This window comes from Hyperoodon ampullatus, assembly GCF_949752795.1.
Source record: "Hyperoodon ampullatus genome assembly, chromosome: 8".
NCBI lineage: Eukaryota > Metazoa > Chordata > Mammalia > Artiodactyla > Ziphiidae > Hyperoodon > Hyperoodon ampullatus.
In genome coordinates this window covers 84447226-84735583 of record NC_136921.1, presented here as the reverse complement: position 1 = coordinate 84735583, position 288358 = coordinate 84447226, and the positions used below count along the sequence as shown (strand labels likewise).

The 288358-nt window shown below is 40.8% G+C and overlaps 2 protein-coding genes across 2 annotated transcripts in view; one reads left to right on the top strand and one right to left on the bottom strand.

The window, feature by feature from the left end:
• Positions 1–51178: 51178 nt before the first annotated feature.
• LRP2 (LDL receptor related protein 2) lies at positions 51179–246562 on the top strand (the record flags this gene model as incomplete). Its single annotated transcript, XM_079709604.1, has 79 exons — positions 51179–51254; positions 89650–89757; positions 91007–91129; positions 94642–94758; positions 106372–106482; positions 106792–106905; positions 108338–108457; positions 109562–109714; positions 111091–111210; positions 116255–116383; positions 118193–118362; positions 122459–122682; positions 124567–124773; positions 127908–128110; positions 129944–130084; positions 131857–132060; positions 138443–138635; positions 141107–141232; positions 141920–142050; positions 145930–146067; positions 146413–146694; positions 147726–147968; positions 149109–149228; positions 149849–149965; positions 151464–151841; positions 152990–153238; positions 154658–154869; positions 155748–155932; positions 156810–157038; positions 157839–158013; positions 159877–159999; positions 164519–164685; positions 165638–165781; positions 169530–169639; positions 171977–172154; positions 174429–174642; positions 175784–176020; positions 177987–178175; positions 179861–180781; positions 180914–181079; positions 181436–181594; positions 182889–183175; positions 183885–184088; positions 184883–185125; positions 187936–188061; positions 189203–189322; positions 191922–192053; positions 193348–193549; positions 194590–194885; positions 196363–196879; positions 199677–199829; positions 200344–200514; positions 205699–205925; positions 207086–207263; positions 208312–208508; positions 209249–209494; positions 210220–210348; positions 211284–211403; positions 212385–212501; positions 213259–213375; positions 214233–214370; positions 218000–218122; positions 220630–220758; positions 224335–224466; positions 225494–225625; positions 227323–227466; positions 229200–229365; positions 231212–231340; positions 232408–232628; positions 233408–233584; positions 236498–236617; positions 238177–238267; positions 238988–239055; positions 239240–239357; positions 239861–239990; positions 241031–241138; positions 242934–243041; positions 246152–246223; positions 246401–246562. The coding sequence occupies 79 exons, from the start codon at positions 51179–51181 to the stop codon at positions 246560–246562; spliced, it is 13956 nt and encodes a 4651-aa protein (XP_079565730.1).
• A 34793-nt stretch (positions 246563–281355) lies between these two features.
• DHRS9 (dehydrogenase/reductase 9) overlaps positions 281356–288358 on the bottom strand; it is a gene marked incomplete at both ends in the record, with an annotated part of 9173 nt that continues 2170 nt past the window's right edge. Inside the window, 2 exons of the mRNA XM_079709912.1 lie at positions 281356–281579; positions 284645–284808. Coding sequence (XP_079566038.1) covers positions 281356–281579; positions 284645–284808 — 388 coding nt within the window. The remainder of the gene's footprint in view (positions 281580–284644; positions 284809–288358) is intronic.

The following is a 288358-nucleotide window of genomic DNA, read 5'->3' as shown; positions in this document are numbered from 1 at the left end:
CAGGTAGGCCTGTGGACTCTGATGTGGGAAGGCATCATTACAGCCTTGGACCTGGACAACACAACTTGGCTCTCTTGCAATCATTGGGGTACCACCAGACCTCCGATTGAAGTCCTGTCTAACCCATGCCTGATCTGCTGCTTTAAATTTTGCTCTTCCAACTTCAGATAGTACCAATACTAATCGGTTGCCCTGACTCATGTCCTACCAGACAAAACTGACCTCCGTAGCCTTCCCCTCATCCCAGTCCTGTTGGCTTGATGTCTGCTAAGCCTGCTGTGCTGCCCACTATGGCCTTAACCAGGTGCTCTTGCTCTTAATTTGTAGACTTCTGAAAGATCTAGGCCTAGGTAATGCAGATTGAGAAAAATGAAAGAGTAAAACATGAGGAGTGAGATTCAAAGAATTGAAAAGGACAGGAAAGAATAGGGGCATTTTTTTTTTTTTGGTCAATTTTAAGAAATGAAACTTCCCAGTTTCCTTTTCTAGACTAGAGCAAAGGTAACTCAAAATAGGTCTCAAACCTCACATTAGTCCATTTTTAGGATGGTACAATAACTCTTCAAACATAGATAGAGCAGGGCCAAACGTTCCCTATATATTCTTGTTAGAAGTTACCTATTTGTTCTATGCGCAAGTTTAGTTTAGTTTTTGAAATTTTTTTTATTTAAAAAATTTTTAACATGTTCTGCACATCTTCCCTGTTGCTGGTTGGAAATCATTAAAACATCCTGGAAGGCTGTTTTGGGACAGTTAGTGTTAGGAGGAGTCCACGGGGATTTTGTGAGCACTCTATATAATGTACAATGTAATGAGTTGTAGGGAGTTGGAGGTACACACGGGGTGAGGGTGATTTACAACATCCTTTATAATTTAGAATAAAGGAGGTGGGTTTGGAGAGACCTTAGAGGTTAAAGAGATCAATCTTCTACTCAATGAAGTAATCCCTTTGACAATAACCTTGATAGATGGTTATTTAACATCTGCTTAAACATTTTCAATGATTTCCAATGACGAGAAGCTCACTGCTTACCTAGGCAAGTCATTGTATTTATTCCCATCTTGAATTATAATAAAGCTTTTCTGTGTAATGATTTGAGGTCTGCCTTCTTGCAGCTACTTTCTAGGGAACCCAGTTCTTGCCTCAGGAGTAGCAAAGAATAAGACTTAGTAAACTAATGGGCAATTTTCCTATAGTGAGAGAGTTACCATGTCATTCCTTCCTTACTCCAAGTTAAATATCTCAATTCTTTCCACCATCCCCTAGCTATCGTGGTCTCCTTCCTCAAGATAGTTAATTTTATCAATGTCCAAATAGAACAGAATACTATAGATGTGGTCTGATCAGTTTAGGGTCTAATGGGTCTATAACTTTCTTTGATTTGGATTTAATTCTCCCATTAATGCAGCCCAAGCTGGGTTTTGTTGTTGTTGTTTGGTTGGTTTTTGTTTGTTGTTTTTTTGTTTGTTTTGGTAATTTTCATCCTTTTGGCATATACTGAACTGTGGTCAATAAAAACTGTCATATCTTATTTTTAAAATGTGTATAGTTAAAAAATTAACATACTGTGAAATTAACATTTTTAGTGAACAGTTCTGTGAATCTTAACACATGTATAGATTTGTGTAACCACCACCACAATCAAGATACAAAATAATTCCATCGCTCGCCCCCCCCCCCAAATTTCCTTCCACTATACCTTTGTAATCACACCCTCCTCTGACTTCTAAGCCCTGGAAAGTACTAGTCTGTTTCCTATCACTTACAGTTTTGTCTTTTCAAGAATGTCATACAGTTGGAATCGTTCAGTATGTAACTTTTGGACTGGCTTTTTTCACTCATCATAGTGCCTTTGTGATTCATTCAACTTGTTGCATGTATCAATAGTTCATTCCTTTCTATTGCTGAGTGTTACATTGTATGGATGTACCATTGCTTGTTTATCTCTTTGACAGTTTAAAGATACTTGGTTGTTTCCAGTTTTTGGCAATTTTTATAGAGTTACTGTAACCAACCATGTACCAGTTTTTGTACAAACATAGTTTTCATTTCTCCTAAATACTGAGGAGTGGAATTGTTGAGATACACCTAACTTTATAAAAAACTTTCAAATGACTTTCCAGAGTAGCTGTACCATTTTGCATTTCCACCAGCAATATTGGAGAGTTACAGTTGTTCTGAATACTAGCCAGTACCTGGTATTGTCAGTATTAAAAAATTTTAGCCATTCTAATAAGTGTTTACTGATTTCATCCTGGTTTTAATTTGCATTTCCCTAATGGCTAAAGATGTTGGACTATACTAATTTGCCTTCTGTATATCCTTTTTGGTGAAATGTCTGCTAAGTTTTTTCTCAACCTTTAAGTTGTTTTATTACTGAGTTTTGAGAAATATATATATACATATATATAATAGATACGTCTTTAACAAACATATGATTTGCAAATAATATCCCCCAGTCTGTAGGTTGTCTTTCATTCTCTTAACAGTGAATATCTTTAATAGAATAGAAATTTTAATTTGGATGAAGTCCAGTTTATCAATTTTTTTCTTTTATAGATTGTGTTTTTGGTGTCATGTCCAAGAACTCTACCTAAACCCAAGCCATGAATCTCTTTTTATTTTTTTTCTTCTAACCATTGTATAGTTTTGTGTTTTACAATTAGATCTATGACCCACTTTGATAAATTTTGTTTATGATTCATGGTATGGGTTGAGGTTCTTTTTTTGGATATGGATGTCCAATTGTTCAAACACCATTTATTGAAAAAACTATCCTTTCTCCATTGAAACGCCTTTCCATTTTTGTCTAAATTAATATATGTGTGATTTTATTTCTGGACTCTATTCTGTTCTGTTGATTTGTGTCTATTCCTGTGCTAATAATATACTCTCTTGATTATTGTAGCTTTGTAGTAAAACTTAAAATAGAGTAGTGTGGTTTCTCTAAATTTATTTCTCTTTTTCAGAATTATTGTGGCTATTCTAGTTCCTTTGCTTTCCCATGGATTTCCTATATATATCAAAAATCCCACTGGGATTATGACTGGAATTGCATTAAACCTGTAGATCAATTGGCATCTTTACTGAGTCTTCCAATCCTTGAATATAGTATGTCTCTCCATTTACATAGTTCTATTTTAAAACCAGTGTTATGAGGTTTACAGCATACAGTTCCTGTAAATATTTTACAAGATTTATACCTAGATATTTCATTTTTGGGGGATGCTGTGTTTTAAATTTCAGTATCTAATTGTTTATTGCTACTAAATGAAAATATGATTGACGTTTGTCTTTTGGCCTTGTAGCCTGTGATCTTGCTAAATTCACTTTTTAGATCTAGGAGGGTTCTTATAGATTCCCTTGGGATTTTCTACACGTTGTCTGTGAAACAGTTCTATTTTTTCCTTCAAACCTGTGTGCATTTTTTTTTCTTGCTTTATTTCACTGGTTAAGGGTTCTAGTATGATGCTGAATTGGCGTGGTGAGAGTGAACATCCTTGTAATGTTTCTGACCTTAGAGGGAACACATTCAGTCTTTCATCAGTTAGTATGATATTAGCTGTAGGGTTTGTTTTTTTTTTTTTTTTTGAGGGTGCCTTTTCTCAATAGATTGAGAAAGAACTCATCTATTCCTAGTTTGCTGAGAGTTTTTATCTGGGATGGATGTTGAATTTATCAAATATTTTTTTCTGCATCAGTTGAGATGATCATGCTTTTTTTTTGGCTATTAATATAGTGGATTACATTTCTTCTTTCCTAATATAAATAAGCAATGATGTAATTACCCTATAAACACTGCTTTCACTGTATACCACAATTTTTTGTATGTCGCATTTTTATTTTCATTCAATTCAAAATATTTTCTGATTTCCCTTAAGAGTGTTTTCATTTCTTCAGATATATACCCAGAAGTGGAATTGCTGGATCATATGGTAGTTCTATTTTCAGTCTTTTGAGGAACCTCTGTACTGTTCTCCATAGTGGCTGTACCAATTTACATTCCCACTAACAAGGTACAGGGCTCCCTTTTCTCCACATCCTTGCCAACATTTGTTTTTTGTGGCCTTTTGGTGAGAGCTGTCATATCTTTTTACAGAGTAAATTACTTCATGCTGGGAACTCTCCTATCCTTCATTTGTGCATTTTTAAAATATACATTTAGTGATATTAAATTTTGTCATATAGGTATTGATCTATGTCCTTTTGGTCCATTGTATTTCATGTGTTAATTGTTTTAAAGTATACTATTGTAATAACTGATAATCCCTTGTTTTAATGTATCTTCAACCAAGTCATTGTTCAGAACATTGACTAGGTTAAGACTAAGAAAAGAACCTTGTAAGAATTTATAGACGATCTATAGACTTATTCATTCATCTATCACATTTTATTAAATGCCTACTTCCGTATGCCAGGTACTTTCTAATGCCCTGGAGATACGGAGACAAATAAAATAAAATCTGTTGACAGAGATCCAGGAAACAATGTGTTTTGGTACATCAGTGAATGCACCTAACTACTAAATCAACGCAAATTTTTTGAGCCTGGGTCAGGCTTTGTGTTGCATAGAGAAGACATAGCAGTGAACACGTTAGTGACAATCCCTTCCATCATAAAGTTGCTGGTCTTATCTGTACTATCACATTGCCTTGGTTTCTCCATTTTGCCTACCAAACTATCATGAAAGACTTTGACACATGACTCTCTGAAATCCCTAACTAACATCAGTTATCTATTTCTGATCTACCAATATAGATGCCCTATCAGGAAAAAAAAAAGAGGTTAATTTGTGAAACTTGCTCTGAGTTATCTCCAGTTTCTTTTCTAAGTGCTAATCAACTCTATGTTTAAGCCAGTTTGGGGACTACCCTGGTGCGCAGTGGTTAAGAATCCACCTGCTGGGGCTTCCCTGGTGGCGCAATGGTTGGGAGTCCGCCTGCCGATGCGGGGGGCGCGGCTTCGTGCCCCGGTCCGGGGGGATCCCACGTGCCGCGGAGCGGTTGGGCCCGTGGGCCATGGCCTCTGGGCCTGCGCGTCCGGAGCCTGTGCTCCGCAGCGGGAGGGGCCACAGCGGTGAGAGGCCCGCGTACCGAAAAAAAATAAAAATAAAAATAAGAATCCACCTGCTGACGCAAGGGACATGGGTTTGAGCCCTGGTCTGGGAAGATCCCACATGCCGCGGAGCAACTAAGTCTGTGCACCACAACTACTGGAAGCCCGTGTGCCTACAGCCCGTGCTCCGCAACGAGAGAAGCCACCGCAATGAGAAACCCCCGCACCCCAACGAAGAGTAGCCCCCGTTCACCGCAACTAGAGAAAGCCCGAGGGCATCAACGAAGACCCAACGCAGCCAAAAACAAACAAACAAATAAATAAAAGAAAAAGCCAGTTTGTATTTTCTGGAGCTTGACATCAGCTAATGGAAAGAATCTAGAGCCTAGTTTTTCCCTTTCAAAAAGCAAGCTGTTTGTTTATCTTTATCTTAATTCCTCTACCAACTTAAGCTTCATCCAACCTATTTTCCCTCTTGGTAGACCACCCTCTATCTTCTGTTGTCCATGTCTTCTGGTGTCAGACTTTAGCTCCTCCTTTTCCTGTGGTTATATTCTCACTTACCTCTCTTAGAAGCTTTCTGGAGGGAGGAGGTGGGTAACCAAAGTCAGAGCAATTGATCTTTAGAGAGAGTTGAGGAAAGAGAGAACCAGAAGATGCATCCTGGTGCTGTTGTCTGTGTTTAGGCCTTATTTCGAATGTAGATGTTTGGTATTAGACTGATATTCATTAGTGGTATACACACTCTTGGTTCGGCTGTGTTTCAAGGCTAGGAAAAGTGGATGCATATGGAACCGACGGCAGAAAGGATTTATTTCAGGACACAGAATGATTTGAACAGAAATTACTTACATTTTCAAAATACGATCGCTCCTGTTCCTGTTATGGGCACTTTCTCAGTGCCCCTGAAATCCAGATGAAACTCTAAACATGGAAAAGTAGTTACTGTTAAAGCCAAAAGCTCTTCTTTCCTCTCTTGTAATGACAGCATGATAATCTTTATACATGAGAGCTGATGAATATCTTCTCCTGTTGGGTTCCAGTAGCAGTAACTTCAAAAAGTTCTGGTAAATCGGTCTCTTTTCTATGACAGATATAACTATTGCCTTACCGCAAGATATTTTAAAACAACACAAACAACAGCTACAAGAACAAGAGCAGCAGCAACAAAACCCAGTCTCTTGCAAAATCCTGATTCCACATCTAAGCTGTGCAAACTCAATACTTCCAAATAATTGCCTTACACTGTCCTCCCTTTCTCTCTCATTTCACAATACAGGACTTTCCCACTAAAATCAATCATTCTTTGTCTCAGCTTATGTTTTGCTATGTACAGGAGTTAGAATTGTTCTGGACAGTTAATTAGCCATAAATCCTTCTCTAAAATATAGAACATGTCAGTTGTTTTTGTAAACCCCCTATGTTCCATTTTGCTTCAGTGCTTTTTTTATAAACCTAATTGTGTCAAGGCACTGACATATTTATTGCTCACCTTTTCACCCTTTATGCTGATCCCTGGCTGCTCACAGGGCCCTTTGAATAGATCAAAACCACTCCCCTTGTGTAAGAAAAGTCACATTTACACTAACAATGGGAATCCATAGCCATGTGTTGCTTCAGCGTGGGTCACCGGGAGCACATCAAAGCAAAGGCTGTGACTTGCTTGGATCCCTCTTGAGTTTTTACTTTCCCAGTTTCACATACAGAGGCACAGGAATGATTTATATATATATATATATATATATATATATATATATTTGGCTGGGTTGGGTCTTCGTTGCTGTGTGCGGGCTTTCTCTAGTTGTGGCGAGCGGGGGCTACTCTTCGTTGAGGTGCGCTGGCTTCTCATTGCGGTGGCTTCTCTTGTTGCGGAGCATAGGCTCTAGGCACACGGGCTGCGGTAGTTGTGGCTCACGGGCTTAGTTGCTCTGCGGCATGTGGGATCTTCCCGGACCAGGGCTCAAACCCATGTTCCCTGCATTGGCAGGAGGATTCTTAAGCACTGCACCACCAGGGAAGTCCCAGGAGTGATTTAAAAAAATTGGTTTTGACTGCTGCCTCATACTCATTCTGTGTTTTAGGAGGGAAAATGGAAAGTCCTTATTAAAAAGAAGTATCTCGGGCTTCCCTGGTGGTGCAGTGGTTGAGAGTCCGCCTGCCGATGCAGGGGATGCGGGTTCGTGCCCCGGTCTGGGAAGATCCCACATGCTGCGGAGCGGCTGGGCCCATGAGCCATGGCCGCTGAGCCTGCGCGTCCGGAGCCTGTGCTCCGCAACGGGAGAGGCCACAACAGTGAGAGGCCCGCGTACCGCAAAAAAAAAAAAAAAAAAAAAAAGAAATTAAAAAAGAAGTATCTCTTTTCTCCACTCAGACTTAGACCAGAATTTTTCTGAACATGACCCAGGACAAGAAAAGAACAGAGAAGAAGAGTGGCTTGATATGGGAATTCAGCTGTTGAGCTCCCTGGAAAGCAGGAGTCATGTGGAAGATGTGAATTTTGCCACATGCTGGGTTAGTTTGTTCGTTTCTCCTTCCATCCATCCCTTACTCTGTAGAGATGTTAGAAGCAGAGATCACAATCTCAAATGCCTTCAGAGTATGAATGAGTTTTAAAGACTACGAAAGATGGGAATTTGGGTGAACTGGAGAACACAGGTCCCATCTTAAAGAGGTGGCCACTACTCAGCCTTAGCATTTTCTAAGGAGGAGTACAAGTCCAGTGTGAACTGAATTCAGTCCAGTGTGAACTGAATTTTTAAGAGAAGCAGGAAATCCAGTTTTTTATAAAAAATCTTCCAACTTTTAAATGACATCAACTCTCTGACAGTTTTAAAATCACTGTGCTGAATGGATCTGCATTCTGAATTTGACCAGCATTTCAGGACATCCAAAGCTCCACTGTCCTTCTGAAGTTTAGAGAGGAGTGAGGAGGTCAGAAGTGATTATGCTACAAAGCATATATATATTCTATATTTTGTGATAACCTATAATGGAAAAGAATCTGAAAAAGAATCTATATCTATATATCCGTCTCTGAATCACTTGGCTGTATGCCTGAAACTAACACAGTATTGTAAATCAACTATAGTTCAATAAAAAAGGAACAGAAAGTTAATAATTATAGCTATAATAAAGAAAAATATCCTGAATTAAAAAAAAGTTTTTCTTCTGTGGCAGATTCTAATTTCCCAGTCTTTCCCCCACCAGAAACAACTTCTATTACCAGTTCTTATGTATGTTCCTAGATATATCCTGTATGCACATATATATTTTTGAAAACCACCACAATAAAGGGGAATGTAATATAAACATTGTTTTACATTTTATTTGTTCCACTTATGCATCTTGGATATTATTTTTAATCAATACACATATTGATTAAATATATAGTATTTATATTTTTATAAAAATAATTAAATGCTTCAAATGTATCGTATATAAAAATCTCATCATTTCACTGCTATGTAGCATTTTATTATATGGTACTACCATAATTTATTTAATTCTCCTGTATGATTTTAGGATTCTTTTTCTATTCAAGCAAAATCATGAATGTCCTTGTACATGGGTCTTTGAATATAAATGAAAGTGTGACAGTAGAATAAAAGTTTAGATGTGAAATTACTGGGTCAAAGAGTATATGCATTTATGTTTTGAAATATTTTGCTAAGTTTTTTTCGAAGAAATTGCCAACCTACAGCACTCCCCACAGGGGCCACCTGTCACACTGCACTCTTGCCAACAACACAGATTTTTTGTGTGTATTATCAAATTTTTTGAACTTTTCATTTGATAAGTAGAAAATAGTATTTCATTGATGTTTTCATTTTTATTTCTTTATCTATGAGTGAGGCTGAGCATCTTTTGAAAATCATTTGCTTCCCTTTTTTCAGTTATTCATTAAATGTTTCTTGACCATGTATAATATGCCATGCATTGTGCTAGGTACTGTAAAACTGAACCAAATGCACACAACCTGTGATTCATAGAACATATTGTCTAGTGGAGGTGACAGACATGAAACAATTAATTACAGAAATAATTATTTGGTTACTGTTGTGATAAGGGTAAGGTGTTATGAGAGTGTGTAACAGGGGGCCTGTCCTAGTCTAGGAGGACAAGGAGGACTTCTGGGAGAAGTAAATTGAGATCTGAAGGAGGACTGGAGTTAATAGGATGCTAACAGTAACATCACAATGCCTTGGTCTCCCTCTTCTGACCCTCCCAGTCACTTAGGGAGTGACTACACTTCCTTTCTACACCAAACTCAGGCCCACCTGACCAACAGGTGATCAGAGAACAGGATGGGAAAACAAATCTGAATCAGTTATTTTCATTATTCTGGTGAAAAGTCTGGTGGCTGAAATCAGTGACTAAGTTTTATTTTGAAATACACGTTAACTTTTTTTTTTTTTGGCTGCGCCACATGAGATCTTAGTTGCCTGACCAGGGATCAAACCCATGTCCAGTGGTTAAGTGCAGAGTCTTAACCACTGGACCGCCAGGGAAGTCCCTGAAATATATGTTAGCTTTAATAGCCTATTTGTTAATTTGTCAAAACTCAAGAGATAACTGAATTGAGATTATTTGGAATATTTGACGTGTTTTGCACCCCCTCCAATATTTTACATTTCTATGTTTTTTGACTACCCAAAACCGGATTCCTTCACCTAAACTTAATGCTGTCTAACAGTTGTTAAATCATGAAAGTTTGCTGAAAAGATCTTTTTTCAATTACAGCCCTTTATAATATTGAGACCTTGATAGTAAGATTTCATATTTGAATTATGGGGAAATGAGAGCTGGAAGACATTTTTAAAAAAAAAGAGTGAAATTAGCAGTCAGCAAATAACTTAGGGAAAGACTACTGGGAAGTCATGTGACCTCAACCTAAACCTCATTGTGTCACCTTGTTATCATAATATCGCCTTGTTCTTTTTGAAATTTTAGTTATTTGTCTTAAATTAATTTTTATTGGAGTATAGTTTCTTTACAATGTTGTGTTAGTTTCTGCTCTACAGCAAAGTGAATCAGCTATATGTATACATATATCTCCTCTTTTTTGGATTTCTTTCCCATTTAGGTCACCACAGAGCATTGAGTAGAGTTCCCTGTGCTATACAGTATGTTCTCATTAGTTATCTATTTCATACATAGTATCAATAGTGTATATATGTCAATCCCAATCTCCCAATTCATCCCATCCCTCCTCCCACTTGGTATCCATACGTTTGTTCTCTACCTCTGTGTCTCCATTTCTGCTTCACAAATAAGAATGTCTATACCATTTTTCTAGATACCACATATATGCATTAATATACGATATTTGTTTTTCTCTTTCTGACTTATCTCACTCTGTATGACAGTCTCTAGGTTTATCCACGCCTCTGCAAATGACCCAATTTTGTTCTTTTTTATGGCTGAGTAATATTCCATTGTATATATGTGCCACATCTTCTTTATCCATTCCTCTGTTGATGGACATTTAGGTTGCTTCCATGCCCTGGCTATTGTAAATAGTGCTGCAGTGAACATTGGGGTGCAAGTGTCTTTTTGAATTATGGTTTTCTCAGGATATATGCCCAGTAGTGGGATTGCTGGGTCATATGGTAATTCTATTTTTAGTTTTTTAAGGAACCTCCATACTGTTCTCCACAGTGGCTGTATCAATTTACATTCCCACCAACAGTGCAAGAGGGTTCCCTTTTCTCCACACCCTCTCCAGGATTTACTGTTTTTAGATTTTTTGATGATGGCCAGTCTGACCAGTGTGAGGTGATAACTTCATTGTAGTTTTGATTTGCATTTGTTTAATAACGTATGACGTTGAGCATCTTTTCATGTGTTTGTTGGCCATCTGTATGTCTTCTTTGGAGAAATATCTGTTTAGGTCTTCCACCCATATTTTTATTGGATTGTTTGTTTTTTTGATATTGAGCTTCATGAGCTGTTTGTATATTTTGGAGATTAATCCTTTGGCAGTTGCTTCATTTGCAAATATTTTCTCCCATTCTGAGGGTTGTCTTTTTGTCTTGTTTATGGTTTCCTTTCCTGTGAAAAATCTTTTAAGTTTCATTAGGTCCCATTTGTTTATTTTCATTTTTATTTTCATTACTCTAGGAGATGTGTCAAAAAAGATCTTGCTGTGATTTATGTCAAAGAGTGTTCTGTCTATGTTTTCCTCTAAGAGTTTTATAGTGTTTGACCTTACATTTAGGTCTTTAATTCATTTTGAGTTTATTTTTGTGTCTGATGTTAGGGAGTGTTCTAATTTCATTCTTTTACATGTAGCTGTCCAGTTTTCCCAGCACCACTTATTGAAGAGGCTCTCCCTTGTGTATTCTTGCCTCCTTTGTCATAGATTAGGTGACCATAGGTGTGTGGGTTTATCTCTGAGCTTTCTATCCTGTTCCACTGACCTATATTTCTGTTTTTGTGCCAGTACCATACTGTCTTGATTACTGTAGCTTTGTAATATAGTCTGAAGTCAGGGAGCCTGATTCCTCCAGCTCCATTTTTTTCCTCAAGATTGATTTGGCTATTCGGGGTCTTTTGTGTTTCCATACAAATTGTGAAATTTCTTGTTCTAGTTCTGTGAAAAATGCCATTGGTAATTTGATAGGGATTGCATTGAATCTCTAGATTGCTTTGGGTAGTATAGTCATTTTCACAATGTTGATTCTTCTAATCCAAGAATATGGTTTATCTCTCCCTCTGTTTGTGTCATCTTTGATTTCTTTCATCAGTACCTTATAGTTTTCTGTGTACAGGTCTTTTGCCTCCTTAGGTAGGTTTATTCCTAGGTATTTTACTTTTTTGTTGCAGTGGTAAATGGGATTGTTTCCTTAATTTCTCTTTCTGATCTTTCATTGTTAGTGTATAGGAATGCAAGAGATTACTGTGTATTAATTTCGTGTCCTGCAACTTTACTAAATTCATTGTTTAGGTCTAGGAGTTTTCTGGTTTCATCTTTAGGATTTTCTATGTATAGTGTCATGTCATCTGAATATTGCCTTGTTCTAATCCTGTCTGAAACTATCTGAGGATGGCTTTATTGGGAATTCCCTGGTGGTCCAATGGTTAGGACTCTGCACTTCCACTGCTGAGGGCACAGGTTCAATCCCTGGTCAGCGAACTAAGATCCCCTATCCTGCATGCCATGTGGTGTAGCCAAAAAAAAAAAAAAAAAAAAAAAAAAAATGGGGATGGCATTATGCAGTTAAGATTCAGTTTGCTCTCTAATTTGAGCTGTTGGTATCCTAGCACTGTAAAATCTGTGTGGTTGTGATGATTACCCAGGCATAACTCAGAGATATTGTAGGTTTGGTTCCAGACCACCACAGTAATGCATATATTACAATAAAACAAGTTTCATGAAGTTTTTGGTTTCCCAGTGCATATAAAAGTTATGTTTATGTAGAAATGTGCAATAGCATTATGCCTATAAAAACCATGTATATACCTTAATTAAAAAATATTTTAGGGGGCTTCCCTGGTGGCACAGTGGTTGAGAGTTCGCCTGCCGATGCAGGGGACACGGGTTCGTGCCCTGGTCCGGGAGGATCCCACATGCTGAGGATCAGCTAAGCCCGTGAGCCATGGCCACTGAGCCTGTGCGTCCGGAGCCTGTGCTCCACAGTGGGAGAGGCCACAACAGTGAGAGGCCCGCATACCGCAAAATAAATAAATAAATAAAATAAAATAAAATAAAAATTTATTGTTAGGGAGTTCTCTGGCTGCCCAGTGGTTAAGACTCTGTACTCCCAGTGCAAGGGGCACGGGATGCAGGGGGCACGGGTTTGATCCTTGGCCAGGGAACTAAGATCCCACATACCACATGGTGGGGCCAACAATAAAAAAATTATTGTTAACAATACTAACCATCATTTGAGCTTCCAGCAAGTCATAATCTTTTTGCTGGTGGAGGTTCTTACCTCGATGTTGATGGTGCAGACTGAGACTGATCAGGCTGGTGGTCGCTGAAGTTTGGGGGTTGCTGTGGCAATTTCTTAAAATAAAACAGCCACGACATTTGCCCCATTAACTGACTCTTCCTTTTGCGAATGATTTCTCTGTAGCACGCAATGCTGTTTGATAGCATTTTACCCACAGCAGAACTTTAAAAATTGGGAGTCAATCCTCTCAAACTCTGTGGCTATTTATCAACTAAGTTTATGTAATGTTCTAGATCCTTTGTTGTCATTTCAACAGTTCTCACAGCATCTTCACCAGGAGTAGTTTCCATCTCTAGAAACCACTCTCTTTGCCCATCCATAAGAAACAATTCTCCATCCTTTTTTAAAAAAAATTATTTAATTAATTTATTTTTGGCTGCGTTGGATCTTCATTGCTGCATGCGGGTTTTCTCTAGCTGCTTTTGATGTGCCTTCTTCTCTTAAGCTGAATCATTTCTAGCTTTTGATTTAAAGTGAAAGACTATCCCTTTCACTTGAATACTTAGAAGCCATTGTAGGGTTCTTAACTGGCCTAATTTCAATATTGTTGTATATCAGGGAATAGAGAGGCCTGAGGAGAGAGAGAGAGAGAGATGGAGAATGTCCAGTCGGTGGAGCAGTCAGCACACACACAACACTCCAACACTCACTGATTAAGTTTGCTGTCTTATATGGGCATGGCTTGAGGCACCCCAAACGATTTTTTTTTTTTTTTGGTGGTACGCGGGCCTCTCAATGTTGTGGCCTCTCCCATTGCGGAGCACAGGCTCCGGACGCGCAGGCTCAGCGGCCATGGCTCACGGGCCCAGCCGCTCCGTGGCATGTGGGATCTTCCCGGACCGGGGCACGAACCCGTGTCCCCTGCATCAGCAGGCGGACTCTCAACCACTGCACCACCAGGGAAGCCCTGCTCTCCAAACCATTTTAATAATAACATCAAAGATCAGTGATAACAGATCACTGTAACAAATATAATAATAATGAAAAAATTTGAAATATTGTGAGAATTACCAAAATGTGACACAAAGACGTGAAGTGAGCAAACGCTGTTGGAAAAATGGCACCGATAGACTTGCTGCAGGCGGCGTTGCAACAAACTTTCAATTTGTAAGAAACAAAATCTGTGAAGTGCGATAAAATGAAGTAAGCCTGTTAGTAGCTTCTTGAAGACTAGTTGTTTTCTTTTGGGGGGATGTCAATAGCTTTTTTGATGGCCACATGGGGGAGCTCCACCTTCCTTAACAGTTACCTTGGAAAATCACATTCTATGTTTTTGTTTGCATATTTATTTATTGTGATTACTTTTTATTTTCATCAAAGTAATCACCCACAAAATTAAGAACAATCAGATGGTTCTCACCTCACCCCTCTACAACTTAGTCTTACTCCCTAGAACCACCTACTATCTATTTTTTAGCCATTTTCCCAAGTATCTATATTTGGCTCTCTGTTTCTAAATGTGGGATTTATACTGCCCTATCTTGATTTAACAACTTCAGATAGTATATTACATATGTTCTCTTATGGTAGATGTGGATTTAGCAATCTAGCCCTCTGACTGCCAGGATACACCCTCCCCACCCCACCCCCATCCCCTGCCCAGTTGTGTAATTAGAATGCTTTCAAGTGAGAATTACAGAAAACTCTGACTCTACAGGCTTCATAAGGGAATTTGTTATCTCCATTTAATGTGAGGCTGAAAATAATATTTCTCAAGATTGCACAATTCAGTGGCATCACTGAAACCTGGGTACTTTTTATCTTTGCTCTGCTATCCTTGGGGTATTGACTTTGTCTGCAGATTGACTGCTCTCATGATTGCTAGATGGTGGCAGCAAATTTATTTGTCTTTTCCACATGTCCAGAGGAACAAGAAGAGACTGACTCTTCCTTCCATTTCTGTTTAAGAAGCCTCCCAACAGACTTGGATCTATGTTTCTTCCTAAAACTATCACAACTAAAGGGAATGGGGTTGTCATGATTGGGACTAGTTAGATTTACCCTTTACGACTGGAGTTGGGATCAGCCTCCTCTAAAGCACGTTGCCAAACAGAAAATGGTAGATACTGGAACAAAATCTAGGTGGAGGAAGGTGGGAGATGGAGGGAAGGAATGTTGGATAGGCAATAATACTCCACCATGATAATAGAATTATGTCATAATTTTTGGTTCAATTGATAGTCATGCATAACATCATATCATATAAATATTGTTCACTCCTGAGCCAAATAATGTTCTATGGTTTAATTTCTTTGCTTTTATAGTTCTTGTGCTTGCTCTTCCTGAAGTTGATGATTGTAACATTTGTTTTATGTATATACTTTTCTATTCTTATCCTTATTTTTTTCTATGAGATTTGTCAAATGCCTTTCAATAGTTTCCCAAATGCTGAGCAAGTCAGATAGTTTATTATCTTCATTCCTTTTTCTGGGAACATTCCTCCTGGAGCTCTCTGGGGATCACTCTGCACTGGTTGTTCTCTAGGTCAGCTGTCAAACTGCGATTATTCTTGAACTCATTCTTAAATTTGACACTCCGTTTGGGGGATCCATGATTTTTCTTTTTCTTGATTCATTTGCTTATTTTGCTGGACTCATTCGCTTTCTAAGAAAGGGAGTAAGTTTGTTTAGCTATTACGTGTCTGCAAATGCTTTTAGATTACTCTAAAGCTTGACCAGGTATAAAATTCTAACTTGAATTTCTAGGATGAAAGTCATTATCTGTCAAAGTTTTTAAGACTTCTTACTTTTTGCCTTCTATCATCTAAGGTCATTATTGAGAGATTCAAGGCCATTCTCATTTCTGTTCATTTGTATGTGATCTTTTATTCTCTCTTCTGAAGACTTAAAGGATTTTCACATTATCCCCAATGGTCAGTAACTGTATGATGCTTTCCTTGGAGTGGGACTTTTGAAATTAATAGTGCTAGTCATTTGGCAAGTCCTTTCAGGCTACAGACTTGTGTCCTTCACCTTCACTAGTTGTCTTAAATTATTTCTTAGATTATCACTCTTTCATTTTTTTTAAAGTCTTTATTGAATTTGTTACAATATTGCTTCTGTTTTATGTTTTGCTTTCTTGCCGTGAGGCATGTGGCTTCCCGACCAGGGATTGAACCTGCACCCCCTGCATTGGAAAGTGAAGTCTTAACCACTGGACCGCCAGGGAAGTCCCTCATTTTGTCTTTTTTTCTCTTTCTGGCACGTAGAATAATCAGATGTTGCATAACCTGGACTAATTTTCTGATTTTCTTATCTTTTGTATTTTTCATTTTTCCCTTATTCCCCTGCTCTCTTTTTCCTACTTTCTGGGAAGACTTTATTTTCCAACCCTTCTATTTAATTAAAAAATTTTTCAATGTATAGATTTTTAATTTCTTTTTTTTTAAATTAATTTATTTTTGACTGCGTTGGGTCTTTTTTAAAAATTAATTAATTAATTAATTAATTTTTGGCTGCATTGTGTTTTCATTGCTGTGTGCAGGCTTTCTCTAGTTGCAGCGAGCGGGGGCTACTCTTTGTTGTGGTGCGCGGGCTTCTCATTTTGGTGGCTTCTCTTGCTGTGGAGCATGGGCTGTAGGCACACAGGCTTCAGTAGTTGTGGCATGTAGGCTCAGTAGTTGTGGTTTGCAGGCTCTAGAGCGCAGACTCAGTAGTTGTGGCGCATGGGCTTAGTTGCTCCGTGGCATGTGGGATCTTCCTGGACCAGGGCTCAAACCCGTGTTCCCTGAATTGGCAGGTGGATTCTTAACCACTGCACCACCAGGGAAGCCCTAGATTTTTAATTTCTAAGAGTTTATTCTTGGATTATCTGTTTTTGTAGTGCTTTTTTTTTTTAAGGGTACACCTTCTGTCTGAGACTATTCTCTTGTTTGTAAGTTTTAATCTCTTCCCTGTATTGTATACCCCCTTTTCCCTCCCCACTCCTTGAATATTTTGTGTTCTTTCTCCCTTTCTTTTCCTGTTTGCTTGTTGTGATTACTCTCTTCTATGTTGTCTTCTAGAAATATCTGATAAAAATCTGATAAGTCATTCACTTATATTTAAGGGCAGAATCCTAAGCAGTTGATTGGAGGTCTGTGTGTAGCCACTTCTCCTATGAGATCTTTCATGATTCCTCTAACCTATGTGCTTTTAGTCTTTTAATCCCCAAAGCACTCTGAATCTCTCTTATGGCATTCACATTCTGCTTTATATCAGTTACCTCTAACCTAGCTTATAAATGTAAACTCTCCTATGAGATATGGATTCATTCCCCTGGGATAAGTCACATCAAACCAGCCTGGATAACCCTGGAACGTTTTCTTTCTTCTATTTCACTGCCAATGTTGTTTATCACTGTCAGTTCTTGTTAATCAGGAACATGGTTGAAATTCCTGGATTAACCTTGCATAATCTGGTAAAAACAACCATAGGGTATTTTGCTAAATTTACTAAATAAAGGTTATCTATCTGTGTTTTATTTTTGCATTTTCATTGATTTGTGGGCAGGATAGTTATCCTCCAAGGTGTTGTGTCTGCCAATCATCAGGGAGCAGCAAATGATACCCCAAGAAGCCATAAAAGAGGGCTTGCTAAAAATTGGAGTGATTTGTATACATCCATTGAATCAAAGAGTGATGTATAATAAATGCCTCTCAACTCAAACAAAAGTATAATTAGAAAAGAATTTTTCTTTTAAAGATGGTGAAGAGCTTCTAAGAAATATAGTGCTTCAAAGTGAATACATTTTTGTCAACTTCTTTAGCAATAGTCATTATTCACTTGACTATCAAGAATATATATTTTTAAAGAAGGTAAGAATGATTTTAGTGCTAATAGATTAAATATTTTACGTCTCTGTTATGGACTAGAGAGAACATTTACCTTGAAACATTGCTATATAATTGTATATCAGGAAACAATGGCTAGTGTGAAAAATAATGATGTTTTTTAAAAAATTGAGTCAACTAATGTAAAAGAGTTGATAGAAAGCTCACTAAGATTTTCTGAAAGATGAAAAAAGTGAAAGCTTAATTTATGTTGATGGTGAAAAAGTCACAATTTGCTTCCCTTTGCAGCCAAAAAAACCCAAAAAAACCAAAAAGACTCTGAGTTTTCCTGAATCTTAAGCATAACAGAGATTTATTTGCTTAGCTAATTCCCTGAAAACTGTGGTGTGTGAGTGGCATGTTTCTGTGCTTGTGTCTGTTCTTGGCCAGGTGAAGTGATAGAAGGGGGAAGAAAGCAGGGTGCTTGATCTCAGAGACGCCTTACCTTTGCCTGATAACCCAAAATGGGGAAATGATGACCAAAAAATGCGCACTTAGGACATCATTGTGTGTATTCAAGCGATGGTGAAAAAAGGTATGGCGGTTTTTAAGAATTGGCTGCCATTCTTTGACATGCCTCCCATCAAGGAGTATATATCCCCTCCCTTTGAATCTCAGCTGGCTTGTGACTCACTTAATAACCAGTAGATGGAGCAGAAGTGATGCTGTGTGACTTCTGAGGGTAGGTGAGTCACCATGTAAGTTCCCATGCTGCCATGTTGAGAGAAAACACTTGTAACAGGATCTATAAATGGAAGTTTAAGCTAAGATCCTAAGATGACAAATGCCAGATGGCAGAGTGGATTGTGAGGATTTGTCAAGTTTCAAGGGAAGTTTCTAAATCTTTCTCATATCCAAGTTCTAAAGGATAGGGTTGGAAATGGGAAGAGAGGATTGGATAGAGGATGTCTTTGAAGAGGGCTCTGTTGTGAGCCCTCCCTGCTTCCTTTCTCTTCATCTTAAACATGGTGAGAAGAGTTCCTGAGAAATCTTGATATGTGATTCATGCATTTGGGGTGGGTGGGCAGAGGGTAGCCATGAGGACTGATGTCTGACTTTTGACTGAAAAATGTAAAAGACAAGAATGTGGACTATCCAGCTGATCCAAGGGGAGCAAAGGATGTGTGTGTGTTTCCTCAATCAGACATGGTCACTGGGAGAAAAGACAGGCCTGAGGCTCTTTTAAATCTTGTCCAAGCCTGGGCAGAGTGATGGGAACCCAAAGGAGAAAATGGAGTGTGGAATGCTGAGGTGGAGCAGCTAGCGGTGTGGGGGGGAATGCATCCACCAGGACTAAAAACAAAATTGAAAGTTCCCACTGAGGACTTCTAGAAGGACTCATAAAAGGAACCATAAATTAAAGAGCCAGCTTTAAACGTCTATCAGATAAGAGGGCAAGGACCATTTAATGACAGTCTTTTTTTTTTTTTTTTTTTTTTTTTTTTTCCCCGATACTCGGGCCTCTCACTGTTGTGGCGTCTCCCGTTGCGGAGCACAGGCTCCGGACGCGCAGGCTCAGCGGCCATGGCTCACAAGCCCAGCCGCTCCGCGGCATTTGGAATCTTCCCAGACCGGAGCACGAACCCTTGTCCCCTGCATCGGCAGGCGGACTCTCAACCACTGCGCCACCAGGGAAGCCCTAATGACGGTCTTGATTAAGTAATAACTTTCCTGTTCTCCCTCCCTGCTCCCCTTTCCCTTCTCTCCTCCTGCTTTGACCCTTGAGGAGTCAGATAACACATAGCAAAATAGGACATAGGAGAGAAGGGGTACAAGCCCAGGGTGGAGAGGTGGGATCATATTCCAGTCTTTGGTTGACTTACGTACAAAGACCTCAGTTGGAAGAGGGGAGAAGTTTAACTGTTAAATCAAATTCAATGTTTTGGTAATTACTTGAGATTGTGCACTTTCACATTCATTCTGAGACTTTGTTTGCAACTTGATGTGGCCATTTGGGCTTTTTATCATCTAAGAATGACCAGAAAAGTCCAGGACTGCCTGATTTTTATTCAGGGTGAAAGAAGGAGGGAACCAAGGAGCAGACCCTTTACTTACAATTTGAACTTCCCTCCTTGTCCCAACCTAGGAAGCTCTTTTATTCTTCTGGAGGTAAAAAGATGCCCTTTCTTTCAATATGGCACCATTACCATGGTTTTTACAAAGTTCTAGGCTTAGTCTTTTAGGTTTTTGCTGAAATCTTGCAAGTCAAATCCTGTTGCATTTCAAAACAAAATTATCACTGTACCTTCTCAAGCACTTGCAACTCATTCCCTTTGCTTTTGTTTTCAAATTGTTGTGTCTTCTGTGAGCTGATGGAATAACTTGACTGGCTTCTTTGTCCTAGGCTAGGTAGGTAGGTACCGTCAGGGAAACTAGGAATAACTAGGGGTTATGAGACCAAAACTGCATTAGTTTAATATTTAAAAAATATTATCCTGCCTCACACCAGTATTAGGCAGGCCGATGGCATGTATTTCCACTGGTCTCCATTTGGCTTATACAGTAATGTACTAAGGTAGGGGGTGCCATTTGTGAGGTTGTCTCTGAGTTATAGGAGCAGGTGTAGAAATACCAGTTGACTCCATTTCAGCAATTGTGGTGCCTACAGAGGAATTATTGCTTCCTTCAATTTGTGGACTTGTGAGACCTCAGTTGGTGGAACCAAAAAACTAAACTAAAATAAAACTAAGTAAAATCAAAGTCAAATGGCATTAGAGGAAGTGCTAGAGAAAGACCTTTATTATTGATCAATATGATATGGCAATTTTAAATCTCACCTGACCTTGGAATATTGTATGTTAGAGTTATCATTATCTGAGTTATGGTGCCAGGAACTCTTTTTCTGTTCATTTCCACAGATCTTACTCTTGTGGTTAAAAAAATGAGTGAAGTTTAGGTACAGATGGAACAATATCTCAAATAAACTGTTTTAGGCTGGCCGTAATTCCTCAAGGAACATGGAATAAAATGGTTCAATCAGCATTCTGGAACCAACTGTATTCTCCGCATAGTATAGTATTTACTATTATTGTTGAACATGGAGTAACATTTTAATGATAAGAAACTGGGAAAATCTTATTGGCCACTCTCCTTGAAAGATTTTTGATAATTTGTACCATTCTTCCAGACTATTTGTTTACAGTTACCTATTGGTTGATTCCTTAATCTCAGTTTGGTATAAATATAGATGTTGTAGGGACAATTTGTGTTTCACTGAAAAACTGTGCACTGTTTAGAGGATATCCTTCCATGTTATATGGTTCTGATTTTTTATAAGCTTTTCACAATTCTGTAAATTGTTGATAACTGATTGCAATGTAAAACAGTTCTTGTCTATAGACATGCAGATTCTATCCTGTCTAGTAGAGGTGCAGTTGACTACTCTCTGCCACTGTGGAAGAAGCTAGTTTTGCCTCCATTTGCATGTTCATTTCACCATTTCTTTACTCCATGGAAAGTTGTGCTTTTTTTGACTTTCCCTTTGAATTTGTTGTAACACCTCCTCAGTTTCCTCACTGAGTTAAATATCTTTAACACACGTTCATTTTCATATCTGTATGAGAGTCATGAGTTTACCTTAAAATATTATCTTTTAGGGACTTCTCTGGTGGCACAGTGGTTAAGAATCCGCCTGCCAATGCAGGGGACACGGGTTCAATCCCTGGTCCGGGAAGATCCCACATGCTGCAGAGCAACTAAGCCCATGCACCACAACTCCTGAGCCTGTGCTCTAGAGCCCATGAGCCACAACTACTGAGGCCATGTGCCACAACTACTGAAGCCCGTTCACCTAGAGCCCGTGCTCTGCAACAAGAGAAGTCACCACAGTGAGAAGCCCGCGCACTGCAATGAAGAGTAACCCCTGCTCTCCACAACTAGAGAAAGGCTGTGCGCAGCAACGAAGACCCAACGCAGCCAAAAATAAATAAATAAAATAAATAAATTATCTTTTAACAGTGTATTGTCAAAATATTAGTGTCTGGCAATCCATACGTTGCTCACCAATGACATGAAGTGGTGATTATTGTAGCAGAGATTTGAAATGGAACTATGAGTTTTAAATCAAAGTTTCTTGCTCACTTATCCTGGAAAATCAGTGGCTTTGGTGCTTATGCTGCGTAGCCTGTTATTTATGGGCAACAGATAAAAGGGCAAGGAATGTACATGTCTGGGGCAAGAGAATTCCGATGACTGCAAAACTATTATGGAATCCCTTAGCAACTCCCCCTGCTCACCTTCCCATTACTGAACCAGAGGACAACAGGAGAACAAAGAGACCAAAATATCAACATCAAATTACAGCAGGCAAGGCCACCCATACCTCCCTGTGCTCCAGGGCATCCAGAAGGAGTTCCTTTCTGATAATACCAGCAGAGATCATCCCTAGAAGCTTAGAAAAATGTAAAGGCCAGTTTCTATATTTAACTAAGAGACTTCTGATGTTTTTTGATGGCAAATTAAAAAGAATCAGAGTGGTTCCTTGGCATGAAAATCTTCTCCAGACACACAATATTATTATAGCAACAAGTCATGAAAAAGGCCTGATATAGGTTGACATCCATGACCTTGTTAACATTGATGGGAGCTTGTGTGGAAACCAACTTTTGTCCTCTTTGAAGTCTGAAGGTTTGAGTAGACTCTAGCTGCTTTGCTAGGGCCCTGACCCTGATTAGTTCTGATGTCTACCTTTTAAGATTCTCTTAGCAATTTGGCTGCTGTACAAGTGCTGCCAGGGGCATGTGCTACCATTCCTCACAAATATGGTAGCGTACTTGGCTTTACAGTTTCTGACGCAGATGAAAACAATGCCAACTGAAGTGAAGCATAGTCACTTGTTGAAGTATAAACACATTCTAAGGGAGTATGTTTTCCCCATCTACTGGCCTCATCTACCAACTCCACTTTTTTTTTTTTTTTTTTTTTTTTTTTTTTTTTTTTGCGGTACGCGGGCCTCTCAGTGTTGTGGCCTCTCCCATTGCAGAGCACAGGCTCCGGACGCACAGGCTCAGCGGCCATGGCTCACGGGCCTAGCTGCTCTGTGGCATGTGGGATCTTCCCGGACCAGGGCACGAACCCGCGTCCCCTGCATCGGCAGGCAGACTCTCAACCACTGCGCCACCAGGGAAGCCCCCCAACTCCACTTTTGATACTACTTGGTCACTCCTCAGGCAAGAAGGGAGACAGTATTGTGTGTGATCACGTTAAAGTCTAATTAGAGCAGAGATGTCATATAAGCCTGGCACATTTCTCTGGACACTTTCTTGGTGATGGGAGCAGAGTTACCCCCATCTAATCTTGATAATAGTTATTTAAATAATTGTTGCACCGTTGCCTCATATGAAACACATTCACATTTTATTTTTTAACCTAAAAGTTGAAGCCACTTTGTAACTTGGAGAATTAAGGTGAGCTCATTAAAATTTTATGTGGATTATTGCCCTCTACTGAGGCTTTATGTCAATGTCCCTGAGTTTTAAAAAGGGAGAGGGGCGCCATTCCACCCTGATCCCTGTGAATCTATAGAGATTAAAAATATGCAACACGGGGCTTCCCTGGTGGCACAGTGGTTGAGAGTCTGCCTGCCAATGCAGGGGACGCGGGTTCGTGCCCCGGTCCGGGAAGATCCCACATGCCGCGGAGCGGCTGGGCCAGTGAGCCATGGCCGCTGACCCTGCGCATCTGGAGCCTGTGCTCCGCAACGGGAGAGACCACAGCAGTGAGAGGCCCGCGTACCGCAAAACAAACAAACAAACAAAAAAAGCAACACGATGCCCTGGGCCTAAAGGTTGTAGCAATATGAGCTTGTCAGGCAATTAATTAGTGAATGGAGGTACATATATGTATAGGAGAATGCTTCCTTGGGCTCCCATATGTTCTTCATTTAGAGGTAAGTCTAGAAGCAGGAGATTGTAGTGTATGCTAGTCCAGTGGTTTCTGGCAGAACTCCTGCAAGGGTATAAGAAACAGAATCCAGAATCTAGGGATAGATTAGGCAGGAGCTAGGCAGGGAATCAGGAGGTGAAATATTCTAGAAAGAGCATGTCATTTGGAGCCAGACTGAAATGGTTATCTGGGTATTTCCCCTTCCTAGCTGTTTGTAAGTTACTTAACCTCTCTGAGTCTCAGTTTCCATAACTGTATGGTGGAATGGTAATCACCACTTCATAGGTTGTTGTAAGGATTAGAAATACTGTATGTAAACTACCCAACACAGTGTAGGTCCATATGATGGCATCTACTCTAAATTGGTTAAGATACAAGTCCTAGTAAAGGATGAGAGCTCCAACCAGGTGAGCGGAGGCAGATGCTCATTTTGAAGGACTCCCATGACTTGGGTCAGAGAGAGGTCAGGTAGGTCCTGCCTGCTTGAAATTCCAAGGCTCATCCCTAGCAGAGTTCACCTTGTCTACAGGCTGAGAGGCCTGGGGCTGCTGATAAGGATTGGCTCAGAATAGGCCTAGGACTGAGGCTAGCCCCTATAGGGGTCAGAGGACAAAAAGGGCAATCGGAGAAGGCAGAAAATGTCAGTGCTTCTTGTTAGTAAGACTTACCTGTATCCTCGTGGAGTGGTCTTTGGTCTCTTGTCTAAAGAGACCAGATCTTTTGGGAGGATACTGAATTCTCAAATGTGTGTGTGTGTGTGTGTGTGTGTGTGTGTGTTGCAATTTTACTGTTGCAGGAGGAAAGGACGTTAGCAATAATGATAGTTATTCATAGAATCTTTTCACTAACCTATATTATTAATGCTATCCTCACCACAAGTGTAAATATTATCATTTTTGCCTAATACATGAGGAAAATAAGGTAGAGAGTGATCAGGTGACTGGGTCATGTCACAATTGGGACTAGAATCTATGTAGCATTTCTCCTGAGCCAGAGCTTTTCCCATTGTATAGATTTAAAAATAAAATGTATTGAAGGGATATTTTTGGTGCTGATAATAGGGCATATTTTCTTCTGTGACTTGTGGGATTTTTTTAAAGCCATGTAACAACATATGGGCAACTTTTAATTGTACCTCTATGTAGATTACACTTGGAGTAAAATTTATAGGAAATTTTACGGCAGAATTTACGTTCCCAGTCCCAGGGAAACCTTTCCTGATAGTACACTTTTTGAGGCAGCCAACAGCTCAATAAACAGGATGGTTCTGGATTTGTCTGTAGCCAGCTGTGTAGCTTTAGGCACGTTTCCTAGACTTAAAAATCCAGGAGACTGTCATTCTAGCCTTACTGTCTTACGTGACCTATGAAAGCTTCCTTCAGCTCTAAGTAATGATGATACTGCACTCCAAACACTGTATTTTACAGACAGTATCATATGTAGGTATAACCACCCTCCTTTGATACAAGAGAACCCTGAGGCTCAAAGAGATGAACAGACTTGCCAAAGTCATAAATGGAAGAGCAGTTTTCAGTGCAGGATGGGGACCTCAAAGCCCTCGCTTGTTCTACTGTGCCAGATCACCAATCAGTTTATCTCTCTCCCCTTTACTGGTAAAAAGTCAAACTGTTAGGGTAACAGCCTCCAGTATGGGGGTACCCCCTCAGGCATGAGCAAGATACTCTATTGGGGAACAGAGAAGAATGTCTGCACTTTGATTTATATTTATCTCATACTTTAAATATTTCTATTTTGGGAGTGTATTTTAAAATGTATATAATCAGTGTAATAGTACGTGTATGTGATGTGTAAATACATTAATTTACACACATCATACATGGAGGTTTGTGGGGTATGCAGTAAACTTATTTTTTCCTGAAAGTAAAAAAATTTGGCGAGCCCTGATTTTCAATCTAATTTTAATATTTGATTTAAAAATATTGTGAAAATAAAAAGGCCATAAAAATGTTGTGTAATAGAAACTCAGTGGTAGATAATTCTATTTGGATTATTTGATCTTTTGGATTATTTACACTTTTAGATTATCTGGGGCCATTATTCTACATCAAAGCAGATGCCAGAAGGTTGATTGAAGAAGAGATGTCTGCTTCATGTGGGTATCGTTTGACTTTTGTAACCTTGCTTTTTCTTTTCCTTTTTTTTTCTTTTTAACTTTTTATTTTATATTGGAGTATAGTTGATTAACAATGTTGTATTAGTTTCAGGTATACAACAAAGTGATTCAGTTATACCTATACATGTATCTATTCTTTTTCAAATTCTTTTCCCATCTAGGTGTAACCTTGCTTTTTCTGATATTCTGGTAGTAATAATAACTACTGTTTATATATTTATGTGCCAGGTACCTTGATAGCATTTTAAGTGGTATCTCATTTAATCCTCACAATGGCCCTGTAAGTCAGGATTAATAGCTCCACTTTATAGACAAGGCAATTGAAATTTAGTAAAGTGCCGAGATTTGCCCAAGATTACCCAGTTAGAATTTGGACTTTGGTCTTTCTGACTCCATAATTCACTTCTTTCTTGTTTGGTAATCTGTGTTAAACATGTTAGATGTATTTGCTAAAATATTAATTTCATACAAATCAAGGTTTTTTTTCTCCTTTAGAGCCATTAAAATGGATCCCACAATACACATCTCATCTAAACCTTATCACAAAATTTTCAAAGTGCTCATATAAGAGATCATTCTAAAAATTATATATTTTATGTCTTTTTCTCCTCTTTAAATAGAGGTAAAATTAAACTCTGAAAGGGTTCCCTAATTAGCATATTTTATGAACAGTTATATTACTCTCAAGACTTTAAAATTACTAAATGTTAGATTATTAGAAGTAACTTAAAATGGGTAATTTTGCTATTTGATATAGGAAAAGTTAAGGCTATAAATTATTTTATTGTTTAATTAGGTTTGCTACATAATTCCGATTTGTCCCATTAGTTTCTATCAGAAATTGAATACGTTGTTTCATCAACAGAAGGCAAATTGTTTATTAATGTTAGGTAAGAAAAGCAAACAAAGAGGTTACAAACAAAGAGGTTAATAGAAAAAAATCTATTAATTATGTGTGAAGCAGTATTTACTAATTTAATTTGTCTTTATAAGATACAATTCACTTTCAGTGAACAGGTCATAGATTTAAATAATATTTTCAATTGAAATTTTGGAAAATGGCTAATCACATAGAAAAGAATTTCAGGGACAAAAAGGATTAAATTTGGCCACTGGGTGTCAATCTTGATCCATATTCACAAGTAGTAAAGGCAAGAGAAATCAATCTTAAGTGACTTCAGCTTTTCTTTGTAATTTTCTCTCCAGAGAGTTAAGGGAGTGGTTTTATTTAATAACTAACACGGTAGCACATTTTCTCTTTTAAAGTCTTTGTGATTTCTCTTTCACCACCATGAAGAATCTTCAGAAAATCTGAGGAGAAAAAAAGACTAAAAAAAGTAGCAAAAGAAAATCTTTAACAAAATGGACTGATATTTGCACTTGTAAAATCTTCTTGGGCTAAGCTGTGTTGACTGGCTATGTAAGACATCACTGGGTCACTTTATTTCTGCACAGTACTCTCACTATGTAAAATTTCAAAGCCCCATAGGTCAAATATTGGTCTGGAAAGTATAGCTCTCTTAGTGAAACAGTGCATTTTTTTGTTCATGATTACTTTTTCAAACTTGGAAGTAAAACTGTAAGAGGTGTATAGAGTGGGGGAGACATAGCCCCACGATCCCCTTATATTTACCTCTTTCTAATGTATCCTAGAATCTAGATATACTCTGTGCATACATAAACATTTATGTGTACACGTCTCCTCCTCTTTTTGGGTATACAAGTGGCACAATATACATGCCATTCTGAAACTTTTAAAACAATTTATTAGTGTATCTTGGAACTTGCTTCATGTTAGTCAATATAGATCTGCCTCATTCTGAATTGAGACCATCCTTTTTTTAAAGATAATAACTAGTGCTCCGATGTTCTCATCACTTAGTATTTTAAGAGTGGCACCATGGGCTTCCCTGGTGGCGCAGTGGTTGAGAGTCCGCCTGCTGATGCAGGGGACGGGGGTTCGTGCCCCGGTCCGGGAAGATCCCACATGCCGCAGAGCGGCTGGGCCCGTGAGCCATGGCCGCTGAGCCTGTGCATCCGGAGCCTGTGCTCCGCAATGGGAGAGGCCACAACAGTGAGAGGCCTGCGTACAGCAACAACAACAACAAAAAAGTGGCACCAAAGGCAAGAATTTGGTAGCACGTGCCAATCCAGATTAGAGGAAATGGAACGAAGAGAAGTTCGAGGCCTTTACCTCTAATGTCTGCAAGCCTTTGATGCCTCTTCTCCTCCTCCTTCCAACCCCCTCCAACAATCCCAAACATGCCTCCGACTTCTGTTATCTTACACTCCCTGATGAGCCTTTTTAGAAATTGGTGGTCTACTTATGCCAAGCCACAGCCATATGATTGTCCCCAAGACACATCATAGCATTGTAAGGGCCCAGAAGAAAACATATCATAAGATTAGATAAAGTTGGATATTTGCAAATAACATTAAAAAAAAACCCAAACACCTCTCATTTGCATGAAAACCATGCAGCTTGATTTCATTCATTTCTGAACTACTGAACTGGATTGAGCATATTTTCATTTTCTCAAATTTAGTAGTTCGACTTAAGTCTGTCATCCTAGTAACAGGGCTGCCTCAAATGAGGGTCTATAATTATGGTGGATGCTGTGGCCCCAAATTTACCCTTCCATTATGTTGGACTGACATTGAAACCATATTGGACAAAGTGCCAGTAATCTTTCTAAAACCAGTGCAATCATGATGTGCTGAGATATAGCCTCAACAGGTAGCTGATGATTCCTGACTTTCTGGAGCTGCTGCACTCAGCTCTTGGGTTTCAATATCCCCTCCCATCCCAAGCACCATGGAAGGCTGTACTTAGGTTTTGAATTCATCTGGTATTGAGCACTTTCAGTCTTGCTCTGTATCTCTTGGTATCATTAGCTATACCCTGGGGGTTAAGTGCTGGGCATACTTTTTACCACACTGTGTTCTCTTTCTCAGCACAGGCCCCTTGGTTAGTAAATGGACCTTTGAAAAGACTCAGGGCTTCATAATTCTACAAATGGTATAAAGCAGGCCCATTTGGAGTGACTCTGTTGCATCGCCTTCTAAGAGCTAGGAGACATGGTTGGTGCTTGTGTCCAGAGGGGAATGTTGGATGTTTTATGCCCTGTTAGGATTTTCAGAGGCTGCCCTTGATTTGCAGCTGAAGTCTCTAGTGGCCTTAGAACCTTCCATTGCACCTTGACTGGGAATGACTTTAAGTCAAGGCTGCCCAGCAGGTTGATTTGCAGGTCTTCCGGAGCAGTGTTTCAACGCATCCTTAAACTTTGCTGCTGTTTAACTCATCAGGCCTTGAAGGCATTAATGCATCTTCTGAAAGGGTCCTGCATAAAGGTGGAGGGCCAGAGATGCCAGCAGCACAAAGAAGAGTGGCTCTCAGGCCTCCACCACCAATCATCCAGAGGGATGAATTCCCTTCCTGGATTGCTCTGGGGAACTTTGGCCTCTAGTTTCTACTTTTGCCTTTGGCTGGTAACTGCTGCCAAAAGCAGGGTCAGATTAGCCTTTCGGAAAGACAAGTATGGGAATTAGTGTCATTTCTTACGTGCCCTTGGCCTAGGTAGTAACAGTTTTTCATCTATGAAATAAAAATGATAATAATGACACTGCCTGTGGAAATCAGTGAGATGGTGTTTGTAAAGAGCTTGGTACAACACTCAATAAATAGTTGTCACTAACATTAAGAGAGAAGGTTGCTTTAGTAGTTACCGGAATAGGGTAGTTTTTGTTGTTCCTTGACTAAAAGAGGACCTGCCCTCCTGACTCTGATTCATGAAGCTATGTAACTAGAAATTCATTTTCTTTCTTTTTTAAAATATTTATTTATGTATGTATTTTGGCTGTGCTGGGTCTTAGTTGCAGCACGCAGGATCTGTTACTTGCGACATGCGGACGCTTCGTTGTGGCATGCATGCGGGATCCAGTTTCCTGACCAGGGATTGAACCCAGGCCCCCTGCATTGGGAGCATGGAGTCTTACCCACTGGACAACCAGGGAAGTGCTGAAATTCACTTTTTAAAATCAAAATGTCTTGGTAAGCGTGAGAGAGAACATTCAGACTTGGCAGCCACTTACACGTTAGTGAGAATAAACTAATCTTATTTTGATAGGGAGTGATAAGGGAACTGAGCACTTTGGAGAAGAGAAAGAGTTCCCACTGAGTAGATGAAAAGCAAAAATTATTAAGCCTCCAGTCACTACAGATGAACTTCCTCTACTTTAGAGTTCTATACAGAGCTCCTCTATTTCCTTGAAGTCTGTGCCCCTTCGGGAAGAAATATCATCTAGTGATCCATGCGTATTTAGTCCCATGGCTCCCCCGCTCCATTATTAATCACTCATTAATTTCTTTGCTTAAGTTAGAGCAAGACTGGAAACAATATGGGGGCAGGGACCCCAGATCTGCTTTTATTAGCGCATGTATAATGCCATAATCAATATTTGTCTTTACTATACTACAAAGCTACAGTGATCAAGAGAGTATGGTACTGGCACAAAAACAGAAATATAGATCAATGGAACAGGATAGAAAGCCCAGAGGTAAACCCACGTACCTATGGTCAACTAATCTATGACAAAGGAGGCAAAGATACACAATGGAGAAAAGACAGTCTCTTCAATAAGTGGTGCTGGGAAAACTGGACAGCTACATGTAAAAGAATGAAATTAGAACACTCCCTGACACCATACACAAAAATAAACTCAAAATGGATTAAAGACCTAAATGTAAGGCCAGACACTCTAAAACTCTTAGAGGAAAACATAGGCAGAACACTCTGTGACATAAATCACAGCAAGATCCTTTTTGACACACCTCCTAGAGAAATGGAAATAAAAACAAAAATAAACAAATGGGACCTAATGAAACTTCAAAGCTTTTGCACAGCAAAGGAAACCATAAACAAGATGAAAAGACAACCCTCAGAATGGGAGAAAATATTTGCAAATGAAGCAACTGACAAAGGATTAGTCTCCAAATATACAAGCAGCTTATGCAGCTCATTATGAAAAAAACAAGCAACCCAATCCAAAAATGGTCAGAAGACCTAAATAGACATTTCTCCAAAGAACATATACAGATTGCCAACAAACACATGAAAGGATGCTCAACATCATTAATCATTAGAAAAATGCAAATCAAAACTACAGTGAGGTGTCACCTCACACCAGTCAGAATGGCCATCATCAAAAAATCTACAAGCAATAAATGCTGGAGAGGGTGTGGAGAAAAGGGAACCCTCTTGCACTATTGGTGGGAATGTAAATTGATGCAGCCACTATGGAGAACAGTATGGAGGTTCCTTAAAAAATTAAAATAGAACTACTATATGACCCAGCAATCCCACTACTGGGCATATACCCTGAGAAAACCATAATTCAAAAAGAGTCATGTACCACAATGTTCACTGCAGCTCTATTTACAACAGCCAGGTCATGGAAGCAACCTAAGTGTCCATCGACAGATGAATGGATAAAGAAGATGTGGCACATATATACAATGGAATATTACTCAGCCATAAAAAGGAATGAAATTGAGTTATTTGTAGTGAGGTGGATGGACCTGGAGTCTGTCATACAGAGTGAAGTAAGTCAGAAAGAGAAAAACAAATACCATATGCTAACACATATATATGGAATTAAAAAAAAAAAGGTTCTGAAGAACCTAGGGGCAGGACAGGAATAAAGATGCAGACATAGAGATTGGACTTGAGGACACGGGGAGTGGGAAGTGTAAGCTGGGACAAAGTGAGAGAGAGGCATAGACATATATACACTACCAAATGTAAAATAGATAGCTAGTGGGAGGCAGCCACATAGCACAGGTAGATCAGCTCGGTGCTTTGTGACCACCTAGAGGGGTGGGATAGGGAGGGTGGGAGGGAGACGCAATAAGGAGGAGATATGGGGATATATGTATATATATAGCTGATTGACTTTGTTATAAAGCAGAAACTAACACACCATTGTAAAGCAATTATACGCCAATAAAAATGTTAAAAAAATATTTGTCTTTGAAGGCAGGTAAATGGGCATATTTTATAAATCTCTCTATGTATAAATATATATGTACCAAAATCTATATATAATTATAAACTATATATAACTGGACCATATATTTTTATATTATTAAATATATATTCAATTGACTATGTATTTATATATGAGTATGAATATTATATTTGAATATATATAATTATATATGTACACTTGAAAGTGATACATAGTTTAAAGCCTATATCCTTAATATTTTCATTCTGATGAGTACCTTCTTTCAGAAGGGAACTTGTACCTTTTCTAGTTAAATGTGCTTATTTTATAGAGAGGAATTTAAGGGCCAAAATGGAGAAGTTATTTCCTCTAGATCTCACAACTCATTAGTGGCAGGTCAGGGACTAAATCTGGGGTCTTTTGTTCCAAAATGGTGCTTACTATATAATACTCAGCATAGCTGAGTAGTCAAACAGTGAATGCCTGGGATGGCAGCTAGGTTAGTCCAATACATACCTGCAGATTTTATCTGGAGCCAAGTACTCAAAAAGACACAATTCAATTGCGTGAAAATTTATACTTCCTAAAATGAACCTATCTGGTTAGAGGTCAGAATAGTGGTTACCCCTGGGGGAAGTGATTGAAAAGGTCATGAGAGGAGCTTCCGTGATGTTGATAATGTTCTATTTCTTGATCTGGTGCTGACTACGTGAATTAATTTGTGAAAAATTCATCTAACTGTATACTTAATGATTTTTGTGTGTGTTTTATTCTTTAATTTTAAAAGTTTACTTAGAAGAATATAGATTGACTAGGCACCATCTACATGAAAGACCTTTAGATGCTATATTTTACCCACATTAAAGTAAGAATTGAAACAAGTAGTGTAAGGACAGAGGTGCACATTTTAGAATGATCGTATTTAATCCTCCACCTTTGTTCTTTTATTGTCTCCTGGAAGTCCAGTTTCTCCAAAGTAACTAAATTTATTTAAACAATGTAACAGATAAAAATCTACCTCTTGGGCATCTTTTGACCAAATGGAATTGGAAGATACGAGGGCTTGTAGGTTTATGATTATTACCATGAGCCCAGAGTTAAAAATGCTTGTCACCTGTTTGGCCATTTTTAAGTGCACTTATCTGATCTTCTTTCCACTCCTGGCAGTAAAGGGGATGATAATTCCTCCTCTGGGCCTCGCAAGGACATTGTTCATGGGAGGAGGGGCGGAGGTACCAGATGTAGAGCCATGAGTTGAGCAGAGCTATTTCAGATGTTCAGCATGTTTCTCTGCTTCTGCTCTTCACAGTGTGAAGGCTTGTGCAAGGCAGGTTCAAGCATATTTTTCTTGAAATGAATGTTAGCACAGAAGGGAGTGGGAATTAATGGGTTTTTATCAAGAAGTAGGAGGAGGAGGCGGCTGAATGCTATTGATGTGGAGCTGACTACGGCCTGCAACCTATTTCTCATTCTTTGATCTTTTGCCATGATTTCCACCTTTAAAAGTTTTAATTAAGGCTTTGCCATAGAAAATATGGCGTCCTTATGGGCCCACCAGAGTAAGTGCAGTTTTGCAGTTTTATAGATTTTAACATCTAAATTATTTATAGAAAACCTGGGCCATTTTATATTTAAAAATAACTATAAGCTTTCTAGAAATGTAGTGATAGTTGTCTCATATTCCCATTCATTAGCTACTTTTTTTTTTAATATGACAACTCACTATATGATGCTCTTTTTTTTTTTTTTTTTTTTGCATCCAGACTTGCTAAAAAATTCTTTTGAAGTGTAGTGGAAATTCCTTCAATTTCACTTGCCCTTTTCTGGTTGAAATAAGAAAAAACATTAATTTAAAAAATATATACATCAATTTTAGCAATAAAAAATGTTCTTACATAGTTTGAAACATTCAAAAATAGCAAGAACCTCGTCAACATTTTAATTGAGTTCATATGATCATTCACTGCCTTTGCCTCCCTATATTTTTTCAGCTTCTTTGAGGTATAAGTGACAAAAAAATTGTAAGTTATTGAAACCGTGCAGTGTGATGATTTGATACATGTATACTTTGTGAAAGAATGTATATACTGAGTTAATTGACACATCCATCTGCGCACATTTTTTGGGGGTGGGGGGTGGGGGGTGGTGAAAACATTTAAGTTTTACTCTCTTAGCAAATTTCAATTATACAACTAAAGTGATCATGTTATACATTGGACTATTAGATCCTCAGACTTTATTCATCTTAAAACTGAAAGTTTTACCAACCTCTCTATTTTACTTTTCTATTCTCTGTTTCTATGAGCTCGACTTTTTTTTAGATTCCACATGTCAATGATGCCATGCAGTATTTGTCCTTCTCTATCTGGCTTATTTCACTTAGTATACTGTTTGGCTACCTATTTAAAGTGTGTTGAAACTCCTAGGTCTCAGCTCTCTGTGTATCAAAGCCAGACCAAAGACATTTATTTATGAGTAAATAAAAACAGACAAAATTTCAAAGAGCAAACATTTTGACTTAGTGCTATTTAAAGTTCAGATTTTACAAGATCTTTGCCATATAGTTTGCCATATAGTTCAGCAATCCCATTTTTGGTCTACCCACTATGTATCAAGCTCCATGTCAGGCAATGCACAATACAGTGACATTCAAAGTTGCATTTGGATAGAAGGGGTGTGATTCTTCCTCAGCTTGAGAATGAAATAATTGTATCAGACATAAACTCAAAGAGAAATTGGTCTCTGAGACTTATTTTGTTCTGCATTTTCACTCTTTTGATACTTCCATCTTTCAGTACATGTTATTTGAAAGCCATGTCTTTATAAATGCAATGATGCATCCAAAATAAGTTAAATGACAAAGCTTCAAACACAGCTGCTATTTAAAAAATTATATGTAGCTGAGAGGAGAAAACAAAAACTAAGAGACAAGTGAAAATTCTATAGTTACTAATGTGAAAGACTGGCGTAAATGAAATGGAGACACAAGTATTGACTCAGTACTTATTCTGAGCCCCAGATATTAAATGAGTATTTTTTTCCATTGAATGATATTGGGAAACCTCTTTGAAAAAATGCTGTGCTTAGGAGCACATCCATTGAAAAGATTCCGGGACTACTACTCCCGTCTGCACCCACATTCCAGCCCTATCTCTAGTTCAGAGATCTGAGAGTCAGAGTTAAAGAGATTTTAGAAAATAGTAATTTTTTTTCTTTTTGCTGTAATTCAACCTGAGGGCTTTTCATTTAAGTTGTCATTCCTGGGGGAAAACAAAAACCTACCTTCAAACCTGATAATGCTTCCTTGGCTGGCTGCAGATAAGAGCGCTTTTGCCGTAAAGGAATGAGTTGACTTTGATTAGCTTAAAATTACTCCAGTGAATTTGTTGTCAAAGGAGATATAATATCTTTGCATAAATTTCATATAATATCTATATTTTCAGTAATGTATAGCATTTTTACATGTTTACCCTTGTTGTCAAGGAATAAAATCTGATTTAAAATCACAAAAGGTTATTTTCATGATATATGTATAAGTGAGATTCTGATTAATTAATGAACTGTTTTTTTTTTCCCACCATGGACTTGTGAGCATTACTCCTTTCTCTTATTATGTTGTCTAGAAAGTCATTTACTTGTACTAAATTAACTAACGTCTATAGGAAATCAGAAGATAAGAATATCGAACGAGTCTCTCTCTCTCTCTTTTTTTTTTTTTTTTTGCTGTACGCGGGCCTCTCACTGTTGTGGCCTCTCCCGTTGCGGAGCACAGGCTCCGGACGCGCAGGCCCAGTGGCCATGGCTCACGGGCCCAGCCACTCCGTGGCATGTGGGATCTTCCCGGACCAGGGCACGAACCTGTGTCTCCTGCATCAGCAGGCGGACTCTCAACCACTGCGCCACCAGGGAAGCCCCGCCCCATCTTTTAAGCTTTGTTTTTATGAGATTTATTGAGTACTAAAGATTAGTGCTTTTCCCATTGATTCTTATTCTAATAGTCACATACCTAGTTCTTGAGCCAGAAGAATATCTTTAGTCAAGAAGTGCTTATAGATTTGGGGGGACCCTTGGACGATCTAAGGGCTTCTATGGCCTTACTCTCAGCTGTGGAGACCTCAGCTGTAAATATCAACATGATACAATTCAGTTGGTCTCTAGCTCTACTATCCAGTAATATAGATACTTCTAACAGCAGAGTTCTAGCCTGTTTATCTTTCTTGCAAATTAAAAAGACCAGCCTTTCTGAAGCTGAAGTTATTAGATCTCATAAAGAACCACAGTGGGGTCTGATGAATCATGGTAAGAAATCAGGGTGCACACCAATGGAGGTTTATACTACATGGTGAAAAACGGAGGGTCATTAATAGAATGGACTCTGAGAAAGACTGAGGATTCCGTGACAGGAAGAGAAGAGCAGTAGGTATCTTGATTTTCTAGAGGACTTGTACGTTGGAGCTGTCAATAATAATAACTGATACTTACTGAACATTAATCCTCACAAAAACTGTATGGGGTAAGCACTCTAATTAGTCCCACTTTGCAGATGAAGAGACTGAGTCACAGGGAAGTTACAAGCTGAGGTTGTGTTGCCAAGGTTACGTAGCTGCACAGAGGAAGTAGAGTTGGGATTTGAGCTCAGGCTCTTAATTATGACGGTTGCCTGTGTTAGGCTCATCTTCATTATTATTGGGAGGATTTGGGGGGAACTTGCTGAAAATACCATCTTCCTGTAATACCAGCAATGCTCCCCTGGGAAGTGCTGCCAGCCCTGATGTTGGCAGTGTTGCCCAGCCAAGTTTGCCCATGAAACTCCTTATGCATTGAATGTGTACAAAGGCAGCAACAAGAGCTAAACATTTCCTTTTCTAACCTCCCCCAGGGTTTATCAAGTAAAACAGTTACCTTAATCATCTCAAGGTCCAAGAGTTGGAACTTTGCTTTTTCCTAAGAGATGACTTTCTGGGAAGGTTTCTAACTAAGAAAACACCTTGGCAAAAGAGTAAAAAATTGACTATTTAGTGACTCAATCCAGGAGGCTCAGGACCTTTGGATTACTGACACAGTTCATCTGCTTTGGCAGTTATCTAGGATTTGTGGGGACTGGCACACTTTTATTTACTGCCTGTTAAGCCACCAGACATGCAAATGTAGACTTGACATATTAAAATACAGTCATAAAATGCTGGGGTGTTTTTTGGGTAGAGTGTCACATCTGAAGACTAAAATTATACAAGCTTCTGTCCATTTTATTCAAATCACTGATAGTGTGGCTATGACCAATCCAATTCTAGTGTCTTCGATTTTTCAGACTATACAATTTTTTTAACACACTTTGCTCAATAGTTCTTGCAATGCACTGAATTCCAGACAAGAATGTTGAGTAAGAATTAATATATTACTATATTTAAAATTTGATGTTTGTGATTATTAATGATTTTTAGCATGTAATTAAGAGGGAGCAACCACTAAGTTATTCACATTTTTTGTTCCCAATAATTCCTTTTGATTGTAGCGTTGGAGTGTCTTCTCCCCAAAGCCTTTTTCTGGCTTATACTTTTCCTTCCCCTCTCTCTGTGCAAACTTGTCCCTTTGTTTAGAGTCTTCTGAATTGTCACATATTGAAACCCTTGTTGTCCTTTGATGACCAGTTTGAATGCTGCTTCTTCCATGATGCCTTCTTTGATTGCCCTGCTCTCCTCTGCAAGTCTCCCAGGATTCAGCACTGGGTAGGTGTCACTCACACTATGTTTACCTCATCCTGTCTGGATTTGCTGTTATTTCCATATGCATTTCGCTTCACCTGCTAGATCAAGGGCTGGCAAACTTTTTCTATAAATGGCCAGATAGTAAATATTTTAAGCTGTGTGGACTATATGCTCTCTGTTGTAACTATTCAAATCTGCTGTTGTGTGAGATCATCCTTAGTCACTGTGTAAGTGAATTAGTATAACTGGGTTCTAATAAAACAATTTTTGGACACAAACTTGAATTTCACATAATTTTCACGTAATGAAATACTATTCTTCTTTTGAATTTTTTCAGCCATATAAAATTGTAAAAACTATCCTTAGCTTGTAGGCTATACAAAAATAGGCATCTGGTGGATTTGGCGTTGCAGTTTGAACTCTCTTCAAGACTATTAATCCACAGAAGGCAAGAGCCACATGTCAGACAACTTTGTGTCTATTTTATATGCGTGCCACAAAACCTTTAGCCAAATCAATGTTATTTGTTGAATTAATGGGAAATAAAAAGAAGACATATCTGTATCATTGAACAAAATCAGAAAACTTGAGTGGTTTATGGTCGTTTCATTTATTCTTTTTATTTTATTTTATTTTATTTTTGCGGTACACGGGCCTCTCACTGTTGTGGCCTCTCCCGTTGCGGAGCACAGGCTCCGGACGTGCGGGCTTAATGGCCATGGCTCACAGGCCCAGCCGCTCCGCGGCACGCAGGATTCTCCCGGACCGGGGCACGAACCCGTATCCCCTGCATCGGCAGGCGGACTCTCAACCACTGCGCCACCAGGGAAGTCCTTCATTTATTCTTTTATTCTTTCAGCTGCAAGGAAGTTTGAAGACACGAAAAAATGATGGATTTTGTTTGTGCAACTTTACATAAGCAGAATTAACCCATTAAAATGCTACTGCCACATGAAGAGCCTAATGAATAATGTAGCCATCACTTTACCTGGAGTTTTACAAAAAAAACCCTTCTGAGTTCATTTGGAGTATAAATGTTTTAAATTACACATTGCTTTTGAAACGGGGATGAGTAGGGGTTTGTATAAGTGAGCAGAAAAAGAGCAAGAAATTCTGAAGCCCCTAAGAAGGACAAAAACATAAGAAGGTCTGAAGGTACTTTTCAGTGTATGTTGATTACCAAATGGATTTTCTACAAAAAGAAAGTAGAGTAAAGCTGGCTATTGTTGACTTCCATTTCTTTTTCTCTTATTGTCTGAATTTTTTGCTTATGGTAAAATATACTTAATGTAAAATTTGCCATTTTAAAGTGTACAATTTAGTGGCGTGACATTAAGTACATTCACAATGTTGTGTAACCATCACCACTATTCATCTCCAGAATTTTTCATCTTCCCAAACAGAAACTCTGTACCTATTAAGCAATATTTCCCCATTTCTTTCTCCCCACAAATCCTAGTAACCATTATTCTTATTCATTTCTGTCTCTAGGAATTTGACTACTGTAGGTACCTCATTTAAGTGGAATCATACAATATTTGTACTTTTGTGTCTGACTTTTTTCACTAAGCATAATGTTTTCAAGGTTCATCCATGTTGTAGCATGTATCAAAACTGTATTCCTTTTAGTGGCTGAATAGTATTCCATTGTGTGTATATACCACATTTTGTCTTTCCATTCATATATTTTCAGTTCTTTTGATTATATACCCAGAACTGGAATTGCTGGATCATATTGTAATTTTATGTTTAACATTTTGAGAAAACACCAAACTGCTTTCCACAGTGGCTGCACCATTTTACATTGCCACCATCAATGCACAAGGGTTCCACTTTCTCCACAATGTTTTTTTTTTTTTTTTTTCTGCACCGCATGGTACGTGGGGTCTTAGTTCCCTGACCAGATATTAGACCAGATGAAAATCAGCCAACTCTGAGGATGCAGAGGCAAAGGCACACAGGTATGGAAGATACCCTCATCTTTATCCACCCACTGGAATGGGCTGTGCTGGAAGAAAAAAAATTGCAAGTCTCTCTTCTAAAGCTTGTGTTATACAGTGCCTCCAATTTTCCAGTTTGAGAAATAGTAAGGGTTTTATTAGAAGGAGTCATATAAGTAGTAAATTAGTTTTTTTTTTTTTGCGGGACCGGGCCTCTCAATGTTGTGGCCTCTGCCGTTGCGGAGCACAGGCTCCGGACGCGCAGGCTCAGCGGCCATGGCTCACAGGCCCAGCCGCTCCGCGGCACGTGGGATCTTCCCGGACCGGGGCACGAACCTGTGTCCCCTGCATCAGCAGGCGGACTCTCAACCACTGCGCCACCAGGGAAACCCATAAATTAGATTTTAAAGAAAGATTTTTGCAGCTACTTGGTCAAAAGTGTTCTGTCAATTTACCCACAATTATCATGGTCAGTGAAATCAGATGGCAGCAGGATCAATATCTCTCTGCTGCTCACCAAACATTATTAATGGTAGTTTGTATTTTTATTTTTACTGTAATTTAAAAAATTTTCTATTTTGCCTAATTTGCCTTTCAGACTGAGGTATTTCTAGGCTTAAATATTATTTTATAAAGTTGTCACCTTTAAGTTGATAAAATGTTCAAGTTCTGAAGAGTATAGGTACATTTTTATTTATACTGATTATATCATCCAAGTGTTGTCTTGCAATATATTCACATATAGCGAGTTATTCTTCTCGTGACATATTTGTTACTAAAGAGGTTCCTGTAACAATACGGTGCCCTGCAATCATTAGGCAGAACTTACTATGCTTTCAGTTGAAAAATTAGAAATTTGGAAAACTTATATCTGCCAGTGGACCTTGATAGCTTAAGAATGCTTGACTATTTTTGCTTGAGTTTTGTGGTAATATTAACCAGTGTGATTAAAAAAATTCTGTAATGAAATATATCAACTTTTTAAAGAACTGAGTAACAGTAAACTAATATTTTCCAAATGACTAGTGCATAATGTTACAAAATCCATTCAAAGTGAAAGACAGACCAATGGATTTTAGTATAACTGAGGATGAAAATTTCATTGATATGGTTTCAGGTTCCTTATTTGTAATTAAACTTTAAAAACTACAGCTTGATGGGTTTTGGTGTAGCATCAGAGAATAGTCACGATTATATAAAAAATATATTTAAAAAATTCAAATAAAAAACAACTGTTTAAAGTCATTGGAGAGCAATAAGACATCCAACAACTTGCGAGACCAAGATACAAAAAAGAAGGGGAAAACACTGAGGTAAACCCCCAACTCTACTACGTTTTTTCTCAAGGCATTTCCATTTTGTAAGCTTCACTGAACTAAGAGGTCTAATACAAAGTGGATGCTAAGATGTTTAAATATCTATTTATTTATTTGGTTGTGTGGGGTCTTAGTTGTGACAGGCAGGCTCCTTAGTTGCAGCATGTGGGCTCCTTAGTTGTGGCACACGGGCTCCTTAGTTGTGGCATGTGAACTCTTAGTTGCGGCATGCATGTGGGATCTAGTTCCCTGACCAGGGATCGAACCCTGGCCCCCTGCATTGGAAGCATGGAGACTTATCCACTGCGCCACCAGGGAAGTCTCTAAGATGTTAAAAGTTTACTCAGGGCTTTTGGTAATATGATGGTTCTGCTGAGGTAAATACTGGAGTTCATATCTCATGTTTCCACTGAGATACCTGAGGGGGCTACACCCTAGCAGTAGGACAGACCAGAGCCAGTTCAGCTTTCTTTTTTTTCTTTTTAAATTTATTTATTTATTTATTTATTGTCTGTGTTGTGTCTTCATTGCTGCAGGCAGGCTTTCTCTAGTTGCGGCGAATGGGGGCTACTCTTTGTTTTGGTGCGCGGGCTTCCCATTGCTGTGGCTTCTCTTGTTGTGGAGCACGGGCTCTAGGCACATGGGCTTCAGTAGCTGTGGCTCTTGTGCTCTAGAGCACAGGCTCAGTAGTTGTGGCGCACGGGCTTAGTTGCTCTGTGGCATGTGGGATCTTCCCGGACCAGGGCTTGAGCCTCTGTCCCCTGCATTGGCAGGAGGATTCTTAACCACTGTGCCACCAGGGAAGTCCCAGTTCAGCTTTCAAGAAGACTTAAATCCAGTCTTGATACACCTCAATTTGACTGGATCAAGGATTTACCTCTATTCTAACTGCCTGCTTGAGGGAAAATAAATCCTCTTTGGAGAAGGTGGCATCATCTATAGCCTACACAATTTTTCATACTCAATATAAAGTATTCAATAAAAATTTGCCAGGCATACCAAGAGCTAGGATGGAATGCCTGAAAACAAAAATATAATTAATTAAAAACAAATCGATTGGGCTTCCCTGGTGGCGCAGTGGTTAAGAATCCATCTGCCAATGCAGGGGATGCAGGTTCGAGCCCTGGTACGGGAAGATCGCACATGCCGTGGAGCAGCTAGGCCCCTGCGCCACAACTACTGAGCCTGTGCTCTAGAGCCCACGAGCCACAACTGCTGAGCCCGTGTGCCACAACTACTGAAGCCCGCGTGCCACAACTACTGAAGCCCGCGTGCCTAGAGCCTGTGCTCCGCAACTAAAGAAGCCACCGCAATGAGAAGCCTGTGCACCCCAACGAAGACCCAACGCAGTCAAAAATAAAATAAATAAAATAAATAAATCTATAAACAACAACAACAAAAACAAAGCCAAAGGTGGTTCTTTGAAAAGACCGACAAAATTGATAAGGAAAAAAAAGAGAAAAGACAGCAAATAACCAATGCAGTAATGAAAAGAGAGATCATACAACAAATCATGCAGATTCCAAAAAGGTAATATGAGGATATGATGAACAAATTTATGCCAATACATTTAAAATTTTGAATTAAATGGAAAAATTCCTAGAAAAGCACAAATTGCTAACACTGACCTGAGAAAAAGAAAAATCAGCCTCTTGGTGCCATGTTGATTACCATGGGCCTTTTTCATATGGAGGGAGAAGCGATTTGTCCTTCTTAGAATCAACAGATCCTGTAATATGGGTTTGTTTTCCCTTCCCACAATGCCTCTGCCAGCACCATCATTTGAAGGCTTACAAAATGCCTGATTCACTAACACGGAATCTTGAATCGTGTTGCCCCAGAACAGCAACCCATTTGTAGTGAAGGAGGTTTAATGCTGGGTGTTTGACCTTGCAATGCCTTCATCCTATTATGTACTTCATAACCCAGAAGGAGCCACCCTAATGGAACAATGAAATGATCTATTAAATTCTCATTTAAATGACCAGCTCAACAACAAAACCATGGGATTGGATGCTGCCTTCTGGGATGTAGTATGTAGCAGATATATCATGCTCTGTCCCTAAGAAGTGGAAGAAAAATTGGTGCCTCTCACCATCATCTCAAGAATTTGCTAAATGACAGAAATGTAATTTAGGCTCTGCTGGTTTAGAGGTTCTTGTTCGCAGGCATAATGATTCCACTGGGGGACACAATAAAAGTACCATAGGACATTTAGGTATGACAGCTGCCTGGTCAGTAGGCTCCTCATACAGGCTTCAACTTACCTTACGCTGGAAGCATTACGCTCCGGGTGCCTGCTGCAGCATATCTTTTACTCTCTGCCCTGGAACTTCTCCACTGCTGCAGACACGGGGGGGCTCAGCAAGCGTACACGCATACCCCAGGTTATGGGGAAGGTAATGCCCATGAAGATAACTCTTTACCAATAGTGGATGGGAGTTGATGGATGATTACTTCTTCTGGTTGATAGTCAGGTGGATAATTCTGAAAAGCATTCTCTACTCTTCTTAGAAGCCTCTGGGAAAACTAAGTGCCAGGTACCACAGTGGTGACATTGATATAGCACCCCTATATAGCTTTCCTCCTTCCCTGTCTCATTCTATCTGGTGCCCCAATATTGCTGCTTGGAGTTATTTCTCAAATAAATGACAGGCACTCAAGGGTTTGTTTCAGGACTCTGCCTTCAGGGGAAGTACAAGCTTAGGTACTCTGGAGCTGATCAGACTGGGTTCAAATTCTAGGTCTGCTAACTATCTTGTGATGTTCAGAAAATCACTTAACTTCTCTGGGCTCAGTTTCCTTTTTTAGATAACAGGAATAATTATAGTACCTACTTCACAGGGTTGCTGTGAAGATTAAATAAGTTGATATTCATAAAGCACTTTGAACTGTGTCTAGCATGTAGTAAGCACTACATAAATGTTAGCTATTACTTGTTCAAGGATCATTTTTTCATTTTATTAGTTTCTAGGAACCTTTCTGTAATATTAAATATTAACTTTTTTGTCATAGGTGTAAAAACTATTTTCCAATTTGTCTTCAAATTGTTTATTGTGTTTTTTTGCTTACAAAATCATTTTATTTTTATAGATAAAACTATCCATTCTTTCCATTCTGTATTGTAGGCTTTGTGCTTTGTAATATTAGGCTTTCCCGTTCTAATATTATAAAAATAAAATGTAATAGAAATAATTTCCCCAGACAATTCATTAAAAACAAGGTGTATCACTATTTGCATACTAGTTAGCTGGAACCTTGCTTGATGTCAGCAAGTTTTCATATGCATGTAAGATTCTTAGCTCATATCTGGTACATAAGTGAATATTCATCAAATTTTAGTTACTAGTTTTTTTTTTTTTTGCGGTACGCGGGCCTCTCACTCTTGTGGTCTCTCCTGTTGCGGAGCACAGGCTCCGGACGCGCAGGCTCAGCAGCCATGGCTCATGGGCCCAGCCGCTCCACGGCATGTGGGATCTTCCCGGACCCGGGCACGAACCCGTGTCCCCTGCATCGGCAGGCGGGCTCTCAACCACTGTGCCACCAGGGAAGCCCTGTCACAAACCTTTTGATTGCAGTTTCAGGGTTTCTCATCCTTGAATTAGTGAAATTTGAGGGCAGATAATTCTTTGTCATAGGATGGGGCGGGGGATGGAGTGGGTGGAGAGGTTAGTCCTGTTCATTGTAGGATGTTTAGCAACATCCCTGGTCTCTACCCACTAGATGACAGTACAACCCCCAGTCACAACAACCAAAAAGGTCTCCAGATATTGCCAGATATCCCCATGGGACATTAGAGAAATAATACTCCTTTTATAATTCAGATTGCAATGTTAATTGTAGGCCCTAAAGGCAAGGATAGCTAAGGAGAGGTTAAAACTCTGAAATACCTTTAGGATATTTCCCACAGTATACAAGATCTCAAGATCTCTTCAGAGTAAGTTGCATCTTGTGAGGTCTGATATGGGTGAAATGCCAGAAGCCAAATGCAGAGTTTATACTGTTTTATTTCATTCGTTCATTTATTCGTTCTGCAAACATTTACTGAGGGCTTGCCATGTATCAGGCCCCATGCCAAGTTCTGAGAATTTGGTGTTGAATAAGACAGACCCAACTCCTTTGATAGGGAGCCTGGCTGAATGAATTCTGATGCAAGTCCCCAAACAAGGTCAGACATCGAAGACTGGAGTTATGTCTAATGGTGATACTGAGATAGTTGTCCTAATTGATTTCACCTGGAGGATCATATATGGATCCTGACTTTACATAGGCCCTTTCTTCATGCATATACTGCTCCTTATCACATACCTTTCTACAACCTCCAGCCCTCTCACAACCCCTGAGATAAGAGATGGACTGTGGGACTGAAGGAATTGTATTGGTCTTCTGGCTCTCAAGAGTCATTATCCAGGCAGATGTTTTCACCGACCTTTGCCTACAGAAATTGCTCCTAAGAGAGAGGAATTTGAAAGCAGGAGGCTCACCAGGTTGACCCTGCTACTGTATTCCTAGCCTTCCTCATGATGCACTATCAAGTGGCCCCGCATAGACTCTTGACTGGTGCTTGTGGTAGCGTCACCATCTGAACACGTGTGCCTGCCTTAGGCCCGCCTGACTCCCAGGGCTTCCTGCCATTCTGTCTTTAAGTCCTAAGTTTTTCAGGCAAGTCCTAATTTTATTGAACTTTTTTTTTGCAGTCTGTGAGACTCATTAGATTCTCTACTGTTTCTTTAAACCTCTGCCAAGATGTTCCCTATGACTATATTTGCAAAGAAGGAGGATTCCCTTGTCATATTACACCTGGTGTCTCCGTTTTTGGTTTGGAAAACATGGCTGCTGCCCTTGGTTGTCCTTTTAGGTGTGGCTGTGGCTTTTCCAGGCCTGGCTACCCACCAGGAACAGGCAGCTGACTTATGGCTCAGGACCTGGTCCTGAGGCTGGCAAGTCAGAAGTTGGAAAGAAAACAACAAAAAATGTTCTTTCCTTGTGAATGGCAGTTGTTATTACATCAGAAGTATACTGGGGCTGCCTGGTAGGTGAGATACCTTGTGATGTCTTTTTGGCAATTTTTTATGGTTTCAGTCTGGCTCTGTTTTACAAGGGGCAGAGATCCATTCAAACTTACTCAAGAAAAAGGAGGATGATTGTAAGGATAATCTAGGTTAGAAACTAGACCTGGAGTGCAGTCAGGAATTTAATCAGCCCCATGAGACTCTGTCTGTATCTCCGCCCTCAAGGCTGGGAAAGCAGACAGTATGTTTGAGGAACCAGGTGGAGGCCAGTGTGTCTGGATAGTCATATGAGGTTCACAAGATGGTCAGTGTGAACCATCACTCCAGATCATTCAAGAGCTAGTAGCCGTGCTAAAATTTTTGAATTTTATTCCAGGAATAAATGGGGAAACTACTGAAGTGTTAAGACCAAGTGACTGATATGGTCTGGATAACTAAAAAAATTACTCTGGCTTCAGAGGGAGAAGATTTCAGGAGGCCAAGGGAACACAAAAAGTGTGACAAGAGCTGGGCTGGGGGAAATCAAGAGAGCTATGAGGGCATATCGAAGAACCTCCTAAGTCAGTAGCAGTGGTTAGGGAAGGCTTCCTGGAAGAAGAGGTATTTTAAATGAGACTGGAAAATTGAATAGGAATTAACCAGATGAAGGGAAGCATTGGGAGGAGAATAATATTCTAGACAGAGGGAATAATAGGAGCAAACCCTGGGAGACAAGAGAGGAATTGTCCTTGTGGAACTTATGACTTGATGCAAAGTTTCTTAAACTTAAAAAAAATTATTTTATTTTAGCATAATTTTAAGCTCATAGAAAAGTTGCAAGAATAGTGCAAGAGACTCCCATACGCCCTTTGCCCATTTGTTCTCTTTCTCTCTTCCTAATTGATAAATTATGAACTCATGTTCCTGAACCTCTATTTATTTATTTATTGGCTGCGCCACAAGGGCAGGATCTTAGTTCCCAGAACAGGGATTGAACCCCAGCCCCGGCAGTGAAAGCATGGAGTCCTAACCACTGGATGGCTAGGGAATTCCCGTTTCTGAACCTTCAAATACTTCAGGATGTATTTCCTAAAAAACAAGGACATTCTCTTTCACAACTAATATCATACATTATAGGATATTATTATTCAATCTACAGTCCATATTAAAATGCCTCTATTTTTTCCCAATAATACCCTTTAAAGCTATTTCTCTCCCCAGTCCAAGTCCAACCCAAGGCTGTGCATTGCATTTAGTTGTCTTATCTCTAAAAAGTCCCTCAGCTGTTCTTTGTCTTTTGTGACCTTGCCAACCTGAAGTGTAGAGGTTGATTATTTTATAGAATGTCCCTCTGTTTGGATTCTTCTGATGCTTTCTCATGATTATGTTATGCATTTGTGTAGGTATACCTTGTGGTATCTGCTTTGTTTACCATGTGTCTAGCTTCTGTAATCCTGATGCATCTGCCCTGCATGTATATGCTGGACACACCTTGTCCTGATAATATACCTGAGTCACCTTGCCTTGACCTCCTGCCTCCTCGAGAGTTTTGGGGTGGGGGCTGTTATGTTCAAATACTAACTATCCAATCCTAAACGTGCTTACCCTGCCTGTCTGTTCCCTGTTCCTTCCCATGGAAATCACAATAAAGGTGCTTGCCCACAATTCCCCCCTTTTCCTCTCTGAGTTATGACTCTGATGGTTGCCTGTGTGGCCCCCGATGTCCTGACTTGTATTCCCTCTTTTGGGATCTGTGAGTATAATAAACTATCTTTTCAGTGGCCATCATTTCCTGATCTGTTGGCCTTACCATACCTAAGTAATAATAAAACCTATTAAAACACCTGCCAGTTTCTCCACTTAAAGTTACTATTTTCTCTAATTAACGAGGAAGTTGTAGGGAGGTACCTCAAACTTTTTTGACTGAGATGCATAATAAGAAATACATTTTACATAGTGGAATGCCTGTTGCACAAGAGCTTTGTGAAACAACACATGTCCTTTCCATATGAAAGTTATTTTAGTTTCTATTCTGCTCTGTTTTATTTGAAAATAAGTCTTGTCTGACCTACTACCTTGATTTCATAACCCTCTAATAGTTAATTACCTTTGTTTGAAAGCACTAGTCTGGTGGAAATATCACTTTGATCATCTGTTTGCAGAATGGAAAATAGATGTGAGAGGGCAGACTGACAGCAAGGAGCCCATGATAAGGTTCTGGCCATAATTCGGGTGAGAGAGGTTGGTGGCCACTGGCAGTGAGATTGAGAGAAATGGGTGAGTTTGAGAGAGAAGTGAGTGGATTGAGGAACTTGCATATGGAGTGGGGAAGAGAGAGGAGTCAAGAATGACAATTTCGGCCTTGGCCTGTGGGGTGGATGGTGGTGCCTCCTACCGAGACAAGAAACACTGAAGGTTTATGGTTCAGGCTCCATCATGTTGAGTTCGAACTCTTAGGAACATTGGCTTGGAACTGTCCAGTGGGCAGTTAGCTCTGTGGCACTCAGGAGGCAAATCTGGGTTAGATTATTAGCAAGCCGAAGTTGGATCATACTCAAGGAGATTTTACAACTTCATGTCCACTGCAGGAAGCAGAAGTTGGATCAGGATAGGAACAAATGCTCTGAAAATATTTCCAGTAATTTGGCGTTGAGATGCATAATAACATAGACAAGTCAAAACTAAATTTTAGGAAATCAATGAACACAAATTTACTAGGATAAATTTCACTTTTCCATACTTTCCTGTCTCTTTTGGTTAACTGCGCTGTAATGTATAGATGCATAGATGTAGAGAGAAATGTGGAACATAAAGAAATTACACGTTTGCATTACGTAGGAACAATGCTGGCGTAAATCACAACTGCGTTAGCCTGTGCTTTGCCGGATTCTGGTCCTTAGTTGTAATTCTCCAAATCTAGCAACAGGCATTCTCAGGTATAGATGCGGAGATAAAGACATGCGCACGGTGTAGGCTGTAAAAGATGCTTGGTTTTAAGTGGCACGAGTTTGGGACTGTATTGAAAAAATGAGGTTTTCTAGTGGAAAAGAGTGTGGATGTGTGAGTTTACATACAGTGTTGGGAATGATGGGCCGTGCTTCGTTATTGGTCCCTCATCCTCCATCCCCACCCCTTTATCTGCTCCACTCCCTCCCCCTTCCCTCCATTCTTCCCCCCTTCTCCGGCGTTATTCTGGGATTAACGGCGGGGTCGGCCCCATACACAAACGCAGCTGGTTCGTATGGTCAGCCTGAGCCCTGCTGTGCAACCACGTCAGGAATTCCAGTAAGTTGGCAACACTGGAGCACAAAGACAACAACAATGAGGGAAACCCTTCAGTGCAGAAAGGAATGTTTGGAGCGGGGGCTGCTACAGTGAAAGGACACAACCCTCCCCCCCCATCGCGCCTGCGCTCACCCTCCCGCACCTCCGCGAGCCCACGCGCGCTCTGGGAGGGACGCAGCCCCTCCCGCGCCTGCTGTGCCCCCGCCCGCGCGCCGCTCCAGGCGCGCGCCTCCCGCGCCCGCCGCAGCTCTTTGTAACTCGGTGGTGCGGGGACGCTCATTGACTATGCAGCGCGGCCCCGGCGGGCGTCGGAGCGGCTTGACCCCGGCGCGGTCTCGTACCATCGCCCCGGCCGCCCGGAACCGGCATAAATCACCCGCCGAGACTAAAGTGCAGCTTCTTGCCCCCTCGCCCCTTCCCTCCTCCCACTCGCCTCGTCCCCCTTACTTCCCAGCCCCCCTGCCCCTCGGGTCCCCAATCCTGCCTCCTCCTCGGCGCCGCCCAGCGCCAGACTCTGTGCAGGGAGGCACATAGCGTTCCAGCGACTTTGGTCAGAGCAGAGAACTCTGGATTCCCAGTCCTCGAAAAGAAAGCCACAGAATCTCTCCCGCCCCTTCTCGCACCCTACTCTTTTTAAGGCGAAGTTTTCTCTATCTGTGGCTATTTCTCTCGTCTTGTCTTTCAGAAATAATACCTATCTCCCCCTTCCACCTCCCCGCAAAGCTTCACCAACCACTAAAGTCCGACTGTTGGGGGTCAGCAGAGTCCCACGAGATTCATGCTCGGGGGACTACGTGGAACGTGTTGGGCTGCCGCCTTCACGGCCACGGCCCCTCTGGCTGAGGGAAAGGGGTGCTGACTCCCTGGACCAGGGCCTGGCTCCTGGGGCAGGAAATTCTGGGGTGACCCCTGGCCCGGAAACGGCCCCTCCTCACACAGGGCTCCCAGTGGCCAGGAAAGAGGTGGCACCAACCCTCCTTTTTTCTGTGGGCACTGGAGTCACATATCGGGTGAGGACGATGCTCTGTAAGGTTAGCTCAGTGCTTTTGGTGGCCGCCCACCCCCTGCCCCTGCCACCCTGGCTAACGCTGCCGCAAAGAAAGGAACTGCGGGGCCCTCTGAACCCCTTACGTTTCTCCCTCACATAAAGGGGCACCAGCATCATCGAGAAGACGTCCATTCTTTCAATTTTGCTTCAAAATGGACAGATTTGTACGAAGTGCGATCTGGCCGTGACACCTGTAGACGTGGTGCTTACGAAAACTAAACAAGGATCCGAGGCGCCCCCCTGCCCCCAATATTGATCCAACTCCCCCCATAACTTGTAAAAACACAGAGCACCCCATCTCAGCGCCCTAAGGGGGAAACCAAGGTGTCCGAGGGAGCCTGAGGATTGCAGACTAGAGAATGGTCTCAAACCTCTCCAGCAGCCTCTTTACTTCTCTTCCCCCTTCCCTTCTCTTCCTTCTCTCTCTCTCTCTCTTTTTTTTCCCCCCGTTTTCAAAAACTGTATAGGTGGCAGATATCCGCGTGGACCGCCTAGCGGACTTCAGTGCGGAGGCAAATCCTGCCCGCGTGTGAGTGTGTCAATGTGAGTGTGTGACTGTGAGGGGCGTGTGTGCGCGTATGAATGACCGCGTGTACCTGGGAAGTGTGCGTGCACGTGTGCGTGTGTGCGCGCGTGAAGGGGCGTATGAGACTGCGTGTGAGGAGTATGTGCCTCTGTGTGCGCGAGGCTGTTTCTGTAGGAGTGCATGCGTGAGTGTGCACGCATGTGTTCGGGTCCCCTCTCCTCTCGGAGCTGCAAAGTGCAGGGGGCGGGCCGGGCGGCAGGGGGCCTGCCCCGCGGGATTCCCGCATGCTAGTTCCGGGGCGGGCGGGTCTAAAGGGCTTTATGCACTGTCTGGAGGGTGGGGACTGGCGCGGGTAGAAAACGGGATGTCTCGGGCGCGGGGCCCGGCTTTCTGCCACTGGGAGCCCGCCGAGGTGCGGGCCTGAAGGAGCGCTCTCCAGCGGAGGCGCTGCAGTGCTGAGTGCGACGCGCGCCCACCTCCCGGGGAAGGAACGGCGAGGCCGGGGACCCGGACCGTCGCGGGAATGGAGCGCACGGCGTCGGCGGCGTGCACGCTGCTGCTGGCTTTCGCCGCCTGCCTGGCGCCGGCCAGGGGCCGAGGTAAGCGCTCACTGGCCGGAGTTCCGCGCGGAGCGCCGGACTTCCCCGCCTGGGGCAGGGTCGGGTCCGTGGACAAGCGGAGGGGACCGCGACCGGCAGAGGCCAGGAGCGGGCGGCGGCGCGGCGGCTCCCCCTGGGGCGCTCAGGTTGCCCAGCGCTGGCAGAGCGGGAGCGCCCCTCTTTCGCCCGCCCGGGAAGTGAGCTGTCGCAAACTTGAGAAAGCAGCCCCTCCGGTTTCGGTGACAGCGCACCCCACGGGGACCCCGCCTTTGTTCCCATCGGGGTTTGTCCCAACCCTTCTGGAAGGCACTTTGCGATTCTCCCCGCGAGTCCGCAGCCTGCTCCCCTCGCTGGTTTACTCTCTGCGGGGCCGAGCGGTCCTTGGCGCTGCTCGGTGCGCAGTTTTCCACCTGCAGCGCCCGGCCCGCGAATCCCTTCGCGCGCCCAGGCTGCGGGCTCGAGCACCCCGCCTCTCTTCAGCAGCGAAACTTGGTCTCGCCGTGACCCCCAAGAGACCGTATTTCGATAAAGATCATTTACGAGCCAAGATAAGGCCGGGAGGTGGGATTGGTCGAGAGAGCGGCTGATGTGCTGCAGCGTTTTCTTGAAGGGTTTCCCTTTCCACCCGGGAGGGGGGGGGGCTTTTGTGTTGATGAATGGGCCCGTCTGCGCGGCCAGAGTTTTGAGGGCTCGAATGGAGAAAGTTTCTGCTATGAAGAGCTGTAAACTTCTCTCAAGCCGTCGGGGAGTTTTCGGTTTTTTACAGAAACAGGCGAGGGAAAGAGGAGGAGCAAGTAGTGGAGAGAATAAAAATAGTAAGATGAAAAGGAGAGAAGACAAGCAAGTAGAGAGTAAAAGGGAGAGAAGGAGGGGAAAGAGAGAGCGGGGAGAGAGAGGGAGAGGGAGAGAGAGAGGGAGAGAGGGAGAGAGAGAGGAAGCTAGGGATGAATGGGAAGGGCGAGGAGGCAGGGGAAGCAGCGAGCTCTCTCCCTGGCTTTGCGTTGCTAGGTAGCAGCCAAGAGCTGCGTGTGACCGACCGCCAGACAGACAGAGCGAACTCTGCTGCCTCCACGGGGACTAATCTGTCTGTGGGGATGGGAGACACCCCCCGCCCTTCCCCTCCTGCTCGGACAACTTAATTGCCCTACAATGAAAATGAAACCCCTATTGTTGTAGGATTAGCCAAAGCAATAAATTGATTTCCCTGGATCACATATTGGGGTTGACGGGTGGGGACTGCAGAAGCCCCCATTGATGACGGAGAGAGGGGAGGGCTTGTGGATGGGCCGTGGCATGTATTCAAATGGTTAATCTGCTTTCTTTCCTCAATTCTTAGCGTAAGCTCCTTAGAAGGAATCAACTAAGTAATTATACAGCAACTCCTAGCAGTACCCATTGCAGACTTCCTGGGAAGAAGTTTGGAAACGCCAACAAACCCCACTGGTTGTGTAAAAATCTTTGGAAAAGGAAGGGAGGCAGGGGGAGAACGTCAATAATTCTAACTTTGAACACCTTTTCTCAGTGTTGGTAACACAGAAAGAGGACTTATTATTATTGTGGAGGGTTTACTGCAGTGCTTAGCGTTATATATATCTCGTGTCCTAAATATAGCCATAGGATTTACTGTATGTTCCTGTCAGTGCCTGGCAAAAGGAAATGTCCGGATTCAACTGGGATACATCTGGGTTGTCCGCATACAGCCAAAACAGATGTTCTCTTCCCTGGCTTGATGGTTTAGTCACCAAGTAACCTGTACTTACTCTTCTTGGTAGTTTAGACCCATCCATCTTTCATTCTATAATAATAATAACGTAATAATAATATGTATAGTAATAGTAACATATCATATACTTATATATGTGGCAGGCCCTGTTCTAAGTATTTTACACTTCTTGACATTTAATCTTTACCACACGCCTTTGAAGTAAGTACTCTTACTACTTCAGTTTTACAGATGGGAAATGGAGGCATAGAGCAAGTAACTTGCCCAAGGTCATGCTGCTAGGACATCACAGAGCTGTGAGGCAAATCCTAGAGATTCTGACTCCAGAGGCTATAATTTAACTCCTACTGTATGTGGCTCTCTATCTCTTTTGTACCAAAAACGTCATGCCCCCTAAGTTACTGTCCCCTAAGTTACTGTCCCCGTGTGAAGTTACTAAGGAAGCTGAGGGGCATTTTGCAAGTTTTTGCCACATAATGTAAAATCTGCTTATTGCTCATAACTAGATATTTTCAGAAACTCTTTTCAGGTTTCTATCACCTGAATCCTACTATCCTCACTCCCAGTCCTCCTTGATCATTTTTACATACGTGTCCTCTGAATGTCCTCAACCTGGGTGTTTAAGAAGATTTCTAGATTCCTGTTGTATCGATTTTTGATTTAGATGAAGTAAAGTATGATGACAGTGTAAATGCCCTTATTTTAGCATAAAATATTTCAGGTAAGACCTTACTGCAAACTTTGTATCATTAGAAGTTGGAAAGAGTGTCATAGTTAGTCTTTTAAAAAATATCACATGTCTGCAGCTAAAAATTATTTGCATTGTCCTCTACTTTGTATAAAGCTGTTTAAGAAAAAAAAAATGTGGGAGGGCCTGAACTCCATCAATGGCTTCACCACTTTCTAGCTGTGTGACCTTGGGCAAGTCATTTAACTTTGCATGGCTCAGATTGCTTATCTGTAAAATTGGTATGCTAATGAGAGAATCTACTCCATGACATTTTATGAACATAAAGAGATAAATGTGCTTAGTGTGGTGTAAGGCATGGTAGACAATGTTCATAAATAAACTAGCAGCTCTTTTTATTATATTGATCAACAATAAATGTTACTTTTTTTTTTGCTTACTACTCATATTTCTAATTTCCAAATGCACATAGGAAAGTCTTTAAGCATTTTCCGTTTAACATTTCTTTGAGGAATTCCCAGATTCCAGAATGTGATTTGAAGTTTTTTGAGAAAATGGTATTGATTCTCAGGACAATGATATTCTTTCATCCAACAGAAGTTTGGTTGTGCCCTTAATAGTATCAGCTTTTATGATAATTACATCTTTGGGTGCAGTTTATATGGTTAAAAGGATTGTGTGGCCAATAACAAACAGGCAACATTTTGGTTCCATCACATCTCTGATACCTGCTTCTGCTTTTATTTCACAGCAGTTGGCTTCTCTTTCTCTTACTGAAGTTCTTCCTTGCCAGTCTTTGGGGCTTCTGCTTAAACTCCCTTCAACAGTGTGCTTGTCCTGTTTTAATAGAAACTTTAATAACCTTAGATATCAACTGGTCTTCTTGCATTATTTTATAGATAAGTAACTAAACCCTGGAGGGAGACTGAAAGGGAGTGAAAGGGTGGGGATTAAGTGCCTTGCCTAAGGGCATAAGGCCTGTGATAGAGCCAGGATCTGAACCTGAGTCTCCTCTCCTCATTCTACAGGACCTTATTTAGAGACATGTCCTCTAAATGTCCCCAGGTTGAGGAAATTTCTAGATTCCTTTTGTGTTGATCCTGACTTATCAGATGAGGCAAAGTATGATGAAGAGATGATCTTGGCGAATCTTCAATTGGATGGGTCACCTGTCTCAGGCCTAAGCTGAATCTTATGATAACCATGTGTTTTTAGCTTGGTCCAGAACTTATGCCATGTCAGCACCCCAACTCCCAAAGTCTCTGCCTCTGGATCCGTTTTTCAAAACCTTGGGCCATCAGAGCACATTCCTGAAGGTCTCTGGGTTTTGTAGTGAAGGCTGCTACATGACTAGATTTTTAGTGTTATTCAAGGTAATTATTCGGTCATGGTTAATCACTGTCCATGTCCTTTAGTCATGTACTATAAGAACACTGACAGGTTTCAAAAAATGTAAATTAAAAGTTAAAAAAATCATTTTAAAATAATGATATCAAGAACTTAAATGTATTTCCCATGTGACTGGAAGCACATTGCAATATTGTCTTTGGGGTTTCTGTTAAGTCCTAGTAGCTAGAACAAGGTATGTAGAAAGTTGAGGTGCTTACAGCAGTTTGTTGAATTGAAAAGAGTTGGTATAACTCACATAGTTATATCATATACTATTAACTTTGTGATCTTGAGGAATTAAAAAAATTGTCACCACTGTGGCATTCCACAAACATTTATTAATAAGTATCCACAGTGTGCTAGTGAGTCAGCAGTATCAACACTACAGAAAGGTTAAGGAGGATGAGAACTGAAAAGAGAAGTCTAGGTTTCACAATTAAAATGGGCTGCAACTTTGCCTTTAAGATTCTGAGATCATCATTCTCTAGTTCCTAATAACCCTGGCTATGATCTCACCAATATTAGAAAGATTTGACATGTTCCAGCCTCAGTGTTTTGGGCTGCTTCTTTAGAATGATCAGGTTGGTAGATGTTTTGAAACGTCAAAGACATTTCTTTGATGCTCCCCGTGTTCTGTAGGGGTCTGTGCAAATGTTTCCTAATTGATTTCTTGACAGTCTTAGCATTGTGAGACAAAGCAGGAAGAGTGTGAGATTTTGGGGTTAGGGGATCTGGGTTTGAAACTTGCCTCTGCCATTTGCTATCTGGGAAATTCATTACAGTGTACTCAACTGCTCTGGGTTGGTTTTATGTGTAAAACAGGCACATGTCTACCTGATAGGGTGGCTATGCCAATTAACTGAGATGTGTGTGAAGTGTTCTTTAGACTGTGAGGTCTCATATATTCTTCTATCCATCATTACTGCCTCCTTCAAGAATCTAACTTTTTCCAAACTTGAGGAGAAGATATTGTATCTTGGTATCCTTTTTTTATTTTTATTTTTTTAATACAACTGATCCTTTGAGTGATATTCCTGGGCATGTTTGACATAGTGCTTTAGTGGCTACAGCAACTTTACATAGTAGTCTAAATTCTCATGTTTGTGAATGACAGAAACCTAAGTTAAACTGCTTGAAGCCAAAAGGGAAGTTTATTGAAATACGTAATTGAAAAGATAGAGCCATTAGGTTGAACCATATGGGATTGCTGTTTTTCTAGGTCAGAAATAGTCAAATATGGCAATTTCACTTGGTTCAACCTAGTACAAATGGGGGCTCAGCATGTGTCATGCTGATCTGGATTCTCTTTCTGTCTTCTGGCTCTGAGATGACTCTGTTCTCTAGCGTGTTCTTCTCTGGTGTTATAAGATGGCTGTTAATGGCTTCTGGAACCACATCCTTTCATGTCATATCCAATGGGAAAGAGCAAGAGTTTTTGTCCTAATTGTTCTCTGCAAAAGTCTCAGTTGCATTTCAGGGACTCTGCTTAGGTCATAGCTTATCGGAGAACCAATCACTGTATCTAGGGATGTGAAGTGTGTCTATAACTTAGACTTGAGTCACATGCTTCGTCCCTGAAGTCATAGACTAAGGCTAGACCCCAGAGGGAAAATTGGGTAAGGCTCCCAGGAGAATTGTGAACAGATGTAGCGCTGCAGAAACAACAGGTGTCTAGAACACCTTATCAGATAAAACCATTTTTCCACATTATGTATGAAGACAGACTTGAAAAGGTTGTAGAAATTTCTCAAGAGCAGGCAGTCCTGGGGTAACTCAATAATTGAAGGGGGAAAAGTACTGGAAACATTTAAGGCAAAAAACATGGTGCTGTGTTCGTGTGGTCATGTTGCAACTAGAAGATTTGCTTGTAGCCTAAAGGATTCTTATTTGGAGCAGAACTTTGTGATGGACAGGAACGTTCTAGAAAATGAGCTGAGAGATCAAAGTAAGGAGCTCTTGAGTCCACTGTAGGATTTCATTTTTCAGTGAGTCGTAGGCCCTTGCTCCTTTTCCAACTTACTTCATTTGTTTTTATTCCCAAGATGTTGTCCCTTTTCCAGGCACTAGACCTTGGCTGTGAGAAAGAGGTAGAGAGAAAGAAGAGAGAAGAAGTATTTGGAGACATATTAAGATGCGTCTATGGAGACAAAATGCACCTTGGTGCAAATCTAAGAGTCCTTAGCATACACCCTAGGGTCTTCTTCTATAAATGGTAGAATAGGTGTCTTTCACACTTCACTGGATTAATTCAGAAATGCCAAACATTTGCACTCTATGCCGATGATTATTTTGCTGGTCTTTAAGTCTTATTTCTAATATCATGTACCAAGAAACTGGAAACATCAGTTTCCTGGAAATATAAGTCTCACCAAGAAAATGACAGATGAGACAATGTGAAGTTTCATGTTAAAATCTCTATGCTTTTGGTCATTAGCCCTCAGGTCATGCCTAACCCCCAAGGTTATTGGAAACAGTGAGAAATGAATGAAAGCAGGAAACGTAATTACCATTCTGTGCATTGAAAAGTTAAGCCACTGTTACCATGGATACAATGGCTTGTCCAGATCTTGAGATTCCAAGTTTGGAAGCAATACCAGAGGTCTCCTTTAAGTTTATGTACCATCAGCCTCATGCAGATTCTTAGTAACTTTTAAAATAAGCCTTTACTCACTGATTCACATTAAGTAATAGCATACCTACTTTTGAGTGTCCAGCGGGTGTTGAGGAAACCCAATAAAGGGAAAGAAGACCGCAGCTACAATTCTGTTATGTTAGACTTTCTTGGATTCTCATATAAAAACATCCTGTCTTATAGTGTCAGAGATTTGCTTGTCACCTTGGGTCCAATTCTTTGGTTTTTTTTTTTTTTTTTTTTTTTTTGTGTTACACGGGCCTCTCACTGTCGTGGCCTCTCCCGTTGCGGAGCACAGGCTCCGGACGTGCAGGCCCAGCGGCCATGGCTCACGGGCCCAACCACTCCACGGCATGTGGGATCCTCCCGGACCGGGGCACGAACCAATGTCCCCTGCATCGGCAGGCGGACTCTCAACCACTGCGCCACCAGGGAAGCCCCGAATTCTTTGGTTTTTAATCTCATTAACAAGGAGAAGTTTTTCTCAGTAAAGGCTGAAAAATCAAAACTCATTATTTCAATAGGGAAATCCTCAAATAAAATTGAATTTAAGGATAGAAATCTTTTTTATATGTCAATCTTACCTACCTTTTAATCTCACTAAAGGGGAGGAGAAAATGCTAGTGTGTACTTCCACACAGGTTTGATTTTGATGTGGGAAGGGTGTGGAGGAAACTTTTTGTTGCAAGAAACAGAAAACCCACCTCAAATTGGCTTAAACAATTAAGGGTATTTATTGGCTCATGTAAGGAAAAACTTCTGAGTCATAGCGGGGTTCAGGTGAGGTGCAGTCATGGCTCCAGTTCTCTCTCTTTGTACTTTCCTTGACTCCACTCCCCTCTAGGTTTCAGCTTTGTTTTCAGCCTGGCTTCCCATATTGTTATATTATAGCTGCCAGGACAAATGGGGCTACATGTTTTCTTGATCCTATCTAAGAACAATTCAACTTTGAGAAGATTTCAGCTATGTTCTCAAAAGCATTATTTCATCACGATTTATAGAATGCTATAATCTCTAGCGTCCCTAGATGGGAATCAGCTAGCTTCCTACATTTGGCATATCATCAACATCACATGGGGAGCTTTAAACGGTATGTAGATTCTTAGGCCAAAACCCACACTTACTAAATTAGAAGGATGGAATCTGTTTTGTTAAGTAATTCTGAGAGTCAGACAGTTTGGGAACAACTGATCTGGGTAACCTGTCTGATTTTAGTTTTGTAAACGGAAACTAATTTGCCATGGCAAATTCCTTCCAGTAGCAGTGAAGTCTACTCTGTTAAATCGATTCTTTCTTTTGGGTGGGGATGTTACAAGGTAGTTACAGTAACAAGGAAAACTACTCTTTTATATCTGAGGGCGATATGAAGTACTGCCCCCATTCCTGGCGGTCTCCTTTCCTGGCCAACATGACAGTCCCTCCCTGTAGCTACTATTTGTGTCTTAATTAGATTCTTTGTTCTTTCCCTGGACACCCTTGATGCCCTTCCTCCCACTCTAAGAACCTGAGATTCTTTGAGCTACTACTTCCAACTACTGTTGGAGGTCTTCTTACCCTTTTCCACCCAAGTCAGGGATTCATCTCAAGAGAACCCCTGGCAGAACTCATTGGAATCTAAAGCAGCCGTCTATGTTTGGTATGGGAGTACTGGAAAACCTTGTAGCTCATTCACTTTATATCCTAAGCCCAACTCTTTGTTGATCCCACTGGCACTTATAGTCCATTGCTCCTGCCACCTCTTCACTGCCCTTCAAATCCCTCAGTTATTCACTTCCTCAGCTTATATTTTATGGCCCATCGTTAGCATCACTTCCTTGCCTCCACCCTCAGCAGTCTGGTCCTCTTTTCTCAAACCTCCATCCAACACCACCTGCTCAGACAACGTTGCTTCTTATAAACGTGAAAATAGAAGCAATCAACAGAACTCCACAAACTCCCATAGCCCAACCATCATCACTTGAACTTCAGCCTGTACATTTTGTCTTTCCTCCTGTTACTCTGGATGAACTTTCCATGCTCTGTAACCAGTTCATTCATGTTCTAGATCACATTCTCTCTCACCTCTCACCATTTGTCTTCTCTCGTGAAATCTTCTTTTCCCCACATTCCTTCTTGCTATCACCAATTTTCTCTGTTTCTTGGCAAAAATCCCTTGGCAGATTTTTTGTTTTTTTGGCTGCGCCATGCAGCTTGCAAGATCCCAGCTCCCCAACCAGGGACTGAGCCCAGACCCTTGGCAGTGAGAGCACAGAGTCCCAACCACTGGACCACCAGGCAGATTTGCCTTTATCCACTGTAGTTTTGTGTCAGTTGTTCTCAAATCCATGCCATTCAAGTTTTTTCCACCACCCCCCCCCCCCGCCCCTTGACAGGTATTTCTTTGGCCAAGGTCACCGATGACCTCCATGTTGTTAAATCCAAAGATCCATTCTCAGCTCTCATCTTGTTTAGCTGATTGGCAACACTGCACGTAGTGTGTCCTGCCTTCCTCTGTGAAACCACATTCTCCTGGTTTCCTTCCTTCCTTGCTGGCCTCTCCTTGGTATCTCATGCTTGTTCTCATCCATCTTCCTGATTACTTTTCATCTCTATCTACATTATTTTGGTTGCCTCATCTTGTCTCTTTAAATACCATCTGTATGCTGACAACTTACAAATTTATGAGTGTAATCCAGACCCTACCCTAAACTCTAGTCCTATATGTCCAACTGCTTATTTGATATATCCACCTGGTTGTGCAATAGTCATTTCAGACTTATGTCCAAAAACTGAACTCCTGATCTCCACTAATGCCCCAAACCTGCTTTCTCCATAGATTTCCCCATATTAGTAAATGGCTTCTCCATCCTTGTTCAGACTCCAAACCTTGGACTCTGCTCTGACTCCTCTTTTTCTTTTATACCTCACATCCAATACATCAGACAATCCCATTGTTTTCGATCATCAGAATATATGTAGAATCCAACCACTTTTCGTCTTTACCACTACTGCATTGATCCAAGTCATGGTCACGTCTTACCTGGATTATTGCAGTAGCTTCCCTACTGATCACCTGCTTCCCTTCTGTCCCCCTTCTGTCAACTCTCACCCCCCTTTTAGAAACCAGTCAGATCCTGTCACTCCTCTGCTCAAAAGCTCCAATGGCTTTTGTCACACACGAGTTGGGTTTTCCAGAAACAGACGCTGAGATGGAGTTTGGAGTGCAAGATATTTATTAAGATCAGTGTCTGTGAAGGGAAGGGGAGGAAGCAGAGATAGGCAGAGGAAGAAACTGAACTGTGACAAGGCCTTGCTTGACCCAGTGGGGAGTTCTGGAGCTTCAGCTAGCAGAGAGAGTGTTCTGTGTGTCAGGCTGAAATGGCCTTCCTCAGTTGCTAGATGTGGCCTGCCCTGGCAAGGTACCTTATTCTACAACTGAGATGGACCTCGGAGGAGCTCAGTGTAGGTAGAAAGTCCTTCCCTGCAGCTGGTCCTTCCTTGAAGGGGAATCTGGGTGGTACATCTCCTTATCTCCCTGTCTATCATTGCTTCCCAGCTCATAAAGAGTCAGTGTCCAAGTACAGACCCTAACCATCTGGCCTGCACATCACCTCCCTGAACTATCTCCTTCGCTCTCCCACTCACATTGCTCTAGGTACAATGATATTCTTGCTTTTTCCCCAACTCAGTGAGCGCCTTAAGGCCTTCATACTGGCTTTCTCTCTTCCTGAACATTCTTGCCTCAGACTGTGTATGACTTGTCCCTCACCTTCGATAGGTCACTGCTTATATGTCACTTTCTCAGTGTCACCTTCTCTGATTTTTTCCTCCTACTTTCTTCATTGCACTTAACACCCTCTGACATCATGGACATAAGTTACTTGTTTTTTTAATTTATTTACTTTGTTTTCCCTTCCCTAAGATATGAATTCCAAGAGGGCAGGCATTTTTCTGTCTTATGCATTGACTTATCCCTAGTGTCCATAATAGGGCTAACTAAATACATGTAAGTTGAGTGAATGATGGATAGATGCCACCATGAGTGCTAAAACCAAGAAGGGCAGCCTAAGCTCATCACCATGTCCTTGGTATTGCCAGCCCTTCATTCTGCCGGGCTCCTGGAGGCCCCATCAAGGTCCTGATGGAGAAAAAAGAAAATTGCCGTCTCTATCAAAACAAGTGGCTTAGCAACGCTGTTTCTCTCCATTTGACTCTCCCCTTCCTCCGCCTCACTGCCCCCCAACTACTGATGAATCCCAATGCATTTGATAGTAGCGGATTCTGCATCAGCCTTTTTAACTTCCACCCCACACACTTGGTTTCCCTGTGAGGATCCCCTGTACATACAGAATGGGGCTATTTTAGGGACAGATTTGATACAGTTGCTTTTACAAAAAGATAAGCCAAAGTTTTTAGACTTTATGTTAGTGGACTGTCATTCTGTGTTTAAACAGAACACAAAAGAAATCTGTCTGAGACCATGGCACAGTGAAAACAGCCTTGATCAGACAAAAGGCCCTCTTTGAAGAGGGGAGTGGTTTCTCAACCTGGGGAGGCGGCGTAGACTATGGAGGAAAGAACATCACATGTCAAGTCAGGACATTCATGGGTCTTGTTCCTGATGAATGAACCAAAAATGGGCCCAACCGAAGAGGGCCAGACTGCTGAAAAATGCCTGTGGCTGCTTGTCCCTAGGCACAATCTTTCTCACTTTAGACCCCATTCTTTTTTTTTTTTTTTTTAATTTGGCTGTATCGGGTCTTAGTTGCGGCATGTGGGATCTTTCGTTGCAGCACACGGGCTCTCTAGTTGTGGCGTGTGGGCTTAGTTGCTCCACAACACGTGGGATCTTAGTTCCCCGACCAGGGATTGAACCCATGTCTCCTACATTGGAAGGTGGATTCTTAACCACTGGACCACCAGGGAAGTCCCTAGACCCCATTCTTTTGATGACTTCATAATAATGCAACTGTGACCAAATAGGTTAGAGGCAGAGGAATGACTCAGTGACATGCATGTATCGGTGAAGAAGTTGGGAGAATGACCTGACATAACTACTGCTAAAAAATTTGAGTGCTTTCTATGTGCCTGATACAGTCCTAAGTGTTTTACAGGCGTAACTTTACCCACTTCTTTATTATCAGTTTGAACTTTATGGATAAAGAAGCAAGGCAAAGACAGGTGAGGTCATTTGCCCACAGCCATCTAGTTATTAAGTGGTGGAACCAAGGTTTGAACCCAGAGTCCTTAATCTTATGTGTTATCACTGTGGGTAAGTAGGAGCAAGTGCAAGATAGTGCCTCTGTATCAATCACACAAACCCTCATTTAATGGCTCATATTATGATCAGGGGACCTCATTTCAGAAGCTGGTACCTTTGCAACTCAACTCTTGGACATTTTTGTGCTACTTTTGGCAGTCATTCATTCGTTCATTCATTACATGTCGATGGAGACCATATCATGCTTTGGCATGTGTAACCGGGTACAACAGAGGATAGAGAGATTCCTGCCACATGGGCCTACCCCAAACAGCTTACTCTTGAAGAGTACATTTCCATTTTAACCTAGTTTTCCCTCTATACTCTTTTGGTACTGGCTGATTCCTACTTGCTGACTTTCTCCTATACTACCATTCCTTTATCTAGGAACGTCCTCTTCTCTATAATTACACATCTTTTAATTCAGAAGACCCTTCCCCAATCAGAGAGTTCTATTTTAACTTCCTCTTAGGGATGGCGGTGATGTACAGATTTTTTTTTTTTTATAGTGTTTATTTTTACTTGTTGACAGTTTGCTTTATTTATTTATTTATTTTTGACTGTGTTGGGTCTTCGTTTCTGTGCGAGGGCTTTCTCTAGTTGTGGAGAGCGAGGGCCACTCTTCATCGCGGTGCGCGGGCCTCTCACTATCTTGTTGCGGAGCACAGGCTCCAGATGCGCAGGCTCAGTAATTTTGGCTCACGGGCCCAGTTGCTCCGCGGCATGTGGGATCTTCCCAGACCGGGGCACGAACCCGTGTCCCCTGCATCGGCAGGCAGACTCTCAACCACTGCGCCACCAGGGAAGCCCTGTACAGATTTTTAAAGTCTGCCATTGCTTAATACTGATGGAAAAATTCCTACCAAGTTCTCTCATTCAAAGTCCTAGAAGAAAGTAATGAACAACCAAGTGAGAACTGAGACTCTTTACAGCTGAGAAGTTTAATCGTTTAGAGATGGGGAAGGCATTTGCCTGTGGGCTGGAAGGTGCGGGAAGGGCTAGAAGTGCTGGAACATCTCTTGGCTCCAAAGCATCTCTCACCCTGGCCAAAGATGTCTGCTCCGTCACCATTAGAGCCAGTTCTTTAGCGTAAGACACTCTTCCCCCCGAAACTCTGGTTAAAGTGAGAAATGTTTACCCCTGTCTGGTAAAGTAGTTCGTTGAGATAATAACACACAGTAAACATTTGTCAGCGTGAGGTTCAGAAAGAACGAGACGCAAAGCTGATGGTTTGATGCGGTGGTGGCGCAAAAGAAGGGAAGAAGGCACCAGAAGGCGAGTCTTGAAAGGGAGCCAACCTCATCTCCTAATTATTTTGCCTAAATCAGCTTTTCTGGGGAAAAAAGATATTATTGCTTGTGCTTTTTCCTTAGGATAACATTATGGGGAGTTTCTGCTGTGAATCTGTCAAAAGGATGTCAAAGATAGCACTTCTTACTTTCTAGTAAGGCTCTCCTTCCTCTAATTAGCTTAGCTGAAATACGATTGTTAGAACAAAAGGAAAGGTTGATCCTAAAAGCAACAAAGTTGCAGCACTCTATCAATCATTCCTTCGGGATTCATTGGCATCAGGTAAGGTTGAGAGGAAGCTTTTGGATTTAGTGTAAATGGAAGTTATAATTTTTCTAGACCATAATGATGACTATTGATAGGAAATCCAGTGTTCTTCCTTAGTTAGTATGCAATGAAAAAAACAGTTTGCAAATGAATAAAGTGAAATCCACACATTCCCCAAATCCGTTGCTAAATGGTTAATTTTTATGTACCACCACTCTGAATTATTTTTCCAGTTCACTTCTGGCATAAAAATTTACTTCTTCCCTAATATTTGGTGCAGCGAGGTGTTGAAGGAATTTGCTAAGTAATCACTGGAAGCTAAGATTCTAGTGAAAAACAAAATGCACGGTTTAAAAATTGAATGTACTAACTCGGAGACAGCAAAAATTAGATGCTTCTTGCTGTAAATAATTAAACCCAGCAGGGCAGACAGGAGAGAACATGGGACTTGAGCTAAGAAGGATGCATAGTGTAACTGAACACTTTCACTTCCCTGTAAGGGAAATCAAAGAGGTCTTTAATAGTTGTTGCTGATTGTGAATATGTGCAACAAAATCCCACTGTAATCCAGATTTATTTTTCAAGCATTTTGCTTTGATTGAAGGAATGAGAAAGTGGAGGGAAGAGGAACGGTATTTGATTGAGGCCCTTTAGCCCTCTTTTTCTCTAGGAGGTCCAAGTGTGGTTTGTCACTGTGACCTGGGGCTTTGGTTCCCTTCAGGGCCTTCTTGCACTGGGGTTGCATTGGTAGATCAAAGACAACGGGTTCTATTTTCTTGCCAAGAAGCAGTGGATCTATTAATCGAGAACTGGGCTGACACGAGACACATAGGATGGATTCTTTCTGATTTTCTCTAGCAGGGTTGGTTTTCTTAGTCTTCCCACCTCCTCCACTTTTTTCGAGGTGGGGGGCAAGTAATTGGCCTTAATTTTTCTATCTGTATAAAAGGGAATAAGATTTTACCATTTTCATACGGGTGGGCTTGAATATTAGCCTTAATGAAGTGCTTTATTTTATTATTTAAAAAATTAACGTAGACTAAAATGGTGTGTGTATAGTTCTATAAATTTTCATCCATGTATATATTCGTGTAACCAGCACCGCAATTGGGATTAGAACAGTTCAATAACCCCCCACTCCCTCGATTCCCTTATGCTATTCCTTTGTAGTCACACCCTCCAAATAAAGTTTCTAAGTTCTTTTTCTGAAAACTCACTTTCCCACATGAAAGCCTCGATTTCTGCCTTTCATTTGTTCATTTTAATTCAGGAAGTGTTTCTAGCTCATTTCTGAAGTAATTCAAAATGACATGGGTGAATGGTAAGTTTGCAAGGCTTGTTTCCCCTTATTGTATGGAGGAAAAAACTGGAAAGATGGAAGCTCTTTCAGTATAGCCATACAGGAAAAAAATTGCCTAAACTTGGCTTGTTGCTAGATTGGAATCTGCAAAGAAAACACACTCAAGAAATCTCCCTTGAAGAGGAGGACAGAGGTTTATTTTTTATTTAACGATTTACCCCCTTGACACCTGGGAAATGATTAGTTGATGTTTTCAAAGAAGATTAAGTCAGTGTGGTTAATTAACTGTGGTAATCAGGTGACTTAAATTAATTAACTCCTTGTTAACAATTTCCATCAATTTTGTAAATAAATGACTAAATCAGTAAATTATATTCTTAAGATTAAAGGCTTTATTTCCTGATTTATTTTATTGATGACAAATTAGAGATTTTTCTCCCCATTTCATTCCCTTCCTGCCAACCTGACAAATGAGAACTAGCTGGTTATAGTTCGAGAGGAACACACCAGAGTACCTTTTAATATGTGGTTTTAAGGGAAAGTCAGGCTAAAGGACACTTTTGCTCCTTCATCTCAGCACATTTTAAAAGATTTAGGGGAATGAAACTTAAAAAGTATGTACATAGCAACATTAAGGGAGAATGGAGGTAGCAAGTAATGATGAAACTCACTCTAGGATAAGCTTTTTACTATGAAGTTTTTAATGTTTTCTTTCTTTTTTCTAAGTGAAAAGTGAATGAGGAATGTTATAACATGAAACAGAATTTGGCTTTGAGCTAGAAATAAATTTTAATGGATAATTAGGTGTTCTATTTAGAAGGAATTTATCAAAATGTTGGGATATAGTGATTGCATTAGTCAGTAAAGCTCGATTGCAGGTTTAAAATGCCATGCAAATATACAACTAGAATGTTCTTACTTTTTAGAATCTTTATAATTGAAAATTCTCTTCCCTTCTTACATGATTATGTCTTGGTCTCCAATGAAACATGTGAGCTGGAACATTACCAACCTGTCCCCCATGCCCTCAAATATGCTGTTGCATTTTCTGAAAGACATTGAACACCCAGGGCATTTGCATTGTTAGACAGATGATATAGGGTTATTTAGGATTCCTTCTAGAAGGAATATTTGGCATCTTGAATAACTTTTGAGGAGTTAGAATATATTTATGTATTTGCAAGAATTCAATGCTAAGATCACTCACATTTTATAAAGAGAAAATTCCTACAGTTTCCTTGAAGGTATAGAAGGCAGCCTCAGTTGTGGGAATGAGCTGACGTCAGTGACGTAAATTTACATCTCTGACTGCTAAGCAAAGTTTTGGGCTCTTCCTACTATTATGGAAGCTCTCTGGCCACACCCCCTGCCCCCTTCTCCACCTACCCAAGGGTCCTCAATCTCAAGGGTCTTCCCTGGATGTAGTTCACCTGTGGCCAAACCTTTCTGGTGCTGGGGCGCTGCCTGGTGTTGGAGTTTGGAGATTTAGCTCTGTCACGTTCCAGATGTGCCCCTCTGGGCTATTTGACCTCTCTGGGCTTCAGTCTCCTGGACTACTTAGTAATTTCTACTCCACAGGTTCCTGGGAATATTTAAAGGACCTTGTGAGCATGCAAGGTCCTGGCACTTGGTGAGCATTCAGTAAACATTTAACCCCACAGGGAACCTGGTGCTAAATCATTCATAGTTGACCAGCTCTTGGTTAGGTCAATGCAGCAGAGCAGCCACCATGCTGTGTCTTTTGAAATAAAGGAACCACTTGTCACATTCTCTATCCATAGAAATTGTTGAGGAAAAAATACAGTGTTTTTTTTTTTTTAGGAGGGGGAACTGTCAAACAAGGAAGCATTAGAAGACAGGCATTGTATCTTGCCTTTCTACCCCCAAGAACATTTATTTGGACTTTCACCTTTAGGGCTTGAAAGCACAGACCCAAAATGTCATGTTACATAGTATTTCAAACTTCTCAGTGGACTCAGTGTTTCCATTTCGTGTGTCCTGTACCTACTTCCTGTAAACCTGGTCCTCTGCAGAGTTTACTGGTGATGTCTCTGTAACTCTGAGAACAAGAATGATAGAAGCATGGGTCTAAGTAGAGCTCAGGTGTGCCCTCTGGTCAAGGAGAAAGCTTTCCAGAGGGAAGAGTACGTTAAAAGATGAACACTTGGCTTTGTGAGTAGTTTTAATCAGACCACGTAAAAATCATAATCAATGTTATAACAGTTCCTTATTATTCCGTAAAAACAGACAAGGGTCAGTGAGAAGTTTAAGAGGTGAAAAGCTATCAGTCAATCCAGATTTGGTTCATAATTACAGTGAATACATTGATGTATTTATTCCAAATTTACTGAGAGCCTACTGGGTCCAGAACTGAAGACACAAAGATGAATAAGACATGTACACAAACAGTTGTGCTACAAGGTGAGAGGTGTGGTCATAGAGGTTTGGGAGCACAGGAAAGGGAGTGAAGTCAAATGGACCTCAGGGGGCCAAGAGCTAAGGAAGACTGCCCTGATTTGCTATTTGAACAGTCTTTTTTTTTTTTTTTAATTCTAATCAAAATAGCAGCCATCCTAATTGAAGAAATATTTTCGTTTCCCAGTGTGGATCTAGATGTAGTTCAGAAATTGACTCCCTATATCAAATGTATATGTATGCTAAGCTAACCAGTCCACTACTTTATTTTTTTATTTTTTGAATTTTATTTTATTTATTGAACAGAGTCTTGAGGGAGGGTGTGTTGGCAGGGGATGGAGCTGGGAGAGTCGACTCTGGTGAGACTAGAGGACTTTGTGTGTCAAGCTAAGCAGTTTGGTGCCTTTGAAAAAAATGTAAGCTGGGAAGCACAATGATTAGACTTAGATTTTATAAAGGTAATGCTTTTTCCATGAGGAAAAGCAGATCAACCAGTTAAATTAGAGAATTACTGTAATTATCTGAGAGACAGATGATAAGGGTCGAACTAAACTTGTGGACCTCAAGGGGACCAGGAGGAGAAAGAGTCATCGTGGAATACAGAAAAAGCTTTTTATTTGTTGCTGTTTTTGATAATTACCATTATTTGTTTTATAAGTTCATATGTGTTATTTATGGGAATATTAGACATGTCTTTTCAATGTACATTCATAAATACTTTATGGTATTATCTTGAATCCCCTTATCTGAAAAAGTTCTAGCATATTGGGTATGGCAAGTGATGTTTTCCTTGGTTTTGTTCATTGATTCCTAGTTGGTACAGCTTCCTTGCAGAGTATCTGGAAATGTGTAGGGGCATTTTTGGGGTTGTCACAGTCCCTGGTTGTCACTGCTAGCATTTAGAGGGCAGACAAGGATGTTAAACCAGCTGCAACACATAGGACTACACTACAAGGAATCGTCCAGTCCCAAATGCCAATATTTCTTCTGTCAACCAAGGGCCCACATTGGTTGATAGGGAGTGGACAAAGAGGCAGGAAGGAATAATACTGGTAATAAGGGCTGACATTTGTTGAAACTTATTATGTGTCTGGGATATAGTCACCAGAATTATAGCATTTAGTCCCCATTTTACAAATGTGCAAACTGAGCCAGAGTGGAGAACTATCTCTGAATCTTGCATATTTAACTTTAATGTGCAAGTATAAGCGGAAAAGGAGAAAAACATTTTCTTTGTGCACTTGTAGTTTATCAAATCTCAGGATCCACCTCCAGGAAACATTTCTTCCAGTTCCAGAGAATATTGGCAAAGAATCACCTTCCAGTATTTTTAAAATATGGAAAATATTTGATGACATTAAAAAAAAATTAGGGTGGCTTTATGGATTGGGAGAAACTCTCATTTGACAGCAAAACAGTTGGTGCTCCATAAATGCCTGGTGAATTGAACTGACTCCATGGAGGCACTCTGTGGCTTTAGAGGGTGCCAGGATCTTACAAATTTATTTTTTACTTCACATAAAAGGAAACCTGCTTCAAACACAGTCTTGGTAATTTGAAGGCATGTGTCTGTGGCATAGGATGAAGAATGTGGCTCTTTCTTGGTCATGCCCTACACTTTCCTGCCAGTTCCAGTTTGTTCCTTCTGCCAGGCACACCCTCCTCTCAGGCCCCCATATCGTAGCTTAAAAGCACCTTCCTCGGGGCTTCCCTGGTGGCGCAGTGGTTGAGAGTCCGCCTGCCGATGCAGGGGATACGGGTTCGTGCCCCGGTCTGGGAAGATCCCACATGCCGCGGAGCGGCTGGGCCCGTGAGCCATGGCCGCTGAGCCTGCGCGTGCGGAGCCTGTGCTCTGCAACGGGAGTGGCCACAACAGTGAGAGGCCCGCGTACCGCAAAAAAAAAAAAAAAAAAGCACCTTCCTCCACAGGGCCTTTCTTGATCTCCACTGAATGTTATCTGAGCCTCTCTCACAGCACTTATCATCACACCATGAATTACAATTATTTATGTATGTATTTTATCTCTTCCTCTAGAATAGGACCACTGATGCTAAGAGTTATGCCTGCTTCCTCTGGTATCCTGTATCTGGCACAGAGCCACGTGTAAGCAGGAGCTCAAGAAATCTTTGTTTAGTGGAAAGTTCTTTTAAGAACTCCATGAGTTGTAGTAAAGCAACTCCGTCCCCCAGGGGAGGTGATAGGCATGCTCTACTGTGGATCTCTGTTGCAGAGAGGATTTTGTTTGGCTTTGTTTCTCCCTAACCAGCAATAGGAGGCTGGCTTGGTACTTCCATGGTATCATCAGGGACCTAGGTACCTATCTTCTTGCTCCACCGTCCTCTGCTGGTGGCTTCCATCCCTAAGGTCACCTCGTCCGAAATAGTTTCTGTAGCCATAGCTACTTCTGCTCCATGCTAGGTGTGGAGGAGGAAAAAGAAGGGCATGCCCTCCCTCTTTAAAGGAGACTTCCCAGAAGTCCTACATAACCCTATTGCTTGCATTTCATCTCATTGATCAAGACTTACTCCGGTGACCCTACTTAGCTGAAGTCTGGGAAATATAGCCTTTTGGCTGCACACACTGTTCACCTGAATAAAACTGGGATTCTGTGTCTGAAGAGGAAGGGGAATGAATATTGTGGTAGGCTATTGTGGTCCTGGCCATAGATGGTCAGGTGACAGTGGGCATTTGTTACACTTTGAGGACCACATTTTTGTAAAGACATTTGAACTGAATTTGGAGGACAGAAAAAAGGATGATGAGAGAACCAGAAACCATGTTACGGGAGGAATGATAGAAAAACTGGGGATGTTTCTTTTGGAGAAGAGAAGAATCAGGGGAACAGTGGCTAGCTCTCTCTTCAAATATTCAAAGGACCATCACATGGAAGAAGGATAAGGCCTATTTTTAATGATTCTAAAGGATAAGAAGGGAATTGTAGGCACATAGCATGCACCAAAAAAGAAGGCTGGAATTTGACTTTAATGTCTCTTTTAACCTTTGACCTTATAGAGATGTATACTACATACATGCATCTGTGAGTCTGATTTTGAGGTTAGAAATATTGTTTGTTCTATAGTTTCTTTGTTATCAAAATCCCCTTTTTTCAGTGGTTGCTGTAGTGGTGCTACTGCATTTGCAGTTTATATTTTGAAAAGCTCAGGACTTTTCCTTCTGTGAGGTGTGGGCTCTGTTTCCTTTATGCTTGGTCATTTTCAAAATGTCATCGAGAGTCAGAAACAGTTTCCACACTCAGGCTGAAGTGAGGAGAATTCTTAGGTTGTAGATACTAATATCAGGGCTTAATAATTCCATATTGTCTAACTCAGTAATTCAATAAATATTGTCACTATCAACTTTGGACTAAGATATCTGTGCTTAGGCAACTGGTTAATGTTATTTAGTTAAACATGAATTCTTTTAAATTATTATGAAACATTTTAAACATCTGAAATGTAGTTGCTGAAATATCTTAAAAACAGAGGCATTATCAACCAGAGAAATAAGCTAGCAGAGTTAATTTATCTCATTAAATAGTGATTTATTTTTGAAACTGCATAGATGTGTACCTGAAAACTTGCCTATCTTTGTGAATTAAGTTCGATTTTTCTAGTTCAGTTTTATTTTGAATATAGATGTTTTTCTTTTGTGAACCTCAGATATAAGAAATAGTTAAGGAGAGAGTATAATTTAAAATAGAAGCGATAATTTAGTAATAAGATAATATGAAATTTCTGTATTAAATCAGCTTTTTGGGGGCAATAAGCTATAATTCTAATTAGGGTAATTTAAAAAGATCTTCAAACTGGGTTGCAGGTTATGAATACAGAAGTGCTAGAATATAAGCAAATATATATTAAACAAACAAACAAAACCCTGAAAAATTCAAAGGGGGACCATATATAGAGTTTAAAGGATCAGAGAACACCTGCCTAAAAATAGTAACAATAGCTAACGTTCGTTGACCATGTCCTTATGTGTCAGGCCCATACTTCTTTTTTTTTTTTAATGTTTTTTTTTTTTTTTTTTTTTTTTTGCTGTACGCGGGCCTCTCACTGTTGTGGCCTCTCCCGTTGCGGAGCACAGGCTCCAGACGCGCAGGCTCAGCGGCCATGGCTCACGGGCCCAGCCGCTCCGCGGCATGTGGGATCTTCCCGGACCGGGGCATGAACCCGTGTCCCCTGCATCGGCAGGCGGACTCTCAACCACTGCGCCACCAGGGAAGCCCCAGGCCCATACTTCTTACACTATTTCCATTTTAACATTATGAGTAGGAGCTCTTATTATCCTCATTTTTAGATGAGGAAACAGAGGCAAGGAAATTAAATAACATGCTCACTCACCATAGTGTCAAGAAGAGGTGGAGCTGGAGTTTGAACCCAGGTGTAGACTTCAGGGGCTTCTCTCTGGAAAGTTACTTGGGTTTCTAAGCAGTCTTTCCTCTTCCCTCCCTTTCCTCACCCCCCAATCTTAGAGTAGTATATCAAGCATACAACCATCTGGTTATTCAGACTTCGTCTCTTAAACTTCTGTAGAAAAGCTTTAGACATGCTGGGCTGAATGAAAGAAGGGAAATATAGACTCCTATACTTGAGATGCATTCCTACAGGTGTAATGGAAAGTACACATCCAGGAAAGCATATCAAGTCCGTTCCTTAGTCAGCAAGCTTTGAAATGTTGGGCTTTCGTGGTTGTGTGTGTGTGTGTGTGTGTGTGTGTGTATCTGTGTACATGCATATATACACAGATACACACATACACATTGGGTGGAGTTGGTGAATCTTGTATTTCCCATGGAAGGAGTTCTTTGAGTTACGTAGATAAGGGGTTTCAGTTTACAAAAGAACCAATACTACAGTGTTTCAATAAATCATGTTCATTTGTTACTTGATTCTCTAGGCCTTTGGAGTCATTCCTTTTGCAATATTTCCTTAGGGCCTTTTTCTTCAGCCTGGATTAATCTAAGACACATTACACTGATTTGAGATGTCACCAGTTCTCCTGGGAAACCCTTGGACTGTATTTTCAATGGCCTGTGCTTTTATGGAAAAATGCTGTCTCACTGCTGATGAGGTTTCTGGTATCAGCAAAGACAGTTGATCACGTACCACATTAGAAGCCCTGATAAGATCGTCTATCCCCCTAAAATCTGTGCCATCAATCTGGCGAGGAAGGTATTTGGGCATTAGAAATGCCTAAAATGCCACAATTAGAAAATTCACTTCTTTGAGGGCCTCCTATTTTCTGCTGAAAGTACCAGTATCCATAAAGGCTTTAAAACTCAAACTTTGCCGTGAATAAGTTCATTTGGGTGCAGATTTTGGGGCTCAGGGTCGAGAGCCATGAAAACTCTGGCCACATTATGGGGGTCTAAGGGAGAGAGAGGAAAGGATTTTTAGACAAGGGTGGGGGAAATGAAGCAGAGGTAGGACGCTTTAACTAGATAAGGCCCTAATCGCCTCATTCCTGGACTATCAGAAGAGCCTTTTAGATTTAAGCTGCTTTTACCTCTTTGTAACTTTACCGACCAAGCTTAGTGAACTGTTGAGTGCTCTTAGTAAACAGAGTGACCACAGTCCTTCTCAGGGAAGAACTGGCTTCACTTAGTTTCTGGCAGGAGGTGGGCTGGCTATGCGGGCTTGCACGAGGACAGCCAAAGTTGTTGTGTGTTTGCTGTCTTTATCGTAGTCACCTGACAGTTGTTATTCTGTCTCCTTGAGAGCACATAGATAAATGGTCTGCCAGAGCCTCAACACACGCTGTTCGATTGAATCGAGTTTGGAGCGTTTGCTCTGTGAGGTGGAGACTGTTCAGGAGGGTGGTGAGATCTCTCTGTTTCATTACCAGGGAAGCGTGTTGCTGGGGTCATGGCAATGATGGGATATTTTATTCCTCCTTTTGGAAGGGTTGGATGTCTAGGTTCACGTAAATCCATTCTTATTCAACCAAAGAGAAGGTAATAACTAAAGATGATAAAGTTTTCCTTCGAATGTATTGCAAGGCATAATCACAAATGATTTTAGTCAAATAATGTGTGCATTTGTAGCATTTTTTTCTATTACGTAAGAGAACGTTTAGAAACTAGGATAATGAATATCTTAGCATTTTAAGGAAGAATTTGAAATTTCATTTTTTTGAGCCTACGCCCTGGAGAATTTATGAGCTTTCTAAATGAAGAGCTTTTTAGCTTAGCTTCAGTTGATTAAAATCCTGGATTTCTTTATGTACTCGGTTCTGTGACATATGTTGAGGCGAGCGCTGAGGTCAATGGGAATACTTTTATGACCATCAAAAGGTCACCGTGTCCAAGTTTAACGTGCAGTATAATGATTTAAAGTCCACTCTGGGAAAGCCTCTATATTTATCATCAAATTTTGGGGCTACCCTGGTGGCGCAGTCATTGAGAGTCCGCCTGCTGATGCAGGGGACGCGGGTTCGTGCCCCAGTCCGGGAAGATCCCACATGCCGCGGAGCGCCTGGGCCCGTGAGCCATGGCCGCTGAGCCTGCGCGTCTGGAGCCTGTGCTCCGCGGCGGGAGAGGCTGCAACAGTGAGAGGCCCGCGTACAGCAAAAAAAACAAAAAAAAAAAACACATATCATCAAATTTTGTGTGTGTGTTGAAATTATACACTTACGGTATTCCACATAAAAACGCCAGAGGCTCACCTGAGATCGAGTGATTTAAAATAGACGAAGAATAAAAATGCTTGTTGTAGGAAAATAGGAAAATGCATAAAGAAGAAAATAGGAAACCAGTGGCAAGCTTGGTGTTGGCCCTAGCTTGACCTGTGTGTCCTAGGATAAATCTTTTCAGTCTTGCCCTTGACCTCAGACTGGACCAGTGGCTACTTGGTTCATGGGCAGGCAACCACCATCCATCCTTGCTCTAAATGCTGAGCCTCCCACAAGCAAGGTGGCTCAGGCTTTGGTAATTTTCTCTCAATTAATTATTAAGGGAACAAACAGGTCTTATCTGGTGAAGGCATTGGTCCCCAAATATTTTACTTCCTAGGCTGTTAGAATGTTCGAGATGGATGAGAAGTGAGTGTGCCCAGGAGGGAACCACCCTTCACGGAGGGACTGCTGTACTTCAGGCTTTATGCTAGTGGTTTACAGGGACCTCTTTAATCCTCACCAGAACCTGGTTTTGCAGGTCAGAAACTTTGCCGGTAAGGAAACTGTGAATCAGAGTTTAAGTCCCAGTTCACCAAGCCAAGTCAGTTAAGCAACAAATACTTACTGACTGAAGATTTAATGTTGAATAAAACAAACAGTTCCTGCCCTCATGGAACTTTTTGAACGATATGGAGACAGTAGTCAGTGCTACCCATGTGTCTTGGCTCTTAGTCTAGTATTTTCTCCATCACTATCTTCTTATTTCAGCACTTATTGAGAAATCTGAATTTCTTACTGGACTTCATTTAAATTGTCTTTATTATAATACCTAAGAACCTATATTCTGAATATCAGTTCATTCATTCATTGTCTAAGTCAGCACTGTATAATTCAAGATGCCCAATTTCCAGACTTAAGACAGCCACTGAAAACTCTATTCTTGACCAAATCCCTAATATCAGTTTATTTTCTTGTAATTACTTTTTTAAAAAGTGTAATGCAGACAGAATTCCAGTAAACAATGGTTTTAGTTTGTTTGTGTCAGTTAATAGAGATTTTATTGTATGTACTCCCTAGTATAGTTTATTACTGAAACCATTACTTTTTTCCAGCATTAGAATTCTAAGATTCTATTTTAATGCATGGTTAACAGTTTCTATTTATTGTGACAATAAGTTCTTACTGTCACTACTTATTGATACTTAAAATACAGATTAGGAGAAATCTTAGGAAATATACGCTACTTTTTTTCTTCTTGCTTTTGACAGTCATTGCAGATAAACTTGTAATTTTATTTAAGCTTCTCTTAATACTGGGGGAATTATAAATTCACCATATATAGTTAGAAACCCAAACACCATTTCATTACACGTGGGTATCAGTGGGTGACAATATAATATTGTTGATTCTGTGTCAACAAGCTATTGAGTTTCACATTATAACATGAAGTGATGACATTTATAGAGCCTGGAAGTCATTTGGAGACCCGTAAATATTGTTTAAGCCCAGGCATAACAAACCGGGGCCAAAGAACTCCTGGTTTAACAGATAACCTGCTGGTGAGGCGTGTCCTGAAGTTCGTTTTGCTCAATTGCTAAAATCAATATAGTAGAGGAGACAGAGGAAATTTCGTGTCATTTTACCATGAAAATCTTTGTAAATGTAATAAATCCTATTTTATAGACTCCCAAGTTAACAAAATCAGCTTTACCTTTGACTCTATAGGGAAACTAAAGTCGTGCTTATGTTAGCAAATTGCTTACAATAAAAATTACAAATTTTGATTTGTGGAATCAGATATTCTCCTGTAGCTTTCTTTTCCTCCCTCCTATTTTTTGTGGGGGAGCGTATAGAGTACTCTCTACTACAGAGTAATGCTGAATATAAATGTTTTGTATAATATGGGTGGGACGGGGGGAGGGGAAGTCCCATCCTTTATTGAAATAGCAGAGAATGACCTGGACATATAAATAGGCTCCTAAGGATTTGGAGTTGACTTCTTAAGAGTATTTCTGGACTCTCATGAGGGTCAGTATGGAAGATAATTGTTCAGTTGGTAATTAGATTGGAAGAAACAGTGGCTCTAAACAGCAGGATCTATTAAAAAAGTACGCAAGTCATCATAATCTCATGACTTTATCACCTTTTGGAAATCAACTTCACCCATATATTACAATGCATCATATATCGTTTAGTTATTGAGGGTCATCTGGGTACTAGGATGTTCTGTGCTAGGCACTGGGATTACAGAGGTATTTATTCCTGCTTTTAGGAGCTCACACTTTAGAATAATGCTCTGTTATTGGTAGAGTCATAATAAATTCTTGCCACCTTACTATCACTCTTCTTTTGATCTCTTAATCTTATTTACTTTTTCTGTTCTTTATTTTTCATATATCAGGTCATGGTGGGAGAATTTTGAGCTTCTGCTTATAAAATCCTTTCTGAGATAGAACATCACTAGAAGGGAAAAAAATACAAAAACACTGTAAAACAACAAAACCAGTTTTTTAAAAAAAGTTAATGACACAATACATATGTTGTGTATGTATTACACATACAAAAAATGTTGACTTCAGTTTACCAGATGATTAATTATCAGTACTTATTGCCCAGGAATAGGCTTTTAAACTTATTGGTGGAAATATTTTCACATTGTTGCTGCACAGTATTTCTTAAGAGTTTAGGAAAATTTGTTGTTGGTAGAAGCCATACATGCCCATAACTAAATCATCAAGGTTGAGTCATGCATGTGTGCTCACCTCAACTAGTCTCCTAACAAATTGATAAAAGTCAGTGTGTAAACACTGTGATAAGCCACCATAAGCCCTGCCATGATCAACATTTCTGGTCAGAGTTGTCATCAGACTTGCTTATGGATGCGTAAGTATTTGTTGTTTCAGAGTAAATTTCATACACATATATGAAATTATATATATTGTATATAAAAATATATCTGATCTCTACTTTCTGAAAATATACACATTTAGAATGAGAGCTTATTTAGTTCCTAGCTGAAATTTGTGACTCATAAACCCACTTACCAATTACAGACTGTTCCAGCCTGGATTTGGGCCATAGCTAGATACGAATGAGTTACCATTTTGTATCAAATTGTGGTTAGGGTGCAAGATGCAAGGCCTCATTAAATTCAGTGTTTGGATGCTGATTGTTGACCTTGATATCTCTCCTTTCCTCCCCCTCTCTCTTCCTCTTTCCCCTTTTCTCTTTCTTCCTCTATTTCTGCCTCTTCTCCCTTTTCATGTCTTGAGAGCCTATTGGTGTAACTGTTGTGAATGGTCAAGAACTAAATAACAGGGCTTCCCAGGTGGCGCAGTGGTTAAGAATCTGCCTGCCAATGCAGGGGACATGGGTTGGATCCCTGGCCCGGGAAGATCCCACATGCCGCGGAGCAACTAAGCCCGTGCACCACAACTACTGAGCCTGCGCTCTAGAGCCTGTGAGCCACAGCTACTGAGCCTGCGAGCCACAGCTACTGAAGCCCGCTCACCTAGAGCCCGTGCTCTGTAACAAGAGAAGTCACCACAATGAGAAGCCCACGCACCACAACGAAGAGTAGCCCCCACTCGCCACAACTAGAGAAAGCCCGCACGCAGCAACGAAGACCCAACACAGCCAGAAATAAATCAATTAAAAAAAAAAAGAATGGGGCTTCCCTGGTGGCGCAGTGGTTGAGAGTCCGCCTGCCGATGCAGGGGACACGGGTTCGTGCCCCGGTCTGGGAAGATCCCACATGCCGCGGAGCGGCTGGGCCCGTGAGCCATGGCCGCTGAGCCTGTGCTCCGGAGCCTGTGCTCCGCAAGGGGAGAGGCCACAACAGTGAGAGGCCCGCCTACCGCAAAAAAAAAAAAAAAAAAAAAAAAAAAAAAAAAAAAAAAAAGAATGAAATAACATAGAGTAAGGGATAAAGAATACAGCAAAGTGTTTGTTAAATGAAAACAAGGAAAAATTGTACAGCACAAGGAAATATAGCCATTATTTTGTAATAACTTTAAATGGAGTATAATCTATAAAAATATTGAATCACTGTGTTGTACACCTGAAACTAATATAATATTGTCAATCAACTATACTTCAATAAAGTCAATAATAAAAGTTAAAGAAAAACTAAAATAAGATCAGAACAAAAAGGTGTTTGTATGATTCAATCCAGAAGATCTGTTTAGTAGTTACAAATGATTTGTCCTGTGACTATAGAGAATCATCCCCAGATCCACCAGTTGGGAGTCAATTTCTTTTCCTTCTGCTGCTATTGTCATAACATCTGGTATCAAGCCATTGTTCACTTGATAACCTGGTGATCTAATTTGCTTGTTAAGGTGACCAAAACAGCAGTGATGCTTGCAGCTTTAACACACCTGTATTGATGTGACTTATGGTTCAACACCTGGGACTAATTAATCAGAAAAACCCTGGTTGGGTGCTATTTATAAACTCTGTGTTAGGATTGAGAGTGGGTCTATCACACCCTATGTAATAAGCCTTAAGAGGAAAGCTGCCTATCTGGAGATCTGTGTAGTCACTTATTTCTCACATGTGTGTGATTTTCCTTTTTAGCTTTTGATTCTGTTCAACCATCTTCCAATAATTTATCTTGCTAATCAGTAAGCTGTATAGGAATAGTCTGGGCAGTTGGGGTTGGAAATCAGCTCTTAAATGGGGGGATTTATAGTTTTTGTACAAGTCATGTTAAAACATTGTGTTGAAGGGTGTTGTACTCTTTTCTCATGGAGTTTGATTCATTGGGTTCTTATTAACCGGAGCAGGCAGACTGTCTTAAATTTTCTTCTGTTTGGATAGTGCTCTTTTCAGCATCCTATAAATGTAGCTCTTTGGCCATCAGATAACCAGTTAGTTCCTTGGTGGGGGAGTGGGGACAAAGGTCTTGGACTTAGTTTTCTCCCATGTGGAGGAGGAGTCCATCTATAGGAACCTCAATGATTCAGCTGATAGAGAAAACACTGCATGGATTATATGAGGAAATACAGAAAAGACTAATACAAACACAATTTCAGTGTTTGGTAATGGCTGGCAGAAAGTTTTCATTGCTGAGTGTTCTTGGTCAAAACTTAGAGATTCTTTCAAATGTTTTAGGCACTTAGATAATTGTCAATTCATATCTTTTTATTTTTTTTATGTTTTTTGCGGTACGCGGGCCTCTCACCGTTGTGGCCTCTCCCGTTGCGGAGCACAGGCTCCGGATGCGCAGGCCCAGCGGCCATGGCTCACGGGCCCAGCCGCTCCGCGGCATGTGGGATCTTCCCGGACCGGGGCACGAACCCGTGTCCCCTGCATCGGCAGGCGGACTCTCAACCACTGCGCCACCAGGGAAGCCCCATATCTTTATTTTTTTGTGAGCGTATGTGGCAGGGGTGGGGAGAGGACATTCGAAAAAAGTTTTTTCTTTTGTTCTGATAACTACACAGATGGGAAAACGTTGCGCCATGAGCAGGTGTGTTTATGACTGTTTTTCATAGCAATGACCTTTTCTATTAGTGAAGAACTGCTTGAGGACTTCCGATTAGGGGCTTGTGGTTTTGTGTGACCCCCCCCACCAACCCTTGAATGGGTAAGCCTGTGGATGCCCCGTGGAGCACTCCAGGGTGAAGCAGGCCTCCCTGGAACTGAGATGCTTTGCCACACTCCCAGGGGAGTTCATTTCAAGGTGCTAGTACTAGCGGCTGCGGCATGATATTGCCCAATCTCAGGCCCTCTTATTGATGGGTGGGAGGGAGTGAGATTGCCGCTTAAGAAAGTTTATTATCTTTAGGAGGGAAGAATTCTTTTATTTACAGGGGGTTTCGTAGATGATCTCTTTCATGTGGGTTAAGACGTTTTGAGCTCTGAATGTCCATGCTGCTTAGAGGTTCTAAGTTGTTCTCAACTGGGGGTGGTACCACCACTCTCAAGGGTGTTTGGACATGTATGTCACAGGGACGGGGGATGGGCAGTACTGGCATTCCACATGTCAGGGGCCAGGGACGCTAGACATCCTGCTTTGCCCACGGCAGTTGAATAATTATCCCATCCTACATGCCCATCACGTCCTGTCAGGAACCCCTGAGAAGCGTGGTTTTATTTATAATGCACTTCAGTGCTGATGAACCATCTGGTTGTAGGTCGAGGAGGTGCTCAGTGAAAAAGAAGTGATGTGGAAGAGATGGGGAAAGGGGAGAAAGGCTGCTAGCCAGTGTTTAAACAAAATGCGTGAGGAATAGCTCAGTTAGGAAAGATGGAAATGTAACTTCCCACTTCTCAGAATTGAGGGGCTTCTCTGATAGTGCATCATATTATTCTGCCGGCTTTGGATCATTGAAAAGGCACTTTAAAAATTATCAAGCAGGGCTTCCCTGGTGGTGCAGTGGTTGAGAGTCCGCCTGCCGATGCAGGGGACACGGGTTCGTTCCCCGGTCCAGGAAGATCCCACATGCCACGGAGCGGCTGGGCCTGTGAGCCATGGCCGCTGGGCCTGCACGTCCAGAGCCTGTGCTCCGCAACGGGGGAGGCCACAACAGTGAGAGGCCCGCGTACCACAAAAAAAAAAAAAAAAAAAATTATCAAGCAAATACTTCAGCAGTCTTTGAGATCCTCTATCTCTCGAGGTCTGGCTGAATTCCTCATGCTGGATGCTCAGACACATGCATCCAGCTTGGAGAGAACAGGACACTAGGAGGCCTTGGGTGGCACCTGCGGAAACTGTTGGCCATTTGCCGTGCTTTGGAGCTGCTTTGGATCGGGCCTGGGGCAACTGGAAGGGCTGCAGGGTGAGCCCCATCCCTGCCAGAGCCTCTTGGTGGACCACCCACCGGCCTGTTCACTGAGCTCATGCTCTGGGCAGGGTTCTGAGGAGCCCAAGCCCTTCTCATGGCCAAAGTCTATATCCTCATTCAGATTTGCATCCACCCAGAGCAACTTTTAGTCTTAATATAGTTACTGGCACTAGAGATTTCTAAGCTTTCTCACTCTCAACCCATTTGATCATGTCACTCTGTTCTTGGCATTCAAGGCCCTTTCTTCCCCATCTCCCCAGCTTGGTTGTCCCCCACTTTAGAAGAGGTTCCCTGCACTTGGGCCATGGAGGCCTGCTTATTCCCCCCTCACTCATGCTGGGCCTCCCTCAAGTTGTTTGGGCCCTTGCACAAAGCACGGTCCCTCCTTCACCGCCCCCCCACCAAGTCCTGCTCTTTCACACAGGCCCAGTGCAGTCTTATTCTCCTTCATGAAGCCTCTCTTATTGCATCATCTTGTGGTATTCATTTTTTTCTCCCTGAGACCAATTGGTTCTTATTACCTCTGCTGCTTATTTGGAACGAAATCATCTACTGTCATATGGCACAACTTTGGAGTCATACTACCTAGGTGTGAATCCCTGCTTCTCCACCTACCAGTTGTGAGATTTGGTCAAGCCTCAGTTTTCTCATCTATGAAATGGGGCTGTTAGTACCATCTCATAGGATTGTTGTGAGGATAAGTGAGATAATCTTTGGGAAACACTTAAAATACTGCTGGCACTTAATAAATTCTGGGTGATTGAAAGCTGTCATTTGTTTTATGGGATGGGGGTTGAGGAATAGAGCACAGGCTCTGAAATCACACAGGCCCTGGGTCTGAATCAGACTCCGACATTTTCTGCATCTGTGGGAATTTGCTTAATGCCCTTGAGATTCAAGTTCCCCTTCTATTAAATAAATATAAATCTCACTTCACATATTTCTAAGAAGATCCAGTGGATATGTATAGGGACTTCCCTGGTGGTGCAGTGGTTAAGAATCCACCTGTCAATGCAGGGGACATGGGTTCGAGCCCTGGTCTGGGAAGATCCCACATGTCGCAGAGCAACTAGGCCTGTGCTCCACAACTACTGAGCCTGTGCTCTCGAGCCCGTGTGCCACAACTACTGAGCCCGCATGCCACAACTACTGAAGCCCATTTGCCTAGAGCCCATGGCCCGCCGTGGCCCGCAGCAAGAGAAGCCACCTCAATGAGAAGCCCGCGCACCGCAATGAAGAGTAGCCCCGGCTCTCCACAACTAGAGAGAGCCCGTGCACAGCAACAAAGACCCAACACAGACAAAAATAAATAAAATTAAATCTCTAAAAAAAAATGGATGTGTATAAAGCTTTTTATATTGTCCAACACATAGTAGGTGATCAACAAATAGCAGCTATTGTTGTTACATGGCTATTTAATTTATAATGCATAAATAACTTTTGTCCCCAATAAATTTGTAAGTTCTATTAAAACAAAGGATCATATCTTATCATTCTTCGTTTCTTCCACAAACCTTGAACAAAGTTTTGCACACAGTGGGTATGATTTTTTTTCATGTGTGGCTTTATTGAATCTGACATCATATTCTTTTGGTCCTTTTTTAAAAAAAAAAATTTCATTTAAGTGATGTGTGTACATGATCACACATCAGCTGGCTTTGTGGGTTTCCCTCAAAGTCTTTGACTTCTTGAAATGTCCTCTCAATATCAATATTGTTTTCCTCTATCAAAACATCAGGGCTCTGAAACAATAATTTGGAAAAAGCAGTCAACTCAGTTGTTTGTAAACTGGATTAAAAAAAAAAAGAATAATTCTGGCCACCTATTTGGTGACCTGTTCTGAAAACCAGGCAGCTAAAATGTTGTACAGAAAGAGTAGTAGGCTGGTTTGCTGTACCCGTCTTGTTTCAGTTCCATCAGTTGAGTTGGTGGCTATTCCACTGGTTGACATTAGGCAGGGCAGGGTCTCCAGACAGTTTGTTACCCTTGGCTGTCATGGCTGCAGTGTCAAGTTTGGAAATTAGCAAGTGACTTTAAATCTTCAAAAGGGGACTGGCCTTGTTGGTGTGGACAAGGTGTGAGAATTGTAGTAAACCATCACCCAGCTTATAAACATCACAAGTATGTCTGTCAATACCAAGGGAATAAAAACAAAGTACCGAAAAAGTGAAGTAAAAATTATGGGTGAATTAAGGAATGTATTTCTTTGAGTTCAGTGGAGGTAAGACTATTAAAGTGCCACGCAGTGTTACATGTTTTTAAAAAGAGCACATGTGCCTCCTCAGGTAGACCAAAAGTGTCTGGAAAGACCAGCACATGTTAGAGGATCTAGCCGGAAAGTAGGATTTGCCACAGAAATTACCTTATTCTGTTAACTTTGGACAATGTTCCATTGACCACGACTTGCCTTTTTCTTCTAATAAGGGAATTCATGAGAGGAAAAAGAAACTCTTATAAGGAAAGGGCAAAAGAATGAAACATTAGGGGCCTTCCCTGGTGGTGCGGCAGTTAAGAATCCGCCTGCCAATGCAGGGGACACGGGTTCGAGCCCTGGTCCGGGAAGATCCCACATGCCGTAGCGCAACTAAGCCTGTGCGCCACAACTACTGAGCCTGCGCCACAGAGCCCGTGTGCCACAACTACTGAAGCCTGTGTGCCTAGAGCCTGTGCTCTGCAACAGGAGTAGCCCCCGCTCGCTGAAACTAGAGAAAGCCCCGAGTGCAGCGGAGAGCCAGTGCAGCCAAAAATAAAATAAAATAAAATAAAATAAATAAATTTAAAAAGATTCAAAAAAGAATGAAACATTAGTATGACTCAATATTTTTCTCTTTTTAAAACTTTTAGATATTCCTCCTATTTCAAATTATACCAGGTTTCATTTTTCTTTCTATAGATTTAAGATAGTAAACTCCAATTAAAAGACTCATTGTTTGCCTTGATGGTTTTATGAATCTCTGATATGTAATTTTACAAAGAGAAATCTTCATTACCTGGTGAATACGTGTTAACTGTCCCACATGTGCCTAGCACTGTGCCAGAGTTTGTAAAGGATACAGAAGTGGTGCTCTCAATTCCGTCCTGTGCCCCTTCTGGAAAAACAAACTTCTTCCCTCCTCTAGGCATTATCTGTTACTCCAATATCTTATCTTAACACATTCTTAGTCCAACACTTAAACCAGGAAGCTTGGGCTATGGCTATTTATGAAGAAAGGATTACTCTTGTTTTTCTCCAGCTTGGGGCTCTATAACGTTGAAAAACAAGTTTATTCCTATGTCTATTGTAATTTTTCTTGAAGAGATTGAAACTCTTTTTTTGATTTCCCTGCATTGCTTTTTTTTCTTTTTTTTTTCCAGCATTGCTTTTTCTTAAAAAAAATTATTTTATTGAAATGTAGTTGATTTACAATGTTGTGTTAATTTCTACTGTACGGCAAAGTGATTCAGTTATACATATATATACATTCTTTTTCATATTCTTTTCCATTATGTTTATCACAGGATATTTCATATAGTTCCCTGTGCTATACAGTGAGAACTTGTTTTCCATTCTCTGTATAATAGTTTGCATCTGCTAACCCCAAACTCCCAATACATCCCTCCTCCACATCCCTCCCTCCTTGCATTGCTTTTGATTGTTGCAAATTTTCTTTTGTTTTTATGTGCAATGTTTGTTGCTAAGTAGACTACTCTTCTCCAACTGTATTGTATGAGCATATGGTGTGGTGTGGATTCCACACCAGTCCAGTTAATGCATCCAGAGAATGTTGATAGCAACTTTGGAAAATAATCAAATTTTTACATTCATTTTTTTGGTGGAATTTTTTTTCTGGTTTGAAGAGAACATAGAGCACTGGTAGTCAGTACAGTACAGACGCTGGACCAAAACTGTCAGATCCAGATCTTGCTTTGCACATGTTTGCTATTTGATCTTGGGCAAGTTACTGAATTGCTCTGTGTCTCAGTTTCTTTATTTGTAAAATATGCATAATAATGACATCTATCTTGTAGGGTTGTTATGAAGGTTAAATGACAAAGTTTACAAAAAGTTTACAAAGTACTTAGAATGGTGCATACCATTTAAGTACCACACAAATCGTTTTTTCATCTTTGCACCATCTATTTTGATTTTTGGGAAAGGCAGGGCCAGCCTGGGAAAGTAGGGTGTCCCTTTGGTTCTAATGGTTCCTTGTCAATGACTGCCTGGTTCTTAAGAATAGGTTTTTATTTCAGTGTGGATTATGATGTTTTCCTCTTTGGTTTTTATTAGAGGGAGACTATTTTAAAGTTATAAAAGATTGTTTGCAAAATTACCTCTTGGTTAAAAATGGATTGGTTGAATATGGATGTTTAGAGACTGTTTGTTGAAAGAAGTGTTAAATTTTGCTCTATTTAGATTTTTTTCTTTCATAAACTATGTTTAGCTCCAAAGTATGAAATTCCCCCACTCCCACCTTCTTTGGACTTCAAATTAGTAAATAATAAAGTATAGATAATGTGTAGTAACCTTTTTAGGGGTTATGAGTAAAGGCTACTTATTTTAAAAAAAACCCTCAGGGCTTCCCTGGTGGTGCAGTGGTTGAGAGTCCGCCTGCCGATGCAGGGGACATGGGTTCGTGCCCTGGTCTGGGAAGATCCCACATGCCACGGAGTGGCTGGGCCCGTGAGCCATGGCCGCTGAGCCCGCACGTCCGGAGCCTGTGCAAAAAAAACTCTCAGAAAATAAAGTGCATACAAACCAGTTGAAATCAGGGGCAGCTGAAATTGTTATCAAACTTGATCTAGACCTTTTCACTAACAGTGTGTTTTTTTTTTTAATTTATTTTTTATTTTTGCCTGTTTTGGAACTTTATTATTATTTTTGTTTGATTTCTATTTTATTATTATTGTTAAAAATTTTTATTTTATATTGGGGAATAGTTGATTTACAATGTTGTGTTAGATTCAGGTGTACAGCAAAGTGATTGTGTTATATATCTACATATATCTATTCTTTTTCAGATGCTTTTCCCATATAGGTTATTACAAAGTATCGAATAGAGTTCCCTGTGCTATACTAGCAGTTTGTTTTTCAACAACACATATTTCCTTTGTAATAGAATGGATGACAGTCTTCTGACACTAGTGGAGCATTTGGTTGATTACTAAGATGCCACCCAGCAAGTGATAGAGTATCCATTTGTTCTTCTGCAGAGATGTTTCCAAACAATAGTCATTTGGGCGTTATAACAGGCATGGAAGTTAATATTGAAAAGATGAACTTGACAAATGAATTACCATGGATCTGTTGATAAGTTGAGTGAATTGGGCTTGATATATTACTTGAGATAACTGAGTATTTGGGAGGTCAAATGTGAAAAATACTAACTAGAAAGAGTTACTTAATTGTAAAACTTCCCCTATCAGTTTAATTTTTTTTTAATGTGTGATTTTTTTCCCCCTATAATGCCAGCTGCTGGGCTTAGCATTGGGATTTTTTAAAAAAATAAATTCATTTATTTATTTTTGGCTGCATTGGGTCTTTGTTGCCGTGAACAGTGGCTACTCTTCGTTGTGGTGTGCGGGCTTCTTATTGTGGTGGCTTCTCTTGTGGAGCACGGGCTCTAGGCGCGTGGGCTTCAGTAGTTGTGGCACATGGGCTCAGTAGTTGTGGCTCGCGGGCTCTAGAGTGCAGGCTCAGTAGTTGTGGCTCACGGGCTTAGTTGCTCTGTGGCATGTGGGATCTTCCTGGACCAGGGCTCGAACCCGTGTCCCCAGCATTGGCAGGCGGATTCTTAACCACCGAGCCTCCAGGGAAGCCCTAATGTGTGATTTTTAAATAATTGACTTTGAAGTGCTTAAAAAATGACTTTCGGGTATCTATTTTGTGTTCTTTTCATGATGTGCTTAACTTCATATTTTAGCAAAAACAAAAAACAACCTCAAAATTTGACTTGTAATAAAAATTGCTTAAGAAATGAAAAAAGAAAAAAAATAACAAATAAACAAAAATGTTGCTTAAGAAATAACACTAATTATACATATATTTAAAAACAGGTAGTATATTGTTCTGAGAATTTGCTTCAGTATGCTCAGTTTCTAAGTGTATGATTTTTCCAGCAATAGGAAACTCTTTGTAAGTAGACTGACCTTTAGATTGTTATAATTTTTCAACCAGAAATTATTAGATACTAAGGGAAACAAATGTACTGAATTTACAAATGTATTATGTTGGCTTACTAACAATAGACCTAATTGATAAAAGTGATTTAATATATGTTGTGCTAATAGCTAAACCTCCAAAGCCTCTAATCTCTCATGGAAATATTGCTTTGTAGAACAAAATCCAATGAGAAGTTCTGGGATTCCAGAGTGAATTTGTACATTCCTTAGGGGCATTTTTGCAAGGGAGGTTGTTGTGTTTTAAAGGTAGTTGATAAGAGACCTGCACCACCAACCCCAGACCTGCACCACCAACCACCATCATGCATTAGTCTATAGAAGGTATTTGGGTGTACGTATTCCTGTACCACTCGGTACCACCATTTAGCCAAGGAAAGTTTCTGACCATTTGCAGCATACATTATAAATCAGGATGTCACTACCAGACAATCAGATTTGAACATTCCATGAACAAAGTAGCCTATATCCCCTAGGAATAGATCACTTAACTGTGTTTATGTCATGCTCTTGATACGCCTGCATTTACACAAGACAGGATAGCACATTGTTTATTTATTTTAGGAGTAGGTAATTGATGTGTATATTTACTTAATTTCAGTTTAATTAGTCAAACATTGAAATGGGTAATTTAGCATGATTGCTTAAATACATGGGGAAAGTATAATTATTCTTCCAATCCCTCGAATTATTCCTCTACCACCATGGGTTTGTGAAAGAATAATTTTGAGTCTTCTCCACGTTGGGCTGGTGTTGGCTGCTCTCTTAAAAATAAAATTCATACTTGGCACATAATGTATGGGGAGGTTGCTGGTCAGATATTTGGGGAAACTCAGAGGATCTCTAACTGCCAAATTAGTCCCCTGGGGAGAACTAGGAAAACTGCAGGATATACTGGTTGAATTAAATGAACTTGTTTAAGTTATATTCACTTTCTGGTATCACTAGGGGATATCACTGCTACTTGGAAATGTGGCTAGTTTGATGCCAAGTTTGTGCACTCTGATTGGCTGCAGAGATTTTTGTTTGTTTGTTTCTTGGCCTTTGTTTGTTGGCAGAGAAGAGCCGTACCTGGCATCTTACAAATAAGTTACAAGCAAAAAGCCATAATATTGGTCTTGTATCTAAGAATGAAGAACCATAAAATACTGTATATGGTTTAGTAATAAAAAGGCACTTAAAAAGACTGTAGGGTGGGAAACTGAAAAAAGCACAGTCCCACAAATGAAAAGTTACTCATGATGGTATCAGAGATAACCACCCTTAACTTTCTGGCCTTTTCTGTGCTTTTTTTCTGTTATATATGATTCTGTTACGGGTAAAATTTTGCATCCTTGTCTTTGTTATAATGTGTAATGAAATATTACAAATATTTCTCCAAATCGTTTAGAAGTTCTTCATAACTATTTTAATAAGTTCCTAATATGATATATAAATATAGATATAAGAAAATTTATTCATTTTCATATTATTGGACATTTACGAGGTTTGCAATTTCCTTTATTATAAATTATGCTATGATGAAAACCTCTACACATAAATCTTTATTCTCTGCTTAGTTCCTTAAGGGGAAAAAAAATTACCTAGAAGTAAAAGTATTAAGTTAAAGAATAAGCACTTTTAAAAAGCAGGATACCTGTTGTCAAATTGCTTTCCAGATTGGTTACCTCAAGGTGCACTCTAGTCAGCTGTGTGTGAAAATGACTTTCCTGCAGACCCTGAAACAGAATATAATCATAAAAATGTTTTCCTAATTGTATAAGTAATTTACATTCTTTGATTACTAATTAGTTGACTAATTTTTTGTTTTCATCAAAAATTTGTATTTTCTTGAAATATCTGTGTGGGTAACTTTTTAAACTGGCTTTCTCTTGCTTGTGGGATTACAGAATGTCACAGTGATGAGTTTCAGTGCCGACCTGGGCTTTGTATCGTTGCATCCTGGCGGTGTGATGGGACCAGAGACTGCGCGAATGGCTCAGATGAAATTGGCTGCCGTAAGTGAAGAGCGGTGGGGCTAAGCTCTGTTCTGAGTAGCAGAAGTGCTTCATGGTCATTTTAGCTGTAACAAAGAGAAAGAGATAAAGTAATAATTGAACAGTCATACCAACAATTTATCAATGTTCCATAATGATGATGATAAAAACATACCAATGACAATCACTCGCAACTTATTTACATGGTACTTTCACATATGTTACTCTACTTATTTTTTTTAACATCTTTATTGGAGTATAATTGCTTTACAATGGTGTGTTAGTTTCTGCTGTACAACAAAGTGAATCAGCTATATACATATATCACCATATCCCCTCCCTCTTGCGTCTCCCTCCCACCCTCCCTATCCCACCCCTCTAGGTGGTCACAAAGCACTGAACTGATCGCCCTGTGCTATGCTGCTGCTTCCCACTAGCTATCTATTTTACATTTAGTAGTGTATATATGTCCATGCCACTCTCTCACGTCATCCCAGCTTACCCTTCCCCCTCCCTGTGTCCTCAAGTCCATTCTCTACATCTACATCTTTATTCCTGTCCTGCCCCTAGATTCATCAGAACCATTTTTTTTTTTAGATTCCATATATATGTGTTAGCATACAGTCTTTGATTTTCTCTTTCTGACTTCACTCTGTATGACAGACTCTAGGTCCATCCACCTCACTACAAATAACTCAATTTCGTTTCATTTTATGGTTGAGTAATATTCCATTCTACTTATTTTCTATAGCACACCGTGAGAAAAATATAGTCCCCATTTTATGATGCATACATTGAGATTCAGGGAACCTGCTGAAGATTGTAAAGCAAGTAAATTGTAGAAATAATAAATTATTTGATTTTGGGTCTTATTTTCCAAATCTCATGGATTTTACAATTTATCATGATGCTTTACTATTAGTTATTACAAAACACTTCAAATAATTTAATAATTATAAACTCATGGTTGATTTTATTGAAATTAAAAATTTAATATTTTTTTGGTCATAACTTTGTATGAATGTGTGTTTGGGCTGTTTGTTTTATTCTCTGTATTTTGTATTGTTTTGGATCATCATTTTGTTGTGATACCATTGCTGAGATTACTTGACCGTGAACACTGGTTAAAGTCCACAGGCTCTAAGGTTTTTTATATTTGCTATCAAATATATTGAGCAGGAGTTGATATACTTCTTTTGAAACGAGCATTGGTTGTTGGTATAATAGGGTGGATGTTAGACATAATGACTTTTTTTCCGGTTTATTTTAGCTCACTCTACTTGCCGTTCCAACCAGTTCCTGTGTCAGAGTGAGGAGCTATGCATCCCTGCCCACTGGGTGTGTGACGAGGAAGAAGACTGTATTGATGGCTCAGATGAACGGCGGCATTGCCGTAAGTGCTTGTAGAGGAATCTTGTTTTGGCCCTTTGGACACCTTAAATTCCAACCTGTTACAAATACAAAACACAATGGAATGAATCTTTATAAATGCAGAGTTGGGCCTCGAAGGACGAGGGAACCTGTGCCAGCCATCTCACTCAGGGGTTGGATGATACTGAAAGTGTGAGTGTGCTGAAGAATTATCAATATAGCCAGTGATTTGGACATGGGATAGATTCCCAGTATTTTACTCAGGTTATGTTATGCTTAAGAAAGAAACAAAACACCTATTGGTATCTGTATGTGGAGGTCTTCATTTGTCTGGTTGGCAGTTGGATGAGTCCACGTGCTCCTGGAGCACACTGTGCAGGCAGAACCTTCCACCCCTTCTGCCCCACTATTAAACTCTCTTCTTTCTGACTGAGTGGAAGTGGAGGTCTGTTGGAGGCACTTCAGTGATGGCTGCTAGAGCCATCGTAGGATGAGCTGGAACCAGAAAGCAAATAGTAGCAAGGAAGAGGACATTGGCGACTGCTGATTCCTGGACATTGAGGGGGTTCAGGGCAGTAACCTGGAAGAAACCCTTCCATTCTGATTTCTTTGGGATGGAACTGGAAAAGAGTGTTTTATTGGGCTTAAACAATTTTGGACAAGAGCGTAGTCTTGGGTGAATGTAAGATGGCAACATGTGAGAAAGATGTCTGTCATCTGTAGCATTCCTTTCTCTTAAGGATATTTGTATAATTTAAAATTATTCTTGTATCAGTGGGGATGTTTTTGGCTGCAAAGAGTGAAAAACACAACTCAAAAAAGTTAAGCAAAAAGGGAATTTATTATCTTACCCAAAAAGCCTAAATGTAGCATTTTTCCAGAATTGATTGGAAGATAATGGAAAATCTCAATTCCTTGGATCAGTGACATCATCCAATTTTCTTCCACTATTCTGCCCTGCCCTGCCATCTTTTTAGCCTATTGGCTTTTCATGATTGCATGAAAGCTGCAGAAGTCCTGAATTTTACATTCCCATAATTCAAATTTCAATATCTAGAAGAGAAAACATCAACATCTTTTCCCTGTGTTTTTATAAGACAAAAGAAAACAACAACAAAAAAACCCCAAACTAAAACCTTTTAGCGAGTCTAAGTTGGACTGAGATGGAAATTGGAGAGAAGATACAAGGCTGTAATGAACCACCTCAGGCTCTTGACCTCAGCTGTCCTTTGGAAAAGTCCAGCTCTGATTCACCTTTCAACTTCCCCACATTCTGTTTCATTAAATGCACATCCCACAAATCATTGACATCTATCATCACTGTGTGTTGGTTTTGAGATACCCAAGATCCTGTTGGCATTTTCACATGGACATTGTCCACAAAGATCAAAGAAGAAACAGATATTTTTGATGGCTACGTCATGTGGGAATTTGTTTGTTAGGTGACTAGCAGTGGAGATGCTGTGGGCTTCAGTAGGTTCTGGATGTATTTATAAAAAATTAGAATTAAGTCCAGGAATTTTGAGTCCAGCAATGGGAGTATGAACTCTTTTCAGTCGAGCCACTAGAAGCCTTCTTTTGAGGAAGATAATGGAAATTCTCAATACTTATGAGTTTGACTTTGGTGTAAAGGTAAAATGTAGACTGTATAATTAAACAATCTGTTAGGGCTTGTCAGTGCTGGTCATGAGGTCTGCCAGCAACAGAGAGATGGTGATCCTTGGGACAGGGTGGTTCAGGGGAAACCAGCAAACTATGTAGGGCTGTGGAGGGTGGTGGTGGTGACAGATGGCAGTCTTGAGGAGGGCATAGACAGGAGCTAGTCAAGGCCAGATAGGAGCACGGCATATCTACATCAGGTCCAGTTACGCACATCCGGATCTGAGGTGGAGTGGCAAAAAGGAAGGGAGGTGGGGGACAGCAGTTCAGAAAGACTGAAAGGAGGAAGGAAAAGTACCAGGCATAGTAGGATCAGGGAGAAATCCTTGTTTCTAAGAAATCTGTTCTGGGCTCTGATATTTCTGGCTGGCCTCTCAGAGGTCCTAGAGGAAAAAGGTGACCTAGTAGGTAGTCAGTGCTAGATTGTGAAGCTCTGGAGAGCAGTGACTATACTTTATTCAGCTTGTATCCCTAAGGCTTGGTATTCTGTCTAGCAGATAGTACGTTCTTCATAAGTGGACACTGAATGAATGAATGATGGGTTATTTATCTTTTGGCTAGATATGCCATTTGGTTCCATTTTCCCTTGCTTCCCACACAGAGTAGGAAGAAAGCTGAGCTGTAGATTGTGATGCAGTGTGTGGTGGATGACCCGTTGATAATAACACTACATAGAGGGGATGGGAACTACCAAGGGCAACTGCTTGGGGAGACTGGAAATAACTTTACAGCAATAATTTATGAGCAAGGTTCCACACTATTTTAAATGAGTATGGATTTTATAAGGTAACTCTTGCATTTTAAATTTTACATTATTTTTTTATTGGATCATCTTTTCCCCAAATGCTTCTCTTTTATGTGGACAATTAAAAAGTCCCATCATAATTCCTGCCTCAGGGCTTCCCTGGTGGCACAGTGGTTAAGAATCTGCCTGCCGATGCAGGGGACACAGGTTCGAGCCCTGGTCCGGGAAGATCCCACATGCCGCGGAGCAACTAAGCCCGTGCGCCACAACTCGTGAGCCTACGCTCTAGAGCCCACGAACCACAAACACTGAAGCCCTTGCACAACAACTACTGAAGCTTGCGTGCGTAGAGCCCATGCTCCGCAGCAAAAGAAGCCACCACAATGAGAAGCCCACACACCGCAACGAAGAGTAGCCCCCTCGCCGCAACTAGAGAAAGCCCACGTGCAGCAACGAAGACCCAACGCGGCCAAAAATAAATACATAAAAATAAATTAATTAAAAAAAAATTCCTGCCTCAGACTCACAGAATAGAATTCACATGATGCTTGGAATATTGATTCATTTGATTTTGTCTGTTTTATCCAGAGGCAAAGTTGATAAACTACTGGGGCTCTGCTCTCACCTACCCTAATCAACTTAGGATAAAATCAAGCTAGCTTAAATTTATGTTTATAAAATTGACAGGTATTCAATGTAGAAAGCTTATATAGTAGAGAAAACTCTAAAGAAAAAAAAATCACCCACATTCCTAATACTCAGAAATAACCACTGTTTACTCTTTGGCATATTTCCTTCTTGTTTAAACAAGGATTTCAACGAGGGGGACCTTACTGATCCTTGATTAATACCTACACCTGCAAAATTCTTATTTCATCCATCCTTTTTACTGTATGGGTTTTCAAGCTATATTGTATTCTCAACACATGTTGATAATATAATTGTCTACACTCACAACCTTGAATGTTGATATGATTCTGGGCATTTTGATAGTATCCTGATAATAACACATTTGCTTTCACATTGTAAGATGTCTACCTTAGAGTAGCTGGGTTAATGTTACTGCCATATTTGTTAGTTGGTCTGTGTTTTTCAGTAATTACAAAGTAATATTCTTTTTCCTTTCACAGCTGGGAGAACATGCTCAAGCCATCAGTTTACGTGCGACAACGGTGAATGTATCCCAGCAGAATTCAGATGTGACCATTCCACAGACTGCTTGGACGGAACTGACGAGAAAAACTGCCGTGAGTCCCTTACAGTCTTTGCACTGTATTTGGTTTCACCTTTGTCCCTTTGGCACTTTAATCAATTCGTTGATGGACAGAAATGCCTACAATATGCCTCTTGTTATTGAAATCTCTTGGCAGATTCTTTTGTGGATTAGAGGTGATGTTCTGATAGGAGTCTATTTTTAGCAAGACATTCTGAGTCTGTCCTGCCTTAGCACATCAAGTTTCTGTATGTCTTGAAGTAAGAAACTTTTAACTTTAACATAGAATCACAAAAAGTCAATGAGTACAAAATCCAGTTTGGTCAATTTTAACTTTTAGTACATTACCATGATAAGCTTCTAGGTCAAATGTCTCAGTTTTTCTGCTCTTATGGACTCAGCGTTTTCCAGATTACCTTTGGAAACGTGTTACATTTTGAAAATGGCTATCTGTGTAATGGAAGAATACTATATCAATTTGTAACTGATCACCACAAGATAAAAGCATACAAATCACAGTATTCTATGTATAATGTTTAAATATGACCATAAGCAAAATAAGAAAGTGCAATCACTTCTTACAAATGAGTAAAGAGTAACCTGCCTCTCTTGAGGTTTATATAGAATTGTTAGAATACAAGAATATACTAATTATTCTGCTGTGTCCATCCTCTGGTCCATCTAACTCTGTCTTTAGTCTCAGACATACCCATTTTCTCTCAAAAGCGCTTATAGGTCTATCATTTATGAATTTACCCAGAGCTTCTTTGAGTTGTTATATATCTTTCCCTGGCATTCTTTCTGGCATACTGCATTTCAGACTTCAAGGAGTTATTTTAATATTCTAGTATTCTAATAATCGGTGGATAGATTTTGTGTACCTTAGAAACCTTGATCATAAACTTCTTGGTTATTATGTTTCCAACTAAAGATTTAGGTTTTAGTCTATTCTCATGGGACAACTCTTTTATTGTTTGATCATTTTGATAGGATTTTAGTTCTCTGGACCATTTCTAAATTCCTTCCTTTGGTATATTGTATGCTTAATGAAAGAGCCATCTTCTGTATATTTTGCTACACTTCCCAATATGCCATGCCTAGGGTGGGAGCTAACATAAACTGGTTATGAGCAAATTGTCCCTATTTACTGTAGTGTTCAAACTGTGCTCTTAATGGAAGAAATACTCGTATGTGTGTCCAGATTCATACTGCAGCCTCACTGTCATCACACAGTACATTAAAACAAAACAAAAAACTTCTCCAATGCTTTCTTCCCTTGTATGTTATTTTCCTTTGAGAGGAGTCTGTGCTATTTGTCTTTATGTTTCCATTTCCTAGCAGAATTTCTGGTATAGTTCTGTTGTAGTTTCCAACTTACATGTTTTCTTTTGAAAGAGATTGTGTTGCCTCTAAGTTGGGTCTTCTTTAACTTTGGAAAAATTATGGAGAATTTAGACTTGGTACCGGCAGTTTTAGAGATGGTAGTGTGTGTCTGGAGGTCACAAATAGCAAGTCCAGAGTCAAGGACTCCTCTTTGAGTACTTTGTAAAGCAAACAATAAATTCTTTATTGTGGCAAGTGAAGAAAATATTTTTGATTAATAATAGAGACAAATCATACATTATATTTTGCAGTATTATGTAAACTTCAAAGTGTTATGTAAATTCCAGTGGTTATTGTTATTAGACCCCTCACTGAGGACATTAGGGCCAGTATTATAATACTGTCTTACGAATAAGGTAACTGAACCAGCAAAGGATGGAGTGGCTTGTTCAAGGTTAAATGGTGTGTGGCAGAGCTAGAGCTCAGCTCGTCCTCTGGTCCAAGTCTGGTGATTGCTCTTCATGAAGGACTTTATTTACAGAAGGAGGAAGTCCTACCTTGTGCAAGAACAGGACCAGAGGCCTGTGCCACCAGCCAACAGTCTGTGTCTTTATCCCTTATTTACAAGTGGATAAAAATGAGTGCTTTATTGCAAATGCAATGGTACTGCAGGAAATGCTATTTTAGGGAAAATAAAAGGCAGCCAAAACAGACTGTTTGGATTTATTCCATGTGAACACCCTGCAGCCAAGTCTCAGGTCACCAATACAGCTGCCTCATGACTTTGCCGACGGACCTTCTGGAAAAAAGCTGGCAGGGTACAAGCATTCAAGCGGCTCTTATAGAAAGGAATGAAGGAAAGGAAGTGAGCTTTGTAAAATATCTGGGCAGGAATCCTTAATCAAGATTTTGTTCATTTTTTTAAGTACATACAAGTAATTGTTGAACCAGAGTTAAACCTCATTGTTTCTGGAATCATACAAGTCATGAATCCTTCAGGGTTCATGGCCCTAAAGTGAATCTCACACATGTAAGGGGGTTTTACAATGAGGTATTTTTTCCTATTTCTCTCTACCTCATTTATTTATTGCTATGTGTTCTGTAAGGAAGAGTGTAAAAAAAATAACAAATCAGAGGAAATTAAAAAAGAATCCTCATACTTCCTTGTTAGTGCTTTGATCTCCTGGCCACAGCCAGATTTGTACAAGAAGGAAATGAATGACCTGGATCAAAGTCTTTAAAAAGTACCAGTACTGGGGGGAGGATTTGCCTCATTTTATTTTCCGTCTTTGTTTGGAGCTCTTGTGGGAAATGGGAAAGGGGAGAGTCACTCCCAGGGCATCAATCACTATCGTATTCAAATTTTTTTTTTTATTAGAGTATAGTTGCTTTCCAATGGTGTGTTAGTTTCTGCTGTACAGCAAAGTGAATCAGCCATACGTATACATATATCCCCTCCCTCCTGGATTTCCTTCCCACCTAGGTCACCACAGAGCACCGAGTAGAATTCCTTGTGCTATACAGTAGGTTCTCACTAATTATCTGTTTTATACATAGTAGTGTATATATATCAATCGCAATCTCCTAATTCATCGCACCTTCCCTCTCCCCGCTTGGTGTCCATACGTTTGTTCTCTACATCTGTGTCTCTATTTGTGCTTTGCAAATAGTTTCATCTGTACCATTTTTCTAGATTGCACATATACGCATTAATCAGTACTACACAGTAGGTGTGAGGACCATCTCCACTTTACAGAGATCAAGAGGTAAGGGTAGATGAACCAGGATATTGACCTAGGTCTAAACCCTATGCCCATGCTCTTGGAATACTTTACTTTTGTATAAGAAGTTTACAGAGCATTTTTGCCTATAGGTTACATAGCTATTTTATTATTAAAATGATTGTTTAAAGCTTTTTATTATGGAAGGTTTTAAACATAATCAAAAGCAGAGTGACTACATCAACTCATAGCTAATTTTGTCTTACCTATATCTCTTCTCTCCATTATTTTGAAGCAGTTCTCAGATATCATATAAGTTTGTCTTTAAATAATTCAGTATCTATATTGCTAAAATATAAGGACTGAAACATTACAGTATCATGATCACACCTAAAAGTTAATAACTTCTTTAAAGTAATCAGATATCCATCCAGTTTTTAAAATCCTCCAATTGGCTTATTATTTTTTTACAGTGTCATTTAAATAAAAATCCAAAGAAAATCTATATGTTGGAGTTAGCAAGTGACTTGTTCTGGAGTTTCCCATGGTCTGGGTTTTGCTCACTGCACCCACCCTCTGATGTCCTTTAACATGTTCTTCTGTCCCCTGTATTTCCTAGGAATTGGTAGCTAGATCTAGAGTAAGGTTTTTCCATCTTGGAAATAATGACATTTGGGTCCAAATCATTCTTTATTGTGGGGAGCTGTCTTGTGCATTGTAGAATAGCTATCAGTATCCTTGGCCTCTATCCACTAGAAGCCAGCAGAACCTCCCAATGGTGATGGCCAAAAACGTCTCTAGACAGTGTCAAATGTCCTCTGGGAGCAGAATTCCCCTCCCCTGCTCCAGTTGAAAATAGCACTAGTCTAGAGGCTTGAACACATGCAAGGGTGTGTGTGTGTGTGTATAAGGGCAACAACACTTTGTATATAAAGGTATGTATTTCCATCAGGAGGCACCTAATGTCTAACTGCCCCTTTGTGATATTAGCAGCCATTGATAATCATGCTAAGATCCATTTAGTCGTAGAGGTACTTAGCTATTTTAAATGTCACTTCAGATATATAGCAACTGTTTAATTAGTTATTTTAAATTAGAATGTTCCCACATAATGGAGGATTAAGTGAGGCTTGGCCAGAAAACCTTTTTGTGAGACATGACACTTTGTTCTATTGTTTGTGCAGTCATGATGAATAGGAAAATTACTTCTGGACAAACTTAGAATCAGTTTATGAATATGGCTTTAATTTGTCTATTTCTCAGAAATAAGATTGTCTATAGGAATGGGTCTTCTAGGTACTAGAAACCACTTAAATATAGTGGTGGATGTTGGAAAACTGCCAAGAAGGACTTATTTCTTTTCCCCAAATATTTGAAAGGATCAGGAAGCTTGACTCTGTTGTTCGTAGTCCCGCCTGTCAGATCAGACCCCTAGGATATAGTTCTTACCGTTTCAAGCTTCTAAGATCAAGGTCTTGAGCTCCAAGACAGAGCACCTTGTGTCCATTCCAAGCACTCCTTTTACATAACAATGAATGGTGTATAAGGGTCCACTCAGGGAAGCAGGGAGAAGGGAGGGAAAAGAATGGGTGAGATGGCAAGAAAGGCAAGGGTATTAAGGTCCCAATAAAAAGATTATCCTTGAAATAAATAGTTTCGTATCATATTTGGTCTTTTTGTCTGCTGTGTTCCTATATGCATAAGGCATAAGATATTTTTGGTTATTCTACTGTTTGAGGACTTTCTGAAAAAATATATGTGTGTGTGTGTGTGTGTGTGTGTGTGTGTGTGTGTGTACAGCTATGAAACAGGTAAAAGTTCATTTTTCCTAAGTTATTTTGCTCTTCAGTCTGGCCATCTGTAAAATGGCACCTGCTATTAAACAGCTTGTCAATTATTATTATTTTTTAAGGAACAGAGAGTTGAAACTGCCATCCATTTGGCTTTTAATGGGATTAGCATCAAGGAAAACCCACTCAGAGCCTAAGATAAACATCAGAACAATGCAGCAATTATGGGCCATTCAATGAATATGTTGCACTGACTTTCGGTTGCTCAAAAATAGTATAATTTTTTCTTAGCTAAGTAAACAGATTATTTCATCTTTATCAAGTACCATATTAGCACGCTTTTGGTGTGAGTAAAACTATTGCTAATTATCATTGGTTTGCTGCACTTCTCTTTTGTTACTTAGGAATGCCAAAGAAAGGGTCAAATCCTTGTTACAATGAAGGCTTTCTTGCTGGTAATCAGCAGTATTTGGTCTGCCTGCCACGGGGGCGGCTTCATCTCTGAAGTTTTATTTCTACTGACTTTCTGTTCTTTAGAATTCTGTATATCTAACTTTATATTTCTAACTGTTGAAACTCCAACTGGGGGCATAACTGGGAGGGAGTGAAGAGGAGGGATAAGTCATTCTTTGGACAGTGATGCCTGGTGACGGACATGTTCATCAAACTCAGCCCCACTGCGCCTTGCTCTTACTATTCTCTCTACTCGAGGTGAGAAGGAGGAAGCAGACTGACCCCATCTTACATATCATATCACAGACGGACCTTTATTTTTTAAGCAGTTTGAGATAGGATTCAGAGCCCTGAAACCTTGAGGAAAGAGAAAAATCTCTTATTTAGTCTTCATCTTACAAGCACATTATAAATATCTCCCATCTTTTAAAAGACCCTAAGATCCCTCTCAGCTGTTACCCTGCTTCTCTGCTCTCTTTCACAGCAAAGTTACATAGAATTGTCTTTAATCACTATCTATCTCCATTTCCTCTCCTTCTTTCTTTCTTGAACTCATTGAAAACAGTCCATCTCCAAATCCCCCAAAAACATTCTTGTCAGTGTCACCAGTGACCTCCATGTTGATAACCCTAATAGTTCTTGTTCAAACATCACCTTATCAGAGAACTACTCCTCACTGTTACTCTTTCTCATTTATTTTAATGTCTGTCCTTCCACCCTCCTAAATAGAACGTAAGTTCCACGAGAGCAGGGATTTTATGAAGTTCATCACTTTCTCTCTAGTACTCAGCAGTCCCGTTACGATCTGTTGAATGAAATAGTTTTAAAAAGCTGTGTTACTTCACTTACAATTCCATTTATAATCTCTTTATCCAGTTCTTAGCACGGTGTCTAGGAAGATGGATTTCAATAAATATATGTTGCGTTATTCCCTGGAGCATTTGAGGCACAGTGTTCATCCTGTGGCTCAGTGACTCCAATGCTAGGGCTCATGTGAGATTTTTATTATTTTTCAAAAAATTAGAACTATGTCAGTATTTACCTCCTTTGCAGATTTTGGTGATAGTTCTGTGTATGAGAAGAAAGAGGTACTGCAGATCCAAACTCTTCAGAGCAGACCTCTTGGGTGCTTTTTAAACTTAGGTCTGAGATCAGGTCACCATGGATAGAGACCAGATAGGGATTTAGGACTTCAGACCCAATAGTTCAAAGCAAGGGCGGTAAGGGAAACTATATAAGTTAATGTCTTTCCCTTTTTGGCTTCAGGCTCCTGAAAGCTGCTCAGACTAAACTTGACGTTAGTCCAGTTCTAGTAGCCCTTGGGAAGACCATATTTACTTTCTCTTTCCAAGGTACTGAATTGTTATTCACATTTTATAAATATTATGTATATGCTTTTTGTTGAAAGACTCTTCAAATTATTTTTGGAAAGACGCAGGAAATGCTCCTCTGTTGTCCTCTTGCATATTACTGCACTCCCTAGATGCTAGTCCGTGACGACAGTCACTTCAGGGACTTGAATTTGACTAACACAGGAGGCGGGGGCTCAGAGAGGAATAGGTTGGTCTCCTGCTGCTTTGTGGTCTGTTTTTTTGGTATGGACTCTCTTGTTTGTCCTGGCACTCTTGGAAAGCTCTGTTTCCTAGCATAGGGTTTCCTGGAATTCTTAGATTATACCAGATTGAAGTCCTTAGTAGAATATGCCATAATTTGATGAAATTTAGATTTGGCCTCACTTCTCCAGACTTCCCAAAGTGGAACGAGAAACTGAATGGAAGAAAGAAAAACTTTCCCTTGCGTTGCTTCTTCTCTTTCTTTTCATGCTATCTTTTTAAGATTATTTCCTTTCATTCAATTTCATTCTTCCTCCTGTAATTTTCTCTTCCTATTACTCTGAAGCCTGTAAGTGGTAGCAGTACCTATTATAGTGGTTAGGAACAAGCGTAGTGGGGCCAGGTTGCCTGAATTTGAGTTCAGATTCTCCAGCTTACCAGTCGTATGACCTTTTTTTTTTTTTTTTTCTTTGCGGTACGCGGGCCTCTCACTGTTTCACTGTTGTGGCCTCTCCCATTGCGGAGCACAGGCTCCGGACACGCAGGCTCAGCGGCCATGGCTCACGGGCCCAGCCCCTCCGCGGCATGTGGGATCCTCCCGGACCGGGGCACGAACCCGTGTCCCCTGCATTGGCAGGCGGACTCTCAACCACTGCGCCACCAGGGAAGCCCTGTATGACCTTTTTCAAATTGTTTAACCTCTCTGTACCTCAGAGAGGCATGTATATAAGATCTCTAAAATGGGAACAATAGCATAACTACCTCATTGGGTTGTTATAAGAACAAAATGAGTTCATACACATTGAGTACTTGAACAGGCTTCTGGCACATAGTTTTCAATACATGTTATTGATGATTATTATTGTTTTTGCTTATTTAACTTCTTGGATAGTACTTGCAGCTAAGTGCTGGTGGCCAAACCAGTAAACTTTTTCTGGCAAATCATTACTCTGACTGGATTATCCTGCCTTGGAACCAGACTAACATAAAGTAACTTATAAAGGATGACTTCAAGACCTTGAAAAGTCCCAGGTGTCTGGGCAGGACTTATATCAGTAACTTCTTGTTTTCCTTTTAATCTTGGCTTAAGTGTCATAATATACCTTTAAGAGGCCCTCTCTTTCATTAGAATCAATTTGTCTTCTTTTTGGCTATTTTGTCAAATTCTGAGAACAGAATGTATTTACAGCCTTCCTGTCAAGATAATAAAGAGTAGTGCCTACTATGTGTGTCTTACCCTACTGTGAATGATTTCCATTCTGGGAGGCCTACGAGTTTCTCAAACCACATCTTCCTCCTTGATTATGTAAACAGAACTATAGCATGGAAATTTCTTGCTTCAAGCCAAATCATTAGCAGAGAAAACATTAAAAAAGTCTTCAAGCACCAATCTGACATGTATATTTGGAGACAGCTCCCAATTTTGAGGAGCAAACATGGACATGTATCGTTTGGAATTTAAAGAAAGGAAGGGAGAGGGAAGAGGTGGTGTGAATGAGGACGTTCTTTTTTTTTTTTTTAACATCTTTATTGGAGTATAATTGCTTTACAATGGTGTGTTACTTTCTGCTTTATAACAAAGTCAATCAGCTATATGTATACATATGTTCCCATATCTCTTCCCTCTTGCGTCTCCCTCCCTCCCACCCTCCCTATCCCACCCCTCTAGGTGGTCACAAAGCACCGAGCTGGTCTCCCTGTGCTATGCGGCTGCTTCCCACTAGCTATCTATTTTACGTTGGGTAGTGTATATATGTCCATGCCACTCTCTCACTTTGTCACAGCTTACCCTTCCCCCTCCCCATATCCTCAAGTCCGTTCTCTAGTAGGTCTGTGTCTTTATTCCCATCTTGCCCCTAGGTTCTTCATGACCATTTATTCTTTTTTTTTAGATTCCATACATATGTGTTAGCATACGGTGTTTGTTGTTCTCTTTCTGACTTACATCACTCTGTATGACAGACTCTAGGTCCATCCACCTCACTACAAATAACCCAATTTCGTTTCTTTTTATGGCTGAGTAATATCCATTGTATATATGTGCCATATCTTCTTTATCCATTCATCTATCGATGGACACTTAGGTTGCTTCCATGTCCTGGCTATTGTAAATAGAGATGCAAAACAGTATGGAGGTTCCTTAAAAAACTAAAAATAGAACTACCATACGACCCAGCCATCCCACTACTGGGCATATACCCTGAAAACCATAATTCGAAAGGAGTCATGTACCACAATGTTCAATGAGGACGTTCTTGCATTTTCGTATCAGACAAACTTTAGAGGTCTGGGCCTTAGTTAATAGGTGCTTGTCCATCTTTCCATTAAAACAAAACTTAGCAGGATGAGTTTCTCTGGTGTTCTTGTACAGTGTCTTCTCTCTTACTACACTTCCCCTTTACTTGAAGTCCTGTAGGACATTTCAGCTACATGATGGATTTGCTCCATGGGAAAAAGTTTACAAGGTTAGACTCAGACTCTCCAGGCAAATAAACCAAAAAATAAGACTTTAGAGATCCCCTATCACAAAGTATTGTGACTTCCTCTTTTCTGGGGTAGATTGAAACCCATTAATTAATACTGTTAGCAGTAGAAATCTTTAAAGGAAGTAGAATCTTTTCATTTCTTACTTTGCTTAGTGTACAACTTGGACCTGTTCCCTCTGTGTGGGTATCCAAAGGGGGAAAAACTTTTGGAAACAGTTTTCCAAATCTTTTGTGTATTTTGTGTCTTGGCTCTGTGCAGTCTTTCCTATGGGCATACCCCTCCACTTAGTCATGCACAGAAGAGACCAGAAGGTGTACAGGGGTTGAGGCAAGTCCTTAGCTGATTGACAGAGATTCATTATCGGCGTGGACGGAGACAAGAAAGCTGTTCGTTCTTCATTCCAAGTGTCAAACTGCTGACCTCTAACCATTCCAATACCCTCTCTGATGACATCAAGCTGGCCTTGTGGTTTGTTGGGGGAATGAGCCACGTCAGCAAACTTTTAGTCTTGTTAGTGGATACTGGTTTTCAGTTTTACGGGACTGGTTCTCAAAAAGCAGGACAGGGAGAACAAGAGATCTTCCCAGCATATTTGTCTCAGACCCTTCATATCTACAATAATCACCTTAAATGAAAGAGTCACAGTCCAAGCCCAAATAAAGTTTCCTCCTGATAGATAACTTCTCTATTGCAAAGAGTTGGGTTTTCTAAAATTTCTTTCCTGCCTGCTGCTCTCTTTTTTTTTTTTTTTTTTTTTGCGGTATGTGGGCCTCTCACTGTTGTGGCCTCTCCCGTTGCGGAGCACAGGCTCCGGACACGCAGGCTCAATGGCCATGGCTCATGGGCCAAGCCGCTCCGCGGCATGTGGGATCCTCCCAGACCGGGGCACGAACCCGTGTCCCCTGCATCGGCAGGCGGACTCTCAACCACTGCACCACCAGGGAAGCCCATGCCTGCTGCTCTCTTAAAAGGCTAGATGGCATACTGACCCTAAACGCTATCCGGCACATGGGGGAAAGGAATCGCTTGCTGGACTCAGCTGGCTTCTAGGCATCTCTTGAAGGCAGAATTACTTAACTGAGCTGTGTGACCCTTTGAAGGTGCATTTGCAATGTGCACCATCTCAATGATGAAAAGACATCAATAACCCTAAACACTAGCTGGTTCTTGGGCTATTAAAAAATAAAATAGGGGCTTCCCTGGTGGCGCAGTGGTTGAGAATCTGCCTGCTAATGCAGGGGACACGGTTTCAAGCCCTGGTCTGGGAGGATTCCATATGCCGCGGAGCAACTAGGCCCGTGAGCCACAACTACTGAGCCTGCGTGTCTGGAGATCATAAAAGGCAGACATTCAAACTATTTTTAAAAGCTTTTTTAAGTGATAACTCTAGCAATACCAAGCAATTCTTGAGCACAGTGAGTAATGACCCAGTCCCTGTACTGAGTGATGGGGATTTTAAAATGAGTAAGACAGGATCTTTGATCTCAGAGGGTTTCATGATGTCACGGGGGAAACAGATAATCAACCAACAGGATGAAGCCTACACTTAGGGATCATGAGAGATACATGTTCCACGTCTGGGGAAGCACAGGGGAGAGACTGACAGTACCTTTTTTCTGCAAGGGACATGCTGATTTTTCCAGTGAGATCTCAAAAACCAGAGTTAAGCATCTGGTTAATAGCAGTGAAGTGACCATATGTGCCTAATGTGGTAGCAATTATTCGGGCTTTTCAGAAAGCTTTACCAGACATTGTCTTTTGAGGTCCCTATACCCTGTGAAGGAACTTATCCAAATGTGTGGATGGGGAAGTGGTGACACAGAGAGGATGAACAACTTGAGTAAGAGTAAATAGGTACTGAGTGGTACCCCAGGTCCCAGGTTTCCTGGCTTCTAGGCCTGTTTTCTTTCTATGACCCTCCAGCCAAAGAACTGGCCCTTCATTTCCCAAAGCATATGTGGTGGTACATTACTTTCCTGGGATGTTATTTGTATTATGTAAACGAAGGTTCCATTTTGAAATAAGTTGAATTTCTTCTCATTCTTCAGCTCGAAGCTCGCAAGTCACTTCAGAGGAGACTTCCCTGGGCTCCCATTCCCTCCTACTATGCACTCTCATGGCACTCTGTACTTCCCACATTAACCATGTAATCCAGTTTGTAATTTGCTGTTTGTGTCATTCTTAGGTTATCCAGAGAATGTATCTTTTGTTTACCAATATATGCTTAGCAGTTAGTGTCTAGAATATAGTAGTCACTCAAGAAGTGATTGCTAAAGCAACATCTTCATTTAAGGTTTGTGTGCTCTTTCCGTTCTTTCAGGATACCCAATATGTGAGCAGCAAACTTGTGCCAGTGGAGCCTGCTATAACACCAGTCAGAAGTGTGATGGGGAAATGGATTGCAGAGACGCCTCTGATGAACTCAACTGCAGTAAGTAATATGGTGAAGCTGGTTTATACTGGCCAGTTATGCACATTTCTTCTCAAGTTTGTGTTCAGTGAATTCATGTTGGTAGCTTGAAGTCGGCCACGGTGGAGTATTTACACCATGGAAATTGGCAGCTACTACAGGTGAGGACTTTTATGTTCCTGGAGAACTGGTTATTAAACATTTACCAGAACACTACTGCATAGTAAGAATCTCTCTTTAAACTTGAGACAGAATCTTCCTATGAAATTAAGTGGCTACAGTGGAATTGAAATTCTCTCTTTTCTTTCCCTTCTTAACCTTGTGTCCCAGCTCACCGATGCTTGCGCAGTGAGTTTCAGTGTGGCAGTGGGGAGTGCATTTATAAAACCTACGTCTGCGACCATGACCTTGACTGTGAAGATGGCAGTGATGAACGTTCTTGCAGTACGGTGATTTCCTTACGTTGGGTCATGCTGTTAGGAATGTTTTTGTGTTGTTTTATTTTTTCTCCCTACCAATGTGCTCCTTTTTTCAAATCACAGTCACTATGTCTGATGGCAAAGGGAGCCAGACTGTCATTTAGGGCCCATGGCATGAGCCTCAGCAATGTTGCTGAACTTGGACTTTAATTTCCAAGGATCTGTGTAGAGTTGAAGGGTTGCTGATGGACAGTTTGCATTCTTTCCTTAGGCTACAAAGATACAGAGTGTATTGTATCACTGGACTCTCAAATTACTCATATCTCAGGAATGGGTCTAATAACCTTCGCAGAGTGAGACAAGGGCTTAGAAAGGGAGACAAGGTCCCTAATAGTAATGGCCCTAACTCTCCTCTTTACTTTGAAATTCTTACCACATTAAAATCACGAGTCGGGAAAGTTTCAGTATGGTTGCAGGTGGCTTTTTTTTTTTTTTTTTTTGCAGTACGCGGGCCTCTCACTGTTGTGGCCTCTCCCGTTGCGGAGCACAGGCTCCGATCGCACAGGCTCAGCGGCCATGGCTCACGGGCCCAGCCGCTCCGTGGCATGTGGGATCTTCCCAGACCGGGGCACGAACCCGTGTCCCCTGCATTGGCAGGCAGACTCTCAACCACTGCACCACCAGGGAAGCCCCGCAGGTGGCTTTTGTTACCTCCACATTTTCACTCTGACCCTCCTTTTCTTTCCATGATATTGCCTTCAATGCACACGAATGCTCTCATTGTTGCCACCTCCAGACTCATTTTATTAGAATATGAAATCTCCATGAGAGAGTTTTATAAATTCCAATAAATTGACAGGTTTTTTTTTTTTTTTTTTTTTTTTTGGTGGTCACTTATTTACCAGAATGCAGGATTTTCTCCACACCCATTTTGATTGGTGGGTAACCATGCCTTAGAGGTTGTTAAATATTTTCAGTGTCACTCTAATTTTCTGTGAGCCATGCCTGATTTCTTTTCTGGCGCCTGTGCTTGTTTCAGGGACTGTATTGAGAAGAATGTGACATCATGGAACGAGTTACTCAGAATCATTAGGTCCTAGATAGCAATGACTGTGCTTGTGGTCAAGTAAGAGAATGTTGGCCATTGGCGTGTCTATAGCATCTTTGTCAGTCTGTGTTCTCTGTTCTGTGACAACCTATAACATAACTGTCTTGTTTTTAATCTTGATGCACCTGAGTTCATGTCCTGGACCCAAAGCTGCTGTTTTCTTCTCCTCCTTCTCCTCTTCTTTCTCCTTCTCTTCCTCCTTTTTTTTTCATTTTTGTCAAGATAGTTAAGGGACTAAATGGGCATAGAAATTTCAGTTTCTAGGAGCTTAGTTTAGCTGGCAAGGTGAGCACTTTGATTTTTCCTGAGTGGTTTGTATCTTTGGAGTGCAGCTGTCATTTTCTTCCAGGTTCTTATCAGACCTGCAAAGGTAACGAATTCACTTGCCCCAACGGCTTCTGCATTAATCAAAATTGGGTTTGTGATGGAGAAGGTGACTGTGTAGATAATGCCGATGAAGATGGATGCGGTAAGGAGGGGAAGAGCTTCTCATTGGAAAGTGTTTTCCCGAACTTGTTTTTCCTACTTTCCTTGTTAGAAATTATCTGTGTGACATGCAAGTTTCTGGATTGGCTGGGCTTAAGGGGTATTAGTGGACGGGGAGGAAAGAGGTGATTCCACTAGCTTTTCCTAAAAAGACCCAAAACTCAAATATAACATAAATTATAATCCTTTCCTTCCAACACTAAGACCAAATAGGTAGGACAGTCTCTCCCCTGTCTATAGTCCTATCCAAGGTTTTCCCTTTAAGACTCTTATTTTAATTAGATGTATCTATATAAAAAATGTAGGCTGGGGAAGGAGGGAAAATGTGATTTGTCTCAAAACCTTATAACCTTGAAAAATGACTTAGAGCTGGAGATTGTTAGTTGTGGGAAAGGTGATATTTGCCCCCTTCACTGCGCTATTATCATCAGCAGTACCTCCAACAGTTCAGAAGTTGCTGACACCCATGAATAAAGCACGTCACCTTTGCGGGTCTAGCCCCAAGTATTGGGTTGGCCAAAAAGTTTGTTCAGCTTTTTCTGTAAGATCTTTATATTAAGAATGATGCTTGTTCTGGGAACATCCATTGGTTTCATGTTTCAGTGATCCAAGTAGTTGTTTTCCTACATTTGGGTGTTTCTTACACTGTTGACATTTCACTAAAGAAACAAAACAAACTGAACAACTCAAAATGACACACACACACACACATAAAAACAAACATAGGAATCCTGGCATTACCTTGATAGCCCTAGTTCTATTGTTCATGATTTAATTACCTAAATGTTCTCCTATGGGTTATTCATCTAGTTTGTTGATAATTCAGGCCCATTTCTGCTTCCTCCTCTAATAACCTGGCTGGGAGTTGCTTCCCCTAGAAAGAGTGGAACTTAATGCCATTTGCCACTGCTTAGAATCTCAATAAAAGGTCAGTTGTGGAGTTAGAAACTACTAGTTTACTGTGAAATATAGGTCATTTGTAGACTTCTTGTCCACCTGATCTCTATCCTCTCTTAACCATGTATTGAAAAAGAGTTGGCTCTGCCTCTAATGTGGCCTGTAGTAACTCTCTCTTTTTTCCCCACAGAAAGCAGAATTAACCGTACTTATGAATGTTACCCAAATGAATGGGCTTGTCCAAAGTCTGGAAAATGCATCCCAATTACTAAAGTTTGTGATGGGACTTCAGATTGTCCAGAAGGAGAAGATGAAAGCAATATCACTGCAGGACAACACTGTGGTGAGTATGGAAATTCATCTGGGCATCTTTCAGGTAAAGGTGTGTCTGTTTCTCTATAACAGATTGCCGAATACAGAGACTGTCAGTTGGTGTTTGCAGACCAAACAATCCCAAGACTTAGTGGCTTTAACCAGCGAACATTTATTATTTCTCACAGTTCTGTGGGTTGGCTAGCTCACTCACATCTCAGGATGCTGCAGTAAAAGCATGGCTAGTCCAGGCTTGTTTGCATGGTGGTGGGAAGAGCAAACCCCAGTGAACAAGCTCTTTTAAGCCTCTGCTTATGTCATGTTTGCCAAGTGTTCTATTGGCCAAAACAAGTCACACGAAGCCCAGGTTCAATGGACTGAAGAAATAGACTCCATCTCTTGATGGAAGGAGCTTAAAAATATTTGTGACTCTCCTCTCCCCCTTCCCAGGAAGAATGGATTTAATGGTAATTGTGATGACTCTAAAGTGTTCTGGAGATTTTATTCCCTGGCTTATACCTATGGAAAAAGTGTTGTCTGGATATACTCCAAGAAGCTTCTGGTTTCAGGGATATGTACTTTGAGTCAGTGTTTCTTTTTTCCCCCTGTGGCTGTAGAATATTCCCCCACCATCACCCATCAACTCTGTGGACAACTGACTTTCCTGTAAGAAAATATAATTCATGACCTTGATTTTATCAATAGCACTCTCTCTAAATTATCTAGTAGTTGCCTAGCAGTGGCCATTAACTATAACCCTAAAGTTTTAGGGATTTTTTTCCTTGGAAAAAAGAGACTTCTATGGCTTCTTTTTGGCATTTCATTTGGGAACCCTTTTAAATAGTCATAGTACAAAAGTTAGAAAACTAAAATTAACAAAAATATAGTCACCTGAAATTCCACCACTTGAAGCTAGCCATGATTAATTAACTTTTTAGTGTTAAAAGTTAGGAGTTTAGTGTCTAGTGTCCAGTGACTTGGGAATTCTTGGGAATTTCCTTCTATGATGTTGACACAAAGATAGACTTATGACCAGATTTTTCCAAACAGCACTTCTGATGACTTGTGCTTACACTTAGTTACAACTTTTAAAAAATATGTGCTGAGCTTTTAAAAATTATTATTATTAATTTTTTAAACATCTTTATTGGAGTATAATTGCTTTACAATGGTATGTTAGTTTCTACTTTATAACAAAGTGAATCAGCTATACGTATACCTATATCTCCATATCTCCTCCCGAGCTCTTTATTGCATTGTATTGCAGGAAGGCTTGAATGGTGACAGATTTCCTGTGGCTGCTGCATGCTTACTGAGCTTTTACTTTTGAAAGAAGTTCTTACTTCTTGTAAATCAGCCTTGTCCAGAGGTCACCGTTCATTTCACCAAGTGTTTTTCTCTGTTTAGATGTGGATTTGTGTCCGTTCTTAGGCTGTGAGTACCAATGCCACAAGTCACCAGTTGGAGGGATGTGTTATTGTCCCTCAGGTTTTATCGTCAACGAAAATAGCACCCATAACTGTGTCGGTAAGTGACAGGTGGGAGGGCCTTGTCTTTCATCACGGTGCTTGTGGCACTGGTGGGTTCCATGCCCTCTAACATCATGGAGTTTGTACTTGTGGATAGGAATGTCTATTAACAAAGAGCAACACAGTCCTCACCGAAAACATGAGAGTATGAAGTTTTAACTCTGAGAAGCTTTTGTGAGGCACCCAAGGCGAAAGAGTGGTTGTGTGATGAGTGAGTTGACTAGCTATGTGTATATCTTTCTACCACCCGACGATGGAGGTAGTCTTTTGGTGTTTTATGTATTTGTGTTTTATGTACTTGGAGGCAGAAATGATACTTGTTAAATACAGTTAGCCCTCCCTATCCGTGAATTCCGCAACTTCGGATTCAAATCAATTGGGGATTTAAAAAAAAAAAAAAGGCAGAAAGTTCCAAAAAGCAAAACTTGAACTTTCTGTGTGCAGGCAACTATTTATATAGCACTTAAATTGTATTTATAACTATTTACATAGCATTTACATTGTATTGATATTAAGCATTATAAGTAATCTAGGGGTGATTTAAAGTATATAGGAGGATGTGTCTAGGTTATATGTAAACACTACACCATTTTATATAAGGGACTTGACCATCTTTGGATTTTGGTATCCTGGGGGGTCCTGGAACCGACCCCGTAGAATGCCAAGGGTCGACTGTACTGAAATACTTCCATGTAGTTGGTAAATAGCTGCTGCCTTGAATCCATCAAGCACCTTACCCTGCTCCTCTGGCTTCTTCCCAGGATGTCCAAACCTTCCCAGGTTCCAGGAACTAAAGAGTGGTCACACAACAGAGGATCACCAGGTCACTGATCCACTGACCACACTGGCCAGTCAGTGCCCATGCTGTGCTGGTTGTTAATCCCATTGATTTTCGAAGCTAATACTAAAGGAGAACAAACTCTATCATGTTATTTCCATCCAGTGGCTGGCACTGAATTAGACCCCAGTGCACTAAATATTTCTGACATCTTTCCTATCTGAAAGATAAGAATGATTTCTCCTACTGGGAAAATTTTGATTTTGATGTAAGCCAGCTTTGCACCCCACTGTGATTAGGAAGGGGTTCTTATGATGGGAGAATTAGACATGGCCAAGTATCATCAATTTTCAGTTTTTTAGGGTTTGAACAATGAATTTTTAATGCTCTGATTTCTTTTTCCTTCCTTTCTAACTTTTGTTATGTGAATAACAGACATACTAGCAGAAAGTGACCACAGGGGTTTTTACTGGTGTTGGGAAAAAGCATCTGGAAGGCAACTGAAACAATTCATTACTATGAAGTATTCATCTATGGATCTTCAAAAGATAGATGATTCAGAATTTTACCAGGATATCTGTGTTCTTTTGATACTCCTTAGAAATTTGAGATTCTTTAGAGCTTTTTGGATGAAAACAAGCATGGCACATGTACGAAATACTTTTAGAAAAGTATTTCTTCTGAAATAATTTCTAAAATATTAATATAATTTGGCCAAAAATATTGAATTTGGATAAACCTAATGATGTTATTCAGTGTTTAGTCTCAGCTCATGGCTTCCAACTTAATTATGGTTGATCTTAATAATTTCCTCATAGTCAGAAAAAAATTTGATGTCAGAAAGACTCTGGGGGGTTCCCTGGTGGTCCAGTGGTTAGGTCTCTGTTTCACTGCCGAGGGCCTGGGTTCGATCCCTGGTCAGGGAACTAAGATCCCACAAGCCATGTGGCATGGCCAAAAAAGAAAAGAAAAGAAAAAAGAAAAAAAAGAAAGACTCTGGTTTACAAACTCTTGAGAAAGTCTATTCCTCAGTGTTACTGAGAACTATTGTAATGGGGCTCGCTCATTTACCTGTTGTATGCCAAGATTTTTATATCCGGTAAAGCAATCCAGCTGAGGTTGTTCTTGTGGTGTTCAAAGTAGGTAATTTTAGATTTCTAATATCAGGACCATGTCCCAAAGTTTGCCCTGGATCTGATTGCTCCTCTTAAGTAACTCTATTCGACAAGACATGTTAAGATTAAATGCTTTATGCAAATCAGCCTGAGCGATCCTGAAGACTCAGAGAGAACTTTGAACTATTTAAGAAAGCCTCCAAACTTCTAATCGTCTCAAAACGTTTTATAAATAAAACATTTATGATCTGCAGCTAGCATTAAGTGATATCATAGGACATTTTTTGTGTTTTATTATTATCATCATCTCATTGTCGTAACACTGCAGATGCATTCAAGTCATTTAAAAAGACTTTTCACACAAATGTCCTCATTTGTTAGGTGGGTTTCTGACTTTGGAAACCCTGCTTATGCTTCCTGGCATCACTGCGAGGGCTGCATCCCTTTGTTCTCAGAGTGGTGCTCATCTGTAGGTATAAGGCTGCTCGTCTGTTTTTGGCAAATGTCAGGCTTCTCCACCCCCTTTACTGCCACCCAGCTGCCAATCCGATTTCCAGTCTCTTAGTTTTCTAGGCCTCTCTGCTTTCTCTTAGTAGAAAAGGAATTCCAGTAGAGATACCAGAAGCCATGTTCTCAGTATTACACTAGCTTTTCTGTTTTTCCTCTCAGCCCCAAAGAGGAGTTAGGCAAATGCACCCTTTGCCTCTGAGTTTTGAAGCTTGGTTAACAGTGATTTCACATTTCTTTCAAAGAAGACTATATTTTGCTCTCTTTGTAAAGAGAACTCATTAGTTTCAATACATGACACGACGAAACCAGTTACACTTGTTTCAGCTGAGCTTTTAGGGGAAATGTGTAGGTCTGGTCTTTCGAGCGTTTCAAGTCTTTCACGTTCAGCAAATACTCTCTTTATGGCTGTAATCCTCTGCATGGCTGACTCATCACAGAGGCTTCAGGTGTTGGAAACCTATACAACATTTACCATCTTAGATCTGGCTCCCCAGTGAATGCCTCAGTGGTCATCAAGAATAAAATGGAATAATCCTGACAAGAAATTTTGTGTCCTTCCGTTCATCTGCTCCTGGTAGGCTTGCCCTGGCTGCGGAGCCTCTGAGGCATGCTGCCAGAGCAGTTTACCGGGGTTATTGTTTCTGATTGACAGGACACACTGTTTGTTGAGGGAATGACATCGTGGTGCAGAGTTAGAGCAGGAAGGTCATTCAGCATGGTGGGATTTCACACAGCCAGGTGGATCAGAGGGCGTCCAAGGGGGTCTATGCTAAAAAACATTTTTTTGAATTACTTTCAAAGCAGTATTTGTTGGTAGGAGGGGACAAAGAATAAAAAGGAAAGTAGATCAAGGTAATGGGCTGGAGTATTGTAGAGCAGCATTTTAGTGTTTTTTACAGTTTCTACTACCTTTTCTAGTCTCTTGAGAACCTCAGGTCTCCTTTCATTTTTCTTGTCTTCCCTTTGGCTGACAATGGATATTAATTAGCCTTCATTCTTCTTCATAATGGAGAATAGAATCTTATTCAGTCATTAAAATTGACAGTGTTTATACACGCATTTAAACCTGTAAAGTATTTGTAGCCCAGGTGATAGGAAGGGCATTTGCACCCAAGAACTCCTAGTTATGACTTCACCCTCTTTTTGACATGAGAACGGCTCCCAGGGTGACTCCAGACCCTTAGACATAGTCATAGTGTCTTGCATTCAAAATGAGGTCATGACACCCTGGGAGTTTGAGGGCGAATGTCCTGTACTTTTATTCCTGCTGAAGCAAAGCCTCACGTGCTGCTTTCTTAGGGCTGAGGCGAGGACACAGGAGACATAGATCAAATACGGGCCTTTTATTTTTACCCACATGTCCTTTTATCTTGTCATGTCCAAATTGGATTAATTTTTTCTTCGTCACGGTCCTTGGAATGAAAGATATTCTGGTCAGTGTTGTTATACTTGGTCTGGAGGGTAAATGGGAACCATTATCTTGATAACAGGACTTTCTTGGTCTTTCTTGCTGGGGAGTCACAAGATGGTGGGCCATCCAGCAGGTGTGGTAGAACTCAACTCACAACTCTGCAACTGTGATCGGATCCTAGAAATTCTGGAGAATCCTAGACCTGAGGGTCTCAGGAATTATAATTTACTTGAGAATTTCCTGAAGCCCTGGGGGGTGGGAACCTTGTTGGTTTAGGTTGTGGAGGTCATTCTCCAAGGGAAGAGAGCAGGGTGAAGGAGGGTGAAGAGTGGATGTGAACTTGGGGGGTCAAATGAAATATTTGGCACCAGTGGACCAAAGATAGGACAATTTCTGTGCCCCTTAAGCTTTATAATCTTTGAGAAAGACGCTTTCTTTCCCCCACATATTGTATTGTTTATATGTCAATTATATTGAAACTCTTTTTACACGGTAGAACTAAGGCTATTATGGCATTGAACAGAGCTCTATTATGTAATGGATTTTCAATAAGCACCTATTAAATGAATGAATAATGCTAATGAATAATCAGAAGAGAATATATTTTTCATGTCTTAAAAATGATTTTAATTTTGGTTACGATTTTTGACATCAGAGGAAAGGCAGCTGGGTAAACAGACCTTTCCAGATAGTTTATTGCAGGCACAGATTTGTGTCTTACTGAGCCACTGGATATAAGGCAGTTCTTTCTGCAGTGATGGAAATGTCTGTGTCTTCCAGTATGGTAAACACTAATCATATGTAGCATTTGAAAGGTGGCAAGTGTGACTTGGAAATTGAATCATTAAATTTATTTTATTTTAGTTAATCTAAATATAAATTTGAGAAGCTGCAGAGGGCAGTGGCTACCATATTGGAAAGCACAATTTTAAAGGGATGCATTTACACTAAAAGTCAGATGTTTTGTAAACCAACATTAACAAATGACATGCAAAGGCAATGCGTCCAAGCAGTGTTGTGCATCACCTGCAAAGTTATCCTTTACGTAGATTTTAAAAAACCTTGGGTTTTCCCTAGTATGATGATGCCTATTTTTTTCCCCTTAGAGGGTACTTACTTAGGCAGGGGCATCACCATATTCCTGTATAGCTTGTCCAAGATTTTTTTCAGAAGGTGCTCAAGAAATGCTGTTAAACATGATTACAAACGGTTATTTCCTATATGGCAGATTTTGATGATTGTCAGATGTGGGGAGTTTGTGACCAGATATGTGAAGACCGAATTGGCCATCATCAGTGCCACTGTGTAGAGGGGTATATCTTGGAGCACCAGCAGCGCTGTAAAGCTAATTCTTCTTGTGAGTAAATTAAAGACACTTGTGTTTCTGAATAGTAAACTTCTGATGACTATCCTCTTTCCATAGCAGATGACAAAAGAAATATCAGCATTGATGCAGATGGCAAGGTTTTATTACCACAAATCAGGAGTGGCTCCTGCTGTTGGAAGAATAGGTCAACATTAATTCCATACTTTGGTTATTAGGGACCAACTTGTGGATTAACAGTTTTTTTTGTTTTTTTAAAATTTTTATTGGTTGCTTGTTCACTTTGGGACTGGAATATTATGTCATCTATCACATAAATTTTATGAGTACATTTGACCTACTTTTAATTACTGTACCTACCATATGGTGACAAGTACCAATAGGCATTGTCTGTGCAAAATTTAGAAGTGGTTCAAAATGGACCTGCTAAATTTGGATTAGTTTGTGAAAATGCCCTCATTCTAAGAGTACTGTGGTAGAGAAAAGTCATGAAAATTTGTTTTAAAAAATTGGGCCTCCCAAAGCATTTTTGTCACCATGGATTTCTGGGTAATAAGATCTTCACTCTTTTTTTCAATTGTTTTTTTCACACCTGTTTAAGGTGCCTTTGGGGGCTTTCTGAAACTTATCTGCACACATGATCTATGAATTGACCATTTTCTAGTTGTTTTTGTGTAGAAATACTGATATGCTGTGGACGAACCTTTAGATTTTTACAACTGATTTTTAACATTTATTTATTTTTGAATAGATATTATACTCATATTTTCAAAAATTTAAAATTATTTAGAAGATATTTGACCTCCTCCCACCATCTCTGTTCCCCTCTGCCTAGTTTCCCACTTCTCCTCTCCTATGGATAATCACTGATTATTTTAATTCTAGAGATTGTTAAATGCACAAATAAGAATATACGAATATAGACGCAACCCTATTTTTACATATATGGTGGTAAACTATACATACAGTTCTTCATCTTGCTAATGTTGCATACTATATTTTCAAGGGCTTTCCATATCAACACAGACAGCTTTTTTTCATTTTTTATTTTTTATTTTTTTATTTTATTTTATTTTTTTTGCGGTAGGCGGGCCTCTCACTGTTGTGGCCTCTCCCCTTGCGGAGCACAGGCTCCGGATGTGCAGGCTCAGTGGCCATGGCTCACGGGCCCAGCCGCTCTGCGGCATGTGGGATCCTCCCAGACCGGGGCACGAACCTTTTTTTCATTTTTAAAAAAATTTTGTTGTATTTTTAAATTGAAATATAGTTGATTTCCAGTGTTTCAGGTGTACAGTATTTTTTTTAATAGTGGCAAAATCCATTTTTTTGGTTGTATATAATTTATTTAACTAGTCCTTTACTTATGGACTTTTATATTATTTCTTACCCTTTGATATTGCAAACAAGACCTCAGTGAATAACCTTTTTCATTATGCATTCTTGCGAGTATACGGGTATAGCAAATTTGGATCCATCATTGCCATGTTTTTCACAGAGTGGTTTCCCACTAATCCTTAAAATGTGTTTTGTGTTTTACACAATCTAAGGTTGCACCTGGGGTAAGGTGCCCACATCATCAAAGATTCTCGATGATACCTCAGTGTCATTGAACTAACAATCAGGACATTCGAGTTCTTGGCAGACTGTGTTCCTAACTTACTGTGATTTTGGACATTTCATTAAGCCCCTTTGTGCCTCAATTTGCTCATCTGGAAAATGGATAGAATGACATATATGTGTGCCTCAGAAGGTTTAAAACCAAATAAGAAAACATAGTTGTAAGTTGCTTCATCATCTTTGTTCACTTGAAAGACTGATAATGCCTTCCTTCTTCACATTTAGTTGGTGAGGCCTCTGTGATCTTCTCCAATGGTCGGGATTTGCTAAGGGGGGATATTCATGGAAGCACCTTTGAGATCCTGGTAGAGTCTCAAAATCGTGGATCGGCTGTGGGTGTGGATTTTCACTATCACCTACACAGAGTCTTTTGGACTGACATTGTGCAAGATAAGGTAAATAGAAATTTCTGGAGTGTAGCTTGGGAGCTGATAGAACTCCAAGCACAAAGTGTTGATAGCTTTTCATTTTTAGGGGAGTAGAGGGGAAAGTTCCTTTGTTTTCTAACAAAAAAGGCCCTTGAGATATTTTATGTTAATCAGCACCCTTTACAGCTATAGTATTACATGTGACCTATTAAACAAAGCACTCTATTATATGGATTAGCCTTGAGCAACTTTTAATTTTATTCGAAATGGAGTCCAAAAGCCTAATTAAAAGAAATAGTAGACATTCTTTCAAAACTGGGTAGATATTTGGTAGTAATTTTTGAAACTTGATCATTTAAAATGTAAAAAGTATTCTGCTTTCCTGTATGATAAAAATCAGATTTTTACCTGCATCTTCTAAATGGAACAGTAATTGAGGATTGGGTAACAAATATTGACAGTATTTTGTTTAACAGCCAAAATTTCATTATGCTCTCTTATTTGGAAAGTGTGATGGATCTGATTTCAACTTTGAGTAATGCAACGGAGATTGTTAAAACATAAATTTTAGAGACTCCTAAAGAGTTATGGAATTTTATTTCTTCCCTTACATTTCCTTGTACCATTAATAAAATTTTAATTCATTTAACTGACAATTTGCATAAAATTTCTAAAAATTGAGACTTTGGATTATTAACAGATCTGATTTCATGACAGCTAGAAATCAAAACAAACCACTACCACCTTCTCCACCAAGAAATCCACATTGAATTAAACTTTCTCTAACTACGAAGAATTAGAAATGCAGGCTTTTTTGGTAAACCCAACTTTTTATATATGCCTCATATGCTTTTAAAGAAACTCCCTGCCCCCACTAACCCATGATGTAAAATAACAAGTCTCCAGTGAATTCTTTTTTTAAACAGATCTTTATTGGAGTATAATTGCTTCACAATACTGTGTTAGTTTCTGTTGTACAACAAAGTGAATCAGCCATATGCATACATATATCACCCTATCCCCTCGTCCTGAGCTTCCCTCCCATCCTCCCTATCTCACCCCTCTAGGTCATCGCAAAGCACCCAGCTGATCTCCCTGTGCTATGCTGCTGCTTCCCACTAGCTAACTATTTTATATTCGGTAGTGTATATATGTCCATGCCACTCTCACTTCGCCCCAGCTTCCCCCTCCCACCCCGTGTCCTCAAGTCCATTCTCTATGTCTACATCTTTATTCCTGCCCTGCAACTACGTTCATCAGTACCATTTTTTGGTTTTTTTTTTTTTAGATTCCATATATATGTGTTAGCATAGAGTATTTGTTTTTCTCTTTTTGACTTACTTCACTCTGCATGACAGACTCTAGGTCCATCCATCTCACTACAAATAACTCAATTTTGTTTCCTTTTATGGCTGGGTAATATTCCATTGTATATATGTGCCACATATTCTTTATCCATTCATCTGTCGATGGACATTTAGGTTGATTGCATGTCCTGGCTATTGTAAATAGTGCTTCAATGAACATTATGGTGCATGTCTCTTTTTGAATTATGGTTTTCTCAGGGTATATGCCCAGTAGTGGGATTGCTGGGTCATATGGTAGTTCTATTTTTAGTTTTTTAAGGAACCTCCGTACTGCTTTCCATAGTGGTTGTATCAATTTACAGTCCCACCAGCAGGGCAGGAGGGTTCCCTTTTCACCACACCCTTTCCAGCATTTATTGTTTCTAGCTTTTTTGATAATGGCCATTTTGACTGGCGTGAGGTGATACCTCATTGCAGTTTTGATTTGCATTTCTCTAATAATTAGTGATGTTGAGCATCTTTTCATGTGCCTCTTGGCCATCTGTGTGTCTTCCTTGGTGAAATGTCTATTTAGGTCTTCCACCCATTTTTATTTATTTATTTATTTAAAATTTTATTTATTTATTTATTTTTTGTGGTACGCGGGCCTTTCACTGTTGTGGCCTCTCCCGTTGTGGAGCACAGGCTCCAGACACGCAGGCTCAGCAGCCATGGCTCACAGGCCCAGCTGCTCCGCGGCATGTGGGATCTTCCTGGACCGGGGCACGAACCTGTGTCCCCTGCATCGGCAGGCAGACTCTCAACCACTGCACCACCAGGGAAGCCCCCACCCATTTTTAAATTGGATTGTTTGTTTTTTTGATATTGAGCTCCACAGACTGGCTGAATGGATACAAAAACAAGACCCATATGTATGCTGTCTACAACAGACCCACTTCAGACCTAGGGACACATACAGACTGAAAGTGAAGGGATGGAAAAAGATATTCCATGCAAATGGAAATCAAAAGAAAGCTGGATTAGCAATACTCATATCAGATAAAATAGGCTTTAAAATAAAGACTGTTACAAGACATAAGGAGGGACACTACATAATGATCAAAGGATCAATCCAAGAAGAAGATATAACAATTATAAATGTTTATGCACCCAACATAGGAACACCTCAATACATAAGGCAAATGCTAACAACCATGAAAGGGAAAATGGACAGTAACACAATAATATTAGGGGACTTTAACACCCCACTTACACCAATGGACAGATCATCCAAACAGAAAATAAATAAGGAAACACAAGCTTTAAATGATACAATAGACCAGATAGACTTAACTGATATTTTTAGAACATTCCACCTAAAAGTGGAAGAATACACTTTCTTCTCAAGTGCACATGGAACATTCTCCAGGATAGATTACATCTTGGGTCACAAATCAAGCCTCGGAAAATTTAAGAAAATTGAAATTGTATCAAGCATCTTTTCTGACCACAGCGCTATGAGATTAGAAATCAATTACAGGAAAAAAACTGTAAAAAACACAAATACATGGAGGCTAAACAGTGTGTTACTAAATAACCAAGAGATCACTGAAGAAATCAAAGAAGAAATAAAAAAAAAATAGAAACAAATGACAATGAAAACACGACGACCCAAAACCTATTTGATGCAGCAAAAGCAGTTCTAAGGAGGAAGCTTATAGCAATTTAATCTCACCTCAAGAAACAAGAAAAATCTCAAATAAACAATCTAACCCTACACTTAAAACAACTAGAGAAAGAAGAACAAACAAAACCCAAAGTCAGTAGAAGGAAAGAAATCATAAAGATCAGAGCAGAAATAAATAGAAACGAAGACAACAATAGCAAAGATCAATGAAACTAAAAGCTGGTTCTTTGAGAAGATAAGCAAAAGTGATAAACCCTTAGCCAGACTCATCAAGGAAGAAAGGGAGAGGACGCAAATCAATAAAATTAGAAATGAAAAAGGAGAAATCACAACTGACACCACAGAAATATGAAGGATTATGAGACTACTACAAACAACTATATGCCAATAAAATGGACAACCACAAAGAAATGGACAAATTCTTGGAAAGGTACAATTTTCCAAGACTGAACCAGGAAGAATTAGAAAATATAAACAGACCTATCACAGGTAATGAAATTGAAACCATAATTAAAAATCTTCCAACAAACAAAAGTCCAGGACCACATGGCTTCACAGGCGAATTCTATCAAGCATTTAGAGAAGAGCTAACACTGATCCATCTCAAAACTCTTCCAAAAAATTGCAGAGGGAGAAACACTTATTCATTCTATGAAGCCATGATCACCCTGATACCAAAACCAGAAAAAGACATCACAAAAAAAGAAAATTATAGACCAATATCACTGATGAACATAGATGCAAAAATCCTGAACAAAATACTAGCAAACAGAATCCAACAACACATTAAAAGGATCATACACCATGATCAAGTGGGGTTTATCCCAGGAATGCAAGGATTCTTCAATATACGCAAATCAATCCATGTGATACACCATATTAACAAATTGAAGAAGAAAAACCATATGATCATCTCAATAGATGCAGAAAAAGCTTTTGACAAAATTCAACACCCATTTATTATAAAAACTCCAGAAAATGGGCATAGAGGAACCTACCTCAACATAAGAAAGGTCATATATGAATTCTTTTTTTTAAAATCCAAATGACTGATTTGTGCAACAAAGATAGGTCCCTGGAATGAAGTATAGGAAAACTGCTCCCAATGAATTATGCTTAAGAAGTGTAATAATTTTGGTTTTTCTTTCAGGTTTTTTCAGTTGACATTAATGGTTTAGATATCCAAGAAGTTCTCAATGTTTCTGTTGAAGACCCAGAGAATCTGGCTGTGGACTGGGTAAATAATAAACTTTATGTTGTAGAGACCAATGTCAACTGCATAGATATGGTAAATTTGGATGGAAGCCAACGGATTACCATTATAAGTGAACATTTGGGACATCCTAGAGGAATTGCCGTGGACCCAACTGTTGGGTAAGTTATGTGAAAACATACTGATTCCAGCATTTTTGGAGTTTTATTTCTCCCCCTCTACACAAAACATCCATTGGCATAATTGAAGGTTAATCCTGACTTCTTTTAGGTTCTGTACTCTAGAATCCATGTTTATTTCATATCTCTTTTCATAGAAGCTTTAAAGGAGTTGGCTAAATATAATCCAATTTGAGGATATGCAGTCCAAACACACCTACTGGTGCCCTAAAAATATGTGATATTTTGAGGGTATGAATTTTATTCTTATTGTTTGCCACATTCTCCTGGCTGAGAAATTGGATTCTGTTTTCTGACTCGAATAGTATTGTCACAACTAAACCATTATTAACATGATCACTCTAACATAAGTTGTAAAGTTGTTTTAAAGAGGGGATAGATCTGAAACCACTAGGTGGCGTTGCGAGGGGCTCTGAATATTCTTTATGTCTTAGTGCAGAGAGAATTCAGCGAGAGGCAAAGTGATAGATAAGAAGTGATTTATTAGAATAGGATGCTTGTGAGGCTTACAAGCGGGCAGGCGAGTGTTGTGTTGCCCCGAGTACTTAGCGGGTTACATTTTTATAATCAAAGGAAGAGAGGAGAGGGGGAGAAGACCACCTTCTTTTTTATTCTTTGAGTCTTCCATCATTAACTCCTCCTATACGTTGGGCGGGGGAGTTTTTGAACCTATATGGTGTCTCCGGGACTGTCACGGCACTATGGAGAAATTATTTCAGGTCTCAGTACAGTGAGGGTCTTTCACTTTGAAATATCACCTTTCCATAAGTTATTGGTTTTTTGTGTGTGCAAAGAGAATGTCCTAGGGGTCATTAACTTGTTGACATCACTGGGCAGATTGTAGACCTTATTTTCCACTGTTGTTTTATTGTTTGGGGGCATGTCTCATGCTTCTGTTGCATGGTTTTGTTGGTAAGCAAGTTGGCTTGGTTTTGTTGGTAAGCAAGCCAGTGTGGCTTTGATGCTAAGCGACTTGCTCTGCTTTATGAGTCAAGCAAGCCCACGTTGTCTCAGGATTTTCCCATTACTTTCTTGAGTGATCATTAACTTACTGTGGTCTCCCAAAGCCCCCTAAAGTTCCCTCTCTATCTACAGTCCCCTAATGGGGTTTCTAAGCTGACTATTTGATTACCCTACTCTATCCCCTATCAGATCTACCCCTTTTAGTGATTTCTTGTTAGAGACTGGGGTTGAGATGTCAGTGTTAACACCTCATTACAAGTTGTTCAACTGTGAATCAATCCAGCAAGAGTGATAATGCTTACTTTTCTCCAGGTGTAACTTAAAATTTTCCTGACCTTCACATTTGAGACCAGTTATGGGAGACTAGCTTTCTCCTAGATTTTCACAGTTGGGTCTTAGGAGCCTTGGATGAACTTGAGGCTGCTTAAGTGTTGGTGAATGGTGATTATTCATTTCTATTTCATGATTTCAGCTGTCCTTCCTTGAAAATGATGTATATGTTCTCTAGACTCTGCCTTAGAATGAGGAATTAAGGAGGGAAATGGCTTGATAGTTTTTTCTTTTTTACAGCCTTTTTGCTGGCTGTAAAAAAGAGAAGTGAAGGATGGAGCCAGGGATCAGGGGAGAATATTAAGAAGTTAAAAAGGTAGATATGCTTTTTTTTTTTTTGCCTGCCAGTTAGTGCATTTTAATAGTTGCTATTTGGAGTTGTTCACTCTCCTGATTGGCCCTCACAGTTTCTGATTTTTAATACTTTAAAATTTCTCTATTGTTTTAAACCCCCATGGTTCTCTAATCAGCTAGAGGAAATTTCCATTGATCCAAACATACAATCTCAAAAAATATTTTCTAGGTAAACTTGTAAAATAACTGATTCTTTCATCTTTTGGTTTTCTTTTGTAGTTATTTATTTTTCTCAGACTGGCAGAGCTTTTCTGGGACACCTAAGATAGAAAGGGCTTTCATGGATGGCTCCAACCGTAAAGACTTGGTGACAAGAAAGCTGGGATGGCCTGCTGGGATAACCCTGGATTTGGTATCAAAGCGTGTTTACTGGGTTGACTCCCGGTTTGATTACATTGAGACTGTAACTTATGATGGAATTCAAAGGTAAGAAGTATTTTTTTATATCTTTGTAAGTTTTGGGGAAATACATAACATTTATGGAGAGAGAAACTGAAGGACTAGAATTAAAAGATTGCTTTGTTGGTTGACATAACTTGAATGATCTTTGTGTTGACATTGCACGTTGTGACCTGCTCTGAGTTTTAGCTTGTGTTCCATATTAACACTCATTAAATATTACCTACAGCATTTGTTCTTTGACTTCTCTTCTCCAAGCCCTCTCTCACTTCCAGATGAAGCACATTATTTTCATTAATTTCCAAGTCCATTTATTTGTCTGGGTCCCTTATGGTTTGCTTGCAAAGATCACTTTATCTTTTAGCTTTCTATCTTCCCTGCAGTAAATAAGTTTTATTATTATTTGTAATATTATCTGGTGAGAATTAATTGGGTTTTATACTGCTCTTATATATATATATTACAAATCTTAATGAGAAGTTCTGACTTTACATGATATACTTCAAAGACATTTAAACAATATTTGAATGCAGAGTATGGCATACCTTTTTCCTTCATCTTAGTTGGATTAGAGCTCACTATAAATTAATTAAATTGTTACCTATTTTAGATTCTCTTCTTTTGGTATTTTCAAAAACTGGTTAAAACATGATCTTTAAATTTTGACCAAGAAAAATTACTCTAGTCAATTTGATTTTTCCAAATGACATGATTTTATTGTTTTCTCAATGAAAAGAATATTCTAGTTTTGGTTTCTCCTTTATCTCTATTTTTTTTTTTTTTTTTTTTTTTTTTTTTTTTTTTTTGTGGTATGCGGGCCTCTCACTGTTGTGGCCTCTCCCGTTGCGGAGCACAGGCTCCGGATGCGCAGGCTCAGCAGCCATGGCTCACGGGCCCAGCCGCTCCGCGGCATATGGGATCCTCCCAGACCGGGGCACGAACCCGTATCCCCTGCATCGGCAGGCGGACTCTCAACCACTGCGCCACCAGGGAGGCCCTATCTCTATTTTGTAAGGATGGTATCACAGTTTGCCACTGGATTTTATATTCTTAGAACAATCTCTACTTGGTTAAATGAAGTGATTGGGTATTAAGGCTATGACGTATTGTCACTGAAACTGGTTCCCATAGTGAGGATAGGAATTAATTTAATGAAAAAATAATCATATAAGTCATATAAAAACAATTGAGAAATTGCCTAATTTTTTTTCACTTTCACTTTTTTTTTTTTTTTTTTTTTTTTTTTTTTTTTTTTTTTTTTTTTTTGCGGTACGCGGGCCTCTCACTGTTGTGGCTTCTCCCGTTGCGGAGCACAGGCTCCAGACACGCAGGCTCAGCGGCCATGGCTCACGGGCCCAGCCGCTCCGTGGCATGTGGGATCCTCCCAGACCGGGGCACGAACCCGTGTCCCCTGCATCGGCAGGCGGACTCTCAACCACTGCGCCACCAGGGAAGCCCTCACGGTTGTTTTGACATTAATTTTATAGTCTAAATATTTTTATGCTATGGTTAAAGTAAAACATAAAAATCAATGGAATTTCAGAAAGATTCGAGTGTTTACTGGCTGTGGAGAAACATGGAGGAGATACTAAAACTCACGAGTACGGCTAAAATCATAAAGTCATTGCCTCTTGCTTTACCAGCAGGTGGCGTTTAGATTTATGGAATTTATTATTATTATTATTATTATTATTATTATTTTTTGGCTGCTTTGTGTCTTCATTGCTGCGTGCGGGCTTTCTCTAGTTGTGGCGAGCAGGGGCTACTTCTTTGTTGTGGTTCGTGGACTTCTCATTGCGGTGGCTTCTCTTGTTGCAGAGCACGGGCTCTAGGCTTGCGGGCTTCAGTAGTCATGGCACACAGGCTCAGCAGTTGTGGCACATGGGCTCAGTTGCTCCGCAGCATGTGGGATCTTCCTGTACCAGGGATCGAACCCGTGTCCCCTGCATTGGCAGGTGGATTCTTTTTTTTTTTGCGGCACGCGGGCCTCTCACTGTTGTGGCCTCTCCCGTTGCAGAGCACAGGCTCCGGACATGCAGGCTCAGCGGCCATGGCTTATGGGCCCAGCCGCTCCACGGCATGTGGGATCTTCCCGGACCGGGGCACGAACCCATGTCCCCTTCAATGGCAGGCGGACTCTCAACCACTGCGCCACCAGGGAAGTCTTCTAGACTTCTGGAATTTGCTAAATGAAAAAAAAACCCATTAATTTTAATGTACCATGTCACTATTGAGTGTTTCAAAGTTTGCACTCACTTGCCATCTTGGGTTTCTTTGTTTTCTTCGCGTGCAGTGTGATTCCCAGTGTTAGTATCTTCAAGTCTTTTCTTAAAGCTCTGTTGTGTTCTTTAGTTTTTCAGGGCTGCTGAGATTTTTCTTTGAGGTCTTTCTCCTATGCCAAAAGAAAAGAGGTTTCTTTCATGTACCATCCTCTACCTCACTTTACTTATGTGGCCTCAGTGAATTACTGCTTCTGTAGATGCAGTCATGGCAGCAGTGTTGATTTCTTCCCCTTGCCTAGCACCTCTTACCTGTGTTGTCTTCCATTTTAGTGGCTCTGGGCACTCTGCCTCCACTACAAATATGCTCAGCTGACGGTTTTGTCAAGCAGAGGCATACCAGTGGTAGCCCTGCTTTTTCCCCTCCCTAGAGTGACATCAGGAATGAGTCTGTGTGTTTGCGGTGGGTTGAATTCTCCAGCTCACTGTCTTGCTCCCTAATTGCTGAGAAACGGTCAGTGGTGCAGCGTGGAGTAAGTGTTGAAGTTGTCTACCAGACTTCCAGTCCCTTGTTACACTCTTTCCCCTACAAATTTCAAAATGATATTTCACATCTTAGACCTTTTATATGTGGAGCAACCTTAAAAGAATGAAGATCAGGTGGGAAAACAGTAATTTTTCAAAAGATCTAGAACAAGCGAGGACAGAGACTGGAATTTAAGTGCCAAGGCTCTTTTCGAAGAGACAATAGGAAAATCCTTGTAGCGAGTATAGACAGAAATACACCTGCATCTTAAAATGTATCTTGACTATATATTCTATATTTGTAGCAAGAAATGTTTTAGCTTTTTAAGCATTTATGTGAACTAATTCCACCTTTCGTTTTTTTGGAACTAATTCCACCTTTAATCAAAATTGTATGGTATATATCTTTTGTAACAGGAAGACAGTAATTCATGGAGGCTCGAACATTCCTCATCCCTTTGCAATAAGCTTGTTTGAAGATCATGTGTTCTTTACCGATTGGACAAAGATGGCTGTAATGAAGGCAAACAAGTTCAAGGAGACTGACCCACAACTGTACTACCGGTCTTCCCTGAGGCCTTTTGGAGTGACTGTTTACCATGCCCTCAGGCAGCCCTATGGTAGGCCCCTCAGCAGTGGAAAACCATGCTTGGTACTGGCCTTGGTAGAAAGGTTTTCTCAAAGTTCTCATGAGATTTGGGTGACATTCTCAGATATATGATGGATTATCTAGAGAGTTCAACCCTCTGAAATTGGCTTTGCAGATCTTTGGCATTCTGGAGAACTTGATGTATTTCAGAGTTAAAATGCCCAATCTACAAAGAACTTAGAGGTGTATTTAACAGATATTTATTGGCACCTGCAGTATACCAGATCCTGTCTACAGGCTGGAGAAAGAGCAGCAAACAAACCAGACTAAGATACCCATCCTTATTCTACGGGAGGAATCTCCCAATTCAATCCTCTAATATTGCAGTCGAGGAAACTGAGGCCCAGAAGAAGAAAATGACATGCTAAGTGGTCATTTTAGGTAGTGACAGAGCTATTTTTTTCCTTCTTCTCTGTTGTATATTTATGACACCTGTTATTTGGTTTGCATTGGGTCTGTCATAGGTCAGCTGGGTTTGGTTATCTCTCAGGCTGGTCACTTATCAAAGAAAAAAATATTTTGATTCAGACACTGAATGTTATTTTGTAGTACTTATGTTACTTATGTTATTTTACAGTAAGTTTTATTTGTCCCAAGGTTTTAAATTGACATGACTGTTTAGACTGTGTATACAGCTCTCTTCTGTATTTGCTCATGCATCAAAGAAAAGAAACACAATAAACTAGACTACATCGGAAGAAAGCTTAATATCAGTGAATAGTAATTCAGAGAAAGATAGATTTCACTTTAAAACTGTAATGCTAAGTGATAAGTGATAGGTCTGGCTAGGATGGATAAAGACTATAAAGTAATTAGGTTGATTAAAAATACTCAAACCAACCAACCATTAAACTGATAGATTCAGATGACTACCTTTCAATGTAGTCATCCTAGGAAACAAATACTTCATTGGAAAATATACACTGTACCTGTACTGTATTAGAAAATACCTATTTGGAATAATCAGTTCATGAGCTACTAAATTCACATCTGCCCTTGACCAAAAATATTACCCAGTTTTATTATCTAAATTATTTCTATTATTTGCTTCAGAATTATACCGGCCTGTGTTTCTCAAAATTAATCTACCCGAGAAGGTGAAGAGACTATTTTAAAGAATAAGTCAAAGGCTAAGAAGACAATTTCAAAAGCAGACATTTTTAGCTCTGACAGCCTTGTGTACGGTGAACTTCCTGATGTCACTGCTTTGAGAGTGGTTTTTGGAAGTGTAAACTGGTTTGTGTTTCAGACATGTAGGGTTTTGGAATGAGATCTGGATTTGAATTCTAGTTTAGCTATTTGACCACTGAATAATCTTGAGCAAGTTGTCTCACCTTTTGGAACTTTGGTTTCCTTTTCTGTAAAATTGTGATAATATTTACCTCTTAGAGGCATTGATTGTTAAGTTGTCCTACAAAATAAGCATCCAGTGAGTTATAGTTATTTACTCTATTTTTTGAATGGTAAAAAATAATACTAAGATTATTTGGGGGGCAGTTATATTTTAGTCACTGAGGCTAGCAGACAGAGTCTGTTACAGTTATAGGGGGGAAAAGAACCCCCAATGTTATCCAGTTGCAGGAATTTTGTCTTTTTTTTTTTGCCACCATCAGTTTCAGAGTAGATTCAAGAGCAACGATGACATGGGGAGCAGCTAAATGTGGATGTATTCAGTAGCAACACGTAATGATGTCTTCAAGGAGTTTCAAACCCATTTCACCCACAGGTCTCAAAATGGCTTCGCATGTCTTGGATAAATATGCATTTCCAATTGAAATTTAACCATGTGCATTTTTCCCTCCAGCTAGCAATCCATGTGCAGATAACAATGGGGGCTGTCAACACATCTGTGTCCTCAGCCACAGAACATTTAATGGTGGTTTGGGCTACCGTTGCAAGTGCAGGCTCGGCTACATTCCGGATATGGATGACTACCACTGCGTTGGTAAGAAATCAGTTTTGGACTGTCTTTCTGACGGTCAGCACAGGGGTATGCGCTGCTCTTGGACTGGGCCAGCTCCCTGTAGCACTTCTTCACAACAAATAAGCTTTTGGTAGCCCACGGGCATCTTCCTTGGTAGACACCTTTCCCTTTGTACAAAGAGCTGTGTTTGAAGATGTAAATTTCTGTCCTTTGGGACAATCTAGGGTTTCCTTGGGCTCCCCTTTCCCTTTATTTCCTTCCTGAAATCTCTGTCTCTTTTTAATTTTTAATTTTTTTAACATCTTTATTGGAGTATAATTGCTTTACAATGGCGTGTTGGTTTCTGCTTTATAACAAAGTAAATCAGCTATACATATACAAATATCCCCATATCTCCTCCCTCTTGCGTCTCCCTCCCTCCCACCCCTCTAGGTGGTCACAGAGCACCGAGCTGATCTCCCTGTGCTATGCGACTGCTTCCTGCTAGCTATCTATTTTACATTTGGTAGTGTATATATGTCCATGCCATTCTCTCACTTTGTCCCAGCTTACCCTTCCCCCTCCCCGTATCCCCAAGTCCATTCTCTAGTAGGTCTGCGTCTTTATTCCCATCGTGCCCCTAGGTTCTTCATGACCGTTGTTTTTTTTTTTTTTTTTTTTAGATTCCATATATATGTGTTAGCATACAGTATTTGTTTTTCTCTTTCTGACTTACTTCACTCTGTATGACAGACTCTAGGTCCATCCACCTCACTACAAATAACTCAGTTTTGTTTCTTTTTATGGCTGAGTAATATTCCATTGTCTATATGTGCCACATCTTCTTTATCCATTCATCTGTCGATGGACACTTAGGTTGCTTCCATGTCCTGGCTATTGTAAATAGAGCTGCAATGAACATTGTGGTACATGGCTCTTTCTGAATTATGGTTTTCTCAGGGTATAGGCCCAGTAGTGGGATTGCTGGGTCATATGGTAGGTCTGTTTTTAGCTTTTTAAGGAACCTCCATACTGTTCTCCATAGTGGCTGTATCAATTTACATTCCCACCAACAGTGCAAGAGGGTTCCCTTTTCTCCACACTCCCTCCAGCATTTGTTGTTTGTAGGCTTTTTGATGATGACCATTCTGACCGGTGTGAGGTGATACGTCATTGTAGTTTTGATTTGCATTTCTCTAATAATTAGTGATGTTGAGCATCCTTTGATGTGTTTGTTGGCAATCTGTATATCTTCTTTGGAGAAATGTCTATTTAGGTCTTCTGCCCATTTTTGGATTGGGTCGTTTGTTTTATTGATATTGAGCTGCATGAGCTGCTTGTATATTTTGGATATTAATCCTTTGTCAGTTGATTCGTTTGCAAATATTTTTTCCTATTCTGAGGGTTGTCTTTTCGTCTTGTTTATGGTTTCCTTTGCTGTGCAAAAGCTTTTAAGTTTCATTAGGTCCCATTTGTTTATTTTTGTTTTTATTTCCATTTCTCTAGGAGGTGGGTCAAAAAGGATCTTGCTGGGACACCAAGTTTTATATAAATAAATCTTAAGGATAAATTTCTCAGGGAGAAGTAAGATTGTAATACTTCAATTCAAGACTGTTTTGCCTTCACAGTATTTCCTCCTTCCCTTCTTTCCATTATTTCCAACTATGTTTTCTACAGATTTTTTTTAATGTTTATTTCAGAATGACCTTTCAGAATTATAACATGTGCTTTATGGGTGTATAAGTTATTTCTCTGGAATTGGGAGAAGGCAAGAACTATGCTGTGGCTGACTGTGTGTGTCCCTCTCTCTACAGCTGCTGAGCGATTTCTGTTCTTTTCATCTGATGTGGCTGTTCGTGGCATCCCGCTCACCCTCTCTCACCAGGCAGATGTCATCCTTCCAGTGACAGGAGGTGCTTCCGTCTTTGTTGGGATTGATTTTGATGCCCAGGAGAAGGCTATCTTTTTTTCAGATACAACAAAAGACATGATTTGTAAACAAAAGATAGATGGCACAGGTGAGAATGGGTTTAAATGTTCTTTTTTTGCATATTTTGTCTGTCTTCAATAATAATACTAATAATTTTTTCACTAAAACTTTGCATTCACTTCTTAAGCAGGGTCTTTTACTAAGCTTGCTAAATACTTTTAGATTGGGAAAAGAAATCTATTGCTTTTCTTTTGAATTAAGTTTAAGTGAACACTTCCTTTATTTTCAAAATAAGTTACAAATGAGAGTGCATTTTAAAACAAATATTGTTGCAATTGGACAATTAAGAATATCAATATTGACAAATATTAACCTATGGACACTCCATAATAGGAGTGTCAAATGTATGAAAGCTGTTAAAGGGTTAATTAACTAGAGGCTGTTCCCTATATTCAAGCAGCCAGACTGAGCCAATGGAATGACCTCTCTATAGGGATGCTGCACTATGTAAATGCTGGGCTTGGAATAATAATATTTATTTTTTAAAGTCATGAATTATATGTAAATATGGATTTATTGTCAGTTTTCAGTTGATTGGAATTCTGTTAAAATCTTCATAATCCTCACAGAAAGATAAATTATAGTCAGTCATACCTTACCAGTTGGGTACTTTATTGGATGTTGTCATGATCCAGTACTTTGATTTTAGAATCCACTAGTGGGTCGAAACCTGAAGTTTGAAAAACAAATCAGTAGCCAGTATAACATAGCAACTAAGAGGGGCCAGCTCAGGAGCTAAACTGCCTAGTTTTGAATCCTGGCTCCTCACATTTCCTAGTTATGTAATCTTGGGGAAGTTACTTACTTTCTTTGTACCTCAGTTTCCTAAATCTGTGAAATAGGAATGATAATAATAATAGAGGTACTACATAGCTCATAAAGTTGTTGAGAGAATTTTAGGCTAATACGTGTAAAACACCTAGAATAATGCCTGGAAAATAGTAAATGTTCAGTAACTGTTAGCTATTATGGTAGCTGTTCTCAGTGAAAAACTCTATTGCTCTGCCTCACCCTGCCTCCAACTGAGACCTGCTCACTAAAGGTAGTTCCTTACCATTCTTTTACCTGTTTGTTCTATTTTTTGTCTCCGTGTTTCTAAATATTTTGCTTATACTGTTACTGAGTCCAAGTTTGTACTGCTCGCTGCATGACAGGCCAGTAAATCTAGAGATGAGGTGTTGGGGCAGGGAATAGCGACTTTATTCAGAAAGCCAGCAGACTGAGAAGATGGTGGATTAGCGTCCCAAAGAACCATTTTACCTGAGTTAGAATTCAGGCCTCTTTTATACTAAGAGGGGAGAGGGTGTGGTTGGTTGTTGCAGACTTCTTGGTGCTGGAATCCTTTGTTCTTGCAGCTGTCCATGTACATCTGGTCACTGGGTTCTTATAAACCACTAACAAGACAAATGTTATTTTCTGTTCTGCAACTTTTTATCTCTATATGAATGGAAAAGTCGTACGCCTTTAAAGATCAGAGCCTGGAGAATGGGCTCTCCTGTGTATTTCAGGCCATAGGCAACGTTCCTTTACAAAAGGTGCACAGCCAGCATGACTAAGCACAGGCAACAGAGTACAAAGGTTAGAGCTAAAGGAATAGATTCAAAATGGAGTCAGGTTTGTTCTTCTCTGTTGCAGTACGACTTCCTGATTTGCATATTAGACATTTATTTTCATTGTTATAGATAGGGATTTAGCTCTTACCTTCCCCTCTACCAACTTCCTTCTCCCCCTGTTCTCCCTAAAAAGCTAGATTGTAATTTTTGTTCGCTGCTAAGTCAAGTAGTATTCCATGATGACATTTCTTGAACAAATTTTGATTTTTTTTCCCCTGCAGTTAACAATTGCTCCATCTTCATTTGCTTAGTTTTCTATGTAGCTATTATATTTTCCCCAAATGCTCCACCAGATTTATCAAATGCTTGTCTGTGTATCTATGTATCTATCAAATGTGAACAATCTATAATTTTTCCCCCTCTGCTGTTCAGTTGGATCTGGTACACAACTCTTGTCTTCCGATTTCCCTCTGCCACTTTCCTGTGCTGGTTTTCCTGTTTCTGGAAAGCCACTTGTTTCTCTTTCCAGACTGATTTCCTTATTTTGCTGAAACACATTATATAGTAGCTTCTTAAGAAGAATGAGTTGGTGGTACATATTTCGAGTCTGAAGGTGTTTTTATTTTGCCCTCCAACTTGATCATTTGACTAGGTGTAGGATGAAAGTAATTTTACCTCAGAAATTTGAAGACATTGCTGCACTCTCTTCTAGTAGCCAGTGTTGAGAGTCCTATGCCATCCAGAGTAGCATTTCAGTGTGTATGACCTTTTTGGGGGGAGGTTGTTTTTGTTCCTTTCTGGAAACTTTTAGAATCTTTTGGTTATCCCATTCATCTTGAGATTTCTCTCCTATTCTGGGAATTTTCTTGCCTCTGCTTTTTCTATTCGAGGATGTTAGATTAATCATCTATTTTTTTCTTATCTTTTCTTTCCTGGTTTTCATCTCTATCATTTTGTTCTACTTTCTGTGAGACTTTTTGGCATTTTAGTTTTAGCCTTTCTATCGCATATTTAATTTCTCTTATATTTTCAATGTTGAAGATCCCCTTCTTGCTCTCTGATTATTCCTTTTAAAAAATAAAGCCTGTTCTTGCTTCATAAGTTCAATCTTTTCTTATTCTATGAAGATATTAATTACATTAAAAATTAATTTTCCTCTTTCCATCTTCTTTGGGTTCCTTTTTCCTTTTGGTTTGTTTCAACTTTCTCCTTCATGGAGGAAGCTTTCTTCAAATTTCTTTGAGCCTTGTTTGATGTTAAGAGCAAAGCTATGAAACACTGATCAGAAGGCTGTTGGTATGAATGGGCCTCATCAGCTGGTGATAAGGCAGCCTTTTTGTTGGGAAGCTTCCAAAGGTCAGTATCAGAAAATCCTCTCTGGAGATAGTCAGTTTCTCCTTAGTAGCTGCTTCCATTCTCCCTGTTGGGGTGAGGAGTAAGAGGGGGAAGCTAGTATCTGTTTTGGGAGCAGTACAGAGCACAGGGAGCTGAGGCCCGTTCAGTTCAATGTTCACATATATAACCCTCCTGTGCTCAGTTCTGTGCCAATCCCAGCCCTCCATTGTGCAATGTGTCCTCAGCCCACGGCCTCTCTGCTTGAGGTCCCCCAGAGAAGAAAATCTCTGGTCTGTTCGGAGAGGAGTATCATACATGCTCAGGCTCTGGGAGGAACCTCTGGGTCCAGTTGCTCCCGATGCCAACTTTTAACTAGGCCCCTTAGCGGCCCACTCCTACCTTTTTCAGAGCCGGTGCTTCTGCGTGCGGACACGCTGAGGCTGTGTGTGTGTGGGTGTTGGCGCTCCGCCCTGCCGGCACGTCTCTCCTTCCGCTTAGTGAGTTACTTTGGAGAAGTCTCTTTCTCTTCCAGACTCTGTGGAAATCTTTCATCTGCTGTTCTTTCACTGTCATTATTAAAAGGAGTTTGGAAGGAAGAGGATTATCTCCTCTTCCTTCCAAACACAGTGGTCAGTCTGTTATTTTGAACCAGAATGCATCTTTTCTGAGGACTAGAATTAGGTCTGCTGAGCTACACACAGGCTAAGTCTCCTGTAGACGCCTCCACAGGTCAGCTTCCTTCTGCTTTGGCAACTGCAATTCTCGTCATGGGTTTTTTTGTTTTGTTTTGTTTTGTTTTTTTAAATCAATTTCAAGTCCACATGCTGAGCAAATTGCCTTTTAAAAGTTTCTTATGGTTAGTGGTTAAACTGCTTGTGCTTCCGTGAAGGATGTATTATTGTACATTGCCCTGTTTTTCCGAGTGAGCAAGTTAAGTGTCAGTGAGTTTATATGCAAAAACTGAATTGTCAGAAATCAAATTGAAGTCAAGATGGGCTGAATGAAGCCCTCAGGGAACTTGCTCCATCAATGATCCCTTCCCTCCTCCAACTTCTCTTGTTCTACTGACTTTTCCCCATCAGATATGCTCAAGTCTCTCCCATACTAAAAAACCTTTAACCCACCCTTCACTCCACGTTCCTCTCTGGTTGCAGCCCTCTCTCCTCAAGTTCATGAACAAGCACCTTAAAAGTTTGGTCTACACTTTCCTGGCCCTACTTCTACATTTCTCACCTCTTCACACTCTGTCACTTGAAACCCCTTATCCTGGTCACCTCCAGTCTCTTTGTTATAAACTTTATCCTTGTCTTTGGCACCTTAGTCGTCTTCTTTAAAATGCTTTTTTCCCCCTTGACAACACATTCGTGAATTTCCGTCTATTTCTTGACCATTCTTTCTAGTGTTCCTTACACGTCTTTTCTTCTTTGCCTGTCCTATACACAACTGTGATCTCTAGTGTTCAACATTGGTCCTCTTTTTATTTTTTTTAATTTTTATTTTTTAATTTGTATATTTATTTTTGGCTGCGTTGGGTCTCTGTTGCTGCGTGTGGGCTTTCTCTAGTTGTGGTGAGCGGGAGCTACTCTTCGTTGTGGTGCACGGGCTTCTCATTGTGGTGGTTTGTCTTTGTTGTGGAGCACGGGCTCTAGGCGCGTGAGCTTCAGGAGTTGTGGCTCACGGACTCTAGAGTACAGGCTCAGTAGTTGTGGCGCACGGGCTTAGCTGCTCCGTGGCATGTGGGATCTTCCCGGACCAGGGCTCAAACCCATGTCCCCTGCATTGGCGGGCAGATCCTTAACCACTGTGCCACCAGCGAAGTCCAGTCTTCTTTTCTTATTCTGCATTTTCTTCTGCATAATTTTGCACCTTCCATATCTTTTGTTACCATCTATGTGGTAGTTATAAATCAGTGTGAGGAGACTTATAATAGGCCATTTCCTGAATGTTTTTCCTCTTCACCTGGAGAATGAGGGGAAAGGTCAGGTAAGGCTTCTTACGGGAGGTGATGAAAGTCTCCATCCAAACTGTCTCTCTGGGGTTCAGACCCATAGAGCCAGCTGCCTTTTGGATGTCTCACCTGGATATCCCACAAACCACCTCCAAACCAATATGTCTAAATGTCTACCTTTATTCCACTTCTCCAGACCCCTGCCTTAGGGGAGGAGCACCACCTCTCCCCTGCCCACCAAATCTGGTGGTCACCCAAACTTCTTCCTTTCTTTCAGCCTCTACCATTAACTTATTAACCTCCAGCCACGCTTTGGAGCGTGTGGAATCCTGTCTCTCTCCCTCCCACTTCCACGTCTTTGCTTTCCTGCAGCCCCCCGTTCACCACTTCCTTTGGGAAACCGCTCCACACCTGCACTTTGCCTCGGTTTCCACACCATCCTGTGCATACCTCCATCACAGCACCTGTTACTCTTCTATTGTTTTCCCTCTTGGCCTAATTACCTCCCCCCACCTCTCCCACTTCATTACCTTGAAGGCAGTGTCCACATTTCTTTCAAAATGCTTCACTTTTTTATGACTCAGTTTCCTTATGTGCAAAATAGGGATAATAATAATTCCTACTGTTGAGCTGTTGTGAGGATGGATGAATTCATGTAAAGTACTTGGGCCAGTTCCAGGCTCATAGCAAGTGCTCAGTATAAGCTATTATTATTAATACCATTAGCAATATCATGTTTCCTCAATGTCTAATATGGTGTCTAGCACACAGAGGACTTTCTTTTTACAATTTGCTGAATAAATGAATGGGAAAAGCACCAGGATTGTTTTTCTCCCTTCAAAAGAAAGAGATGTGATTGTTTACTCTGATTCACTTTTTTTTAAAGACTATTTTGTTGTGATAGTTTCAGGTGTACAACAAAGTGATTCAGTTATACATTTTCCCATTTAGGTTGTTATATTTTAGGTTGAGCAGAGTTTCCTGTTATTCACATTTTCTTTAGTAAAAAAAGAAAAAGGAGGGGAAAAGGCATAAAAAATTCACAAAGAAGAAAATGGTCTTTTTTCTCCTTGTACCCAGTTCTGATTTCCTTTCTGGTTGCTGGTCTTTTCCAAACTTGGCAACTTTGTGGCTATGAAAGACTGTTGATGAAAAAGTTGGGCGGGAATACCTCATAGATACCCCCAGTCGTACCTGGCGGTGTCAGCTTATCAGCGCTGTCTGTGGGTGGTGGTTGTGAGTATGTGAACTCAGGTATCTCTTCTTCAGATGTTCTGTACTGAGAAATTTTTTCTGGAAGGTTGAACAAGGGAGTAAATCCAGGCCATACCACTCCTGGTTCTATTTATCAGAGTCATATCTATTCTTTGAGATCCAGACTTTTGGAGATGGATAGATTCTAGATTTATCTCATGTGTTGCTTTGCAGTTTACTGTTGCTTTATTTTTCAAAAGAATTCCACATTACTGAAATATTCTCTAGTTCTCACACAAAGTTTAAATATGCAGTGGTAGGAAAATGTATGTCATGTAAATTATGCTTACTTTAAACCATGTCCATATTTTAATTTACAGGAAGAGAAGTTATCACAGCTAACAGAGTGCCAAGTGTTGAAAGTTTGAGTTTTGACTGGATTTCAAAGAATCTCTATTGGACAGATGCTTCTTATAGGAGTGTCAGTGTCATAAGGCTAGCTGATAAATCGAGGCGCACAATAGTCCGGAATTTAAATAACCCACGATCAATCGTAGTTCATCCTATTGCTGGGTAAGTGTGTTCATATTTTCCTAAGAGCTTGAAACTTAGGTCTTGTACAGTCATTGCAAAGTGATGCCATAGGCATTTGGCAAATTCAGTAAATACAATATTGAACCATGTAAACTGAAATCACCTTAGATTGTGTCCTTTTAGCATATGCTGAAGTGATCACTTTATCTCCTTCCAAAAACTTTCTCCTAAGCTTTGGCTTCCAGTCTTCACTGGAGTGTGTTTTTTTTTCACAGTCCGCAGAGGACCAAACAATGAGACACAGATTCTGTGGAGAAGGAATGAATATGCAGCAGAATTATCAGGAGAGGCTCAAATTCTTTCCCTGCTTTAATGTATTGATATAAAGCTTACGAAAACTTGCTTAATCATTCAGTAGTTTTCAGAATAAAAAGTCTTTCAGACCACAGACAAAGTTTCATGTTTAACCATTGCATTATTGGTGGAGTCAGACAAGAAGAAACAGAGCATTTCACGCCATGCTTTTTTGTTCTTTCCTTTCTTATTTAAATATGCTTGATAGCTAACGTAAAGTCTGAGATAGGCAGTTGTGTTTTAATAGAGTAGTTAAAAAAAAAAAGATGACTGGTAATTCACTAAAGCCTGATTGAGGGTACATAGCAAACACTTTACATAGTACATGATCTCATCTAATCCAAAAGCTGGTTTGTGAGTGAGGTATATACAAGACCTGTTTTGGAGATAAAGAATCTGGGGGGCTTCCCTGGTGGCGCAGTGGTTGAGAATCCGCCTGCTAATGCAGGGGACACGGGTTCGAGCCCTGGTCTGGGAGGATCCCACATGCCACGGAGCAACTGGGCCCGTGAGCCACAACTACTGAGACTGCGCGTCTGGAGCCGTGCTCCGCAACGAGAGGCCGCGACAGTGAGAGGCCCGCGCACCGCGATGAAGAGTGGCCCCCGCTTGCCACGACTAGAGAAGGCCCTCGCACAGCAACAAAGACCCAACACAGCCAAAAATAAATAAATAAATTTATTTAAAAAAAAAAAAGAATCTGAGGTTCAGAGAGATAAAGTAACTTGCTCAAGGACCCACAGCTATTAAGCAATAGTTAGTATTCAAATTCCAGACCTGTCTGACTGCAAAGCCTGTGTGTCTAACATATTTTAAAACTGATGATGTTATTGATAAGAAATTTTATTGCCCAATAGAGAGTTAAACAGTTGATTTTCTAGTGAATTTATCTTAAGCTAAATCTTTGGCTTTGGGTTTTGAAAAGGGGTTAAATTCCTTTCCTGATGTATCCTTCATATTTTTTTAAATAAATATATTTATTTTTATTTTTGGCTGTGTTGGGTCTTTGTTGCTGTGCGTGGGCTTTCTCTAGTTGTGGCAAGCGGGGGCTGCTCTTCGTTGCAGTGTGCGGGCTTCTCATTGCGGTTGCTTGTCTTGTTGCAGATCACGGGCTGTAGGCACGCGGGCTTCAGTAGTTGTGCCATGCAGGCTCAGTAGTTGTGGCTCACGGGCTATAGAGCACAGACTCAGTAGTTGTGGCACACAGGCTTAGTTGCTCCGCGGCATGTGGGATCTTCCCGGACCAAGGCTCAAACCTGTGTCCCCTGCATTGGCAGGCGGATTCTTTTTTTTTTTTTTTTTCGGTACGCGGGCCTCTCACTGTTGTGGCTTCTCCCGTTGCGGAGCACAGGCTCTGGAGGCGCAGGCTCAGCGGCCATGGCTCACGGGCCTAACCGCTCCGCGGCATGTGGGATCTTCCCGGACCGGGGCACGAACCCATGTCCCCTGCATCGGCAGGCGGACTCTCAACCACTGCGCCACCAGGGAAGCCCGGCAGGCGGATTCTTAACCACTGTGCCACCAGGGAAGTCCCTGTCCTTAATTTAATACAATATGAAGTCACGTTTCAGAAAGTTACCTTTTGGAAAGACTAATTTTAGTTTTTAAGGCTCATATGATAGAGAAAAGGTTTTTTCCCTACACTTATCTTTTTGCCACTCCTCGGGATAAAAAAAGACCTCTTGGGTAAGATCGTTTAAGAGTTACGTTTATTTGGATGCATTTTTCATCAGGGTTGAAATGCTTTCCTGCAAATTTAATTCCTTGTGGAAGATGACTAAAGAGTGATCTAGTGGATCCTGGATGTTTATTCCAGAAAGAAAGTGAGAGATTAAAATCATTTTCTTGCTCATAGTTTATTGTATTTCAAGAACATGAAGTATTTAAAATGTAACCTGAACTGTGTCTTTTTAAAGAATCTACTTGGTGACAATAGTTTTAGGTCCTGAAGTCTAGCACAGTGGTTCTCTACTTTGGATGCCCATTTTAATACCATTTGTATTTTCGATATATTTTTCTATGTAAACCCAATAGCATACAGAAAATGAGATTAATTTGCAGCAAGTCTCTGGAGAATCTATGTTTGTGCTAAATCTCTCTAAGTCATGTAGTTTGTCCCAATGTTAACATCTTTGATTTATTACCTCCTTTTCTAGGTATATATTCTTTACTGATTGGTACCGTCCTGCTAAAATTCTGAGAGCATGGAGTGATGGATCTAACCTTTTGCCTATAGTAAACACTACTCTTGGGTGGCCCAACGGGTTGGCCATTGATTGGAGGTAAGTAGGAATCATCCCGAATTGCTGAGTTCCCACTTACTATGGAAGACATATACATAGTTGGCCAGCTTCTGCTGGGATGAAAACATATGTAGTAATGAATATTCTGAGGAAATTGCTAGAGGAAGCAGAATAGGGCAAGACCCAAACCCCACTAGAAGTAGAACAGGGATTTGATGAGGTACAGGTTATGTGCAGTTTTTACAGGGGGCATCTTGAGGATAGGAAATTGTGTCAACAAATGTGTATTTGCCTATATACACCGTGGGAGGATTTTTGGAATATGAGATTTAAATTTTAAGAAATTAATCTGTCAAGGAATATAGGAAAAGGTAACAGGGTAAATAAGCTTACAGACATCAAATGCAAAAGCAGTTTATAGGAGAGAAAAAAGGAAGAAACGTGTTTAACCTTTTAAACATCAGTTACTACGAATAATTTTCCTAACTTGTGGATTTAATAAGGAGAAAACTAAAATTCCTAGCTTGAAGATAACAACATTTCAAGTTTTCTAAGACAATTGAAAATCACTTCATAAAAGTTGTTTTGTCTTTCTGGAGAGCATGAAACTATTAAACTTTGCTTAATAAATGTGTCAACTGAACGTGCTGTTTTTGAATGCCCTTAGTATAAAGTGTGCTTTGCTAGTTTCTGGATAACCAATAACCAAGTATTTTATTATTTTAGCTCTTCACGATTGTACTGGGTAGATGCCTTTTTTGATAAAATTGAGCACAGTACCTTTGATGGGTTAGATAGAAAAGTCCTGGCCAGTATACAGCAGATAACACATCCGTTTGGACTTGCCGTCTTTGAAGGTACGTTTTGAAGCAAAAGAAGTGTGTCTTATTTATACTGTACAAGTTGTATAAAACTCATCCTCATTTGGCAATCTCACAATTCCAGAAAAGCTTGTCAGTTTTTTAATTGAAATGGTGCTTTTATGTATAAATAAAACATTTGATTAGTTGACTGAATATTTAACTTTTATTTTTTGTTTGAGAAATTTTTAGATAATAATATTGACAACTTATATGGTTATAGCACTTTATAGATTAAACATATTATACAGTTTAACTCTATTATGTAAATATCATGCAAAGAAATAGTACATTACTGCTTCTTTATTTCCATGAATAAAACAGCAAGGGCTGCTTGTAATAATTATTGTAGCATTTCTTTTTTTTTAAGTTTTATTTTTATTTTTAATTTTTTTAAACAACTTTATTGGAGTATAATTGCTTTACAATGGTGTGTTAGTTTCTGCTTTATAACAAAGTGAATCAGCTATACATATACATACATCCCCATATCCCCTCCCTCTTGCGTCTCCCACCCATCCTCCCTATCCCACCCCTCTAGGTGGTCACAAAGCACAGAGCTGATCTCCTTGTGCTATGCGGCTGCTTCCCACTAGCTATCTATTTTACATTTGGTAGTGTATATATGTCCATATTGTAGCATTTCTTTGTTCTCTGATGTTTGCAAGAACTTTGTCAGAACCCTTGTGAGAGAACTATTACACATACTCATCAAATGGATAGCTGACGTCATCTTTGTTATACAGAAGTGTTAGCATATGGCTTATGAAGAATAGCTAAATGGGGCTTCCCTGGTGGCGCAGTGGTTGAGAGTCCACCTGCCGATGCAGGGGACACGGGTTCGTGCCCCGGTCCGGGAAGATCCCACATGCCGCGGAGCGGCTGGGCCCATGAGCCATGGCCACTGAGCCTGCGCGTCCGGAGCCTGTGCTCCGCAATGGGAGAGGCCACAACAGTGAGAGGCCTGCGTACAGCAAAAAAAAAAAAAAAAAAGTATAGCTAAAGGTAGTTTTTTCATCAACCTTTCCAAATAATTTAAGATTGCTGGGAGTATGGAATTCTGGGAAACTGCAGCAACAATGATCACACCGGAGTATCTGTTTTCTTTCTCCCATCTCCCCTCTTGTGAGTGTAAGCATGTTCTCCTGGGTTCAGTTGCTGGGAATAAGAATCTAACTTGTTACTACGAAACAGGTGGTTTGTTTAGTCTTGAAAACAGGGTTTCTGTGAATGATTGTATAGCTTGTGCCAGGCCAAGAGGGCAAGGAGAAACAAATCTACCCTGGTTCTGCTTGATAAACCGTAACTAGTCTAGTTAGAGAGGTGCCATTTTGTGATCCACCAAAGGCGCTATGCATATGTTAGTTGTGTCTCTGGTTGAAACTTCCTACTCTGAATAATGAGCATAGTGCTTTAAAAAAACTAGACACTGACTATAATTCAAAGGCTTTGTCACATACCTGTAGTGTGGAATGAATAACTAGTAAATATATTGTATATTCCACCCTGCTCTCTATCTGTGGAGGAGTACATGGTATTTAAAAATATTTTTAAAATGGTCTTGTGAGATTTTTGATGAGTCAGTTATAAATACGCAGCCCCCCAGCCTGTGCATTCTTTCCCTTTCTACTAATGATGTCAGACACGTCCTATTTATTGTCACATAGGAACATTATAAGAATGTTAAATTTTCTCTGCTCCTTGCTGGGATATTTTGGGATTGAATAAAGTTTCAGTACCTTTTGGTTTCATCAGTATGAAAAAAATTTGAGTGCATACCCATGAGAATAACACAACATTACAATAATAGTATCAATAATAATAATAATGTGTTTTTTCAACATTGCCCTTCATTGTGAATTTCTTAGAGAAAGCTTTTTTATTCCACAATGCCATGGAAATTACATGTCTTTTTAATGAAAGACTAGATCTCCTTGACTGCGCACCACACAGGACCGACAGGTTTATTGAACACGTTATATTTTTAAATATAGTAAGATGCCTTCCTGGGTGATGGGCCTGAGATGGCCTGTCCATCTAGATAAGATTTAGTGAGTCTGATGACTGATTAGTCATTGATTGGACCGTAGATAAGGAAAACTGGTTTAATGATAAAATTTGTGACATCTTAGTCATTTTCTGGTTAGTTGGCAGTTTTAGTTAAGTTACTGTTAAAGAGAAGATCCACTTTGATTCAGTTTTTTCTTTGAAAACTCTGTTGAAATATATATGTTTATTTCTCTGTTTCAGTATCTAAGGTAAAATGAACATGATCAAATTTTTGAGTTTTAGAATCTTGTATTGCCTCTATCTTCTATTTTCAGCTTCATGGAGCATTACTCAGTGTGCTTTAGGTGTAAGAACACTTCGGTGGGTAATTGTTATTCATCCCTAAACATACACTGACATTTCCTTCTTGGACTAGGTCTGTACTTTTCCTTCTCAACAGCTTGTTATGAAACTTGAGGGTCAAAGTTTTTAAAAAAATGTTCTCATTAAAACATGGGATATAAAATGTTTGACCTGGAAGAGAGCTTAGAGATGATTTAGTCTATTTCCTTAATTTTAGTAGAAAAATGAGCCCCCCCCACATGGTAAAGTATTTGCCTAAGATCACTCAGCAGGTTACTGCTTTAGCTGGGATAAGAACTCAGTCTTCTGAGGCATCAGCTAATGCTCTATAAAAGAATCCTGAGATTTAAAAAAATTTTTACCCATGGCAATCTAAGCCTAATTTCTATTAAATACCATCACAATATTCCATACATTCTTGCCTGAACCTGAACGCTAGTATTATAAAAAATATAGGCTTCTGGGACTTCCCTCGTGGTGCAGTGGTTAAGAATCCTCCTGCCAATGCAGGGGACATGGGTTTGAGCCGTGGTCTGGGAGGATCCCATATGCCGCGGAGCAACTAAGCCCGTGCGCCACAACTACTGAGCCTGCGCTCTAGAGCCCGTGAGCCACAGCGACTGAGCCCAGGGGCCACAACTAGTGAAGCCCACGTGCCACAACTACTGAAGCCCGGTACGTAGAGCCCGTGCTCCACAACAAGAGAAGCCACCGCAATGAGAAGCCCACACACCACAACGAAGAGTAGCCCCTGCTGGCCGCAGCTAGAGAAAGCCCGCACACAGCAACAAAGACCCAACACAGCCAAAAAAAAAAAAAAAAAAAAAAAAAAGGCTTCTAAGATGTAGGGTCTCTCTCAGAAATCCATACCAGCAACTCCTATTGTTTTTTTTTTTTTTTTTTTTTTTTTTTTTGCGGTACGTGGGCCTCTCACTGTTGTGGTCTCTCCCATTGCAGAGCACAGGCTCCGGACACACAGGCTCAGCAGCCATGGCTCATGGGCCCAGCCGCCCCGCGGCATGTGGGATCTTCCCGGACCGGGGCACAAACCCGTGTTCCCTGCATCGGCAGGCGGACTCTCAACCACTGTGCCTCCAGGGAAGCCCTCCTATTGTTTTTATTCCCTGGTTATATTACACTCCTCTAGAGCTCTTCCCTTTCTCTCCAAATCATAGAATTTTCACCTCTACTGGTGCAGGACAAATTTGTGTCAGGAAGTATTCTTACAGCTCTGTTTTATTCAAGGTCCTTAGCTTCAGAAGCTCAAAAGTCAATAAATAAATGTTTTCTTTAAGGAAAAAAAAAGAATATATATATATATATATATATATATATATATATAGGCTTCTAAAGAGTCATTTCTAGAGACTAACAAGTCATGGAAAATGATTACAGAAACATATTACAGATATTTGTGGAAGAAGCTTCCCACATTTGGAAGAAGCATTACAAACATATTGCATTTTCCCAAGTGATTTGTAAGTGAGCTGTGGCGAGAATGCTAATCACCGTGTTCCTTCTTAGACTACGTGTATTTTACTGACTGGAGACTGCGTGGTATTGTTCGAGTCAGGAAAACAGATGGTGGACAACTGGTGGTTCTCCGAAGTGGCGTTGGTATTGTAATGCGTGTGAAGGTATATGATACCAGAATCCAGACCGGTGAGTGATGTTGCCAGCTTCTTTCATAGGGATGTGTTTAATATGGTGGCTTCTTTTCTCTTTAAGTACTTATTATTTAATATAACTCCTGATATTTTTATCTTCCTGTCACTCAGATAGTTTTAAAGTGTAAGATTTAGAATTTCTGTTTGACTCGGCTATCTTTAAAACTGTGTTTGAGAAAAACACGTTTCAGCAGTTTTCTGTATTTAAATTGAATGTGCTATTTGGCACGTTGATTTCCAAGAGGAATCGAGTTTTTAATATTGGGTCTGACAACCAAACCTGTGATCAACCTAAAGGAAATGTGCTTGACTCACTTATCTAGGGGCATTGCTTTTGCAGGGTCTAATGCCTGTAACCGGCCCACCAATCCGAACGGTGACTGCAGCCACTTCTGCTTCCCCGTGCCAAATTTCCAGCGGGTGTGTGGTTGCCCCTATGGAATGAGTCTGACTTCCGATCGTTTGACATGTGTGGAAGACCCATCCCGTGAGCCACCGTTGGAGCAGTGTGGTGCCTTTTCCTTCCCCTGTAACAATGGCAGATGTGTGTCCATTCACTACCGCTGTGATGGAATTGATGACTGTCATGATAACAGTGATGAGGTTCAATGTGGCACATTTAGTAAGTAGCTATCCACTAGCAATACTTCCTAGGATGAATAGAACAGAGAGAGGGGGCTTTAAAAAAAAGGCTTGGGTTATCTCTATAGGAAAGAATATTCCTTTCGGATTGTTAATATGAACTCCAAAGGCTTTTAGGAAGCTAGGCGATGAATATCATTCATAGATAATGTTGCAGATGATTTCTAGCATTGATTTGGGCTATCTTCAACAAAATTTCTTTTTGACATTGGCTGTTTGGATCAATGCAGAGACATTGCATCTTGGCATACTCCTCAAAAAGTCAACAAAACAAACTGGATCTAATCTTTAGTATTGGAGAGAATAATATCACAGAACAGGTGCTTGCAATAATAGCTTTTGAAAATCTCATGTGCTATATTCCTTTTTCCTCCTGTTGGTGTAAAATGAATTATGGGTGAAATGGTGGTTTTAACCTTTACATTCTTCTTTTGATGGTAATCCAATTTATAATAAATGCTATTGCAGAAGACAAAACGATAGAGGACAGTTGAAATCTCAGAAATTTCTATCAAGGAAACATTAATAGAAAGAAAAGTGACATTTGAAAATGAAAGTGCTCATTTGTACATTTTTGAAATTTCTAAAGTTTTATTTTGTCTATATCTTTTTGTTTTTAAAAGTGCAGATTTTACATGAATGTTTTATCAATTTCCAATGACCCATGTGATCAGAGGAAGCATGGCTTAGAAGTAAAGGATGGGCCTTAGAGTCACACCAACTAGAGCTTTGGTCTTGGGCAGATTCCTAAGCTCTCAAAGCCTCAATTTCCTCATCTATAAAATGCAGATAATTATATGTACCTGACAGTATTCTTGTGAGGATTAAGAGAGAAAAAAATGTGTAAACACTTAGGAAAGTGCCTGGCATATGATAGTTGCTGAATAAACGTGCACATTTTGTATAACGCTCCCATTGAAAAAGGAGAAGAAATGGGCCTTTACAAGGTAAGATCTCATTTAAAAGGCTGTAAAAACAGATGTCTTTATGACCAATTCGTTTCTGTTGTAGATACTTCCTGTGCACCTTCAGCGTTTGCGTGTGGCCACGGAGGACAGTGCATTCCTTCATACTGGCGCTGTGACAAACAAAATGACTGTGTGGATGGCAGTGATGAGCAGAACTGCCCCACCCGAGCACCCACTTCCTGTCGTGCAGACTTCTTCACCTGTGATAATAACTTGTGTATCCCAAAGAGCTGGGTCTGTGACACAGATAATGATTGCGGGGATGGATCTGATGAAAAGTCATGCGGTAAGTTTTGAACTGATTTCTCTTGGTTGGTCAGCCTAGTGAATAGATTTGAACAGTCAGTAGGCCTTGTGCACTTTCCTTGAAGGCTTACATAATTTTTGTTGTATCTTAGCTACTTCTCTTCATCTGTCAATCCCTGTATTAATAGGCTATAGGAGCAAAGACATGGGAAGTCTTCCTAAGTATTTTCTATGCAAGCAAAACAAGGACTGTCTCTGATGTCTAACACCCAGCTAGAAACTGGAAAATAAAATCCCTCAACTAATTATTCAGATATTTAAAACAATTTTTCTTTCTAAATCATATAAACACATCCAGACATTTGGCTATTGGTTTTCCTTTTCATTTATACAGGCGAAAAGGCAACAGAATAAAGAGGCACAGGACATTTAAATTTCATTAATCTTACCCACCTGCTTTTCATCTTGTGAGTTCTGATTTCCTCTAGGTTGTCGTTTGTTTTCATATCAGCAGTCATAGTTTAAGGTGGAGCAAAAGTTCCCTGATCTGAATTCTGTCTTGCTTGCATGATTAGGAAATTCGCTTTTTCTCAGGACTAGATGAGCTTTAAGATCCCCTCCAGCTTTCACATTCTGTGAGACTATATTTACTATGACTTCACCTTTTGGGTAGGGGGAGGCAGTGCATCTGACTCGAAGGCTGTGTCTCTACCCAGCTAGGACCCTGGTTTTGAGGATCGTTCTGCTTAGATTTTGGATTAAATCCAGTTATCATGATCTGTCTCTACACTGTTGCTACTAGGCATTGTGGTCATGCAGACCATGTTGCCTTGCTGGGCTCCATTGCTTAGCTTTGGTGCAGAGCCTTGGACTTCATAGCATTCAGGAGGTGTAAGCCAGTCCAAGGCCATGATGCTTACTTTCTAAGTGTGGTCTGTTTTTCAAGGTGTAATCACAGTTTCTGACTCTGCCCTGTAATATTTTTGTTCCTCCTTCCAAAAAGTGTCCTAGCTGGGCTCTGGATGGGCTGACTTTGGCAATCTGGCTGACTTGAAGGAATTTTGAGCACACATACAACTGAGATAACTTAACATATTTCCTTAGCGTTTTACAGTTTGGCTCTGGTACACACTGAACAAGAAATAAACTGTTACTTGGTTTTGTTTTTGGATGACATTAGATCATACAAAGACATGCTCACCTAGTCAGTTTCATTGCCCCAATCATCGATGTATTGACCTATCTTTTGTCTGTGATGGGATCAACGACTGTGCTGATGGGTCTGATGAGAGTGCTTGTAGTAAGTACATTGTTTTATTTTTAAATTTTTAAATTAATCAATTAATTAATCCATTGAAGTATAGTTGACTTACAATATTATATGTTTCAGGTGTATAACATACTGATTCACAATTTTTAAAGGTTAACTCCATCTATAATTATAAAATATTGGCTATATTCCTTTGTTGTATAATATATTCCTGTAGCTTATCCCTATCTTGCCCTGCCCCCTTCCTTCTGCCGATTGTTAACCACTAGTTTGTTCTCTATATCTGTGAGTCTGTTTCTTTTTGGTTACTTTCACTAGTTTGTTTAATTTTTTAGATTCCACATGTAAGTGATATTATACGGTATTTGTCTTTCTCTGACTTATTTCATTAAGCATAATACCCTCCATGTCCATCTATGTTGTTGCAAGTGGCAAAATTTCATTCTTTTTTATGACTGAGTAGTACTCCATTGTATATATATACCACATCTTTTTTATCCATTCATCTGTTGATGGGCACTTAGGTTGCTTACATATCTTGGCTATTGTAAATAATGCTTTATTTTTTATTCATGATGTTTAGAAAAAAGTCAATGTTTAGTTGTTTGCTCCTTGGCTTAATTTCTAATACTTTTCTCTCTCATTTTCAGTAATTAATTGCACTGCTTCTCAATTCAAATGTGTCAGTAATGGTAATTGTATTAGCAACACATATCGCTGTGATGGTGTTTTTGACTGCAATGACCACTCTGATGAGACAGATTGTCGTAAGTACCATATACCTAGCATGTTTCAGGTGAAGGGGTCATTTCATGTTTACCAGTATTGATATTACCACAGATTTTCTCTTAGACAAACTAGAGAGAAGGCAGCCTGAATTACAAAGCATTGTCAAAGGAACACAGTATTGAACATATAATAAAATCGACTTGACATTACCAAACAGCGACTTATAATTTGTGAATCGAGGGGCTGTAAATTGGCACTTTCAGATTGTCTCTTGAGTAGGTTAAATATTTCTCAGATATTTTTGTTCTCACTATTAATTTTTCCTAGGGCATACCAAATTAGTGGGTTTCAAATTTTTGAGGTTTACTATTTATAAAGATATTTTAATGGTTTCTTTTAAATCTCAATAGGGAGGTGAAATCAAGCAAATCATTTGTTTAGTATCTGCTAACATGTTACATATGGTCTTTGTCCTGAGAGTCTGGTAAGAGAAATTATCGAAAGTAAGAAACAAAGCAAGGTAGATAGTTACAAGGGCCTTATAGAAACAATACAGATAAAATTCTATGAAGGTTCAGAGAAAAGAAATTTTTTCAGAGGATTCAAGGAGGACTTCATGGACTATAAATCTGTTGGACCTATAATCTCCACAAGCTGTAGACCTATAATGGACAGGATTTGTTATTCCCCACTTTTTATATTAAATGAGGTGAGGTGGTCATTTGTTTGAATAATGGTATTTTGGATCACAAATAGTAGGTTTCTATCAATTCTCCTCCCTAATCAGAAAAGAAGTATTTAAATCTATGGATCAAAAAGAAAAGTTAAATGCTTACATACTGTATAGGTGTGTACAACACCCAGAAATTCTTAATCACTGAATTTCCTGTCTCACATTGAAAACATGGAATTCTTCTGTGGTGATCTGAGGTTAAAGTGCCATTGCCCGTGACTTGCTATTGCCTCAAAAAGTTCCTAGGAGGGAGTTTGGGTTTACTCCTGTGAAATAGGCAAGCAATTCTTACTTATCTTGTAAGGATTGCTTGGTGAATAGTGGAAAGTTTGCAAAGAATTGAGGATTTACAGTCATCTTTTGTTTACTTAATGTGTGCTGGTTTCATCTGATATAATTCACTTGAGGGAAAATGATAACATCCAAATATATGACATTAAACCCATGAATTCCAATTCACCGTAGCTATTTAAGCTCTATTTAAATGCTCTGGTGATTCTTTATTATTTAATCCATAATTAGAAACACAGGAAATAGAATTTTCTTTTGACCCAGGGACTTATCTTCTATCCAAGAGTTGTACATCCTTTGTTGTCAGATCTACTAATCTGACGCATAAAGATCTCTACGTGCCACAATGTCAGAGAAGACTCGTGTCATTTTAGATTTTAATATTACATTTGTCATAGTCATTATTATAAACCTACCATTGATCCAAAATCATTTCCTCTGAATCTAGGAATTATATAAAAGGGTTTATGGATTGCATTCACAAGCCCATTTTCCCCATTTTGTTCTCTCAGCAACCAGGCCTCCTGGTATGTGCCACCAAGATGAATTTCAGTGCCAAGCAGATGGTATCTGCATTCCGAAGATCTGGGAGTGTGATGGCCACCCAGACTGCCTCCATGGATCTGATGAGCACAATGGCTGTGCCCCCAAAACCTGCCCTTCATCTCATTTCCTCTGTGACAATGGAAACTGCATCTACAGAGAGTGGCTCTGTGATGGGGACAATGACTGCAGGGATATGAGTGATGAGAAGGACTGCCCTACGCAGGCCTTTCAATGTCCCAGTTGGCAATGGCAATGCCCCAGTTATAGCATCTGTGTGAATCTGAGTGCAGTATGTGATGGCAACCCTGACTGCCCCAGTGGGACAGATGAGTCCCCACTTTGCAGTAAGTTTCCTGACCACAGTTTACTGCCATAAATTCATCCTGAGCAGTGGCCGGCTGTGCATCATCATTGTCACAGTCACCACGTAGCTTTTGAGGAAGGGATCTCAGTTCCTCTCTGAATTTAGATCTGTGTAGGGATAGCCATCATGGAATTCATATAAATCATCACTGGATAATATTTCTCATTAAATCCTTTGCACCTGGTTCTGTGTTTTTACTTCATTAGATCGTCAAATTAAATCTGGTTCTGTTGGTAATGCGCTCATAAGTTTTTCTAACTTTAATATTTTCTGATTTCAATCAGAACTTGCCACAAAACAAATGAAGCCTGGGGATTTGTGTTTGCTATGATTAAAATCCTGTGATTAGCATGTAATCCTAATTACTGTCCTTTCTTTATTTCTTCTTTAATCAATGCTCACTCTCAGATGATACCCAGCCAGGTATGATTGCAAAGTATTTTAGATTCTTATGATTTTAAACGCATTGCGTTTGTGCTGAAAATGTCCTAATCATTTTGACTTACTTCCCCTTCTAGTGCATGTTTCATATCAGGACTCTTATAAATAAGAGTACACATGGAAATAGAGGGCATTTGCATCCTCAGGTAGATGAACTATCTTTGGGTGCTTCAGGCATTGCCCTTTTAGCCCTGAAAGTAAGGATGATGGCATGTCAGTGCATCTGTGCCCTGTAGTCTTCCAATCGCCTTTCTCCTGTATAGACCTTCCAGCTCTGCTCTTCAGTGTCAAAGTCTTATCTTCCATTTCTGTGTAGGTAGAAGAATGACAGGAAGCAAATGGCAAGTAATTTAGGTCTCTTTGCATGCTTTACCAATGATAGTTGTGTTTCTTGATGTCCACCATATTTCCCCAAGTTTCTCTCATTGCACTAAATGGAGTTATAATAGAAGGCTGTAGTGAAGAAAGTGGTCCAAGTCCAGTGGACGTGAAAGATGGTAAATCCTCAGGCAAATCGGAGCACTGAACAGCCTGTGGACCTCATCCAGGTGGATTCTGCTCATAGCTCTTACCTGGGTATTGTGTTGAAGGTGGCCTGAGACTGTATGACACGTAATACAACTGAGTGAACCAAAGAAGCAAAGATTCCTGACTTTTCCACTCTGTGATTCTTTTTCTTTATTCTAGACCAGGAGAGCTGCTCAGATTCCAATGGTGGTTGTACTCATCAGTGTATTCAGGGGCCCTATGGGGCTCAATGCCAGTGTCCATTGGGATACCTGCTTGCCAATGATTCTAAGACCTGTGAAGACATAGATGAATGTCGTATTCCAGGCTTTTGCAGCCAGCACTGTTACAATATGAGAGGTTCTTTTCGGTGCTGGTGTGATCCGGAATACAGGTTAGACGCTGACCAGAGGACCTGCAAAACTACAGGTAATGAAAGTGAACTAACTCCAGCCAGTTTACCAAGCACACTCCAGAGCTTAAGATTAAATGTCATGTTTAACAAATTTCACCATCTTTATATAATGCTTAATGAATTCAGTTCAACCAGTATTAATTCAGTTTCTGCTACGTGAAAGTATTTGTACTATGTGTTAGGGTATTGCTTTGGCTGCTTTAAAAGTGACCAGATAGTGACCACCTAGAGGGGTGGGATAGGGAGGGTGGGAGGGAGACACAAGAGGGCGGGGATACGGAGATATATATATATATGTATAGCTGATTTACTTTGTTATACAGCAGAAACTAACACAACATTGTAAAGCAATTATACTCCAATAAAGATGTTAAAAAAAAAAATAAAAGTGACCAGATAAAGAATGCTAAAACAAAGTAGGCAGTTTCTTTCTTTTTCAGGCAGGAGTCTGGAGGGTAGACGGTTCAGGGGGTAAAAGCTGGTGTGGCTTCCATCTAGGGATCCATTGCTTTTGCTCCAGTCTTTGCCTGCTCCCAGAAAGTAGGAAAGGGGCGAGTAGCTTCCTTTTAAGGATGGCACCTAGAATTTGACACATCGTTTCTGTTCACATTTTATTGTTCAAAACTTAGTCATATGGTCACTCCAAACTGAAATGGAAATGGGGAAATGTCTCTAGCTGGTAGGCCCTGTGCTGTGCTAAAACTTGGCATAATTTATTACTAAAAAAGGAAGAAGAGGAGAGGGACATGGGGATGATTAGAAGTCTCTGCCACAGACCTACTTGAGAATGGACTTGAGGATATGGGGAGGGGAAGGGTAAGCTGTGACAAAGCGAAAGAGTGGCATGGACATATATACACTACCAAACATAAGGTAGATAGATAGTGGGAAGCAGCCGCAGAGCACAGGGAGATCAGCTCGGTGCTTTGTGACCGCCTGGAGGGGTGGGATGGGGAGGGTGGGAGGGAGGGAGATGCATGAGGGAAGGGATGTGGGAACAGATGTATATGTATGACTGATTCACTTTGTTATAAAGCAGAAACTAATAAAAAAAAATAAAAAAAAATAAATCAGATAACAACAACAAAAAAAAGAAGTCTCTGCCACAGCTGAATGCAAAGTACAAAATAAGCAAGTACAAAAGTAACTATAGTAACAGGAAGAATGCATGTAGAGTTCACTCCAGGTTGATATTTAGATAAACACTAAAGTGTAATTCAAGGAAGAGAGATATTTCGAAAAAGCTTACTTTCAACACTCATGAAAATCAGCTAACTATTAAGGTAACATCATTCTTATAGGAATTTTTGTTTGTTTTTCCTGTTACTCTAGCTTGGAATGACATCTTCCTTCTGTTACCAAAGCTATTACATCAAATATTGATTGTTTTTTTCTCCCAGAATCGTTGACACTTGTATTTTCTTCTTGGACAGCCTCTGAAAGTCTGGTGTTACTGGTGGCGAGTCAGAACCAGCTTGTCGCTGACAACATCACCCAGCAAGAGCACTCTATCCACGCCCTTGTCCAGGATGGTTCTCACATTGTGGCTGTTGATTTTGATTCAGTCAGTGGTCATATCTTTTGGTCGGATGGAACTCAGGGTAAAATCTGGAGTGCGTTTCAAAATGGAACAGATAGAAAACTAGTAAGTACAGGTCTACTGGCCTTTGACCTGACTAGTTCCCCTGTCTTGGGTCTATGTGCTGTTACTCACCAGTGAGAGAAGGCCCTACTTCATCTTAGGTGGTTCTCATGTTTTCCTCTGGGCCACATCACACCCAAGGGACCCCGATGTTCCTAACTCCTATTTGATGGGATCTGAAGGGAGATGCATGGCTCTGAATTGCAGGTCATATGATGCAGAGACCTCACAGCATCTTGGAGGTCCCTTTTGCAAATTTTTTTCCTAGTGGATGAGAGAGAAGGGAAACACAGGGGAGGTTGCTTTTCTTTCTTTTATCTTTTAAAAATCTTTTTAAAATTTATTCTTTTCTTTGCCATTATGGTTTATTACAGGATACTGAATATAGTTCCCCATGCTATACAGTAGGACCTTGCTGTTGAGGTTGCTTTTCTTAGCTTTAATGCAGTTATGTTTCTTGATCAGTCTCCCAGAGTTTCAGTTTCTTGATCCTTGATGGTTATGTTTCCTCTGCCCCTTAGAAATTTATTTTGTAATTGTTGGCACTCAATCAATAAAGGTATTACTTTTGCCATGTGAACACTGTAAAGTTTCATAGGGTTGCCAGCCTAGCAAACGGATACAGCTTTTGTTTAATTGAAAAAATTCTGAAACCAAAATGAAACTACATACTAATCCAACAATAGAGTATTCAGTCCTACACAATCTTGTATATTTTTCCAGAAAACCCTACTGTTTCTACATGGGAAGACAAAGTTTTCTAATCTTCATAAGCAATCATAGGACAAATTAGATGCCTTATTCTCAATTTTCATATAATTTCCATGTTTGCATTCATTTATTCCCTTTAGAATTCACTCGTTATTCACTTTTGTCTTTAGACGCTTGACAGTGGTATCACCATGACTGAAAGTATTGCAGTAGATTGGGTAGGACGCAATCTTTACTGGACAGACTTTTCTCTGCAAACAATTGAAGTCTCTAAACTGGATGGGAGTCACAGGACTGTGCTGCTTAGTGAAAACATAACAAATCCAAGGGGACTAGTGTTAGATCCCAGAACTACGTAAGACTTCTTCTTTTTTTTTTTTTTAAATGATGTTGCCTTAACATTGTATGAGGGAAAAATAACATGACATGCTGTGGCTAATATTCATAACACAAAATTTACACATTGATTTATTAGCTTGGCAATATATGATTAAGTCTAATGAATGAATGCAGTAATATTCCATAGATGGGCCATGGTACTTGTTGTGCCATGTGTACCTCATGGTTATACAACAGAAAAGCCAGATTTTCCTGCTTCAGTTTCATATTGTTTACTAGAACTTCCTTTTATGTCATGTAAGGAAGTTTTTGCCTGCTGGCCCTAAAGGGAAGAAGAAATTCTCCCATGTGCTTAGAAAACTTTGAAGGCTTCTTTCCTTGAATTTCCGTAGATTCTCTTAGATTCTTTTCTGCAGGAAGATTCTTTTCTGCAGGAAGATGAGTTAGGCAAATTATGTTCAATGCAATGCAGACTTCCTAGTTATTGTAAAGTAAATTTCACATCCGTGACATTTATGATAAATCTCTGATGATGAATAAATTGACTTATCTTAAAAGCGACAGGGTAGATAAACAGGGACAGATGAACTTTTCTAGATCAACTATTTGTGGATTGTACAGAAACATGAATTGGCCTTGAGACATTTCAGTGTCACAGTATACTGCATGTTTTCTGAACATTATAAAAACACCCAGATGGCTTGTGATTGCATTATGATTACAGTTTTACTTTGTGACTCTCAGAGGAAATAGTAAGCTCTGTGCATATATTCTGACCTGGAGATGAGTTATTTTAAGCAGAGCTTAAACATGATATTCTGTCGCTTAAAATGACAGTTATTTTCCATTTTGAAATATGTCCCATCCAATTGGTAACTAGTTTCTTTTCACAGTGCCCATGTGATGTTCTGGTCTGACTGGGGCCATCACCCTCGCATTGAGCGAGCAAGCATGGATGGCAGTCTGCGCACCGTCATTATCCAGGAGAAGGTTTTCTGGCCCAATGGCTTAGCTATTGACTACCCCAACAGGCTGCTGTATTTCGTGGATGGCTATCTTGATTACATAGACTATTGTGAATATGATGGAAGCAATCGGCGGCAGGTGATAGCCAGTGATTTGGTAAGTTGGTAGTGAGGAAAGGAAACTAAGACCACAATAATGGTTTAGTAGGAAGCAGATAGAGTAACAAGAAAGCTAAGAAATTCACTGTTGTAGACATTACAAGGTCCATCGAGGAAATATCAACAGGAGGAAGGGTCAATCTATCTTTTATTATTGACAGAAAATCAATATTCTAGTTCATGGTCAGATTGTGCCACGTCCAGGAAGGATTAATAGCTCATGTGACTTAGTTGATCTGTAGATGCTAATCCATTGCTTCTCTAAGTCCATGTAAATAATGATTTAATTATATGTAGATTCCCTCCATGAAATCATAGCCTGTTATATATTTTGTATTTTTATTCAGGAAATTCTGGTGAATTTATTGACACAAGTTAAATGAGAAAATATGTATTTTACCAAAAAGCTGTTATTGACTTCTATTTAAGATTGTGATTGTTTATAGTTCTGTGGCTTGAAGAGGCCCTGGGAGATCTCTCCTGTAACTAGACAGGTGATCTACATAAGTCACCTTACTTTCTGCACTTCAGTTTTGCTTTTGTTTATAAGACGGATGCCCAGTGTAATTACCAGAGTAAAAATGAAAGCTAAGTGACACAGGTACATGAAAGTATTTTGGTTGGTAAGTGGGATATAGGTCAAGAAGTATATTTTTTTCTGTCTCTTGACCAATGATTTCACTATGTCTTTACTAAGTTAAATGCTAAAGGAAACCGTCTTCTTGGGGAGGTATCCTTTTCTACTTTGTTCATCTTCATTTTTATTTCTAGGTCTCATTGTTCTCTTCTGCTTCACAGACTCTGCGGCATCCCTACTCCCTAAGTCTCTTTGAAGATTCCGTGTACTGGAGTGACCGTGCTACTCATGAGATTATGAAAGCCAACAAGTGGCATGGGGGGAACCAATCAGTAGTACTGTCTCTTCACCAGCCCCTTGGAATTGTTGTGGTTCATCCTGCAAAACAACCAGCTTGTAAGTGATAGAGATATCCTGCATGGTATAGCTTGGAAAACATTGATCTGGGGAATGTAAAATGTATAACGTTGCAGACCCATTTGTTTGGACAATACATTGCCATGACCTCTGTTTACCATGGAAAACTCAAATCTTGTATGTCTTTACATACTCAAGTCTCCCTGGTCTTTTCTCCCACTTTCTTTTGCCACACTGGACTTCACTGGACTTCATTTTGGTACAAAAGCACACCAGGCTACTTACCATCTCTGAACGTCTGCACTGGCTCTTCCCTCTGCCCTGGGACGCCCCTCGTCCAGATGTCTGCCTGAGTTGCTGCTTCATGTTATTTAGAATTCTCTTAGGTGCTCCTTGGTGGGCCTCGACCATCCTATCGAAAATGGCACCGCCTCTCATAATTCTTTTGCTCTTTACTCTCACGTTCTAAAGTCACACAACTTATGAGTTTAGTTTTATCTCCCTTTGTTAGAATATCTGCCTCATGTTTACAGTATTCCCAGTGCTTGGAGTGGTGTTGGGTACATAGTGAAGGCTTGCTAGTTTTTGAGTGAACAAATGGATTACTGCATCTAACGAGGTGTATGTAATAAGAATATATAGGACCTAGAGAACATCCTATGAGCACAGGATGCACACAGGATCCCTCTACTTCAAGGAGCAGAAACACACAAAGATGTCATCAATAGAAAAATAAAAGATTATTATCTGGCTTCCCTGGTGGTGCAGTGGTTGAGAGTCTGCCTGCCGATGCAGGGGACACGGGTTCGTGCCCGGGTCCAGGAAGATCCCACATGCTGCGGAGCGGCTGGGCCCGTGAGCCATGGTCGCTGAGCCTGCGCGTCTGGAGCCTGTGCTCCGCAACGGGAGAGGCCACAACAGTGAGAGGCCCGCGTACGGCAAAAAAAAAATATATATATATTATTATCTAACCAAAACTTGGACAACAGTGGGTAAATGTCAAGGTCACATAGGGAACACACAACTTGGTTTCATTTAATGTAAAAAGATCTCTTTGGGGTCAGCCAAGGAGACACATCTTATGTAGCATCAAATTTCTATTACTAAGCTCTGGATTACTCAGTGGCTGTTTGTTCTGTTTATAGACTGGATTGATCTGTGACCTTGTGCAAGTCACTCCTCCCTCTTTATGCCTCTTATGAATTCTATGTTGAAAGAATGATGTTGGGGAAGGGTAAAGTAGTTTAGGGCAAATACCAAACCAGCCAATGTAACTTAATGTATTGTGTCTCCAGATATTGGGGGCTTCTGGGAGGACAATTTATTAATTGAGATATAATTGACACATAACATTGTATTAGTGTTAGGTGTACAACATAATGATTTGATATATGTATGTATTGTGAAATGATCACTATAATAAGTTCAGTGAACATCTATTACCACACATTTTTTTTTCTGTGATGAAAACTTTTAAGATCGACTCTTTACTATAGTCATTATGCTGTACATTACATCCCCAAGACTTATTTACCTTGTAACTAGAAGTCTGTACCTTTTGACCACCTTCACAAGTTTTGTTGCCCCGCATTCTCTGCTTCTGACAAGCACCAGCCTGTTCTCTCAGTTCATTTTTTAAAAAAATTTAGGTTTAAAATTTAGATTATTAAAAGTGATATCATATAGTATTTGTCTTTCTCTGTCTGACTTATGTCACTTAGCATAATACCCTCCAGGTCCATCCGTGTGTTGCAAGTGGAGGATTTCCTTTTTTGCGGGCCAAATAATATTCGATTATATGTGTATATATACATACCATGTCTTTATCCATTCGTCCCGTGCACTTTAAAGTGGGCGGTTTTCCATTCACCAATGTTTTCTTCTCTTCTCTTTGTATTACAGCCACAAATCCATGCGTCCATGCCCAATGCAGCCATCTATGCTTGCTTTCCTCAGAGAGGCTTTACTCCTGTGCTTGTCCTTCAGGGTGGCGTCTCTCTCATGATTCTGTGACTTGCGTGAGAGGTACAGTATGTCCTTTAAGTATGCCCTGAAGGTGGAGCTTGCCACAGTTTGTACAAAGCTGTGTGAGCTCTAAACCACTTGGTGATGGAGTGTGTGCTGTGTTCCCTCTGATCAGCAGGTATCTGTAGAGTGTGTGCTATATGGGGTGTTAATTGAGCACCATATACAGAAACTGTATTACAACTGAGTTGTAATTGTAATGTAGTTTCTGTACATGCAGCTAATATTATGTGTGCATGTAATTCAACAATCTTTAACCTCACATTTTCTCTTACCTGGTTATAGTCAGGCAAGCTATGATAATAGGAAGTTCCAGATTCTGCATTTAGAAGTAAAAATCCTTGATATTTGTGGATAGCTTCATTTTTTAGGTTCCTGATCTCATCTTTATTCTCATAACCAATAGTCAATAATGAGTGTTATAGTCTGGGTCTTCTGACTCCAGTTTCAGTACCTTTACTATTACTGTATGGTACTTTAAAAATGAAAGTTTTCTCTGTATGAAATATTTTAAGGGATTATTTGAACAATTTATTCTTCATCTCATTCTAGATATCTTACTGGGTTGATTGAAGAGTATGTGGAGAGTTATACTAGGTATTTTAGGGAGCAAGAAAGGAAGGACAAGATGTCAATCCACAAAGGAGATTTCTACGAAATCATTTGCCTTTGCTTAAAAATCTGAAGAGGTAGTCTAAACTCAAGTTTCTTTCATTACTCAATGAAGAGGAGTAAATGTGTTTTGATACTGATAAAAAATGGCTATAGACCAGTTAAAATTAAATGATTAATGGGAAAAAATTGCTAAATTAAGAGAAAAATAGAGTCAATCTAGAGGGAAATTTAGTTTTCAAATGGAAAATATATTCCTGAATCCAGGAAATTTATGGTGTTTACAGGTTATGCGGATGTAAGGTTACTGAAAATCAAATTCCATAGACATGTAATATTTTGCAATGATACTTTTGTGATGAAAGATTTTAATTATTGGTAATGCTTAGAAAGGGATTGGCATTTGCCATTTTTCTTCAGAGCTTTATTATAAACCTAATCCTTGTTGACATTGTTTAATTTAGTGTGTCCTCAGAGTCTTTCAGCAGAAGATTAAACTGGGCTATAGACATTCTGCATACAAAGCATTCTTTCACCACACAAAGATTGTTGAACTGTGCATTGGGGATTGGTGTAATCTGTATTACTATCTGATGGTGATTGATAAGTGTAAACTCTGAATAGTACCTTTTGTTGTTTCACAAATAATTCCACTAGTGGTTTTCCCATGGACTGACTTTACTGAGGTGGAACCTTTTCAATAGTTTCCAACCGGCTTCTGAGCACCAGCTGGGTAACTGAGTGCCAATATATGTGAACTAAAAAAAAAAAGTTGCATTTTTTTTTCCAGCAGGAAGCTTAGAAGACTGTTAACATTCATAGATGAAAATGTTTTACTTGATTTAAATGTTCGATTGCCTCTAAAATTTTGTCTGCGAAGTGTCTAAAATATCTTTGGAAGTGCTTATGTGATAAGATCAAGTGAAAAAGCAGAGATGGTTTAATATTGGCCATGTAAAATCATGCATTAAAAAATCTGAAGGACAAGATACACAAGTGCCAATAATGCTTACAGTTGGGAAGGGGGATTATGGGATATTTCTATTTTTTCCTAATTTTATGCTATAAAATTTTAAAGGGAGAGCTTTCTCTGTATGAAATAGTTTTTTACTCTTTAGCAAATATGTTCCCCACAATGCCAAAGAAACCCCCAAAACTCAAACCAAAACATCTTCCCAGCACCCCCTAAAACTAACAACTGCAAATCCAGGGCTGTTCAAGGTCATACTTTGGGAGGAGCTAGGCTTGGGAGTCATAAATGTCACCTCTTAATGACAACATAAATTTCCCATTCCTGACTGTTGTTTTTCACTTCTTTGCTCTGCTAACACTAATCTTAATAGGATCATGACATGAAAAATAGAAAATGAAGAAATGTTCTTTCATTTCAAAAGAATAAGACCTCCTGAACTCCTTTCCAGCCAACCCTAGGTGCTGCTGTGCCTACTCTTTCATGGTCATGGTCCATATACTTTGTCTGGCCCTCCAGACTCTAAGTTCCTTGAGAATAAATTCTCTACCTGATTCCTTGATGTATGCTTTTTGCCCGTGGCACACGGTGGCACTCAGGAAATGTTGAGTGAATGACAAACCCTCCAATATCCCTTTTTGCTTCTTCTCCATTCCTGTGTTTTTCACCTGCTCATCCCTTTATAGATGTGTATAGTCATAAAATCACTCCTCCTGTTTTCTTTCCCACAGAGCACTTTTCATGCACCTTCCTGTGCCACCTGCTGTCTCAGTGGTCACTTCTGCCAGTGCAGCATTAAATGATACCCCATCTCTGGTCTGTGGCCCACAAATGTTCACTGGCTGTAAACCCTCTCAAACACACCTGCAGTGATCAGATGGAGGTCCTGAGACCCATCCCCAGGGAAGAGTAATGGCTGAAGGAGTAGTGCTGGGTGCTCTCAAGGAAAGAGCTTGTTAGAGGAATCAGGAAGGCCCATGTTTGATGGATGAGAAATGCAGTTTTTTAGGCCTTAAACAGTGCTTTGGTTGACAATTCTTCCAATTAAGCAAAAGAAAAATTACCCATTAAAAAGAACAGAATCAGGTTTTGAGTAAGTAAAAGTTCCCCTGTGAAACTGGGAAATATTTCTTGTTTCTCTGAACCAATGAACATTTATAACGTATAATTAATACATCATTAAATATCATCTCAGCGTATTCAGGGTACATCTTAAACTCATAATTTTAAATTTCCGCAGTTAAATCAAATGAATTGAGTGGTGATTTGATATTCGATAAGTAGTACCCAGCCTGCAGTTTTTGCAGAGGAGTGATTAAGAACATAGGTTTTGGAGAGTTCAAGCAACCTTGCTGTGACCTGGGTTAGATATGCTAATTTCTTTGTGCCTCATTTGAAATTTGGGGGAGAGGGATAACTATCTAACAAGCAGGGTTATGAGGCTTCAGGAAGAGGAATTAAATGAAGTAGTACTTATTTGCTACATGCTGTGTAGCGTGTCTTCTCAATAAGTGGCGACGATTATTATGGTTATTGCAGTTGTTCAGAAGAGAGGCATAGTGGAGCGGCTGAGAGAGTCAAGGCTTGGGAGTTAATCTCATTGCCTGTTTCCTGTGGAAGCTGCAAAGCTGTGGGAAGCTCCTTGGCCTCAGTTGTTTCTGAAAACAACTTTGCAGGGTTGCTGTGAAAGACTAAATGCTATATATTGTAATACTTTGTAAAGTATTAAGCATGAAGAGTTGCAAATTTTATTTTAGATTTGTACCAGGTTAATAAATTGAGTCATTTCTTAGTAGTGGAAATGCCAGGAACAAGGAAAAACTAATTGGACATGAAAGTAAGTAAAGAAAAAATTGTCAAAATAATCCTGCTGAAGATGTAAAGCTTCCCTGATGATCAAAGTAATGCAAACACCATTTTTAGCCCATGAAGAGTATGCAATGATTAATCATTTTATATAGTGTCTTAATAGGTGCTATATCTTATATATCTTAATAACACAAAACTCACATTCCAAAGTTTTCCTTTTCTCACATAGGAATGGTAATAAAACCCTACTCGTGAACTTCCTTAATTTTTTGATAAAGGGACTATAATTTGGATAAAGATCATCTTTTAAAATGGGCCTCATTATCTATTAAAGAGCCTACTTGAACTGGTAGTTTAAATAAGGCATTATGAAGATGTTTAAGTTGCAAAGTACAGATACTTTTGAGAACTTTAGAAGGCACTCTTTACATATTTACTTATGTATCCATCCATTTATTCATTTATGGGGTCATTCAGTTAGCAAATATTTATTAGACAACTATTATAAGCCAAGCTCTGGGGACATAATAGTGAGTAAATCAGACAGGGTCACTGCCCTTTGGGAGTTAGAATCTAATGTGGAAGGTAGACATTAGTCAAACAACAATTGGTAGGATTATAAATTAGATTTACGTAGTAATTAAAGTTTCTCATAAGCTCTAGGCAACACTTTGTGGTGTTATTTTCTTAACATAATTAAAACAAATGAACTGCCATTCACCAAGAAGAGTCTATAAATTTTCTTTCACATTTTGGGGCAAAATCCAACTCTCCTTTCTCTGAGTTATTCTGCGTATAGAAATGGAAGAACTTCTTGTCTGTGACTCTTAGCAAACTTGGATAGTTTAGCAGCATGAGTAAGGAATTAATGAAGAGTATGGTAAATGCTGATCTACTTTGGGTAATTCCAGAGGTCTTATGTGTGAAGTTGATGGTCTGGTGACGGAGCAACCCATTGAAACCCAATGGAAGGCCCTGGATTATCTGGTGAAATATCTATCATGCATTATAGTTATTGCAGCAGTTCTGCAGTGGCATTTTGTCCCATCAGATGGTACCAATCCACTACCTTCTGTTACTCTAAATGTCTGGGATATAATTTTGAGAGATATTCTGTTATTTTCACAGGTGATGAAGCGTTCCTAATAGTTGTAAGACACAGTATAATTTTTGGAATCTCCCTTAACCCTGAGGTGAAGACCTTTGATGCTATGGTGCCCATATCAGGGATACAGAATGGTTATGATGTTGCAGTTGATTACTCAGAGCAATTCATCTATTGGCTTGAAAATCCAGTAAGTTTCAAATAACATTCAAAGTATGCAACTTGTTCTTGAAGAGCCTACCTGCACTGAGGCCTTCTTATATTTATGCTGGGTGGGAAATGGCCCAGACATAAATAGATTTACCACTAAGCATTTTTAATTTAGTGAGGGATGTCAATGGGAAGTTGGCCTGGAGCAAAGACCCGATAATAAGCACATTTAAGCTATTGGGTATATTTATTCATTCAACAAGTATTAAATGACTACTCTTCTCCCTGCACTGAACTAACTGCTTCCAACTGCAGAGTACATGCCAAGAGGAAGCAGTAACAAAGCTCACTCTTAAGGAGCTTTAGTCTATTAGACGAACATAAAAATGAGGATATTAGACTAACATAAAAATGATCATCGCTCAAGACCAAAAGCAATAGTTTCCTAAGGGAATTCCAGGAAAGCATCTGATGTGGCCGCTGTGGCCTTCACTCAGAATCTTTGCCTCTAGGATAAAAAAGAACACTCCTCCAGTTTCCTTCCCACTGGGACCCTTTCCTCACCCTTTAGGGAAGAAACCTGTGAGGATGGGGAAGGGGCAAGGAAAATACAAATGAGGAAGAGAGGGAAGATCTATGTGGTTGATGCTTGTCACCTCTGTGGAAAAATATACTCCTGGCCTCCTGATTCACACCTGTGACTTGGATTATTTTTATGACTCTTTGGCCTGTGGTGGTTAAGGAATAAACTTCTGTAGCTGATATCAGAGGGAGCCTGAATGGTAAGCCTTGTATATTCCTGTGATGCACTTGAAAATCAGTGTTTTCAGTGTTGCTGGTGTTAGCATTATACACAGTAACCCCAGCCAGAGGCCCTGAAACTTTGCCTTTATTCCACGTGTGAGGCGTGTTAAAGAAACACAGTAGCTGGCAGTAGCTGCAGTGAAGCTGTGGCCTTGAAACAGCTCACCCCTCCTTGTCTTTCTCACCAGGGTGAAATTCACAGAGTGAAGACAGATGGCACCAACAGGACAGTGTTTGTTCCTCTATCAAGTTTGGGGGCTTCTACGAGCCTGGCCTTAGATTGGCTATCAAGAAACCTTTATTATACCAATCGTGGAACTCAGTCAATTAAGGTAATGATTCCGTAATACTATTGACACAAACGCTGGTTTCTTATTCATGTAAAATCTATTCTCAGGAAATGCTGTCATATGGAGGAAGCAAAAGGGATATTAATATTAACTATCAAAGTCTCTGAAGCCAAGGAGAAACCTAAAAATTGGAACTTTCTACTGCCCTACTTTGTCTCCTCCTAAGCATAAATGGTAACTTGTTCATGTAAAAGGATGTTAGATAATTTATTAGGATATATACAAAGATAAATAAAAAATTAGGTAAGGAGTTCAACATAAAGGGAAGCTTATAGTAGGCAAGGCCTTTTCATTATCTTTCCTCATCAAGTATTCAATACTATTTCAGTTCTAAACCAAATTTATAGGTTACCTCTGTTCTTAGATGGAAATCTTTCTATGGCTCCAACAGTGAAACAGAAAGTAGAAACTTGATTCTGATTCCTTTGATGCTTTCCTTTTTTGAGATAAGTGTTTTTTTTACTCTAATTCCCAGAAGAAATTCTGTAGGGGCATAGGTATGAAATCACATGAAGTAAATCAGAGGTAACTTGACTAGTACTGGTTTGCTCCGCTCTGGGACAAGGTTAAAACATGTGATGGATTATTCATTCAGAGTAATTTTGAGAGTGAGAATTCCTAATGCAAAGGGGTGGTCTTGGGAGAGCGACAGTAGGGTGACAGTCCTGACTGCTCAGGATGAGGCACCAGTTAGTAAGTTGGTTCTCTCTGGGGCGTTCAGAAAGATTAATGCTAAAGATGAGGAAGGCACACAGCAGCTAAGTGGCTAATTTAGAGCAGATTTGCTAGGAGGAGTGCTTATTCGATAGTCAGAACAGTGCTTTACAGTTTACAAAGGTCTTCCACAAACACTATCTCATCCAATCCTTACAGCATTCCGGAGGGCAGGCAAGTGTAGTAAACGGTCACAGTGACGGGGACATTCGCAGTACGCATGCAGTATGCTAATCTCAAGCCGGGTAGAATCAGCAGCTCCTAACATGAAGGGAACCTTGGAGCCTCATCTGGTTCAAGCTCTTTGTTAGATGAAAATCTGAAGCCCACAGAAGCTAAGAAACTGGCTTAAACAGTCAGCTTCACTGCCCTGATTCTGGGGGAGGTGGGTGGTCTAACTTTGCCTTGTTATAAACCACAAGTTCAGCAGTCTAGCCTGCTTCAACCCCCTTTGACAGTGACAGAAGGTATTTTGCACAACCTCAACGAAAAATATCACTGACCCATCAAAACACAGGCAATATTTACTGCCCAAGACCTTTAACACCAAACTCACATCTCTCTAGAGTCCACTCAGTAGAAAACTGTCTTCATTCCACATGGCAGTTAATCTGCTCCTGCTTTGTAAGTGGGGTCTTCTCTTTTGGACTGATACTCTTCCAAGAGCAGGGCGCATGTCTCCTCCATCAGGGTTAGATACAACAGAAAAGCACCAGTTGAAGAACTGAGTATGTGCGTGTGCATGTGTGTGTATTGGTGAGGCCACTTTAACCACGGAAACCTAAAGTTGGTAATTGTGCTCCAAATGCAGTGAGGTCCAGAGGAGAGAGAACTTGCTTTGGAGTCCTGGCTTCGAGTCTGGCTTGCTTGCTCATTTATGCATTCATTCAATAAGCACTAGGAAGTGCTTTCCATGGATTGGTGCCATGGTTCATCCTGGATATTCAAGGATGAATCAAACATTTGTTTTTCCTGCTTTTAAGTAGCTCACACATCTGAGAGCTAGACACATAAACAAATATCTTTGCTCCAGTGTAAGTGTGATATGTGCATTGAATATAAAGAGAGTGATTAAGGACAGAAGTAAGTGTGTGGGGAGAGAACGGTGGGCTTCCCCCAAGAGGTTACTTGAGAGCTAAGTCTTGAAGGATGACCATCCTTCATTTCTGCATAATGAAGAAGAAGGGAGAAAAAAAAAACACTTGAATAAAGACCCTGAGATATGAAAATGCATTTTGTGACTAAGCACGGTGTTTACTCACAGGCTGTTTGACCTTGGACAAATTATATAACTTCTCTGAGTCTGTGCTTCCTTATCCATAAAATGGGGTTCATAGTTCAGTAAGTAAAAGTACTTGACGCTAAGGTATCCTGCGAATGCAGAGCCCTGTTTCCCTCAAATCATCAATATATTTAGACTATCCATAAAGGTAAATTGCCCCTTTAGTGTTTTTATCGGTTTTTTTCCTTTGGTGGTATCAATTGTGACTCTTCCAGATGAATGTTAGATCGATTAAAAAAACAGAAATTGTGTCCAAGTACTGTTTTCCTGTATGATATCCGTTCCAGAGGAGAAACTCACATTCAATTCCAACTCTTCCGCTAGGGGTAGCTGTGTGCTCACTCACTAAAAGCAATTCTGTAGCTGAAGTGTGAATCCTACAGCATGGCCTTGTGTGAGAGAGCTCCATCTCTGCCAGAACACAAGGAGACGGACTTCCCTTTGAACCAAAGCCATCCTTAGGGAAAAGAGAGAAATTGCAGCAGGAAGAGGCAAATTGAAAAGAGAAAAATTATTTTAGTCCAAATAGGAGAGAAACGTACCACACAGGAGAGAGAAAATATAGAGAGAAGAGTGAGGGAGAGAAGGGTGTGTGTGTGTGTGGTGTGTGTGTGGTGTGTGTGTGTGTGTGTGTGTGTGAGAGAGAGAGAGAAAGAGAGAGAGAGAGATGTATATAGATAGGCAGAGATAGAAACAAACACAAATAATCAGTTTGTGTTGAAATGTAATTTTATAGAAAAGCCTTCATGCAAATCAAGAGGTATTTTCTTATGTCTTACGAGTTTTTCTCATCTCAGACTGTCTCAAGTGCATACCAAAATAGCCTTGTTTCTATAAAAAACTACATCTAGTCCAGTAATCCATATCCCTCTGTGGTGTTTCACAGTGTTATAACACTGTGGTTATAACAATTCTAGCAAGATTACTTAAAAACATAACATTGGGAAAACCACAAATCCTCTCTAGGCCTCTTTTTCATCACATTATATGAGCATAATAATGCCATCTGTCTCACAAAATTACTGTGAGGATTAAATCCGATAATGCTTAGTATAAGGCCTGCTACATAGTGAGGCCCCAATAAATGGATCAGTAAAAAAAAATTGAATACAGTTGTGCTGGGTGCTGTGCGAAGCACTTTACATGCATTGACTTATGTTCCTGGAACCTCTATGCAGAAGGGAATTTGTCATCCCCATTTACTGGTAAAGTTCAGAGAGGTGAACTTACTTGCCTCAGGTCATATAGTCAGATCTGGCCGGGTCAGGATTTGCACTCAGGCTGTTAACTTGGCACAGAGTTCACTTTAACTCTGTGTAAATTTGGACTGTTTGATCAACTGTGTTTGCAGTGATGGGCCACTGCGTGCTATGGCCCAGTCACTGGGGTACAGGAGACCTGTGGGGTTCCCATTGGTCTTCCAGAGTTTTCTCATCTTTTTTCTGTAGTTTCGCTCAGGCAATGATTCTGTATGTTCACTCATTTGAATCTTTCTTTTATCCGTATAAATATCCTCTCCTGGAACTTTAGGTGAATTGAAAATAGAAATTTGAGAGGTGATTTTGTTTTCTTACTCCCATTTTCTATTGAGCCGATTTTCTCATAGCCCTGAAATGCAATTAGGGATTATCTGAATATCATGCAAACCCTCCCATTCACCACAATCATGCTTTGAATTCGTTGTGTGTTTAAGTTCTCCTTCATCATAGCTTTCTTTATTTTGCCCTCATATAGGTTTTGACACTCCGAGGAGATGTCAGATACGGAAAAACACTGATTACCAATGATGGGACGAATCTTGGAGTTGGTTTTCCAGTTGGCATAACTATTGATCCTGTTAATGGGTGAGCGTTCATTCATAAGTAGTGTATGTCTTCTATACAGCACCACCCTTGTTAATATTATGGTCTAATAAAATGGAAGATTTCAAACGTAGGGCCTTTTCTGATTTCATATGCCAACATTTGAAAAATATAGATCTCAGTAAGAAAGAAATAACTCTAAGTTATATTTAATGTGTATTGTGTTCTGTTTTTCAAATTAATAACATTGAACTTAAATTAATTCCAAACAAACAAGAATTTCAGGCATTTTAAAATAGAATTATAAGAATGAACAATAGGGCTTCCCTGGTGGCGCAGTGGTTGAGAGTCCGCCTGCCGATGCAGGGGACACGGGTTCATGCCCCGGTCTGGGAAGATCCCACATGCCGCGGAGCAGCTGGGCCCGTGAGCCATGGCCGCTGAGCCTGCGCGTCCGGAGCCTGTGCTTCGCAACGGGAGAGGCCACAACAGTGAGAGGCCCGCGTACAGCACACACACACACACAAAAGAATGAACAATAATGCATTTTGACTTTGAATGAATGTGGAAAGCTTTAAGGGGGTGGATAAACACTTGAAATAGACCTTGAAGGATGAGAAGGCTTCCAGTAGGTGCAGGATGGGTTGCAGCTGAGAAGTGGTACTTGAGGCCAAAGAACAGTGAAGGCCCAGAGGCATGGTGGTATTTAACATCATTGTGTGGAGGGCTGGAACCAGAGACTTCGAGTAGGGGGCAATTGACTAGATGGGAGATACAGCAGCTAAAGTCATTTGGGGACAAATCAGGGAGGGACTTTATTTATTTTTTTAATATTTATTTATTTATTTGGCTGCGCCAGGTCTTAGTTGCAGCACATGGGATCTTCTTGCCTCGTGTGGGATCTTTAGTTGTGGTATGAGGGATCTTTTAGTTGTGGCATGCAAACTCTTAGTTGTGGCAAGTGGGATCTAGTTCCCTGACCAGGGGTTGAAGCTGGGCCCCCTGCATTGGGAGTGCAGAGTCTTAGCCACTGGACCACCAGGGAAGTCTAGAGAAGGACTTTAATGTCATCCTAAGGAGTTGCACTGTATTTTTTTTTGAGAAATAAGGAGCCAGAAGGGAATTTGGAGGAAGGGAATGATAGAACCTAATCTGTATTTTAGAAAGATTGATCAACACTGGAGTGGAAAGGGTCAGGGGAAGGAAGAAAATGTTCAGTCAGGGATGAGAGTTCTTAGCTAAGTTTAGGTAGCTTAAATTTTTAGTGAACTCAGAATTCACAAGAGTTTTGTGACTTTGTCCAGAAAACTTTTGGCAGCCTGGAATGGGAAAGGAGAAAGAAAATAATGACAGGAACTCAGGGTTAGTAGTTAGCAATGTAGGCACAATGGGAAATCATGAGAATAAATCAGAATATTGTTAAAATGGTTAAAATGGTATGAGGTCCAGGCATAGAGGGCCTGAAAGATTGAGAGCTCAGACAAGTTTTAAGCGCAAAGAACAGGTTCAATGGAAGAAATAAAATAGGAGCAAGGAAGAGATGGAAGAGTTTGGTTGAAGCAGAGAATTTTAGAGTTTGAGAACTTAGAGGTAGAGAAGTTTAGAACTGAAGAGGAGGTTCATGGGATGGGTATCTTGGATCGGTGGTAAAAGAGGTCTGCATATAAAGATGATGGGAATTAAGTGTTTCGAGGACTTATAGGAAAAGAGTGTGAGAGGGTTGTCTGTTGAGGCTATAGCAGGAGGTGAGATAGAAAGGAATGAAAACTTGGATTCAAGTCTAGAAGTTATGTCCTGACAGTAAATGGAAAGCAACCCTCATATATTTTAATGAAGTTTCATGGATCACGGATTTGGTAATTCTGTGTGCTGATTAGGGTTCATGTGTACACATGGCATTTCCATCACGAAAATCAGAAAATAAAGTAGCTGGTCTTGTGGTTGATGATTTGGAAAAGAATTAAATAAGAGGGCTGAGAGGTGATCAGGGAGGTACTTGACCACATTTACATTAGTTTTGTCCTTCCTAGTGTGCTGGGCATACTGAGTCTTTGAAAAGGATCGACTGTTGATACAGGCTCTTCTTAGTCCGTGAACTTCCTGTGTGACCAAGCTAAAGGATTGCCCACCAATGGAAAATGGTATCCTGTATCAGATACCATTTTAAATGGCCTCTCCCCCAGTAATAACGAAGAAGTATACAGACATTAGAGAACACTGATTAAGGACTCCTCCACCTTGGATGTAACAAGATATTAATGTTTCAGACTTCCTGCATTGAATGGTGTGCATTTTGAGGACAAGAAAGACATGTTTTTCATTTAAATATGTAGTGAAAGCATCTGTTTCACTAAACGCCTTTGTTTTTCATGGTTATAGGAAACTGTACTGGTCAGACCGAGGAACCGACAGTGGCATTCCCCCCAAGATTGCCAGTGCTAACATGGATGGCACATCTCGAAAAACTCTCTTTACTGGGAGCCTTGATAATGTGGCATTTATCACCCTCGATATTGAGGAGCAGAAACTCTACTGGGCAGTCAGCAGCACGGGAGTGGTATGAGCACACTTTCTAGTCTGTTGTTCTTTGTTGCCGAGCTTGCACAGCTGACATTGATTGTTCTGAGTTGTCTGGCAGTGGTTCTCAAGAAATCTCACTTGGCCATTTGTACCAGTGTTATTTATTTATTTATTTATTTATTTTTTGCGGCACGCGGGCCTCTCACTGTTGTGGCCTCTCCCGTTGCGGAGCACAGGCTCCGGATGCACAGGCTCAGTGGCCGTGGCTCACCAGCTCAGCCGCTCCACGGCATGTGGGATCTTCCCGGACCGGGGCACGAACCCGTGTCCCCTGCATCGGCAGGCGGACTCTCAACCACTGCACCACCAGGGAAGCCCTGTACCAGTGTTTTATTGCCCTTTCTCTCAATAACTTCTTTCCCTGAAGTCCAGTTCTTTATAGTGTGTGCATGGTTCCTTACAGAATGTTTATTTTTTCCCTCATTCTTTCTTTTTCTTCAAGATAAAATAATTCCATTTCTCATTTTGTATTTGTCCTTTAAGAGCCCTTTCTTTCATGTTTCAGTGATTTCAGTGCTTTTCTTCGCAAGTTCTCAAAGGCTCTCCGATTGCAGAGACTAAGAAAAAAAAAATAGCAAGCTTCTGAGCTCAATGTCCCCTTACAGCTACATATGACGCTCTAATGTCCTAAAATGGTAGATGGATGTGTGAAAACTCCCTTTCCTGGTAATTTTAAACTCCAAGGTGGAGTTCATTACATTCTGCCATAAGAAGCAGGAACTATAAATTCCGTTCATTCACGGAAATAACATTTGATCTTCACTATCGTGCTTATGCAGCTGAGCTGGGACTGGGCACATAGAAGGTGCTCAGTAATAATTATTGCTCAACTAAAATATTGCTTTGGATGTTGAGTGTGTGCTAGTCTCTTCCTTGCTTTAAAGAACAGGAGTGATTTCAGATCTGTCTTTGACATGGATGCTCTCCATAAAATTGTGTGGTAGGTTTGATTTTCAGTTCATGACAGCTCGCTGAGTACTCATTTCACTCCTGATATGTGCTTATAATGGTGAAAAAGAAGTAGGTGATGTGTGTGAAAGCACTTTGCAGAAGCTCGTGCCACATGGTGTGATTTCTGCTTACAAATTATCGCATCCCAGACCAGACTCCCCAGGCCCCTCCCCTTCCTGTTTCCGCATCTGCTCCGCTCTCTGGAATCTGTGAGCTGATTGGTGGTATGACTCTGCATCCTTTCTCCTAGGCTAGAACCCACATGTTCCTCCTTCACTCTAATAACCACATCCTTATTTAACCATCACAAAATCCTGGCAGCTTGTCCCCGTGCTTCTTCTCTCAGGTCCAGCCTTTTTCTGCCACTTCCACTATCCTGGGCCACTTCTCTCTAGCCTTGATGAGAGCACGGCCCTCACTAATGAACCTGTTTTAGTGATGGAGGCATGTGGTCTTCATAACACCACAAGGAACCCTGGAACCCTGGTCCAGATAAGTAGCTCCAGATACTTCAGCCAAGCGTGGTCAGCTCATCTGGTCCTGGTCACTCCCTCAGCAGCTCCCCTCAGAGATTATCTCCCCTGTTCTCTACCCTTCTGGAACCTCTGTTTCTAGGGCATAACCTGCTCTCGTAACTGCTGGGTTCCCTTGTCCAGGAAGGCAGGAGCCACACCCCATTTCTCTCTTACCAACACTCAGCTCAGATCCTGGCACAGAGGAGGCACTTGAGACAAGTTTCTGGAATGAAATCAAACCAGCTATGTCTACATTTTGTTTTTCTTCCAGAGCATAATGCTTGTCACTTCCTGTTAGAAACTTCATTCTTGAGTTCTTTTCTAGTTCATCAGAGACATTTTGACTCAGGCTTGTTACTGTGCTGATATAACAGCACTATCTTGCTGTCTTCTGTGAGTGTGTCAAGCACGTTTCCTATCTCCATTGCAGAAATAGTTGGTGAAGATGTTAAACGCAGGGCCAGTTAGACATTAAATGTGTATTATCCTTGACCAGAATATCACATGCAGGGATTAGTCCCCTATTCTTCACCATGCCATCTGAGAAAGTTGATTGGCTTATTTGGACTTCAGCTTCATTGTCAGTGAAATGGGCACAATGACGTTTGTCTCACCTAGTGCTCGATGTAGATGTGACTATCAAATATAGTCAGAAATACAGTCAGAAATCCCTGGAAAGAATAGAGTGCTATATACATGTGAAACATTATTAAGAGAATATTGGTTTTAAACATTTTCCTCATTGCACCATGAGACAGTCAATAATGAAAATTTTGATCTTTCAGATTGAAAGAGGAAACGTGGATGGTACAAATCGAATGATCCTGGTAAACCATCTTTCCTACCCCTGGGGACTTGCTGTCTATGGCCCCTTCCTTTATTATACCGATGAAGAATATGAGGTCATTGAAAGAGTTGACAAGGCTACTGGGGCCAACAAAATAGTCTTGAGAGATAATGTCCCAAATCTCAGGGGACTTCGAATTTATCAAAGACGTGGTGAGTATTTGTCACTGAAACATACATATTCATGGGTGTATATATATTTATTCATGGGTGTCTGCACACTGACATGCCCACACACAAACCCACATATGCACAAAACTGTGTGCATACACATGCATGCAAACTGAAATTACCCCAAGATATTTAAAAAATTATAACCATGTCTTAAGCATGGCTAAGTGTCAAAGACTAAGCTGGCATCTGAAAGGCCAGAGTAAACTTACTCCCATTCTTTCCACGGCACTTTAAACTCCTTACTTTGCTTTTATTTTATCATACTCCCTGACATATTACGTATGTGTTTATCATCTGGGTTCTTCATTAGAAGGTAACCTCCATAAGGACAGGTATTTTGTGTCTTGTTTCTTACTCTCTCCCCAGTAACTAGAATAGTTGCTGGAGCATTGGAGGTGCTCAGTAAATATTTGTTGGATATCTGCTGGGAAAGTGATTAACACAATAGAATTTTTTTAATCTTAAAAGGAATACTCTTAGATGTTGCCTTTTTCAATAGATTTATTTCCCAGAGATAATCTAACTTCTGATTTGCCCCTTTATATTAACATTATGATCTGGAGATTATTTTTTATAATTTTGAAATATTTTATAGCTTTTAGTCCCTAGCCAAAGATTTGTTTGCTGTCCTATAACCTAGGTTTGTTACTCGGTATTATTTTATTGCATGTTCAAAAAACCCTTAAATATTATTATTTAATATACTTTAAATCAAATGCTCATCACAGTGTTGATCATGTAATTAAAACTGATATAATTTAAAATTCCAGTACATAGGTCAAGAGGGCAAAAAAAAAAAATTAGAATTTGTTGACTGACCTCCCTAATTCCTCTAATTCTTGAATGATTTGTGGAAGAAAAACAATTGGTGCTCCATTCTCTATTATTATATAATATATAAACTATATAACTATTATATAGTTGTGGTCCTGTTTTAAACCTCTGTACATGTTAGTTCTATAAGCAGTAAGCTCTCCAATATTGTTTTTAGGTTAACTCAGATTCCATATTTTGTTACTTACTTTTATAATGACTTATTTGGTGACTCGGTTGAAAAATTTGACATGGAGTGGCGAGTAGGTGGGGTGAAAAGTTACAAACTAATTTTGATTTCATTTAGGCTCCGAATCCTCAAATGGCTGTAGCAACAACGTGAATGCCTGTCAGCAGATTTGCCTGCCTGTACCAGGAAGACTGTTCTCATGTGCCTGTGCCACCGGATTTAAACTCAGTCCTGATAATCGGACCTGCTCCCCATATCACTCTTTCATTGTTGTTTCCACGCTGTGGGCAATCAGGGGCTTTAGCTTGGAATTGTCAGATCATTCAGAAGCCATGGTGCCAGTGGCAGGCCAAGGTATGCCAGCTCCAGTATAAGTCACATTTGACTCCATCTGATGCCATGTTGAAGTCCTTGGTACCATAAAGCATTTCTCCACGTCTGGATTCGGCACATAAGGAAGCTTGTTTATCTTGCTTGATAACCATATTCACATGTCCTCATGACTCATCTCTGTTTTCTTATATCTAAAAAGTCATGGATCTAAGTTACCATCTTGTAAATAAAGTCACTAAGTTTTTCAACCAACTTTTCATTTTGAAAAATATCAAATGCAGAAAAGTTGAAAAAAAGGTATAGAGAACATCCTTATACCTGCTAGATTCAACCATTCTTAACATTTCACCACATTTGAGCCTTCAATCTCTCTGTGTGTTTATGTGTGTATACATACATATACATACATTTTGAATGAACCTTTCAAAAATATATTGCAGATATCATGACACTTCACCCCTGTCTATTTAGCATGCAGCTTGAAGGGCATTATCATCTAATTCATATTTTTTCCTGTTGGCCTCATAATATTTTTATAGCTGTGGATTTGTTCCAGCCAAGATCTAATCAAGATTCATGCATCGTATTTGGAATGTCTGTTTTGTGTCTTTTGATCTGTAGTAGTTACCCCAGTATTTTGTTATGACAGTGATTTTTTGAAGAGACAAACCTATTGTCTTTTTAGCATCTCACATTGAGGATGTCTGATTACCTCCTCATAGCGTCGTTTAACTTGTCATTCAATTTATACCCTGATTTCCCATGAAATGAAAGTTAGGTCTAATTGCTTGATTAGATTGGGGTTGAACACACTTGAGAAGAATCCTTCATAGATGAAGCTGTGTCCCTGATACAGAATCTCATTAAAAAGGACATAATGTCAGCTTGTCCCCTCTTAGTAATGCTTAAGCTTGATCACTTGGTTAAGGTGGTCACTGTGAAGTCTCTGCTTTTTTTTCCCCCTTTGTAATGTGTATGAAATCTTTGGGGTCACACTTTGGTACCCATGAATATGTTTTTCCCTAAGCACCTTTAATTCATTGGTTTGAGCCATTGATGATCCTTGTCTGAAATGATTATTTAATTGGGCATTGCAAAATGGTGATTTTTCTTGTTCTATCATTCCTTCTACATTCATTCTTTTAAAAAAATAATTAATTAATTTTTGTCTGCATTGGGTCTTTGCTGCTGTGCGTGGGCTTTCTCTAGTTGCGGCGAGCAGGGGCTACTCTTTGTAGCGGTGTGTGGGCTTCTCATCGCCGTGACTTCTCTTGCTGTGGAGCACGGGCTCTAGGTGCTCAGGCTTCAGTAGTTGTGGCATGCGGGCTCAGTAGTTGTGGCTCATGGGCTCTAGAGCGCAGGCTCAGTAGTCGTGGCGCACGGGCTTAGTTGCTCTGCGGCTTGTGGGATCTTCCCGGACCAGGGATCGAACCTGTGTCTCCAGCATTGGCAGGTGTATTCTTATCCACTGCACCACCAGGGAAGTCCCTACATTCATTCTTCTATAAAGGAGAGCTCTCCTTTTTACTGTCACATGCACTCAAGTTTTTATTTTTTTAATTCAGTGTAGAATCATTTAGCATAATTATTCTTTGGTGCTCCAGGCAATCCATTTTGGCCGGGGAGAGCCTCTCAAAGTGGCTGCCTGTATTTTTTTGACATGATCCCATTAGTGTTTGAGTGCTTCCTTGTTTCCTGGTCTAATAAATATGTTCCAGGCTCACCTTGTACCTTCCCTTCCCAAACCTATAATTAGCCATTTCTCCCAGGAGCCAGTGCTCTTTACTGTGGGAAGTGGTTTTTAGAAACTAAGATCTGGGGGTAAGTATGCTCATTGCAACTGGGAAATAAATAGTTATATTTCATAATGGGGGCATGGTTGGAGCAGGGGGGTTGGGAATGAGAGTTTGAGAGGAAGGGCAGACATTTTTTAAAGTTCTAGTTCAAGCTAGAGTATTGTTTAATGATCTTTTCTTAAACGTTCTAGGACGAAATGCACTGCACGTGGATGTGGACGTATCTTCTGGCTTTATTTATTGGTGTGATTTTAGCAACTCTGTGCCATCTAATAATGCAATCCGTAGAATCAGACCAGATGGGTCTAGTTTTACAAACATCATTACAGATGGGATAGGAGAAAATGGAGTCCGGGGTATTGCAGTGGATTGGGTAGCAGGTGGGTAAGCTATATAGTGATTTTATTGAAAAGGCTTTTCATGTTTGCATTTCTTATTTCTTATTTATCATCTTATTTATGCTATAAAGTTTAACATAAGTGCAACAGATCTGTTTTTCTGAATGTTTATTGAGATTACTTAAAATAGATTGAATTGTGTTTTTAGAATAAATGTAACAGACTTGTGTCTGTTAATGATAAGGTGTTTCAGTTGACATTCATTAGAGATTATATCATTTGCTTCTATTATTAACAGGATCAAACTGTAGGCAAAATGGATAGAAATATTTAATTATGTAGGTTTATTTCACACTTAGATGCGCATCTAATTTCTAAATTAGAAATGTCTAAATTTTCAAAGAGAAAGGGATATCAAAATATAACGTAAACCATGAAATATGACATTTACTTTAAAGGTTAGCAATTTTACTTGCCGAATTCTTAATTGCTTCCTCATGTTAATGTATGAAAACCGTTTTGATTATTAGGTACTTTATTGTAGTTAAATTGAAATGCCTGACCCAATATTACATTAACTTAGCTATACTGATTCATGTACTTAATTTTGGATTACCACTGATTTTTAATGATACACTGACAAACAAATGTATTATACTTCTAGAATATAATCCCATTATATCAAAATAGGTATCATTGTGTGTTATCAAGCTTGGCAAGTAGATATCACTTAGAAATATTAAAATATATTATGAAAATCTAGATACTATAATAGCTAATTGCCAATAGTAAACATGGTAATATGGTTAGGTAAGGCTTTAATTTGGTTCTTAAATTCCATTCTTGATTACAAATTTACCACATTATTTCTGAGGATATAGATAAAACAAGGGTCAACAGCCTATAGCCTGTTAGCCAAATGCAGCCCACCACCTGTTTTGTAAGTAAAGTTTTGCTGGAACACAGCTGTGCCCATTCATTTATATATTGTCCATGATCGCTTTCATGTTACTGTGGCAGAGTAGAGTATACTGTATACTCTGCAAAGCCTAAAATATTTACTGTTTGGCCCCTTACAGAAAAAGCTTGCCAACCCTTAGTAGCAGTGCAACAGACTTCTGACTACATGGAATCAATGTGGGCTCCCTCTCTATTCCTTAAACTATCTTCCTGCCATGCTTTTTATTCTAGCATTTACATTGTTCTTTAATGCCCAAAGGCAAATAGCCTTTTGTTTTGGTGACTTTAGAAGGTCCTTGGGATGAAAACCTCTACACTAGTTAGAAAGACAAGAAAAGATCTCACGTTAATGCCAAACAGAAAGAGCATTTGATGACATAGGTAACAACCTGAGATATTGCTGGTTCTCACTCTTTGCTCCTTTCATCATGTTGGAGTAGAAGGTATGTCATGATAATGAGTCTTTGAAGATTCAGGTAGAAGAGGAAGGACATTCTGGAAAATACATATTTCAGTAGAAAGTGGGTTATGATATTTGCTATGAATTCTGATCTGCTTTAGAAGCTGAAGAGAGTTACCTTCTCTTTAAATGTGAAGAAACAATCTATTTAGTTCCTAAGAGTAAATATTTATTAAGTCTAAACTGAGATATTAATCTGTCATCCTGGAAAAGACAACATATACTGACCCAAACCTCAATCTTACAAACGGTATCTTCTTCCTTCTTGTTTTTCCATTCATCAGCATGCTCTTTCATTTTTCTGCAGGAAATCTTTATTTCACCAATGCTTTTAGGTCTGAAACACTGATAGAAGTTCTAAGGATCAATACCACCCATCGCCGTGTTCTCCTTAAAACCACAGTGGATATGCCCAGGGATATTGTTGTAGACCCCAAGAACAGATACCTCTTCTGGTCTGACTATGGACAAAACCCAAAGATTGAACGTTCTTTTCTTGACTGTACCAATCGAACTGTGCTTGTATCAAACATCGTTGCCACACCACGGGGCTTGGCATTGGACCTTAGCAATGGCTACGTTTATTGGGTTGATGATGCTTTAGATTTAATTGCAAGGGTCAGCATTGATGGAGGGGAATCTGAAGTAATTCGTTTTGGCAGTCGTTACCCAGCTCCTTATGCCATCACTATATTTGGAAATTCTATCATATGGGTAGACAGGAATTTAAAAAAAATCTTCCAAGCTAGCAAGGAGCCATATAAAGCAGATCCACCAACAGTTATAAGGGACAATATCGACTGGCTAAGAGATGTGACCATCTTTGATCAGAATGTTCAGCCCCGGTCACCAGCAGAGGTCGACAACAACCCTTGCTTGGAAGATAATGGAGGATGCTCCCATTTCTGCTTTGCTCTGCCTAAATTGCACACCCCAAAATGTGGCTGTGCCTTTGGGACCCTGCAAGGTGATGGCAAGAGCTGTGCCATTTCATCAGAAAATTTCCTCATCTTTGCCTTGGATGATTCCTTGAGGAGCTTACACTTTGACCCTGAGGACTATAGTCAACCTTTCACAGCAATAAGTGTGGAAAGAATTGCTGTGGCCCTAGACTATGACAGCATAGATAACAGAATCTACTTCACACAAATTTTACAATCTGGAAAAGGCCAGGTTTCCTATGTCAACCTGAATTCAAGGAGCAGTTCTCCCACCGTTGTTGTTTCGGGTAAGTGCACTCTAAGTGTAGCTTATCTTGGAAGGAGACACAATGGGGTCAACACACATGGATAACCCAGGGGTTCTAAAATGCATATTGAGGCTCTAACTTCTTTTTGTGTTTTTGTTGGTGTATGTCCAGGCATAGGGAATCCTGAGGGCATTGCCTTTGACTGGATCAATAGAAGAATTTATTACAGTGACTACACCAACCAGACAATTAAGTCCATTGCCACGGATGGGTCTAAGCACACTGTGATAGCCCGAGTTACAAAGCCAAGAGCAATTGTGTTAGATCCTTGCCAAGGGTATGCCATGGTCTGCTTATTTCTGGAGGGAGTGGGGTCTGAAATTATTTTATGCTCATAGAGAGCCAGTGTTTTGTGGGCTTGTAACACTGTAGCTACAGGTTCAAGGGTGAAAGAGCATGAATGACTCTACCTGGGAAGGAACTCCGAGTGATGCTAGGAAAATTGGCAGCATACTAGGGAATTAATGCTCTGACTCAGTAAATCCACATTGGGCAAGTTGTATGGATGGGAATGGAGTAGGGTTTCATTTTGCCATATTGGTGTCAATTTACAGTTAAAGAATGCTGCCATCTTTCTTAAGTAAAAAGAGTGAGGTTCTTTGTGATGAATTATGACTCCTTTTGGATCACTAGGTACATGTATTGGACTGACTGGAGTACTAATGCCCAAATTGAGAGAGCCACACTGGGAGGAAACTTCCGGGAATCCATCGTGAACAGTGACCTGGTCTGGCCCAATGGGCTCACTCTGGACTATGAAGAAGGCTTTCTCTACTGGGCAGATGCTAATCTGTATGTGTCTTTGGTTATTCCTGCGGGTGTTGATGAGAAGATTTCTTCCTCCCTCTTCAAAAAAAGAGGGATATGCATAATGTGATGAAATATTGGTGAATACACCTGTGAAAATTGATCTATATCATGAGATTGAATAATTGTGAACTGAAGGCATCTAAGGATGCATTACTAGACAAGTTAATTTCAGCTATAATTACAAATGTTGTCATTCAATTTATAATTTACAGGCCCCATGTAACTACCATAAAATATGAATGACTTTTAAATGCACACTGATAGTAAGTTTTCTCTGGGCTTTAGCATTCAGTATCTTGTAAAAACATTTTCCTTCAGTCTTTGTCTTTTCATTGTCTTCTCAAAATAGTTCTTTCTTCTGTGCCAGCTTCTCAATTTCATAGTGTTTTGCTTATAAACTTCTGTCAGCTCTAATTTTATATGTAACTCTCCAGGTACTCCTGAAATTACTCACATTCCAATCATCCTAAAGATTGAAGAGATGAGATGATTTTATTTATTATGGCTGGTGTCTACATGGTGGGAATCTTAACTTTTCTTGATTATTTTCTTATGATTTTGGTCTTGTGACACTGAGCACCTAACAACTTCATCTTTATTTTCTCACTTGAAACAAAGCAGTGATATTTTGTGTCTAAATTTGGATCATTCTAGGTAAATACCTCAAAGTAAATGACAAATGGAAAAAGTCATTAAGGGAATGGGAAGGGAAAAGTTATTCACATTAAAAATATATATATTTATTTATTTGGCTGCATCGGGTCTTAGTTGCAGCATGCGGGAATCTTTAGTTGCAGCATGCAGAATCTTTTAGTTGCAGCATGTGGGATCTAGTTCCTTGACCAGGGATTGAACCCGGGCCCCCTGCATTAGGAGTGCAGAGCCTTAGCCACTGGACCACCAGGGAAGTTCCATGTAATTCACATTTTATTGAGTGACTATTTTGTGCTAAACACCAAGTTCCATGCAATACATGTATTATTTCATAATGCCCTCCCGTTTTCAAATGTCAGTCCGGTTCCCTTTGTAGGATTACTTGTGGGTTATATTAATATGTGGAAATCAATGATTTATATAGGCCATTGTTTGATAAGCAGATGAAGTTCTCCTATTACCAGAAGAAACATTTCTTGCTGCCATATGCTGCACTTGAAAAGAAAGTCGAGGGCTTGTGTAAAGCCATGGTTGGGCTCAGGCATTGGGTACCAGTTGAGGAACTTATTCTTTCTGGATTCCAGCTTTTTTTTTTTTTTTTTTTTTTCCATCTTCGTTTTAGGCAGAAGATTGAGCGCATCACTCTAGAGGGCCTGGAGCGGGAGGTCATTGTCAGCAGAGCCAATAATCCTTTTGGTTTGGCTGTCTATGGCCAGTATGTTTACTGGACTGACTGGTTCAATAAAAAAATTTACCGAGCAAACAAATATGATGGGTCAAGTCAGACTGCAATGACCACGACTCTTCCCTTCCTGCCTAAGGGTATTCGTGCTGTCGTGAAGGACCAACAGCAGTGTCACAATCCTTGCGATCAGTTTAATGGGGGCTGCAGCCATATTTGTGCACCAGGTAAGGCACTGGCCATGAAGATAGACTCATGGAGAGTAATAATAATGATGACCACTAGTAAGGAAGGCTGAGGGAATATTCAGCTCTAATAGGAGAAAAAATTCTCTTTGTTTCCAGAGTAACTTATAAAATAGATTTCAGGGTTTGTATGTTGAGAAGACTTTGAAAGGTTTCTTTTGTATTCCATATGGACCCTTCTTACAAAGACATTTTTAATTCAAGCTTGATGGAGGTAGAAAGAAACATGCAGGTTTGGCTGCTGCATCTCGTGTCTTGAATAGAAATTTCATCAGTGAGCTAACATTCCTTATAAAAGGATTGAATTCTTTCACTTAGGAGGTACTGTTTATAGTGGATATTTTAGAGTGTGATGTGTGCTTCAGAAGTGTGTTTTATAGAGAACAACAAATTCATAGGAAGACGTGCCTTTTGAGACTGTTGCTTTGCAGATTTTGCTGAGAAGGTAGAATCATTGCTAACGTTTCAGTGAAGACAAGAGATAGTGGTTTAAAGATTAAGGTGAAGTAGCCACATTTATTAGAAATTGGTGGTGGTTCTTATTGATGGAAAAATGATTCAGAGTAGAGTTTCCATGGCTTGTCTTATAGTGTGTTTAATATAGAAGCTGTTGCCAATGCCCTTCTGGAGGAGAAAATATGAATGTTTGCTACACAAATCTTTAGCTTTTCCTGGGCCTACCTTTCTTCAGGTCCAAATGGCCCTGAGTGCCAGTGTCCACACGAGGGCCACTGGTACCTGGCCAACAACAATAAGTACTGCATCCGGGATAATGGTACAAGGTGCCATAGTTCCAAGTTCACCTGCCTCAGTGGGCACTGCATCCCAGAGCAGTGGAAATGTAATGACATCGATGACTGTGGTGACAGCAGTGACGAGCTGGAAACTCTCTGTGGTGAGTTGGACTCTTGGAACTTTTGTTAAGAACTCACAATGTACCAAGCGTTTGGTCCTTTTAGAAGTGAAAAACATTTACTCTGAGAATCTAGACTGCACTTTGCTTAAATCACACATAAGCTGATATATGTGCTGTGAAGTAGTGTATGATGCTTTATTAGGAAGCACCTCTATAGTGGTGCTGGATGCCATTTACAGTCTGTAGAGCCCTGGGAAAGTTACTTAACCTCTCTGAGCCTCAATCACATTAAAGCATTGTGGGGCTTCCCTGGTGGCGCAGTGGTTGAGAGTCCGCCTGCCGATGCAGGGGACGCGGGTTCGTGCCCCGGTCCAGGAAGATCCCACGTGCCGCGGAGCGGCTGGGCCCGTGAGCTATGGCCGCTGAGCCTGCGCATCCAGAGCCTGTGCTCCGCAACGGGAGAGGTCACAGCAGGGAGAGGCCCGCGTACCGCAAAAAAAAAAAAAAAAAAAAAAAAAAAAGCATTGTGTTTGAAAACTTAACGGGATTAAGTTTTATGTGATTGAGATAAACTTATACATTGAGATGGTAGAGAAATGGAGTGACTTTGCCATTTGCTTAAAATACTTCATTTGCTAAAAGAAGCATACAAAATATTTGCTTAATCTAGCTACTTTAAAATGTTATCTCACTTTGCATGCAGTGCGTTTTGCAGCTTTTGCCTTGGAAGGTAAACCCAAAGTGTCTTATTTTATTTGCTTGTATCTTTTTAGAAAATGGGATGATGCTTTAATCCAGAAGCTTCTTCAATGTTTTTTTTCCCCTCCTCTTAGCGTATCACACCTGCCCTTTGACAAGCTTCACCTGTGCCAATGGGCGATGTGTCCAATATCGTTATCGTTGTGATCACTACAATGACTGTGGTGACAACAGTGATGAGGCAGGGTGCCTGTTCAGGGCTTGTAACGAAACCACGGAATTTACTTGCAATAATGGAAAGTGCATCCCGCTTCACTTAGTCTGCGATGGGATGGACCACTGCCATGATCACAATGCTTCAGATGAGAAAAATTGCTGTAAGTTCATCTTCAGTACTTGTGCTTTGGAGTCTTGAAGTCTTAGAGCTTGGGAGATGAAATTTTTATATAAAGACAATGCATTTTCTGAGGAAAAAACCCATAGTATTCATCTGAAACATACATTTCATTTTAATACAGGCTACTAAGTGATTTTTTAAAACAATTCTACCTAGTATTTGAATTATTCACCTATATTTATGGATCCGTACAACCATTGACTATTTAACGTTCAATATTTTCTCCTTGGTTTATACATCTGACTGTTTTAAAGCTTTACCAGTGGTTACTGACAAAAATGATTGATTAATGTGTTGTGTTTAATGTTTGTTGTGCAAAAAGGTATGTAGTACAGTGTTGACTGAAATGATTTGTCTCTTTAGTTTTTCTGGTAAATTGCTTTTTAGTGAATTGATTTTCCAAAATTTCTGGGATTTGCACTTTAGAATCTTGAGAAAACAAAAGGGCGGAGCGTGAGCACAAATGTATTTTTAGTTTGGATATATCTACATGCTCCATTGCTTTTGTAGGCACTTAACCACAATATTTATTTGGGTGTGCTTTTTTTTTTTTATCAACAAGTGGCCAATCTGTTTCATGTATCTCCCTAAACTTTTTTTTTGTTGTTGTTGTTGTTGTACGCGGCCCTCTCACTGCTGTGGCCTCTCCCGTTGTGGAGCACAGGCTCCGGACGTGCAAGCTCAGCGGCCATGGCTCACGGGCCCAGCCGCTCCACGGCATGTGGGATCCTCCCGGACCGGGGCACGAACCCGTGTCCCCTGCATCGGCAGGCGGACTCTCAACCACTGCGCCACCAGGGAAGCCCCCAAACTTTTTTTTGAGTATTTTAATGCAACTCCCAGACATACATATCACTGATAAAGACCTTTTGAAAAACAACCACTATGCCAATATTATGCCCAACAAAATCCACAATACTTATTTGATATCCTCTAGTACTCAGTCCAAATTCAAATTTTATCACTTGTCCCCAAAATGTCAACAGTTGCTCTGTTCAAATTATGATTCAGGAAAGGTCTACACATTGATTTAGGCTGGAATTGAGGCCTAGAGTTTTGATTACATTAGACTCAATTCTTTGGGCAAGAACACTCCATAGGTGGAGCTATTTCTTGTCGTATCACATAATGAAGCACATAATGCTTGATTGTTCCACTTTAAGTGAGGATGAAATTAATTAGTGAATTTAGAAGTCAGCCTGAATCTTCCCTTAGGAAGTTCCCTTCAACCTTTCACCCAGTGGTTTTAGCATCCGTGGATGGTTGTTCCATAAATTCATTATTACTTTAAGGGTTACAAAATAGGCATTTTAAAATTTTATTGTTCCTTGCTCATTTATTAGCTGATGTTCCATAAAGAAGAAATTTCCCTTATTAACTATTTTGTTACCCTGAAATAAAATTCTGCAGGGTAAATGTCTGATTCTTTCCCTTTGTCATTTTTGAGAGTAATGAGTTGGTGACCAATGAGCACTAAGTTTTTGCTTTGTTTTGTTTTTATTATTGTGTTAAACTCATGGATTTTTACGTTTTTGAGTTTTAATGCAGTGAAGTAAGTTACTGGTTTCGGTGCTTAATTGTTCTATCTTTGGCCATCAGGAACCCTGGTAAAGTTGGGTTCTCTGTTATTTTGACTTGACCCCATTCAGTCTTCCATAGCTCAGACTTGTACATTTCCTCTCTCAGACCTAGAATTGGCCTCATTCCTTTTGTGGTATTTAAAAATTACCACAGTGTTGCATTACCCATTCCTATTTGGCTTTTATTGCTTCTAGGCCTTTTTATTGGACAGAGCTAGGAAATACGATTCTTAAGGGGAAAAAAAATGATATTGGTATTTTCCATTTTAATTTGGGATAACAGGTTTTTTACCTTTTGGTTTTTATAATCATGTCTCTTTTACTTAAAAATCTTGGTTTGTAATAAGTGACATTAACATAGTCACTTACTTGCTTTATTCTATAATAATTTCAACATGCCTATAATAATTTCAAAGTAACCACACAAATATAATTAAAGATTTTAGGTCCTTCTTGTTCTTAGATTATTTCCCACTAGGAATATGCAGTCATTTGTTACTGTTTCCAAATTTTAGGAATTGCTTTTCTTTATCTATTTTTATTTCATTATGTTTATACAAAATAATGTGCATGGTTTCATAGTCAAAATTATATGACAAGGTACATTCACAGAAGTCCTTCATCCTTGTCCTCTCCACCCTGCTCCCTCCATACTATTCTCAATCTGTTCATAGGGGTTACAATTTTCATTAGTTTTATCTTTTCATCGTTGTTGTTGTTTTTAGTGTAAGCATTTCTTTCTTGCTAGACATACACACTGCCATCATTTTTCTTACACAAAAGATAGCCTAGTGTTCTGCTTTCTTACTGTTGATATATCCTGGAGATCATACCATCATTCCTTATCAATATACAGAGATCTTCTTCATTCCTTTTTACAGCTACATATTACTCCATTGTGTGGATATGCCATCATTTTATTTAACCAAGAGTGAGGAGTCATGCTGATGCTATTAAATAATGAAACAGACAATTAAAACTATAAAGCAGCCTCCCCTCTCCTCCATGGCCTCCGGTATCAGCTGGAAATATCTCTTTTTACTGTAGAATGTATGGCATCCCATAAGTGTCATGGATCATGCCTCTGTGATAGCTTTGAACATCCTTCCCTTCTGGTGGTTTGATTCTGCAATAGATCTGTTAGCGTGGACGTGTATGATGTATATGTGGTGGGTAAGTTCCAAATGTTTATCTGGTTGTCTTTTTCAAGCTGATCGCACGTGCCAGCCTGGATACGTAAAATGTATGAATTCAACTGTTTGTATTCCTCATCTTTTCTTGTGTGATGGAGACAACGACTGTGGAGATATGAGTGATGAAAACCCCATTTTCTGTGGTAAGATAAAACTGCTTTTCCTTCTGTGGTTCCAGGGATGCATGTCTTGAGCTAATGCAAAGATACATCGCCTGGGTGTTTGGGCTAATTTCAATTTGTCATCTCAAATTGACCTTGTAAGTAGATTCCATAGGCAGTTACTTTAGGATGTAATTGTAGGGGCATAAGAAGCCCCTTCTCTCTGTTCCCTGGCTGGATGCCTGACTCCAGATATTTCTTCCAGAGACCAGCTCTAATGCCTAACTTTCTACAATTAAAGACCTTTTGTCTTCAGCAACTCCAGGCAGAATTTGCACATTGAGCCCTTGTATTTGCTCTCAATACATTTGTAGTAGCCATTAGTAACTGAAAGAATTTTTCTCTCTTTTTCATATGTTTGACTTTCAGAAACCTTAATTTCATATTTAGCCATTTGGTTTAATCAAATAATTTCCTGTATCTATTAAACTAAAAGGCCTTTCTTAAGCACGATGATTTTGAGACTATTGGTGTAAACAGATGCATCTTTTAAGGACTTAGTGATTGTCACCAGGCCAGGTTACAGTCCAAGAGCAGGAGTCAGTTGTAAAAACAGCAGCAAGAGGTAGCAGAAAATCTAGAAAACACATTAGACCAGAACTACCTCAGGTTATGCGAGAAAAGAATCAATGTTCACGTGTAGGCAGAGTCATTTACTCAAAGGAATTATAAGGATGATTAACAGCAGAACTTTGCTAACTCTCTAGAATCATGGTCTAAGATGGCTAAAAGATTGTGTGTAGGGTGAACTCAGATTTGGTTATATTGTTGTTTTTGCTTTTCAATAGCATTTATTTTATTTTATGTTATGGCAGAAAACATAGAACCAAGTTTTCTTTTATCTATAATTTGTGATTTCATGTGTCAAAAAATAGTCTTTTGGTATTTCTAACAAATGCAATTCATTTTTGAACTTCTGGAACTTAGAAAAAAATTCTGGGAAACTGGAGTGGTATTGCTCTCCCATACTCTTCTCTCCCAATGGAAAACTTATACAAAAACTCATTTCCCAGGCCTCAGCCTTCCTTTCTTGGCAACTCGTATCCAGATCAGAGATACAGGCAGTTTATTAGGAACAAGCTTGTGTGTTGCTCATGGGTTTTATCTTCTTTCCCTCCTGCAGTCTCTAAGTCGTGTAAGAGCGATGAGTTCCACTGCACGTCTGGATCCTGTATTCCTAGCTTTTGGTTTTGTGATCACGAAAGAGATTGTTCTGACGGCTCTGATGAACCTGACACTTGTGGTAAGAGAGTAAGCAAGCATGAAAAGCATTGTAATGCAGCTGGAGACCCTCTTCCGACTACTTCAAATATAGACTATGATTCTGGCTGCGGAATGTTTGCACTCCTTGCTGAAACCACTCAGCAGACATTCATTAAAAACCTGTTCATGCAGCGCACTGGGTGGGTTGCTGATCAGGATATGGAGGTTGCTGATCGATGCAGATGAGAAGAGAGTATGTTGGTGATGCACCTGGTACCTGCCTGGCTTGTAGAACTCAATTAATTGTAATTGACTCTGAATTGGAATTTCTGAATTTGGCTGAGTTCTGACCCATAAGACTGTGGGAGGATCCAAGAGTGATTGAAATCATCATATATAGGTGGAGGGGGCATATGAGGGGCACATATTTCTTCCTGTTCTGTGTGCCAGCTGAGGAGGTAGGGTCCCATGGCCATCTGAGCTTCCTGAGATGTTCCAAGGACCTTCTAGTTATATTCTTAGAGGCAGTTGTGTGTTGCTTCTGTTTGAAGGCTACTATTTACCTTTGCAAGTCCTAATCTATATCCACGCACAATTTTTTTACATAATTTTTAAAATATAAAGGTAAAATCTAATACATTGCTTTTTTGTCTGTCAATATTGCTGTATAGGGGTCAACAAACTATGGCCATGGGCTAGCTGCTTGTCTTTATAAATAAAGTTTCATTAGAATGCAGCCACATCCTGGCTATGGCTGCTTTTTTGCTACAATGGCAGTGTCAAGTAGGCGTGACAGAGAACATATGGCCTGTAAGCCTAAAATATATACTGTCTGGTTAAGAGAGAGTTTGCTGACCCCTGTTACAAAGTCTTCAGACTTCTGTTTAATGGCTGTGTGATATTCCATTGAGTGGTTATATGATCATTGAATTAACTGCCTCTATTTTAAGCATTTAGATTGCTTTATTTTTTTCCTGTATTATAAATATCACTACAGTAAGTACCATCACATATAAAGCTTTTTTTTTGGAGTGGCATTTTCTTTTTTCTTTTTATAAATTTATTTATTTATTTTTGGCTGCGTTGGGTCTTCGTTGCTGTGCACAGGCTTTCTCTAGTTGCAGTGCATGGGCTTCTCACAGTGGTGGCTTCTCTTGTTGCAGAGCACGGGCTCTAGGGCACGCGGGCTTCACTAGTTGTGGCACACAGGCTCAGTAGTTGTGGCGCACGGGCTTAGTTGTTCCACGGCAATGTGGGATCTTCCCGGACCAGGGCTCGAACTTGTGCCCCGTGCATTGGCAGGCGGATTCCCAACCACTGCACCACCAGGGAAGTCCCTGGAGGGGTATTTTCTTAAGACCATTAGCCTAGTTTTGCAGCTGAATTCAGACTATTTTCTATTCCTATTTTCCCTCAGGTTCAAATTCTGTGGCTAATAGAAAGTGGTATTAGAAGCTCTTTGCCAATTTCTTTTTCCCCAACAATGAGAGTTTTGAGAAAACAAAGGGCACATAGAGTTTTGAGGATCTGTAAAGGAAATAATTAATAACTGTTAGGTGGGTAGAATAGTCTTAGAGATTGGTTTAAATATATGAACTATTGGTTCAAATATATGAAGAATAAATATAGTTTCCAGACTTCTCCATGGGAACCAAAGTCATAGTAATAGCAATTAGTACCAACTGTCTGACATATTTAAATAGAAGTAAACACACAATCTAATATGAATGCATTCTCACAATATGCAGAGATATTTTTTTTCTAGTTTTATTGAGATATAATTGACATACAGCACTGTGTAAGTTTAAGGTATAGAGCATGATTTACATATCATGAAATGATTACCACAATAAGTTTGGTGAACATCCAATACACAGATATTATTTTAAAGAAATAATAAGATGTATATAAAAGAGTAAAATCCCCATTCCTTCACCTTCCTACAGTCCCCTCCCTCCCCAGACATAATCAGTATTAAGTGTGAATTCTTCTTATCTTTATCTATATATCCTGACATGTAGTTTTTAAAACACAAATGGGATCTTACTACATATATTTTTTCTGCAATTTCCCCCCCCACCCTTTTTTTTTTAGCCTAACAATATCTTGTCAGTTAGAAAATGCAGCTCTATCTCATTCCTTTGCACTGCTGAATATTGCTGTAAAGTATGGGTGTTCCATGTGTTTTTATCCCTTTCCCAGCTGATGGATATTTAGGTTGTTTCCATTTTTTCCACTATAAGACATAATGCTAGCATGAACATCCTGCATATGTGGGAAGATTCTTATAGGCTAGATCTCTAGGAGTAGTGTTCCTGTGTCAAAGGGGATATGTTTCTTTCAAAGACTGTATTGATATGTACTCTTTTCTTACCAGCTTATGAAAGGTCATGTTTCTCCTTACTGTTATTATTGTGCTGTATTTTTAGTGGTTAAAATTAAATTTTCTTTAGCCCTAGGCTAATTTTGAGGGGTCTCTGGGTTTATTGGCATATGACAACTTGATTCGTTGACATGTGGGATATGATTAAAGAACTCTAATTGGTGTTCTAGAAAGCCCATGCTGTAGTAGGCTTCTCTCAAGATTCCTGGACTGCAAACCACTCTTCTCACCAAGAGTGCTTTTTATATTTTTTCAGAGTTTTCTGAGCCAACATGCTTCAGTGATGAATTCAAGTGTGACAATAACAGGTGCATCCAAGTAGAGTGGGTCTGTGATGGTGATAATGACTGTGGGGACATGAGTGACGAGGATGAAAGACACCACTGTGGTAAGTGCAAACAATCAATTCCTCTGCATTGTCACATTCTAGGGAAACTCAGTAGATTTATTTTTCTGTCTTTGAAGTATATGGTTGTCAGAGAGGTTCCTCTTTGTTCAGTGCACACAGGTAGAATGTTACCTTTATTTTTACGCTCAAGAATGTTTGATATCATCCACTTAAATGCTTTAAAATGATGAAAAATAATTTTAATGTTTACTTTTTTTCTCTTGCATTTACGTAATGGAAATAATGTCCTACATTTCTAGAGCAGATAAAGAGAACTCGTTGGCCACTCTTAATAGCAGTTTTAATAGTGTTGCAATTAACTGTGCCTCCAGTTTTATCCATTACCCTAGAGCTGTTAGGGGGTGGGGGGGTCATTCCTTTTAAGTGAATTATGGAACAAACTATGGAACACCATCTCCCATTACCAACAGAGCATAGAACTCTTAGCTAAGGTGTCTTGATAGAGTGTCTTTCCATGGTAGAATAATAAAAACAATGACTCCATGATGTTTGCATTTGATTGTTACCTCATATGTCCATGACTTTGGTGGTGGTCCATGGTTCTACATATATTCTATGAAATGGGTAGTTGGCAGCTCCACAAACATGGGCTGTAGCATATACTTTTCTCCCATATCTCCTCACCAAGACTCCCTTCCTCTTGTCTCCTCTTTACCCTCAGTGAGATTGGATAAAATGCCCATATTTTATTCTGCAGGCTTTCATGATTACATGTTAGCATCTTAGCTCTTTCCTAACAGTGTCTTGGTTTCTGACAACTCTTATTGACATACACAGCTCCTATATACCTAGGAAAGAAGCCCTAGCTTCTTGGAAAATTCTATGACTTTGAGCTATCTAGTCAACCATTGTGAGCTTCAGTTTTCTCATCTGTAGAACTGGCATAAAAATGCCTATCTCACATTGTGTTTGAGTGATTATACTTTGTAAACTAAAAAATGTTACCAAATGTAAGGGATTTTTGGTATCCAATTAATAAAATGTGAGTAGTTTTGATAGGCCTAAGGGAAAAATGTGACCTTACATTAATTTTATGGAAAACTAAATGAGGTGTTTTATTATCTTTACTTTTTACTTCTGAAAAAAGTCAAAGATCCAAAGCAATTAAAATGAAAATTTGGGAGGGTAGTTTGTCTACCTATTTCCCCTTCATTTCCTTTCATCCCTCAGACTATTATGTAATGTAAAGCAAGATAAATAATGCTTCAGAATGAATTTGACTTCTAGAATGAGCTCTCATGTGATGTCTGATTCTCATGTGCTTTGGTTTCAGAGAGTCACAGCTGCTCAAGTTCTGAGTTTCTCTGTGTAAGTAGCGTGTCTCCATCCAGGAGGTGCATCCCTCAATCTTGGGTTTGTGATGGCGATGCGGATTGCTCTGATGCCTATGATGAGCACCAGAACTGCACCAGGAGATCCTGCTCTGAAACTGAGTTCACCTGTAGTAATGGACTGTGTATCCCCGACTGGTTCAGGTGAATTGGGGATTAAACAATCTACCAACAAACTTCCATGAGGCAGGACTGGGGCCTGGAGTCCATGGTACTTTTAGTGGTCTATGAAAATGTTTGGATTTCTTTTAAAATTAAAAGAAAAAAAAAGAGAAATTTTAGGTCAAAGAAAGTATTTTAATACCAAATAATATTAATATATTAATATATATTAATTATATTATATATAATATATATTAATTATTAATAATATATATTAATTATATATAATATATATAGTTATATATAATAATATATATTAATTATATATATTAATATATCTGGCTTTATACCAATGTGGTCCTTAATTATAAATGTTTTTTATGGTGGTAAAAGTCACATAATATAAAACATACTATTTTAACCATATTTAAGTGTACAGTTCAGTGGCACTAAGTATATTCACATTGCTGTGCAACTCTTAACCCATCATCCATCTCTGGAATTTTTCACCTTCTTAAACCGAAACTCTGTACTCTTTAAACACTAACTCCCCATTTGCCCTCCCCACTCCCCTTAACCCCCAGCCCCTGGCATCTACCAATGTACTTTCTGACTCTATAAATTTGACTATGGAGGAAGGGGCCCATGAAGGCAGAAGTGCCTAGGGTCCATGAAGGTCATAATGTGACCTTGCACAGAGGGCCAGAGAGATGAATGAAGTGGGCTTGCTAGAAGAAAGTTCTTTCTTGGGGTAGCTGAGGCTCTTGGTTTTCCACTTGCAGTAGAGGCATAGGTACAAGAAATACTCCATTCTCTTCTCTCTGCTGTAAGAAGAATAATGGTGTGAGCATGATGATAAATGGGTCTGGGCGCTGCGGCTCAGGGTCAACCAGACAACAGTGAGGGGCAGGTGAGGTGGACCTTGGGCAAGTGCTCCAGCTAAGAGACGCAGACACTAGTCAGCGTCATTTGTTTGGAGGGAAGTTGGGAATCTGGATTTTCACCTGAAATATTCTGATTTTAAATGCTGGAAACGTATTTAAAAAACCCTCTCAAGAGTGGTACTGGGTTTCACGACACAGGTGTGACCGGCGCAACGACTGTGGTGACTACAGTGATGAGAGGGACTGCGTGTACCCTGCCTGTGACAAGGTCCATTTTACCTGTCAGAATGGGCTCTGCATTTATAAGGCCTTCGTCTGTGATGGGGAAAATGACTGTGGAGATGACTCAGATGAGCTGGAGCACCTGTGTCACACCCCGGAGACCACGTGTCCCCCTCATCAGTTCAGGTGTGACAATGGGAACTGCATCGAGATGGTGAAAGTCTGCAACCACCTAGATGACTGTTTAGACAACAGTGATGAGAAAGGATGTGGTGAGTATAACAGAAGATCAGGGGAAAGGAAACCAGGGGGACTGAATGTGGATTTTCAACCCTTCGTGACTTAGCAGGACTTGTCAGTTGGTTCTCTAAGTAGAACATTGCCAGAAAATTACTATTGCTTGTCTAGCAAAAAGCAAGGATTTCTTAGTATATAAGGTCAGTCACAAACATTTTTTGGACTAATTCATGAGTTAGGCAGTCATTACATAGAACAGGAGATGAACAAATTCAGGCCATCGGTATCTAACAGCAGAGAGTGTTGATTCTCTTTGGCCTCTTGCAATGACTTGTTGCCTTCACTGCCTCTCTGCTAGGATTCCTTAGCCTGTTTTTTTTTTTTTAATAAATTTATTTATTTTATTTATTTTTATTTTTGGCTGTATTGGGTCTTCATTGCTGCGCGCAGGCTTTCTCTAGTTGCGGCGAGCGGGGGCTACTCTTCGTTGCGGTGTGCAGGCTTCTCATTGCTATGGCTTCTCTTGTTGCGGAGCACCGGCTCTGGGCATGCGGGCTTCAGTAGTTGTGGCTCGCGGGCTCTAGAGCGCAGGCTCAGTAGTTGCGGCACATGGGCTTAGTTGCTCCGCGGCATGTGGGATCTTCCTGGACCAGGGCTCGAACCCGTGTCTTCTGCATTGGCAGGTGGATTCTTAACCACTGTGCCACCAGGGAAGTCCCCTTAGCCTGTTCTTAATTTTCATCCTCAGGTGACTAAAGGGGAGAGTTTAACTGGCAGCCCCTCCCCCCACCCCCACCGAACTCCCACAAGTAAACCAACCTAGAATTTATAAAATACAGAATCTTAAGGAAATGTTCTCCCTGCTGTGTAGTTAGTTTTTGAATGAGAATGGCCATGTGTCACAGGACCAGCCAGAGGTACCCTCCTGGGGTGCTGGGTGGCTCATCCCCTTTGTGAGACTCAGTCAAGTGAGTGCTTCTCTTTCCATCTCCACATTCAGGGACGTCACACTGGGAGCCTGAAATTGGCCATGGTGTGAGTCATGGCACCACTGAAATGGAAGAGGCTACAAATTAGAGTTCCCCCCTCCCCGAATCCCACCCCACACCCCAGACCTGTTTTACCAGCACACCACTGTGTGGGCCCTTCTGCTCTTCTTTCTCCTCTCTCCTGCTATTTTACTTCTAAATTTATCGATTAAAAGAAGATTGGCAGGTATAGGATTAGAAGTCAAACTTGTTGGTTGTATTAGTTGTTAAAACCACTGGTGAAGGATCAAGTTGGGAGGAAGTTGAGTAAGAGTGACTTTTGAATAATGTAGGGCCTTTAGAAATCCCTTCTTATCTGTCTTCTTTTAGCATGATTCATTAAGAATTGGGTCTGTCCAAACAAAGCAAAACAAAACGAAACAAAAAGGATTGGGTCTGTCCAGTGGAAAGGTTGACTTTGGACCATTATGGTGGATCCATTGCTGTCAACTTAGGTTCTCTGATAACTGTCTTTTACCTACAGGTGTTAATGAATGCAATGACCCTTCACTCAGTGGCTGCGACCACAATTGCACAGACACTTTAACCAGTTTCTATTGTTCTTGTAACCCTGGTTACAAGCTGTTGTCTGACAAGCGGACTTGTGTTGATATTGATGAATGCAAGGAGACGCCCTTTGTCTGTAGCCAGAAGTGTGAGAACGTACTGGGCTCTTACATCTGCAAGTGTGCCCCAGGCTACATCCGTGAACCAGATGGAAAGACGTGCCGGCAGAACAGCAACATCGAGCCCGATCTCATTTTTAGCAACCGTTACTATTTGAGAAATCTAACTATCGATGGCCATTTATACTCCCTCATCTTGCAAGGACTGGGTAATGCTGTGGCAGTGGATTTTGACCGAGTAGAAAAGAGATTGTACTGGCTTGATATAGAGAATAAAGTCATTGAGAGAATGTTTCTGAATAAGACAAACAGGGAGACAGTCCTAAAGTACAATCTACCAGGTACAGAAAGTCTGGCTGTCGACTGGGTTACCAGGTAAGAAAAAGCTGAGGAGCTTTTTAAGAGTTAAAAGAGTTTTTGTTTTTAAAGAAGTATCCAAACCATGTTTCCATCCTAACAGAGAACTGATCTTTTCCAACTTGGGTTAATAGGTGGATACATTTTAATGCTTCTGCATGTTTTTGTTTTTTCTGCTATGTACCTAATAATCAAATGGGATACCACAGAACCTAAAATCTAGTGATTTTAAGAATTTATGATATCAATTTCATGGGGAGGGGCATCACAAAGGAGGAAAGAGCTCCGTTATTACTGGCCATTCAGTTAACTGGAGGTGACGTGAAGGGATGATGCATGCATTTGTTGGTGCATTCAGTCATTTAAAGCTGTTGCCTAAGTGCCTCCTGCATGCAGTACTATGCTAGGAACTGGGGTCTAGAGGTCAAGAAGACAGACACAGCCCCTGTTTCCTGGCGTTCACAGGCTGCTTGCAATGCTATTTATTCTCAGCCTGGGCTGGTCGTAAAATAGAGAATGGCTGACTTGAAACTCTGAGCGTCTTTAAGGGAGACGGTGATACTTTAATTCAACTCCACCAGCTCAACCACACTTCTTCACATCTCTATTGAATATCGAATCTATCAGATATTTGGCTTTGTGGTTGACATGAAGCTGGAGGCACTTAGCCTGCAAATATTATTGCTTCAGTCACCCCAGACCTACAGAGGACTCTTCCACATCTTCTCTGTTTGACCATCTTAAGGGTAAAGATCCTAAGATGGGGGATGGAGAATTGGCCCCCTAGTTCTACCTGAATAGTAACTGGCCTGCCATACGTGCTCAAGAACTGCCTACAGAAAAATGAATAAAATATTGATCATGTGAATACAAGTATTTTATATATAGTGGCTCTTTTGGGTGTCAAAAAGCATAGTGATGAATGATTTGCAGGAACAGAACTAATTGTGGTACTGTTCCTATCTCACCCTTTGCTGCAATGCAAGGAAAGGTAATATTTTAGCCTTGATATTGTCATTCAGCCCTCTCTCCCCAAAACTGGTAGAATGATATTTTCTCCTTGATTTCAGCTACTTTCCTCTCACTCTAGGCATGTTCTTGACCAGGGGAAAGAATTAGGTACATGTGTGGTACTGAGGAAAATGGAGCAAAAAAGTCTAGGGTGAGGGTAGGATAAAATGTCTCATGACCGAAGCATTTTCTCAAATGTTCAAGAAGGAGCACAGCCAGGCTAAACATTCCTTAAAACACAAGGCAGGATAGAACCCAGTCACATTTAAGTTTGTAGGGGACAGTTCTAAGATACTAATTACATTGAAATTTGAAACAATTTCCCCAATATCAATAAAGATGTTCATAGCGAACTCAAGGATGTTTGGTTTTCAAAGTGCCATTATGCACAGTGGAAAATTGTGCCGGTTCTCAGTCCTCTTAATTTTTCTTGGAGTGGGCATGGAGTGTCTTCACCATATTCTGTTCACTGGGTCAGTGTTTTGACTGTGGAATAAAGAGAAATTAATGAGTTGGCAGTAAGCTTCACAATGTGGAGTGCCCTGTGGTGTAGCCAGTCTTGAATTCCTGCTCTAGCTCTTACTAATCAGCAACCTCTGGGCCTCAGCAGCCTCATCAAGAAAACAGGAATAAGATCTTAAATAATATAATATTTTAAAAAGTCCTTAGCCCAGGGCTTGGCATTTAATAGATGGCTGCTATTATTATTGCTATTATTACCCTCTACAATGTTGGAATCTAATATTGTGGCCATCTCATACATCAGGATTTACCCAACTGAATTAAATAGCAAGGCTTGTGCATTTATGCATACTCATTCCCTCATCCCCAAGCCTAAAAAGATGCTACTGTCCTAACAGTTAAATATTCTGACACCTTGCATGGTTGGATCAGGCTTACCTCTGGCAAGGAGACATTGGGGTCTTTTGGAAGAGAAATCGTTTCAGTAGGAATTGACTATCAGATCTCAAATGACACTCATTCTAGGAGTTTTGAACCCTTTGGAAGGTTATGGATACTTTAAGACTCTGGTGAAACCCACAGACCCCTTGCTGGATAAAAGCACTTAACAAATTTATGCTTATACAATTTTGCATCAGTTTTAGAAGGTACACCCCCCGCCCCCAGAGCCTAGGCTACCCTGGTGTCAGATTAAGGACCCCAGATTAAGAACCCTGCCTTATAGAAAATAAATGGATTTTATTGAATAGCAGTGTATTCAGAACTGAAATATCCTTGAGGTAAGAGATTCTAATAAGTTTCTAAAGCTTTCTGAGTTTAAGTAAAACTTGGCACAGGGTAAGAAACTCATTTTGCCAGCCTACTGGGACAGGGCCAGGGAGGGGGTCAGGTTTTTCTTTATCTGAAGGATGCCATGATTCAGAGTTCCCTTGTGCAGTCTCAATGATAACACTTAGACAAGTTTGTTTCCTCGACTCCACCATTTAAACTGTAGTTCATGATACTCATTGATCACTCTCACTTCTGCTTCCCTGCTTCTCTAAAGCCTGGAACATTGCTTGGGGAAGATGCCTTTTGCTGCATGAAGCAAGTAAAGGTAGAATCCTTGTGTGAAGTGTGGCCCCAGAATTTCCTATTGTAAGGTGACATCACCTTACAATAGGAAGAGTAGCACACATTCTTGCATCTTTTGTTGTCTCACTGCAGGAAGGTCAACTGTGTTTCCCCTTGTCCTTGTTTGCCTGGGGGAAAAGTGCTTGGATAGGAAATTGTGTGGCTAAATGTGCCTTGTTTCACAAGTAAAATGGCTATAACTCCTGGTTCTCCATTTCTCCATTTTCAGAAAGCTGTATTGGGTGGATTCCCACCTGAATTGCCTCTCTGTCTCTGACCTCAATGGTCGATACCGCCGCAAGCTGGCCGAGCACTGTGTGGATGCCAACAACACCTTCTGCATTGAAAATCCCAGAGGAATTGCCCTTCACCCTCGATATGGGTATTGTCTCCCTGTAACCTTGGGCTCTTCTTTCATGCCCTTCTTCCACCTCTGTTACCAGAAAGGCTGTTCACGTAGTGATATCAAGGCCAGTGTCTTGTTGGAGTTTGTCTTCTGCTTTTCCTACCTGGTAAATGGCTTAGTATAATGGGTAGAAGCATGGCTTGTTCGAAGGCTATTCATCGGCGATTCTATTTTCTTTGCCATGACACACCATTTCACTTTCACAGTCACATATGTTGGCTGCATGCAAGTAATTTATGGTTTAAAAAAACAACAACCCACCTTTACTGGACTTTCCATGTCAAATCCACTGAAATCCCCAGTTAATCATGTTCATTCCTGAGCATTTCCTGTGCATCATGCCCTGTTAGATTATTTTCTGTTAGTTCTCTTTCCTTTGTGAAAGGCTCTGTAGGATGTAAACTCCATTTCTCTAATTGGAGAAAGCTTATGTCTTTGCCACTGAGTTCTTTTGGCTTCAGGGACTGACCCTTTGTGTTTGCTCCAACAGGCATGTCTATTGGGGAGACTGGGCTGACCGAGCATACATTGGGAGAGTAGGCATGGACGGAACCCATAAGTCTGTGATTATTTCTACCAAGATCAAGTGGCCCAATGGCCTCACCATTGATTATACCAATGATCTACTCTACTGGACAGATGCCCACCTGGGTTACATTGAGTACGTACTTAGAAAAGAATAAAGCAAACTGGGTGACTGCTGATTCCAAACACCAGTGCTTGTGTTGCCAGTGTATTTTTCCCAGGCAGCTTCTAACTGGCCTGTTTGTTGGAAGTCACTTCTAACTAAAGTGCCTATAGGCAATTCACCAAGCTCTGTGGTATGGTGCAAGAGAAAGAGCATGAACTTTGAAGTCATACAGATCAGGATTTTGTCCTGGTGCTTTTACTTATACTCCTAAAAAAGCAGCTGGTAATCTCTCCCCTATGGTAGTCAGCTTAGTGCTCAACTCATCTTAAGTCCCTTGCCCTACCCTCCCAAATATATGATTAATAGACTTGGAAAAATTATACTGTTCAATGAAAAATACTCCTTGTAAAAAAGCTAATACAAATTATTAGCCAAGCAGTACATGTTTATTTCGGGACATTGCTAATTATGGCCTAGTTGGACTATGGTAATGTCTTCTGGGTATTTATGAACTAGTACCCAGATACACAGCCTGTTGCATGCAAAAGCAGGGAATTGTCGTTAATTCACTAGAGCTATTTTAAAGGTTTAAAAAATCCTGTCATTCTATTAAATTTATTTTGAAAAAAATTACACTTGACAAAAAATACTCATAAAAGTATCTGAGCTCTTTATATCGAGATCATGCAAGAACTGAAGGGAAGGCCTCAAGACTGCTTTCTGGTTTATGACCTTTTTAAAGAAACAGATAATGACTAAGTTCTGGTCATCTATCTGCAGTCTTATTAACGAGGTCAAGAAGATATTCAGGTTTTCCTATGCCTTCTTTAAGTTTCCATAAATTATGATACCTTGGAAAAAATTTCTAACATCACACGGCTAATGTTATCAACTTCTTTAGTTGCTAGCTCATTCCACCTCTTGTGAGTTTTATGGTCTGCTCCCAGTTTTTTAAATATTAAAATATCAGTATTCTGACATAGGTTCAGAGGAATGAATGAGACCTAGATTCACTAATAATGTCTGGGTCATGATTAATAATACATGTGCTACCAGTGTGTACAGAGCTAACCCTGCTGGCCTCTAGGTTAACTCAGCTAGTCTATACCACTCAGGTTATACTGAGAATCAAGCTGTCTCCGAAAACTGCTTCTCCCCTTGTCTTCCTGAGGAGACAGAAGTCCAGCTTTAGATTGCTTTCCTCTGATTTCTTCTGATGGCTTAGGAAACAGTGTTCATCCCAGGATATCGAAAGAATGCTTCATGGAGAACATCAACATAAGAGGTTATAAACCTTCAAGAGCTGAACCAGCTGCATCAGCAGGAAACCAGCTGTGGTTAGGAATTAGTGATCTTTAAACTCCTCTGGTTATTCCGATTATTTTTTTGTTTTGATTTTTTTTAACGTCTTTATTAGAGTATAATTGCTTTACAATGGTGTGTTAGTTTCTGCTTTATAACAAAGTGAATCACTTATACGTATACATATGTCCCCATATCTCTTCCCTTTTGCGTCTCCCTCCCTCTCCCTTCCCTATCCCACCCCTCTAGGTGGTCACAAAGCACCAAGCTGATCTCCCTGTGCTATGTGACTGCTTCCCACTAGCTATCTATTTTACGTTTGGTAGTGTATATATGTCCATGCCACTCTCTTACTTTGTCCCACCTTACCCTTCCCCTTCCCCATATCCTCAAGTCCATTCTGTAGTAGGTCTGCGTCTTTATTCCTCTCTTGCCCCTAGGTTCTTCATGACCATTTTTTTTTTTTTAGATTCCATATATATGTGTTAGCATACAGTATTTGTTTCTCTCTTTCTGACTTACTTCACTCTGTATGACAGACTCTAGGTCCATCCACCTCACTACAAATAACTCAATTTCGTTTCTTTTTGGCTCAGTAATATTCCATTGTATATATGTGCCACATCTTCTTTATCCATTCGTCTATTGATGGACACTTAGGTTGCTTCCATGTCCTGGCTATTGTAAATAGAGCTGCAATGAACATTGTGGTACATGACTCTTTTTGAATTATGATTTTCTCAGAGTATAGGCCCAGTAGAGGGATTGCTGGGTCATATGGTAGTTCTCTTTTTAGCTTTTTAAGGAACCTCCATACTGTTCTCCATAGTGGCCGTATCAATTTACATTCCCACCAACAGTTCAAGAGGGTTCCCTTTTCTCCACACCCTCTCCAGCATTTATTGTTTATAGATTTTTTGATGATGGCCACTCTGACAGGTGTGAGATGATATCTCATTGTAGTTTTGATTTGCATTTCTCTAATGATTAATGATGTTGAACATTCTTTCATGTGTTTGTTGCTAATCTGTATATCTTCTTTGGAGAAATGTCTATTTAGGTCTTCTGCCCATTTTTGGATTGGGTTGTTTGTTTTTTTGATATTGAGCTGCATGAGCTGCTTGTAAATTTTGGAGATTAATCCTTTGTCAGTTACTTCATTTGCAAATATTTTTTCCCATTCTGAGGGTTGTGTTTTTGTCTTGCTTATGGTTTCGTTTGCTGTGGAAAAGCTTTTAAGTTTCATCAGGTCCCATTTGTTTATTTTTGTTTTTAATTTCCGTTTCTCTAGGAGGTGGGTCAAAAAGGATCTTGCTGTGATTTATGTCATAGAGTGTCCTGCCTATGTTTTCCTCTAAGAGTTTGATAGTTTCTGGCCTTACATTTAGGTCTTTAATCCATTTTGACTTTATTTTTGTGTATGGTGTTAGGGAGTGATCTAATCTCATACTTTTACATGTAGCTGTCCAGTTTTCCCAGCACCACTTATTGAAGAGGCTATCTTTTCTCCACTGTACATTCTTGCCTCCTTTATCAGAGATAAGTTGACCATATGTGAGTGGGTTTATCTCAGGGCTTTCTATCCTGTTCCATTGATCTATATTTCTGTTTTTGTGCCAGTACCGTACTGTCTTGATTATTGTAGCTTTGTAGTATAGTCTGAAGTCAGGGAGCCTGATTCCTCCAGCTCCGTTTTTCTTTCTCAAGATTGCTTTGGCTATTCGGGGTGTTTTGTGTTTCCATACAAATTGTGAAATTTTTTGTTCTAGTTCTGTGAAAAATGCCAGTGGTAGTTTGATAGGGATTGCATTGAATCTGTAGATTGCTTTGGGTAGTAGAATCATTTTCACAATGTTGATTCTTCCAATCCAAGAACATGGTATATCTCTCCATCTATTTGTATCATCTTTAATTTCTTTCATCAGTGTCTTATAGTTTTCTGCATAGAGGTCTTTTGTCTCCTTAGGTAGGTTTATTCCTAGGTATTTTATTCTTTTTGTTGCAATGGTAAATGGGAGTGTTTCCTTAATTTCTCTTTCAGATTTTTCATCATTAGTGTATAGAAATGCAAGCTGTGCATTAATTTTGTATTCTGCTACTTTACCAAATTCATTGATTAGCCCTAGTAGTTTTCTGGTAGCATCTTTAGGATTCTCTACGTATACTATCATGTCATCTGCAAACAGTGACAGCTTTACTTCTTCTTTTCCGATTTGGATTCCTTTTATTTCTTTTTCTTCGCTGATTGCTGTGGCTAAAACTTTAAAAACTATGTTGAATAATAGTGGTGAGAGTGGACAACCTTGTCTTGTTCCTGATCATAGTGGAAATGGTTTCAGTTTTTCACCATTGAGGATGATGTTGGCTGTGGGTTTGTCATATATGGCCTTTATTATGTTGAGGCAATTTCCCTCTATGCCTACTTTCTGGAGGGTTTTTATCATAAATGGGTGTTGAATTTTGTTGAAAGCTTTCTCTGCATCTGTTGGGATGATCATATGGTTTTTCTCCTTTAATTTGTTAATATGGTGTATCACATTGATTGAGTTGCATATATTGAAGAATCCTTGCATTCCTGGGATAAGCCCCACTTGATATGGTGTATGATCCTTTTAATGTGCTGTTGGATTCTGTTTGCTAGTATTTTGTTGTGGATCTTTGCATCTATGTTCATCAGTGTTATTGGCCTGTAGTTTTCTTTCTTTGTGATATCTTTGTCTGGTTTTGGTATCAGGGTGATGGTGGCCTCGTAGAATACATTTGGGAGTGTTCTTCCCTCTGCTATATTTTGGAAGGGTTTGAGAAGGATAGGTGTTAGCTCTTCTCTGAATGTTTGATAAAATTCTCCTGTGAAGCCATCTGGTCCTGGGCTTTTGTTTGTTGGAAGATTTTTAATCACAGTTTCAATTTCAGTGCTTGTGATTGGTCTGTTCATATTTTCTATTTCTTCCTGATTCAGTCTCAGAAGGTTGTGCATTTCTAAGAATTTGTCCATTTCTTCCAGGTTGTCCATTTTATTGGCATAGAGTTGCTTGTAGTAATCTCTCATGACCCTTTGTATCTCTGCAGTGTCAGTTGTTACTTCTCCTTTTTCGTTTCTAATTCTATTGATTTGAGTCTTCTCCCTTTTTTTCTTGTTGAATCTGGCTAATGTTTTATCAATTTTGTTTATCTTCTCAAAGAACCAACTGTTAGTTTTATTGATCTTTGCTATCATTTCCTTCAGTTCTTTTTCATTTATTTCTGATCTGATCTTTATGATTTCTTTCCTTCTGCTAACTTTGGGGGTTTTTTTGTTCTTCTTTCTGTAAGGTTAGGTTGTTTATTTGAGATGTTTCTTGTTTCTTAAGGTAGGATTGTATTGCTATAAACTTCCCTCTTAGAACTGCTTTTGCTGCATCCCATAGGTTTTGGGTCATTGTGTTTTCATTGTCATTTGTTTCTAGGTATTTTGTGATTTCTTCAGTGATATCTTGGTTATTAAATAGTGTATTGTTTAGCCTCCATGTGTTTGTATTTTTTACAGATTTTTTCCTGTAATTGATATCTAGTCTCATAGCGTTGTGGTTGGAAAAGATACTTGATACGATTTCAATTTTCTTAAATTTACCAAGGCTTGATTTGTAACCCAAGATATGATCTATCTTTGACAATGTTCCATGAGCACTTGAGAAAGGTTATTCCTATTTTTAAGGCTTTGCTTTTGCAACTTTTACATCTTTCATTCAGTCCAAAAAAACTTTAAGTTTAGTTTTTGTTTTAATTGAAGACTAAAAGTTTTGAGGAAGATCTGAACTCCAGTTACCTCTAGAAGGTAGAACTTTATTCATTGATTTGTCAGCCTCTATCCTTAAAGGCATTAGAGGAGGGGCACCATCTTCACTGAGTGACTCTTCCTTCCTCCACCTCCAGGTACTCTGATTTGGATGGCTACCATCGGCACACGGTGTACGAAACCGGGACACTGCCTCACCCCTTTGCTATTACTGTTTTTGAAGACACCATTTATTGGACAGATTGGAACACAAAGACAGTTGAAAAGGGAAACAAATACAATGGGTCAAATAGGGTGGCGCTGGTGAACACAACACACAGACCGTATGACATCCGTGTGTATCATCCCTACAGGCAGCCAATTGGTGAGTAAGTGATTTGGAAGTTTTTGCACAGTTGCTTTAGGGTCTTGTGCATTCCATTCTTGTTTTTGTTTTTTAAGCATAAATATGATTTATACTTTGAATGGTGTTACTTGCTAATGTTTTTTACGAAGCAAATGCTAAGAGTTGAGGGGATGGAAATATCTTTAGAGTTTATTCCCCTATTCCTGGAGAAGTCTGCTTACAATTCTTTTTCATAACACCTGCTCTATTCTTAAAGATCAGTCTGGGCTTTCTTTTTGATAAGAATCAACAGTTGTTATGTTGCCTTTTGACATTTCAGCCCTAAATACTTAAGAAAGCACCTTTGAAAAATAAGGACATTTCCTGTATAGCCACAATAAATTGTAACACCTAAGAAATGTATTATCATAACATGGATGTATTTATAACAATCATTTCTTTACCAACATCCATCTACTGAAATGATTAGTTTAAAAGAAATGCTTAAAAGAAAGTTATAGTAACTATAAAACATCATTTATTAAATGTCTGTTTGCATTTGATATCTAGCCAAGTTCTGGAGTATTCTTTGGGGATAGAATGGATTTTGTGGGCCTGCTTTGTCGTGGTGTCTTGTTAAAACATACGATAAACTTGGAAGTTAGGAAAAATGAGAATTGGCAAAATATTTTTTTTCTGGAAGTTAATATTCTTCATATTATTTAGCAGAAGTTCAAATTCATCTTTACCTCTGAGTTGTGGCCCAGAAAAGTAGTATAGGTGTTGCTCAGTTTATCCATCCACCTGATTCTTGTGCAACTTCTGTTGCCTATATCCTTAGGATGAGAGACTATAGCATCTGCTGAAAATTAAAACTTTAACTTAGATTGTGGGCACATGGATGGAAACTAAATTTCCCACCTGCTCTCCAAGAACTTTGGGAGACACATTTTTTCTAGCCCAACACCAGTGAGTAAGCCTCACTTCTGGTAGCACATAAATCAGTTTTATGTACTAGCAACAAGGTTGCTAAAACAACTCTACCATATGTACTCTTTATGAACTTTTGCACAAAGTATGAATCTAGGATAACGTTTTTTTTTACTAAGAGGTGATGAGTTTTATGTGGCCGGTAATCAGCGCGTCTGTGCTTGATACTCTAAGTGAATGAACATATATTTTCTTCCTTCTTTCACTAGTGACTAATCCCTGCAGTACCAACAATGGTGGCTGTTCTCATCTCTGCCTCATCAAAGAAGGAGGCAGTGGGTTCACTTGCGAGTGTCCAGATAACTTCCATACTGTCCGGCATAGTTACAGCACCCAGTGCCTGCCCATGTGCTCTAGCACCCAATTCCTGTGTGCCAACGGTGAAATGTAAGGCTCTCTTCTCCCTCTCCCCATTGCCTCTCCAGCCCTTGGACACACATTGAACTTCAAGGCTCCAGGGGATGGGAGTTTTCCAATGAACCAAGATTTTGGCTAATTAACGTGGCTCATTTGGGATGCACCACGACCAGGAAAGTTAGATCTCCAACCGTCCAACTTTCTCTAACTTCAGATAATTTCGTCCATGAAAGAAGGAATTTGTGAACCAAACGCCCATGCCTGCAAGTTTTTGTTGCTGTAGCAAGGAAGCGAACTGTGTGTTTTTTTTATTTCTAAGGAATTGTCCAAAGTCTCAGGGCCAAGAATGTATATAAGTGTACACTGAAAAATAGCCCTCAGGAGTGATAGAATTTCTCTGTCTTTTTCAAACATATGCTGGCCTAGCTTCTTAGATGACTATGCCAGAGGATCCAGGGTCACACATTCAAATCCATTTTTGATGATTTGTATTTGTTATGAAACATGGTCACAGATCATTTCCCTCACAATGCCACAGGCCTTGATGACTAGGGGCTCTGAGTCAGAGAGTGAGGTCAAGAGGAGATGTTAATGCAAATCATAACATCTAAGATTCAGTGGCAGATTATTTTGATTGAATAAGGTATCCTAGGTTAAGAATCTAGCATACACCCGTCACGACATAGGCTCTCAACAAATGTTAGTGCCTCCAGCTTTCCAGCCAGTACCCAAATGTCATATATCCCTCTGGCTGACAGTCCCAACCAATCCCTGTTTCCAGAACCACAGCTCCAAACACACACTCCACTCTTTGTCATGGCAGGAATTTAATCATCATACTCAAAGCATTTTTTCAGTGTGTGTTGGGTCTTAACAAACCTGTTCTATGTCACCTCATTATGTTTCCTCTGAAAATATTCCACAGTAGCCAAGGTTTAATTGATCCTCTTCTTGGGCCGTGAGAGAACTCGTGTGTATCATTGCTTGGAATTCCATTTTGCCTTCTTCTCTCTGGATAGTTGCCTGCTCCTCTAACCACTTGGTGTTTTGCTAGAAGTGCTCTGTTTTCTCTGTGTAGGTGTATTCCTATCTGGTGGAAATGTGATGGGCAGAGAGACTGCTTGGATGGTTCCGATGAGCCCATCACTTGCCCGCAGCGCTACTGCCGGTTGGGACAGTACCAGTGCATGGATGGCAACTGTACCAGCCCACACTTCATATGCAATGCTCATCAGGATTGCCCTGATGGGTCCGATGAAGACTCTGTTCTTTGTGGTGTGTTGAATTGCTTTCTACCTTCTTTGCCCATTTCTATAGTTGATCGCCCATGGTTCTGTAGGGATTTTCTGAATGTCATAACCCAAAAACTGGTCCAAAATCCTAGGGGAAAAAAAAACCTCAGAGTCCATCCTATATCTATTTTTATAAAGTTTAAAAAAAAATCCCAGGTCTCTACAAGGAAGATGGTTGAGGTAGATACTAAGTTGTCTATATTGATGGTTCTTTACTGTATGCTGTGCATAGACTCTCCTTTGAGAGCTAACATTGAGGGCGAAATGAGGGATTCCCACATTTTAAACAGGGCCTCTCAGTTGTAATATTTATTTATGTTTCCATTTTTAAAAAGCCAAAAGATAAAAAAGCCCCACCAAAACGCAAAAAAACAACTCTCCAAACCAAAATCAACACATAAACAATAGCAACAAACAGAAAGTTTGAAAACCATTGTCCATTAGGGCAACAGGTACAGGAGAAGGTGAATTTAGTAGGCTGTCAGCGATTCAGTCCTTATCCCCTAATTCTGCATGCAAGAAAAAGATATTTAAGAATTTAGGAGACAGTAGTAGTCCAAGGACTAACTGCTCATGTAGTGGTACTGGTTAATAATAAGTGCATTAGGGCATAAGTCCTCTAAGAAGAAATTATAATCGAGTTCTCCAGGATCCATTAGTGTAAATTAGGAGCTTTTGTTCCTGACACCTTCCAAGCTGATAACCAAATATCCTCACTTGCAGAGCATCACCAGTGTGAGTCCAACGAATGGCAGTGTGCCAACAAACGTTGCATCCCGGAATCCTGGCAGTGTGACATGGAGGACGACTGCGGAGATAACTCAGACGAAGACAGTTCCCACTGTGCCAGCAGGACCTGCCGGCCGGGCTATTTTAAGTGTGCCAATGGCCACTGCATCCCTCAGAGCTGGAAGTGTGATGTAGACAATGACTGCGGAGACTACTCAGACGAGCCCCTCCAGGAATGCTGTAAGTTCCTGTGAGAGGGACCTGGCCTGACCGGGAGCAGGGAACAAGAGCGGCTCTGTGTGGATGGAGAGAGGGTGTGCAGCCCCTGCTGCAGCCCCATGGGGTGCCCCCTTTTGGCTCTTCCCCGTGGCTCTTCCGGCACCGCAAGGCAAGGGAGAGCTGCATGCACAGCCTGCGGGTTGAACCACGCCCCCTGTTCTCAAGTGGCTGATTCCTGCTCTCCATACACGAATGTCTAACTGTCCAGAATATGATACAAGAGCTTACACTTTGTCTATCTAGCACTTTCTCTTTTGAGCCTCAGAGAAACATGGTGAGGTAGGGAAAGTTGGTGTTACCAACTCTCATTTTACAAGTGAGGAACCTGAGCTTCATGGTAAGTGGCTGGTCACTTTTCTACTTCGTGCCAGAGCTGACACTTCAACCTGTTTTTTTTTACTTCAAACCCAGTTCTTCCCCCCACCCCGCCCCACTCCCCCCAAAGTTTGACTGCAACATAAATGAGTGGTAATGAAACGGTGAGAAAACTTAAGGACTCTGTCTTTCTGCTTTGGGTGAACGGATCACACCTAAAAGAGACACAGTTGCCAGAGTCCGTTTGGTTGGTAACACGGTCACCATTACTCATCAGCACCGCATCTTAAATAAGACAATGGAAAGGTGTCTTTGGTTTCCTGGCAGGACCGCGACTTCAGTTCTGACCTTGCCCCTTCCTCTCTTCTCAGTGAGCCCTGCCTACCGCTGTGACAACTATACGGAATTCGACTGTAAAACAAACTACCGCTGCATCCTGCAGTGGGCTGTGTGCAATGGTTTCAACGACTGCCGGGACAACAGCGATGAGGAGGACTGTGGTAGGGAGGGGCTGCGCGGGAGGAGGGAGGGACAAACAACTTAGCAGGAGATGAGAGCGGATTTCCCACAGCATCCTTCCTCTGTTCGCCTCTAATAACATGTTACATTTTTGTAGCATTTTACAGGGATATTGGGAGTTTACTTTATACATCTTAAATGAAATGTGTCTCAAAGGATACTATACTTGGGGAAGACCTTGTGAAGATATTAGGAATTTGTGTAATTTCTCCCAAATGCAGAATTCCTATTTACGCTTGACAAGTATAAACGGTCTGTCGAATCTTAGAGATTGATGGAAAGGAATGAAAGGGGCAGTAGAGAAAAGGTTTGGTATCTATCTCTAAAAAGGATATTTCAAAATCAGAATATTTCTTATTTGGAGATTTTCATATTCTGAATCTCCCTCTGACTTTCCACATCCTCTGTGTCTGGCAACTTAGAAAATTTATGGACAAAAGGCCAAATGAATGAATGGAATCTGCCAAGATTAGGCATATACTCTAACTTGAAAACAATGTCTCTGTGTGTGTGTGTGTGTTAGGTTTAGTTGGAAGAGAGGTAAGGAAGATATTGGGTTATTTTAATAAGAACACTGAATCTAATCAACTAAAGACAATGTGATGGACATGTATTGTTTGCTGGTGGCATCGCTTAATTTTCCTTTCCAGGCCTTCATTGCAAATTGCAAGCCAGGGACCAAATCATTTTTTGAACAGTTTCTACAAAAGAGAATGGATCTAGTTTCTAACAGTAGGATAGATTCAGTTTAGCCTAAAGAGGAATATTGACAGTGAATGTGGCTGACATTCCTCTTTCTGGGAGCTTTGAGAATATGGTAGCTTAAGCCTCAGACCATCTCACAAGAAAGCCAGTACTACTTCGACATTTCTTGACCATGGGTTTCTGAAGTATTTGCAATGACTGTGCTTTGCAGAGTCGCTGACATGCAAACCTTCTGGGGAATTTCGCTGTACAAATCACCACTGCATCCCTCTTCGCTGGAGATGTGATGGGCACAATGACTGTGGAGACCATTCAGATGAGGAAAACTGTAGTGAGTGTTCAGGGTCCTTCATCCTTACGTGCCACTGGGGTGGTGATGTCTGCTCTTTGTCTGTAATTCAACTGTCTATGCCGTTCATCCTCAAAGGGTGGGAGGATGGCTACCTGATCTCTTGTTTTCTAACTGGTACATTACTACTTTTTCATCTCCTTCTCAGCTGCTTGTAATCAAGCTCTGGGAGAAGAATATTACCCAAGCATATCTTTTGTCTCTTATTTATTTATTTACACTCAAGTTTATTTTTTTTTTCAAAAAGAACTTGAGGTGACTTACAATATATCATTGCCTTATGATATATATTGATTTCAGATTAACTAACATGAAATACATTCTGACTTTAGTCCCCTTTTGGAAGTAAGAAGGTATAGGCAGTTGAGAGAATCAGGATGCTGATTACACCTGCAATTATCAATGGACTAAAAACTTCTTGGGGCTTCCCTGGTGGCGCAGTGGTTGAGCGTCCGCCTGCCGATGCAAGGGACACGGGTTCGTGCCCCGGTCCGGGAAGATCCCACATGCCACAGAGCGGGTGGGTCAGTGAGCCATGGCTGCTGAGCCTGTGCGTCTGGAGCCTGTGCCCCGCAACGGGAGAGGCCACAACAGTGAGAGGCCCGTGTACCGCAAAAAAAAAAAAAAAAAAAAAAAAAAAAACTTCTTACACAAAAGGGCGATCCAATTGGCATTTTATTGTTCATAAGAAAGTTCATGTTGAATCCTATAGGAGGTTATCTGGAGTTTCAGGAAATGAAAAATTATCTTAAGATTAAATCACCTTTGGACAAACTTTTTGACAAAGTCCATTCTTTACAGACTTACAATTGAGGTGGAAAGTCTATTTTTGGGGACTGGATAGTCTGGGACTTGGGACACAGGAGGGTGTTAGGCACAGAGGACACTTAGGCCAGTCCACAAGCCTGTCCCCTATGTATGATTCCTGGTGCCCTCTGATGGCCATGTGGCTTTCTTTTTCAGCCCCCCGGGAATGCACAGAGAGCGAGTTTCGTTGTGACGATCAGAGCTGCATTCCTTCTCGATGGATCTGTGACCAAAACAATGACTGTGGGGACAACTCAGATGAGCGGGACTGCGGTAACTGTCACAGCTCTTTAAGGAGCTTTCCAGAGAGTCTTGTACTAGGGTCAGCATATTGGTCGGAAGTAGGGACTTCACATGTGTGTTTGGAAGGTTTTTTAGACTTAAATGATTTCTGTGTAATTTATGTAATATATAAACCTTAGCATTACAGTACCTTCTGCTTTATATATATTTTCTATGCTTTATGATTACCTTATAGCAGTCTAGATCAATAATAATAGGGGAAAATCTCAGGAGAGTTTTAAAAATCTCATTTTAACTTAAACCTCCACTAAGAGCAGACTTTAATCTGCATGGACCTTATAAACAAATAAAAACATTGGTCTTCCTACTGTTCTCCAGAAAGTGGCCCTAAGATATATATGGCTGTAGCTCCCTGGTGTAGAGGTCAGATGTTAGAATAGGAATCATAAACCCCAAGTAGTTTTATAGCTCTTACTGATTAAGGGTTGAGTCTGAGAAAAATCAGCATGCAAAACAGTAAAAGTTGGGGAGTTCAGGGTTTTGAGGAAAAGTTTAAGAGCTAGAGATATTTAATAGAGGAGAGATCGCTACTTCCATCTCCATATTTTGAACGGGGAAGGTGTACCTTTGAGAATTTATTTACTCGCTCACCACAAGGCGTGGGTTTGTTGTGAGCCAGTGACCGGGTATGGATAGGAATGTGATGGAAGACTTACTACCCTCCACGGAACTAACAGTTGTCTGAGAATGCCAAGGCATCCTGGAAATGACAGTCTTTTCTCTTCAGAGATGATGACCTGCCATCCTGGATATTTTCAGTGTGACAGTGGGCACTGCGTTCCTGACCAAATGAAATGCGATGGGTTTGCCGATTGTCACGACGCCTCTGATGAAGCCACTTGTCGTAAGTTTCTAGACACCCTTGGCACCGTTCGTCTGAAATGTATGGATATGGCAGTTTAGACCCAACATTTCCCATCAGCCACCACTTCTCATATTAAAAGACCATAGATATTTTCTATTCAGCATTCATTGATAATTATCAGTTTACCTGGGGCCTGAGTCACCATGTCCATATATTTCACAGTAGACATTCAAGTGCATTTCATTAATAATATTTCAAATAGAGAATATATTAAGTGTCTGTGCTAACGAAAGTATTTATATGTTATCAGCTACTCTACAAATCGTTAATTGGATAAAAACTTGGCAGGTAAAAGAATATTCAAGCAATGAATAAAAGGGTATTCAAACATAATGAAGTCCCAGCATTAAACATTTTGTGAATTGAATAATGGCATATAAAATTGTTTAAAAGTATAAAGCCAATATGATCATTTGCATTTTAGTCTTTTTGAATCACTGAATAAATATTAACTGTTGATGATTATCCATGATGGATTTTGTTGATAATGCAGTTGCCGCATCTTAAAACCTGGTTTCCAAGAGACTGTATAAATGGATGATAGGAAAAGCCGGTGCTGACACCACTGAAGGGTTGCACTTGCCTATAATGAAAAAGTGCAGTGCTGAATGACTCATGTCATTGAATACTGGGCTTGGTCATCTATCCTTAAGAAACATTCCATCAGAATTTCAGACAGTTTAAAGCCACAGAACATCTGGCTGAATCAGGAAGAGCAGGCTATAATGGAACTCTTTCCATTAGGAGAGCTCTTTCTGTAAAGGAGAAATAGCCGGATAGCTTTCCAAAAAGTGTCTTTTTCTAATAATTTGACTATGTCTCCTCCCCACCAACAGCCACTCGCTTTCCCAACGGGGCATACTGCCCAGCTACTATGTTCGAATGTAAAAATCATGTTTGTATCCAGTCATCTTGGAAGTGTGATGGTGATAACGACTGTGGCGATGGTTCTGATGAAGAACTTCATCTGTGCTGTGAGTGAGAGAGACTGGGGGTGGTGTTGTCAATGATTTTTATGTGGAACATGTGATCCAGGAGGGCGGTTGTACACTTTTTGAGTACTGGACACATGATCTACATTAGTGTGCTTTCACTTGGCCTTCCTGCTTAGTTCTCTACTTGGAACATGAGAAAGTTGGGCAAGCATCCATAGTGTTAAACATTTTGTGGCCTTCAAAGGCAATTTGCATAAATAGCGGCAGATCCGTCGTGGTTGAAGTCTGAGGTAGGGCGGGGCTGTACATCTCTCCTGCTCCATCCTACTTTCAGTGCCCCTCAGAGTACTTCTGCTAAACCCCCAGAGCTTCAGAGAACACCTTTAGGACATTTTAAAACTAGTTAGTCCTTAGTCACTTCACGTTACATCATAATTCAAGCCCATCTAATTCTTTTCTGTTGTATGATGCATATTTATTTATTTAAACATCTTTTTGGTTTTTTTTAAACATCTTTATTGGAGTATAATTGCTTTACAGTAGTGTGCTATTTTCTGCTTTACAACAAAGTGAATCAGTTATACATATACATATGTTCCCATATCTCTTCCCTCTTGTATCTCCCTCCCTCCCACCCTCCCTATCCCACCCCTCTAGGTGGTCACAAAGCACCGAGCTGATCTCCCTGTGCTATGCGGCTGCTTCCCACTAGCTATCTATTTTACATTTGGTAGTGTATATATGTCCATGCCACTCTCTCACTTTGTCCCACCTTACTCTTCCCCCTCCCCATATCCTCAAGTCCATGCTCTAGTAGGTCTGTGTCTTTATTCCCATCTTACCCCTAGGTTCTTCATGACCTTTTTTTTTTTTCTTAGATTCCATATATATGTGTTAGCATACGGTATTTGTTTTTCTCTTTCTGACTTACTTCACTCTGTATGACAGACTCTAGGTGCATCCACCTCGCTACAAATAACTCAGTTTCGTTTCTTTTTATGGCTGAGTAATATTCCATTGTATATATGTGCCACATCTTCTTTATCCATTCATCTGTTGATGGACACTTAGGTTGCTTCTATGTCCTGGCTATTGTAAATAGAGCTGCAATGAACATTTTGGTACACGACTCTTTTTGAATTATGGTTTTCTCAGGGTATATGCCCAGTAGTGGGATTGATGGGTTGTATGATAGTTCTATTTTTAGTTTCTTAAGGAACCTCCATACTGTTCTCCATAGTGGCTGTATCAATTTACATTCCCACCAACAGTGCAAGAGGGTTGCCTTTTCTGCACACCCTCTCCAGCATTTATTGGGTTTTTTTTTGTTTGTTTTGTTTTTAACATCTTTATTGGAGTATAATTGCTTTACAATGGTGTGTTAGTTTCTGCTGTATAACAAAGTGAGTCAGTTATACATATACATATATCCCCATATCTCTTCCCTCTTGCTTCTATTTATTTTTTAAACCAGTGAGTCTTAATTTGGGTACCCATCAGAATCACGTGGGGAGAGGTGTTTCAAAAGCACACGCTCTGGTCCCACCCTAGGCTTAGACCTATTGAACCAGAATGTCCAAGGACATGTCAGGCCTGGGCAAAATGTATATTGAGAAAGCTCCTTAGCTTTTAGTTTAGTCTCCTTGTTGAGAACTACTGATTTTAACAAAGTGAATGAAAATAGAGTTTGTTTTGGTCATTTTGCTCCATGCTTTGAGTCATTGGAGAGACTTGAGGGCAGTAGTTCTCAGAGTGTCATCTCTGTACTAGGAGAGTCAGCATTACCTGGGAACATGTTAGAAATACAGATTCATGGGCCCACCCCAGATCTACCCGATCCGAATCTCTGGCAGGGGGACCTAGCACTCTCTGCATTAATAAGCCCTCCAGGTGATACTGATGCAAGCTAAAGCTTAAGCATTTCATGTAAGTAAAAGCCACCAACACAGGAGAAGGCACTCCCAGAAACATTACTTCTGGAACTCTTGGTTAACTCCTAGTCTGACTTAGCTGCAACTTGCTTCTGAGGTTCTCATCACCTCTTCCATTCAGTTTCCTAGATTCATCTGCATTAGTGTGCTTTCACTTGGCCTTCCCGCTTAGTTCTCTACTTGGGACGTGAGAAAGTTGGGCAAACGTCCATAGTTTTAAACATTTTGTGGCCTTCGAAAACAATTCATTTTTAGCCCAGGGATTTGACTCCCCAGAGAACTTTGAATTAGTGTACATTATATTTTCCCAGTGGCATCCGAACAATTTCCTTGCCATATCTTAGTTTTGTATAAGGAACTAACCATGTTTTGTTTTGTTTTTCACTTGATGAATCTTGAAAAACATCTTAAGCATGTGTAACTTTCAAAGAAGTCCTCAGGAAGTTGCTTCCCTCTAAAAGTGCCCATAGTTAGTAAAATTAAACTTTGCGGAGGCAGAGACATATAGCCACATGAAAAAGTGACCAACACTGTTTTATAATGTTGCATTTGCCTTTCACAGCAAATAATTCTTGCTTAATGATACTTAATGATACTTCCAAGAACCAGTTCTCAGAGCTGAATTTTTTTTTTTTTTTTTTTTTTGCTGTACACGGGCCTCTCACTATTGTGGCCTCTCCCGTTGCAGAGCACAGGCTCCAGACGTGCAGGCTCAGTGGCCATGGCTCATGGGCCCAGCCGCTCTGCGGCATGTGGGATCCTCCTGGACCGGGTCATGAACCCATGTCCCCTGCATCGGCAGGCGGACTCTCAACCACTGCGCCACCAGGGAAGCCCTCAGAGCTGAATTTTTTCACCCAACCTCATTACAGGTCTCTCCTCTTGCTCCCTGTTTGTGGGACCAAGGCAGAAGGAAAATCAAACAGCCCAAGTCCTCCATAGGAAAGAGGAACACATGTGTGTTGAGTTCACTGAATTCCTGGTACATGCATAGAGGACTGTTTCCCTGTAGCAACCAAGGGACCTGGGTAGGCTCCTCTACAGGGACACAAGCATTAGCCAGAGGTCTAATTCTGGATAATAAAGTGAGTCAGGGTTTGCTTTTGAAGTAGCAACTTTAAGTGCAATAAGTGAGGGAATTCAGGTAGGAAAGTCCATCATGGTGTAAAACTTTAATGAAAAGACTTTGTGTTCTAGACACTCAATGAGAACTCCAGTCAGAGGGACAAACAGTGGCCTCTTGGCTCAGGTATGGTCCTGCTGGCCCCTCCAGCCTCCTGGCCACCATTGTCCTCCTCACTCCATGCTTCAGCCCAGAGACCTTTTATTCAGGTCCAGAAGCCTGCCTTCCTGACTCAGAATTTTTCCATGTGAAGCCTCTTCTGACCCCTCCTCCCCCAGATCTATATCATATCTCCACAGTAGATGCTTTCACAGCATGTTGCCTTTGTGGCTCTTATCACAGTTGTAGTTGAATGGTTAGTTTGGAAAGTCTGTTCTCCTGCTAGAATAAACATCCCATGAGGATAAGGATTGCGTCTTTCTTTTTCCCAGTTGAATCTGATGCCTGCCATGGTGTCAACTAGACACTCAAGAGCTATTTGTCGATTGGTTAATCGATCAAGCCAATGAAGGGATGAATCAAGCAAGCCTGGAGCTGGCACAGGAGTGTTTTTAGATACTGACCCTTATGTTTTGCTCTTAACCTGTATTTTTGCTTTTCCATCTGTGTTTTAGTGAGTGTTCCCTGTGATTCACCACACCGTTTCCGGTGTGACAACAATCGCTGCATTTATCGTCACGAGCTGTGCAACCATGAGGATGACTGTGGAGATGGAAGTGATGAGAAGAAGGAGAACTGTAAGTAAAAGTCAAAAGGGAGAAGGGAGGGCTTCCCTGGTGGCGCAGTGGTTGAGAGTCCGCCTGCCAATGCAGGGGACACGAGTTCGTGCCCCGGTCCAGGAAGATCCCACATGCCGCGGAGCAGCTGGGCCCGTGAGCCATGGCCGCTGAGCCTGCGCGTCCGGAGCCTGTGCTCCACAACGGGAGAGGCCACAACAGTGAGAGGCCCGCGTACCGCAAAAAAGAAAAAAAGAAAATTGGGGCGGGTTTACCCCTTTCCCTCTTCTCTGTCCATTTCCCCTATCAATCCTGCCAGTTTTCAGTGGAGCCGGACATTCGTAGCATGTGGTCAAATCCCAGAGTGGAAAAAAAGGGGTAGGAAACTAAAAGTCATCTCATGGAGCAGGATGTTAGAGGAATCACTGCTAGCCATCACAGTAGGCGAACTGCAACATTTCAATAGCTTAAGACAGCAGAGGACTAAAGTTTGATGAAGGTCAGGCAGCTCCCTCCATCCTGTAATTATGCCATCTGGAACACATAGTCTTCAAGGTTGCTGAGGCAGGAGAAGAGAGAAATGGAGGAGACATTCCTAACTTCCTGGGCCTTGGAAGTGACAGGTGTCACGCGTGCTCACAGTCCGTTGGTTGGCAGTAGTCACGTGGTCCCAATCCAACTGCAAGGGGGACTGGGAAATGCAAGGAAGTGCCTGGATATTTAGTGAACACCATTTGTTTCTACCACAATTTACCCTGGTGTCACTAAAATTCCCTGTGCACTTTTCTTTCCATGCATAGAACACTCTTAACCCCTCCCCCAGGGACATAACCCAGAGTCCCTCTCAGTAAATGAAATCCAGGAGCTCCAGGGAACAGGCACTAGTCATGCCATCAATTCCAGATGTGTTTCCTCTTGGTCTGGAGACCCATAAACTAAGAGACTAGTTTTATTTGTGTCTCCTGCCCCCAGTAGATAGTGGTAGAGCAGGGGGAGCATAATGGAAATAAACATCCTCATTGGGAAAGAAAGAATGAGAGACTCATTGCCATCCCTGTTCTGTAGCAATTCTGAAATGCCACTGGGCTATGGTGGCACATGTTGGCCCAGGACAGTTCTGATTTACGTCTGTTGCCCTAGTGGAATTGTTAATTCCCTCTCACAAGCATATCGACTTGGAGAGTAAATTGTATGTTTACCCTGTGCAGACATTATGAAGGCCCTTATATAGTGGGGGTTGGAGGAGATTCATTGATGAGGTCAAGACTCTGCCCTCAGAGGAGCACCTATGCCCATTTTTCCTCATTGTCTCTGCCTCTGCCCTTTGGGAGTGGTTGCTTGTCTATATCCCTCTTCAAATGAAGAGGGAACAGGGGAGTATGCCCTCCTTAGGGGCAGTACAGCTTTCCCAGCCACTCCCTGCTTGTAGAAGTTTGGGGGCCCAAGAGTTTTGTCACCTCAGTCACAGTGTTTTGGTTTATTTGGTCATATGTTTCAGAAACCGAGCAGGCTTTTGATCTGCTTGCTTCCAGTTAGTTCTAAGTGTCAATAACCTTAGTCAGTGTTTTTGTTTGTTTGTTTTGGTTTTGGGGTTTTTTTTGAGACACAGTTCTTGAATTTGTTGCATTTCTTTGCTTTGTTTCCCTCATGCACCTTTGTGTCAACTTTATCCGTTATATTCAGGCCAGAAAAGTAGACGGGCAGTCATTTAATTCAACTAAGAGATTTGACTGGTCCTTTTTAAACTTCAGAGTCTTGTGTCATCTAAATGCAGTAGGTTCTCTGCAAACTGCAAATTTCTGGACTTTATTTTCTTTGCTTTCTGCTTGTAAATCAACTAGTTCTTCCCCGAGCTTATCTCTTTCTTGCCAAACTTAGGTAATGGCAACCCGTGCACATTACCGACATTCCATTTTCTAACCTCTTTGCCCAGATTGACAAGTTCAGTGAACATGTGGTCCGCCTTCCAGTTTTTCCAAGGTGACAACTTTACAAATACTTTGCCACTGCGTAACACAGGCCTCCATCTTTCCCTCCTTTGGGATCACTTTCCTCGGTGCCTGCCTCCTGACTGACGCCAATGCCGAATATTTTAGGTTTTTGTTATGGAAGTGCCCTACTTCTATATCATTTAGGGTAATTAATACTAGTGACCGCAACCAACAAATCTCAAACTCTCAGTGGTGTGATGTAGCAAAGGCTTATTTTTCACTCACGTAAAGGCCAGTGCAGGTTGCATGCCCTTCTCCATCTTGACGCGAGGCCACCTGATACACATGGTCGCTGGGTTGCTGAGCAGGGAGGCACATAGGCTTTAATAGCTTCAGCTCAGAAGTGACACGTGTCACCTCCAACTCATAGTCCATTGGCCTGACCTAGACACATGGTCCCAACCTAACTGCAAGGGAGACGAGGGGTTGTAGGGAAGCGCACGAGCTTATTTGTGGAAATACTGCCTCTGCCACCGAAGGAAGCGTCGTGTGTCACAGAAGAAAAAGTTTTGACTTTGCCTTATTCTTAAATTTTAGGTGTAGAACCGACTCCTAGACCTTGTACAGAAGATGAATTTAAGTGTAGCAATGGACATTGCATTTCACAGCACCTGGTATGTGATGATGTCAATGACTGTGGTGACCATTTTGATGAGACGGGATGCAGTAAGTAAATACTTATTTTTATACTTCATTGTAGTAACTCAGGTTAACCTACTGGAAGCGTGCAATAACATAAAGTAGACGATAACCGTGCTTCTCTTTAATTTACACATTGTGTTCTGAACTGCAGTCAAGCCCGTAGCTACCTGTTATTGAACACTTATTCTATACCAGACATTGTGCTAAACAGTACATGGATTATCTCATTTCATCCCTGTAACAATCCTATGAGTTAGGTATTGTCTGTCTCTCTGTCTCTGTCTTTTAAACAAGTGAGGAAACCAGCTTACGGGTTAAATAAATTGGCTATGTCTTCCTGTCATTAAGAAACTGAGTCAGGATTTGAACTCTGATCTGTTTAACTGCAGGGCATATCCTGTTCCCAGTTCATTAGGTGCCTCTCAGCACCTTAAAGCTATTAATTTTGTTTCTTAGTTTGTACATTTTTTCGTCTTAAGCCAAATGCAGTATCTTTGGCACATAGGGAAAGAATGGCTGGTAAGAATGGAAATGTCACAGGGGACCTTGGAAGGACCACTTATTTTTAAGAGAGGATTTTGTGTAGGGAAAGGATGATGTATGCAATCAGGGATGATTCTAGCTTAATATTGTGATGGAAATCTTGGAAGGGCATGCTAATAATTCGCACTTTGGTAGTCCTTTATAGCATTTATGAAATGCTTTCACATACATTCTCTAATTTGTCACTCAAGATAGCTCCAGGGGATTACTGCTATTATGTCTAACTATATAATAAAGCTCAGAGAGCTTAAGTAACTTGCTTGAGGTCACACAGAGTGGCAGAGGCAGAATTTGAACAGTCCTGGGACTGCAGTCTGGAAGAGCCGGCTTCTAGTTCCTCTGCAACTAGCTGTGCCACTTTGAGTACATACTGACTTCGTCAGGCCTCGATTTCTTCTTAGGAAAAAGGAGGGAGTTCTTCAAACCCTACAAGTCTGGACTTAGTCACCTTAGTTAGCTCCACGTGCTTTCAATTTTGTGGGCTTTAATCGCCTTTTTCTGAGGCGCCCCAAAGATTTCCTGGCAAATTTTCTCCTGTGTGGGTTACAAAAGAAGATGAAGAATCAGCCATGTTGAGTTGATTTGCCATTTGTTTCACACACTTTCTCAATGGGGCCTGGAGTTATTGACATAATAATGTGACTTGATTAAATATTTAAAAAGCATAAACATGATGGAATTTGTAAAACCCAAAGGTAGATTTGGGTTCTGCTGCCTAGAGACTGATAAGTGAATGGTTCCAGGACTTTGGAATATTTCCAAGTTAGGCTTAGGTCAAACATTGGTTTCTCTTTTAGTTACCTGTGCCAATTGAAAGCCTTAAAATTAACCACAGTACTTTTAATTCAAATGACATTTAATTAAAAGCAAGTTTTATTTAAAGGAAATAGGTATCACAGGCATTAATATGTTATGGAAGCAGCATTTCTTTTCAGATATTAAGGAGATCTGTGATATAGAATTCAGTCTTACTGCAGTGGGCTAATTTGACTAAGACATAGAATTCTTATTTAAAACACCAGTTCTTGGATGCTGCTAATCCACTTGCTTTCCTTTTCTTTTCCTTTCTTCTCCTCTTCCTCCTCCTTTTCTTTTAAACAGGATCACTGAAGTGTTTTGGACATATGTTTTCTGTTTTTTATTGTTTTTTTTTGTGGTACACGGGCCTCTCACTGTTGTGGCCTCTCCCGTTGCGGAGCACAGGCTCGGGACGTGCAGGCTCAGCGGCCATGGCTCACGGGCCCAGCCGCTCCGCGGCATGTGGGATCTTCCCGGACTGGGGCACGAACCCGTGTCCCCTGCATTGGCAGGTGGACTCTCAACCACTGTGCCACCAGGGAAGCCCTGTTTTCTTTTTTAAAAATATTTTAAAATCATGGAAGGAAAGACATTAACATTTTTCTTATACCATTGAGGGATAAAGAAAAGAAGTTAACTTCAGGTTACAAATATTATTTATGTGATTACAGAGATAGATTGACCTGCTATTTCTCTGTCTGGTAGTTCTTATTCCTTCTTCATAAAATGGAAAATAGAGTGTCTACTTCTGAAATAGAGTATCATATATCTGGGTTGGGAGAGATCTCTTGTATTATGAATTAAAATGGTGATTGTTTTCAAATGAAAAAAGTTACAGGAAGGTCTTGACATTTGAGGATGAATCTCATAATGTTATAGGGTTCTGCTCTTGTTAAAGACTCTTGTTTCACAAGAGTATAACTCATTCAAGGGAACACTTGGTCCAGAAATTTTTACCTCCTGGGATCCCTAAATCACATTATAGATTTTAGAACTAGGGAGGAAATCACAAAGCCTCATGATGTACTTGAGACTCAGAGAGGTTATGTGATTGGCTCAAGGCTATTCATGTTGATAAAAATAAGGTCACATTTATTGAGCAATGCTGTGGAGACATTACTTACCAACCTTACAGAAATTTAAAAGGTAATAGAGAAATGCTATGAGAAACTTCAAGCCAACACATTAGACAACTTAGGTGAAATGGATAAATTCTTAGACAAAAAATGCTAAAACTGCCTCAGGAAGAAATAGAAAATCTGAACAGACTTATTTAGCAATGTGTCATTGTTAAGAGCTCAGACTAGACCTTTAGTATAAGAGTTTCACGTATAAAGCTTTTAAGTATGAAATCCAAGGGCAGCATTCCATTGAAGGTCATTGTGCTTTCTTTTGTGTTTTTTGAAACTGAATGTTTTTTGTTTATTCAAACCACATATACTCATAGTCATTGTACCTTAAGGCAGTGGTCCGCAACCTTTTGGCACCAGGAAGACAATTTTTCCACGGATGGGAGCTGGGGGTGGGGGGTGATGGTTCAGGCAGTAATGCGAGCGATGGGGAGCAATGGGGAGCGATGGGGAGCCGCAGATGAAGCTTCACTCGCTCGCCCGCCACTCACCGCCTGCTGTGCGGCCCTATTCCCAACAGGCTGTGGACCGGTAGTGGTTTGCGGCCTGAGGGTGGGGGACCCCTGCCTTAAGAGACCCTGAGAAGTGACTAAGTTCACTTCATTGCCTACTATAGAAGACAAATAGATATAAATCTATTTTTATTTAAAAGAATTGAGTCAGGAGATACGTGTATCAGTGTCTTTTATTTATACATGTGTGTATATATATATACATGTATACACACAATTGAGATGTATCTATTTATATATAAACATTATTTATATATAAATATAATTATATAATATTAAGATAGTGGAGCAGGTGGTTACAGTTGTGAAGAGTCCTTGGCTGTGATTCTGTCCAGAACTGGATGCTCTGAGAATGAGCCTGGCGGTGCTGAGTATAATCAGAAAATTGCCTCAAGGATCTAACATTACATGTATTTGTACAAATGGTTTTCAAGCCATTATCAGATATCCCTATACAGAGGTCTCTGATATTCTGCAAAGCTTATGGAAAGGGGTCATCTCAAGATGTTCTGTAATTGGCTATCTGTAGGTGTTCTTCTGATATACCACTTGACTGTTCATTTGTGGCTGATATGCTTTGTACTTTTCATTTGTAATGCTGGGATTTTGTTTTTCAGATACAGGAAAAGAAAGGTCATGTGCTGAAAATCTATGTGAACACAACTGTACCCAATTAAGTGAAGGAGGATTCATCTGCTCCTGTAGACCTGGGTTCGAAGCCAATAGTTTCGACAGAAACTCCTGTGAAGGTAGAGTATATTTCCTCCACTTCCTATTAGGGAGAACCTTGTACTTTTTAGATTCTCCATTCATTCCCTTTTACTAAACATGGTTTAATTCCCTTCATGGGGCTAAGCTCATGGTCCTAGCTCATGAGCTAGGACCATGATTCAAGGATGCCAGTTGCTTTTTCCCCAGGCTGTCTTACTGGTGCCTTGCAGAGCATTGGGCTGTAGCTCATCTTCAGTAATGTCTGTGAAATTGATAGGATTAATGAAGACCTGAGTGATGATGGCTACTTACTGTACCAGTGTCTGAGATCAAATTTTCTTTTTTTTTCTTTTTAACATCTTTATTGGAGTATAATTGCTTTACAATGTTGTGTTAGTTTCTGCTGTATAACAAAGTGAATCAGCTATACAACACAAGCCTTACTTTCTTCAAACAACACGTATTTATTACATACCTCCTTACATCAGACGGAAATGAGTTCCCAGGTGTGGGGTCCTAAGGGAGCTTATCAAGAATGGTAAATATCAAGTATGATTTTAGGTGTATTTGATCATTTGAATTTACTGTTCCTATCTCATGATGTGCCATACTCAGATGATTAGAATAGTTCTTTTAAGGGCTGAAGCTTAAGAACTCAATTGAAAAAAACAATCAATGACTTCCCTTTCTGAAGCCAATTAGCAGGAGGGAAGTGATACCAAACATCAATAGCACAACAGCTGCTTCCCCAAAGGGAAAATCTTGTTCTGCTATTGTACAGAGTCAGACTGCTTCTGTTTAAATCTGGTCTTTGGGACTTTGGGTTCAATAATAGTCCCTACCTCAGAGACTCTTGTTGGAAGATTAAATGAGGAAAAAACATGAAAAGCATGTGAAACAGTGTCTGAAACTTGGTCAGTGTTCCACAAACATTGGCATCATTGCTTATGTTCATCTGCACTCTTCTCATCCTTATTGCTCGTGAATATGTATTGAAACAGAAGCAGGGTCTCTGAGGAATGGATGGGAGCAGATGTTGCCCACTTGGTTTTATTTTGCCTACAGACATCAACGAATGTGAACAATTTGGGGCTTGTCCCCAGAACTGCCTTAACACCAAAGGAAGTTACGAGTGTTCCTGCGCCGAAGGGTTCAGGTCTGTGACTGACAGCCACGGAGGACGGTGTGCAGCTGACGGTAGGATGGTTGACCTTGGGATTAACTGATGTACCCAGCAATGCTGATGAGTACAGTATACCAGGAAATAAACTCTAGAGTCTTATTTTGTAAATTCACCAGCTACTTCTCTTCCAACACCCATCCACCCTCTTCTCCTCTCTCCTCCCCTGCCAAATTAAAACACTAACTACAACCCCCCAACAAATACCTAGGAGTTAAAACAAGAGTCAGGGGTTACGTATTATTCTGGATTTAGCCTCTGGTCCACCTGGATAAAAACTTCAAAAAGTGGACAAGATGTCACTCTCCAGAGGATTCAAACAACAAGTGCTTCCCTGTAGGATGGTGGTCACCAAAATCTCCCAGTCCACTGAGGTCAAGGTTTGAGGCTCAGTAATCCAAAGCGGGTCACAAAAAGCATTCCATTCAATGGGTCACAGTCAGTTGGGGCAAATCAGGGACATTCTGTTGAGAAATGTCTTTTTATTGTTCATGGACTACTGATCACAGACAGAAAGCATCTGGCTTATTTGCAACTTCAGTGATTAGCTCTACATTTTAGGTTAATGCCAATATTTGGGAATCAGGCCTGAGTGAAAGCAGTAATAAATACAAGATAGAAATGACAATAAAAGTCAGAAGTATCATAGTGCAGATTTCCAGAGGTCTGATCTAAATCAGCATATCTCAGTTAAGGGGTCTTTATGATCTTATAGATTTGAATTTAAAGTTTGTAAATGAGTTTAAGGACTTGATAAGAAAATAGCATTTTTATTTTGCAAATGAAGGGTAAAATGGCTGTTCAATTTCTTCATACAAATTGGGCTTTTAAAGCATACATTTGACTAGCATACTTAAATATTTTACCCTCCAAGCATTTTTGACACTGAAGGAAATCTAGAGTGAAGGCATTTGAACAGTTGGTGTGGTGATTAAGCAGCAAATTAGAAAATGTTTAACTCTTAACTAACGAGATGACTGAAATAAATTAGAATATTTATATAAAACATTATGTCAGGATAAAGCAAATATATAAAATGAACTTTCAAAAGTTACTTAAGTTAGATTCAAGTGACATTATGAAAGTAAATTAAAATTTAAACATTCTAGGCAGTGCATCTTGGAATGAGTCACCATTTACATAGCTGCTTTAAGTAAAAAAAAAAAATTTTTTTAACCAAGAACAAGCTGTTTTTTGTCATTAGCTAGAAGCTAAATTGGGTCACAGAGCTGATTGCCTGCTAAAAGAATCACTAAAATCTGTCAGTAAAGAATGGGAAATGAGGACTTCAGGGTAAACTTTTAGTATGACTCTACATATTGTATTTCTTCTGTGAGACTGAATGTCTACAATCTGGTCTTACTGTCAGTGAAAAAAAAAATCAGTGAAAAAGAAGTAGCTATCCAGGGGTCTCAGTCTTGGCTTAGCTTTAAACTGTTGCCCAAAGATAAAGAACTGATAATATCCCTAACAGAAATGTTAGCTTTCTACCTGAAATGGAGACAGGGATGTCGACAGTCACAGATTTTGCAACCCAGTTGATGGTCTGCTTTATTCATGAACAGAGATCAATTTTTAGAAAAATTCCTTTTTTGTTTTGTTTTGTTTTGTTTTTTAAGGGCAGGGAGGATATCTGCTGTTTTATATCCTACTGTCATAAACAAAAGTTCAGGTAGCATTCAAACAGATTAATCAGCCCTTCATTTGTTTACAGGTTACCCTCCTTTGCTGCTACTGCCTGAAAACGTGCGAATTCGAAAATACAATCTCTCATCTGAGAAGTTCTCAGAGTACCTTGAAGACCAGGAACGCATTCAGGCTATGGATTACGATTGGGATCCAGAGGGCACAGGCCTCAGTGAGTATAACTGTGGCATCGGTCATTGATAGCAGTTGAATACATTGAATTATAAAGTGTTGAACTTTGGAGAATTTATTTCTAATGAGTGAATGTTGTTGTCTGAGTGGAAGAGGATGCTCCCCCCACCCAGCGTGCTCCAGACAATTTAGCTGTGGCCGTGCGTCCCAGCCAGTGTCTCCCACCTTCTCACTGAACCTTCTCCCATTTCTGGGGACTATCCTTTCAGGATCACCTCATGTCCCATTGTTTACTATCTCCTTGTCTTTGCCCTTGCCTTCCCCACTGTTGTACGCTTGGAAAATTTCTATTCAAAGACCCAGTTCAAAGTCACCTCCCTTCTGATGTCTTTGATAATCCCTCCTGGCACAGTTCTGTGAGCCTGTAGCATTTTATACGTGCTTCTACTAAAGCACATGTTATGTTGAGTTATAGCTAATTGTCCACGTATTTTTCTCCCTACATCTTAACTGTGTACTCTTTGGAGACAGAGATTGAATCGAATTCATCTCTACATGCCTGGCATCTGACCCAGCATCTAGTACAGTGTGTGTGGTGGGTGTTCAATGAAGGAAAAATGAATGAGGCTTACTGTGGAGCCTCATGGCTCTGTATGGCGTGTGGGAGACGGTAGTGGGGCAGGAAAACTTGTGTTCTATGCCTGTCTCCCTCATCTACTAGCTTTATGACCTTAAATAATTGTAACAATTCTCTGGATCTCCATTTCTTATCTGTAAAATAAAAGCAGTAATCTTGTTCGGCCTGCCTTCCTCTGAGAGTTGTTTTGAAAACCAGGTGAGATGACAGATATGAAAATGCTTTGCAAACTAACTATGTAAGATTTATTGCTGTTGTGTTTTCACATTTCATTATACAATACAATGAACTTTTCAAGAATGGTTCAGGGACTTCCCTGGTGGTCCAGTGGTTAAGACTTCGCTTTCCAGTGCAGAGGATATGGGTTTGATCCCTGGTCAGGGAGCTAAGATCCCACATGCCTCGTGGCCAAAAAACCAAAACATAAAACAGAAGCAGTATCATAATAAATTCAGTAAAGACTTTAAAAGTGGTCCACATCAAAAAAAAATCTTAAAAAATAAAAAAGAATGGTTCATACCTAGGGAAGTATGTGCCTTGAAAGTCACCGTCTTCCTATGCTTTTTTTTTTTTTAACATCTTTATTGGAGTATAAGTGCTTTACAATGTTGTGTTAGTTTCTGCTGTATAACAAAGTGAATCAGCTATACGTATACATATATCTCCATATCCCCTCCCTCTGGCGTCTCCTTCTTCCTATGCTTTTTAAAATGCCTGCTGTCCAATATCCTTTAGTCTATACATAAAATAAGATTTCTCATCTACACAGCTCCTTTATTGCTAGTATGGACTCAAACTCTTAACAATTTGCCCCTGGTTTATCTATATGTTCTGTTTTGGAAACTAGAACATAATCCTAATGGGGGTAAATAGGCTGAAATATATTTTAATGGACTACCTTCAAATAGAGAGGACTAAGTATCATAAGTTATCAGTTGAAGCATTTGTAGCTAATAGCTCAAGTATGATAGATTTTGAGGTTTGATCGTACTGGTTAAATTGAATTATTAGTGTTATAGGAACGCCGAAGAGGTAGAGGTGTCAATGAATGAACAGTACTTCACCTGATTAGACCCATTTCCTCCCTTACCTGGTGTTCCTAACAGGAGACTGACCTGTGTGTCTTGCCTCCACAGGTATTTTATATTACACTGTGCTAGGGCACGGCTCTAATTTTGGTGCTATCAAACGTGCCTACATCCCCAACTTTGAATCTGGCAGCAATAATCCTGTGAAGGAAGTTAACCTGGATCTGAAATACATAGTGCAGCCAGATGGATTAGCAGTGGACTGGGTTGGAAGGTAAGTTTAGCCTCATTCTCCTCTTGCCTATTCTATTTTCCTGGCCAGAGCTCCCCTCTGCTCACCATGGCACATGAGTTAAACTGTCCCAGACTCAGGGGCAGCTGGGTGATGCCCGGGCTTCGTGTAGCCTCAGCAACTACCTCTGCTTCCCCATTGTGTCATATAAACATCATCACTTCCTATATTCTATGTGTACCATGAAAATTTTGGGAAAGCCCCAAGGTCAAGATTTTATATTTTATCTAGGAGAGCATTCTTGCCAACAGAGGTCTGGATTCCAAAGTGAACTTTCAGTATGGCAGCGCTGTTCATTTTGTGAAGAAATGGGACAGACTGACATTCTGCCAGCAAAGCAGTTGAGATCAAACATGTTTCTTTATGGTACTGCTTTGAGGAGGAACAACCCACATGTTGTGTTTTTAGGAGGCTATGTTGTCAGAACAGATTGGAAATTTGACTTCCCTGTTTAATCTTTGGGTTTGAGTTAATAGAGCTGTTAGCTTTGATCTGCTCTTCTATACCGTCTAGAACTTCAGGGACCAGAGCCAGACATTTTGGACGATACCTAAATAAGAACCTTAAGTAGGTTTGTCATCAGATACATGCATGAGAGGCAAACTGATGTGGAAGAATTAATAAGCTCCTTCTTCAAGGAAGAGCCTTGGGTTGGAATGACATTTGTGGGAAAGTAATTACATTACAGTCAGAATTCAACCATTTGTAGAACCTCTTATGTCCTTGAAATGAACTAATAAAGGAAAATGTTTGCTGCACTCTGGGAGAACAGAGAATCCTTTGTAGTATTAATTAATTTTCACCTTTTCACTCACTTGTCTGGTGCTCTTGGAAGACTTGAGCATCTCTGCAGAAGTTAAGTAAGTCCCACTGTGCCTGCAGCATAACAGGAGACTCATTTCAGCAACTTCTGTCAGGAAACCAGACCTCGGAGAGTCATGAACTGGAAACTCTAGACTTTAGCGCTTCCTTCTTCAAACCAACCACTTCCTTCTTCAAACCAACCAACCAAGATCTGTCTTCTTGTTTGAAGGTTTACCTTTTTCTCAGCCTTAATGAATGAGTAAATTTAAGCAACTGCTGGAACTCTTGTTTTTGTTTTTGTTTTGCGGTATGCTGGCCTCTCACTGTTGTGGCCTCTCCCGTTGCGGAGCACAGGCTCTGGACGCACAGGCTCAGCAGCCATGGCTCACGGGCCTAGCCGCTCCGCAGCATGTGGGATCTTCCCGGACCGGGGCACGAACCGGCGTCCCCCGCATCGGCAGGCGGACTCTCAACCACTGTGCCACCAGGGAAGCCCTGGAACTCTTTCTGCTTGTTAGAGACTGAGTCCTGAAGCCTTAGGGATGGAATAAGGGCAGGATGGCTTTGCTGAGTTTGTTATTTTGAATGGCTATTTCCACTCATCCTTGGAGCTGATGCCAGATTCCTAGTGATTCCAGTGGGCTCTTGGCTGAGGAGGAAGCCAACTCACAGGCAGTCAGAATGAAAGGACAACAGTACCTCACAACTCCTATCTAGAAGCAATTGTCTCATAATAATGCCGGATGTGAGTTTTGTCATTGTTACCAATCCTGGCTGATACAGCTGCTTTGGCTGAATATCCCCTTCATCCGACACCCCATCACTTGTAACTTTCTACAGATGTCCCCTTGGCTGAAGAGATTGGGGCATTCCTGGGAGAGGGAGGCTGTGCTCTCATCACTGGTGTCTGAGTAGCTGTCTTGTTGGCCAGAACTTCCAAACCAAATGCTCTCATCTTCACACCTCTTCCCCAGAAGTCCAGTCTAGACTTTTCAATTGTTTAACTTTGTCTCTCTAAATTCAGGCATATTTACTGGTCAGATGCCAGGAGTCAGCGGATCGAGGTGGCTGAACTTGATGGAAGGTACAGAAAGTGGCTGATTTCCACTCAACTGGATCAACCAGCTGCAATAGTTGTGAATCCCAAACTAGGGTAAGTACTTGAAGGAGTCCTTAATGTTCTAGATATTTTCCACTGGATTCTCAAAAAAATTATATCTTCAATTATTTTTTCCTAATTGTACTGAAATTGTCCTTGGACTTTTTTGAGTGGCACCTATGACTATTTTCAAGAATTATAATATGCCCTAAAGATCACTTAGGACAAAACAGGCTTCAGAAGATGGACACTGTGTCAGGGGAAGGCCTCTGGCCACACTTCTTCCACAGCCCAGTTTGTCTAAAACCCACACATTTCTCAACAGAATTTAAGGATTGACCACCACCTGATGATTGGTTTAGACTAGACATTGCAAAGTGGTGGCTGATGGGCTAAATATGGCCCATACACTTATTGGACTTGAACTTCACAGAGCTTTAAGTGTTTCTTGTTTCTTGTTTTTTTGTAAACTTAGTAGATAACATTTAAATTAAAAATAAATATTTGTATTTTTGGCTTGAAAAATCAGAAGAACTTGTAAAGTTAGGTAGGTATGCCTTCCTTGACGCGGTATTGCCTGGAACTCTTAGGGCTTTGCTTGATGCGGTGTTTGCCCATCACTCTACATTCATAACTGCCCTGTTCCACCCATTTATCTTGCCTGCCTGATCCTTTCTAGGTGTTTAAAGGGTACAGTCCCTGGTCTGCTCAGTTCTTCTACAATTAAGTATTAATTGCATGCAAAGTAATACCTTTTCAAAGAGTTAGAATGTAAGCTCCATGAGGGAAGGAATCTGTTTTGTTCTCTGATACGTTCCAAACACAGGATAGTGGCTTCTCACACAGCGGGCATTCAAGAAATATTTTTTGAAGAATGAACAGCTTTCGTGATTATATATTTTAAAAGGTCTGGATATATATCTTTGGACAGGGCTGGCCAGTTTCTATTGGGAAAGTGCAGTTCTCAGGAAGGATAGATCACAGATGCACAGGCTCCCCCCTTTCTCTCCCTGTCTTGTGTAAAGTATAAAAATAGCATAATTTAGGACCCAAGCCTCTTTGAAAACCAGTTGATTTCTCCACTAGATGAAATGCTGCCATGAGGGAACCTTCTGTTACAGGTTTATGTACTGGACTGACTGGGGCAAAGAACCTAAAATCGAGTCTGCTTGGATGGATGGGCAGCGTCGGAAAGTCCTGGTTCAGGAGGATCTCGGTTGGCCAACCGGCCTTTGTATAGATTATGTGAATGGTGACCGGATCTACTGGAGTGACCTCAAGGAGGACATTATTGAAACCATCAAATATGATGGGACCGATAGGAGAATTGTTGCAATTGCAGGTTAGAAATTTCACTTAGAATTTCATATATTAAATAATTAATGTGTTTCCAGCCTCTTTGCCCATTTTTGTAAGAAGGAACCCTAATCTTAGGAGATGCTTCTTATTGTTTCTTAGATACCACTCTGCCCAGCTCCCAGCTGCTGATTTAAATGCAAATGAATCTATTAGCAATTATTAAGCCCTTTTTGTCCTTTTTGTATAATTAAAAAAACCTGCTGTCAGCAGCAGATGTTGAAATAACCATTTCTTGTTAGGTTGCTCTGATAGAGATGGCCATCCTGTGTTCCAATGGTAATCCGTGTCTAACCACTTCTAGGTACATTAGTTTTTAATGTGCTAGATTGCTTTTTATGCACAACTGGAAACATCTAGGAGAGAAGCATTTTGTTTTCTCATCTAAACTCTACAGAACTGCAACAATCCAGCACGTAACAGGTTTTTCTGCTAACTGGTGTCTTATGTTCACAGAAAAAAAAGATCTCTGCCATACAGATTGTTTTCTAAAAATAAAATCAGCAACTTGAAAGTGCACGAGTCCCCTATAATTGGTGTCATTCAGTAAGCATTGATCTATTTTAATTTCTGTCATCTTGATCTCCTGGTGCAGCACACTTTCATGGTCGTGTGTACAGAGAGTCTGCCTGAATGTTGCTGGAATTTTAATGTGTTGCCTAAGAGATTGATCCAAGCAGTTTGACTTCTGACATAAAAGTGGGGCTCAGGTATCTTCTTTTCAGTAACCTTGTTTTGTTTTGCTTTTCCCCTGTGGGTGAACAGCAATGACCCCTTATAGTCTGGACATCTTCGAGAGCCAGTTATACTGGACATCTAAGGATAAGGGAGAAGTATGGATCCAAGATAAATTTGGGCGAGACGAGAAAGAGAAATTGCTGGTAGTGAACCCTTGGCTCACTCAAGTTCGAATCTTCCATCAATGGAGATATAATCAGTCAGGTAGTCACCAACCTTATTTCAAATTAATGGCTATGTTTCTTTTGGAAAATGGTGGTGGATAATAATGGGCTGATCTCCCTGTGCCTGAAACATGTGTGTGTGTCTGTGTGTCTTTATCTGTGTGTATTTTAACCGTTTTGACCAAAGAAGATAAAATTGGAGGTCGAATGAAATGGTGCACACCACCAGCAGATATGGAGTAAGAATACTTCTGTCCTTTTTGCTGCTTGGAGTTGTGGGTTTGTACTCTTAGGCCACAGAATCCAGTAGGTGTCAGACCCCCTGCTAAATGTGAGTTGGGTTGCCAAGTCACATGAGAGGCTTCGTGGACATCAGAAGTCTTACCCACTCTAGCAACTGCAAGGCCAGGCTAGTCAAGTCATCCTGAGCTATGCGAGCCTTAGCTTAAAGCTTAAAGGATGCATTTCTACATCCTCTCTTCTTTCTCATTTTCTGAGTTCTGGATCCTGCTTCCTCAGGTTACCTGTGTTCTGATTCATCATCATTGTGTGGAGTAATGTGAAAGGGAAAGGACATTATTTTTTTTTCCAGTGGGCACATTTTTATTCACTGATGTCTTTAATGATTTTTATTTCAGATATAGGTAATTATATATCAAAATATTCTGTCAAATCTTTTTTTTGGAAATATCTTCCTTTTTTTAAATTAATTTTTATTGGAGTATGGTTGCTTTACAATGTTTTGTTAGCCTACACTGCACAACAAAATGAATCAGCAATTGTCATACAGATATCCCCTCCCTTTTGGACTTCCTTCCCATTTAGGTTACCACAGTGTATTAGGTAGAGTTCCCTGTGATATACAGTATGTTCCCATCAGTTGTCTATTTTATAGAGTATCAATAAAGTATAGTGGTGAAAGGACATTTTTTTAATTTTTTTGCGGTACGTGGGCCTCTCACTGTTGTGGTCTCTCCCATTGCGGAGCACAGGCTCCGGACGCGCAGGCTCAGCGGCCATGGCTCACGGGCCCAGCCGCTCCGCGGCATGTGGGATCTTCCCGGACCGGGGCACAAACCCGTGTTCCCTGCATCGGTAGGCAGACTCTCAACCACTGCGCCACCAGGGAAGCCTGGAAAGGACATTTTTGAAGTGAGGAAAGGAAATAGACTTTTATTAAGTTCTGTATGTCAGATTCTCTCTTCAGGATTAACCCAGACATCTGCTTCTTCAATTAATCTTCTCCCAAACTTATAAAGAGATTTAATTCTCATCTCACAAGTAAGGAAACTGACAATAGGAAAGATTTAGTAACTGGTGCGCCCAAGTCCCACAACCAGCGGACAAGCTTTAAACCCAGAAATGGTTTTTAAACTCAATGCCATTCACCCCAAAGCTCAGCACCTTTCTGTTCTGGTGCAGCTATCAGTGTACCCAATTCCAGATTGCATTCTGTGGCTGTGTGGCCTTTGACAAGTCACCTCCCTTCTGATCCCTGCCTGTGAAACAGATGTGGAGCCTGAGGTCCCCCTGAGTTCTCTGATACTCTGAGAACCTGAATCCGTCTTGACAAACTGAAGTGCAAAACGGAGGCTCCCAGGAGATTACACTGGCGGCAAATGCCTTTTCTAGGGATTAGCCCCCTTGTGTTGCTGGTAGTGATTACCCTTCTCCAGACCTTCTCCAAAACATTCCAGACCCCCCTGATATAATAGCTCTTGTGTCCTAAATCCTCCTGCAGCTCTTATGTTTGCCAGTTTCAAGGGCAGGAGGGGAGAGCCCAGTATACCTGTGGAGCCCCCTCTGGCCCCTGTAAAGAGGACAGCCCAGGAGTCAGGCAGAGGAAAATCTGGAGACTTTCCCTGAAAAGCATCTCAGCCAGCTGATACTCTGAGCCTCCTTTGCAAAGTGTTGATTGATGAGTAGGCCAGAGACTCAGCCCAGCTGTGCCAGGTTAGCATTTACTCTGGACCAATAGCTCTCCAGTTTTAGGGCGTGCCAGAAACGTCTAGAGAGCTTGTTGGACATGCCTTGCTGGGTCCCACCTGAGGGGTTTCTGACTTAATTTGCCTGAGGTGGCCTAAGAATGTGCATTTCTGACAAGTTCCCAGGTGATGCTAATGTTGCTGGGTCAGGAACAACATTGTGAGAATCCCTGCTCTACTCAAAGTGTGGGCCATGGACCAGGAGCATTGGTACAATACGGGGGCTGGTTGGAAGTGCAGACTCTCAAGCCCCATCCCAGCCCTCTTGAATCCGATTCCCCAGGTTATTTGTACGACATTAAAATTTGAAAGCTGTGCTCTAGAGAGCTGAAGAAGTGGTCATGGGACAGGTTTTGAGTGAGGCTTTTTACAGCCATGCCTCGTCCATGGTCACGTTTTTGCATGCATGCATGACAGAGAATCAGGATTATAGAATGTTAGTCTGAGAAGGAATTTAGAGACCACCTAATCCTTGGATAAATCATAATATATGCTAAGCTAGTGTTCAGAAGGCTCTAGAATTACCTGAGATGCTTTTAATGGTAATACTTGAGTTCCATCCCAGAGCAATTTAAATTTGGATTTCTGTGACAGGGCATCAATCATTGTGAATAGCTCCCAGGTGATTCTGATAATCATAGCTCTAAATTCCCTAATCTTGCAAATAATGAAACTGAAGCCCAGAAGAAAGTTCTTTGTGGAGAGCAGGGGTGGAAATCACATCCAGTGTATGCTTTGGCTGGACCACACTTTATGATCTAGCCAAATTTGGGTGATGACAAATCTTGATATAATAATGGGGTCTTACTGACCTTTTAGAAATATCTCAACTTGCTTAGTGCTGATTGTTTTTGAAGTCATGCAGGGCTCTGATGTCACCTGGCCACAACTCAGTGGATGGGCATGTCCTTGGTTGGGGTATTCGTTCCCTCCTCAGAAACTAACCACTGTTTTCTTCTGCTTTCCAGTGCCCAACCGCTGTAAAAAGGTCTGCAGCCACCTTTGCCTTCTGAGACCTGAGGGATACACCTGTGCCTGTCCCCAAGGCTCCAAATTTATAGAAGGAAGTGTCACTGAGTGTGATGCGGGTAGGGACACTGCCTGGGCAGCCATGGGGGCCTGGGAGAGCTCCTTTGCCTTCGTTAGTAGGTTCCCTTACCCGTGCTTCACCTTTTTCAGGAGCATGAAGAATCCCTGTTTACTGGCCTCTTGCAGAATAGAGTGGGGATGGCTAGAAAGAGGGATGGGAGATGTGGAAAATATGAACAGAGCTGAGTGGGACTTAAGGGGCCAAACAGATCTTGTGTTCCAATGATTTCTGAGAATTATTTGCCAAGATCTGCAGAGATTTAGATCCAGTGCCCCTAAATCGACTGTTGTGTTGTCTATAAAGACATTTTGAAGAGTGAGTTTCCTATAAGGCCTCTTCCTCCTTTCTCTACCCCATACTGGATCCCAATCGCCCCAGAATCTATTCTGTCTTAACGGGAGCTCCTCAAGGTGGAGAACCAGGCTCCTGAGGTGAGACGGGGGTGCTTATCCAGTATGGAGGCGAGGCCTAGAGGAGGTTCACTGGTTTTCCCACATGCTCATTTCAAAGTTTGGACAACTGAAAAAGGGCCACGTTTTAAAATGTACCTTATGCTCTTGGGAGATGGAAGTTGGAAGTAAGTAAGTAAGCAGTGGTTTAATTCTCATCCCAAATGCTATAGATGATCTATTCTTGGCAAGACCTTTCTTCAGTGACTCTTTTAAATTAAGGAGTTAATAAGCCATAGGGAGTAACTAGTTAGTGTCCCTAACTAGTATCCAATGCTTGATAAGGGTGTTAGAAAATCATCCTGCAGTTCACTGGTGGCCCATTTTATGGCTCACATCCTTGGGCCCTTCCCCCTGCTTTAGCTGATGGGGAAATGAAGAGGCATAACCATGTTCTGCCATAAGGGGGCGCAAGCGGTTAAACAAGGCACCTCCTGTTGACTTCCCAACCAGGCTGAAAAGTTGGCAGGTTTAGAGCATGAACTCAGCAAGTAAAAACTGCCCCCTCCTCTTCCCCTATCCCAGCTCTTATCCCAATGCTACTGGGGAAATATTGGCAAGATTACAATCTTTAGCAAGGGCAATTTTGAAGGTCTTAAAAAATGAGGAGATCTCCAACCAGCTGTCCATTAAACGGCTATTTATCTGTCTACGTGTCCGTTTATTGATGAATGGATTGCTGATACTTCGGAGCCTTTAGTGAAAGTTTCGGGGTGTGCCTACGTTGAATTCTTGATTTTAACTGGGTTCAAAGAGAAGAATTCTGAAAACTTCAAAAGAAAATGTCAATGTCCTAAGAGATTTCCTTTACCACAATGTCCTTTTTAACTATTAGTATATATTCTGGAGTCTAGTATCTCACCACTGTTTGCGGGGGGGATGCTATAAATTGCCTTTTTTTCCCTCCCAAATGTATGTTACTCCCCAAGACCTTATTGATAAAGAAATTCATCTGACTTGAGGGGAAGGTGACATTTAAAAGGGAGACTAATTAGCTGCCCCACCACATGGGCTCCCCACTCCAGACCTGGGCTGAAGCAGGTTTGCATGGTAGGGGGCTCTGCTGAGCACCGCTGACTAACACCTGTGTGGCTTTCCCTTTCTGCAGCGATCGAAAGTCCTATCATCATGCCCCCTCCATGCAGGTGTATGAACGGAGGAAAGTGCTATTTTGATGAGAATGACCTCCCCAAATGCAAGTAAGTCTGAATGCTGTAGGTCTTGCATCTTCTGGGGGGGAATTTGAGACCTCAAAGTAGCCAGAAAAACAAGTACAAGAACCTTGCCAGTTCGCTAATTTTCACATCATAACCAGCTTGCCCTCCAATGGGGGAGTCCACAGAGAACTAAGGCAGTGCTTCTCAAACTATAATGTGTGTTAGAATCACCTGGGGCTCTGGAAAAAATGCCCATCTCATTTACAGGGATTCTGCATTTCTGACAAGCTCCCGGGAGATGCCACAGAACTGTGGGCCACGCTTTGGGGAGCAATGAGTTAGAGAAGTGACAACCCCATTTTCCTACTCACCTCAGATTACTAATTATAATTGGATTGTGGGAGAGCAGCTGTCAGCAGAGCTGTTACAGTGCTAGGTGCTCACAAGGGGCAGAGACTGGGCTAAAGATTTGGAGAGCAGAGAATTAAAAAGAAAGCTCTTAATATGGAGAAAGATGATATTTAATGAAAGCATGTCAAAGGAAAGAACACAATGAAGGTTTCTAGTTCCACTCTCCAAGGAGGAATTCCATAGATTAGAGAAGACACCAATAGGTTTATTTGTTGAGGCTGATTCTGTAGAATCAGAATTCTATTCTGTAGAATACCACAGGTATTCCCTCAAAAGTGAATTTCCACAGTCAGATTCCAATCAGAGCCCAAGAAATCAACAGCTTGTGAATGATTCTTCTTTTCCTTTCAGATGTCCTAGTGCCTATGTGGGAGAATATTGTGAAATAGGGCTTTCAAAAGGCATTCCTCCTGGAACAAGTAAGTTTTAAGAATACGAGGGACATGGGAATGCATCATGGTAACTAAACTGAGTGTTGTCTATATTCTGTTTAACTCAGTTTTTGAAGAATGAATGGTTCTAGCCCCCAGTCCCTATTGCTAAGACTACTGGCTCTTTTCCTTCTCCTCATGTTCATATGTTTGCTTCTTCCCTCTTTGACAGCAGCGGCCGTGCTGTTGACAATCATCCTGATCATCATAATTGGAGCTTTAGCGACTTTAGGATTTTTCCACTATAGGAAAACTGGCTCCCTTTTGCCTTCTCTGCCCAAGCTGTCAAGGTCAGTTTCATTAGGTGGAATATTGATTTTAGAAGTCTGTGTGATCTGTAACCACGTAAATAACTTAGTTTTTCTTTTAAGTTAAAAAAGCATCCTAGGCTGTTCACCTATTCTGCAGAAACAAAAAATACTGAACTTAAAGCAGTCACTTCAAATCACAATGTCTTAATTGATTGCTTCTCTGAAGCCTGAGTACAAATCACATTTTAGAGTCTAAAGGGTTGTATGTTGAGGTTACACTGGAGAACAGCGTCGGCTGTTTGAGGGACCAGGCTTTCTTTCTGCAAGTGCCCAGCTGGTCCTCTCCTCAATCTCAAGCATTCAGGAATGTGCTCGAACATTTCCAGGTCACTAAGGGAATTTATTCCCATACATGATGTGTCAATTCAAAGTGTGAACTGAGCCTTTCATTTAAGGAAGAGCTAGGAAAAGGTACAAAGAAAGAATCCTATTGCAAAAGATTGTTTCTTAAAAATAATAAGACACTGATTACTTCTTTTCAGCTTAAGCAGTCTTAGCAAATCCTCTGAAAATGGAAATGGGGTGACCTTCAGATCAGGGGATGATGTTAACATGGATATTGGAATATCTGGTTTGGGGCCCGAGTCTGCTATTGACAGATCAATGGCGATGGTGAGTTTGGTTTCAAAGTGACTATTTGATGGTTTTCATTTTTACTGTTTTATCAAAGAAACACTTTTTATAAAGAATAAAATTCACCTAGAAAAAAATGAAATACAGTATGCTCCCTCACTATACCAAGTTAGGAAACATTAGGTTTGTTGTAGAAATGTGTCTAAAAACATTAGTAATGAAATTAAAATTAACCCCTGATCTAAGCCACACGGTTGAACTGGAATCATGAACAGTTTTAAGTTTAATTAGAGTCTTAAACAATCTATGTTTTTTGGGAAACGGGAGAGGGACCATGATATTCTGTTTTTATTTGATGACTTTTTGTACGTTTAAAGGAAGAGGCAGGGAAATAACATGTTTCCTAGTCTCATATATTTTCCCACCAGTGTGTAGTGTTGGGATAAACAGTGAAACGTTTTAGAGTCAGTGGTTGGTTCACATCACAACTCTGCCACCTGCTAAGTATGTAATAGTAGGGATGGAGCTTGATCACTCTGTCCCCATCTGTAAATAATCCCTCCTGTGAGGACCAAATACTTTATGAATGGACTGGGATCCACTATGAAGTCTACCATCAGTGTTGGGAAATCATTCCCAGTATTCTGCCTCCCCCCCAATCTTTCCTTTTTGTTCCTGCCTAAAGGTACAATATTATCCCTCCTGTCTTCTTTCCCCCTCTCCCTCTTCTCTTTGCTCCTCTTCCAGACCCCCACCCTTTTCTCTATGTCCAAAGCCAATCACCAAGTGAGTTATTTGCCTTAAGGAGCCATAGAGAACTCAGATAAGGGAAGAGGGTTTCTGTTCTCCTGACCTGAGGAGTTGATGCATTTACGTTACTTTACATAACGGTTTGCCTCATGGAGGCCTTGTGTCTCTGTTGGCTTTTGTTGGAGGTGGGGGGCAAGTTCTTTTTGGGTCAGTTTGACGTAGCACCTAGCGTACCTCCAGGTGTGAAGAGCACATCCTCCTCTGTGTATGAATCAGATCAGCACGGTATGATCTTTTTTTTTCTTTTCTTTTTTCTTTCCCTCCATCAGAGTGAACATTTTGCCATGGACCTGGGGAAGCCGCCCATAATATTTGAAAACCCGACATACACCTCCAGGGACACTGCCGTCAAAGTGGCTCAGCCAACAACAACCCCGGTGAGAAATCACAGTCCTTGCTGTCAGGTTTGGCTGTTGCTGGATCTTGTTCTTTGGGATAATGTGATTTTAGGGTCCTCGCAACCTTCCCTCCATGGAAGAAAGCACACTGGTCGCTTCCTCAGCTTCACTCCCTGCAGTAACAGGACCGACCCAAGGACCGAAGGCCTGAAAACAATCAGAATCCTGGGTTTTGGCAGCCATTCTGGGGGTGCCGACCAAGAGCCTTTTCATCCTGAGTGGCCAGAGCAAGAGGTCTGAGTGCATATTCAGAGGCTCAGCAACACACATATACGGGCTCTCTGTAAATATCTGTGAACTGAATGAGTGGATGGTCGTCAGGTCATTATGCAGAGGTTTGGGGTACTGGGCACACTCTCTGGGTTCTGACTGGTATCACAAGGGTGTGATTTGAGGTGACCTCCCTGCTTGCCCTTGCCATACTTTTCTGGAAAGTACAAAGGTCTTCGAAGTTGATAGGCAGATACATAAATTTCCTTTGATGAGGCCCTATTACTCACTCATCTTTAAGAGGAACAGGGAGATGAGATAGACGTATGGATGAAGGAACAGAACTCTTCATTAGGTCTGGATCAATAGCCCCAGTGTCACCGCCAGTGCCTGTCAACTGTTAGTTAGCCTGTCTTTCCTTTGTCAACGCAGCTAGGGGGGCTTCCCCGGTGGCGCAGTGGTTGAGAGTCCACCTGCCGATGCAGGGGACACGGGTTCGTGCCCCGGTCCGGGAAGATCCCACATTGCTGCGGAGTGGCTGGGCCCGTGAGCCATGGCCGCTGAGCCTGCGCATCCGGAGCCTGTGCTCTGCAACGGGAGAGGCCACAACAGTGAGAGGCCTGCGTACCGCAAAAAAAAAAAAAAGCAGCTAGAGCCTCGGCAAAATACAGTTTCACTGTTAACACCTAAATTTCTTTTGAACTCACAAGGTATAGTACATTTTAATGTAAGACAGAAATGTTTATTTTATGAATAGCTTTCTTAAGATCAGCAATATTTGAATCTTGAAAGCATTTTGCCTGATCCTTTAATATCCAGATAGCAAAACTTTAAGCACATGATAAAGTAGATTTTTGGCATTTTCCCTTGAAATAAAATGAAGCCATGTTTACCAATACATTTCCAAGTTTGAGAAGAAATAAAGTGGTGAATGTAAAAATATAGGAAAAGGCGCGAATTTCTACCCTGTAATTTATTAATTATATATCTTTGGTAATTTGTGCTTTAAGAGGGACCCTCGGAATCACATGAATGTTACAGAAAATATCTAGAGGGGTATTAATGTCATTATGCCTCTTGTTTTAAAAATTCAACCTCTTTCAAGCAGTCCTCTGAAATCAATAATTTTATTCTAAATATCCAAATGTAAAACTCTCAGTTCACCAATGCGTCTGGAAATAATTCATACTGTTCTATTAGGATTTGGCTGCCAATATACAACCAGAGTATCCTTTATCCAAAACTATGGTCAACAGTGGGAGTAAGGGGCCCTGGAGAGCACCGTAGAAGTTGCTATTACTACATGAGAGTGTGACCATTGATGGGTGTATTTGCCTCCCAAGATTAAGGCATCAGATAGACAGCTTAGTAGTTGGTGCTCCTGATGTTGGGGAGACGAGAGTGGTGTTTATTCCTGGACCACAGGGTTGGTCTCATATAATAAAAATGGTGCCTGATCATGTTTGTGGGAGAGCAAGGTGATAAACAGAACCAAAGAGCTGATAAGAAACTTCATAGCAAAAATTCTTTCAAAACTGAATAATGGCCTTCAATATGCACACAGGTAACTGAATCTGGAAATGTGTACAACGAAAACTATGGAAGTCCCATAAACCCTGCTGAATTAGCTCCAGACACAAAGCCAACTTCCCCAAGTGCTGATGAAACTCAGGTAACAGTGACTGACTACTGAAATGATATGGGATTTGGGAAGGACTTTGGAAGTGCTGGGTTTATTAATCCTAGGCAAACTAGAGAGACCCTGATAGGCTCATAGAGCTCAAGATGTGTAGGCAGTTAGTAAAGATAATTTTATCATAAACTGAAAAACTTTCCACTGAGTAAAGCTACATGCTAACACTGAGTTGGTAATGATGTTCCTTGTGACATGGGAGGTAAAGCAGAAAAGAAGGGTAGCCGACTTCTGGACGCAGCCTCTTCAAATCAGAGGCGTTTAATTTGAGATAACAACTTTGTATGAATAAAGTGATGCATATAGAGGACCTTTTCCTTTCCCGTGCAATACAATTTTTCTACAGTGTATGTCTTTGTTCCCTTAATAATGTATGTTGTTTTTAGCTCTACTCTTGTTACCAATGGTCACCACTAGATGGCACTAATTTATACTCTCTTCATCTATCCATCTGTCCATCTTCCATCTAACCATCCAGAGAACATTACTGCCCTCAATGTGCCAGGCACAGTGTTTAACACAGAAGATTAAAAGAAAAAAAGACCACTAGATGGAGCTTCTCTATCTTGTCTGCAGGCCCTTTGAAATTTGTAAACTGTTGTCTACAGAGAGAAATTCAGTAAATAAACTTGATACAAAACTTAATAGATAATATATCATTAGTTTTAACAGACACATAGGAAGCTATCTCAGATATAGTTGTTTGATTCTGGGCAACTATTTTACCTCCGAGCACTAGAGTCTTAATGTTTCTCATTGGGGGCACTATTGGCTTATTGGGAGGGGCAGTTCTTTTTGGTACAAAACTATCCTGTACATTGCAGGACATTTTAATATTCCTGGCCCCTGTCCACTAAGTGCCAGTAGTGTTTTCCCCAATGCATTGTGATCCCAGAAATCACTCCCTCCCCCGCCCCTGGCCCCCAAACATGCTCTCCCAGTTGAGAACAATAGGATCTGGAATGTCTCAGTTTGAAGGTTCTATGACTTCTGTGAAGTAATATAAAGAAACAAAAGCCCAAGGGTAGTTAGAAATCTTACCACTTTTTACAATCCCTATTCTCAAATTGCATAATCTATAAACAAAATTGGTATCTGCAAAGTCATGTTGGATTTTCAGCACCTCACAAATTGGTTCCTGTTCTGCTTGTTTGCGTCAAAATAAAAGTTGAACTAAATTGATGCTAATGAGGAGAGCTTATAACAAAGGTCACTTTGTCCACCTTTTCATATTCCATTTACTAATTCCTTCTCACACACACACACACACACACGAATGTTGTCTTAGAAAGGAATTTCCAGTTTCATATTTTGCATATTTCATATTTTCACGGGACTGAATTTTTTTTCTTTAAGCTACACTGAAAAATTTATTTCGAACACTAATTTTCCACAGACACCAGAATACTTGAATGTCACATATTTGGTTCCCCAAGTCTGACTCAACTCCACAGCAGTGCCAGATCTATTTTATATTCTCAACATTTTTTCTCAGTCCATTTCGAGTCTAGTGATCTTCCCTAGGCAGAGTTCTCTCCCAGCTGAGCAGGAAGGGGAGTGTGATGGAGATGCTTCAACCTCTGACCTGCACATCAGTCATCAAAAACACTGAGAGTCTTTCAAGTGAGAGCGAATGTTTACCAATTAGAGTCCTTTTCTTTCTCATCTCCATCTTTGCAGTACATTGGCTCTTCTTCCTTTTTTTTAATCAGTGGAGGCTGAGACCCTCTAAGGCCTGTCCTCCATGGTACATCCAGGGACTTTTCTATGACCTTTGCCTTCTGGGAACTGAGAGAACAGCCAGGGGGGCTTAAAGCAGTAGAAGCCTTTGGTTAACATGACCCTGGGTTGACCTTAATATGCCAGAGAGGCTCACAGGTTTCTCTTTCATCAATAAATCTACTCAAAGGACTCAAAGAACATGAAGTCCTGTGACTTAGTTCTGTCATTTTCAAAAGTCGTGTCGACATGCATTGGATTTCCCAAGGAGATGACAATGAAAGTCACCCGCACTTCTCTTGTTAATAGTTACTCAGCTCCATGTAGCCATTCCATTCCGAAGCAATGAGTTTTGGCCTTCCCCATTGAAGTGTAGGTTTCCAGAGGCTGGGCTCTGACCTGAGTGTCTCCATCTTGCCTTCGTGCCAAGTAGCTGCTCACTTAAATGTGGGTGAATGGCTTCTTCTACTTCTCCTGTATTCACGTGCTCCCCACTCCTTCACATGTTGGCCCCCTACTTTCACAGAGCAAGAGACAATCCATAAAACATGTGGGCTACCTTAGCTCTGTGGGAGGAGGCTGTTTCCTCATCCCCTGTTCTCTTGTCTCCTTATATCCAGCAGCAGGGCCATGGCCAGCACTGCTGCCATGGGCAGCTTTTCAGCCAGACAGGGGCCACTCATCATAGACTGGGGTGATTTCTCTTTGGGTTTTTCAGTTTTGAGACCTCTGTTTCCTGGAGGCCCTGCCTACTCCTCTATCTACAATTTAGTTAAATGAGTTTGCTGTGACTGCCTTCCCTCCTCTGCAAAAGAGCATCTACCTCACAGAGTCCTTGGGAAGATTACATCAGAAACTTGTAAAGCTCTTGGAATAGTCCCCGACACATAGTAAGCACTCAATAAAGGTTAGTTGTTTTTGTTGCCATTATTATTATTGATTACAGGAGGAAATGATGGAGCGAGACAGAACATGTTTGAGTTGACCAAGGATCAAGACATCGTTTTAGGAAATGAGAGTTACAATCTGGCTTGTTCCTTAAATTTTCAGGCAGCCCCTGAAGAAATCTCTTGCCTGGCTCTGTCAAAGCTTCTAGATACTCTGGGCACAGATTCTGTAAACTGTACACTTCAGATCAAGGAATTTTTCTTTGAAATTATTAGATAAAAAGAGCCCAAAGAGTTTCAGTTACTGTTCAGGGCCCAGCTGAGGAAGAACTGAACAATTTACCGCATGGGCCAGGTCACGTGGTCCCAGGTCCCAAATTGCTTTCTCCCTCTGTGAGAAGAAAACTTAAAACCTAAGCAGAAGGAAGAAACCCACCAAAAAATTCCATTACTGAAGGTTTTCTCTTTCCTCTTTTCACTTAGGCAACAAAGTGGAATATCTTCAAACGAAAACCGAAACAAAATGCCAACTTTGAAAATCCATTCTATTCCGAGGTAATTTTTAACAATTTTTCTCAGCCCAGGCATTCTTTCTTAGTATTAACTTGCTAAATCAGGCATACACTCAGATGATTCTGAGCAAATTGGCCAAGATTTGTCTTCTTCACACAAAACCGTTTCCCATCACGTCGGGGGAATAAATGGCTGATTCCTGTTTCTTTGTGGTCTTAGATGGAGAGTGAACCAAAGGTTGGTGCTGCTGTGACCCCACCTCCATCACCTTCTCCCCCTGATAAGATTTCTTGGAAGAAAGGCCCAAGTCCAACCTACAGTGCAACAGAAGACACATTTAAAGACACCGCAAATCTCGTTAGAGAAGACTCTGAGGCATAGCTGTGCCAGCTATTTAGGGAATAATTAGAAACACACTTTTGCACATATATTTTTTACAAACAGATGAAAAAAATTAACATTCGGTACTTTATTAAAAAGATATTTTTTCCCCTGTACTCCTGTAGTTGGAAATATTTGTGGAAACAATACCTTGTGTGTCTTTTTTATTCATCTCATATTTTTACAAATAATTATCACAATGTACTATATGTATATCTTTGCACTGAAGCTATCTGAAGGTAATGCTATAAATATATTGTATATTTGTAAATTTTGGAAAGATTATCGCATCATTAAATTTGCTAATGAAAGTATTTGCTGAATTGGTTGGTGATCATTACATTAAATGATCCATTGGGACTTCCCTGGTGGCACAGTGGTTGAGAATCCGCCTGCCAACGCAGGGGACACGGGTTCAAGCCCTGGTCCGGGAAGATCCCACATGCCGCGGAGCAACTAAGCCCGTGCGCCACAACTACTGAACCCACGCGCCTACAGCCCGTGCTCTGCAACGGGAGAGGCCACCGCAATGAGAAACCCGTGCACTGCAATGAAGAGTAGCCCCTGCTCGCTGCAACTAGAGAAAGCCCGCGCACAGCAACGAAGACCCAACGCAGCCAAAAATAAAATAAATTAATAAATTCATTAAAAAAAAGAAAATGATCCATTGAAGAAAGGAATTGACTTGGGGCCTTTAGCCATGTCAGAAGAGGAGGCACCACTCATAGTCCCTATAGATTTATCAAGGAAGGGAATCCAGGCCACTCCTGGGTCCGTTTTCACACATCAGCACTTAATGTTCAGTATTATATGTAACCTGTTGAATAGCGTAATGATAGAGATGCAGATAACGCAGTAGGTAGAAAAGCAATTCAGTTCCACCCTTCTGCATGTTTGCGTTGTCTAACCAGAACACTGTCTCCTGTGTGTTATCTTGCTTGCTGCCAAGTCAACACTTTTATTTTAATGTCTGAGAAAGTCCCATGTCATTAAGTGTAAGTGTCCTGCAAAGAGTTTGTATCTAATCGCATGAAATTTCATTTGATGGACCATAGGGTGATTGACACCCTTGCCTGGCATCTCAGGTGGTCACCTACCCTAGAAACTGGAGCTCAGGAGCTGAATTAACTGAAAGTAAATCTGTGTCTTCATAAAGGAAGGTGCAAAACAAATACCGGTTAAGCAAAGCCTCAGCTGGGTTTGTGTTTCTGTGTGTGAAAATTTCCTTATAATGACTATTTATTTCCTCAGTTGAACATGAATAGAAAGGGAAACCGTTCTTATTGAGCCTTTTTTAGGTCCTTGGCAAAATCGTTCATTTTGAGGAGCGTAGCCCTCCTCTTGAATAGCGGCTGTAGTCTCCACAGCGGGAACCGTGGCAGGAATACACAGTTTCCACACTAAGTAGGTAGGGTTCCTGGCTCTCTGTGCTAATATTAATATGGCACATCTTTAAAACAATGAATGAATGAGTGTATGAATGGATGGATGGATGGGTGAAACATGTACTACTGATGATTTTATTCCCGAGTTCTCAAAATATTTTTTGTTCATATTTTGAGTGCTTATTGTAAATTACTTTGACATGGACTTTGATTAGAAAGCAAATGGAAATGATGCTGCTGAAAAATTTCTAATAAATGTGTATTTTATCAGACTTGTTCTGTGTGCTTCATAAGCCCGGGTCATGAATCAGTTGTATTTTGCTGTGCAGAGAGCTTGGGGCTTTGAGTACTAGGCAGCTGGGGAACCAGGAAAGCCCAGGGTTCAGGGAGGGGGCGGGGAAGAGGAGGAGGAATCCACAACTCACGCAGCCCTGACAGGCCTGGTGGGGTGAGCTCAGGAGAGTAAACTGTAGGTTTCTGGGACTTCCCTGGCAGTCCAGTGGTTGAGACTTCACCTTCCAATGCAGGGGGTGCAGGTTCGATCCCTGGTCGGGGAGCTAAGATTCCCACGTGCCTCGTGGCCAAAAAATCGAAAAACATAAAACAGAAGTAATACTGTAACAAATTCAATAAAGACTTTAAAAATGGTCCACATCAAAACATCTTAAAAAAAGAAAACAAACTAGGTTTCCACCTGAACTCTGGTCGGGCGGCCCCCTTAATTGCCTTTCAGAGTCACCCATTTCCCCCTGCCTTTTTCCTTCCTCACACCCTAGGCCCCCAGCCAGTTTCCCATTTCGGATCTAACTGTGATGGGAAAGCAGCGAGCACGGTCACAGCTGGAGAGGGTTTTGTTCAGCCTGGGATTCGGGCTCCAGTGGGGTGCGTGAGACGTATCAGTCCACGAAGTGTGAAGTCAGAGTAAAAGGGAGCTCAAAAATGGTTGTGATTTCCAGCTTTGATATTTGTCTCAGGCCTTAAGCGCAATAAGGAATTATTCTGGGGAATTTAAAAAACGAGAATTAGTTCCCTGCTTAGCTTCATTTGTGGGTCTCCCCAGAAAGGAATCAGAAAGCCTGCTGCTGCGTTTCTGTTCTCTCCCGTGTGAGCTGGCACTTGCGGGTCAGAGCGTCAGTGGGAGGGTTGCCCCTGGTACCTGGTCGGCTCTCCCAGCCCAGGTCCTGCCCCTGCTTTACTCTCTCCATTTGGAGCAGCTGGTGGGAAGTTGTGCAAGGTTGGTGGGGGTAACCTGGAGACAGGGTGCTGTTTAGAGGATGGAAAAGCTGATGTGATTCAGCATCTCATCACATGAAGCAGGAACAATTTTACTAGCAGAAGTGTATAACTGCACAATGTAAGATCACAACCATGAGCAGGTGTGTCCATAGGAAGCTGTCAAATCACACTGGTCACCTGTCCAGGGCTTCCCATTGATTTTTTTTTTTTACTATTTATTCCTTTCTTCCTTCATTGATTCACTCACTCACTCACTCACTTGCCTGTGTTCTTGCCAGCACTCAGTTGCAAGCATATGGACATAAGAGACCACGAGTTTAAGGAAAATATGTGAGAGGAGAACTTTTAGTGGAGAATTCCATCCATTAAATTTTTTTTTTCCTGAATTGGGAAAAGATCACTATTATTTGATTTTTGAGGTGGAGTATCTCAGGCTGGCTCAAAGATGAGAGCTAGTTAGGCCCTGGGGTTAAGGAGTGGTCTGAGGAAGCTGGTTAGAGATGCACATTCTGGAAAGAGCCCTGGCCTCACAGCCTGTAGCCCTGGGTTGTCCTTTGAACTCAGCCTCTCTTCAGTCTTCCCCTCTGCATTCATCAAGGTCACAAGCCACAAGTCATACTGAGGATAACATATGATTATGTGTTTCTTTTTTTTTTTAATTTAATTTTTATTTTATATTGGAGTATAGTTGATTTACAATGAAAAGAGGTTGGACGTATATGAAAGGTCTGAAAAGCCTGGGAAAGGAAGGCCAGCTCTGGAGAGCATTGCCTCGTGCCGCTGGTGGCCCTAAGTTACATGGCCATCGCAAGGTGGGGATCAAAAAAAAAAAAAAAAAAAAAAACACCTGGGTGTGTCAACTCCTGAATTTTACCAGCCTTGCTGAGGACTTTTAGTCACACCAATTCTGTGCCTCTTCCTGGAAGTGAATTCAGAGCATTTCGTATGAAAATCAACCAAGCTTCTGCATTCACTTTGTGTCCATGATATTTTGGAATAAGTGATAGGAGACAAAATAAACAGGTCTCTAGAATCTATTCGACGTCATTGAGTTCACTTAGCTAAGAATATCACCAGTCATAGAATGCTGTCCCCACATTACGCAGACCAGAGAGGAAGGGCTCATATTTCTGTTCCTCTGATAACTAGTGTCCCCTAATGACAGTCATTTGCCAACAGCACAGTTTCCCAACCAATTACTTTCATCGCTGGTGCTGGGTCACACGCCTGTTGCTCATCTCTGAGGCTCAACTGCACCTTCTATGAAATAGAGAGGTGGGCTGTGAACGTCCAGTGTGAAAATGTATGTAAAGCGTGTGTGCAGCCCACTGCCCGGCACAAAGTAAGCCCTGAATCTGCAGTAACCATGATTATGATCATTTCTTAAGTGGAAGAGAGGGAAGAGGTTTTTTTAAAAAGGGAGATGTATTTTTTAAAAGCTCCTTGGTGATTTTAACATGCCGCCAGGGTTAGAACTAATCTAAATAGAAGTGGCTAATCTTCTTTAATTTTCTTTTTTTTCAAATGAAGGATGCTATGGGGGTGGTCAAGATTGTCTCTTGGCCTTTGGAAGAACGCACAGATCTTGTCTGTAATGAGGCTGGAGTGAAGATGATAAAACGGAGGGTCTCATTTTATTGTCACTTAAGGGTAATGAGAAGGCAATAAGGACCCCTGGACGTGAAAGATGGGAAACCTGAGGCTGAGAAAGGGAAAATGCATATTCAGGTCACAGGAAAATGTCCTTCCACAATGAGGCTGGAGTGAAGATGATAAAACGGAGGGTCTCATTTTATTGTCACTTAAGGGTAATGAAAAGGCAATAAGGACCCCTGGATGTGAAAGGTGGGAAACCTGAGGCTGAGAAAGGGAAAATGCATATTGAGGTCACAGCATGGGGAACAGACCCACATTTCCTATTCCAACAATCCAGGGGTGGGACCCTGCACAAAATTCCCAGTGTCCCGCACCCAGCCGTTCGCTGAATTAAAGAACAGGTTGATGGAGGAATTTGTTCTTCTATCCCTTTCCATGGTTCCAGACTCCAAGGGACTTAATTATGTTCTATTAGTTTCCCTCAACCTCGTTGTGGCTGTAATTCCTCAGGAGGCCTTTTGGGGGCCTGGGAAGAGGAGGAGACTGGAGCATCCTGAACCTTCCTGACACGACTTTTACCGCAAGACAGGTAGGATGCAGTCTATTTCCAAGAGTGCAGTTGTATATTTATTGCTTCTAGGTTTTCGTTTGTTGAGTTTTTATCTTTATTTTTTTTTTACACATTCAGAATTTAGAGGATAAGCAACCTCGAGCTGTTCTTGGCAACAGTGCTTTGCCACCATTTTCCAAATCTTCAAGGGACCAGATTCATTCAGTGGAGGGCAATGGAGACTTTATTTGCTGCACAGAACATGGTTCCCCACATTATGGAGGTGGTGCCTAGACTTGGGGTGCGGGGAGTCCATTTTCCTGTCGTCGGCCCTTGCCCAGGGCCTCGTACAAAGGGCTGACACAGACCTCAGTCACATGGGCAAGGAGCCCGTCTCCTGGAGAGAGTGAAGCTCTGACTAAGTGTCCGTGTGACCTTGGGTAAGTCATTTCACCTCCCTGATGGTTAGTAACTTCATCTGGAAAGTGAAGTGGTTGGACAAGGTTATCGCTAAGTTCTCCTTTAGTATTCAATTTCGATGATTTCTCTCTGCTTCAGTCTTCATTTGGAATTTGGTTCAATTCAAAATCACTGCAGCTGTTTCTGTAAGTTCTAAGTCTGTGATAGCAACTTCAAAGAAGACAGATTCGATTATAACTTCTTAGTTTTTATCCTCAAATGCTGTCTCTCTCTAGGTGAGTTATCAAAGAGATGCATTTAAAAAAAATCTTTTTTGTTGTTGTTGAAGTATCTGAAAGCCTGCCTGTCAGTTTCAGGGCTGAAAGTTGCCATGAGGGGTTTATCTTTGCAGGAAACTCCTACAAACTTCGTTTATAGAGCCAAGGGTGCAGGGGCCTTTCATGGGACCCCGGGTCCATAAGGAGTTTCCTAAGGCACATGAAGGGACCCTAGTCAGAGAGTAAGGCTGGTTGGAGGACCAGGAAGTCACCTATGAAGAGCCAGTGGCATCCTGCAGACTTCTGATGAGATGCGAGGCCCATAAATGGGCTCTGGATTAAAGAACAGATGAACCTAGAACTAAAATAAACTAATCATGATTTTCAATTCTTTGAATGTTAAACTTGAATTTATTTTTCAATTGTGGTAAGATACACGTAATGTAAAATTTTAAATTTGGATTTTTAATCATCAGTCTGACATCTGGAGCCGTTTTTGTTTTTGTTTTTCCAAAATGGCCTTAGAAAGCTTCCTGCAATGGCTTTGAAAATCACTGAGGCATGGTATTCCTCCTAATATTCTGACTGTGTCAGAGCCTGTGAAAATACAGCAGGAAACACAGCTCAGCTCAGCCCAGGCCAGCAGGAAATGCCCTAGTCACCTATGTTGGCCACGTGAGTTACTTCTCAGAATGGCTTGAGCTGGGGTGTTCAGAGTGCAAAGCCGTCAGTTAATAACTTAAGCAAATGGCCACCACGCCCTGGTTTAGGAGTCAGCCGTGGCATCTGGGAAGGTGAAATGGGGTTGGAGCCAGGGCTCTTTCCCTAGCTAGCTGGCTGACCTTGCAAAAGCTGTTGAGTTTCTCCAAACTTCTGTTTCTTACCTAAAAAAAAAATGAAGATAATAAATTCCATAGGGTTCTCATGAGGATAGTATTTATTAATTCATTCTACAAATATTGAATGAGCATCTACTAGGTACCAAGGCATAGTATCAAGTAGTAACAATTAACATTTCCTGAGCACTTGAAGTGAAGTATCTCATTTAATTCTGGAAGATTTATACTGGAAGTACTATTTGTACCATTTTACAGATCAGAAAATGGAGGGAGGGGCTTCCCTGGTGGTGCACTGGTTGAGAATCCACCTGCCAGTGCAGGGAACATGGGTTCGATCCCTGGTCCGGGAAGATCCCACTTGCCGCGGAGCAACTAAGCTTCTGTGCCACGACAACTGAGCCTGTGCTCTAGAGCCCATGAGCCACAATTACTGAGCCCACATGCTGCAACTACTGAAGCCCACACGCCTAGAGCCCGTGCTCTGCAGCAAGAGAAGCCACCGCAGTGAGAAGCCCGCGCACTGCAATGAAGAGTAGCCCCCACTTGCTGCAATTAGAGAAAGCCCGCGCACAGCAACAAAGACCCAACACAGCCAAAATAAATAAATTAAATAAATTAATTAATTAAAAAAGAAAAAATAAAGAAAACGGAGGGAGACCACAAATGGGAACATGCTGTTTTTAAAAAAAAATCATGAAATTATATTTCGATAATTATAGTTATAAAATAATTCTATAATTTTGTATAAATTAAAAAACACAATACAACATGCTTTGGCACAAGATCGTGACCTAGGAAAAATTTTCCTTTACTTCCTCCATTTTATTTCTGTGGCTCCTTAGTGACCTATACTGTCCAGCAACAACAGCTATAAGAGTAGGTATTCACTGAATCTTTCCTATGTGCCAGGACCCTTTCTAAGCACTTTCCAAGAATTAACTCATTTAATCCTCCAAACAGCTCTATGAAGTAGATTATTATTATTATCCCCATTTTACAGATGAGGAGACTGAGGTAAGAGAGGTTAAATAACTTGCACAAGGTCTTATAGGTATTAAGTATTGGATCTGGGACCCCACCTCAGTCTAGTCCCTGAGTCCACACTCCACACCATTGTGCCACACTGAGTCCTCACATAGGCAGGCAAGGAAATATCCTGCCCTACCAGCCCTGACTTAACTCCCTCTCCATCCCCTTCCCACTCTGCCCTGACTGTCCAACAGCTTCCTAGTCTTAAAAACCTTTCCAAACTCCTGGGCTTCCCTGGTGGCACAGTGGTTGGGAGTTCCCCTGCCGATGCGAGGGACGTGGGTTCGTGCCCCGGTCCGGGAGGATCCGTGGCAAAAAAAACCTTTCCAAACTCCTATCAAAACTTCCTGTCCAAAGGAAGCCTTCAGTGACTTTTATTCTACTGAGGGCATGTCAATGCTTTCTGGACCCTGTGGGTTAGTGTCTTGACTTCAGTTAATGCTAATGCAATTTAATAAGAACCCTTGGAGGAGAGGGCTCTGGTCACATGAGGGAACTCTTTGGGCTGGACTGGCTCCTGGGTGCTCCTTCCCCAGTTGGGTGCTGGCTTCTCTCCCTATGAAGGGCCACGCCAGCCCCGCCCACCTGTGCCATCCAGCATTAACCTTTTCTTCACGCAGTCATTAGCATTTAAGTATATAATGAACCAACACCTTGATTTATTCTGCAGAGAAATAAACCTGCCAGGACAGGCTGAATATTCCTGGTGTGTCTCCTGCTGTGTCCGACCATGAGGCTCTTGTTTCTGAGAAATGATTTGTCTGAGCTCTGTCTCAAAACGGATGGTGGAGTCAAACAGCTAGGACAGCTAACCCTACCCTAAATGTCATTTGTAATTTCCCGGGCAGGGAGGGAGGCTGTGTGTGTGTGTGCATGCGTGTGTGTGTGCGTGCGTGTGTGTGTGTGTGTCTTTCTTTAATCAAGTGAGATTCACACCCTTTTTCTGCCCTCACAGGACCTTCTAAGCTCACCTGCATTCTAGTCCTGGTATACATTTTAATAATCCCTTTTCTTGTCTCTCTCTCCAACCCTGTGTCAATGTCCCAGGGACAATGACCATCTTTCACTCCTCTCTCCATAGCTCCTAACATTGAACCTGGCGCTTAATAAGTGCTGAATAAATGTTAGTTAAGGAAATTAGTGAAAAAAAGTTAAAGGCTAAGGCAAGAAAGAAATCCATCAAATCCTGAGCCTCCAGTGAAAGATACATGACCTCATGAGCACGTTCGTATCCTGTCTACCTCACGGGATGGTTCAGAGCTCATGTGTGTGGTGACTTCGGTCACGATCAGGTGCCATTTAAATTTGTACTTTGACTTTATTCTTCTAAGCTCCTGGGACTCATAAAGGCTTCTTATTGAATAGAATGGTCAAATGTGTGGGCATATACCCTGAGAAAACCATAATTCAAAAAGACACATGCACCCCAATGTTCACTGTAGCACTATTTACAATAGCCAGGTCATGGAAGCAACCTAAATGCCCATCGACAGATGAATGGATAAAGAAGAAGTGGTACATAGATACAATGGAATATTACTCAGCCATAGAAAGGAACGAAAATGGGTCATTTGTAGAGACGTGGATGGACCTAGAGACTGTCATACAGAGTGAAGTAAGTCAGAAAGAGAAAAACAAATATTGTATATTAAAGCATATATGTGGAATCTAGAAAAAATAGTACAAGTGAACCTATTGGCAGGGGAGGAATAGAGACGCAGACGTAGAGAATGGACTTGTGGACACAGTGGGGAAAAGGGGGATTGGGGTGAATTGGGAGATTGGGATTAACATATATACACTACCATGTGTAAAACAGACAGCTAGTGGGAACCTGCTGTATAGCACAGGGAGCTCAGCTCGGTGCTCTGTGATGACCTGGAAGGGTGGGATGGGGGGGAGGTCCAAGAGGGAGGGGATGTATGTATACATATAGCTGGTTCACTTTGTTGTACAGCAGAAACTAACACAACATTGTAAAGCAACTATACCCCAATTAAAAAAAAAGACATCTGAAGAGTTAACCTCATGCTCTTCCAGAAAGATGACTGAGAGGAGATGAGCTATTACTAAAAGCTCACCTGGAGGTAGGCAGGGAAGCTCCACCCCTCCCGTGTCACTCAACCCCTAAAACTTACCAGTGCTCGTGTATAATACAGGGCTGTGGACAGCCACTCACAAAACCAGGCTGGCTGTCTGGCCTTTTGAGACCAAGCTGGCTAGGAGCCTAGGCCTGTGACAGCTGGTGTCCGCCGAGCAGTTGGCACATGCTCTTCTGCACATAGGCCCTTGTTCAGGGGATACACCAAGCTGAGGGAGGTACTGTTATGAGCACCCCCATTTTATGGAGGAGGAAACTGAGTCACAGAATTAAAACAGCCTGCTCAGGATCGTGCAGCCAGGAAGTGGCAGAGCCAGGTTTTGAACCCAGGAGCTTTGACCCAGAGTCACGTTTCTAACCAGGGTCAGAACTGCTTCCTGGTTCGTCTCTATGACCTGAGACATGATGTAATGGAAAGAGTCCTGTTCCAGGGAGGAGGAGATCCATGTCTCAGTCCAGGTTGGCCAAAATTTAGCGACGTGATCTCAACAAGTTGCCTGCTTTTTGTGTTTCTTAAAAGGGGATAGAAGATCACTGCTTTACAACCTAAATATCCATTGACAGATGAATGGACAAAGAAGATATGGTACATAGATACAATGAAATATTACTCAGCCATAAAAAAGAATGAAATAATGCCATTGCAGCAACATGGATGGACCTAGAGATTATCATACTAAGGGAAGTAAATCAGACAGAGAAAGACAAATATCATATGATATCGCTTGTATGTAGAATATAAAATGTGACACAAACGAACTTATTTACAAAACAGAAAGAAACCCACAGACATAGAAAACAAACTTATGGTTACCAAAGGGGAAGGTAGGGGAGGGATAAATTGGGAGTATGAGATTAACAGATACAAACTACTGTATATAACATAGATGAACAACAAGGATTTACTGTATAGCACAGGGAACTGTATTTAATACCTTGTAATAACCTATAATGGAAAGGAGTATGAAAAAGAGTATATATGGATATGTGTATAACAGAATCACTTTGCTGTATACCTGAAACATTGTAAATCAACTATACGTCAATTTAAAAAAATGAAAAAAAATTAATTAAAAAAAAAAGATCACTGCTTTAAAGTCTTTCATAAAGGAAGACCCTCTTTAATTAATTACATGGGACCCATGCTTTGAAAGTAACATTAATCAAAAGAAGTGTATTTGTTGAGTAGCAATTACCTTGTTTTCCATTTTGAATTGCTGAAAACAAATTAGAATTTGACTCAGTTTCAGTGAGGTCCTGCTTGTACATTTCACCTAGTTTCCACCTTCTGTTTTCCTGTGTCCCATCATGGATTATTTTTCTTTCTTAGTCTTAGCCACCATTTTCTATGTAATAAGTCTATCTGTTTACTCAGTTTTGTCTGTCTCTCCCTCTAGAGTGTAAGCTTCTGTGTGGGCCAGCAACTCACTACCTTATTCTCCTCTGTATCTTCAGGGTCTAGCACCTAACAGTTGCTTGATGAGTTGTTGGACTAATGAATAAACTGACTTATAGGTATTGATAAGCCTGTTAGCTGAGGCTATTGAAGGGTAAGCACACCATTTCAATCGGCTTTTTTAAAAATTTTTTATTTATTTTTGGCCACGTTGGGTCTTTCTTGCTGCACGCGGGCTTTCTCTAGTGGCAGTGAGCGGGTCTACTTTTCGTCCTCAGGCTACAGGCTCACGGGGTTCAGCAGTTGTGGCTCGCGGGCTGTAGAGCACAGGCTCAGTAGTTGTGGCGCACAGGCTTAGTTGCTCCGCGGCATGTGGGATCTTCCTGAACCAGGGCTCAAACTCGTGCCCCCTGCATTGGCAGGCAGATTCTTAACCACTGCGCCACCAGGGAAGCCCCAATCTGGCTTTTACCAATATTGAAAATAACTTGAAGAGCTCCATTTTTGCACTTTAAAAGTCTGTAGACTCTGGGTTGGGAAGGGCTGGATGGCATGACCTCTAAGCTCCCATCTGCTTCTGAAATTTCACAACCCAGTGGTTTTCCTGTGTGAAGGCGGCTGGAGAGATTCACTGAAGGCGGGACACTAGGAGGTGGTTTTCCCCCACTGATGTAATTCATGGGAAGTAGGGAATGCTCTGGTGCCACCCACTAATACCCATCTGTCTCCAAGCAGGGTGACCCCAAGGCCAGATGACAGCATAACTGTATTCATTCTGGAGAGACGTCTGTGGTAGCAGAACTTCTTTAAAGGTCCCAATTGATAGCAAACCTATAACCTTTCTGCTCAGTTAATGTATAAGTTGAAGGAATTAGAAAAAATGATCCTCTCTCCTATACATATGAATGATTCTTGGATCTATCCTTTTATGAAACTAAATATTAATATTATGGGACCTCGTGAATGTTGTGGAAAGCCATGTGTACAGCTATAAGGATGAGTGGGATGAAGGCAGGCTGGGGAGAGGGAGAAGCTCAACTCTGAGGCAGTTGCCATAGAAGCCTCAGCCAATGACATAGGATGCTCTGGAGCTGGGAATGGTCCTTCTGAATCATCCCTAATTGAGGCTGGGGCCAAGACTTTGGTCTCTCCATCAGCCCGGCATTGGCTACCAACCACACTGTTTTAGTCTATTCAGGCTGCTATAACAGAATGCCATAGACTGAGTGGCTTATAAACAACAGAAATTTATTTATTTCAGTTCTGGAGGCTGGGGAAGTTCAAGATCAAGGCACTTGCAGGTTCAGTGTCTGGTGAGAACCCACTTCTTGCTTCATAGACAGACGGCCATCTTCTCACTGTGTCCTCACATGGCAGAAGGGATAAAGGAGTTCTCTGAGGTCTCTTTTATAAGGGCACTAATCTCATTCATGAAGGCTCCACCCTCATGACCTAATCACCTCTCAAAGGCCCCACCTCCAAATACCATCACATTAGGGGTTAGGGTTCCACCTATGAATTCTGGAGGGACACAAACATTCAGTGTCTATCATACCCCCATAAGCTTGTGTGAAGCAGCACACTGGCTGAGGGCAAGTCCATCAAAGGGCATAGTCCTGAGCCCTGAGCAGCTGGGGGATGGGTGCAGACGCCCCAAATAGGGATCCGGAAGGAGCACCAGATAGTCTTTAACTTTCCTCTGATGCTGTCACCATATCTTTGCATACTTGATTTGCCAGAATGGAATAAAGTAGAACAAGTTTCCCAGCCAGGACTGTGTTGCATTCAGCAAAGGATGAATCAGCCTGAAAACAAAGATGGCCTGGCCCTCCATTTGCCAGACCTCCTGGCAGAGCAGCCAACCCAAGAATAAGCACCGGAGGAAGGTTCCTAACCCTCCTCCCTCTGTCCTCACCTTCTCACTTTCCCTTTCCCTCTTCTTAGTTTTATTCTCCAGCTAAGCTGTCAGAGGCAGCCTTTGAGGGGTGTGTCGTTGGTCCTTGGAGAAGGAGGCTGAGGGGGCAGGGTGGGAAGGGGCTTGCACCTCCAGGTTGGGTGGCAGGGATGGGGATGGGAGTCTTCCTTCTGAGTCAGAATCCTTTTGCTGACAGAACTACACATATGATAGCTGTTTTAAATGGAGGAGATGCCCAATTGTCTTCCTAGAACTTAAAACTGAGCTAGGTGGCACCAAAAGTTCTATCTTGCAGAAGAAGGACATTTTGATCTTGTAGATGTAAAGGGTGTTTCTCTGAGGTCACATGTTAGCAGATGAGGTGTGTCCTGGGTTTGTTTGTTTGTTTTTGTCTTTGAAGAACAATGAATCACCCTAAAGAACTAAACAGCTATTCAGTTCTAGGAAGTTCAGGGGTGTGAGACTGTGCTGTCCTGGACTTAGTGAGCCTACTTGCAGACCTCAGGGGAAGCTTGGTCCCTCTAGGTGTCTACTTGCTTCTTTAGCTCTTTGACTAGTGAGTATGCATGTTTCATAATGGATTGCAAAGGAAATTTATATTTTCTAATTTTTTTTCTTTTTGCGTAAAATATACCAATCCTTCAGATTCCAGGTAACAGCTTTTGGATGAACCTACTATTCTAAATGTTTTATTTCAAGATGGAATGATCTATAACATGACTCACCCGTTTGACAATTATGGGTTCTTGTGGCTTCAAGGAGGCTTGAGAAAACCGCTAATTAGATCCATGGAGGCAGTGGTCATAAAGACAGCCCGCACCCTCCCCGTTCACATATGGGCCAGGGCTCCCACACTTCCTGTCCCCTCTACCCTCCTCTCAGCTTGGGGGAAAGGTGAGACCTCTTAAGAGTCCGTGAGTTCAGAAGACAAGGAAGGGAAGAGGCTGACAAAAGCACAAACAGCCCGGGGCCGTTGAGCCTGGGTTTTGGACCCCATCTGTGGAGGGGGCAGGAGCTGGGGAGCACTGGCTCCCAGGTGGCCCACTGCTGAAGACAAGGACTCAGGCATCACAGGGAGCCTGGCTTGGAGTCCTAGTTTCATTACTTAACCAGCATATTCTTGCAGTGCATGATTTAATCTCCAGGCACCTGAGGCTTGGTTTTTTGTTTGTTTGTTTTTTACTGAGTAAATTGGGGGTATGACCTTTGCATGCTCCTAGGTTGTTATGAAAACTAAATGAGATAATGCACGGGAATGTAAGCTCTGTGAGGACAGGGACATTTGTTTCATTGGTGCTATAGTTCAAATGCTCACATCATTCTTCTTGGTGCTGAAATATTTGACAAACCACATAGCACAGGGCCTGGATTACAGCTAATGCTTGTAGCAACACAGCTGCTGTTCTTCTGCTGGGGATGCTTCCCTACACCCTGATGCTTGCAGATCTGAACGTCTGCCAGGGGCTCTTGTGCATACTCACGGGAGCGCCAACGCGCAGTTAGCCCTCACACTTGATCACGAGTTGATTGGCTGGTTTCCTTCAGTGAGTCAGCAGATGGCAGACCTATGCAGAGGGACCCTGGGATTGGGGCAGCAGGTCCAGTGTTGTTGCCTGGAGCCTGCTGAGGGTGGGCCATCCTGGGGTGGGTATGGGGGACTGCCAAGCTGAAGGATTTCAAATGGCAGGAGTCCTGGAATGCTTGAGGAGAGGCTGTTAGGTGCTGGGGAAGGGGAGAAATGGCAGGGAGCCAAAGACGCAACAGCCTTGGTTTGTTTTAGGAAAGTTGCCAGGAAAGCAGAAAGACATTTTCCTTTTCCTTTTTCTATATTCTTCTCTCTCTTAGAATGGAGCCTAGTACAGTTTGTTCTATAGCTGAGCCACATTTTGGGTTCACGGGCTCTTGCGAGCTGGAGAGGGACCTGGACCATCATTGTTTCTATGAGAAATTCATTCTCAATTCCAAACAGATGATGAATGGCCTTGGTCTCAGAGTGAAACCCGTTCTGTGCTCTGTCCTGGAATGCAGACAAATCAGGGCTTGTTTTTGCTGGGAGCCATTGGAGAGTTCTGTTTGCATACTAGAGACCTCGCAGGCCCCCGGCAAGAGCACAGGCAAATTCTGGGGCTGACAGTTGGTCCCAGGGCAGAAAATTCTTGAATAAATTGGAGGGGTGCAAACTGGAGGCCAAACACCCTTCAACATCCTTGACATGCTAGGAAGTGTTCTAGTGGGGGGAAGAACTCCACTTGAAGAGAGAGCCATGCACCAGCTGGTCTGGAGGCTAGTTGAGTTTCAAGGAACGTCTTGACAGGGGCCATCAAAGGGTTTATATTTTCTCCCAGCCAGGTTCCTAAGGGGGCCTGGGGCACATGCAGGTGGAAAGACGCCCATGAAATGAGCAGAGAAGGCCAAGGGAAGATGTGCAACTCTAGGGGTGTTAAGGACACCCAGAGAAGAAAGTCCTTTCTTAGGAACCCCGTCAAAGATTGATCATGCTGGTGGGAGGGGTCCTCGCCTGGGAGAGCAGTGACAGGGCCATGTCAGGTCTGAACGGGGAAGGTGACCAGATCACCCTTCAGTAGCCAAGGACTGACCTGGTCACCCGGGGGATGTCGGGTGCTGGGAAGAGGGCAGTTGGCAGGACTATTGGTACCCACAGCCTCCTGGCTGCCCAAAAGATGCAGAGCCCCACTCATCCTGCCTGAATATAACCTTCTTGGCTACTGTCAGAACTAGAGCTACATGTATAAAGAGACTTCTGGAATACACGACTTTTGAAATCTGGGGACTTACTTGAATGGATCTCAGTTTGGGGTCTCCTCCCACCTTCCCTCTCATGAGGAAGAGAGAGGAGGAGCCGGCAAGATGGTACCAGTGTTAATGGACCAAGCACAGTACATAAGGTAGAGTTGTTTCCAGTTAGTTCCCTGCCTCCCCTTGTTAGCTATGGCAAACTGATTGGACGGAGTTTCACCCAAAGGGCAGCCAGATCGCTTCTTGCTGCCTCCGTCTCCTCTCCCTGCCCTCAGTAAGAATGCTAGGAATTGTTGCCAAAGGATCAGAATAAAAGAAATGGGACACCAGCGGTTGACCCAATGTAGCTGGGAGTCCAGCTGCTATCTTGATGCTGTGTTTCTCTAGAACATTGCAGCTCTTTTCACAGATCATAAAGTGTTGGGTTAGCTTCAAAAAACATGCCAGCATGTGTCAATTATCCTCAGTAAGGAAGGCGGAGGGGAAACAAAATTGCATAAGAGAAGTTATAAGGTAACTCCTAGGGTCTTCCCTGGTGGCACAGTGGTTGAGAGTCCACCTGCCGATGCAGGGGACACGGGTTCGTGCCCCGGTCTGGGAAGATCCCACATGCCGCAGAGCGGCTGGGCCCGTGAGCCATGGCCGCTGAGCCTGCGCGTCCGGAGCCTGTGCTCCGCAGCGGGAGAGGCCACAACAGTGAGAGGCCCGCCTACCGCAAAAAAAAAAAAAAATAAAATAAAATAAAATAAAATGTGACTCCTAATACCTGCCCCCATCTCAATAAGGAGATAAAATCCAAGAAATGTTAAAAGGCGTTGACACCTCAGAGAAGGGGTGGTGGCCACAGGAGCAGCAGGTGCCTAAGTGTGTTTCATACAAAAGGCAAGGGTTATTATCAAAAACAGCAGGAGCCTTAGGGGCTATAGGAGCTGGAGAACATTGCTGGGAGCGTGGTGTTGGGTGTGGGATGGCGGTAATCTTCTACCAGCCTGCAGAGGTGGGTCCTGGAGGTATTCTTTTCATCCATGTTAGTGCAGCAGTCACGTTCCATGTGACACTAAGGCCACTTCTTCCCGGTTCTGCACTAGCACATAGAACATAGTCTCTGCCTGGTCTCCACCCTACATCTCCTGCAGCAAAATCTTGAATTCCCCTGCTCCCCAAGAACACCAAGGCAAAGAAACATCTACAAACTCTGATTCCTTTCATAGAGCGCCAGGAATTTTGAACATGGGTGTAATTCATCTCCTAGGAAATAAACATTGTTTTCGTTGTTTGTTTCTTTACCATTCAGCTGTTTATATTGGTTTGGTATGACAGCTGATTCGGGCTTTATTTAAATGTGTCCCTTTCCCCACGGGCAGGGTGGACTTGCCACTGGGTTCATCAGTCAGCGCCTGCTGTGTGCCTGCCCCGGTCCTCAGAGAGGGAGGTGTGGGAGAGCCTGACCATCACGTTTGTGTCTCCGAAAAGACATAATTATTTTTTATAATTATGCTTGCCCGGCAAATTCCCCAAACTCGTTGTCACATCTTGTTATAGAGATGTGCCTGCCTGTGAAGTGCCTCCCTCCAGGCCCTCCTCCGGGGAGCAGGCAAACAAAAGAAGAAGTATGGGAGCCAAAGTGATTATTGGGACCAGAGTGACAAGATGGAGGGACTGTAAGGAAATGATACGCAGAATTAGCAGCCTGGCAAGTTTACAGACGTTACTCATTAAGATTTCCCCGAATATGTTGATGGGGCCTTTGTAGCAGACTTTAGCTTCGTAACCATGTTAGTAGTAACGAAAATAGAGAACTGAAGTTGATTGACAGAACTGCATAGTGCCCGTTTATCCATTCCCAAGCTTTTGTGAGAAGGGGAGGCGAAATGTCTTTGGCATTTAGTGGTCAAGACCCCAGCCATCTTTCTCTCTGGTCTGAAAAGTGCTTTGGCTCCAGCACGAGGAGGTCAGTGGGAGAAAACAAGCAAAGGTCAGACTACTTTTTCTTTCTCCTTTCTTTTTTGTTAGTCACGGTGAGTGACTGGATTTTTAAAAGGATCCAAAAGCATGCAACGGGAGACTTGAATATTCTGATTTGCATATTCGTGTCAAACCTGGGTTGCCAGCCCTCAGTTATTTCAAAGGCTGTTGCCAAGAGCCCAGCTTCGAAAGGCCTCAGTATGTCAGGGGCACCTGGAGCCTCTTCATGGGGCTTCAGGAACTGAGAACACCCTGCTGCTCCCCTTCTTTCTGCTGTTTTCTGGGCTTCCCCGGGTGAAACGAAAGACAGCTTCTCCAAGGGGCTGACTTCACCCGTCCAGCACCACTTCCTCTGTGAAGACATGTAAGCACAGTGAGCTGTGGGCTCAGGAGATGGGCAGGACTTGGGAGACGGCGGTTATTTTTCTTTTATGCCTTGTAGTATTTTTGATCCCCTGTTTAAAAAAAAACATTATTATATTAATCATTGACTGTGTTTTGCATTATTCTGGGTTATCCTAGAAGCTAGCAATAGCGGGGCTGGGAGGATTATGGTTTTCCATCCGACAGAGGGAACTTGTTTTTTACTGTGTTTTCATAGAACTAAACTACAGCATGTCAGATGGTCTAAAAGGAAGACTTCTCCAGTAGGAAAAGCTATTAAAGAAAGAAACGAGTTCATCTGGAAACGGTAGATTTTAATCCGTTAGAAGTGATATTTCTTAGGGGTAGAACGAATGATGATGTTCCTTCTCAATGAGATCGAACAGGAACTGCACGGTCCTGCCTGGGAATCCCAGGGATTTTTATGAGCATCAGGTGCCCCCTAGTGTCCAAGTGGCAGTATTGGCCTTGCATGCTTTGATCCCAACAAAAACGGAGCACAGGTACGGGGACTTAGGAGGGGAATCTCAATTTGTCTCCATTTGTTTCCTGGGGCCAGAGGTGTTGGGGGGAGGAATAGAAGTAGGGAGGGGCCTGGTGTTAGGAAGTGGCTTGTGCAGTCCCCTGGAAGCTGCAGTTCCTGCACCCACATCGTTTGAAGAAAGAGCTGACTGTGCATCCTTACCCAGTATCACCATGAGGGGACCAGGTCCGTGCAGTGGAAAGAGCTTAACGCTGGGAATTAAAGAGACTGGAGCTCAACTCCTAACTTCTTGGACTAAGCACTTAATCCTTTGGATGGAGCCGCCTTCAAAATGGTGGCAGGAATAAGTGTATTTCAGAGACAACTCTTGTGAAGCTCCTGCCCCCTTTCCCCATGCCTGTCCCTCATCCCAGATTTGAAACAGCTTCCTGGGTCCAATTCACTTGACACACAGCTATGTGGGCTGGCTTCATGCATATACTATTTCTTTGTAAAAATATTATAAAGGTTTGTGGGATTTTCATTTGTTTTGGGCTGCTTTAATTGATTTTTAGAAGTCAGTCTCCTTCAAACTTGACCCTGAAATAGCTCATGCAACCATTTCCACCTGAGATGTGGCCATTGCACTTTGACAATTATGAGACACAGCTGAGCCTTCAAGTTTGTCCAGCCTGCCAGCCAATGAGGAAATCCACTATAGCCGCCCTGGAGGCTCTGGCATAGTACCTCCAGGCAGCAAAACTCTCGTCTTGCTGATATAGTGCCTCTGGCTTCACTAGAAGTCGTGAATAGATTTTCCTAGTGACCCACTCCAATGTAATATCAGAATATCTTCATAACAAATCCCAAATCTTTTTCGCTTCTAATTTTTCTCTTATCTTTAATTCATTTGGGGCAGCTTTTCTATCACAGAAGAGTTTGGATTTAATCAGAAAATACTCTTCTGCCTTCCATTTTCACTATGGAGGGAGGAAAGAGGGATTATTTTTAGCTTAGGTAGGTGAGGTAAATTGGGACTCTTTACAGAGTAACTTCTCCGACTATAGCCTTAACTACTTAAAAGAAAGGGGACTAAATTAGAACACATGAATAGGTCATTTTGAAAACTTGCCGTGTGTTGGGGAAGGGGCAGCAGAGATGGAGACATGCACAAGTGTCTGGTGAACCAGGATTGGCTTCCAGGCCAGTCAGAGGTGTGTGCGTGCGTGTGTGTGTGTGTGTGTGTGTGTGTGTGTCCTTGGGCATGACACTCAACCTCTCCCAAATCTCTAGTTTTCTCATCTGTAAAATGAGGCATCATAATAGCACCTACCACAATGTTGTTGAGATTATATCTGATAATGCATTATAGCCCACATTCACATAAAAATTGTTCCATAAATGGTATATCTACTATTATTCATTCACTTTCTTTCTGCTTTCACTGATTTTGGGTTCATCTTGTACCTTTTGGAAGCTTCCTTGGCAATTTGCAGAAGTACAGGTGGTCTTACTTTACTTCCTGCTGAAATGGAAGCGCAGTTGCTATTTTAACCACCTAGGGATTAGATGCAGAGAGAGAGCCTATGCAACCCTGCAACAGGACATTCTGCAGCTCTCAACTTGGCTCTGAAAACAGAATGTGCTCAGGAAATGCTTGTCACCTAACTTGGAGCCAAGTACAATGCCAACTAGGAAATACACTAACACTTACACATGCAAGCATCTGCTCAAGTACCCTCTCTCCAGCACACGGCTTCTGGGAGTTGAGGGGTGTCCCAAGTGGGGTCCCCCTGGTTTGCTCTTGGTTTGGGTTTAGATGGAGACATTTATAACCAAGATCCTTAAGTCAGGTCCCCTAAATGATGTTTCTCTTGTCCCCCAAATAAGGACAGGACCTCCCAATTATGTCACACACACCCCCGCTTTGTTTTTATTCCACAGTACCCTTGTCGGACTTCTGGGATTGAGCATGATGGCTCAAGTTCAAAGCCCAACCACAGAGTTTCCTGTGGTTTCCACTGCATGTCATTACACTGTGCTAGAAAAATACAAGGGGGAAATGCTGCTATGTCACCCAGGAGAAAAGCAATGATTTCGGCAAATTTCTGATAGTGCAAAAGCAATCAATACCAGACCCAAATGCCATGGAAGATTTTTGTCTGAGAGCCCATTCTTACACCAAGATGAATGTGGTGGTTATTTTTGATATCATTTTCACAGTTCCAAACTCTGTATGGAAGACCAAGTAAATCGATTTCACTGATAAGAGATATAATTTCTCAGTGCTGTGGCTTCGATGTTCTAAAAATATATACTCACTGAGCAAGAAGGGCCCTTAGCAGCATCTGTTGCAGGGTGCTGCCTCTAAGAGGTCGTCCAGCGTAGAAGCTGATGGCCCTCACCGCTACCCACCAGCTCTAGGTGCTGCGGAAGTTGAATATCCTATCTGAGCTTTCATCTTCTTTGTAACCACCTCGAAGGGCTGTTGTGTGAGGATTAAGTGAGGTAATTGTGCATATAAGACAATTAACACAGCACTTGCTGTGCATGTAGTAGCTGCTCAATATTTGGTACAATCATTACCATCATCATCACATCATCTTCGTTATCTTATTTCAGCAGCGCTTCAGGGATGATGATGTTGGAGCTCTTAGATTTCTACTGAGTCACTCTTTGAGGTCTCTTATCTTTCTCGCAGGAGAAGTGGCCCATTTCTTATCCGAGCCCCGTTCTGTTGTGACTCTGACAGATAATGCTGCTTTCAGGGCCCCTGTTCCCTTTTCTTTGAACAGAGATCTGAAGGGCCTTGCAACCCTGCCTCTCTCCATTCGAACACTCTTCTAGTGGCTGAAGGTTTTGCCAGGTCCGTCCTGCATCTTGGACTCCCTTCCTCTGTAGTCACAGAACCTTGGGTGGGACTCTCCACGGAGTGGGTGCTGAGAAAACGGCGACCAAAGGATATTCTGTGGGGCTCTTTTTTCTCACGCTCTACATCCAATCCCTTCTTATCACGCTTAACGTACAAAATTGGGAAAAACAAAAGGCAGAACAATTGATCTTGTCTTTGGCCAATGCATTCAAATAACAGGCTGAGTTGGGGCTGACCTACACTAAGTTCTGCCATGAACCGAGGCCAATTTGAGAAGGTGCCAATAGAATGAACAATAGCTGACATTTATTGAGCACCACGCTAAGCTTTGCCATGCATTCACTAATTTAATTCTTGTAACTGTCTGAGGGACAGTTACACCCAGTCTACAGATGAGGAAACTAAGGTAGAGAAATTAAGTATCCTGCCAATGGTGAAGCCAGTGCTAAGGGCAGAGCTTGGTTTTGACTCCAGCATCTTGATCCAAGAGTCCTTGTCCTTAACCACGTGTGAAGCACCTCTGGACAGATTTATCACAATTTTTTTAAAGGTACTCACTTGGGAAAGATGCTTAGAGGCAAGAAACCGGACCAGGTGAGTTTCTAAGGATTCCTTTCACTCCAAGATTCTGCAAAACCAATGCCGTGTTAGTACCATCACATGGTTCTGGAATAAAGTAGGACAAACTGGGTGGTGCAGATGACAGAAATTTATTGTCTCGCAGTTCTAGAGGCCAGGAGTCACGGGTGGTTCCTCCCAAAGGCTGTGAAGGAAAGATCTGTTCTGGGCTTCTGTCCTTGGCTTATAGATGGTGGTCTTTTCCCTGCGTCTCTCCACATTACATTGTTTTCCCTCTATATGTGTGGGTCTCTGTGTCCAAGTTTCCCTTTTTTTAAAAAAAATAAATTTATTTATTTTATTTATTTATTTTTGGCTATGTTGGGTCTTAATTGCTGCACACGGGCTTTCTCTAGTTGTGGCGAGCAGGGCTATTCTTCGTTGTGGTGCACGGGCTTCTCACTGCAGTGGCTTCTCTTGTTGTGGAGCACGGGTTCTAGGTGCGTGGACACGGGTTCTAGGTGCATGGACTTCAGTAGTTGTGGCATGCAGGCTCAGTAGGTGTGCCTCGTGGACTCTAGAGCACAGGCACAGTAGTTGTGGCGCACAGGCTTAGTTGCTCCGCAGCATGTGGGATCTTCCTGGACCAGGGCTTGAACCCGCGTCCCCTGCATTGGCAGGCGGATTCTTAACCACTGTGCCACCAGGGAAGCCCCCAAGTTTCCCTTTTTATAAGGATACCAGCCATATTGGATGAGGGCCCACCCTAATGACCTCACTTTATGCTCATTTCCTCTGTAAAGACCCTATCTCCAAATAAGGTCACACTTGGAGGTACCAGAGGTTAGGATTCCAGCATATCTTTTTTGAAGGGAGACACAATTCAAACCATAACAGCACCCCACCCCCCCTGTCATTTTGAAGTAGTAGTCAGCAGGGAAGTAGTTACTTAACAGGAACTGTCCAGGAGGTTTAGCTCTTGGAGTGGAATGGGCAACTTTGTTAATACCTCATTTACTACTTTTAGCCAATAGTCCAGTAAGTTGGTCTCTAGGTTCTCATCTACAAAAATAAGAAATAAAGGAAGAAAAGGAAGGTTTCAGTCAGTGTCTAACTTTTAGGAGCCCTTGACTCTTTTTTTTTTTTTTTTTTTTTTTTTTTCATTATGTGGGCTTCTCACTGCTGTGGCCTCTCCCATTGCGGAGCACAGGCTGTGGACGCGCAGGCCCAGCAGCCATGGCTCACGGGCCTAGCCGCTCCGTGGCATGTGGGATCTTCCCGGACCGGGGCACGAACCTGTGTCCCCTGCATCGGCAGGCAGACTCTCAACCACTGCGCCACCAGGGAAGCCCGCCCTTGACTCTTGATGACATGGAATGGACTCTCAGTGAATCAGACACTATTTAGGAATTAGATATCACCCAAAGAGAATGTATTGTTTTCTAATTGGTTTCCTAAAAGAGTTAATTACCCTCTCAGAGAAGAGCAGCTTTACCTTCAGACTTATTTATTAATGCATTGGTGATTCCACTTGTAACTGCTAATGTTGATAAATACCATTATGTTCTTTCTTGCTGTTTGTTTTTTGATGACATTTATTAGAGAGAGAACTGTGGATGTGAACAAATCCAGTTCAAAGTACACCCAATACACTAAGGTCTCTACAGAAAAATGTATGTGCTATATTCATTATTTTTAGAATCTAGTGATTCTATAAATCATTTTTGTTAGCTAGCTACATAATGAAATCTTATGACATTATACTACTACATTTTGGATAATGCTAACTATGTGATATTGCCAATCATGAAATGAGAAATGTAAAAATTAAGGATTCCATAAAAATCAAAACATAGATTTCACAAACTGAAAATCATAGCTATTTCAAAGTAGAAGGTGAAATGAGTTTACTGTAACTTCCCAGAATCCCACTTGATAATTTATACGAGGTTCTCAGCAATGTTACTTTTTTAACTTGAAAATTATTGTTTAAGGAGTTTTAGGTCATAGACTTGATCTTTTTCTGGACAATTTTACCATTTCTTTCTTTTTTTTTTAAACATCTTTATTGGAGTATAATTGCTTTACAATGGCGTGATAGTTTCTGCTTTATAACAAAGTAAATCAGCTATATGTATACATATATCCCCATATCTCCTCCCTCTTGTGTCTCCCTCCCACACTTCCTATCCCACCCCTCTAGGTGGTCACAAAGCACCGAGCTGATCTCCCTGTGTTATGCAGCTGCTTCCCACTAGCTATCTATTTTACATTTGGTAGTGTATATATGTCCATGCCACTCTCTCACTTCGTCCCAGCTTACCCTTCCCCCTCCCCATGTCCTCAAGTCCATTCTCTACATCTGTGTCTTTATTCCTGTCCTGCCCCTACGTTCTTCAGAAACTTTTTTTTTCTTAGATTCCATATATATGTGTTAACATATGGTAATTGTTTTTCTCTTTTGACTTACTTCACTCGGTATGACAGTCTCTAGGTACATCCACCTCACTAAAATAACTCAATTTCATTTCTTTTTAATGGCTGAGTAATATTCCATTGTACGTATGTGCCATATCTTCTTTATCCATTCATCTGTCAATGGACACCTAGGTTGCTTCCATGTCCTGGCTATTGTAAATAGAGCTGCAATGAATACTGTGGTACATGACTCTTTGAATTATGGTTTTCTCAGGGTGTATGCCCAGTAGTGGGATTGCTGGGTCATATGGTGGTTCTATTTTTAGTTTTTGAAGAACCCTCCATACCGTTCTCCATAGTGGCTGTATCAATTTACATTCCCACCAACAGTGCGAGAGGGTTCCCTTTTCTCCACACCCTCTCCAGCATTTATTGTTTGTAGGCTTTTTGATGATGACCATTCTGACTGGTGTGAGGTGATACCTCATTGTAGTTTTTATTTGCATTTCTCTAATGATTAGTGATGTTGAGCATCCTTTCATGTGTTTGTTGGCAATCTGTATATCTTCTTTGGAGAAATGTCTACTTAGATCTTCTGCCCATTTTTGGATTGGGTTGTTTGTTTTTTTTGATACTGAGCTGCATGAGCTGCCTGTATATTTTGGAGATGAATCCTTTGTCAGTTGCTTCATTTGCAAATATTTTCTGCCATTCTGAGGGTTGTCTTTTCATCTTGTTTATGGTTTCCTTTGCTGTGCAAAAGCTTTTAAGTTTCATTAGGTCCCATTTGTTTAGTTTTGTTTTTATTTCCATTTCTCTAGGAGGTGGGTCAAAAAGGATCTTGCTGTGGTTTATGTCATAGAATGTTCTGCCTATGTTTCCCTCTAAGAGTTTGATAGTGTCTGGCCTTACATTTAGGTCTTTGATCCATTTTGAGTTTATTTTTGTGTATGGTGTTAGGGAATGTTCTAATTTCATTTTTTTACATGTAGCTGTCCAGTTTTCCCAGCACCACTTATTGAAGAGGCTGTCTTTTCTACATTGTATATTCTTCCCTCCTTTATCAAATATAAAGTGACTATATGTGCGTAAGTTTTTCTCTGGGCTTTCTATCCTGTTCCATTGATCTATATTTCTGTTTTTGTTCCAGTACCATACTGCCTTGATTACTGTAGCTTTGTAGTATAGTCTGAAGTCTGGGAACCTGATTCCTCCAGCTCCGTTTTTCTTTCTCAAGATTGCTTTGACTATTCGGGGTCTTTTTTCTTTCCATACAAATTGTGAAATTTTTTATTCTAGTTCTGTGAAAAATGCCATTGGTAATTTGATAGGGATTGCACTGAATCTGTAGATTGCTTTGGGTAGTATAGTCATTTTCACAATGTTGATTCTTCCAATCCAAGAACATGGTATATCTCTCCATCTGTATCATCTTTAATTTCTTTCATCAGTGCTCAGAGCAAAGGTAAAATTTTGTAGCCATCACCAACCTTACTCTATATGTTGTAAAATTAAAGTTTAGAAAAAGATCAAAACATCATTTACTTTTTTTTCTCCTTGTGCAGGGAGGGGAAGGGGGAGGGTGGTTACATCATATCATTACATCACACTGTTGGCTCACTTTGAACGGATATTGCACAAAATGCATCAGTCATTGCCACAATGTGGCTCTGAGTCCTATGCTTGTTTTTTGGAACCACAGTAGAACCCTGTGTCTTTCCCTTTATCATTTTGTCTTGTTAGTCCACAGTTAGATCTCATAGAGCATATGAGACCCCAATTCTATCTATGTTTTTCCCCTGGTGTGTTGACAAATCTGCCTCTGTGTCTTCATCTAAGTTGATGGTAAAAAGTGCTCCTCTCTGGGGCAGAACTAGGATCAGATTCTGTTCCCTTTGGAGGGGAAGGAGGTGCCAGTGGCAGAAGGGGACATAAAGAAGACTTGAGTGTTTGGAGAGATTTCTGACCAGACTCTTTATTTCATTCAGAATGAACATTGGAATTTGTAAAGTGTGGAAATAACTGTTTGTATTTCTGCTCATGAAAACAGCTGTATTTCTTAGAGGGGTGTTAGCAGCAGGGGTAGAGAGTAAGTAGGAAAATGAGAAGAGCCTGCATACCCTTGTCCATCATTTCTCTCAAGGGTTCAAGAGCATGGAGGAGCCTGGGAATCACTGGCCATGAGGTCGTTGTATGCTTTCAGTACTCAGAACTTTAGAGCTTTTCATTTATGATGGCTCTAGGGTTCCAGAAAAAAACTTTAAAAAAACATTTTGGGATTAAAGTCCACTGTCTGATTTCTCTCTCTCTCTCTCTCTCTCTCTCTCTCTCTCTCTCTCTCTCTTGTTTTACCAAGAGGGAATTTAGGAACTGTTAGAATTAAAAGCAAGTTAGGGGAAGGGTAAGCTGGGATGAAGTGAGAGAGTGGCATGGACATATATACATTACCAAATGTAAAAGAGATAGCTAGTGGGAAGTAGCTGCATAGCAGAGGGAGATCAGCTCGGTGCTTTGTGACCACCTAGAGGGGTGGGATAGGGAGGATGGGAGGGAGACACAAGAGGGAGGAGATATGGGGATATATGTATATGTATAGCTAATTCACTTTGTTATAAAGCAGAAACTAACACACCACTGTAAAGCAATTATACTCCAATAAAGGTGTTAAAAAAAAAGCAATTTGGATATCAGCCTCCTCATTTGTAAGATGGGACAATAAAAGTACATGTTGTGTAAAAGTTGTAAAGATTATACATGAGAAAATGCATGAACAGTCCTCTGGGTAAATGCTGGCTCATTTGAAAGACTCGGTGAACACACTATTATTGTCATGATTGCAGAAATAGCATGGTTGCAGAAGTAGCAGACTTTTCTCTCCTCTTTCCTCTCCACTGATAGATTTTGGCTCAAAAATAATAAAGAACATTCTATTAACTAGAGCCAGTAAACAAAGTAATTAGAGGTGGGGAGCTTCCCATTCTTCAGTGGTATTGGAGCAGAAACTTGTTGTACTGGGAATGTCGTTAGTGGAAACATCTCTGTGAGACATTCTAAGCTACATGTCCTCTTCCAGCCAAGTCAGAATGTCCAGCTACCTTACTAGTATTATCTTTGATTGCAGGGTGTTAGCACTAGGAAGACCTTACCTTGGTCCAGCTAAGATCCCCTCATTTCTCTCATTAGTATTTCCCGGGCTAGTGCCAGCCACAGTGACTAGGACAGTCTGCCCCATCACATCCCAGTGGTACTTACATCATCACTTCTCTGCATTGAAAAATATACAGCTGTAAAGAAACACAGTATTTGCAGTATCTTAGTCTGCTGTTCCTTTTTCCCTTTTCTGGTCTTAAAAGCTAAGAGATTCAAAGAGTTGATCTTGGGTCAGGACACATAATTATTGAGATTAGAAAAAAGTATTTACATATAAATTCCTGAAATGATTAACAACAATAATAACAATAAATAAAATCAACAACAACAACAATGAAAAAAAGATAGAAAGAAGGAAAGAAATCTAGAAATCCAGTTAGAAAACTTCAAGGACCTGAGGAATGATGTATAAGTGCTTTTGTTATTTTATCACCAGTGAGAAAAATTTAAAAATAGAATATAGGAAAACAAAACAGAGTGTATATTTATATATCCTCAAAATTATGCATTACTCTTATGCATAATAATTATTAGCTAGACAATACTCATGTTAGATTAATTTAATTAAGGTTTTGTTTCTATAGACCCAGTATTGAAGTTTAGAAAAATACTCTGTAAGACTCAATTTCTATATACTACAGTGGTTCTGAGCATGAGTTCTGGCATTAGCCTGCTTGGGTTTGAACCCTGGCCCATACTTGGGCAAATTGTTCACCTCTCTGTGACTTCATTTCTTTGTCTCTAAAAAACATACCTCATATCCAAAATATATAAGGAACTACTCCAACTTAATAGCAAAAAACCAAATAACCTGATTAAAAAATGGACAAAGGACTTGAATAGACATTTCTTCAAAGAAGATATGCAAATGATCAACAGGTACATGAAAAGATGCTCAATATCACTAATCACTAATCATCAAACAATGCAAATCAAAACCACAATGAAGTATCACCTTACACCTGTTAGGATGGCTATTATCAAGAAAACAAAAGATAAGTGTTGGTGAGGATGTAGAGTAACTGGAACGCTTAAGCATAGTTGATGGGAATGTAAAATGGTGGAGTTGCTATGGAAAACATTAAGGAGGTTCCTCAAAAAATTAAAAATAGAAATACCATATGATCCAGCAAATCCCACTTCTGGGCATTTATCCAAAAGAATTGAAATCAGAATCACAAAGAGATACTTGCACTTCCATGTTTATAGTAGCACTATTCAAAATGACCAAAATATGGAAACAATCTAAATGTTGAGCAACAGATGAATGGATTAAGAAAATGTGGTATATACAGAGGGCTTCCCTGGTGGCGCAGTGGTTGGGAATCTGCCTGCTAATGCAGGGGACACGGGTTTGAGCCCTGGTCTGGGAGGATCCCACATGCCGCAGAGCAACTGGGCCCGTGAGCCACAACTACTGAGCCTGCGCATCTGGAGCCTGTGCTCCGCAACAGGAGAGGCCACGATAGTGAGAGGCCTGCACACCGCGATGAAGAGTGGCCCCCGCTTGCCACAACTAGAGAAAGCCCTCCCACAGAAACGAAGACCCAACACAGCAAAAATAAAATAAAATTAATTAATAAACTCCTACCCCCAACATCTTAAAAAAAAAAGAAAGAAAATGTGGTATATACATACACTGGAATATTATTCAGCCTTAACAGAGGAGGAAATCCTTCTATATGCCTCAACATGGATGAACCCAAAAGACATTATGCTAAGTGAAATAAACCAGTCACAGGGACTTCCCTGGTGGAGCAGTGGATAAGACTCTGTGCTCCCAATGCAGGGGGCCTGGGTTCGATCCCTGGTAGGGAACTATATCCCACATGCATGCCTCACCTAAGAGTTCTCATGCCACAACTAAGGAGCCCACCTGTCACAACTAAGACCCGGTGCAAACAAACAAATAAATAAATATTTAAAAAAAGTAAGAAACCAGTCACGGAAAGACAAATATTGCATGTTACCACTTATATCAGGCATGTAAAATAGAAGCAGGGGGTAAAATGGTAGTTGCCAGGGACTGGGGGGAAAGGAAAAAGGGGAGCTGCTGTTCAACTGGTGTAAAATTTCATTTATGCAAGATGATTGAGTTCCTGAGATCTTTTGTACAATACTGTACCTACAGTTTACAATATCGTATTGTACACTTCCTTTGTTAAGAGGGTGGATTTCATGTGGTGTTCCTACCACATTAAAGACAAACAAAAAGCAAAAAAAAACCATATCTAAGATATGATTAGGGTTAGGTAAAATCATTCATGCAATGTACAAATGCATTAAGAACCTGACATGTACTGAGTGTTGAATAACCATTACTATATTTTTCTTATTATACCTGTGAGAAGCCAGGTTGCTTGGATTACTTGATCCATAACAAAGGTACCATCATTAATTGGGTGGCATCATGCTCAAGTTCTAGTTGCCATATCTAGGAGGAAAAATCAGACCCAGAGGGCTGAGAGTAAATATTTTACCTAGACATGGGACTGGATGTTTTTTGTCAGGGCTTATGCTATGTGTCCATAGCAGAATGCTTTCCATCTCCAGTTTCTCAAAAGAAACTGAAATGGAAGTGTTCAGGGCAGTTGCTGGTGTAGAATGTGACAGAATGCTATGTTGCTTTGCATGACCTGTTTCAGGCTGGAGTGTTATTTATTTCCAGGAATGGATTAGGCAAGAGCTGTGATCTGGTTTTTTCCTAGGCAGGTACTGTGTGCAGAAAGAGCTTGGAAACTTTGCTAAACCAGAATCTGCATTAGAGCCCTGGCTATTTTAACGCCTCATATAGAAGAATGGATATTACTCATATTTTGTTTTAAAAAAATGAATCACAGAGTTGAGGAAGAATGTCTGAATTGAGTCTCAACAGAATTGTCTTATTTTTCAACATGCAAAATTTCATGAAACTGTTGGCCAGTATTATCCTTATAAACTGTGGCAAAGATTAAGTTGTCACAAATAATTTGTAAATATTAAAAAGCTTTTCATTTTATGAATGTTTAGCTCTTTCCTCCACACTGATAGTACTGTTATCTTTTGTGTTCTTGAGAATTATTGGAATTAATAGGGTGGAGAAGAGCCAAAATTGATCACTTTTCTTAGAAGCTCCTGGAAGTTTTCCTCATTAAATGCTGGGCTGGGTTTCCCACAGAAGTTATGGAGTTTCTGGAGAGATTTTAAATATAAGAGATTCTCTTCAGCCTGGATGGCATGGACATGTCCTGCCTACAGTCAGAGAAATGGACAAAATGATTTTTTTTTTTTTTTTTTTTGCCACATCACGTGGCTTGCAGGATCTTAGTTCCCTGACCAGGGACTGAACCCTGGCCCTCTGCAGTGAAAACACGCAGTCCTAACCCCTGGACTGCCAGGGAATTTCCTGGACAAAATGATTTCTAATGTCCTCTTTTTCTGTGACCACTGGACCCAGGAAGTCTCAACATAGACGCAGGCTCCTTCACAGTGTCTTTGGATCAACAGGTCACGGGAAATCACTATGGCAACACTGACTAATCTCTGAGGGAATGCTGATAGCAGAACCAGAGGTAGGGAACCCTTGTGGAAGTACTCAAAGGCTTAAGGAAGTTACAGGATTTTGTTGAACTGACACATTGATAGCACAAGTAATGGGGCTGGCAAAATTGATCTTAAGTGATAGTACTGCACCTTAGTCAGAACGGCTAATACAGGCTGATTTCTGAATTTATTCCACAAATATTTATTGAACACTGGTCTATGTGCCAGTAATGTGCTAGGCAAGGGAATACGGAGATAAGCAAATCATCATGGTTCCTGATTTCATGGAACTTAAAATTTGATAAGGAGTGTCATACTGTTCACTCTCAAGATGGCTGTCCCCCTCCCCCATATGTACAGACAATAACATGGTGTGGAATGTTATCAGTGGCAAACACTTCACAGATTTTTATTTTGTTTCTGTCTTCAACGTTTTTTTTTTTTTTTTTTTTTTTTGCGGTATGCGGCCCTCTCACTGTTGTGGCCTCTCCCGTTGCGGAGCACAGGCTCCGGACGCGCAGGCCCAGCAGCCATGGCTCACGGGCCCAGCCACTCCGTGGCATGTGGGATCTTCCCGGACCGGGGCACGAACCCGTGTCCCCTGCATCGGCAGGTGGACTCTCAACCACTGCGCCACCAGGGAAGCCCCTGTCTTCAACATTTTTGACACCGTGCTAATAGTTATGTTCAGTACATGAAAAGATACTACTGTGTTGAAAGCTTTTTAGGAAATTTTGACAGTATTTTTGTACAAAACATTTTTTTGAAAAAATACTTGTTAATTTATTCTATTTTAATTTGCCAATGTCAATAAAAAGTTAAGAAAAAAAATTGATAGGGAAGACCAATATTAACTAACTTACCAGCCACACAAATACATAATTAGAGACTGTGATAAGTGCCCTGAAATAAATTATAGGGTGCTGTGAGAATGTATAAGTTGGGATGAAAAGATGGTGGCCAGATTTTGGAATTGTACATGCTTCCCTGAGGAAGGGGCTGAGATCGTAGGATGAGGAAACTAGATAAGCAGGTAAAATCAGAACGTTCTAGGGAGAAGCATGATCGAAGGCCCTGAGATGGCAAAATGAGAATAGTAGCCTAAAATGAGGCTCATGAGGCATGCCAGGACAACGTGGTTTATGTTTTGCATTTTAATCTAGTCAAAGTGCAATGGGAACATACTGAAGGGTTTAGGAAAGTGGAGGTGGGGAGAAGACCAGCATGATCAGATTTTAATTTTGAACAATCTGACTGCAGTGAGGAGAAATCATTGAAGCTACACAGGGTAAATATGCTGTAGTTGAGATAAGAGATGATGGAAGCTTGAACAGATGGTTGCACTGGACATGAAGAGAAGTAGATGGACTTGAGGTCTCCTCAGGAGATAAAATTGACAGTAGTTGGTGCTGGACAGGGAAAGGGTAGGTGGGGCGAGGGAGATAGAAACTCCAGATTTGAATATATTGTTCAGATAGAGCTATATTGGACACAGCTGGATTTTTAGATCCGACCAGAGGGAACATCTGGGAAGTTCTCCTGGTCCCTCCAAACTAAGTGGGGAAGGACCTCCCAAGCTCAGTGTGGCAGAAGACGATGTCTCAATTCATTTTGACCACAGATTCCTGGAGAAGCTCCTCTAAGGCATCCTGAGTGGCAGCCTCAGTCTTTGGGTTACCTTAAGCTCTGTGATGGAAGGGACCATATCCATTTTGTTCCTGACTATAGGCCAGTGTTTAGCAGAAAGTCCAGCACATATGTCCACCAAAATATTATTGATAAAAATGTATTTCCCCAAGAGCACAGAGAATATGAGAAGTGATTTTGTGATGGAGAGACATCTAGGAACCCATAGTTCAGACTCCTGGTGCCCTGACCTTCCCATGTCCCTACCCCCTGAGTCCCTCCCTCCCTCCCAGATCTTGTGCTTTTGTTGAGACTATGTCTTTATACTCCAAATGCCCCCACCTTCTCATTTAGTTGAAAAACTTTAAAAGTTGCTTGGATGAATATATTTGGTTTCATTTTAAGGTGATGTCATATTTGAGAGCATTCATTTAAGTACAGCATTTTTTTGGTTAGGTGAAACAGGGAGTTACCAATTGTAGCTACTTGGAGAAATGAGTAAAGAACTCAGGCCAAGGTGAAATAAAGGAAATAACACCATTAGGTAAGCCCAATGACATGGTGGAAAGTTCAGCAAATGAGGTTCCTGCAGATTCTAAAGCCCTGGAGGCCCAGAAGGTCAGGAAGCAGCAGGCTAGATGTTTTTAAAGCAATGAAATGAAGCCAAGATCTAGGAGTTCAAGGTGAGAAGGAGGAGCCCCAGCAAACAATGCAGATGAACTTCAGCTCCAAGGATAAGCCGAGTGACAGTCACCTAACCCATAGGTGGTTAGTTGCAACCAGAAGAAATCAGGAATCTGTAGGTGGATGGTCTCTGGGGCTAGGACCAAGATGGAGATGAGTTCATAAGTAGGTAGTGATGATAGTTGAGATAACTTTGCCCGAGAATTTTTCTATCTGATTCTTGCTGTGATTTTCTTCATTTTCATGCAAAAAGGATGAGTGTATCTTCTCTCAAAATAATGAAATATATGTTCAGGTGGACCTGACACCATTGGAAATTTGATTTTGCAAAATCATCAGTATGTTGCAAATGTGAAAGGAGGAAACTACCTCATAGGCAGATGTTTCCTGAAAGGTGAGTGTAAATGAATTGAATTACTGATATCTTCTAAGTGACATGGTTTCAAGCAGCAGACATTAGTTTCTTCGCAGTAAGTTCAGTGTGTGTGTGTGTGTACACACAAATATGCACACTAGATAATTTCTCCCGCTGTTTCACCCTACATTAATCTATAGCAAATGTTAAATTTTGACAATTCGGGCTTTTCATGTAAATATTTAGCCAACCTCTGTGAGTGATACTGGGCTGGGTGCTGGGGTTTGGGCAAGTATCCATTTAGGTAGATGTTTATTTTGGATGGGGGGTGGGTCCAGAGTCAACCCAATTTAGAACCATGATATGAGCCAGGAGCAGACCTGCTCTCACTGTCACTGTAGGTGAAAGAGAGTCTTTGAATTTAGCTCCATATTTTCATGGGGCTTCAGAGACCCCCTCAAATATTGGATTTCCAACCATCTCAGGTGTAATTTTATTAGGTAGTCTATGTCTTGTTATATTTACAATAAACCAGAATAAACACACATGTTCTACATTTTTCTTCTTTTGGAATGACTGGTTCCTCTGTTGTTACCATCTTTCCACAGAGAGCTGTATGGGCATCAATGTTCACAGTGGCCTTGAAGAAGCTGTCCATCCTCTGTAGTTCCCTCTAGGATAGGCAGGCTTGTCTTGGAATCTCCCTACCTCTACTTTTACACTTGTTTCTTTTTTTCAGTCCTCCTATTCCTTTTCTCCTTTTCCTTCCCTCCTACTTGTAGTCTTACCTAGTACTTTTCTGCTGCCCCTTAGCTTATACCAGTTCCATAATGCTTCATTACCCTTCCTTTTCTTGCCTCCATCAAAGCTCACAGAACTGAGTTCTAATCCTTATCTCAGCAAGATAACACACCTAATCCACTTATGAAAGTCTTCTACTTATCTCTCAATGTTTTGATAAGGGACAAATATTTAACATTCAGGAGTTACTTTTAAGTGCTGTGGACTAGAAGCATGGGGCAGGCAAGGGGTGGAGATCATTTTGGATGGGAAAGCCTTCCCATTTTCCTTACATCATACCAAGCAGGCAAAGCCTAAATGTTGGACAGGTGTCATACCTGCCCATCTTTTCAAACAAAGTTTGAGAAGGGACCCTGAGGCATCATCAGTGAGGGTGGGATCTCTTCTTTTACCAAAAGAAGCATCTTCTAAATGAGTCTAGGTTGGATTAGGTAAAGAATGAGATGGAGAAGGAGATATGTCCTTGGAATCAACCAATCTCATAGCCTGGGGCAGGCGTTTGTGGTCAGCTTAGTCACACTGCCTTAGGATTAGCCAGCTCTACTTTCTGTTTCAACAATAAAAAGTCTTGCAAAACTGCTGGCATGTGAGACAGAGGAATCCAGAAAGTTTTGGCATCTTTTCCAGCAGCATAATGGGTTTTAGGGAAGAGACTTGTGAGAGCGTGGTCCATGCATTCCACCACCAGGGAAAGGTCCATGTTCACAAGGGATGTAGAGGCTTTCAGTTTGTCTAGACCTGTAAAAAGAGACAAAAGCACATTTGCTCTGTGAAAGAAGAGGAGTACGGGAGTGTGAGGCCAGGTTGCAAAAGGGAGGATGCAGTGAGGGAATTTATTTTGAATTTGCCATTATAACTGGGTCCCCTTGTCATGGGTTTCTATCTATTCCTCAGAAAAGGATGCAACAGTGATTTCTTTAGACCGCTGGCTCTCAAACTTGAGTGAGAAGCAGAATCTCCTAGAGGGCTTGTTAAAAGCCAGGTCCCACCTCTAGTTTCTGACTCAGTGAGTGTGAAGTGGAGCCCAAGAATTTGCACTTCTATCAAGTTTCCAGGTGATGCTGATGGCGCTGGTCCACGGACCAAACTTTGAGAAGTGCTACTTTAAACCAATGTAGGAAAGATACTTCATAAAATCTCTGAGGCTCCTGAACCCAGGAAGTTAGTAGTTTGATTCCGAATTTGTTTTATGAGAGTATTAAGTTTATAGGAAATGTGAGTGTGCACATGTGCTTGTGCCTGTGTGTGTGTACACTCATATAACATGTACCTCTATAAGACAGTGAATAGAGAATTATCTCCCAAAGCCCTGACTCAGGAAGCTAAAGTTATCCTGCTTCTCAGGTAAATGAAGTGTTTGAGTAATGAGCTGACACTTTTTAAAAAATTAATTTATTTATTTACTTATTTTTGGCTATATTGGGTCTTCGTTGCTGTGCACAGGCTTTCTCTATTTGCGGCCAGTGGGGGCTACTCTTTGTTGTGGTGCATGTGCTCTCATTGTGGTGACTTCTCTTATTGTGGAGCATGGGCTCTAGGGGCGTGAGCTTCAGTAGTTGCAGCACGCAGGCTCAGTAGCTGTGGCACACGGGCTCAGTAGTTGTGGCACACGGGCTCAGTAGTTGTGGCTTGAGGCTCTAGAGCGCAGCCTCGGTAGTTGTGGCACATGGACTTGGTTGCTCCGCGGCATGTGGGATCTTCCCAGACCAGGGTTCAAACCCGTGTCCCCTGCATTGGCAGGCAGATTCTTAACCACTGTGCCACCAGGGAAGACCCAAACTAAGATACCTTTAAAGAGGCAGGTATTTTATCAAGGGAGTGGTGATGGCTTGGAGCATTCTTCCTAAGCTCTTAAAACATACCTTGAGTTGTGTCTTCTCAAGGGAAAATCTATTGTGTTAAATCTTTCCTTCTACTTCAGGGCCAGTAGCCAAAAGGTGTTCAAAGAGTCTAACTGAGGCTAGCTCATAAGTCTTAGTCAATTTTAGTCAATTTTAAATTCCTACTCCTCCACCTTGCACAATGAAGCAAGGTGAGCTTAAATTTGTGGTCTACTTTGGAACTGTGAGTCTGGCTGATCTTGAGGTCCTGGCTCAGAAAACTCTAATGAGCACCCAGGAAAAAATAGGGCTCTATTTTGGGAATTCCTTTGGGAATTCTGAGAAAGAACACCTGACCCAGGGGCCAAGTCAAAAATAATTTTGAGATGGAAGTTGATGATATATTCACAGGCACTTAGAAAGTATCAACGTCAACATCAAACAGGGAAAGCTCTTTTCAATGAGGGATTTTGTTTCCCAACTTACTTAGAACCTTCAGAGGCAGTATGTGAGTGAGAAACAGAGCATTTAATGGCAGTGGTTGTAACCCTGCACATAGTGACATATCAGCACTGGGAGGTTTGTCAAACCAGATGTCCTAGTTGACCTGTGTGTGTGTGTGTGTGTGTGTGTGTGTGTGTGTGTGTAGTGAGGTGGCTGGGGAACTCAGTCTGTCTAAAAACCTCCCCAGGTGGATCTGACTAGGCTCTTGGCTCCACCTTGAAAACTCCTGGCCTTGAACCTTGTCACAGTTGGCTGTCTTACCAAGCCTGTTGATGAAGAGGTAAGATCACAGCTGGGGTTAGAGTGACACAAAATTAGGTGGGGCCCTGTTTGGCTCACAGCAGGAGCTTAGTAAGTGTTCGAGGAATGGCAAGTAAACTAACAGGGCCAGGACGTTTGACGTGGAGGTGGGCCCCTGACACAGGGAAGTTCCAGCAGTTCCTCAGTGCCTCTTCCCTGTTGCAGTGCACGGCCCAAGAATAGATGGCGAAGTCAGGCTGTCTGGGTTTAGATCTAGCTCTTCCACTTACTAGCTGTGCCACTTTGGGCAAGTTACATCCCTGTGCCTCTGTTTCTATAAAATTCAGAGGGTTTGTTTGGGCATTTTAAATGAAAGAGTTTGTGTAAAGCACTTAGAATGGTGACAAGTACATAGTAAATGTTCACTATGTGTTAGTCATCGTTATCTAATCTTTATGATTATTCCTCTATCCCTGACTCAGTCTGACTTATGATACTTTTCCTTCCATCTCCATCTCCCATGCATTCCTGCTCCAGAAGACTTCCACCCAAATAATTTCTTCCTGTTTAGGCCTTATTCAAACCTGACCTTTCCTATAAAGGCTTTTTAACCAGCAGTACTTTTTATCCTGTGCTGAATTTCTTGGTAATTAGAGAGCATACTATCTAGCACCCCTTCTGGGCTGTTGGGTTGTGTCTCAGAAGTAAAGGATCAAGTTTCTTGCATGTTGTACAGTCTCATCTGCTTACATTTTGTTGTCAACTAGATTGTAAGCTAGTTAAGGGTCAAAGTCTGAGTCTTTATATTTTGTAACCTCCATAAATCCTTGAACAATGTTGAATGAGTAGTCGGTGATTACCAAAAAGAGGCGGTTTGGGTAGAGGTGATGACCATGGGCTCCAGTCCAGGCACGGCCTGGGGGAGTTGTATAAGCTTGGGTAGGACATTTCCCCTTTCCAAGCCTCTGCTCACTACTATAGTTCTTTTGAGGAATAAGTGATATAATTTATAAGGCACTTAGTATAGAACTTGGCACTTAGTAAATGCTCAGTAAGTGTTTATAAACACTTGGAGGAGCAAGAGATGACACTGGAATTAATAAGCATCCCTGATCCATATTTGAGATCTCTATTGGTGTATTACCATGAGAACCTTATTTTTTCAATTATGTTTGAGTCTCATTCAAGCTGTCTAGGACAATGAATACCAGAGGACCCTGGGTCCACCCAGAAACTCACTTTTTTCGATGTAGTCTTCTCCGTATTGTTGTTTGATGTCTGGAGACAGATGCTTCCAAATGGTAAGTTTTCTTTCGGTGGACTTTACTGGATCTGACAGATATGTTTTGAACAATCCTGGTTCAATGCATGCGACGTGCACATCAAAAGCTTTCATGTCCCGCCTGTGAAAAGAGCCCATAGAAGATGTTTAATCCAGGCTTACTTGGAGAATGTTTGCTTATGAATCTTTTCATGGAATCATGGAATGGGGTGCATGGGAAAGAGCATCTTGTTCTATCCTCTCAGTTTGCAGATGAGGAAACTGAAGTTCAGGGTGGTGAAGTGAGGGCTGGTTTAGTGGCAGAACAGGAAAGGGATCTGGGTAGACCCACCCCCAGTGCAGTGTTCCCCTAAAAGATAGTGTCTCATTAAGTTGACAAGCATTTGGGTTGGGGACAAGGTTCTTCTCAGTACTCAAACTACCTGATGGTGAAATCGACTAATGGCTGGCCTGGATGGTCAAGTTTACCTCTCCTCCAGGAATGTGAGGAGATTACAGCACAAATGAGGGGGGCTGAGGGATACAATATGACAATCCCTGGCCTGACTAACCTGCTCCCTATGCTGCTTGGCAAACTCTTTCATCATGTCACCTTGGAAAACCAATAGTCTACTGGTTTACCAGGAGACATGGTTTTAAGGGAATATGGTGCCCCTTTCTTTAAAGCAAACCAAAGTATTACAAACGGTTTATGAATAATCGTTCCCTAAATTTAATTTCTAGTTCCACCAGTAATATATAAGGAAATAGTTATTCATTTTACAGAAGTCTCCACCATAACATTTTTCAAAGAGCTCTACCAGTGAACTTAAAATGTGGTTTATCTTAGGTTCTGCTTTCTAGAAACATACCTATTGTCTAGTTTGAAGTATATTTTACTAAAAATGCAAATTAGCTTGACCTTGAAAGATATAGAAATGTATATTGCTTGCATTAAAATTAAAAAGATTATTTTCCAACTTAATTGTATTTTTCTCACCTATCTTCTGATCCCCTTTGGATTTTGGAATGTAGCAGTGCCAAGGGGGTATTTGGGAAGCCTTGTCTCTCCACGTGCTCACGAAAATAACATATAATCTAGGGACAAGTGACTTTAAGTCCACAACTAAGCTTACCAGGTAAGTAAAACCAGTATGAAACCAGTATGCTTGCTGGGCAAATACAGCTTTAAAGAGCTCCAGCCTTCTCCCAATTGGACTGCTGCTCCTAATCCTCTTATAATATAGAAATTCTGTAGCTGTCACTGGAGTGTGGCCTGAATACACAGTAGCATTTCTAATATCAGCTCCAAGCCTTAGAAAGAAATAAACACCCTTATTGGTTAATTTCAAGCATGGTATAGTTCCATTGTAATCCTACAAGCCTGTCTGTTGAAATCTCTTTTTAAAAGTGAGTAAATCCCTAAGTATACTAAAATTTTATTAGGATACTGTTGCTGAAATCACGGAACTAAAGGGCAACCAAAGAGACTAATGGAAGTTCCCCATGACCTTGCTAATCAAAGTGAGATCCCTGAATCATGGGCAGTACTTGGGTACTTCTTAGAAATGCAGAAACTCAGGACCCACCTGAGACCCACTGAATCAGAATCTGCATTTTGACAAAATCCTCTGGCGATTTACTGTTTGAGAAGTGTTGTTCTAATGCTATTGTGTTTATTTCCTGGGAGAATCAAACCAGGCAACCAGATTAAATGGCAAAATGGAGCTGCTCTGTCTTTATTAGTCTCCTTGGAATAATCTGACCTTTTACTGGTAAGCTAAGCCTAGATCCATGGTTTAGATTACAAACTCTAACATGTGCTTTCAACACATGCTGGTTGAATAAATAAATGTATAAATCGAAGAAAAGGCTCTATCTAATTTGTCTTTCTTCCCTAAGGCACACTCTGCTGGATACCCTCCATTTGCTCCTCTAGTCCCCTCCACCCTTCTTCCTGCACTACATTCTGGGATTTTGCCTTCTATTGGGTACAGTCAGTTGGGAGTACTGGTGGGAGATTACAGGGAACGATGAGAAGAGGTTGAGCTAGTTATTCCTCCTGCGGTGTGGACACTGGTTGGTTTCATTCCTCACCTGAAGGTGATAGCCTCTATGTATCCAGGTTCTGGAGACAGCCCTGTCTCTTTGTCCCTTCAGTCCTGTGGACAGATATACCCCTGGTGGCATTAACTCCTAGAAACTACACTACCTTTTGAGATTTCCCTACACAGCTCCCATGTCTGCAAACAGTCCTTTCAGTAAATCTGCTCCATTGACCCAATTTTAATGTGCCTCCATTTCCCATGAGAACCTTAATTGATATAACCATTTGCAGTTTAGAGGCTTTGAACTGACGGTCACAGGTTCTGGTTTCAGGTAAGATACATTAAGCACACACACACTCCTGTCTCTCCTATTGAAAGCAGCTACAATACCTGGACAGAATGCATGGAGCAGCTATTTAAAAACTCTAAAAAGCAAATGTTAGTAGGCAAAGTAGGGAAGAAGAGTAGATTTTGAAATACCACTGAACCAAACGTGGGTTTCCTATATTTCCGCTGCTCTAGATCCCTGGTCTGGACTCAAATCAACCTCAAATCTCAGAAGTAGAAGGAAAGAATTCCAGGAGAGACCCAATTCATAAACAGAGAGAACTCCAGGCGAAGCCCATTGTTCTGGCTTGAGGAGTTGGCGTGGGGGATCCTAATGCTCAGAGAGAGCGGGGAATCCTCTTCTTTCCTTCTTCCCTTCTTTCCTCCCTCCCTCTTTCTTCTTCTTTCCCTCCTTCCCTTCCCTCCTTCCTCTTTCTTCCTTCCATCCTTCCTCCCTCCCTCACTCTTTCTTCCTCTCCCTCTTTCATTCCTCTCTTCCTTCCTTCCCTCCTTCCTCTTTCTTTCTTTTTTCTTTCTTTCTTTCTTTCTTTCTCTTTATTTCTGAAGAAAGGAAGAGGGAGGGAGGGAGAGAGAGAGAGAAAGAGAGAGAAAGAAAGAAAGCTTTCAGAAAAGAAAGAACCAAATGAAAATTTTACACTTGAAAAATACAATAATCAAAATAAAATATTTACTGGCTGGACTCATTAGTAAAATGGAGAAGATGAAGGAAAAGCAGTGAATTTGAAGACAGATCATTAGAAATTACCTAATCTGAACAGCAAAGAGAAAAATAATTGAAAAGTGAACAGAAACATAGGGATCTGTGGAACAAACCCAAAAGGTCTAACATTTGTGTTAGAATCCTAGGAGAAGGAATAGTGGATTGTAGAAAAAAAAAAAGTTTGGAGAAACACTGGCTGAAAATTCCCCAAATCTGTCAAAAGGTATAAACCTAGAGATTCAAGAAGCCCAGTGAACCTCAAACATCATAAACCCAAAGTAATTCATGTCTGCGCACACTGAGTTGGGGGACTTTGTTTATTAAATTGGTCATCTTATGGTTTTATGCTCTGGGATTCTCTGATAGCACACAGCAAAAAGATGTGGTCAATGCTTTCTGGTGGTAGCAGAATCTTCACCTCTGATTAGCAAGCTCCTACTCTGAGTTTCATTTGGAAATGGAAGCATCAGAGGAAAGCTGTCTTTCTTGTCCTTGGGGTGGGGGTGGGGAGGTTACCATACATTCAGATATAGTGTGTGAGGTTTGAGTCCAGAACTTGCAACAAGAGGAAATAAAATGCTGCATAGCTGAGTCAT